Source organism: Euprymna scolopes, chromosome 3, assembly GCF_053919585.1.
Source record: "Euprymna scolopes isolate OS-2025 chromosome 3, ASM5391958v1, whole genome shotgun sequence".
In the NCBI taxonomy this organism is placed as follows: domain Eukaryota; kingdom Metazoa; phylum Mollusca; class Cephalopoda; order Sepiida; family Sepiolidae; genus Euprymna; species Euprymna scolopes.
Window position 1 is genome coordinate 123,215,562 of NC_136484.1, and position 288,358 is coordinate 123,503,919.

The following is a 288,358-nucleotide window of genomic DNA, read 5'->3' on the forward strand; positions in this document are numbered from 1 at the left end:
GCTCAGGTCATTAATTTGTGAAAATGCTGTATCAGTAATCTCACAAATATATAAAATAACCTGACCTAATTTCGAGCAACGTGCAATGCATTGTTGTGGGGGTGGGGTTAAAAAACGGACTGAGAACATTCTAAATACTTCTACAGTAATTACATGGCGAAAATCTATTTTCTTTTGTATTTGCACACAATCTCTTGTGCAGTGATTAGTTGTGATTCAGTTGGCAGCCTCGTAGGAGATGTCCTTTTCTCTTCCCTGTAGCCTCTATCTCACAGAAGAGTTGTTGCGAGTTTGTCTCTGCTTTATCGTTATTTTCATGGCAAGTGCTCGACTGAGCTTCAGTTTATGGTCTCCCCTCGCCAAACTATCACATGGATCACTCGTCTAGCTGAAAACACTGTCAATAATTCCCCCACTCTTTATCTGTGCCTAAACCTAAACGTAGATTCAATGAACAAAGCTTCTTCTTAGAACTGCGCGCTTGTGTAATTGTCTTCCGTTTTCCTGCTTTCCAGCTGACTACAATATGGTTATCTTCAAGTACAACGTAAACAAGTTCTTGATGAGCCGTTCCACTTAAGTTAACAAATTTACCGAATTTCCATTACTAACGATTACTATATTGTCCAACTGACTACTGTACACTCTTAACCCTTATCCTCGAGTGGTATCTGACCTTGATAAGTGGTTATGCCTATGTAAAAAAAAAATACATTGTATAATCTGAACACTTTTACACATAATCAACTTTCTTGTTCCGCTCAGAGAGTTTGACGCTAAAATAAAATTCAGTTCCTGAAAAAACGCCGTGCAGACTAATCGCTAAAAACATCGATAAATAAAGAAACGTAAACTTTGGTGTTTTTTTTTTTTGTTTTTGTTTTTTTTCTAATTCTTAAAACTCCACATTCCACTGAGTTGAAGCTTGTTGAGTTTTATTGGTCGCTTATAGGGGTAGACTTTTTTTGTCAATCAGTCCTGTAACCCTCTTTTTTCTCTATTGGGCTCTTGAAGGCCTGGGTTTTTTTTACTAACCTGTTTGGAGTTCAGAGGATTGAATGCTAGTGTAATGGGGTCTCTCTTTCATGCTTCGTTTGTCTGATAGCTGACAAATAATAAAAGTAGGTAAATATCCTTGGTATGGTGCGAGGTCATAGTGCTTTTCTAGTCGGGATTTTCCTAGTGATAGTACAGGGAACTCAAGTGTAGCTTATTGAAAGGTTTCTAGATCAGCATTCGTTAAATGTCAGAGTATTCTCAAATGTCATCTTGCTCATCAATGTGTGTCTAGTATTTCTAGTGTATATGACTAGCTTCGAAATTTGTATGCTAATATTTAGGCTTTAGGTTTGATTATTTGCCTCTTAATTTTTCTCGATATTTTTCGATACAATTACTGATTCCGTACTAAATTCTTGATTCCGATACGATTCTTTATAAGTCTCTAAATATCTAACTAGAAAATGGTTATTTTTGCCCGATTATCATAAAATCGCATGTTAAATGTGTGTATATTTTCTCAAGCGTAAAAACACATTCGTGTGGTGGGGTGATGTATAGATTTTGGCTTTACTGGAAGTTAAAATCAATAAATATCATTACTGTATTATTACTACCAGCAGAGGAATATTTTTTAAAAAAAATCAAATAAATAAACGTAATTAAAAGAATTATTTTTGGCATTGGAAAATAGGCATAATTTTTTCCGATTCCGATACCCCAAAAAGTTTCGATTTTTCCGATTCCCGATTCCGATTCCTATTAATCGTCTCATCACTAGTTAAAAGACAACCTTGTTTTGAAGTGATTCTACCCCTTTTTTTTGTTATAGTGCACCTTAATCGTCTTTTACTTTTTTTGTTTTGTTGCTGTTTTAACTCTATACATCAAGTTGCTTCATACCTTGTCCGGCGTGACTTTCACAAAGACAGATGACAAAAAAAACCCAAAAAAACATATTAGACACATTGTGTCCTTTTATTAACAAAGATTCTTATAAAAATTTAACATACTCGTGTACAATTGTTGTATTACCAAATCTAACAAATGTTGTATTTTCGTGTTTTATATTATCGTGTTTATGTATGTCTTGCGTATATAAGGTATACATGCTTCTGTAATCGATGCTTGTGTATCGTCTAGTGGTTAGAATTATAAAGGAAAGTTACTTTTCTTTGTATATGGGGTGTCTGTACGTGTCGATCTATTACGTGGATATTTAATCGATCAATGCCTCCATTAAGTCTCGAAAGACAAAGGATACCCCCTGTAGGGCAGCTGCATGTGTATTTGTGAGACAAGGGTTGCGCAATCGCCAACCACACCTATTCTGAATCGGCACTACTTGAGTCCAGTGGCAAGGAGAAGTCCAGGACGACTGGAAACAATGCAGAGATCACATACAGCACCTGGGAGATCACATCCAGCAGGAACCGGTGTGTCAACATGATTATGTTTGATAGTCTTTCAATGTGCACATAGATGTTTTCGCATATTTACGACAATAATGAACGGGACAATAATGGATAACTTTTAACAATGAACAAATAAACCCTTGTCTGCTTGACACATAACTTATTCATTGTATCTCCTCTCTCCTCTAACAGAAAGCACCTGAAAATGAAGGCATCTTCTTCCGAATGGAACATCCAAAACGCCGAGTTATCATTCTTGATCTTTATTTCCAAAATGTTTCTCATCTTGGAGTCTGCAGCTCCTAACCTTCTCCCTACATTTTCCTTAGTTGGTCTGTAGATGCTTCCATTTGACACAGAGACAATTCCTGTCCGTTCTAACCCAGTGGCTACCTAACTCACTACTCGTCTCGTAGACGTCCCACTCCAGACTAATTCCTAATTCTGATTTCTCCTGGCTTACGTATATCTGACGTCATTCAGGGTGAACAATCTTGCTGGTCACGTACGCAACATCATTGTTTACTAAACCAAATTCTAAATTAGCCTTTTTTTATGCTTTTCCTCTACTCATAACATTTTCCCTTGAGACAAAATTCGCCAGTTAAATATTTTAACTTGTAATATTTGTTTATTGGTTGTTATAACTGACAAAATGGATACAAATATTAGCTTGAGAAGAATATTTTATTTCCTTAGTTTTTACATACTTTTAGAATTCTGTGTCTGCTCTTTGCAGGACACATGTGACAACATAGAAGCCTGGAGACTGACTGTCCAATCCTTTTTAGGTCAATCATCGATCAAAGAGAGAGAGAGAGAGATTGAGGGGGGTGAGCGAGCAGCAACAGCAGAAGAGAAAAGGGAATGGATTTTTGGGTATCTTGGTTAGTTGAGTTCTTTTAGAGAAAGAGAGGATTAAAGAAACAATGTCTTTTCTTCATGGTAGTAGTATGTGGCCTGAGGTCACTTAGGTTCACTCCTACAAACTAACATTCTTTTGTTTTAAAACATTTTTCTGAATATCTTTTTAACCTAACTAATTTAACTATTAATCGTAATAGTCGTTCTGGCCCTTGGCACTGCCCGCCACAAGATAACACAGATAATACGCTGTGTTCATAGCCAAAGGGTCACCACATAACACAACCTCTGTCAAAAAATGATGAAGATAAAAGAGCCTTCGATAATATATGCACTCGCTATTTATATAGATATATTACAAAAAAATATTGTTGTAAATTCATAAAATTACATGAGTAATTTATTTTTTCATATAGAAATTAATATCTCTGGCGACGTCATGAAAAAACACTGTTGACTTTTATTATCGAGTGGGGGGGGGGTTCTTTCTGAATTGATTTCATGCGGCGAGCTTTGAGTGGCTGTCTAACGTACTATTTGCTTTTTCGCTTCCCTCACCTCATGAAATAATTTCGTCTAACGACTAGAAAAACGCACGTGATTTATTCACTAATTTTTGCATGACGGGATGGAAGTAAATATATTTATCTATATATAAATAAATGTATATTGTTTTTTTTTTTTTAATTATGAAATGGAGGATTATAAATAGTAAGAAGGAACCTTATGATCATGTCATTCATAAAGGGCAGATAAATTCTACCTCAAAATGTCTTCCAAAACGTCCCTATGCAAATAAGATAATTTTAGGATAAAATAGTTATCTGCCTTTTGTTGCAATATTTCTGATATAATATATAGTGTGACTAAAGAAAACTGAAAGGTTCTCTACTTATAGGCAGTGACGATAGTGACTGACTAATCAAATGGAGTAACGTTCTGCTAACAACCAACCAGAGAGCGGAATCGCTTCATAAAAATACTGGATCTGATAAAATTCCCATACATAATTTTTTGTGTCCATGCGTGAAAGATATTTTCTCTTCGTCTGCAAAATTTCAAAATGTAAGAGTTATACACATTAGTTACCCACCAGAAAACTCTATTTTTCATCTCCGGACTTGTACAGATCAGATACCAATTTAAAACTTTATTTCTCAACTCAAGACTTGTACAGATCAGATACCCAACGAAAATTCCTCTAAAATTAAACATGACTTTAAATTCAAAATATAAAAAACATTGAATATTATATGTGGAATATTTATCCACATGGCATAAATATTTTATAGTAAACGATAAATGACTGTAGGTTCAGTCATAATAGTTTTGAAACCTATGGTAATAAAAGTCTGATTGTAGATTCTTTCTAGTTTATAACAGATGATCATAAAAGATTGATGGTTGATTATTATGTGTTTTGAAACCAATGACGAAAAGGTCTAAAACTATAAAAGTACATCGCTAATTCATAGCAGTTTGAAAAATCTATGACCATAAAAATCTTATGGTTGATTCTTAACAGCTACGACCATAAAACGCTGATTATTTATCAACAGTTTCCGAATTTTTTCGATAAAGGTTGATTATACGTATTATTTGGATTCTTCAGACCACTGCTCTTATCCTGAGTGACATTTTCACAACGTTTTGGTCGATGTAATCTCCAACCTTCCTCAGGTTTATATTGTCGAACTCGGAAATTTTTCGGTCAAACTCGGGATAATACACAGAACGTCGGCCCTTCAAAATGCCACCATCTTGGAATCGTTAATATAATATTCAATCCTTCCTACAAAGACCCGTGGCATAGTGGATAAAGTACTTGGTAAAATTCATTTGTAAAGATTATACTCTTCTGGAGGTTTAAGGTTCAATCCTCAGTTCGAGCAATACTAAGAATACAATTGCTAATTATTTCAGACTCCTACTCAGTCGTGGCTGACGGAACGAGAGTATGCTGCACTTGTGGATTAAATAAATGGTTCCATTCGAAATTCCGTGCAGATTAATGGTTAACATTTAACTGTTTTTGTTTTTTGTTTTGTTTTTAATTTTGAAATACATAAAAATAAAACAGAAGACAAAAAATATTGAAAAATTATTTGACAGTTATGAAACAACAATTATCTAAAAGGCAAATATCTATTTAGAAAAATACACAACAAACACCCACACAGTTGGTGTTGTTTTTTAATCAGCGTAGCCTCGGATATATAATATCTAAAATTTAAAAAAAAACTATATAAATAATTTAGGAATCAAATGTTGTAAAGACATCCACGCATTTTTTAATGTTATCATGCAAAAAATAGTAACTCCGACTTTTTTCAGAATTATTCCCTTTATGCCGACCCATATTTAACCGACTTCCGCTAAAGGAGGAAGTTTCATGGGAGTATTGTTGCCATATCTGGCCAGAAGCTGCTAGAAAGACCTTATTCTTGTAGCCTAGTGGGGGATGTCCTTTTCTCTTACCTGCAACCTCTTTTTCACAGAAGAGACGTTGCGATCCTGCCTCTGCTTTACTGTTATTTTCATGGCAAGTGCTCATCTGAGCTCGAATCTATGGTTCCCCTCGACAAACATTCACGAGAAACACTTGTCTAGCTGAAAACACTATCAATAATTTCCCCCACTCGTTATCTGTGCATAAAACTAAACGTAGATTCCATGAACAAAGCTTCTTTCTTAGAACTGCACACCTGTGGAACTCTCTTCTGTTTGCCTGCTTTCCAGCTGATTACAATATGGTCGTTTTCTATTCTAACGTAAACAAGTTCTTGAGCAGTTCCTCTTAAGTAATCCAATTTTCAAAATATCCACTACTAACGATTACTATCATATGGTCCTATTGACTATTATACACTCTTCAACCCTTATCCTCGAGTGGCCTCTGGGCCTTGATAAGTGGTGACTCAATTATTACAAAATAGCATGAAATTCGCAAGCGATTCTCAGTCGCATGTATATCCCCGTTAGGGGGATGATGACATTAGGATTTTGCAATTCTTACAGGGAGGTGTCGAGGTCCTCCTACAAACATCGCCTGGAATTCCCAAATTAGTAATGACCAGGCTCAACGTTGCTTAACTTCGGTGATCTGATGGGAACCGGTGTGTCAATGTAATTGTGCCATCATAGGATGGGAAAAACAGGGAGTGGGCAAAGCGAGGGGGGTATAAGTTATGTTATACGTTTTCCTCGAGCAATACCAGGTAGTCTTACTGGTATTACCATAAAAGGCTGTAGGTCGATTAAGAGTCTATAAACTTATTACAATAAATCTAATGAGTTTTGAAACTTATGCCAATAAAATCCTGTTTGTCGATTCTAAATATTTTTTTAAATCATTAACACAAATGTCTGCGAGTTGATTCTGAGTAAATTACAAAATTCTAAAAGATTACTGTGAGCAATTTTGAAACCATAAAGGGCTGACGGCTGATTGTCAGATTGATCATAAATCTGGTCGTTGATTCTTAAGAGTTTTTAAACTGATTGTCAGTTTTAATAGTTTTTTATATATAATCATGTGTCGCTATTTACCAGAGTCAAAAACATTCAAGTATAATGATTAATGAACATTCTCTTTTCTTTGATTGCTGTGAGACTTTGATTCCAGACAAGAATGCAACCCCCACCCAATGGAGACGATCGTGAATGACGAGCTCGTCGCACAAAGAGCGGTAGATGTGATGGTTTAATTGTGCTGTTATAATCTTTTTTATTTACAATCAATTAAAAACTTATATTTTATTTGATTGTGACTCACGAAGAGATGTACATGCAACAATATATATTTTATGTATGCATTTGTGGAGTTGAAAAGGTAATTAAGATATGTAATTTCATAGATGTTTAATTCTTAAATATTTATCTTAGTGCTAAGAATGTTACAACATAAATGGTACGTTCGCTTGTACGTTTTATGATTTGAGTTTACAGGACAGCATATAGACACATACTTGAAATCGAGCTTATAAGAATCAGCATACCAAGATATTGTATCTATATAGGGATTTTACGTCACATAGATTAAAGAGCGAGCATAAAAGGGGAGTTCGTTCAAAAGAGTTGGATGAACATCGCATGTAAATTTAAGAATCGATTACAAACTAAAAGGCAAAGGGCCTCAGATGTTCATAGACTCGGAATATCCGTCCTTTGCCGCTAGCAGAAGAGAAGGCAAGATAAAAATCTTAATAAATAGGTCTTCTCCAAATTCACTAATATTTTATTCTTTAGTTGTTGTTAGATTTTGATTCCATGTGAGAATGCACCCTCCTTATGAAGACGATCCTGGATGAAGTGCTCCAATCGACGGAAGAGAGGTAGATATGAGGTGTAATTGTACTGCTATGATTTATTGATTTGTATTCAATAATGAACGTGTATTTCATTTTATTATAGCTTACAAGGCATTATGCCGGCCTTTGAGGGGAATACATATGCAATATTTTATGCATCATAATTTATAATTAAAAGTTTGGAAACACATAGTATAATAAAATGATTGATTATTAACCATTTTTTTTTCAAACGATCGTCATAAAAGTCTATGGCTGATTTTTAACAGTTTTGAAACACAAGAAAAAGTTACTGGTATATTATTTTATAACTTAAGAATCGTATACAAAGTAAGGGCCAAACGGTCTTAGATTCCATAGAGCCAGAATGTCCCTATTCCGTCGCTAGTGAAAACGATGACAATTAAGTTTGATTAAAAGTTTTGAAATTTGATTACCAAACAAGTATGAGAGTTGATTAACAGTTTTGTAACACATGGTTGGTTAACACTTTGGAAACCTATGAGGTGTCTGTACTGTCTAGAATTTTCCCTTATATTAAAAAACAAAGTTAAAGAAGAATCTGTATGATGTACGTACCCGTAATGGAAAGAAAATATTTTATTCCAAAAATCAAATAAATTGATCTAGTAGTTTTTGTTTTTAAATAAGAAAATCAAATTTTTTGGCTAATTGAGGAACGACTGTCTCACAACACCATTTTAAACCCCAATTCAATAAACAAGGGAGATAATTCAACAGAACTCTATCTTGAGTGATTTTTGTTGCAATGCCTATGAACTCCCATTAATCGCTTAAAAATGATTTTATTTATAAAAATAAAACTACTTCATAAATTTACAGCTATATACATCATACATATTTTTCTTTTTCATTGTTTTTTAATTCGTTGAAAATCGATCGAGTTTAATAAACCATTATACATCATTTTATTGATTTTACAAAAGCTTTCGATAGTATCAAATTAGACAAACTTTGGTCAATTTTAGACAAAACCCTTCTCAACAAAAACTACATTAATCTTCTAAAATCACTTTACTAACAAAATCACTTTACTAGTTTATAAAAACTGACCTTAAATCATTCCAAAGCTGTGGGATATATTTTCTCTACAGTCAATCACTATCAACTCACATTAAATGACTTGTGCCACGAAGTCCAGATGACTAATTAATCATCAGAATTTTCTATTCCCATGATGATAAAAGTAATTCTTTTATTTCTCACCAGTTTTTTTGTTTTTTCTCTAAATTGAAAGTTGCATTTTTTAACCCAGGGTTTTAACTACACTATTATCACAGTAATACTGCTTCATATTCCAGTAGCTTCTTTCTAAGAACTGCAGACTTATGGAACTCTGTTTCTGCTGATTGCTTTCTCTTCTGTTTTCCTCTACCTTTCAATATTAATACATCTTCTGTCTTTGTAATAATCATCTTTTGTTTTTGTTAGCTTCTTGCATCAAGTGGCTTTATACCGTGTCTGGAGCGATTTCCATTGTACAAAAAACAGTAATTTTTTATTCTTTATTCTCATTGGTTAATTTCTAATGGAAATCTGTCCAATAGTATTTCACACCAACTTTCAACAAGGTTAACAAGTGCATAATCTTACTCGTACTGGTATCAGTTATCATTAGGGCTAGGACAACAGCATATTCTTTTCATTATTTTGACTTTCGAGTGTGGATCTGTTGGTATCTTATATGCTTTTATGTAGAGTAATGTGGCTCTCGATTGATTAAGTGTGTCTAACTGTGTCGGATATATACTCGAGAGTCAAAACAATGAAAAGAATATGCTGTTGTCATAGCCCTAGTTATCACAAAAAAAAGATGATCCGAACATTTAAAATAAGTGCTACACAATTAATTGAATTTTCTATTCACATGATGATAAAAGTAATTCTTTTATTTCTCACCAGTTTTTTGTTTTTTCTCTAAATTGTAAGTTGCATTTTTTAACCCAGGGTTTTAACTACACTATTAATGTGTGATCTGACAATCTCCAGCCACTCACGAGCTCACTATCTAAGACTGAAGATACAATGACCAGTAATTGCATCCCGGTTTTCTATCACCGTTGTTAATAGCATTTCAATCTGTATTCCACACTATTACAGCATAATCATTAGATCACAAAAGTTAATCAATTTGGGGCCTGGTCAGTATCAAATGAGTGTTCATTTATGAATGTGAGGCGTTTTACGTCATCTTCCCATGACTGGGATATACATGCAGCTGGGGACCGCTTATGAATTTCATATTCCTTGTAAACTTCCTCATGCGGAAGAAGCCAACATAGCTTGCTCAGGGATAATACCATGCTAGGTATTATCAGTTTGTGTATCTTGTTTTCCTCACCGTTGTTAATGTTGAAATGAATGTGGCACCACAGATTGGATAGATGGTTTAGCCATATCCTAACAATGCTTTTTAGTACTGTACTGAGGATAATCTGCAGCTTGCTGATGTTTTATGACAAGTTATGTAAAAAGAGAGAAGATGTGTTCATCTATACACCGTCTCAATGTTTATCTAAGACGACTTTAAACTTGGATATGGTAGACATGTTCTCTTCATCCTCTGTTAGATTGTTATTTGGTATAGAAAATACAAAGAAGGAATGCAGACTTTTTTTTTCTGTGGAGATCACAACCTGGGGTGGAGGTGAAAACTCCTCAAAATGAGGGTTTAAATTAATATTGATGATGTTGTATGCCAGAATTAGGTTCACTCATATCTGTCACTGCTCAAGCACAAAGTCATATAGCATGCAGGGAACTCTTTACATTAAAAAATATAAGATTTCTTTGATTATTTTAAATTAAGCACAAACTTTTCACTTAGAAAAGATATATATTTCCCATTCTTAAACAAGCTGTCAAATTACTGAAAAACATCAAACCGTTTATTTATAAAATAAAAAATATTTAAAATATCAGCCCTTGCTTTTACGAGCAGCATTTGAAAAATAAAATCTTAATACTTCCACACAAAAAGGAATTGATCACCGTAGGTAGACATAGTGTTTGCAACTTAAAAAATACTTTATATGTGGATTAATTACTTTCTAAAATTGACCCATCCTGACCTTCTTGCTTAACACTGGATAACTCATATATGGTATTCCGAGTGCCTCATGATCAGCACGTGACAAGAAAATCAGCAAGCTGTCCCAACTGTGCTCATATATTCAAATGTCAGAAAATGAATTGACAATTGAATTTGTTTACCTCACGATTATGGCTTTGCTGTAAAGAATTAACTTTTCCAAAAATCTCTCCCAAAAAAAACTTTCCATCAATTCCCTGGATATTGTCATGTCGAACAAGCATCTTATCTTTCAAACATAGACTGGAGCAAAGGTTGGAGAAATATATAGTTGTAAAGAGACCTTCATTCTCCCGACTGACACTCCTACTAAAAAACGATATTTTCCTCCAACTTTTGAACTCTGTTATAGATTTTGTAGAACCCAAATCTTTTTTTTTTCTCCTCTTTGATTGAAAGAACATCAATTTCGGAATGACCTGCTGACATATGTCCCTTAAACCTTAGTAATATTTGAGTTATTTTAATTCCCAAGAACATGTGTTCCATCCATTTTAAGATATATTTTATTTGTTCTCCCATACACATGCTAGGTTTATGAACTTGCTTCGCATCCAAAACCCACTTAAACTGTGTCAATCGCTTTATTGCAGATTAGTAAAATATCAATATTCCATTAAATATAGGCCAGCAAAAAAAATTAAAATTGTATCATCAAAGGATTGCTTTAAGGTTAGTTATTTCTCAAAATTTTATTCAAATTCATGCGTTATTCACAAAGTTATGACATTTTATTCTTTATCTAGGAATTTCGACTATCCATCGCTTTATTGCAGGTCTCTTAAAATGTTGTTTTAGGGCAAAAATACAATATCTAATCATGAAAACTTTATCTTTTTATAAATTTTTTTCTGTCAAAGAATAATAAACAAAAGCACATCCTAGATGCTAAGCCTCAAATAAATTCATTATTTGTCAACATATCCACCATTTTTTTTAAATAACTTTAAACAACCTTTTTTCCACTAAAGAAGTCAATTGTTTGATCTGAAAAGGTGTTATGGCTCTGGCGACATCAACTATTTTCCTCCACAGGGCATCCTTTGAAGTAAATTGCTCTCCACCTTCATAAACCCCCTTTTCAATATTGACCAAAAATGTTCAATGGGATTAAGGTCTGGATAACATGGAGGCCAGGTCATGAGGGTTTCTCCAACAAAGTCCATAGATTCAAGGAAGGATGCAGTCGCCGTTGTCATGCATAGAAATCATCTGAAACGATGTAACAATGGTAGGTCATCTAGCCATGGTGACAAATGATTATCCAAAAAGACCGTAGTAAGCTTTACACCCTCTGGAACTCGAAATGGTCAAACAAACTTATCTCTAATGATTCCCGTCCAAAACATGCCTCCACCTCTTTGTTGGCAATGAACTCTGTAAGGGGTTGGAGTTGCGTTCAGGTTCCAAATTTTTGCCCATCTATCTGGACCGTCAAAAGTAACACAGGCCTGATCTGTAAATAGGATATGTTGGATATCCACTTTCATGTAATTCTGTGCCCAAGCCATTCGTTTTTCCCTATGTTGTTTGCTCAATGGAGGCCTTGGAAGAGGTTTGATGTTCCTTGCCATCTCATTCAACACATTGCTTCGGGTCTACTTGGATCTTGGAGTGATTACAGTTCTTGTACAAATGGAAGCATTAATGCTGTTTGGGTTTTGGTTGACTTCCCTACAAATTTTCTAAATATTACAATCTGAAAGGTTTCTCCTGGTGCCCTTATCTTTTCTGAATTTGCTGTTGGGGCTGTTCACAAATGAAGTCATGGTTCTTAGATCCCTTACCAGCTCCGTAGATGAACAATCCTTCTGTGGATCAAGCAACAATCCTTTGCTTTTCGATAACTTTCAATCACCTGTTTTCTTTGGCATTTTAAGAGATCTGCAATAAAATGATGGATAGTGAAAATTCCTTGATAATAAATAAAATATCATAACTTTGTGAACATCGCATGAATTTGAATAAAACTTTGGGAAATCACTAACCTTAAAGCAGTCCTTTGATGATACAATTTTAATTTTTGGTGACGTATATTTAGTGAAATATTGATATTTTTACTAATCTGCAATAAACCCTTTAGTTTATAACCCAAAACCGAATATTGTCCTTTTCAAACACATATTTTGATATTTGTTATCCCCAATAAACTTTTATCGCAAACCAATTTTACTTTTCCAATATTTTCCTGTTTGTTCTGTTATATTGTGTTCATTTCAGTCACAATTCAGCTAATAAATCATATTTTTATACAATCGATTGGATTACTGTTGTTCCGTCAGCAGGTTTTGTTTATTCATATCTACCCTGAAATCCAAAATAGAGTTTGTACACGGATAATCAGATTTTTTTATCTATCTTTTAATTTTCTTTGTACCCCAAAATACATTCTTTATGCTCGTCGATAACATATTTGCTAGTGTAACACGTCAGTCAATAATAACAATCATGCAAATATCAACGGCCATGATACATCCAGTGTTGCCTTGAACTACCTAAAGGTCAGTAAGCTGACCACAGCTTCTAGCAGCTTGTTCCATGACAGAGCAACCCAAATGTAAAAAAAACATTCGTGTGATTCAGCTAAAATCCTCTAAGGCACATTCCTAATTTTGTTCATTACTCATATCCTCATTAAAGCCAAATTAACACCATTACCACTTTTAACTCGTCGATTGTTCTTAACTTTGCTCTAAAATATGTCAGTAAGCAATTGTCTTTTAAGGTCATACTTATATTGCTTGGTTTTGTTTGTTTTGTTTGTCAGTGTGACTGAATTTGAAAAAAAAAAAAAAAAAAAAAAAAAAGAAGTTATTTAGTTTTAAAAGATTTGTTTTCGTCAATTTTCTCATTTTTTTAAACAGTAATTCTAAATCTATATTATCTGCAGCACTCTTCTCATCTTGGATCTGCCGCTGCCTAGGGAGAAAAGAATGGTTTTTCTAGCGATACTAGCAGTAACGAGGATGGTCATATGGATCACACGTCTCAAGCAAGTCCGCGAAGGGATATCTGTTCTGGATCGGGATCTGATCGTCTACTTTAAACATCTGCTTAAAGTAAAGATCAGATGCGATTGGAAGAGGTGGGTGCACGACGCTAGCTTGTGCATCGGACGAGGCGCCAAGTTTGAATTCGTCATACCACCATAAGCATGGCACACACGGTACTGGGTCCTACGGAGCCCATCACACTAGGTTAGACAAATAAAAAGTAAAGAGACTCTTGACTGGTGGTACAAATGAGATCCTGTCCCCCGATTGTTGGTTTTTTGGCACTAGAGAACCTTCCGAGGCTACCCTAGAACTACCCCCCCCCCCATCTTTTTGTTTTATCACCCCCTGGTCAACCCCTACTTGAAGGTCGCCGCCTAACGCCCCCCCCCCCCCGTCTTCCCCTTTTTTGTTTTTGACAATTATTCATTTTTCCTTCCTACACCCGATAAGAATTCTTCCCAATCCCCACTAGGGATCTTCCCGCTTGATTTCGGTGCCCCGGAAAACAGTAGGTGATCTAACTTTCTAGATTAGCTCAGGGACGGACCTTACTAACAATGCACTAGGCAATTTTATTTTTTGTATATTTATTCTAGATTCCCCACTCCCCAACACGAACTGTTTCTCTTTCAAATTCAAGAACCTTTATTTTTCAATGAATTGAACTTTTTTCACACGCACATACACACACATTAATAAAAAAATAAAAAATTTACACACACACACACACACACACACACACACACAGAAATTGTAAATATATTCTTTTTTGCAAAAACGCTGGGGTTTTCATTAGTTAGTTTAGAGTCGACAGAGTGAATGAGGTATTGTGGTAAATCTTGCCAATCAAGAGTAAAGTCGCCAAAGACTCCATTTTCACTTTAGTAACAAAGACTCCATTTTCACTTTAGTAACAAAGACCCTGCAGCACTCCTCATCCCACTTCTTGTATGGCCTTGTGCCTAAGTTTGTTTACAAATGTTAATTTTTTGCTTTTATTTTTTGAATTTCTCATTATTTAATTGTAAAATTTTTGCATTAGGGAAATAAACTGTATAAACAAGATCAAAGTGTAGTATATGATCTTCAGATGCTGCCCTTCATTTCTTGTTCTCTTTTGGTGGAGGATCAGTCTTCACGACGGAGACAATTTTTTATTTTTGTACCTTTTCTCCACGTTAAAAAACGACCCTGGTGTCTAAATATCCCGTGGGGAGGCATAGTAAATAGGTACAATTATTATCTCAACTATTTTCAGTAGCTGACCTATCAATTTTAAGCCTTTGTAATTACTTCTATTCAAAGTTCCTTCTTTAACGTTGCAACAGTTAGCAATTGTACTAAGTTATCAGTCTTTGAGAACAACCTCTTCTGATTTGATTTGTCAAATCTAATAATATCAATACTTGCTTCATCCACAGCCTTCAACAACATCCGCGCTTAAATTACTAATCTCATCATCTCACCGAGTTAGTGTCAGAAAGGGCATTTTTAACATTGTTTTTTTTACTAATGGGTCGTCACTAAAGCTGTGACAACAGAATATGCTTTTCATTCGTTTGACTCTCAAGTATATATCCGACACAGATAGACACACTTAATCAACCGAGAACCACATCAGTCTATATAAAAACATATGATATTAACAGATATATACTCAAGAGTCAAAACAATAAAAAGAATATGCTGTTGTCACAGCCCTAGTCACCACTTATCAAGGTCTGAGAGTCACTCAAGTTTACAAATTAAAGAGAGCATCATTTAGATGTGAGAAGCAGAGATTGGGTGGGATGGGCAGAAGATTATTAAGAGGACAGCTCAACAAGTAGTTGTTTACATTAGACTTGAAGATGACCATAATGTATTCGGTTGAGAAGTAGATTCAGAGAATCTAGTTCAAGAGCTGCGATGTTCTAGGAAAGAAACTTTTTTCATGGGCATTTTATTTAGTTTTTAGTAAAAAGAGAGAAATGAAACTTCTTTGTTGTGGTTGCAGACGAGTTCTTGCTGTGAATGTTTTACAGGAGGTATCCAACATATAAAGAATTTACCTCAATTAATTATGAAATGCCTCCCAAGGTTTGGAATCTTTGAGATTAAAACAAAATTACAGATACATGCTATCAATTTTGTTGTTATAATGAATGAAATTAAAGAACATTACGATGACAATGTCTGAAGCTTAGCCGTAAAGAAAAATATTAATTTTTTTTCATTATTTAACTTTATAACTGGATTATAACATTATATCAAGTTTTCATTTCATTTTTGCATCGTTCACAATATCATACAAACAGGTGTTAAAGAAATAAAATAAATTATAGAACTGCCTCCACTCCTCCCCTATATACACACCTTTAAGTTAACACCTGTCCTGAAAATAACACAATTCAGGGGTAATGGTGTAAATGTTCTGTTCTGCTTAAAAACATCTTCATGAAATATTAAACTGGAAAAATAATAATGAATTTAGCTCATCTATTTTAGAGAATTTCAAAACTAATATATTACCACCTATTAAAAACTATTTAGAAAAAAACAACTGCAACAAGTCGTCCATGTGCGTGTCCCCCCCCCCACTCTTGTGCTGCATGTGAGATGACGCCACAAAAAATAGTGAAGAAATAATGAATATGAGAAGTGTGAAAGGCCAATGTCGCCTTCACATTTTCGCCAAGTTTCAGAAAAATAATGGATGGGGAAAAAGTTGTGGGCTAAAAAGTGTCATTTCTTGCAATTTTAGGGCATTTGTGACCCCTTTTGAATTCTTGGAATGCCGAATCCCAGTGAAAATGGACAAACGATGCAGTTTCACATCTTAAGACATGTATATTTGAATTCATCACTATGGAAAACCACTATATAGACATACATATGAAGTTCTTGAGTAATATAAAGAAAGAGCAAAAAGGCATGTTTTTTTAGCCCTAAAAGTCCCAGAGGGATGAAAACCAGAATTTTGCCAGGGTCACCCATACTGAATTTCTATTAAGAACAATGGCCTCCATATTTTGGCCAAGTTTCAGGAAAATCTAATGGATGGATCAAACGCTATGGCGCAAAAAGTGTCATTTTTGGCCATTTTGGGGCATTTTTTACCTCTTTTGAGCTTCTTGGGACGTCGAATCCCAGTGTAAATGGATAATAGTGCAGTTTCAGGCCTTAACACATGTATATTTGAGTTGACCACCGTGAAAACACACTATATGGTAAGATATATCAAGTTTTTGTTGAGAAATAAGAGTCGTTTTTAGCACTGAAAGTCCCCGGGGACGCAAATCAGAATTTTGCCAAGGTCACCTATACTGGATTTATATTAAGAACAATGGGCTCCACATTTTGGCCAAGTTTAAAACAAATGTAATTGATGGATCAAAACTTATGGAGCAAAATGTGTCATTTTTGGCCATTTTGGAGCATTTTTACTCCTTTTGAGCCCCTTGGGGCACAAGGAGAATTTTTGTAAAAAAAACTTTTTCACTGTGCACATCTATTTAATGAAATACAATTTGTGGCAAAATTTCAGGAAAAACTAATGGACGGTTATCTGGCAATAGTCCAGACTAACGGACGCACAGAAGCCACTGAAAACATAGGTCCTTCTCTGATAAATCGGGGGACCAATAACCCTCTCCTGATTTTTGTTTAGTTGAGTTTTTCTGGCAAGTTGGCCATTGTTGTTTCATGCAAAAGTTATACTTTTTTAAATTCACCTTTTTCTTTTGACAGTCCCTAAGCTGATAAAGAGAGACGTTAATACTTTTTCCAAAGATATTATTACATTATTATGTTTAGTCTGCTTGTTAATTTAACAGCAGCAATCGTTAACAATTACATTTTGAAATATTCATATTAGAATTTCTAAAAATTGACAAAATTTTGTCATAACTAAAGTTGATCATTTCATAATACATTGCAAGTCAAAACCATGAAATTATTAAATATGAGATAGAAAACAGGTTTTGCAGAAATAAATGCATGCTTACTGGGAAAAGATAAACAATTTTAAAGGTACAGATTATTTAAATAAGTTTATTGATATGTATACATTTCAAATTTGGCTGTTAAAGAGATTAAGAAAAAGCTGAAAAACTGAACAGAAGAAAAGACTTAAAAGACTGAATTGTGGAGGTGGAAAAGATTGATAACTGAAGGGTTCAAAATGGGAAAAAATTAACTAAGTAGTGGGGGTGGGGGATGAACAAAATAGTGTGGAGAACAAGACTGAAGAAGGAGGGATGTGGGGGTCAATGGTGAAGGAGGGGACTGAATAGTGGGGAGGAAAAAGGCTGAATAGTGTTAAAAACTGCCAAAACGAAAATATATAAACAAAAATAATTATAAACAAATAAGATTTTGAATGTAAACTGTTTTATACTTTTATTTTTTTATTTGAAGAATGATAAGTTTTATGAGAATTGTAATAGAAAACAATAAAATGAAAAAACAAATATCAACTGTGTAAATTGGTTAAAAAAAAAAAAAAAGAAAAAAAAAGGTTTAGAAAAATACAGAATTCCTTGTTCTGGAATAACCGATTCTAGCAACAACAACAGCAGCAGAACTGATGAGATGCATAATCTTCTCTTCTATTCTCCAAACAACACTTCTTCTTTTGGCAACCACTTACAGCATCAGTGCACGAAATTCTTATTTGAATAAGAAACTGGAATTTAAATAAAAGAAAATCAAAATAAAATTAGCAAAATGGAAAATTCAAATCCATTTTAAATATTTTTTTTGTTTAATAACCATAAAGTTCAATGCGATAATAATAACAATTCTCAAATGCATTTGTCATGTTAGGCTGTATGAAGTGTTAACTTTAGTCAAAATCGCCTGTTCGTCCTTTCATCAGATTTTTTTTTCGGTTATCAATATTTATAGAATACATTGAGGAGGGTATCTTTAGATTCAAGTTTTAAAATCAATAAATATTTATCATTTTATTATTACTATTAGCAAAGAAAGTCTATGTTTTTACAAAAAAAAAAAAAAAATTAAAAAGAATTGTGTTTGACATCGAAAAATAGGCACATATTTTTTCAGATTCAGGTACCAATTCCAATACCCCAAAGCATTCTAATTTCTCAGATTCCTGATCCCAATTAATCATCTCAATACACACACACACATATATATATATATATGGTAGGAATTGGCTTAGTAATAAAGCTTCAGGCTCCAGATTTGAATCTCGCGAGGTTTAGTTACGCATATGAGTTATACATATATATATATATATATTGGTAAAATAATTTTTTTTTAGTAATCCAATAGGATCACATTAAAAAATAAGTATTTTCCTTCAACTTACAGAAAAAAATGATATAATATTCATTTCTGCATTTAAATGATAAATTCAAACAAATTATTTTCTAATTGACAGTTTGAATTTTTTTAAATTACTTCAGAATTTCACTAATAAAAAACACATATGAATCTGATAATATTGATAAATAATCAATGGAAAATATCGCGATGTTCACTCTGTAAGAATTAATGTTGAAACCTTACAACCATGATAACTGGTTCTTCGACTCATTAGGAGGGTGACTTATTACCCAGCAGGATAAAAAGACATATTGAACAAAAAGATAGAAGTGTTCAATGGCTATTTTGATTATCAAATATCAACATGGTATGTGATCTTTCAATGTTCCAGCAATTTTCCATAGCTGCGAGGGATTGCTAATTGTTTTAGCTTTCTCCTTTGCTACGGAATTTTTCTCTTTTATGATGAATAAGTACTGCTGGCATAAGCCTTCCATCAATGGAGAATAATTATGATTTGTTTGCATGAGTATCCACCTTTTCCACAAGGAGACCAATAATGACTGGGCAATCTAATGAAATTGGGAGGATAAGAATCAAATGCTTACTTCAAGGCAATAAGTTGTGTGAAGTGAAGCATGACATCACACAGATCTTTTCACAGAAATGGTCTTCAGTGCACAAATCAATAATGAACATTTGTTTCAATATGAAACTTCAAATGTTGAGATAATGGTAGCAGCTTTCATGACAAAGAACCAAAATAGAAATTGCAAACACAAAAAGAAAGTTCCAGTCAATAAATGTCAAAGACAAAAATGTTCATAAAGAGGAGGCTCACTGATTATTGTTATAACTGAGAAACACTTAAATAATTAAAATACACTAAAACAGAGTTTTCGATTTTTTTTTTTTTTTGTAACCAATTTAGTGTTAGAAATAATCATTTGATTGAGAAACAAAAAATATTTTCATTTTTTATTAATTTAATGATGATAATCATGTTGGTAAACTTTTAAGGTAATTTTTCTGATGATAAAGCAAAGAATAAAGTTTACATTATTGGAGTAGATTTATTGAAAAAGAGAAAGATGGAAACCAAGGAAAGAAGACAGAAACAGACAACACAAACAGAAGGAAAAGGAAAAAAAGGAAAAGGAAAAAAAAGAAAAGGAAAAAAAGGAAAAGGAAAAAAAAGAAAAGGAAAAAAAGGAAAAGGAAAAAAAGGAAAAGGAAAAAAAGGAAAAGGAAAAAAACAGAAATGGAAAAACAGAAAAGGAAGAAAAAAAGAAAAGGAAGAAAAGAAAACGAAGATGAGAAGAAAAGGTAAAACAAAATAGAGGGCCGTTTATTTCAATTCCATTTCAATACCAAACGGCTTAAAAACAATAAAACAGAGGCAAAGACGATCCCTTAATCTCTTGAAAAATAAGGAACAAATAACAAACTCTGTCTAAAGAATGGACAACAAAAGAAATAAAGAATAAAAAATAAAATAATGTCAAACAATTAAACAGGAAGAAGGAAAAAAACATAATGAATCGATAACTTTTGTCAAGAAACCATTTTTATCATCAAAAACTTACCTATAAGGATAACCATGATACTTGGAGCGAAAGATTGACAGCAACATGCTAAAGAAGAAAGCAACACAGGCAACTCCAACCAAAGCCATAACTAGAGGAAGAAGACATTTTTTTATTAAACAAAATGTTTCGATTTTTTTTTAAATATAAAATATATTTATCACAAAATAAAATTTTTTTTAAATTAAAAATTAAATTTTGGGAGGAACAATTTTCAACTTAATACTATTTCATTCACCTGTCATAGCATTATAAATTACTTTCTGTCCTATTAAACAATCATCTTTTTGTTTATAAAAATGGGTGATGGGGGTTCTGGAAAGCTATAATCTTGTACTGATCTCTCTCCTCCAAACACTAGACCAGTCTAATACGACATGAGCAGTGACATGTACTTATACTCACAATGTCCTTGTCTTTTCCCTTTTTAGCACTGTGTTTCTTTTTGTTCTTTCTTCAGTTACTAGCTTCTTTGATATTATGTCTTTGTTTCCTCTATTTTTCTAACACATTTTCAAACAATTACAGGAGTCTATTATGCTTCACTTTTGAGGAAATTAAGAGACGCTATCAAAATCAAGAGGCATGGAAGTATCAACCTCCTGCAAAATAACACTCTGGTCCTCAACATACATATCGCAAAATCAAAGTATGTGGTTATGAAATCCTTTCCTATCCCTCTACTCTCCTGACCTTGCAGTCTCTTACATCTTCCCAGTGATGAAGTTGTTTTTGAAAGAAAAGCATTTCCACGATGATGCAGCCTTGATTTTTGAAAATCACGTCATAATTGGAAGACCAACTTGAAGTGTTATACAAAAACAGTCTCCAGTGCTGCATGAAACAATAGAAATGTGTAACTCTGATTGGTTTATATGTAAAGAAAGACTAACAACTGCGCCAAACTTTGTTGCTCTACTGTTATGAGAAGTAGGTTGGAGGCATTAATTATTGAACGCACCTCATAGATTTATGGAGAGTTCAAATTTATAAGTCATTTCCATCTCTTCTGAACGCAAGAATAATAATAGTATAGTGGCAGTTACAATAGGGGTATACGTGTAGAATATAAACTTCAGTTTAAACTCATCTTTGTGTCACAGACACTAAAAGTAGTGAATTCACTTTTTGTTTTAATAAAACAATGGCTGTACAACTGCTTTTTTTATTTTTTTGTTTTTTATTGCTGTACAGTTGGTAGCAAATAAACTTTCAAGCATTTACCTCTTGAATAAAAATAACCATTTTCAACTAACGTGTTTCTTTTATAGATAGCTGTAAAGTAAATAAAACTACAGGCATTCATTTATGACTGATAAGCCTATCCGATGTTTCCCTGGGATATGGATGAGAAAATGCAATAGTTAAAAATTATATAACATCTTTTACTCATACGCTACACATTAATTTTTCGACACACTTCTCTTTCCAACTGTCTTTTCCAAACAATGGCAACAAAATAATAAATGAGAAGTTGCAGGCAGAGACCAAGTTGATAGATGCAGTTGACAGATCAAAGAAGGAATGAGTCAGCCACCTTGCCCAAAGGATGAACTGTTAATGGTCATGGACAGTGAAGAAGTTGCTATCAATGTCCGGTTGGTGGATCAGCAACAAGCTGGTGCAATTCACATCAACAAGAACCGAGACAGAATGGGGCAACCCTGAATCATTTTTGTGATCTGAGCTGACCAGACACTGGCCATTGATGACCAATAAAATAAAGGGTAAAAAATAAAGACAAATTATCAAGAAGAAATTTTTATAATCAAAATGTAATGCTTCCTTACAATCTTACCTACATGAAAAATCCTTCATTTAAACAGATAATTTTTTGAATAGAATATTCTAAGTCACAAATTCTTAAAATTTTGATATTTTTAGATAAAATAGTTTTTCTCGTATTTTTTTAATAAGCACTATTTGAAAAAAATAAAGATGTTTTAGTGTTTTGATAACAAATATGGGCAGAAAAGGTTATTAAAAAATCTTTGGAAATATACTTACTTTTTTTCTTGCCTGGATCTCCTTTTAAATTGTTTGCTTCATTTAGAAGAATAAAACCTATTACAACTGCAGCATCTTTTGATGGAGTTAAGGAATAAACTTTCAAATAAATGAATTAATAAAAACAAAAAGTATTTCAAAATTGTTTTGCCATATAGTAATCTCTGATTACTTAAAAGATCTTTAAATTCCTTTTAAAAAAGAATTATTTACCAGTTTTTATCAAAAAAAAAAAAAAAGATATATAAAAAATAAATAAATGAATAAATAAAGCAGAAAAGGATTTTTTAAAATCATAAAATATTTTTTTTAAATCAGAAAAGAAAAAAAACAAAAAAAATTAGAAAAGAAACAGAAAATGGAAAGAAAAGAAAAAACAGAAAAAAAAGAAAAGTCCGGAAAGGAAAAAGAAAAAAAAAACGGAAACAAAAAAGTGGAAAGGAAAAACACAAATAGAAAGGGAAAACATGGAAAGAGAAGAAAAAAATGGAAAGAAAAAACCCGAAAGGAAAGAAAACCCCCGAAAGGAAAGAAAAAAACCTCAAAAAGAAAGAAAAAACCCGAAAGCAAAGAAAAAACGGAAAGGAAAGAAAAAGCAAAAAAGAAAGGGAAGAAATGGAAAGAAAAGAAACAAAAAGAAAAGAAACCAAAAAAAAAGGAATGGAAAAGAAAAGGAAAAAAATAAAAAGAAAAGAACCTAAATAAATTAAAAAAAAAAAACAAAACAAAAAAAACAGAAAAGAAATGACAAAGAAATGGATAAAGTTATTTTCTTCATATATTTTTTCTTTGGTCAATACCATATTTATTACAACTATCATATGTTGATTGATGGCGATAGATTAAAAAGATATTTAAATAAATTAACTAAAGACAAGCAACAAAGATTGAAAACTTTCTAATTCTGTGCAATAAAAGATTTTTTAAATTTCTACAATGTCATTATAACAAAAAATATATGAAGTCAAAAGTTACAATGACAAAAATATTGTGCGTATAACAAGCCTGATGAAGATTACAATCCAAATTATGTTACTACTTTGCTTTATTTCAATAATTTTACATTCTTAGTTAATTATAGATGCCACTAATTTATAACCAACTAAGCAAAAAGAAATGTTAAATTCTGCAAGATTATACAGAAACAAATAGGAAAGAAAAATTACTTTTATTAAAATTATTATACTAGATGCCATATATACTTGTGTATATACATAATGGATTATAAATATCTGACACTTTTTTTTTTTTTACAAGGGAATCGCCACGTATCAAGGCCCAGAGCCCACTCGAGGATGAGGGTTAAAGAATGTACAGTAGTCAAAAGGACAATATAGTAATCGTTAGAAGTGTAAATTTGGTAAATTGGATTACTTAAGGGAAACAGCTCATCAATAACTTGTTTACATTGGACTTGAAGACGACCATATTGGAATGCAGGCAAACAGAAGACAGTTCCACAAGTGTGCAGTTCTAAGAAAGAAGCTTTGTTCATAGAATCTACGTTTAGGTTTAAGCAGAGATAAAGAGTGGGAGAAATTATTGATAGTGTTTTTCAGCCAGACAAGTGTTTCTTGTGAATGTTTGGCAAGGGGGGGGGACCATAGATTGGAGCTCAGACGAGCACTTGCCATGAAAATAATGATAAAATAGACAGGCTTGCAACGTCTCTTCTGTGAGAAAGAGGTTGCAGGGAAGAGAAAAGGGCATCTCCTATTAGGCTATAAAGTCTATTCTGAAGTCTGTCAAGGCAGGATAAGGTCTTCCTAGCAGTTCCTTCCCAGATATGACAGCAATACTCCATCTTTGGACTTACCTGGGTCTTATATAGGTAGAGAATTGCATCAGCAGGTAGATATCTACTGGATCGATAGAATGGTTCCCACCATTTTGCCATCAACCTTGGCAACAGATTTGATGTACGTATTCCATTTTAGATGAGGAGTAAAGGTAAAGCCCAGAAGCTTATCAAAATATGGAGCCTCCCCAAGACAAGAGCAATTTATTTCAATTGATGCCAGATGGGGATCAGAACATTGATGATGTAAAGATAAAAGCTTGGTTTTAGATGCATTAAAAGTAACCAGCCACTTTTTTCCCTATTGTGCCACGTGCTCAAAATCAAAGAAGAGAGAATCAGAGAGAACTTGGTTGTTTATGGCCTTTGATGTGCTGTCATAGATGGTAGTGTCATCGTCAGCAAAAATGTCTACGAATGATCTAAGGATGTGATTTGAAAGATCATTAATGTATATCAGGAAAAGAGTTGGACCCAGGATGGACCCCTGAGGGACTCCAGCATTAATACTATAAGCTTCTGATTTTTGCCCATCAACCACTACTCTTATGAACCTATCAGATAGAAATGATTGACTAATTGGAAAGACATTTCCAGCTATACCTGGAGATCTTGTGAAGTAGACTTTTATACCATACCGTATCAAAAGCCTTTGATATGTCAAGAAAGGAAGCCTCCGCATTGTATCGAACAGCAAGTCTTTTTATATTTATATACATTTAATGATATATACAATGTGCGACCTCAATTGCATAGGAGGAAATTCCAAATTTCTGACAGGATTGGAACCTACATTCATGAAGGCAGGATTCCAAATTGAGACTTACTGTTAAATACAATGCATCTACTTTCCACATGTTTCTTTAGACAATAAAAGTATTTATAATCCATAATGTATGCTTATATTTCAGATACAAAACTAAAAGAATAGACAATTTTTTCAGAAGAGATGATATAGTTCTTTAAGCATTATTCAACTTCAAACTGATTGTTTACCTACATAGCTCATTTTTGGCTAAAGAGCATGTGCTATGTAGACACGGGATTGAATTCTGCTTGTAATATAACACGATGTAATCCTACATCTTACATATTTATTCATCCTACTGGTCAAAGTTGATCGATCGGCACTCGGATGAATGTTGACAATTGGCCCAAAAAATCTCATATACTCAGAGAAATGATAGTATGGGTTTTTTTTGTTGAGATATTGTGGAGAAAAATTAATTTTCCAACAAAATAAAATAGATTGGTGTCAGATGTCTAGCTAAGTGACCAGAAAAATCTTAGAAATTAGCCATGTGACTTATGTCAAGAGCAGACACAGAGCTGCATCTGTGAGAGGCATATTGTCTGCTGATCAGTGCACCTGTAAAGGAATGGCTCAACCCCGACAACTGACAACAAACTGCCACCATATTAAAGTTATTGCCACCCAAACTTAGGGTTGTGCATGTTTTCTGCACTCTGAGCATCAGAGCGGTGATTTCCAGTGACCAACGAGTGTCTAGTCACATTTTGAAGGGTCCATCACTAAAAAAAGATAAAAGGTGTAGCCACAGGATTTAGGGTTAGGGTTTCAAGGCTGGTGACAGCCTGATTACATTCATTGGTCCCATGAAGGAGGATTGGTTGTTGACCTGGTTACACGCTGACTATCTGCATTTTCTTTTACAATTTATAATTATTTCAAAACACAGATTGTGTATGCATTATATATATGATAGTCATCCACAGATAGTTCATTTGTCATGAAATTACTTTTCAGTGTGGCTAGACCTAGCAATTAAATCAACCAGACATTTGAGTCTCAGACATTAATCACAATCAATTGTGATTAATGTCTGACACTATCCTATGTTAACAAACCAGTTCTCTTGATATCTTTTATGGCATGTCAAGCAACTTTGGATCATTTTTATGTTGAACTGTACATGTTTCTGTATACGATAGATTTGTAGCTTAATTTGGAGACATTTTTTATTATGAACACTACCAGTCACCTATTTAAGTACATACTACACTCAAAGTTGCTCAATCTTACAGGAACTGGTATGTTAACATGATTATAACTATATGCCAGCTATCGTGAGTATACAAAATATATTGCTTTGAAATTAATTTTTATTCATTTATTTATATTTTTGTAATATTCATAATGTAAAGGATCCAATTCTCTCTCCATGATTATAATATATTATATAAACACACACTTTTTGTACATTATGCATATTAACAATTCTTTTTTTTTTCTTAATTATATTTAAACTTATGAAAAGTTTATCACAGCATTGGTTTCTTCCTGGTGAAATATTGAATCACTCAGAATATGTTAGGCAGAGTAATTTAATTTGATCCAAGGTCAGGGAGACAAGTTGCAGATTGTTATCTTACTAGATTCACTGATAAACTAACTAGATATTAGATATCAAAATAGTCACAGCCAAAACAATCATGGAGTATGGGTCATACTGTAGTTAGGTTAAATAATGCATTTAGACCTCTTTGAAGATTTTAACCAGTAGAGAATCTTTACCAAAGAAAAGGGATTAGTGCTTAAAAAGTAGCAAAAATATGACTATGTATGACTAACAAGCATATACTACACTACAGCATCTCTGACCATCGCAGCACACTTTCACTAACACTGAGCTAAGTCACAAAAAATGGCCAGCCAATCCCAATTCCATAATCAATGCTCAACTTCTTGTTGGCCTGATAATGCAAGCAGATCACTTGATTGCCTAGGTCTTCAACTGTTTACTAGGTAGAGGAGGCAGACTGAAGAACTTTGTAAATTAGCTCTTTCTCCAAGTGCTGATCGGCATACCTCAACCATTTTAGATGGCATTGGAGGAGGACGGACAACAAGAGTCAATGATTCTTCAATTTGAACAACACAAATGTTCAATAAGTTCTACTGTACTTAGTTCCGAGTTAAATATATAAATAATCAATAAGTTCATAGATAAAAAAAAAAATGAATGAAAACCTTTTAATATTTCCACATTAAACATTAGAATTCACATAATGGCTTCGTTTATCAACAGACAATACAACACAATCTGTTGAATATTTATAAATTTTGACAGATAAGTAGAGTAACACAGGATGATGTAAACAAATGAAATAAACACTTCTCAAAAGGAATACAAGATTATAATGAGCAAGGACAAACATTGCTTTTGGTGTCAAATTAATTTGGTTTACCTACTCATATGCAACCTATTTGCATTAAAAAAAATGTTATATGTAATATGATACTAGCATTGCCCGGTCGTGAGATACGCTTAAATATGATACTTTAATTCATGCAGAGAGACAATCTCTATTGATTATTATATTAAACCTAATATATAATAGTGAGTATATATATATATATATATATATATATATAATAGGACAACAAGAGTATGAAATGAAGATAAAACTATATATTGGTAGATATAGAATGAATCATTTATTTAATAATGGGATACAGGCAAATCTGTTCACCTAATTTACAGTAGCCACTTATGTCTCTGTGGCAATGTGTTTTGTTTAAGGGTGAACATGAGGTAAAAAAAAGTATTGGGCACAAAACAGATTTTATAAACGCAGTTTTCATATGAGGATCACTAAAACAAAACTTAGCATACTACATTTTTCACCCGATATAAACACTGTTTACTGATTCTACGACTATTAACTTTCAAAATTAAGATGCTGAAAACATTCTAGAGTATTGAAGAAACATATACAGAGAATTTCATTAAATTTTATTGAGTAATTTTCACATTACATGAAGTTTGAGTTTCAATCCACTGACATTAACAGTGCCACTAAAAAATCTATGTCTAAAACACTCGTAGTAATGAAAGAAACATTTATAGAAAATTTTGTCAAATATGAAATATGCAGAAAATTATTAATAGATACACATTTCTTGTTTATTAAAATTACTTACTTAAATAGTTTATTGAGATTGAAATGCAGGTTAAAGAAAAAGAGCTTTTACGTTGAGAAAAAATATTGACAAATACGAAAATCAAGGGTCAACTCATCACAAGTTTCTACAATAATTCGGTGCCCAAATTAAAACGACTTGGCCTGACACAGTTTTAAGTACTTTGTTTTGGAAGAGAGTAGACATTTCTAACCTATTGTTGGTGGTTAATTCAGTGGCACTAAAAATAACCAATGAATAATGTTTTTAAATATGTTGCTTTTTGACATGCTCAATAGGAAATGGAAAAAAAAATGCCTTTTTGGGGATTCTAGAGCATATATAGTGTAGCATAATAATTCTCCAAGTCCCAAATATCCAATTTTCTAAGTTGGTCATTTATTACTTTTCCAAAGATATCTATTACAATATTATTTCGTATTATGATTAACAAGTCTACAAAACTATGTAATTGCTTATTGATTCAGACCATTATTTTTGGAAGGTGTCAGAGTAAAACTCTTAAGAATGCTAAGAGTCTGGGTCAAATTTTTTAATCTCCAAAGAATAAACAGTATGAATATCGGAAGACTTTAAAATAAGAAATTTGAGTTCAGTATTTTGGAATCATCAGAGATAGAATTTTGGAATTGTCAGAATTTGGGGGAATCATAGACGTTGAAATCAAGGGAATGCTAGGCATTTTTGTCAGACCTCATATCTTCCAACTCAACAACCTTCGTTCAGATTCATCTTGGTTGTTGTTTTTACGTTTTGGCTGATGTAACCACTGACCTTCATCAGATGTATTTTTGCAATCTTGGAAATATTTATGGTACTTCAGCCGAAATGTAAAAATAAAGATTTGAATAGTAGTCTAAATAACACAAATTATCAATCCTAATCTTAAAAATTCCAAAACAAAAAAAAACAAAAATTCATTTTATTAATATTTTTTACACGATATCAGCAATTGAATCAAGAAAAAAATTTTAACCACTAAAAATGTATAACATCTAACATTTAAAAATGAAAAACTATTTTTCTCATAAAACTGATTTTATCAAGAATAGAAAAAATATAAAATTCACATCAGAGACTGAATAGATTTTGATGACGTCAAATCATTACAATGCGGCAGGGTGGGAAATTAATTTCAATCTAGTAGTAGTAGTAATAGCAATGGTAAAGTCTAGATTGAAAATACAATTTATAATTTGTAGTAGTCACACACGTATACAATAATTAAAAAAAATTTATTAATATCACAAGTGAAAATATACAATCAGGAATATTTTTCCTAATATATTACCCCCCCCCCCAAAAAAAAAGGAGAAAATAATGCCTAGGAGGATGATATTGCGACAAATGAACATGTACTAATCTATCTCCACCAAAAGGACAGATTAAATGTATGAGAGGATGATTTCGTAACAAAAGAACAGATACACTAACTGCCAAATTAAGTATGAAAAGGTAGCACATTAGTCTGAAATAGGGTAAATTGACTTGAGCATTAAAGGATGCTTCTATCATAAAAGAGATTTATCTGGAAATATTGGATATTAAATATCGTATTTCATGCTGTCAAAGCTATCACATATATAATAATGCCCATACTGCACACAGTGTAACTATATATATATATATATATATATATATATATATATATATATATATAATTTACTTGAAACATACTTGGTTTGTATATACCAATCATAATGGGTTGAAAAAAATCATTCTCATAAATAAAGTTTTTTATAATAAAAATATCTTTTTTATAGATTTTTTAAATTTAGAAAAAAGTCCAATCTCCATGAATGCCTTTTTATTGGGTTTCAGAGCATACATAGTGTAGCATAATAATTCTTCAATTTCCAAATATCAAGTTTTGTCAGTTGGTTATTTATTACTTTTGAAAAGATATTCATTACAATATTATTTCGTATTACGATTAACAAGTCTGCAAAACTATGTTATTGCTGCATATTTAGACACATAATCTTCAGGTGTTTACTTTAAAAACTTAGAAAAACACCATTTTGGACAACTTACATGGTTCATGTAACCGACATAATGCCGTTAAAAACAATATTGTAATGGATACTTTTGGAAAAGTAATAAACGACCAACTAAGATAACTTGATATGTGCAACTTGTAGAGTTATTATGCTACAAATACAATCCGCATCTCCAAAGACTCTGGATTTGTTCTAAACCTCAACATTGACAGATCTTTACATCACCGAAGAGGACGACCATCTCATATGCCCTTCAAAATCACGGTATGAGACAAATATTCTGGATATCACCTCAGATTTGGTACATGCTCCAAATCTATCAGATTACTCAATCACCTCTGATTTCCACCTTGGATTACTACTCGTCCGACCTGGCAGTAATATCCCGGAAACTATTCAACTCATTCTGATATTGGACTGCCCAAGTTGTATGATATCCTTTTTCTATGACTTTTAAGCACCATTTAAATAACTTTTAAAGACCATTTTCAATATATGTGCTGATAAGCAAAATGTTTGTTTAATCATAGCTGGACATTTTACTAATTGCATTTCATTTCCTCTGATGATATGAGCCATTATTGAAAATCCATGGATTAAGGAAATGAATATAATTCTCCATATATTCCTTGTTTCAAGCAATAAATTCTTAGCTTGAATATATTTTTATATATATTTTAATCTACAGAATTTAACTTTAATCATTACACTTACAAATACAATATATATATATATATATATATATATATATAGACAATAGCATTATAGGCAAAACAAAGCCATATATTGGTATACATAAATTTATTTGCCGCAAACATGTTTAGTGATGGGACAATTTCAATATTATCGATTCTGTTCTAAATTTCTGATTCCAATACAATTACGGATTGCAATTTTTTAAAATCTTAAGCTATAGAGTATTTTAGGGGGATTACTGTAAAATCCCATGTAATATGATGTACATATAGTTTCAGAAACAAAACCTACACTTGTGGTGGAAGTTACTAGTAATTTAAAATTAATAAAAATTTATTTTATCATTAAAATCAATAATAGGACATTGAGTTTTAAACAAAATCAAACAATAAAAAATCGTTTTGGCATCGGAAAATAAGCCTTAATTTTCTGATACTGCAATAGTTCCGATTATTCCAGTTCCTGATTAATTGTTGCAAAATTAATATATATATATATATATATATATATATATATATATGCAAGACAAGACAGAGATGAAGAGAGAAAAACAAAAAGGAAAAAGAGGAAGAAAGAGAAAGAAACCCAACCAAACAACAGTAGGGAGATTAAGACTAGCAGTTTTGCTTTTCTTATAAAAAAATAAATAAGAGCAGATTTCAATCCAAAACTGAATTCAAATCAATCGGAGGCTATAGTATTTTAAGCAGAAATCCACTTTTTCTGAATTAAAAATTAAAAGAGGAATTCTGCCAAAAAGCGGAAAATTCAGGCCTGATTATTGCTACTTTTTAATAAAGGTAACAAAACTTTTAAACTCCACCCCCTATCATTCTGTACTCCAAAGAGACGTTGAATGAACTAAATTTTTCTAAACCGGCTGAGCGCAATTGCCAATACTAGAAGTGTTGATAAAAGATAGTGAAAAATATTTCTCAACATCTTTCCGGGAAATAACTTTTGCCAGGTCTACATGAACATAAAATTTTATGATGCTTCAATTGTCCTGAATTTTATTGTTACTACTGCTATCAAGTCAATATTTACATGCATTTTGTTTCTGAGAAAATTTGTTGAGAAACCAAACATACTCAAGTATTTTGATTGGTATTTATAAATAAATAAAATACAACCAAAAAATGTAAGCTGAAATATGTCATCTTTTTTTTTTTTTTTTTTTTTTTTAAGCTTTTTAGGTCAAGAATATTTATAAGAAGTCAAGATTCCACTCATCAATGCAGAGATCACTTGAAAGTTCAATTGTGAAAAAAAGAAAACTATTCAAAAAGGCCAATACTCATACTTCCTACTTTCAAACAACAAGAACCAAGTTCAAGAATTATTTATAACAAAATATGAAAACAGAAAAAAATGAAATGTGTAAAGTGTTGGTCCTTGTTACACAAAAATAACTTTATAAAAAGTGAATCGTGCAAAGTAATGACACTTTAATAATATAAAACGCAGGCAATCAAATTTTAATCTAATAAAAAAAAAGACACAGAAAGAAAAATAATTCTTAAAAAGAGTAAACACATAAAAACTATCTTCATTTAAACCAGCAAATACATGCATTTTCTAGATAACAAAAACAGCAACCAGGAAAAATAAGAAAAAAAATTCAACAAAACAAAACTTTCAAAACAGGGTATACACTTATATAACTTATATAACTTTTATATACTAACGACAATAGTGCAGTTATTACCAGGGCAGAATGTTAACTCTGTATGCAGTGTTTCAGTTCTGCCAGAGGGTTTACAACATTTTCATTAATACCCTTGGAAAAAGTATGAACCCATATGCCCTACCTCCAGTATTGGGTTAAATAATAGAGTGAATTAGACTCAAGTCCTTGTAGAGAAATTAATTTTTTAAAACTGAAATAACCCCACCTCACAATCTGCACAAGGCTGAGTATGATAAATTTAACCAAATTTCTATATCCATGGATGCAGATAGGGAGTTTATTTATACCAGTTAATATATTTGGTTTCCAGGTATAAAAAGAAAAGAAAAAGTCACCAATAAAAAGCCTTTAAATAAAGCTGTAGGCAGACTAAACAAAGTCTACTATTTAAATATCTTTATTTCATATACACACTCTGAATGTGAATATTTAATAATTTTCTAAACACATTAAAAGATTACACTTATTTACCTTTTGGAGGCTTTATCATAAAATGTATATACAAAGATGTTGCTTATGTATATGAAGAGAAAATATTGAGCAACTATTTATTAAAACTTGCTTTTGAAAATGATTATGCAAATTAACTAATTTACTTGAGTCAATATATAGTCACTGTATATTAATAATACTAATGAGAATCTGTTTAGAAGCAAACATGTACATGTCAGCAGTATCAATATTAAAATAAGACAGTAACATATGTTGGATTTTGTTTTATAATCTTTAAGAAATGTGATACTATTTGCTTTTTGATAAAAGATCTCCATTATAAAATGTTAATTAAATTTCTATTAAAAATATCAGTAAATTGTATTAGCAAAAACAAAAAATACAATTATAAGAAGATATTAGGATAATTTCTCCAAGAAAATATGTAGTGCCATGTTGTGTATGGAAATCGATCCCCATACACATCTCTCCTTGCTGAAGATATCCATTGTTTCTCAACAATCTTATACAAACCATTAATTTATTATCAAAGTGTATATTTCTTTGTATTACTATTAATATAGCTGATGATATTGGTATATAGAAATTCTCTTCAAACTTTTCAACAAATGCTTTAACGAATCTTGCTTCCCTGACTGTTGGAAAACTGCTTCTGTGATACCAGTTTACAAGAATTCTGGCAAAAGAACTGACTTATTAAATTATTGCCCCATTAGCCTCTTCCCACTTTTCGACAAAATATTTTAGTCTATAATTAATCAAATTCTAGTCCACCAGTTTACAGTTGCTAAACTTCTGTCCAACTATCAATATAGATTTAGGCAAGTCCATTCTACTGCAAATATCCTAACTGTAATCTCTGAACATATATACAATGCACTGGATAAGGCGAGGAAGGGGGGGTAGCCCTAGATATATCTAAGGCTTTTGACAGGGTATGGCACGATGGTCTTCTCATGAAAATCAGATCCTATGGTATTATTGGATGAATACTTGACATAATTAAATCTTTCTAAAATAAAAGAATCCAGGTTGTCCTCGATGGTTGTATGTCAAATCAATATGATATAAATGCGGGAGTACCTCAGGGGTCAATTCTTGAACCTTTATTATTCCCGATATTCATAAATAGAATCCCTGATAAAATTGTCTCTGAGATGGGCATATTTGCTGATGACATCACACTCTATAATAGGCATGAGGGGGAAATGAATGAACACATATCCAAGGTAATGGCGGAAACCCTAGAGGAAGACCTCCAGTCTGTAGTGGAATGGGGACAAAAATAGATGGTAACGTTCAATACTGCCAAGACTAAGTTTGTTTCCTTTAATAATTACAAGAAACCTTCTCAATCACAAATAGCTATGGCTATACATTACCTGAAAGTACTTTGCTCAAACTTCTCAGCTTAAGGTTCACAAGGAACAAGTTGGAACAGATACATCAAGGGCATTGTCAAGACTGCTGCAAGAAAGGTGGGCTCTCTCTACCATGCTAGAAAGTTACTTACATCTGAAAGAGTCACCATTCACCCATGTTTGTAATATTGTTGTCACATTTGGGCTGGTGAATCTGTTACTAGTCTGACTCCTGGACAGGGTTCAAAAGTGAGTTGCCAACCTAATAGGTCCCGAACTGTTATCTAAGCTTCAACTTTTGTCTCATCGACGAAATGTTTATCCCTCTGCCTGTTTTACAAGTATTTTAATGGTGGATGCTCCGACAAACTACAAACCTTTATCCTCTCTCAACGTAAATAAACCTGACAAGCAGCAAAGTTCCACCCAAACATAGTAGAGATCTCCAGATAGAAGAAAGCCTTCTACTCTAATAGTTTGCTCCCCAGAACTGCTAGACTTTGGAATTCCCTTCCAGCTTCTTGCTTCTCCAACTGTACTGACATGTAAAAGTTAAAGTGTAATGTAAACAGACATCTTGCTGCTCAACTCCCTATATAGTATCCCTGCAACTTATGTTCTTGATAGTAACCCCCTTCATCAAAGTGGCACTATGCCTTGTTTGGGGTGAAAATCTAATTTTAAAAAAAAAAAAGAAGAAAGAAAGAGGCCAACAAATTTCAGAATGTTAGTATGAAGTTTAATGCTCTTTCAGGTCCCACTTATAAGTTAAAAAAAAAAAATCATAAATACAACACCCTTATGATGATATGCATAGATGTGTGATCATTTCTACCAAATAAGTTTCCATGTCTTCCAGCCTAAAAGTAGTAAGCCAACAGAGAGAGGCGTATATCTCATTAATATAGATATATACCAATATCATCAGCTATATTAATAATAATACAAAGAAATATACACTTCGATAATAAATTAATGGTTTGTATAAGATTGTTGAGAAACAATGGATATCTTCAGTAAGGAGAGATTTATATGGGGATCGATAGCATGATTAATAATGAGTAAGATTTTATGTAAAGAAAGTTGTGTTTGAGAATTTAGAATTTCACTAAGAGATGTTTCAGCCCTTCATTTCCTTTAAAGATAACCAGAAGTAACTCAAAGACAAGGAAATAGATTTATAGATGAATTCATAAAGTTTGTTTTATGATAAAATAATTGTTGTCATGGGTGAACATGTTTCAGCTATTGTCCAAGAGAGAAATATCTAAACCATAAGGTCAACACTTAACCTACAAGTCTCAAGGTGACGTTATAAAAGCACATTTCTTAAATTTTTCTACTATCCAATACTAATACTATATTGCTTTAGTAGCCTCTAGATCCCTTACAATTATACAAATAAAATTCATTAAAACTTCTATTTAAAGAAATAGAGTATAGTTGTTCTTTGCATGTTTCTGGAAAATTCTATAGGTTATTAGAGCCGCAGTCTGATAGTTATATAAACAAAGTCTCTCTACAAACAAATCAATTGTCAACAGGGTCTTCTGCTAAGCTCTGAACATTTTTGGTTCATGAATATAAAAGGTTTGCATAACAGAATCTCTCCTAAAAGACTAAGATGACACTGGTCATAAGTCTTTTTCCTTGATTTTCAGTGAACAAATCTTATTTTATTATGAATTCAATCTTCCTTAAGAAGAATCAATTATATTTTGTCAGTTACCTGCTACTTTAAATTTACAAACTGTATATTTACTCTCTCTTCTTCCCTAATATGTAGAATAATGTTGGTGATGCTAACTTGTATGTATCCTAGCTGTAACTAAACCTGTATACTTAATCTTTTGTTTTAGAAAACATCTTGCACTGGATGTAAAATAAGAAACTTTGCAATTTTTTAATGCATGAGTAGATCAAATGCAAAGTCGGGTGCATTTAAGATGAAAATAGTATTAAGAAATATTATATAGAGAATTATAAAAGTACTAAGATCGCTAGCTATGGTATAGCTGGAAAAGTCTTCTCAATTATTAAATCATTTCTCTCTGATAGGTTCATAAGAGTAGTAGTTGAGGGGCAAAAATCAGAAGCTCACAGTATTAATGCCGGTGTCCCTCAGGGGTCCATCCTGGGCCCAACTCTTTTCCTGATCTACATTAATGATCTTCCAAATCACATCCTTACATCATTTGTAGACATTTATGCTGACGACACTACCATTTATGGTAGCACATCTAAGACAGTAAACGACCAAGTTCTCTCCAATTCTCTCTCCTCTGATCTTGAGCACGTAGTATAATGGGGTAAGGAGTGGCTGGTTACTTTTAATGCATCTAAAACCAAGCTTCTCTCTTTACATCATCAACATTCTGATCCACATCTGACATCAATTGAAATGAATGGCTCTCGTCTTCAGGAGGCCTCAAGTTTTGACAAGCTTCTGGACTTGACCATTACTCCTGATCTTAAATGGAACACGTACATCAAATCTGTTGCCAAGGCCGCTGGAAAAATGGTGGGATCTTTCTATCGATCTGGTAGATATCTCACTGCTGATGCTATTCTCTATCTATATAAGAGCCAGGTACGTCCAAGGATGGAATACTGTTGCCACATCTGGGCAGGAGCTGCTAGAAAGGACTTGTCCTGCCTTGATAGAGTTCAAAATAGACTTCGTAGCCTCGTAGGAGATGTCCTTTTCTCCTCCTTGCAACCTCTATCTCACAGAAGAGATGTTGCGAGTTTGTCTCTGATGTATCATTATTTTCATGGAAAGTGTTCGACTGAGCTTCAATCTATGGTCCCCCCTCGCAAAACTTTCACAAGAAACACTCGTCTAGCTGTAAACACTATCAATAATTCCCCCCACTCTTTATCTGTGCCTAAACCTAAACGTAGATTCCATGAACAAAGCTTCTTTCTTAGAACTGCACGCCTGTGGAATTGTCTTCCGTTTTCCTGCTTTCCAGCTAACTACAATATGGTTTTGTTCAAGTCTAACGTAAATAAGTTCTTGATGAGCCGTTCCATATAAGTTATCAAATTTACCAAATTTTCATTACTAATGATTACTATATTGTCCAATTTCTACTGTACAATCTTTAACCCTTATCCTTGAGTGGCCTCTGGGCCTTGATAATGTGGTGATGCCTATGTAAAAAAAAAAAAAAAGTACTAGGAGAAACAAAACTGTAACTCTCAAAAATTCTCAGAAACAATGAAAAGAATTTCCCCAAATTGCGTTGTTTTCTTTTTACTTCTTACCCACGACAATTCTTTAATTTCCAGTAATGACATTGATCGATGGTTTTTAAGTGCATGACATCCCACAGGAAGACAGACAATATTGATACGACATTGATTCACAGCATTAGGACATATGATTATTGTAAATAAAATAGAAGGATAAGGTGCATATTAAATTCCCTTTCTAAAAATATCAAGTTATTTTGGTAGGACTGGAGAAGCAGAATAAGGAGCCCAAGTTGATTCTGATAAATTAAAATGATATGTTTTCTTTTTTCTTTTAATCTAAATATGAATGGTTCTTATTAATGAGCAGCTAAAAAACAAATATGATAGATTTGGTCAGAGAGTGAAAGAGAGAGTGGTGGAGATTTTTATATAATGTAAAGAAGATTAAATGGATCCTGATAACATTGATCAAAGCAAGTGATGCATTCAAGAGAATTAATCAGTTGAAGAATCAGCAAATTGGTAAAGCAGTTAATTAAAATTCATTTCAGTTGACAGTTTTCTACTTAGAGAAAACTAATTGATTATCAAAACACAATCACTAACCTAATCAGCCAGCTTATACAGTAAAGGAAAAATGGACATATATCTTTTAGCAACTCCACAGCATTCTCTAGACACCTATTAGCTAAGTGGTAATGTACCAGATTGCACCAGGGAAATATATTGAGTGTTAGACCTCAATTTGTGGAACCAACCTAAAAACTGTGGAGAAATTCACTTACTTGGATAGTACACATAGACAATTAAGTTGACGGCAGAATAATCAAGATTAGAGCTGCCTTTGGATATTGCCAATCCACTGTGTGGGAATGTAGAGGAATTCATTTGTAAACCAAACTTTAGGTGTACAGAGCTGTGATTCTTATCATCCTTATGTATGCCTGTGAAACTTGAATTGTATATACTAGACACCTAAAGAAACTGAACCATTTTCACATGATCTGCCTCTGTAGATGGATGAAAATCAAGTGGCAATATACAAATACAGAGGTTTCAGCCTTGTTATGCTTCTCGTCAGCACACACCATGCTGCAATAGTGTCAGGTTCATAAAATGGGTCATATATGCTGCATGTCAAATTTACAGTGAGTTGTCCAAAGAAATAGGAACTATAGGAGGACAGTGAAAAAGAATCTAAGACAGCTTGAAGGCGTCCCTCAACCAGTTCATTTTGTATTCCAACTTGTGGAAAAACTTAGCCCAAAACATATGTTCCTGGCATACTACAAGCCACAAAGGAGCGACAATTGCTGAATCTGCATGCATTGAAGAACGTAAGAGGAAATATACTATTAGAAAAGACAGAGCAGTCAGCACATCTGCTACATAATCATCTCACAGGTGTCTTACATGCAAGATATATTTTAGAGCTCAGATCAGATTGATGAGCCATTGTTAGACCCACAGAACAACTGAGCAACACGGTCATCTTCGCAAGCAATGGACAAACATCATCATTATTCGTTAAATACTACCTAGGCTCACCACATGATATTATCAGCCATTTCTTTTGACAGAAATCATAACATTTTGGTTTAATCCTAAGTAAACCCGGTAAGTTATCAACAAAATTTGTAAATGGAGTTTCTGCTTACAAACAGTTGACACTCAAGAGAAGACAAAAGGTTATCATAGCTCTAAACAACTATGGTTGCTCAGAATACAAAACAACATTAGATTCTACATAAGATGATCACCAACACTGACTCTATTGTATCCAAGAGCTACACACATCAACCAAGGTTGGGCAGATCTTTTCATCCACAAATAAGTTGGATAACACAAAGGCAAGTAGATAAAGGTTACAACTCAGTTTTGTGCATTAACTAAAATCTTGTTTTTATCATTATTTCTGTGAACATTGTTCATCTTATTATTGTGTTATGCCAGCGGTAACAGTAATAAAATGCTAACAGTATATATTTAGAGATTAGTGTAGAGATTCCAAACATGGATTGAATGTATTAAATTTGCCCTCAAACGAAATAAATTTGTTTACCCTGAATTTGTAGATTATCTTTTTCTTTTCTTCTTTATCTCAATTTTACTTGAATCATCTAAACTGAATTTGTTTTGTTAAATTTAAAAACATTTTTTTTTTCTTTCTATTATTTTGAACAGAGTGATTCGTTTTACACTTGTTGACCAAATTAAATCTTTACAAATTTTAAGATTACATGTTTGAGGGATTTGTGTAATCATTTGCCAAATGGATTTAATTTGCTCTCAGACCAAATGTGTTTAGTGTTCATTTTTACATTTTGGTGTCATTTTTTTTTCTCTTTAATATTGAAACAGTTTTTCCAAATCAAATTTTTTTTATTAATTAGAACAGAGATTCCAAACATGAATTTGTTTGACTTGAGAGGTAAATTTTTTATTCTAATTTTGTATATTTGCTTTAATTCTAATTTTAAATCATTTAAAACAGATTTATTTTGTTAAATATGAAAAGTTTTTTTTTTTAATATCTGTGTTTTATATGCTGGCATGTGTTAGATGGCTTTTAGAAATTGACTCCTAAACTAACCTGTTTTGACTAGGTAGTTAGCTTTCTTAAATCCATCCATATAACTTTCTCCCATGTTTTGCTTAGCTTTGTCCTACCAACAACTCACCCTGCTACCTCAACTGTTCTATATCTAATAACCCTAGCACTCTGATCCATTCTTTTAATGTGATCAGACCAACAAAGTCTCCTGTTCTGCATGCCCTGTATTGTCCAAATGTAATCTTTCTCTGCTGTCAGTAGATCTAAGCCCATCTTTACATCTATCATATCATTTACATGCCATACCTCTCTGTATAACAAGCACTATATAATAATGAAATGTCTTTTAAAGTAAATTTGTCCTCAACATATTTGTAGACAAATTGATTCTGATATTCAAATATCTGTATCATTTTTTGGTCATAATTACGTGAAATAACATTTCAATTGAAAATAATTGTCAAGCAAAAGAAGTAAAATATAATATTTTACATTTTATCTATCTACTCTCTCTTCCTCTCTCCAACTATTTTTTACTGTCATCTAGCATCTTACTTTGCCAAGCAACAATAATAACCATATTATTGGGACTCTTCAGACTACTGTTCTCTTCACAATGTTTCAGTCACTGTAACCTTTGACCATCTTCAGGTGTGTCTTGGTGAATTCTGGAATATTTTTGCAAACTCTGAAATTTGGACGGAATTTTGAATGAAGCCCTTTATTTACTTCGTAGGGGTAGCATGCTCTCGTTCCATCAGACATGACTGGATAGAAGTTGTAAGTAATCTGCAATTGTATTTTTCAATCACCCACACTGAGAATTGAGCCTTCAACCTTCAGGAGAATATAACTTTTACAATTGATTTTTCCAAGTACTCTAACCATTTACAGGCATGCTGTATATATGACGAAGAATCCAAATAATACGAATAACCAATCCTTATCTCAAAAATTCAAAAACATAAAAATAACATTTTCTTTTACTCATCTCTTTCCTTGGGATTATACTCCTCTCCTTCTTTCGCAAATTTCTCCAAAACCATTTCCACCTACCTTAACCGATTCTTCATAAAAAGACTATTTTCTTAAGGACAATTTCATACATGATTTCATATTATTTTCATCCATTTAAACCGCCATAATATTGTTATTTTTTAGTACATCTTTGTACCCTCTCTCCATACAAGGATACAAACAGAATCTGAATGAATTATTAATTAAAAGTTTGATAAACATCAATGAAGCAGGTGTTCCATTCAAAGACTAAATTAGTGTAGACAAAGAATAGTGTAAAAGACCTTCAAAAAGACAAACGATGCTAGCATTGTTATGTATTAAGCTCAAATAAATAAACACTGAATAATTAATTGGATTTACAATTCAGAATAATTGGCCAAACATCTGTCACATATAGCCTCCCACATCTAAAAGTCTTGGACAGATGGCATAAAAGACTTGTATAAAAGATGATGCCATAACTAACTTGAGCACCAATTTTGTGGGGATGAAGTAAATGAAGGTCTACTTAAAATAATTAGGTAAATACAATTTAAGAGGTTTGAGTATAAATAAATATCAACATGCGTATTAATCCCTGAAAAATTATGTTATCTAATGATTGCTTATAGTTTAAATTTGCAAATCCGTTTCTTAAATTTCCTCTTTATAAGCTTTGAGATACTAAAAGAATCTAAGTTATTATCATGTCAGATTTTTAATGTTGGACCTAAATAGTAGTGCATCTGATAAATCAATGTTTTATTTAGACTATCCAGTTAATTATATCATTTATCAGTTTGTTTTTTACTATTTAAAATTTAAATTCCAATCAATTTAATTAATTACACTATATCTGACTCAACGTCTGGGTGAGGCCCCGTGTTTTGACAAGCTTCTGGGTTTGACCTTTACTCCTGATCTGAAATGGAACACGTACATCAAGTCTGTTGCCAAGGTCGCAGGAAAGATGGTGGGATCCTTCTACCGCTCCAGAAGATATCTCACTACTGATGCAATTCTCTATCTATATAAAAGCCAAGTACGGCCAAGGATGGAATACTGTTGCCATATCTGGGCAGGAGCTGCCAAAAACAGCCTATCATGCCTTGACAGAGTACAAAATAGACTTCGTGGTTTAGTGGGGGATGCCCTTTTCTCTACCCTGCAACCCCTCTCCCACAGAAGAGACGTTGCGAGCCTATCCTTGTTTTATCGTTATTTTCATGGCAGGTGCTCGTCTGAACTCCAATCTCTGGTCCCCCCTCGCCAAACTTTCACGAAAATCACCCGTCTAGCTGAATCCACTGTGAAAAATTTCCCCCACTCTATATCTGTGCCTAAATCAAAACGTGGATTTCATGAGCAAAGCTTCTTTCTTAGAACTGCACGCCTGTGGAACTCTGTCCCGTCTGCCTGCTTCCCTCCGGACTACAACTTGGATGTCTTTAAGTCTAATGTTAACAAATTCCTTATGAACCGCCCCCCCTAATTAAACACTTCATAAAATCTCCTCACTAACGTGATGTACTTGCAATAACCCTTATCCCTGAGTGGCTTCCGGGCCTTGATAAGTGGTGATCACTGTGTAAAAAAAAAAAAAAAAAAAAAAAAAAACATTTCCCTCAGTAAGATACAAACAGATACATACACCAGTAACTTGTTTCAAATAAACAAAATTGCAAATGGCTACCCTAATTGTAATTAAAAGTAGATAGTTTTTATCATATGGTCATTTTCCCTAAAATTATCCTAAATAAATGTTTTGCTCTCTAAAATAGAGTTTGTTCTGTAGCTGGCCAATTATTCTGATTTGTTAAAATATACAACTTCTTAGCTAACTAAATATTTCATGTGTTTGGGGGGGGGGGGGATTCAGGAAAGAGAGAGAGAAATTAGTTTTGTCCCCTTATCTTTTTCTATTCTTTCCCTTTCAATTTTTCTTTGCTCTCATTTCAAAGGCCAGCTTACATTCTTTCAGTTAAAAATAACGTTCAAAATGGAATTACACAAAGAATTCCAAATTTTATTTAAATCATTCTTTTATATTAACATTTTTAGTTAAAAATAACATGTCCGAACATAATTGAAGATGTTTAATATATTTATAAATAATATTGTGTTCAAAACAAATGAAAGGTCAGATCAGGTCAGCTAGATTTAAATAAAAAAAATGAAACAATTCAATCTGTGGAATAATAATTAAAAGGCAGTCAACTAGCGTTTATGCAATGTTCATGACTGCTGTTCATTTGAACACTCTAGATTGTCTAATGATATATTCACCTGAATTTAGCATAAGTAAGAGTTTAGCAAATGGAGCAAAAGGTTGCTTTGTGGCTGGGTTAGAATTTCATGACCGGCAGGAATTATCACCTCCCTACACTGACGATTGCATAAGCATAAAACAGTAGTGTTTCTAGTTATAAAAATAATTACTTAATCATATATATATATATATGTGAGAGAGAGAACTCAGCATATTTGCAAACTACTTCCCTACTACTTTTAGGCTACAAGACAAGAGAACTTTAAATTTTGTAGGAATAATTATCTGTGCATATCATAATTTTTCGTTCTCTTATAAAAGAAACAGGTCATGAAACTTTGCTGCAACTTTCCTTATCTCTGACTTTTCATATTTTAACAATCATTTTAAATCATACAAAATTATAAGTCTTTTTCAAACTTTCTAATGGGTTTCAAATAAATAAATAACACATAACTTCAATTATATAAAGTATATCTTCAAAGGTTTTAAGATAGCAATGTTTTGGGAAATCCAAATTCTAAAAGCTGGAGCACATTTTGAAAGCTAAACTTAAATAAAGAGAAATTTACAGTTTCTTCTAAACCCATAACTTCAGTTATCTATGATCTATTTTTCAGTTATCATTTTGATTGATTTGGAGAGTTTGAAGATCAGATTTCTTTCCTGTTATACAAAACCAGTTACAGCCTCAATATTCCAATCAGTAATCAATATAATAAACGGTTTGGTTGTTTTGCAGCATATCAACTGTTTTTAGCTTATTTGATGCTGGATCCAGTTATTTTAGTAAAAGTTTTACGTTTCACATTCTTAATATCTTCAAATATTTCTTGTAAATTTGGTTTGGTTTTATTTTAATTAGTTTTATAACATTGCTATTTTTCATGGCAAATTAATTTTCTTTCAGTTATGTTTTAATAGTAATTTTAATAAAAGTTATTTTGCTAAGGGTTACTTGGCATTGCCTGGGGAAAAAGTGTAACAACTTCTATTCCTCTTTCCCCCCCCCTCCTCCTTCTTCGCTCAACCACTAATATGCACAACCCACTAGAGTCGGCATAATAACTAAAAAAAAATCATAGTTACTTTCCTTAAGTAAGTGACTAGAAAACATACATGATAACATTAAAAGGTGTGTACATTTTGATAAGATTAAATGACATAAATGGCAATTCAATCCCCCAAACATGTTTTCCTTTAAATGTTAGATATTATACATCCGGGGTTACATCAATTAAAAACGTACTAACTTTTGGGGGGGAGTGGAGGGGGGGAAATTTTCAATTTTTAGCTGAACATGCAGATAGTTGTCCTTCATATAATATTTATGGACTCATTTGTTATGTAGGCATATATTATGCAAAGAAATTTTCTGCAAATAATAGATTCTATATGACATATATAGATGAGGCACTGACAGGCACTACCACTTTGGATCAGTGAATATGACAATAATCTTTACTGCTATTTTATTTTATTTTTTTGTATTGATATTCATATTAAAAACCCTTTCTATTTATTTAAAAAGAAAATACAACTTTGTTAAATATGGGTCGTGGAATTGCATTCATTAGCAAAAGATTTAGCTAATTTGCATATTCTTTTAAACATTCATTTTACCTAATTCCCTATTAATTTTTTTCGTTTTTCTTATGAGGTGATCATCTTTAGTTAACTATTACGTGTAATTATATGCATGCACATATTCTATATAATTTATACTTTCATAATATTTTCTTAAAAGGTTATAGTAAACACAAACCTCTTTTATGTATGTGCATATATATTTGTTTAAAAAACTTTGCCTATTAAACTCCTGTAAGTTTTTGGTCTACAGACATGAAACTTAATATATAGGGTATTCGAACCCATGCAAAACTTTATATTTGGGTTTTAGCCAGGGGAAATCGGTGCAAAAGTGTGAAAATTAAAAAAAACGAATTTGCCAGGTGAAGGTTGAATGACGGCATTACAAATATGCATGCGTAACGTAATAGCTATTGGTTCATGTTTTAATTTTTAGCCTTGCAACAAACATGTCTTCATAGTTCAGGCATTAACATCAAAGAAAAAAGTAAATTGTAAGCTAAACGTTTTGGTTTCGATTCTCAGTGATGGCACACAATTCTTTTTTTTTTTTTTTAACTTACTTATTATTATATATTGGGTTTAATATAATAAATATGAAATCTGCATTAATCAAAATATCATATTTAAGCGTATTTTATGACCAGGCAATTCTGGGCGGCCTGCTAGTGTGTGTGTGTGTGTGTGTGTGTGTATATATATAGGTTAATTATTTACTGAAAACATACTCGGTTTGTATATACCAATCATCATTCTCAAAGTTTTTTTATAATGAAAAATATTTTTTATAGATTTTTTAAATTTAGAAAAAAGTCCAATCTCCATGAATGCCTTTTTATTGGGTTTCAGAGCATACATAGTGTAGCATAATTCTTCAAGTTCCAAATATCAAGTTTTCTCAGTTGATCATTTATTACTTTTCATAATATTGTAATGAATATCTTTTGAAAAGATATTCATTACAATATTATTTCGTATTATGATTAACAAGTCTGCAAAACTGTTATAGCTGCATATTTAGACACATACTCTTCAGGTGTTTACTTTAAAAATTTACAAAAACACTATTTTAACATTAAATATAAAATCTGCATTAATCAAAATATCATATTTAAGCATATTTTCCGACCAAGCAATGCCAGGTAGCCTGCTAGTAGTAACTAAAAGATGACTAGACATTCCCTCAAAACTCTCAAATTGGGCACCACCACTGGATGTAGCTTAAAGTAGTACCCAGGATAGAATTGGGACAGACAGAGTTTGAGCAGTTGATTAATAAAAACTATTTTTTTCTCTCTCTAAATCCAAAGGGAGGAAAGATTGAGAAAGATGGATTTTAGAGTAGATGTGAGCCAAACACCTTGCCCAAGAGTGTCTGATGTAATAATAAAATGAAGATATATGTTTCTGGTTGCTTGTAAGTACAGTTCTTTAACAAAAAAAAAAAAAAAGCTAGCATTTTTGAGATTATAATTATATAAATCAGCATAGACCATTATTTTTGCTTGTGGAAATTACTTTACTGAAATTAACTTAAAATAATAATAATTAGGTTTATATTTGATATTTTATTTTCTAAAATATAAAACAAGTTACTGGTTTTAAGTTTAATTACTTTACTGTCGAGAAGAGAATTAAATTGAAATTTTTAATGGAATTTTTGAATATGAAACTTCATTTTTTCATTTTATATCTCTCCTCACATTGAAAATTTATTGATAAGATAAAAAATAAAGAAAACTATAACATACAATCTCTTTTTATTGGGGAGTGAAATAACTGTTGCTAACGTACTACAGCTTAGGTGTTTGGACAATGTTTAAACATTGTAATTTCGCAGCAGCTACATAGTGTCACCTAGGCTGTTGAGTTTCAATCTTGGCTTGGGGTAGTTGCTAGTCTAGCCACACTGATGAGTTGTGATATAGTGAAACAGTACTGTATGTGGATGACTATATATACATATATATTCTGTGCGATTGTAGGTACATTATACACAATGAAATAAAATTTTAGATAATCCACTGAAAATAATAAAACAAATGAATAGAGCTGTGAAAACACTATCAAAATGAACTCAATAGATATAAAAATATGCAGAGTTAATAAATAGGCAAACGTTTACTATGCAGACTTCAGACAAGAATGTAATTTGAAGATCCTTGTTTGCTGAAATTTGGTTAGTAAACCAAAGTAGCAGAGTCAGAAAGTATAAGGTCTGAATACAACTCTATAATTTTCCAATATTCATACTGTTGGTTCTTCAAAATTAAAAAATCCAATTCCTAACCTTATAATGAGTCAGACTCTCACTTCTTCCAAAATCTCTGACTACTAAAAAAAAAAAAAAAAAAAAAAAAAAAAAAAAAAAGTAGCCCTGTACTAAACTAACTAATGTTTTGTAAAATGCTGCTTTATTAATATCTAGTTATGATCATATGATGATTAATGTACAAACTGTAGGTTTGATGAGAGGTTCAAGTTCCATTAGAATTATCATTTGCACTGATGCCCTTGCAAAGGCTAACAATCCACTTCACTTAGCCAAGTGAAATAATAGGGTAGACTAGACTGATATATAAATGGTTTTTAAGAATACTATTTAAACTATATATCAGTTAAATATAATTATGATTTAATAACAGTGTCCGTTTTGTTTACACATTAATGTACAAATATTTGAAAGATTTCACATTTATTCAGATAGACTGTCATCATAGGAAAAACAACTTATTCTCTCTCTCTCTATATATATATATATATACCCACTCTGTTATATCTTAAACATCAAGCTTCTCATTAAAAAAAGATTGGTATACATAAAGAATAAAAACATATACACAAAAGCATACATTTTCGTAAGCCTATATACATATTAATTATTTATAGCTTCCTTTTGATTGAGCCCTTTAAGAAAAATTAAATAAACTATTTAATCTAAGCTGAATGAAAGTTCCTGTCAATGTGATTTGTCAAACACTATTAAGATGGTTAATATGTTATCTGCTTGAAAAGACATAAATAGGGTTTAATTCTTTTTTTTACTGCATCGCTATTGAAATTGGTCTCATTGATTGGCATGTTTGAACTCGAGTTAAAAGGTCACTCACCTTCTGGGTTCGAATCATACAAACAGCTGAGCAGACGATTCCACAAAGATGAAACAAATATATATAGGGATAATATTTAAAAACATTAATAAATAATTATGTTTAAAATATAATTATCCATGGACATGCATCTCATTCTTATGACTCATCATCATCATCGAACATAGCTTCGAAACTGAGATACCAAAGACCTAAGTCTGACACTACTACTGAACCGAAGTGCAAGGAATGTATTACTTTTTTATGAACATGGTTTTGTTTTGTTTTTTTCTGTGATACTTTAAACATATTGAACTATTTGTAGAGAAAATCATTTTACTTCAATGCTTGATGGGAATAATTTGCAATGCTGTCATATACTGAACAAACTATAATAACCCAGATGTATCTCATCATTTTACAACTCATCAACATGGATGAACCTAGTGAGATTTCAAAATATTCAAATTTCTTCCATGAATACGTATGTATTTAGAGGCGAAATATTAACATTTTACACTAACAAATGAACCTTTTTTTATTTTTTTGACTAAGTTAATCTTTTTGTTACAGGTTTTAAAAAGTGTTGTTTGTGAAATAATTATGTAAGAACGATACGAGAATGAAGGGGAATGCTTAACAAATTTATTCAACAATTTACAAGTGAGATTATAATAGATGAGCCACTGAATGTGCAATGATCAAAATCTCTGATAGGGAGCTGTGTGTGTGTGGGGGGGGGGTCATCTTCAAGGTGCCATGGTGTTAAACTCCTACCTCCTACTACATCTAAGAGCAATCATTCCCTTGTCAGTCCAAGGAAAGTAACTATTTTTTAGGCTGATCCTAACACTTCATACACTACAGAGAATTTACATTTAATTTTATCAATTCAAATAGTATATAGAAACATTATAGCTTAATTTGAAATACTGAGGATCAAAACAAGAGTCAGTTATTGAAGTGATGTGGAGAAACATAGGACAATATGAAAATGAACTTTGATGAAAAATCTTAGGTCAACAATATTTATAAATATATTTACAACTTAAAGAATAATTTGCTTTTATAATGAGGACATTAATTGAATCCGCTATGAGATACATATCCATTGATATCAGCACTCTGAAATTGCTCTTCTCAAAATATCTGAGGCAAGCGAGACAAGAGTCAGTTACTTTAAATTATTTTTTTTACAAGATGGTCACCACTTATCAAGGCTTGGAAGCCAGTCAGGGATAAGGGTTATTGCAAGTACAGTATGTTAGTGTGGAGATTTAAATTTGTTTATGTTGGACTTGAAGACATCCAGGTTGTAGTCAGGTGGGAAGCAGGCAGACGGAACAGAGTTCCATAAGCATGCAGTTCTAAGAAAGGAGCATTGTTCATGGAATCTACATTTTGATTTAGGCACAGATAAAGAGTGGGGAAAATTTTTGACAGTGGATTCAGCTAGACAGGTGTTTTTCGTAAAAGATTGGTGAGGGGGGACCAGAGATTAGAGTTCAGACGAGCACCTGCCATGGAAATAACGATAAAATGCAAAAACATTTTCATCTTTCTTGAATTTAATGAATCTGTTTTCATCTAATAATTTTAATTTTAGTTTAGACAAGAACCTCAACTGAAACAGGTGGGAAACAGACAAAATGAATGGCACAAAAAATTGTTCACAGAAATGTATAAATACTAAAAAATACTATACTTTAGATCATTATATCTCTGAAAATATATTCCAATTGTTTAAAAGAAAATATTAGATTTTAAAAAGTAGTTTATAAACAAGATTCAGCAACATTTTATTTTTAAGATACTAATTCAATAATATATATATATATATATATATATAATCTAGAAGACTGACACATTTTTCTAGGATGACAGGCCAGATCTTCTAAATCCAGGATGACCAGATTGATGAAACCCGGGTATTCCTAACAAATATTGTAATGTATAGTATTTAAATAAAGTAATTCATATCAGCTCTTGTAGAACCTTCATAAAACACTTTAATGGGTTTTTTTTTAAACTATCATGTGAATCTATATATCTATAAAAGCAAAATTGTCTCTGCATATGTCTGTGTGTATACATTTCCCTACCAAAGTATTCTGTCAATTTTCGGTCTACAGATTTGAGATTTGACATAAAGGGTATTGAGATTTGGGAAAATCTTTTTAATTGGTTTTCGGTCAGAAATTTGACTGCCAAGGGATCAAAGTTTAACGACTCAACCTTTGAAAACTCAACCAAACTCTAAACAAACTCTACTAAAAATTTCGCTGCCAAAAGGTCAAAGTTTAAAGAGTTGACTTTTGCAGATTCTATTAAACTCCTCCGCCAATTTTGGATCTAAACACTTGAAATTTTAGATGTAGATAACTTGGATATGGATCAAACTTTTTATTTGAGACAATAAATGTTAAGGGGGTCAAAATTGGGGTCAAAGTTTTTTTTTTAAAATTACCTCTGCGGTCTGTACCAAATTACTAAGACAATTTCCGGTCTAAACATTTGAAATTTTATATAAAGGATATTCACACATAGGGCAAGTTATGAACAGTACATAGGGCCCAAGCAAAGCTGAGCTGAACTGCTAGTATGTATGTATGTATATATATATATATATATATATACTAGCAGAGAGATTTGACATTGCCCAGGATTGAATGAGGATCAATGAATGTTCCACACATCCAATACTTTTCTTGTCATCAAAATTGGTGAAATCAACCAGTTTTTCAATAAAATCAATTGATTGCCTGCTCTAGTTGTGGACCCATTGCTGTGCACCTGGAAGAAGCCTCACATGGCTCCCCATACTGATAGTTCACAATACATTGTAGTCTACATTACTCTGTAGATTTTTATATAAAGAATTAAAGTTTAAACTGCAAAAATTAAATAGCATGATTCAAATGTGTTCTAAACAGAAACATTTATTTTGAATGCATCCTTGTCTTATCAAAGGACCTACTGTTGATTTTATTGCCCTTCTGCTTGTGTGGTGATAAAACCTTTCAACTGCATTTATGATGTTAGACTGTATAAGAGTGTAACTAGTAAAAATCGGACTGTTCCTCCTTCAATTAGACTTTGTTAGTTATTAATTTCTGGTACAAAACTTATCTAAGAACGCTCCCAGACACACAAAGGATATTTGTGTCAAATTTTAACAAATTTGGCCCAGAGTTTCAGAGTCCACAGAGAATGAGCTCACACACACACACACACACACACACACACACACACAAAATACCTTTTATACATAAGTAGATAAACTAAATGCAAGTTAATTAATGTTTCCTTATACACTTTATATAACACAAAATAAATGCTAAAATATACTTTAGTTCTGGGATTGAGTTATGTTTGAAAAAAATTTGTTTTAATTGTTCTAATTAGTCATAATCTATCATTGATTGTACAAGTCACCCTTCTTTCTCTTAACTATCTGTATTTCTCTTACCCTGCCATTCTTACTATGTTGATTCACCCACTCTAATATTTCTTAGTGTTGTTTTGAGTATTTAGAAAAAAAACTTTTTAGCATAGCCATCTAATTAACAGACAAGTCTGCACACATTACAAACACCTTTGTAAATTAGATGGCAAAATAATCGCTTTACATCTATATAAAAATAAAGAATAATATTCATGTAATAGAATAAAAATAAATATTTATTTTTAGTTATGCAAGAAAAATGTCTTAACAGATATGAATGAAATCAAAGAATTAAATGGTAGTGGCTATGACTCAAACGGGCATGCCTATTAAGTGTGTGTACCATCTACATTCCGATAGAATAAGCAATATGCATATATGGAGAACAAGTCATGGCTTCCATTTTCAGTCTTGTGCAACAATGGATACGCCCTGTAAGAGTGCCCGAGTCGGCACTGCTTAATTCAAATGAAGGAGAAATCAAGAATGACCAGAAACAATGCCGAAATTAGCAGAGAGCATATACAGCACTTGGTATTCTCAAATAATCCCCCACTTAGTACTGACCAAGTTCAACGTTGTTTAACTAATGGGAACTGATGTATCAACATGATTATGACGTATATTGGAAAACAAGTGCATGCATGCAAACAACCAAAATAAACAAACTGATAGGATCACACACACACACACACAATGCAAAATACACATATACACAACAAATAAATATAGAGAACAAATATATACATACTCCTGATAAAACCTATGACCACACATATGCTCAGACACATACATAAAATATACCAAGAAAAACTATACTTTCCTACATACACATTACAAGAAGTACAAACACATTCACAAGACAAACAAAACACAAAAATACTTACAAATATATAAAACACTCAGAAAACAAAATAAATTCACACAAAAAATATAAACAGAGAAGAAAGACAAACCACTAATAAATGAATAGAGCCATAAATACTCATAAAAACTAATGACTTTATGACTGTTCTCATGAAAACTTAGCTAATAATAAGGCCTTTCATTTTGAAATATAAGTGAGAATTTTTTGTTTTGTAGTTGCAATAAACAACTAAATTTGGTGAGTAAATAGTTCAATTTGATACATTTGACATTGGTAGGAAAATATAATACCCATTATTATAAATACCACGGTTGCTTACTAATGTTTTTCTTTTTCTTCTTACTGTAAAAATAATTGTCAGCTAAATATCCTTCAATTAAATAAAACAAATGTCACTTAAGTTGAGCCACAGAATTTTATTATATGATGGTTTATTTGATTTGGGAACAGTCCATATTGTAATATCGAAACTTATAACAAGCAACAGCTAATCAACAATTACTTTTATAGCATTTCATCTTTAGATGAAAGAGTTTAGTTTTTAATTGGTGTGGAATGGGTCAGAGGTAAACAAAATTAAAAATGTTTGCAAAAGCATCAAAACAAAGCATCAGAAAAATAATTTCAGACAAAAAAATATCATGCATAAAACAAAAATTCACTGAAACTTTGCAAATATAAAAAATAAAATCATTTTTTTGGCAGACATATTGACATCCCCTTTCTATAAAATGTTTGTTATTTAATATTTTTTAAACATTTTCAAATTATAAACTTATTTTTCTACATCAGCTTGTTCAATTTTTAGCTGGGTGTTCCATTCCATATGTAATTTTAACATAAAATGATTTGCTTAAAGTTAAATGTTTATTTAATTTTTGGAATTAAATCTTCTAAATCAATTGAAAGCAAAAAATTAAAAATATGATTAACAACTTGGCAAACGTCTTCTAATTGGACCCAGTTCAATGTAAATTGATCTTGCTTGAAAATTTAAAATTGAAACATTTTTAAACTAGATATTTTGGCTAAAAAAATTACCAAGAAAAGGAGTGATGGAGAATTTTATGAAAAACTTCCATAAAAAATATCCTGTTATGAATTTTAAAAGGTCTATTTTTTCATATAATCTAAAAATATAGTGTTAAATCTATTGCATTCCAAGAAAATGAAAAGCATAATTCAGTGACAAAAATAGAGATAGTGGGATATGTATTGTCTACATCTGCCATTTTTTTTTTCATGCACTTAAATAACGGTTTCATTTTTTTTATGTATCATATATAATTTTATATATTATATATTATTCCTTGCAAGATTTGTTTAAATTGTTTATTCTTGTTTGAAAAAAAAATCTAAACAAAAAATAACCAAAGATTCAATTCACAAACCAACAGGTTTTGGCTGGATCTAATGGAAAGATTCCAGAAACTAATCTTACATCTTAAAATGGACTTTTTCTTTGAATATTAAAAAGAAAACAATTGCTGTAATAAAACTTCAAAAATATGTCATTAGTTTTGATTTCTTATATCTTATTTAAACCACATTGCAGCAAAACTTATTCAGTCAACCTCAAATCAGATTTGGCCTTAAAAGTGGCTAAGGCAACATTTTTTATTGTTTTGGTTTTTTTTTTCCTCAATCAAGCTCTCTAGATATAGCAATAAGATAAAAAAAAAATCATGCAATGTTAGGTTTTCTTATATATGTAGATATCTTTCCAGTTTAATTATTTCTACATTTGACTTCTTCAAAAACAAGAATAAATGTAAAAATAAACATATATGCTAGATTTTAATCAAATGTTGCTGTGTGTGTATGTGTGTAAGTAAGATAATTCACAGCTCTTTATAAATAGAGCTCTTTAGGCAGCCAATAATGCATAAATATATACATAAGCAATAATAGAATTTCTATTTCTTCATTAAGGACCGATAACCTTGGGTTAAGAAACCTTGACTGCTGATAAAGTAGTTGGATTCTGAATTTCAGCTTAAAGTACTCATTTGCTTTGCCGCAGATTGTCTATAAATGAATGAATATATAATCAGCGCAGTGAAAATTTTATTAGTCATATTCCTATTACAGTTTCAAAATGTATAAGAATTTCCAGCCCATTGAGCTGTAAAATAGGGCCCATCCTTAGTCAAGCAAAACTAATTATGAATTATAGAGAATATGCAAATTTTTATAAAGATACAGTGACTGACTATCCTTAAAAAAAACAGGGAATATATGAGGGGGGGGGGGCTAAGTATGAGAGCATGAAGATAAAAAAGAATGATTAAAACGTATAGGAAGTTTATAAATGGTAATAGTTAAGGGGGAAATAATAAAACATAAGTTAAATTTGTTAAGGCAAGAATTTAAGAAAAGTGATATAATGGACAGATTTTTAACTAGGATAATAATAAGATAAAGGTCAAAAATTCAAAAAATAGCACAAATAAGTGTGTACGTGCCTGGAATGTACTGATCTGGAGTAGAAGAGAACATGGCAGTAAAAAGATTGTTACACTTTGTTCTGTTTGGGGCACATGTGTAAAATTACACACATGCATGTACACACACACACACACACAGACACCTACATTTTTATATGCACGCACATATTTAGTCTTATCAGGTTCCACTAATATTACTATGTTTTTCAAATCTAATGGCATGTTTTGTTTTAGTGTGATTGTCCTTTTTGATTAGAGTCAACACATCCTGAAAATTTCAGATCTGATATTTAGGCAAGTGTCTGTTGAAATATTAGCTGTTAAGATTTTAATTGCTTTCAGTAATACACAAGCTATATGTCTTTCCAACTACATAAAATATTTTGGTCATTCAAATTTCAGGCGTGCTAAGAGAGTGCTGTTGTTGTGCTTTTTTTTTTTCTAAACATTCGCAAGATGCATTGTGAACATGAAGACATTGTTTAAAGCACCCTTGTTTCATTTCAATATATTTCTCACTAGTTGGGTTCATTATTGTATAATTTTAAACTTGCAAACAAAAGATTAGAGATAGCACTTTCCCTCGAGAGGACACTTGTCTCTGAATCTGCAGGAAAATATGGGTATTACTGGGAGTTTAAGTTTGACAGTGATTTTAGTTTAACAGAATTTCTATTAATTTATAGAGCCCTACACTGTAGTGAGGGAGTGTTTGTATATAACAGTTTTAAAAATAATTTGCCTACATTAAGTGAAAATGGCCTTTCTTCTTATTTGTTCTAAGACACTCGGTAGGTATATAGTAATCTATACTTTGAATAAACTTTCATGGAGTGCTTTGTTGTAGTAAGGAGCAATCTGTTTTAAAATATCTAAGCTTGATATTCTGTGGCTAACTGAAAAAATGCATTAAATACCATCAAGACACTGCTTACACTTTGACTTCAACAGAACACTTAAAACTTAACTGGATAAAAATGCAACAATAAGGTAATTGTTGCCATGGGCAATAGAATTACGCAGCTCAAAATCACTGGACATTTTATCTGACTTCCCTTTTCTCTTCAGCACAACTCTCAAGTCAGCGAATTTTAGACATTAAATGATCTTGGTCAAATACAGATAATTTATCAGTTCATCTTTTTCTCATCGAGGTGCATCTGCTAATTCCAATTAATTAACTAGTCGCTCAGCTTCTCATAAGCTACGAGTTCAATCCTCACTGGTAATCTATTTCAGCATAGCCTTGATTTTTAAACTACATGCTAGACAATGCTGAATCCTTTTATGATAGAGATAAGGCAAGTTGGGGCCACTTCCACTGTTTGATCATGCCTCAGGCTCATCACATCGGCCACATTAACATTAAGTATGAAACTTTTAAATAAATGACACAGTTCTATATTAATGTTTTTTGTTTCTTATTTAGTTTATGTTAAGGTTTGTTAGATCTAGATTTACAACAAGAAAGTTAACTTTAGACAGATTAGTATTTATTGAGATTTTAAATCCTAATTGATGCAAATATATGATGAATTGTCTGTCGAGTTTATCTAAAGTATTTTAATTATAATTTCAGAAAAGGCAGAGCCAATCGTCACAGTATAATCCAAAAAATGTAATCTGGTAATCTATTCCTTATTGAGTTTACAATAAATAATCTGAGTAAGTTGCTGGTTTGGTTGTTTTTGTTTTATGGCATATCAACCTTTTTCAGGTTATTTAATGCCAAATCCAGTGATTTTGAAAAAATAAAATTTTTAATAGAATTTTTTTTTTTCAAGTCGGTTTCTGTTTAACCTATAGTTGGGACCCTAACAGATACTACCACTCCGGGTCAGAGAGGACCTGGGAGCAATGGCAATTAAAGGGTAGCTCCGCAGTCCTCAAAGCCCGCAAGCTGGGGCCTTACCATCGGATATAGTTTAGGGTCATATCCGGGACCGAGTAACTTGCACATATTGGCACTATCATATTATCCCATCATGTTATTAAACAAATGTTCAGAGTTTGATTTCTTTTCCCAAGTTTTGCTGTTGTAAAATAGAAGTGTTTTTCTGGCGTGCATTACAATTTCTATAAATAAGCAGATGTTTAGTATAGGTTTCAGCAAATAAGGACATCTATAAGTAAACAATTTTGAAGTTAAAACTTTACAATGCATTGATTGCTTCCATTACTCTACATGAAAGAAAAACATTAACTATATTGGCAGAGCATGAGAGAAAACAATGTTTTTGAAACTGAATATTTAAGAATTATTCTTGGAGTAATTTTACAAAATAGAAATGCAGATTCTTAAAACAAGTTTAATATTAACAGATCCATCAACATTATTCAGAAAAAAAAAAAAAAAACATGGTTTAGATATTTTTTGGGCTACCAGCCTCCAGCTATGTAAAGAAATTATATCAAGATTTCATTGAAGAAGGATAAAGTGGATGACCACCAAAGAAATGTACTGACCAGATAAGGTTTGAGACTGGTAGGTCGCTCCTGACAATTGAATAACTGGTTCAAAATTGTGATAAATGGTAGAATTTTGTTCTCAAAACAAAGCTGAAGTATGCACATAAGTAAATTAACAAAGGAAAAATAAAGATATGTTTAAAAGGAAAAAATAAACGGATATGCTTAAAAGTTTCTTTGGACAGGAATGTGAATAATTCTGAATCAAGTTGAAATTGAGATAACTTTCTTGACCTGAAGGGGTCACGTGTGTGTAGTAAGGGTCGTGCAAAAGAAAAACAACTTTTTTCATCAACAACTGCAGTTTAAACTAAGAAAATCAAAATTAAGAGAAAGACACTTAGTGTGCATGTGTGAGAAAGAACACAGGAAGTCACTTTGGTGAAACAAAAGTCATCTAACTCTCCTACCCCCTTCATAAATTATTTGAAGTTTTAGCTTTCACAGCAAAATTAATATTTTCAGAGAGAACTATCATGAGAAAAAAAAGGAAAGAAGAAGAAAGATGGAGAGAGGAAGAAAGTAAATTCTAGCATAAGAGTGACAAACAAAAATAACTAAATAGGAAGGTTCTCGTGATAGGAAAAAGATCTTTTTTGCCAATTTAATAAGAATTAAAAAAAAAAAAAAAAAAAAAAAAAAAGTTTTATCCAAAAAGCAGACACCTAACATACAAGGGAACTTCTCATGATTTAAGTGGAAATCTTGTTTTTTTTTTCTGCTTAAAAAAAGTGAAATTTCACTAAATAGCAGAGATTTCACATCCCTGTTTTGACTATAAACAACACAACAAAATCTAAAGCACCTATCTAGCAGAATGGTAACTGAAAAATCTTACTTCAAATCCCTTCCATCGTACATGATTACACCAATCAATTCAAGATCTAGGTGAATCAAGGATCAAGCCCTGCTGATTATATTCAAGTAACCTCATGCATACAGTAATTCATGTCTATTGTTATCAGCATTTAAACCCACATGAGTTTAAAGTTATTTTAAACATCTTCCATTTGATAAAGAGATCTTACCTAGAAATATATTATAGAATACAGTTACAAACATTAAATCACTGTGTAAAAGACATTATTTGAATTCTTCAGACCACTGTTCTCATCTTGAGTGTTATTGCACAATGTTTTCATCGATATAATCTCTGCAATGATCCATGACGCAGTGAATAGAGTACTTAGTGAAACTCACTTATAAAAGTTACATTCCTGGAGATTTAAGGTTCAATCCTCATTGCAGACAAACCAAAAATATAATTCTAAATTACTTAGAAATTCTACCAAGTCATGGATGACAGAACAAGAGCATGCTACTCCTGTAGATTAAATGAAGGGTTCTGTTCGAAATCCTGTGCAGATTCCAGAGTTCGACAGAAAGATTCCCAAATTCAACAAGATACATACAAAGAAGGTCAAAGATTACATCAACCGAAACATTGTGAAAATAACACTCAAGATGAGAACAATAGTTTGAAGAATCCAAGTAATATGAATAATCAATCCTCATCTCAAAAATTCAGGACCATAACTGTAAAAGAGTTGTGACTTGATTAAAATGTACTAAAAGTAAAAAAAGAAAAAATCTTTGTTTTCATTCGCCTCAACATCTGCACATTTTTACTTCTTGCATTATGACCGCATTCTACAGCACCTCTCTCTTTAAACTGCTTGAAGCAAACTACATCACTTTATTAAATCATAACTATACTTAACCTTAAAGGTATATTGTTGCCAAATGTTATGTAAAATACTACTAACATGAAACAAAGGGACTTTAGCAGAGATGATACAATTTGCTTTTTAGGTTTAGTCATACAGGAATGAAGTTCATTTATTTTTTCAGTCATGAATAAACACATTCTGAATATAAGAGCATGCACAATGGCACAAGTTAGAGGACGGTGGTGTCATTTTACAAGAAATAAAGAAATAGCAGAAGAAAAAGAAATATATATACATATATGCATGCACACACATATATACAAACATACTAATAGATATGTGTACAATGCATATAATGTCAATGTAAGTAAATGTATATGTGTAGTTTGGCAGGTAAAAAAAAGGATACAGAGACTCATGACTAAGTACGTCTCCACTACAAACTGTCCCTGACTGCTACCATGGATATAACTCTGCAATGTAAAAACATGACTCAATAGTAAAGTTAAATAATACCAAGTTCATGCCTTCAAATGCTGAATCCGTCATGTTGAAGAATATAAATATTGTGTAGCTTGAATGATTTAATTTTTAAGAAAAATCTTATTTTGCACTATGAAGATTCATACAAATAATGTTACTTATGACACGTCTCAGAAAATCAGTGATAGAATCAAATATAGTTTTATATTACAATAAAAAAAATTCTAAATTATTAAAGAAAAGATAAAGACTAATAATTGTAATTTTTAATTGTGTGTTTACAATTCTAAAATAGTATTTGGAAAGTATTTAGACTATTCAATGGATCTTTACATCTTTGTTTTTTATAGGTTTTCTAAAAATTAAAGCTTATAGAATTACTTCCCTTGGTATAAATGTTTGGTTCAATTTATAACTATATACTTGCACTAAAATAGATAGGTTTAAACATTTTATTTTTTCCATTTAAAAAGAAAATTAAATATGTATTATATTGCAATAAAGAACCTCTAACTTACAGAAGGAAATATAAAAAAGTACAAAGCCTAATAAGTTCCAGATTCTAATACTCAATGTGTTTACAATTCTGAAACAATATTTAAAGTGTTTAGCAAATTTGATGAAAGATAGGAAAACAAAGAAATTCTTGATCATTTTTTTCAACAGGTTTTATAGAAATTAAGACTAATAGTATTATTTTTCCTAAGCATAATTTCTTTTTCAATTTTGCTTGACTTTTCAATTTATATGACTATATGCTTGCACAAAAATAGAAGTATCTTTTTCACATTTAAAAGAAAAGAAAATCTGACATTCGTATAAATGCCAATAACTAAATAGAGAAAAAAAATGTTATTTTGAGGGATTTTTTTAATATTAAAACCATGTAAAAAAACTTGAAATATCTTAAATTGTTATTAAAAAATAACGAAATCAAGATGTTTTCAAATATTTTTTACAGCATTTTATGAATTTTATACAGAATTTATACAAATGCTTGGAAAAACTAAAAAAAAAATACAAAAAAGTGTATTTACTTTAAATCTTCTCACATATAAGAACCGTTCTCAGATTATATTCAAATTTAAAACATTAAACTGCCAACACTAAATGTAAAAATTTTAGAAGTAAGGAGGAGGCAATGTAAATGCTGACACCTTTATAAGATTATAAATAGGTTTATATAACAATGTAACATCAAGTAACGAGAAAACATTAAATTCAAGTTACAAATAAACTATTTGTGTAAACAAACTAAGATGATCATGTTTGTATAAACTAAAAAAAGAATTAGTTGGAGACTTTAAACTTTTGCTTCAGGCAAAGATGTTTTAGATTAGAAAAAATTTGTTAAATTGTTCAAGTACACTAAATCCTTGTCTGCACGTATCATTGTTAATGAAAAATTTTTCTTTTTATTTTATAAAATGTCAAGTGTCACATAAACTTATAAATCAGTATGTGTATATGCACTTAAAAAATGTAATATTAATAAAAATGCTAAAATAATTCTTTAATATTAGTTATATATATATATATATATATATTTTTGTTTTCAAAATAGGCAACCAATTGATAAGTAAAAAAAAATCCTATGACAAATACAGTAAACTAATTTATTAGCAATTGAAAATATTAATTTTTTTTTTAATAAAAAATTAAGAGAAATTATGGTTTAACAAACTCATAAGTAGTGTTAAACAAAAGTACTAAATGAATTCTAAACAAATACAAAACGAACATTTAAAAAAAAAAATCACCCATTTCAGTTTTCAATGAGATATGAAATGAACTCAACCATTATGACATTTTTTGTGGTTTTTGGTTTGCTTTTTTTCTATAAATCTTAAAAAAAATTTGGTTTTCAAATTTGCATTATTTTCTTGTTTGTTTTTAGAAATAAAATCTCAACAGTCACTCTATTTACACTATAAATGAACAGAAAATATTATAAACATTTTTAAAATAACTTCATTATACTAAATTTGAATTATAGTATTTTGTGTAATTTCATATCATGACATAAGAGATTACTAACTAATCGACAAAATATATCTCGAAAATGTTTGAGACGTTTAAATCATTTGCATTTATTTTCTGCAGACTATTATCTTCACCATTATTTTTTATTTTTCAACTATATTTCAGCTGATGTTCCCTCTGGACTTCTTCAGTTGTATTATTCATCCTTTCATTTAAAGTACAAATAACACTGGGTAACAATTTTTTACTTTTTGAATGTTGTCTAAATCTCTAAAACTAATTTAGGGTATTTCACACTGCTGAATCAGAAAATAGCATCAGATTCTCTCTGGTCTTTGTGCTCAGTTACTCTGAAAAAATAACAGATCTTGTCACAAAATAAATTACATTTTTGTGGCATTATCAGCTGATTTTTGTTAAAAACATATTTGGATGATATGTGTTAAGAGAAAAAAACAATGTTTTGTCAACAAGATATAGTGATTACCTGATAGAAACATCGATTACTATAAACTGAATATAGGGCATTGATTAAGGTAAGTACATGTAAATTGCATATTGCTTAACCATTGTTCAAAGTTCAGGGCTTGAACTTCCATTTCTTCAAACTACTGGAATGCTCAGTGGCAGAGAAGTCTCTCTTGAGATTCAAACTGTAATAAGCCACCATGACTGCGTTCCAGCAACTTTGATACCTGATCTCCATCTTTTTCAGGTCCTGATGGAATCTCTCCCCCTGCTCGTCACTCATTGAATTCAGGTTCTCAGGAAACATGTCAACAAGTCCATATGTGAAAATAGGTAGTGCATCTTGATGCTCATGTTGCAGTCCAGGTTTCTGAAAGCAGTCAGCATGTTGTTGAAAAGTTCTGCATAGTTTCTGGCCTTATTGTTCACTACCAGAACAAATGTCGTCCATGCTTCCATTCCACTTCATTTATTGACTTTTCAAACATTGATCTCCGATGAGCTGCTAGATATGAGGACCGTCAAAGATGCCACCTCTACACTTCCCTATGGTCAATCCTAAAAAATCCTGACAAGTAAGTGAAGCAGTCATCATGCTTATCCAGAGTCTTAGTGAACTGTTTGATTAAGTTGTGCCTGGTGTGCAACAGTGGGAAGAGTATTCTGTCCACCAGACAGTTGTTGTTAATGTTCCTTTCTTTGCAAGGCAACAATTCTTCCTGGACAGGACAGTCCTTTTTTGTGTACACTGAGCACCAATATTTGGAAGATTTTAAGGTTTTATGACTTCAAATTGATCCCTTTTTGACATACTCACCCAGAACTATTGAACCTGAATATTTCTTGTCATTAAAATAATCATTTCCAATCAAAGTATGGCATTTCCTTTCACCACCAACTTCTAAAATGCTCTACACATGCATGCATGTGAACAAAAACAAGAAAAATTGGCACATGGCCATAGCGCAAAAGCCAATGTGATTTTGGGATTCAGCACATCAGATCGTCCTGAATCAGCCGAAAAAACGCAGACAACAAATTTGTTGTTGATAGTGTAATCAACAACATTACCAACAAGAGAAGTTTACCCCTATTGATGATTTAACTTGACAGCTAGGATGGATTGAGCTGGCTCCACCTCTTGAACACATAGCATCCGGGATGAAAGTAGACCATGCACGACAGTTTACAATGGCCAAGATAGTAATGAGTAACTAATCCCGCAGTAAACACTATAGACGTGTAGATCAAACTTAGGTTAAACATTGGCTTTAACCACATCTTCAGCTGGCCTCAAAGGCATCTTCGCGAATCTTGGGAGTGGTTCTGGAGCTATTTACATGTGATTGAGGACCACTTGTGAATCTAAAGTTCCCATATAACTCTTCCCATGAACTATGGATGAAACATACATATGAAGGTCAGAGGACATAGTTGAAAAATAAATAGCAATCGTGAGTCCATAGAAAAATGATAAAAATAATAGCTTTTTATCCCAAAATTGTAGATGAAATTTTAAACATTTTTAAAAGAATTCAATTGATATATTAATTCAACAGTGTAATCTATGAAAATATTTTTGGTTTTTAATAAAAATGGTACAAACTGATTTTTTAGGGGTGAAATTAAAGTTATGTTTCAGTCTGAAATAATCTTTTTATTCTAATAATAAAATGATAAATTTGAATGTTTATATTTTCAATCCCATGGATTTTGTAAATATCAAGTACTGAAACTCTAACTAAAAGTAAAGTATCGAAGATTTTTAAAACAATACCTAAATATATATGGTTTTTAATATTAAATCAGTCTTTGAATTTTACAAAATTAAGATGACTTTACAATAATAAAAAAAAAACAAAAAACTTTGATTGGAAAATATAGATACAATCTAAAATATGTATATATTTCAAATACAACCACCATATATTTATTGGCAAGAAATGTTTAAAAAATATAGATATAAATCTACCATCTACCAAGTAGAGGTTCTTCTAATAGAGTAAACACATTACTTAATGTTAAAAATATAACTAATGTAGACAATTTTAATAAACTTGATAGATTCAGAAAGAAATAGTAAAAGAACGAATTAACAAGGACATTTTTGGTGTCTACATGAAGAAGTAATCAAAAAATTGATTTGTACATCCATTATATATTCTGCAAGACGGTAAGTATTTGTATAAATGTATGTTTTATAATAAAACATTGAAATGAGATGTCAAACGTGGCATAAAAATGAATACAATATAGGACAGATTTTTTTTATTCTGAAAAACAAAGGAAAATTAACTTAAAGATTTTTAGTTGAATACAAAATAAATGTTTAATGATTGTAGAGGAAAGAAAAAGTAAAAAAAATAAAAAATAAAATCTTAAAAAATTTGAATTTCTTTTGGTGTAAACTTGGATTTAGTGTACTAACAGTGTAGCATAAGCGGCTGAAATTAAAATATTAACTATGCTACAACACAATAGAAGAAACATGACTTTAGCTGAAAGAGGACAAGAGTATTACAGTTTGAAAAAGGTTTTACTGTTGACAAACTTACAAATGGACATAAAATTCATGTACAATAAGCATCTGTAATCAAAGTCATGCCATGCAAAACAAAAAATTAAAAATATACTTTCTCTTTTGCCATGCAGTTTGTTTTTCCAGTCAAATCATGTTTTTTTAAGGCTTTGACAAAGTTGAGAAAGGTAAACAGAATAAAATTGAGAAATATTCATTATGTTAAAAATATTTTCATAGTAAACAAAAGCAAAAAAAAAAAAAAATACTATAAAGCATTACATTAGTATCACAAATCAAGGAATAAGAAATGTCTAAATTCTCTTATAAATAAGAAAAAATATATATGTTGAAATATTTGTTGGGTGCTATGAAGGGGTTGTCTGTATTTATTTGAAATGCTCAATACATTAGAAGCGTTTTATAATAAAAATATGGTGAATGGCTTCACAAATGCAATCTCATCAGGACATTAACTACAGGATATCAAAACATTACTAAAAAATAATTTAGTTAATGACCAGATGAAATCTATGATTGAAATATGATTGAATTCTCATAGGCATTCAGCTTCTTTTCTTTTTGTTTTTTAATTATATTTATATATTTAATATATTTTGATATTTTCTTTTAATCAGCATTGCACTGAATGAAGAATATATATTTAGAAAAAATACTCATTCTTTGACCTTAAACTGACACATATTTTGTCAAGGGAGGGTCTGTTTCCAGCCATTTGATGTACTAACTAAAGGGAAGTAACTGATTTTTTTTTCAAGGAGTTATTTCCTTTATGCGGACTCATTCCTCGAAAATCTACAAAGGTGTGTGTGTGTGTGTGTATGTTCAGAGAAAGAGAGGGAAAAGGCTGTGTAGAGAAGAAAGCAGGAAAGGGAACAAAGGAGTGGAAGGAATTATCCTGGGCAATGGTGGATAGCCTTATTAATAATTTTGAAGGGAAGTTCCAAGGATATATTCAGTACTGATTAAGTGGGAGAGGTGAAACTAAAGCAACAATAATTAACTGAAAACAAATTTCTGTAAATTTAGTTTTTACTCCTCCTCAATGCACACCCAATTTCCCCACCTCCAGGAATCATTCAAGACCTGAATCTTTCTGCTCCAAACCATGAACGATTTTTTTAATATTTATATTATTTTAATTTCTATAATTTTCAAGTTATAAAGAAAATAAAATGTATTATTTCCTTTTTATGACAGTCAAGCACAACCAAAGATGATAATGTTGTAACTAACTTATCAAAATGAAATATACTCATCTAAATACCCCGGTTGAAATTGTTTAAGAATATATAAGGGCATTCTTCAATAGATACTAGGATGTAAAACAGACATTAAACCTCATACAATGATATGGCGTATATATCTGTAGGACTTAGTAAACAAAGAAGTTTACACACATATACAATAATACTAAAGTTATTTCTCTTCTTTTCAGATGACAATGTTCTGTAAGTCATGAATCATTTATTAATTATTAAATCTTAACTGTTTGCAGTACAATTCTTTTTTTTTTTTTTTTTTGCTGTTTTTAATGAAGATTGGCAAGATGACCTTGGAATTTAAAGTTCAATTTGTCCATGTAAACATAAATTACCAAATTAGTTTATTCTTATTACATCAATTATTTCTTTCAACAATATATTTAAATACTTCTCCAACAAGAATGCTGATTTACAATTTTCTGCCTAAACTTTATGGAAATAATCACATATTTTCAATAAAAAAAATGCATATTTCTGAATGTTTTAGATGAGAATTGATAATTTATATTATTTGGATTACTGCACTCATCCTGAGTATTATTCTCACAATGTTTCGGCTGATGTAACCTCTGACCTTCTTCAGGTATATCTTGTCAAACTCCGGAATCTTTGTTGAACTTGGGGATAAAATACTAGGTAAAATTAGGTTCTAAGTGACACTCTTCTGAAGGTGGAGGTTCAATCCTCAGTGCGAGTGATATTTAAAATGCAATTGCGCATTACTTAAAACTGACTGAACCAGAGCATGCTACTCCCATAGATTAAATAAGGTGTTTCATTTGGAATTCTGTGCAGATTCCCAAGATTAACTAAAAGATTCCCCCAAGTCCAACAAGACACACCTGAAGAAGGTCAAAAGTTACATTGGCCAAAGCATTATGAGAAAAACAATCAAGATGAGAACAATAGTCAGAATAACACAAATACATATTTTAATTAATGAGTTTTTTTACAGTATTTTTGCCAACTGCCATTTGAATCTCCACAAAAATCAAAACAGTTTCGGACAAGAGTTCAACAGTTGGCCAAATTCTAATTACTCAACATATAATTGAGGATATAAAAGTTAAGAACCTCAAAGCCGGTCTTGCATTTGTCAATTTATCCAAAGACCAATTCTATGATTCATTCTGACGAACTCAAAGAGATCATGTTAGCCTATGGGATCAAGAGTCAATATTAGTTACCATGGTGCTGCTGAAGAACCTTTGCTAAATGGTTCAATCTCCGAATAGAGATAGTTTATTAATGTGATTAATTTAAGGGTAGAGCAAAAATAATGAGAGACATGAATTACATAGATGATCCAACCTTGTTTTCACAAACAGTTGATGAGGCTAAATAAATTCTCCATTTCATTAAAGACGTATCCAATGAGATTGACTTTTACATTAATGCTAGCAAAACAGAATCCATCAGTTTTAAACAAAGAAGAAGAAATTAAGTTCACAAATGGCAACAATATCAAGTTCATGCTGGAATTTGTAAATCTCAGCAGTAACATTCAGTAAGCGGAAAGAGACATAAGAATCTGCAAAGGCAAGACATTGGGTGTCCTTAATCGACTGCACACCATCTAAAAGCACCCTCCTATAATAATCATAAAAGGACTTTTTTTTTCTTTAAAGCTACAATCGAATGTCTTCCTCTACGGCTTGACAAAACAGCAAGAAACACTATTTGAAAGGATATACACAAGATTGTTACAAGTTACATTGGATATCAGCCAGAAGAAACACTCAACCAAGAAATGTCTATATGAACACCTTTCTCCTGTCTTGTTAAAAATAAGATAAGGCTTCAGCTTGCTGGTCACTGCCGAAAAAGTCAGAACTTCATATAGAATCCATTATGCAACAAAAGATCAGTTGGAAGACCGGGTCACAAATTTATCAACTTGTAGACGACTCTAAATACCATCTGAAAGAGCTGTCAATGTCTGACAAAAATGGTTGGAGGGAATAAGTTAGGAGAATCCAAGGAGAATTCTCAACCTGGTCGATAGTTGCACACATGCTAGGATTAGGTAAACAGTGTTCATATTCTACATTACTATTGAAACTTTGTATTACAGTTTTATAACTTATTATTCAACATAGGCAGGCAAGTCATTTTACACAAGAAAAAAAAATTTTTTAGAATTAATTTCTAATTGTATAAACATTTTCTAGACTATCAAATAATGATAGTTTTTACTTAACAATGACAGTACATTTCACAAGCTTTTTTTAAACTCTCAATTTATACGGAGCTCAAAAACAAACAAGTAATAAATAATAAACAATATTTTTGTTATGCTAATTAAAGCCACATATATATATATATATATATATATATACATGTGAGTGTGTGTTAAGAGTATATCGGGAGGGGGGGATGGTAGATTTTAATATTTGTTTTTTCTTTTCTAAAACTACAATTTAACCTCCAGCTGAAAATCCTCAGTTTATTCTACTAATAGAGTGAGTAGCAGCATGTGTGGGAAGATAGAAGTTCATCTTTCCTCCTATTTTTCTTTTTCCGCATCTGTTAAGTCAGATACAGATACTTCAAATTCCATTAAAATAAAAGAATAGGAGAAAATGAAAGAAAAAGAAAAAAGTTAAAAGCTCATATCCAATTCTGTTGTCATATTCTATTATGATTATTATTTTATTATTTCACATGTCAAAAAGATCCATTTATTTTTTTTTTTTTTTCAAATTTTAATTATTATCCAACTATACTGTTGCAGCAGCATCTAACGATGGAGTTGCTTTATATGAGGCAGCAAAGTTAATTATCCTCATATGGAGAAAGAGAATATAATTTTTTTAATTATTGTTCACCTATTTTTTTCTTATTAAATAATACTTGACAAGTGTAAATGTTTCCTAGGTATCTTGATTATATATATATATATATATATATATATATATATATATATATATATATATATACACACATATATTATTATTTGTTTTTACATAAGCAGTAATGTATTGCATGACCAGGTTTCGACCAGCTTACTCTACTTTGGTATTGAGCATTTTTGTATTAACCTTATTATACTTCACTGGTTACCTTACCTCTGAAAAATAACAACCCCAAAATTATATATTAGTTATTTTCATTGTTGAGCACTTTACATTGAAATGAAAAATGTTTGTAACTTAGCCCACATGTGCAGATCGTGTCATTAAAATCATTTGATCACTCTTGACCTTCTTGAATGACATTTACACTTTATAGAAATGTTAATTTCAACTATGCTCTTGCTGTGGTTAATGCTAGTCCAGGGGTTTATTCCTTGCTAATGAAGTCAAAGATGGCTTGTGGCCGGGTTCAAATCTCCTGACGAGCAGTAATAGTGACTCCTTGCACTGATGATTCCCGAAAGGATAAAAGATTAGTGTCTATAGGTATTTTTTTTTTTAAATTATAGCAATTATATATACACACACAATACACTGAATAATAAAAGGTGTGACTTTTTTGTGATCGCTGATATAAAGTAACAATAAACAACCTTAATGATGAGAATTTTGATGAATGTAACGTAAATAGTTCATTACTATAATATGAATAAAGTTTTTAAAATAAACATTGTTGCTCCCCCGTATAAATCTGCACTCCACCATAGTAGCCCCTTATGCTTCAGTAGCAATATTCCTTACTTCTTCTTTGGGGTAAATTAAAAATTATTTTTTAAAAATAAGTTTTTGGAGATAATGAAAATCAAATTTTTGTTTGGTATACCTATTAAGATACATGCATTTAAACCTCATTTAATTTTACAACTAATTTAACCACCAAAACACTGTTTACGACATAAAGCCTTACATTTAAATTCTTTTTGAAAATGAACCCATCAATCCAAATTGCACCAAATCTTTTTTCTCTCAAGATGGAATATGATACATGGCTCACTTTGTACCCTACAGTCATATCAAATAAACCATTTTGTTTTGGAGACCAATCAGAATATGCTGGCATAGGAATACAATGATACAAGCAATTCCAGCTCCATGCCATGTCCCATACCTACAGCTATTTTAGGTCAAGAGAAAAGGCAATAAATTATGAGGCACCATTATTTGTTTTTGTTCAATTATTTATTTTACTATGTCCTACTTTTATAGGAAAATAAAACTTATAACATTACATTAAGAATTAACAAGTATACAAAACGTTTACATTTATACATATTGTTTATTTTGTTAATAACTTAATTACCTCCCCTAAGGTAAAATAAACTACAATATATCCAGTTTAATCTTAAAAAGGATGCTTTCTATTTTAAGCTGATTTTACACAAAAATGCAAGCAATTTATTTTATTTGTAACTACCTAACATTGTGTGGGATAATGGAAGTTAGTTTTGTTTTTACTTGTATTTATTTGCAAATTTTTTTATTTATAAAAAAAAAAATAAATGAATAAATAAATAAAAACTAAATAAAATTTTAGCTGTACGGGAGACAACTATCTTCAATTAAATAACTTCTATTTTTTTTATTGTATTTAAAAAGATTTTACAAAATTACAAGCGATTTATTTTATTTGTAAATTAGCTGTAACTACTTAGCATTGCCTGGAATGCAATGAAGTTGGTTTTGGTTTTTAATTTTTGTTTGCACATTTTTTTTTTTAATTTATACACACAAAGAAATAAAATTTTAGTTATAAGGGAGTTAACTTTTTTATATTCTCTATTTAAAAATGAATCAATCTTCTTGTTGATTAATTTTTTTTTTCGTCATAATTAAAAACCGTTTCCACATTACCAGTTGTCAAAAGAACATATTTTTTTTATTTTTTAAATAAACTGCAATTAAGTACAAGTTATAGTGAGTTTTCTATTCATTTAGAAATGCTTTGTCATAAAAATATTTTTTTACGGTTTATTAACCTTCTGTCTAAGATGAAAGTACAGAAGCTATTCTTGCCAACAGCAAACATTTTACTATTAATGAAGCTATTGCTGATAGCTAAGAAAATATAACAATACAAATTAAAAATGTATATAAAAGAATATAAATTTAATAGAAACTGTTTATAAAATAAATATGCAAATTATGAATACTTGTGAGTGTTTGCAGATTATTATATATAGACAATTTAAAAATGTCATGTTGCATCACAGAATTTAATAAGCATAACCTGTTTGGATGTTAATATAGTTAGAATAGATACAAAAAACTTTTGTATTTATTCATTTAGATAAAAGTTAAATATTTTAAACTACAAAAAGATGGATAAAAAAGACATAGAAAAAAGAGGTCATGATTTAATTTAAAAAAAAAGACATTTCTTTAAGTGGCATTAAACAAAAGCAACATTTCTTTAATATTTAAAAACTGAGGAAATGTTTTTACAGATAACATGTTCAGTAATCTGCTAATTATTTCAAAAAGAAAAACAAAATCAGAACAGTCTTATTAGTATGAAAGCCAGTGAAGCAGGAAAAAGGCAAAAATTAACATTCAAAGAAAAGTTTTAATAAAATGTTATATTTAAAAAAAATGCTAGGAGAATATAAACATTGTTCTATGAGCAGTATTCAAGATAAAAAATTCTCAGAAGTTTATATTTGAAAAATGCTGCAGTTTTTTAATGCCACATTTACAGTTTTTATCTATGAAGATTTATTTAAATATTTGAACCACAAATTGTAAATTGGCAAACATGAATTTTTAAGCAAAAGATAATTGTGCCAGAATTTGTTTCAAATCAATATAACTGATTTTAAGGCAGATAATTCAAGTTTAATAACACAGAAGAGTCTATGTACATGAAATCTATAGTAAGGGGTCATTTCATATCAACTGCTCCTTTCAGTTTTGTTTGGACTTGTTTCCATAGTAAATATACATACCAAAGTAAAATTCACAAATTAGTAGAACTGATTAAACTTTGGTGATTGAAATACATAATCAGAAAGTCAGGAAATTTCAAATTTTCTTATTATTTGAATTATTATTCTCATCTTAATAGTTATATGCATGTTTCAATTAATATAACTTCCTATCTTCTTAAGGTGCTTCTATAGAATTTTGAACTGAACTAGATTGTTATTGTTCTGTCAGCCATGACTGGATGCAAGTGTTAATTTATGTCATTCTTTGTGACATTCTTACAAGCCTGTACCAAATTTGAAAGCCCTATTAATGAGAAAGAGAAATCTAAGCTATTAAACACCACATTCAATCAATACAGAAGATGATTGATAGACTTAATTGTTTAATGGCTGACACTGATGACCAAATATATTGAACTTATCATCTTTCTCATTTATAAGCCAGCAAGCAAAAAAAAACATTTCAACTCTACAGTTGGAAGCAATCACAGTCCCTAATGGCATTTTATCTGAGGCATGGCTGACCCAAGAAAAATGTCATAACCATGCAAATATGGCTAATGTTCAAAACAAAACACTGTATAAAAATACAACTGCTATGAAAAACTAAGGGATCAACACTAAGTTCAAAATAAGACTGTTTTATGATAATCTATGGTGCAGAAGACGCAAACACTTTGCATCCATTCAAGATCCGACAGCACAATGTACCTCTTCTTAAAAACTGTGCATGCTGTATTTTATAACAAATCCACAGCTCTGAGTTTGACATAAGACTCCCAAGTTAGATTTGAAAGTCATAGGTTACTTCAGCCGAAACATTGTGAATATAACTAAGATGAGATTAGTAGTCCACATACTCTAAATGATACAAATTAGCAATCCTCATATAAAGAATTCCAAAACATGATTCCACATTTTATTGGCTTAGACATTTTGAAACAGGAATAAATCAAAATTCATCTCAATATTTGATGCTGATATTATTTTAAAGCTGTTTAACTTTATCAAGACCAGAGCACTTGAAAATGCCATCTCATCTCAGTAGAACACCAGTAATCACCCTGAAAAACATGCATTAAAATATTACAGTTGTTACTGTTCTAGCAGAGTTTTCATAATGTATGAGCTATGATAGACAACTCTGTTGAGTGCTGATAGGTTTGATAATAATTTCCATTTTCTTGCCAAAAAATAATAAAACTCACAAATCTGTATTTTGGATGTCCACGTTGAGATGTTAGAAAGAGTCACCAACAATGTAATACATGGATAATATGGATCACCACAATAAATACTAAAGTGAAAAATAATTCTGAGAAGATACATCAGGCATTCAATATTTGAACATAGAAACAGTTATAATAATTACAAATTTGAAAACTTAAAAATATTAGCAGTTGCTGTGGAAAAGAAAGCAATAATTGGGAGATGGGTAGAATTTAAAAGCCCAGATTTGATCAGCCATGCAAAAGTTATTGCAAAAATCAAATAAAAACCTCTACTGAGTTTAATTAAATTTGAAGCAAATCAGTAAAATAATTCAAGCAACTTTATTATGGGAGAAAAAATGGTTCATGAATTGCAAGCAAAAAAACAACCCACCAGCCAGTAGCTATTAATCTATATTTTTTTACATCTTGTAATTTTAAAAACTAAGTTCTTATATGAATTACTTCCCTTGAAAATACATTTTTAAAGTTTTGGTAATTTATCCTTTTTTATTATTAAATTACTTTTAGTAATTACTGTTAATATCAACAAAACTACTGCATATATATAAGAAATAAGACAATTACAAATAAATAGTAGTAAACATTAATTTATTATAAACAGTTTAAAAAACGGTTATGCAAATTAGGCATACGAATATGTATGTTTGAATTTTTGTTCATGACTATAACATATTACAAAATATTATGTTGTATTATTGATTTAAGTAACCGTGAGCAGTTTTGATGTAATATAGGAGTGATGAACGAAAAAAATAAAAACTTCTGCATTTATTCATTTAGATTACAAATTCTTACAGTACAATTCTTTTATTGAATTATTTATATTTTTTTAATCTGCATTAAATTCAGCTAATAATTAACGATATATATATATGCAACTATATTTTTCGAAAATTAAAAAAAATAAAATAAAAAACTTTATACAAAAGGAGAAAATATCCTTATATTTAAAAGAAAATATCAAATTCTTAATTTTTAAATCAGAAAAAATTAAGTCAGCCATCTTTCACCTATGCATTTCTCCTACTCTCTCTCTCTCTCTTACCATATGATATGTAGGATTCCAATAGTTTTTAATGTCTATGTAACCACTTGCACAAAAAAGTGACTTTTTTAGAATTGCTTCTTAATAGCTTTATTGCCTGATCTAATTTGCATGTGTTCATACACACTATAAACATGTCAGAATAATAAGTATCTTTACTACCAGATCATCCTCATAAATAATATATTATAAAAGATTTATTTTTAATTATACAAGTTGATTTTTTTGATGAAATCAAAATGGAATCAAAAAAAAAAAAAGTGGTAGCAGTTGTGACCCATCAACATTATAGTACTTTACTGCCCTCCCTATGAGAGCAAAGTTAAACACAAAGTAGTTTTTATGTGAGGGCATATCCAGCTCCCCAAAGAAGAGGTGCTCTGAATGGGACAAAAATAAAAATTGATCCAGTCAAGAAGGATTTCTATTCTGTCTGAAGCCAGAACAGATACTACACTTTGAAATATTTATTTACAGAAAATACTTTTAAAATGTAAATTTTAAATGAATTAAGCACATTCAAAAGTGTGAGGAAAAAAATTGTGTTTTTGATCATCCTTGGTCACTGGTAATTAAAAAATATGTCTCTCCTACTTTTAGATAAAATCAATCAATATATACCACAATTACTCTAGTTGCCCTACTTAAATTTTCTAAACCATTCTAAAAACATTTATTGAAAATAAATAAAAATGTTTATGTACAACCATTTCATTAGCATATCAGATACACCACTTTGGACCTAGTCCAAAAGCCATTTTCATATAGAAACGTTTTTGATAGATTTGAAGTATTTTAGAGTCTAACCTCTTATTTATTATCCCTGAATGAGTATGAACCCTCTACCCCACTAAAACTTTTCTCATCTCTGATGAAAATTAGTTTTAAACCAAATTGTCAAAGATAATTGCATACATTAAAAAAATTCATTATAGTAATATTAAATCCACAAAACTTTTAAAAAAATTCAAATAGCAGTAAATTTGATAGATTTAAATTATTTTTGGATTTTAATTCTTTTAATTATTCCAAGTGCATTCTTATTATGAACCTATCCTTGGGAAAGTATTTCGACAAGTAGTTCATATTTGTAAGTCATTGTCTGATAGAAATACTAAAGCAAAGCAAATGAACAAAAAACATTTAATATACCTGAAAACAAAGTATAATTTTGTTATATCATTTCTCAACTGTAGTTTGTTCATTTTTTTTATTTTTTTAGTAATGACTATTTCACAAGTAACAAAAGTAGCTTAATAGTAAGTTTTCAATAAAATTTTACAACTAAAACCGAATATAATTTAAAAAATTCCTACTCTTTCTATTATTATTATATTATTATTTTTATTTGTACTTTATAGCCATTTCACTTACATGATTAATGAGGAACAAGCAAGTAGAGGTTATAATACTGATACAATTCAATTTCAGACTGATATTTAACTTCAAATGAGATCTTCGAAAAATGCATAATTAACCAATTGCATTTTCTCCACATAAGCAAAACAGCTCAGACTTCCAATTAGAGTTCAATTTTATTATCAGACCCCTCCCCCAGTATCTATTCTTTTATTCACCCAATGAATTTTCTTCACCTTTGTTTTTTGAAACGCTTCACTTCCGAGTCAAACAAAACATCTTGCAATGTAAGACCAGTGATACTGGATTATCAGTGCTGTCAGGTTATTCTCTTTATAACTATCGCCAGATTTAATTTTTTCATCTACTAATGAGATTTAAAATTTATATTATCAGTGCTAAAAAAAAAAAATAAGTAAATAATTAACACTTTAAGTAATTTCATTTATGTTAAGAATCATCCGAATAATCAACTTAAAATGAAGGAAAATATCAAAATCCACAAGGATATAAATTCAGTGAAACTAGAGTTTAGTATTTGTTCCAGATTTTAGTAAAAAAAAAAACTTGTTCTTTACATTCAATATATCAACATCAGTTTCAAAATTAATCCTATTAAGTTTCAGCTATTTAGGAATTTATTTTTTAGAAATTTCTAGGCTTTCTCTTTTTTTATTATTACTGTTGGCGCATACAAAAAGTAGTATCAATGGAACAATACAGCAATACAAAACATTATAACCTGAATTTAGTTTATTCACTTTAAGAACGGTAAACCAATACAAAAGCAAATAACGTAAAAGAACATTTAATGAATTCAGTTTATTCACTTTCATTGACATTGTCACACATCATGCTTTGACAACTGGTTTTCTCTAATTGTTACTTTTAGATAGGTTAAACTTTAAACACCTAGAATTTCCCCATGTTCAAAGATAGTAGTAACAGTACATTCAGGCTTTCTAAATAAGGCTAAAATATACTATTTTACAATTCTTCTATTAAGGCCAGAGTTGTAAGATAAATGTAGCTTGTTATCATTTTGAAGGATAGATTGTTCACAAAGAGCATTTGAATTCATCAGCAATATTGTTTTTTCTAATCTAATCTTGTAAAATTATTAATAACAACCAGGTTAACAAGTTTAAGGCTAAATCATGTTGACATACCAATTCTTGTTAGAGCAGCAAAGTGACATTAAACCTGGTTAGTGCGATTAAGTTGTGCGACACAGTTCAGGATCAACAAAAGTTGACTGCAATAGTCAAAAATGTTGTAATTATTCAAGAGACCCAACTAGAGTAATAGCCGATACAAGTACAAGAACACAAATTGAGTGACCATTTAGCAATGCTTATGTAAATCACTCAAACAAAATGTATAATTGGGTACTAGTCTAACAGAGTTTAACTGGAGAGTGTCCTATCAGAGCATGCTTAATGCTATAAAACTGAAATCAAGCAAAGATTTAGGCTAAGAAAATCTAATTTTATTTGTTCCAGGTTATTTTACTATCTTGTAATAAATATTAAAGTTCTGAATTTTTACACTTTACCCAGAATCAGTGGTGGTTATGTGAAAATGCTGCCTAAATATACACCTATAAAAAATGTTCTCTCATCTGACTTAATGTAGACTTCATTGGTGAAGAGGGTATCTAACCTATCAGCAGAATAACAAGGTCTTTAAAGGGAAAATGAACCTTCCCTGTCCTCTTTAACCTTTAAGTATGTAGAAGAAAAACTGATATAACACCTACAGCAACAGTTGCTTCCCATAACTTGCTCTTTGTCTTTATCATAATCACAATCACTTAGAGAGTGGGAGTGCTTCTGTTAAAAACCTTTTTTATTTAAGATGTATTAGTCAAACAACGGTAATGTTTCAAACACGAGTTCAAAGCCATGCTGTCCGTGCATGTTATTATTACTGTAAAAGTTAAAATCAAGAAAGAAATAATGATAATATTGTTACAATTGATAGAATGGTATACAAAGTTCATTCTTAAGTGTTTAAGAGGGAGTAAATGTCAAGTCTGAATGGCAAACATTTTTTCTGTCTTTTTCATCTGCAGTCAAACAACAGACAAATTATTTTCTTTGAATGCTTATACAGTATATGAAGACTATTTAAGGCAGGCATGCTTACTGCTCAAGGTGTGAAGTGGGTCAGTGAAGGTATAAAAAATATTAACAGTTCAACTCTTATATAATTTTGCTGGGAATAATATATCTATAAATATGTTAACACTAAAAAAGATAACTTAAAAATATAAAAGCATCGGCTGAAAGTGCATATTGTATAAATGGATGGTAACTACAAGAAAGAGATATAATGTAACTATTTTTGCCAATATACTGCAGCATTTTGTCAGATTTTTAATTTTAAGCACTTATAATAAAAAATAGAATACTGTATTTTCTTGTATATAATCTAATCCTGTCTTTCTAATTAGAGTCAACTACCATCTTGTTTATAATATGATCTCACCATACAACTATCCTCAAAATTTTTATTTTTTTATTTTGTAAAGCCATTTCATCTCACAGGGGAGAAAACTATTTAATACAAAATCAATTTAGTTAAATAAAAGAGCAGTATATGAAAAACCTTGTTCAGAAATGGAAAATGTAGCTGTTTCAAGTCCATTGCGATATCAAGTTAATTATGATCATTTTTTTTTTATATATATATACTTAGGTTGTTTTAATTCTCACTATATCAAATCCTAAACCTTATCCCCCAAAATAAACTTTGTGTCTGATATGTGTGTGCGTATATTCCGGATAAAGTTTGTTAATAGAGGTTGAACAAATTACTCTAAGAACCTTATTGTGTTTTAAAGATTTATACAAACATTTTTGGCTACACATATGCAGACATGTTTGAGTTCTAGCTGGGAATCAGTTGAACTTTATATATAAACACAATAAGGATTGTCTGGATTAAGCTCTGTTGACAAAAACTCATCAGAATTATATATTTCGTTTTTTATACTCCAGCAGTAAATAACTGAATTGGGATATTTAGCAATTGCATGCCTTCCCTTGATTCCAGTTTCAAAACTAATTTTCAAAGAAAGGTATCTCGAAATACTGGATTTATTTTTATAACATTTGATATAAATTTCTAATTTCTATAAATTTCTATATTGATAAACTAGGAAAATTAAAATACTACTCCATTAAAAAGCACAGAAATTGAAATATAGAAACATCTTTTGAGAACAAGTTTAAAATAAAAGTGCTTTCTTAAGCCGAGTAAACATTTCTGAAAATGTATGCTTGCGTATAATATGAACACCCTCTTTTTTTTTTTTCCTGTTCAAAGCCTCTTGTATTATACGCAAGAAAATATTAGTTAATTAAATCTATTTGATTTGCCACAAAAAAAAAAAAATTAAAAGAAAAGAATTGCAGCAAAGGAGAAAAGTCTTTAACGAAAAAGACCTACCTAGACCAAGTGATTACTTTTCAAATAGATCTGGAAATGTGTTAGTTTTTTTAACTAAAAGGATACTCAGAAAGATAATAATCCACGTCTCAAAAACAAACTGGGAACTGTTTGAAGGGTATATGAGTGCCTGAAATCCAATGACTCAAGTTAGTAAAAGACAGAAAAAAAAACAAAACAAACAAACAAAAACTGCACACAACAAAAACTAACAATTAATAATGCTGCAAGAAGAACATCAAGTAAAATTAATAGTTTGCTCTTATAGAATTATCGAGCACTATTGGATTTGTTTCCACTCAACACACACACATATATATATATATATAAGATGTTCAAAAAAAAAAAAAAAAAAATGTGTGCATTCTTTAAATCTTTATAACTTATTCAATTGATCTATTTTGATTTGTAAACAAAATTAGTCCAAGAATAGTAGAGTAAGAAGACCCATTTAAGAATACCGACAGTAAAATTAACAAAACTGCAAAATATTAACCTTCAATAAACATAAAAGTTACTTGGGGTAATTCCAGAATGTTCATGAAATGAATCCTACACTTCTCATATCACTCCAAGCCGAGTTAGGGTTAATTCATGAACATTCTGAAATTATCCCAAGTAGCCTTTACATTTATTGAAGGTTAATTTTAAATATTTTTGTCAATTTTACTGTCAGTATTATTAAATGTGTATTCTTACTCTTTTATCTATCTTACTTGTAAGTCAAAATTAGTAAATACAGGGTGTTCAAAAAGTCACTGAAGGGTTTTATATTTAAATAGACTCTTTATTTTTGATGATATTTTTCTGTAATTTTAATACAATCTGACTAAGACATTGCGAAATTAAAACAAAAATTTTTTAATTAAACATGTTTATTTATGAAAAATAATGTCTTTTAAATGTTGCCCATTTTCAGCTTCACATATTTGTTCTCTTTCGAAAGAATTATTCATGGCACATTGCAGACTCTCTGGATTGTGATTTAACTCCTTTATTTTGTTCCTGATGTTTTCTTTCAATTCTTGCAGGCTTTCAGGTTTCCAAGTCTACCAACTCGTAGAACGAAATAAGGGAGTTAAATCGCAATCCAGAGATTCTGCAATCTGTCATGAATAATGTTTTGAAAAGAGTACAAATATGCGAAGCTGAAAATGGGCAACATTTAAAAGACATTACTTTTCATAAATAAAGATTGTTTGAATTTTGCTTCTTTCTTTTTTTTTTAATTTCCCAATATCTTAGTCAGATTATGTTAAAATTACAGAAATATATAAAAAATAAAGAATCTATTTAAATTGAAAACCCTTCAGTGCCTTTTGAACACCCTGTACAATAAGTTATAAAGATTCAAAGGGTGCACAGATCTTTTGGGGACACCTTGTATATATTAGTTTATTATCAAACATTTTCTCCACATACTACAGAACAGAATCTATTACATTAACTGTCTCCAAAGCCTCCATCTCTATTTTGTTTAGCCAACTGACTGATTTGGAAGTCCATGAACATACTTCATAACGCTGCCTTCTTAAGCGTTTTGCCTCTTTTTCTGCACCCTTCCATCATTCTTTCTGAATGCTCTCACATTGACTGTTAATCTTTTTTATTTAATGTGTCTGTACAGTCCTAACATTTTCCATTTAACTGCAGATGATATGGATTGCAAATTTTGTCTTTATTAGTTTGCTCAGTCTACTTTACACACTTCTGTTATGTTGTTTTGAAAAACTGAGATTTTTCATCATTTTGACTGTCCATTTGACATATCCAAGACCATATATTATTAGCAGTACATATTCATTGATAATCTTAGCTTTCTTCCAATATGATATGCAGTTTGAAATGAGAAATTGTCTGTCTGTTGAAAGTTTCTCATCCAAGACATGCATGATATAATGCCTCATTGCATTCTTTTGTAGTAGAAACCACCTGTCCTAAGTATATAGTTAATACAAACTAAAATATTTTCTTGATTACCATCGCAAATAATTTTTTTTTTTTTTTTTACGTTCTAATGTAGATAAGATAAACATTTTTAGTTAATATATTCAATGTTATACGTTTTGGCATAGTAGGACAAACCTCACAAGAATGGATAAAAGAATGGATCACAGTCGAATTTGATAAACATTTATTTCAGCGTTTGTCATTAGCTTAATCAAATACATCATCACCATCATATTTGGTTTAACTTCCATTGCAAGGCTTTTAAAAATTGACTTTCAAACTTATCTCTAGTCAGGTTTCTTCAGAAGTCATTTTTGTAATTAAGGCAAGATTTTTATAGGCCAGATACCTTTCTTGATACCAACCCAGATGATGGGGATAAGCATTTTGATCAAGACACCATCTCTATGTGATTGCCCACTAATACTAAAAGAACATTTCACCTGCCCAAGATATGCCTTACAAATGTTATCTTATAAATAATAGAAAAAGACATAATTCAACAGCATTTATTCTTCTTTCTACCGTCAACCCAGTCTACTTGATTATATGGCATTGGATTCTTGTGGAGGTGATCCTACTACAAAACAACATTATAACCTTTAAATATATCTTGCTAAATAGAAATCGTGACACATTTGTTATTAATTTTACAAAATTTTAAACATTTTAGTGCATGTGGTTTAAAGTATCATTTTTTATACATCAGATACCTCTACAATATACCAATGAAAGTGTTATTAAATATATTTTCAGAAAATTAAATATTCACAGTTTAACTTATAACTTTGTTTAAAAGGATTTCTGCCAAACCTATTTCAAGATTAATTTATCTACAATAAAATTTTTTTTTTTAATTTATCAATTATGCATCATTTATTTATTTTAAACAGTATGTTAAGCTAAAAAAAAGCAGTAGCTTTTAGTAGTAAATGATAACAGTCACCAAAAAAAGCAGTTTTAGTAAAAAATGAGTTCAAACTTGCACTAATACTCGAATGTTTCCAGATTACCATGAAACCTTATGCACCAAGTATATATATATATATATATATATATATATATATATATAAAATCAATTTTTAAATATTGTCTACAAGTTCAAAGACTAATTTTAACATTAAAAAATGGCTTATTTAGACAAATTTCTTGTTTTTGGTTTGTTTCTCACAAAGTTCAGGTTGATACATTCTCCAACCTTCTACAGAAATAACTATATGATCTTCATATAAAAAAGATTCTTTTTAAATCTCTTATTCTGATAGTGCATCAAGGAAATGATATCCAAAAAAAGTTTCTAAAGGTTGATACTATGTCAACAGTATTCACTAGACAAGTTTAAACCAGCTTCCTCCTTCATTATTTTTGTAGGCCATATTATCTTTATTCTTACATTTTTATTTCTATAATATTCAAGTTACAAAGAAAGGAAAACATCCTCTTTGCTGTTTATGGATGTCCAACACAAAAGCAGATCCCACAATATTATTGTAAAACACCTAAATAAAAAATTAATATCAATATTGAATTCAAAAATAGATGTTTGATTTTGATATAAAGCTTTGATTTCTATTGTATCTCCCACGAGACAGAGATGCAATAAAAATAGCATAGATTTGAACTATCCACAATTTTTGATTTACTTAAATTATATATGTAGGTTATGTCACTCATCTCACTTTCAAAGAACATCCTAGATGCCATTTGGCAAAACATCCTATGCTTTCAATTCGTAATAACTTCACATACTTATTCATGCTGAATATGTATTATATACAATTGATTTTTTTTTTTTTTTTTTTTTTTTTTTTTACAAAGGCATCACCACATTATCAAGGCCCAGAGGCCACTCAAGGATAAGGGTTAAAGAGTGTACAGTAGAAGTTGGTCAATATAGTAATCATTAGTAATGAAAATTTGGTAAATTTAATAACTTATATGGAACGGCTCATCAAGAACTTATTTACTTTAGACTTGAACAAAACCATATTGTAGTCAGCCGGAAAGCAGGAAAACGGAAGACAATTCCACAGGCGTGCAGTTCTAAGAAAGAAGCTTTGTTCATGGAATCTACGTTTAGGTTTAGGCACAGATAAAGAGTGGGGGAAATTATTGATAGTGTTTACAGCTAGACGAGTGTTTCTTGTGAAAGTTTGGCGAGGGGGGACCATAGATTGAAGCTCAGTTGAACACTTTCCATGAAAATAACGATACAACAGAGACAAACTCGCAACATCTCTTCTGTGAGATAGAGGTTGCAAGGAGGAGAAAAGGACATCTCCTACCAGGCTACGAAGTCTATTTTGAACTCTATCAAGGCAGGACAAGTTCTTTCTAGCAGCTCCTGCCCAGATGTGGCAACAGTATTCCATCCTTGGACGTACCTGGCTCTTATATAGATAGAGAATAGCATCAGCAGTGAGATATCTACTGGATCGATAGAAAGATCCCACCATTTTTCCAGCGGCCTTGGCAACAGATTTGATATACGTGTTCCATTTAAGATCAGGAGTAATGGTCAAGCCCAGAAGCTTGTCAAAACTTGAGGCCTCCTGAAGACGAGAGCCATTCATTTCAATTGATGACAAATTTGTATATTAGATGATTTTGTGGGCATATATTTTGTAAATAAACAACCCATAACGGAACCCTAAAAAAAGATACATTTTAGGGTCAGCATAGATCCAAAAATAATGACAACTAAAAGAATTTGGACTACATATTTATTTACCTCTTCTGCAGGTGGTTAGACACATGGTCAGGTAAGGTTTCGAAAAGGCAGCGCATTAGGATTAACACACACTGGTCCATAAAAAATGCCTGAGCAGCCCCTTCACCATTGACCGGTAGTAGCACCAGAAGCAATTAGCAATAAACTAGCCCCTTCTCAAATAGAAAGTAGAGCCTGAGAGGATAGATCTGAGATTGAATAGAACCATACCTCAGTCTGACAGCAACAAAGTCACTGTTAGAATGATTGTCGAGGACATTTCCAACTGGTATAAAAAATACCTACACATAAGCTAATTTTGTTTAGATGTGTGTCGCAGTTAGTATTACTTAAAATAAAGATGTTTTTTTTTAAGTATTGTTTAATATGATTTACTAAATACAATACTAAAATGTGTGCTTCAATATAAAAGATGGCATTAGTTCATCAGAAATTCAGAGAATATAACAATTTTTATGTTGTGAAAACAAACCAAAAGAACAAGTTATTTGTCTAAATAAATGTTTGCAGTTTCAAATCACTTTGGAATAATTCACAAATAAACTAAAATACTTATAACTAGAAAGTGATGAACATTTTTTTTTTCTTTTTTTTTTACAAAATACAAAGGAGGCTTGAATATTTTTGTATGATATACATCAGATAAAAGAATGATTATACAGAAAAAAGCTTTAATCAGATATGCTTTCATCGATTATAGAGATGATTTATGGTTATAGATTTGAATTGAAAGAATCAACACAAGAAATAAATAGAAAGACAAAAGTTACCAATTCCACCACAACCTTTAAATATTAGAAAATCATAGAACTTATTCCTACCATTTGTCCAGTGTGAGGATTTCTGTGCATAAATGGTGGACCACGGATATGGTTCCACATCTGACCAGAAGTCATTGCAAATATTATAACCTGCAAATAAAGAAGAAAAATGTAATCGGAAGAAAAAAACAAATGCGAGATGGGTCTTAAAAGTAATGAGACTGATGTCACAATTTATTTCCTAACCACAAGCGACATAGTTTCCCTTTTCAAAACAATCCTCTCTCTCTTCAAGTCTAATGCACTTTCTCATCCTTCTCAGCTATGCTTCTATGCACTGTTGGAACAATGCTCTTCAGCTCCATCATTATGGCCCTCCTGAATACCTCAAGAAGAAAAAAAAGCCATCTTGATGATTTCCTTTAACTTGGGGAAAATAAGTTACGTGAAGCAAGATCAAATGAAGAGGATGGTTGTTACAGTATGACAATGTTCTAAGCAGGTGTATTGGAATGAAAAGCAGAGGTAATAAAAATGTAATAATTATAAAACGCTACTATTGGTTACATAATCCATGATATAAGGTTAGATGATAACAATTCACTTATTACTCTTCTACCCATAGCTCACACATCATAACCAATCCATTATTTGTCCAGTCATGTTATATTTGATAAAAAGTTGAATTAAAAGGGTTTCAAGTTTGAAATAATATTTTGTTTGAATGATTGAAATAATGTCTGTGCTTTTGTCTTTATCAACATTGATCTACATTTTGGACAATGTGCGATCAACAAATATCTTGCATGTTCAAAATGTCAACTTTCTGAACAAACTTAATCACTTTGCCATCCATTTATTTTCTCCATATCCAAGTTCACATCCATCTCTGTTGTTTTACAGTTCTCTCTCGGCCTATTAGTTATTTTACTGCACTTCTTGTATACACAATACTTGCATGTACCACAAAAAATTGAGCTGCACCAGACCCTCTTACCACAAATTGAGCATGAGAATTTTCTTATTTACAGGGGATTTTCAACACTATAACTACTGATCAACACTTGTCTTGGTGACATTTGCATACTCATTTCATATAAAGGTTTTAATATAAAAAGCAACAACAAAATGGCAGCAGTGGTCAATAAATATTAAAAAAAATTAGTTTACTTGATATTAATCCACTTTACAACTTACCATTGCACCAATTCCCCATGATGTCTTGTTGTATAAAAAGTCCAAATTATTTCGTTTGAGATACAGTAAGCCACCAACCAGGGAAAAGAGTAAGGCAACTGCCAAAGTTCCAGAATAATTAGGAGGACGGAATACTCGAACCTGGAAATATAAAAAAGAGAAATGTATAATTCTTTAAGGTTCATTTAGAAATAAAAAGTTATAAATTTTTATTCTTCAAGTTTAATATTTTTGAAGTTTTATGGTAAATACTGAATATCAGTCAATGTATAATTGTATAAATGTTTTTTATTGTCAATTTCCATAATGTTTTTTATTTATCTATGAATTTTCACACTTAGCTAAATCTCTGCCCTACAGAGTTAAATTATTAATAAAATAATTGAATAATGTAGTAATATGCAAGGAGTTTGGTTTGAAGGTTAAGACAATGCAGTTTCGTAGAAAAACAGTGCTGGGTATGAGATAAGGTAAAAAGAATGACACTATTGAAAGGTTTCATTGATTTTTTTTTTTTTTACAAGGTGGTCACCACTTATCAAGGCCCAGAAGCCACTCGGGGATAAGGGTTATTGTAAGTACAGTACGTTAGTGTGGATATTTAAAGCGTCTACTTAAGGGGGCGGTTCATCAGGAATTTGTTTACGTTGGACTTGAAGACATCTAAGTTGTAGTCAGGAGGGACGCAGGCAGACAGAACAGAGTTCCACAGGTGTGCACTTCTAAGAAAGAAGCTTTGTTCATGGAATCTACGTATTGATTTAGGCATAGATAAAGAGTGGGGAAAGTTTTTGACTGGATTCAGCTAGACGGGTGTTTTTTGTAAAAGATTGGCGAGGGGGGACCAGAGATTGGAGTTCAGACGAGCACCTGCCATGGAAATAACAATAAAACAAAGATAGGCTTGCAACATCTCTTCTGTGGGAGAGAGGTTGCAGGGAAGAGAAAAGGGCATCCCCCACTAAGCCACGAAGTCTATTTTGTACTCTGTCAAGGCAGGATAGGCTGTTTTTAGCAGTTCCTGCCCAGATATGGCAGCAGTATTCCATCCTTGGAAGTATTTGGCTTTTATATAGATAGAGAATTGCATCAGTAGTGAGATATCTTCTGGAGCGGTAGAAGGATCCCACCATCTTTCCAGCGACCTTGGCAACAGACTTGATGTAAGTGTTCCATTTCAGATCAGGAGTGAAGGTCAAAACCAGAAGCTTGTCAAAACATGGGGCTTCTCCTAGACGAGAGCCATCCATTTCAATTGATGCCAGATGGGGATCAGAGCGTTGATGATATAAAGATAGGAATTTGGTTTTAGATGCATTAAAGGTAACCAGCCACATCTTCCTCCACTGAACCACTCGTTCGAGATCAGAGGAGAGAGAATCAGAGAGAGCTTTGTCATTTACGGCCTTTGATGTGTTGCTGTAGATGGTCATGTCATCAGCATAGATGTCAACGAATGATTTAAGTATGTGTTTAGGGAGATCATTGATGTAGATCAGGAAGAGAGTTGGGCCCCGGATGGACCCTTGAGGGACTCCAGCATTAACACTGCAGGCCTCTGATTTTTGTCCATCAACCACCACTCTTATGAGCCTATCAGAGAGAAATGATTTTATGACAGAGAGAATATTTCCAGTTATACCGTAGCTGGAGATCTTGTGAAGTAGGCCTTTATGCCATACTTTGTCGAAGGCCTTTGATATGTCAAGAGCAATTGCCCTGGAAAGGAAGCCTTTGTCAAGAGATTCACTAATCCTATAAGATATAACCGTTAGCACATCTGCGGTAGATCTTGCAGAACGGAAACCATATTGCGTGTCACTAAGAAGGTTATTTCTGCTGAGGTGGTTGACTATTTCTCTATTTAATATGGATTCCAGCAACTTACTCATGACACACAGGAGACTTATTGGTCTGTACTGAGAGGGAGATGACTTATCAACTGAGTTCTTAAATACAGGGCATACTGATGAGGTTTTCCAAGGTGTTGGAAAGCACTTCTCCTTAAGGCAACATTTAAACAGTTTCGTAAGTATGGGAGCAAGTTCTGGTTGAAGCTTTTTTAACACTATAATTGGGATGCCGTCAGGGCCAGTAGCTTTACTGGAATCAAGGTTCTTGATTAGCTTGGTGACCTCATGCACAGATATTTGTATGTTACCTAGCGTGTTCTGTGTTATAGGAGAAAATATGGGGAGTTGATGGCCTTCGTCGCATAGGGTAGAATTAGCTGCAAGTTTTTGGCAAATAGTTTGGCCTTGTCGGAATTTCTTTACCATAATATGTCAAACCAGGATGATATCGTTATGTTCTCTAAATTTTCAAGGTATACCCCATCTTCAGAAAAAAGAAACAAATATGTACAATCATTCATGGAGGTGTGTTCACGTCAGAAGCCAGAAATAACAGGATCGCAATAGAGCAGGTTCACAGGATTCGTAAATTATTTTGGAAATGCAGGTTGGCATTTATTTTTGTAATTGTTATAGTTATCAGTAATAATTATATTTCTATGCACTTCACTTAAATGTAATTATAATTATTTTATCATTTATTATGCACATGTTCATATAGTTCTCTTCGATTTTGTTTTTGTAATTAAGATCTAAGGGCAATAACTCATTGTGACAAATGTTGGAAATAAGTAGAGTTTGAGAGAAATAACTAATTATGCCGAAATAAGTTTGGAAATTTAATCCATCAGATTCTTATATTAAATAAATAAGGTTAATTGTTCAGAAAAGTCATCAATCCAGTTACACTTCATGGCTGGAAGAAGTGAAGTTATAGCCAACTGAAACCGTGGCTCAGAATGGTGAAGCAGGATGCAGAATTTTTTACAGTGCTCACTAAAAGAATAAAGATTGGCCATCATTCATTTCAATGTTGGCAACAGACCACTGTGCTTGGTTGTCCTTTATTTAGAACTAGCAGGGGGTACCCGGTGTTGCCCGAGTGTTTGGAGGTGTGTGTGGTCGGGGGGTGTTAATGAAAACCTAAGAATAAGCGAAGTAAAAAAAAAAAAAACAGAAAAACGAACGTTACGTGAAAAATGGCTTAAATAACCCTGCTTCAATATTAAAATTTTTAAAATCAAAAAAAAAAAAAAAAGAACATCTCACACCATGATTCGAACCCAAAACGTTTAGATAATGACCCAACGCTCTAACCAACTGAGCTAACACAACGTACATGAAATTGTGTCAGTTTTTCAAATATTTAAACTAAATCAGGTTATGACGTCGTCTGACGCATGCGTAGAACTGATCTCGTCATGAGAGGACAGTTTTGCTGGGAAGCAACCCCGCAGTATTGTGTTCCACAGATGAGTATTTCTAAGAAAGAAACTTTGTTCATGGATAGGCATAAATAGAGAGTAAAGGAAATTGTTGATTGTGGTTGTAAGCCAGATGAGTGTTTGTTGAGAATGTTTACAGAAGTGAGACCATAGATTGAAGTTTGGTAGAGCACCTGCGATGAAAATAATGATAGAGCAAGAGATAGGCTCGCAATGACTTTTCTGTGAGGAAGAGGTAGTAGAGGAGAAATTAAAATTGTCTTTCTACTTCCTCTATCAAATTGTCTCAGTGCACAGTGTTGAATATCCTCCTTTCAGCAAGCTCTTCTGATTTAGTTACACTCTTCAGTATTAACGAGGAAAATTCATTGAGAAGCCATCAGGTCTGAGAAAAAAAAAAAACAGTGGCCAAATCAAACATGGCTCAAAACAGTGAAGCAGGATGCAGAACTCATTATTGGTCAACATATTTACAGTGTTCCCTGATTAACTTTGAACTGCTGCAGAACTCTTAATTTATTGGAAGGGATTGGCACACAAAAAGAATGCCATCACAAGTCAATATGGAATCCACATCCATACTAAATTGATTTAACAAAATTTAATGTTTACTTGAATGCGATAGAATTATTATTATCATTAAATTTGGCTAATAATTCTTAGTAAGAAAAAAATAAGGCTATTATCTAAATATAAACAAATGGTTGCTAATAATATCAAGACTAAAATGTCGCTTATGAAAATCAATTAAAATTTACTTAATGCACACTTGAGAAAATTAAGCTTAATTTTTTTTTTATTTAAATGCATTACTTTTTCTGTTTCCTAAAGTTACAAATATGGCTCAATTTAGAATATAGGATTAAATGTTTTCGTTTAAACAACTTTTTAAAATAATTTTTTCAATAAAAACACTTAAGATATCAATAAATTTTTAAATAATTTAAGACAGTGGAAAAATGTATTAAACTTATTAAAAATCTTTATGCAATTTAAATATCACCTCAGTTATAAATGCATATGTCAGTGTGTATATTTAAGGCATTGTAAATAAGTATGATAGCATTGAACAAAGATTCAATGCAACTTAAAATAACTACCTGTTACTTGTTTTAGTGATGGAAGGTGGTGACAAAGTTTCTTCTCACACATATAAAGAATTGATATTTTCATTATTTATATTCAGGCAGGTACTTTAAGTCAATAAATGACTGATTAAAATGCATGATACTAACATCAGTGTAATTTTCATGAAAGAGCAATTCAAAATGTGAAGTGCAATTTTTTTTTTTTTTTTTTTTTTTTTTTTTTTAAATCAGAACTATTTTTACCTCACCATACATTATCTTTTTGGTAGAGTTTGTTTGTTTGTCACTGTGCTTGTTTCTATAAAGCCTGGCATCCACATCACTTGACTAAACATCAGTTATAATCTATCTTAGAACTGATTTAACTGTGGGATATCTAAGTCAAAGCTCAAGTTCACAGAAAAAGTGAAAGATAACTTTAGTTCTGTTCTTCGTAAACTCGTTTCTTGACGAATACTCTAGTCAATGATTCTTGCATCTTATGATTTGAAAAATTCAGTTATGGTTGACATTTTGACAGAACTTTAACTTCTGAAATTTCCAAATTTGATGTGTACACCTGATGCTCTTTGATAACACTAAAAAAAAAAAAAAAAAAAAAATCAAAATAAATTTCTTACTTGAATATCTGTCCTTTCTCCAACCCATCTGGCTATTTGTTCAGCAGCAAATCCAACCCTATATCAAATAAAGAAGCAGTCAATAAAAAAATATATCAACACATTTTCAAAAAAAAAGCATTCACTGATTTCAACAATAAAGCTTGTGTTTTTAGTCAGAAATTAAGTGAATGATTGAAAAAATATATTTTGAAGTTGTCTTAGAGTGAATCATTAGTGATAATATATTGTTTCATCGCTTGTTTAGAGTTTTTCAACATCATAACTCCATCAGTAACTAAGACAGCAAAGGCTTAGCTCACTTGAATATATACTGAATTACCTCCCTTAGAGTTACTTTGAAAGAAATTGCAAATAATATTTGTTTGCAATTTTTTAACTGCTTATTTTTATACATAGTTTTGTTTCTTTTCTTTGTTAATTTTATTGTCAGTTTTGTCTTTATGAAAACGGCGATTATATTTCCATTTTTTTTTTTTGTGCAGAATTGATTATAGATTATTTTGAACTTCTATATTTGTGGAAGAGACACAATTCTCTTTGAAATCACCACCAAAAGAATAGTAAGATTTCAGACTTTCTTTAGCAGGTAGGTGGTAGAGAAAGATAAAAAGTGAAAGAATCAAGATTTGACTATAAAAAAGAGCTACTGAAGCATGCGAAAGAAGCTGGTCAACAAGTTAAAATATCTACTGAAGCCAGACATGTTGTAGTTCTCCTATGAGAAAAATTTCTGCCAGGACGAGATCAACATTTTGAACAGGTGACTCACTGCTTCATCCAAAGACATGGCTAGAGTTATGTAAAATTTCCAGTGGCAACCGTGAACTTAAATGTTCTCAGAAATTTAGGCGACATCATTCCACTTCCACTTCTGCTCTGAAGACTTCAGGCTGAACCCAGATAAGTGCATTCACATTCTGAGCGAAGTAATGAAACAACCAGGTAGTTACATGTAGGTCATATGTGTAGCAGTGAGATTCGGCAGCTTGCTGTATAAGCCAGAAGACCAATCCCTGACTATTAGTGAACTTTGTTGACTATACTTTACTAGACATCTAGTCTTTATTAAATAGAATTTTAGCAAATTTCAAAAGAATTTTTAAAAGGTTCTCAACAACTTTCAGAAAGAAGTTAATGAATATAGATGAATTTTAATCTTTCTTCAGAGTAATCATGCAGTAAGCAGTAGCATTATATATTAAAGATTTTCAAAAGAGATTATTTGGTCCTATTTATAGGTCAATAGGACCTAATGGTTAAACCCTTTGGGCATGTGTGTCACTTAATTGTGATCATATATACATTTCCTATTCTAAAGCTCATAGTTCAAAATGAGCACAAATAAATCAATAGCCAATATACGAGTATCTAGCTTTTGATTGAGATCTTATATGGCATGTGTTGCGATACAAATTTAGCAAAATATCTTTCAGACTGAAATTTTACAAATTATTTGCATATGCCTGGTTTAAGAAATAAATTTTTAAAAAAATAAAAACCATTAAGAGAAAGATTTTGTATATGTGTGGGAGAAGGTGGATAACAGAAAATATTCTTTGATGACACCAAACAAGTCTTCTACTCTTCCCACTCCCCATTCTCTATCATGAATGGTTTGAATAAGCAAAATTAACATTTCCATAGAGTGGGGAAGAAAAGTAAAACAAGAGAGGAAGAGAGAAAAACAGAAATAGAAGGTGAGCAAGAGGGGAAAAAAAGGAACTAAAGCACAAATCAGACTTCTTTAAATAAAAAAATAAGGAAGTGGTTCAGTTTTTTAAAAAATAGAATCTCACTTCTATGATAAAGTCAAACAGAAATAAAGGATAGATATATTTTACAATTAATTTTAGTGAACATAATTTAATTATTATCAAATAAAATTATATGTCTCTGAATTCACGCATGAACAAAATGGTGGTCATCAAATTTTTACATCAAAAATTTAAAGAAAATATTTTCCAAAAGATTAAAATTTCTCCTTAGTAGATAAAATATTTTTGTATTGTTAACATTAAATGTAAATATGTTGTTGATGAGATTTTTTTTGTTTTAATCATCAAAAACTTACCGATGAATGTCCATTGTATCCCCTTTCTTTGGTTTACCTTTGGCAGGAAAATGCATGAAGACGGGGGCCGTGTTGATCTTTAACTGTAAAATAACGAAAATAAAGCAAAACATTTTTTTTAAAATCTATAGGCATTTCTTCATACAGATTTTCAATGTCCATTTTCAAGGACTTTTTAAAGTTTTTCAAGGTCTTCTCCAGACAAAATTCAAGTTTTCACAATAAAATCTGAGGTTTCTTTTACCATCCACAGTGATTCGAAAAAGTGGTAAAAAGTCAAACATACAACAAATAAATATTACCATAGCCAATAAAAGTTACTTTGCAACATACCTGCATCATTTTTTAGTGTATTTAAGTAGTTTTAAATGTTTTTTATTTCATCTTAAATCTTAATTCTCTTTACGGCTTTTAATTTCCAACTAAGATGGCTGCCGTCTTGTCTATTTTTTTGGAGGGCCCCACCAACCTAATTTTAAATTATCACAATTTTATTTTTGGTGGGTGGAGTTTCATCTGTGCAAGGAAAGCATTTTTTAGAGGGGGCCGGGGTTTTAGTTATGGCAGCCACCACTACTCCTCCCCCCTTGTGCCCCAATCAAAAAAAAAAAAAATTAATTTATAAATGAGAACAAAAATAAACAGCAATTTGAATTTTTATCACAAAACTGCTCGAGGTAGTTTTGTGATAAATGGACATAATTCTTGTATCCACAATACTATGGAATTTAAGAACAATGTATTTAGATTTTATTTGCAATATTTAAAAAATATTTTAACGGTATTTTTATTAATATTTAAAAAATAATTTAACAGTATTTATTTCAATTTTATTTTTACTATTTCGACACAAACTTTTACTGGACATAAAGAATACAATTTTCAAAGCCTTTTCAAGAAATTTTTCATATTTTCAAGGATTTTTCAAGGTAATAATACAAATAAGGCCTTTTCAAGGCAAAAGCCAAAATTCAAGGACTTTTCAAGTCTGTATGAAACCTGGTATCTGTTGAGGAATACGATTGAAAATGTGGTAGAAAATATAAAGGCAAAGTAAATGTTGCAGTAGAAGAAACTACTCAGACAAGCTGCAGCACATCTGTCAGGTGACAGAATTGGGGGAAAGGAAACAGTAAAAATTTTGGGTTTGTAGATAAATTCATTTCATATATAGTATTAAATTTTCTTATGAGGAGAATAGTTGCTTTTAAAGGATGAATTAGGAGGACAGAGAGTAAAGTGTTTGATATATGAGAGAAAACATCAAAATTGAGAGTTGCTGTTTTTAATTTTCTGTAAGTTTTCCTTTCGGGATTATACAGTTGGTACAAATTATGAAATTAGTGAAAAGAAGTTCGATTTTATAATGGCAAGCAAGATGGTTACTTCTCAGATACTCATAAAATTTGATTTTCTGAGTTAAAAATAAAACTATAAGATCAATTTACATGATTTTTTAAATATGATATTTTTATTCCGAGACGGATGCATACATCAAAGATTTTTCTGTATTTTTTTTTAATTAATTAGGTTAAAATCTTAACAAGCACTGCCATATTTTAGATGCTAATAGTTGTCCTTCCATTAACAAAATATCTGGAAAACAAAATCTTATTAATAAAAACTTCAATAAATACGGATTAAAACAAAAAAATCTAGTCAAGGTATCTCACCAATTGTTTTGTAATATTTTTTAATTGCAATTGCAAATACAGAAAGAAAAGAAAAGAATTTTTACCAAATTGCAACTATGTTTAACAGTTTGGGTGTCCATCGGCTTCACAATCACACATACTGATAAACAAGTTCTACATTATTGTGACTTGCCAACTAATATGTGTAGAATAATATTCATTGAATATGTTCACTTGTTGTACACAGTTAACACTTGAGAAATGAAAAGATACAAATGAGCGACTCATTCAACAAGACAAGCAAATGCTTCATAATGTGATTGCTAAAAGCTACAAAGAAGTTCTTGTTGAATTCTGCTAAGATCTAGCATTCTTTCTGTCACTTTTGACTGGTATGGCCATGTCAAGAGAATTTCCTACTGAAATCAGCATTTGAATCCGATGTAACTGTCAGAATAGCACCAGGCACACCTGATAAAACTTGAGAGCAATGTATTATTGATCACAGATACATGGAGTTAAACTCTGACGATATCACAGAATAAAAAATAGATGAAGAAGCTTCAAACACCTGCAAACACAGAACAATTAATGATAAAAAAATGTTTGGTTAATTAGTTTTCATATTTGTAGATGACATTTTGATTTTAGGATAGTTGGATGTATAAATCGATTATTATTATTTGGCCTTCAGTAGGAGTTCTCACACAGGTCATCATCCAAAATTACTCACTGACAACAACCAGCGGAGTTCCCTGGAGTCTGGGTGACAAGTCTCCTCAAATTTACAGTAATCTTCACCTCTTTCAATAATCTTTGTAAATGAATTTATGTTATCGCAGCAGCTGTTTACCATTGATTTTTCGCTGGCAATGAACATTGGCTTTCACTGGAATTTGGGTGGCACCAAACCTCAAGGTTCCAGTCTTCTTCACACTCATCCAGTCTGATTAGTGCTTTCTCTCCTTGGTCTTTCTATCCTCCTTGACTCTTTACAACTATTTGGTATAATGCCAATCTGTGCCGACATTACAATTATTTTTTTTGAGTGGGGAATAATGAACTTACAATTTTGCGGTTTCAGTTTTCTTGTTCCATGTGGGGTTCTACCTTTTTATTTTACTTCTACTGCAGTTTCCATATGGCCATTAGTGTTTGTGGCTCATGTGATTAGTTTCCACAAAATTTTAACTGTTTTCAGCATTATCATCTGTTGTATAGTTTCAGTCCTCCCCTTGATTCTGATTTCTAGTCTTTTATCCATGTTCTTTAGGATTGTTCCTAGTGCTCTTACAATTATTAGTATTATATTGATGATCATCATCATTGTTGTCATTGTATGATGGTTACATCTTCCTTAACCAAATTAGAAGTGTCAATCACAAATGAAAAAACTTGAAACGCAAGTTGACTGGTGAGAGAATTTACCAAATAAAAAGAAAATTTCCTAAAATTTACATCAGAAATAGATTGTTATATTCATTTATACAAAATCAACAATGATGATGATGAGGAAAACATGATTTTTTTTCATTACATTACATAAAATATGTTAAGTATGCTACAAAAAACTGCCTCCTCTGTAAAAACAGTTATGTAGATGGCATGCAAAATATATTAAGTTGGCAAAAATAAAAAATACACAGATGAAATAAAAATAGTGTTATTTACATCTATTCAACCAGAATATTATAAACAGCAGCCTAGAATTTTAACTTACGTTTGCAAATACATCCGATCCTTCATCATAATCAACCATTGCAAAAAAAAGCTTATTGCAGTATTGTTGTGAAAATCTCCAAGAATTGGCGAGAATAGTGAATTCCTCATTTGCATGCCTGTAGAAAGAAAAAAGATTTATAATCGTTCAAGAAAGTCTTATTTTTAGGTTGACAAGAAAGTTTTGTGGAATTTTTCATTTTGATTTTAAATGATGTATTTTCAAATAAGTTTTTGTTATAATACCTTTACTTTATATATCATTTTAAAGATTGTTTTTCGCTCTTTTTAATCATTCAATTTACAATCGCTGTAAAACAATTATGTCTTCTTTTCAGAACGTTGAATACAAAATGAAAAAAAAAAGCAAATTGGCACAATTTTCTTATTTTAATTTAAGCTAGGCCAAAAAAGTGCTGAAACAACTCACGGTATCAACAAGTTTGGCCAAGGAACCACTACTGAACACACAGCACAATGGTGGTTTAAGAAATTTTGTGGCAATGACGAGAGTGTCGAAAATAATGAATGTAGTGGTTGGCCATCGGATGTTTACAACAATCAAGAGTCTTAATTGAAGCCAATCCACACACAACTTGCTTCTGAATTAGACATAATGTATACAACAATTTCCAACAAAAGCACTTGATAAATGGATGCCTCACAAACTGAACAACAACCAAAAGAAACGCCATTATAAAGTGTCATCTCTTCTTTTACGCAACAAGAACAACTCGTTTCTCAATTGGATAGTGACTTGCGATGAAAAGTGGGTTCTTTATGATAACCGGCGACGCTCAGTTCAGTAGTTAGACACCGACGAAGCTCCACGACACTTCTCAAAGCCAGAGTTGCACCAAAAATAGGTCATGCTGACTGATCTCATCCATTACATTTTTTTGAATGCAGGTGAAACCATTACGGCGAAGGAGTACTCTCAGTAAATCAATGAAATGCATCAGAAACTTTGACAATAACACCCAGTATTAGTCAACAGAAAAGGCCAAATTCTCTTACACGACAATGTCCGACTACACGCTGCTAAACTGACCCTGCAGAAGTTGAACGAATTGGGCTACAAAATTCTGCCTCATCTGTCATATTCTCCAGCCCTCTCACCTATCGACTACCACTTTTTCAAGCATCTCAACAATTTTCTGCATGAGAAATGCTTCAAAAACCTAAGCAATATCAAAATCACCTTCAGCGACTTCATTGCCATCAGAACGCAACATTTTTATGTTACTGGCAAAAATACACTTGTTTTGCGTTGGCAAAAGTGTGTTCATTCTGGTGCTTATTTCGATCAATAAATTTTTGTTTGAGCCAAGATATGTTCAAGTTAAAAACCGCAAGAACTTTCTTGCCAACCTGATAAGTCGATGTCTCACAAAATATAAATAGATTTAATTAGGGTTGCAATAATATTTCCTCTCCATTCCTCACAATAGAAACTTTAAAGAAGTCAGAGCAAAATATGTTTTGCAAAAGTTAAAATAACTTTTATTCCTTGGCATGTTATATTTAGTTGCTTATATTTTTTTTCTATGGGAATCGCTCCAGACAAGACATGAAGCTACTTGATGAAAAATATGCTACTTCAAGATCAAAAACTAGCCAACAATAAGTGTTATACAGTTAGATTCCAGCCCAGAAAGCAGCAATACTTCACTTTAGAAACATAAGCTTGTGGAATGTGAGAACTAGAGGCCAAAATAAGGAAAGTTAGTGCTATAATGTTGTCAGAAAATAAATCCAAGGTCAACTTTTCTTTTCTTAAAATGCAGTGACAATAGTAAACAAAACATTTTAATTATGAAAATGGCCTTAAAAAACTTTTAGTTAATTGTTATAGTTAAAAGGAAAATATGCATTGTAAAGCTGAAAAATATTGTGATAAATTGTTGTTGCATCAGTGAATCATTGCACCTCTAAATATGATGGCGCATAGCACAATCATAAATCAAAAATATTCCAGAATTTTATCTTACCAAAACCTTGATAGTTATATTTATGCATTACATATTTGAGCATTACTCAAGAAAACAAGATATACATGATTTGTATGAATTCAAAATAAAATGAAAGTGCACATTAGCAAGTCAGTCAAGTTTCGTACAGTCCTGAATGTTAGTTTGACTTGCCTATGTCTAGCCACACTGAAGAGCAATGATACAGTAAAACAGATTGCCCGTAGATGAATATCACGTATTAAATTATTAACGAGTTTACATTTTTTTAAATATTTAAGGAACGAGTGAATAAAAATCCATGAAACTTTGAGAAAGTGCTTACAATACCATTCAGCTACTCCAGTCAGAAAATAAAAGTATTTAAAGTAGTATTAGCAAAACTGTGGCAAAAGATAGGAATATCTGTTGATTTCAGTGTATCAAGTTATTAACGAAGTTAAAAAAAAAAACACAATATACCCATAACTTGTTTATTGAAATAATTTTTAAACATTAAATGAACTAGAAAAAATGCTTAGAACACAATAACTACATAGCAATTTCTACATTGACATAATTAGTAGGGGATATGCAATCCTTTTTTAAATGACTTGTAAAAGATGTTGGTCCACAGAATTAGTCAAATTTGTGATTTCGTCAAATTATTTCTTGGAGAGCATCCCACAACTCATCATTGCTCTTAAATTGGCGTCCACTTGCATAGAGGCATCTCTTTATGATGCTCCAAAGGTTCTCAATTGGGTTCAAATCTGGTGAATTTGCAGGCCACTCCATCTTCTGTAGCCCAGAGAACCCCATTTGTCGCAAATACTCTTTGTTTTTGCTTGCTGCATGCGACGGAGCATTATCCTACATAAAAATAATGGTTCTTCTGAAAGTCAACCTTCAAAGTTCAAAGTGCTCCTTCAGAAAAGCTATGTAAGCATTTGACATTTTTACGCCTTCTGGGACTCTCCAAAGGCTAACTAAAGTATCTCCGATAATCCCAGCCCAAATCATTATCCCCTCACCACCACCTTGTTGGCGCCTCAAATGCTGATGACGATGTCGTCCATCTAGGACCCATCCCTTGCTCCAGCCATCTGGACCATCAAGAGTGATACGCACTTCATCCATGAACAATAGAAAAATCCGTTTTCATGTTGTCCTCTGCCCATTTCAATCAGTTTTGTATGTGATGTTGCTTTAATGGAGGCTTTGTCACAGTATTAACAGACTACCATTTCTTTCAGAAGGCGACATCAAGTACTTTTTGAGACATTCTTCAATCCAGCTTGGTCAAAGACTTCGACTTGTCTGCCAGGGTTCTTAACAACTTAACGTTTAATTTGGAGTAGAGAACGGCATGAAACAACTCTAGATTTACCTTTATCAGCTCTCTTACATACCTTTGTAGGGTCCTTGACAAACTTCTTCACAGTTTAATGATACCTTTCTATCATTTTCGATATTTCGAAGGTAGTTTTACCTTTTGCTAGCTGTTCTGTAATAGTACTCTTTTCAGAACTACTCAAACCACCTTTACGACCCATTTTATTGACGTAACAAATTGCCTTGTTAATAATTTGACACATCTCAAATACCATGGATTCAGCAATTACGATGGCAAGTTGTTTACATTGCGCAGAACAGTACAAAAATTTCACAGTACGCGCAGCCCAGCATTGCCAACGTTTCCGAAACTTTTGATACAAAACTACCGGTAAGTTTCTGAAACTGATAAAAAATGTTATCTCGTTAATAATTTGACACGCAGTGTACAGTTGGGTATGTGCATATATTTATATATTTGTATGCATAGAATTCACTCCTGAAGCAATCAATAATGATGGAGTTTGGAACACAATTGCATAAGAGTGGCTAATATGGGCTACATTTAATTTAGTTTTATGCCAAAGGGGTAGAGGGGGTAAAAAATTCAGATACCTCCAACTTGTGAAATGTTAACACAATAAATATTCATTAAATTTCAGTTTCTTTGGAGACAGTTTCTAGAATCAAAATCTTGTAATAGATTTAATCAAAATTTGGAATCAGGATTCTAGACATAAAGTTTAGTTGCATTATATTTTGATTTTACTTTTCATAAAATGGTGTTAATTCACAGAATTAATTTTACTCATTCTAGGACAGGTATTTTTTTTTAGTGCGTGTGTATATCTATCTCTTTATTTATAAACTTAGATATGCGTATTTATATTATCTACATACAGGGTAATCTCCAAAACAGATCATTATAAATTTTTGAAATATATATTCTCAAAAATATGGTGAGTAACATAAGTGCATCTTCTTTTTTTCATGTTTACATTTAGTGGATGTGCATATAAAGTTTTTTTGTTTTTTTTTAATTTATTATTTTATATAAGCCTATCATGAATTTTGAAGCATATACTCTTGGTAATCCAAGGAGTAACATGGGACAATTATTTTTGTAAATTTTACCACTTACGTGTGCAGACCCGAACTCACAATTAAAAAAACTTAAAATTACATACAAAAGAATTTAGAGAAAAGAATTGTTCTACATCAAATTCTCAGTAATATTAAATAGTACATTTTTAAAAGGTTTGATGTACACATATGAATATTAATAGTATGGTTGTGTTTGATAAAATCCTAAACTATTGAAGTTATGAATCATGGATTATGTATTCTATGCAACAGGGTGAGTAACATGAGCACATGTTTTTGGTGAACTTTATCATTCAAGAGTGTGCTACAAAAGCTGTATCCTTCCCTTAACAAAAATAAATAAAAAAAATTTAAATTTGAAAACCTATTAAGAAACCAGATAACACTATGCATGATTTTTTTCAAATAAATTAATTTTTTATCTCAATATTTGTACACACATACCAGCACATCTTACTATGACTATCAGACATTAAATAAACAGTGTCTTCAACAAGATCAGAAGAAATCGACAATCTTTTACTATGCTGTAAGATCTTAATAATGAAAAAAATAAATAAATGGTCTGTGTTACTCTGAGAAAAGCTCATGGAGCCGAAATTTAGATTAAAAACATAAATAATTTATTTGAAAAAAAAAAAATATACTGCATTCTGTTATCTATTTTTTTTTTTTTAACAGGTTTGCAAATTTTGCATTGTACTGATGCTTCTACTGTAATAAAATTGATTTTAATATAAAAATTTTAAAGGAATTTTATATTAATTGCTTATCGCGTATCTGGTTATAGTTAGTTAACATATTTCCTAACTTCTGGTGTAGCACTACTGGAAGCAGTGAGAAGGCAAATCAGTTCCTTCACTTTTATTTATTTATTTTGTCTTTTTTTTATAATGGAGTCGCCATTTATCAAGGCCCAGAGGCCACTCAGGGATAAGAAATAATAAATGTAAGGTGGTAGTTTTCTAATTGCTAATGGTGTAGATAGGGTAGAATTTGGATTATTTAAGGGGACAGCTCAAGAACTTGTTTACATCGGACTTGAAGGCTACCATATTGTTATCATCCAGGAAGCAAAATGGCTATTGGAACAGCGTTCCACATGCGGGCAGTTCTAGAAACAAAGCTTTATTCAAAGAATTTGCATTTAGATTTAGGTAGAGAGTGGGGAAGATGGTTGATAGTCATAACTAGACGAGTGTTTATTGTGAAAGTTTGGCAAGGAGGGAGCCATAGATTCGAGCTCAAATGAGCACTTGCCATGAAAATAATGATAGAGCAGAGACAGGCTTGCAACATCTCTTCAGTGGGAAAGATGTTGCAAGGAAGAGAAAAGGGAATCACCTACTAGGTTTCGAAGCTAGTTTTAAACTATCAAGATGAGGTATGCTGAATCAGTATTTCTATTGTGAAGCGATTTATTGAAATAAAATAAGAGGACATTATTAAAACGTATGCAATAAAAATTAAAATTATACAGATAAAAATAAAATAATTAGTCTTTATTAAATAGTCCATTACTTAAAAAGATTTTAAAAAGTGTTTTCAATAAGTCTTTAAAAAATTAAAACTAATTTCAATAATTCTTAATTAAAATAAGACCGAAAAAATCTTTTCAATGATTGTTGAATAAAAAAAAGAAAGATTGGAAAAACGCAATTATAAAAGAATACATGCACAGCAGGAATATAAGTGTAAGAGAAAAAAGCAAAAGAACTGATTTACCTTGTCATCACTTCCGGTAGTGCTACACTGGAAGTTAGGAAGTAGGTTAGCTGACTATAATCAAGTTTCTTTTTTTTGAATAACTGATCTGCTAAATGAGAAAGCAAAACACTCGTCCCACAGTTTAGAGCTTATCTCTTTCTGAGAGGCACACAGATCCAACACGCCATGGGGAGATAAACCTAAAAGAATCAAATTTATTATGCGATGCATAGAGGGCCAAGTTTAACTGCCTCTTTGCTTTTCAATTAGAAATCTTAGAATTTTTCTTTGTTGTCTCCCTCATTCGACCACTCAAAATAACCAAAGGTCAATTTCTTGATAATTTGTTGAAAATTTCACAAATTGGAAGTATCTGAATTTTTTACCCCCTTGGCATAAAACTAAATTAAATGTAGCCCATATTAGCCACTCTTATGCAATTTTGTTCCAAACTCTATCATTATTTATTACTTCAAGAGTGAATTCTATGCATACAAATATATAAATATATGCACATACCCAACCGTACACTGCTCATCAATTTGTTGACAAAATTACATATTAAATAAAGAAGTAGTCAACCACCTCAACAGAAATAACCTTCTTAGTGACATGCAATATGGTTTCCGCTCTGCAAGATCTACAGCAGATGTGTTAACAGTTATATCACACAGGATTAGTGAATCTCTTGACAAAAGTTTCCTTTCAAGGGCAATTGCTCTTGACATATCGAAGGCCTTCGATAAGGTATGGCATAAGGGCCTACTTCACAAGATTTCCAGCTACGGTATTACTGGAAATGTTTTCTCAATCATTAAATCATTTCTCTCCGATAGGTTCATAAGAGTAGTGGTTGATAGGCAGAAATCAGAGGCCCACAGTATTAATGTTGGAGTACCCCAGGGTTCTATCCTGGGCCCAACTCTCTTCCTGATCTACATCAATGATCTCCCAAAACACATACTTAAATCATTCGTTGACATCTATGCTGATGACACGACCATCTATGGCAACACATCAAAGGCTGTAAATGACAAAGTTCTCTCTAATTCTCTCTCCTCTGATCTTGAACATGTGGTACAATGGGGGAAGAGGTGGCTGGTCACTTTTAATGCATCCAAAACCAAGCTTCTATCTTTCTATCATCAACGCTCTGATCCCCATCTGGCATCAATTGAAATGGATGGCTCTCATCTTGGAGAGGCTCCATGTTTTGACAAGCTTCTGGGATTGACCTTTACTCCTGATCTGAAATGGAACACGTACATCAAATCTGTTGCCAGGGACGCCGGGAAAATGGTGGGATCCTTCTACCGCTCCAGAAGATATCTCGCTACTGATGCAATTCTCTATCTCTATAAAAGCCAAGTACATCCAAGGATGGAGTACTGCTGCCACATCTGGGCAGGAGCTGCTAAAAACAGCCTATCCTGCCTTGACAGAGTACAAAATAGACTTCGTGGTTTAGTTGGGGATGCCCTTTTCTTTTCCCTGCAACTTCTCTTCCACAGAAGAGACGTTGCAAGCCTGTCTTTGTTTTATCGCTATTTCCGTGGCAGGTGCTCGTCTGAGCTCCAATCTCTGGTCCCCCCTCGCCAATCTTTCATGAGAAACACCCGTCTGGCTGAAACTACTGTCAATAATTTTCCCCACTCTTTATCTGTGCCTAAATCCAAACGTAGATTCCATGAGCAAAGCTTCTTTCTTAGAACTGCACGCCAGTGGAACTCTCTGCCGCTTGCCTGTTTCCCACCTGACTACAACTTGGACGTCTTCAAGTCCAATATAAACAAACTCCTGACAAACCGCCCCCTTAAGTAAGACACTATCAAAACCCCCAATACTAATGATTACTACAATACTATCTCATTGATTACTGTACACGCAATAACCCTTATCCCTGAGTGGCCTTCGGGCCTTGATAAGTGGTGACCCCCATGTAAAAAAAAAAAAAAAAAAAAAAATTATAAACATTTTTTTTTTTTTCAAAATATTAATTTCTCAGTATGAACTTCTGTTTAAAGAGACATTTTTTTTTTTTTTTTAAAGAGAAATCCAATTCTGTGGTAGAACCCAAAATGAAAACTATTTTCAATTTTTTGTGTTGCTTCCATTCTTAATAGCAATACCCACCAACAATAAAACGCTTTGGATAAGCATAAATTTCAAGGTAAACCTAAGAATTGTAGCACTTTAAATCCTCCAAATACCATCATTTTGTTCATATACATTAATAAATAATCTATATGATATAATTGAAGAATTGTTAGCAAACTGAAATGCCATAAAACAGCCATTTTCATAACTTGTTTTAAAAGTTGCTTTCAAAATGTCTGCTTTTGATAACTAAAATAATTTGATTACATTATTTTTTGTGCTAATGGCATCAACAACAAAATCCTTCCAATAATAATGCAAAGTTTCAGAACAAGCTGTCCAAAACTAAAGTTATTACAAATATTTAAATGAGAATACTCAGTGTTTTTTATTCATTTTTATTTTGTTTGTAATTCTTTACAAGACTGAGTTTATGGACTTAAAAAATTTTCAACAGGATGTAAAAATTAGTGGGATTTTGTATAGAAAGTTTGATGTTATTGAACTAATGCATGACTAATGCAATTTCATTTTGATTATTCAGTTTTGAACTTTTTTCTCTTATTGATGTTAAATCAATATTAACATTTTTTGTGATGACACATTCATAAAAACCACAGTTTTGATCAAATTTGCAGTGATATAGCTACATTTCACCCTCCCAGCATTCATTAGTCTTTTAGCCATGTCCTAAACCTTACTGGCAGCCATTCAGGGTTAGAGATAAAAAAAATTTAACTGCCTTAAAATGCTAGAATGGCTTGGAAATGAGGATCATTTTATATTAAATTATAGCACTTGCACAGTTTAATCAAAACATTAAAAAAAAAAAAAATATTGAAAAAAAAGGTTATATTGTACGTATCCGTTTTGAACTGAAGATCTCCGAAAAAAAATTTCACTTAATTTGATCAAGTAGTTTTTTTTTTTACAGCAGAAAAACACGCTTTTATGAGAGCGAGTTGAAGGCAGACATTTTGGATTTGTTTTTAATTTTTGTTTGAATTGTAGAATACGCCAGGGGGATATAACTCCAGTTAAAGCGCAGACACTTCCTTCCCATCTTTAATACTATCCTAAAAATCGAACCTTTTGCTCAGTATCATAAATTGTTTTTTTGCTGAAAAAAAAAAAAAAAAAAAAAAACTACTTGATAAAATTAAGTGAAATTTTTTTTTCAGAGAACTTCATTTCATAACGGATACATACAATTTAAACTTTTTTCGATCTTTTCATTTTTTAATATCTTGATTAAACTGTACAAGTACCAAATTTATATATGAAACTGATACACCACTTTAAATTCTAAAATATTTTATTTTTTGTCTTTTTTCTGACAATTTTTTTTAAGTGTTCAAACATTATCGCTTAAAATGTAGAATCTCATATGGGAATGAGTGGAGGATCAACAGGTGTTAATATACAAATGTATAAAAAAATTTTTTTAATAAAAACATCTTTCCATTGCAAAAACTCAAATTAACCGATACAAGACAGCTCAAGTCAAGAAAGTTAAAGTACCAAAAATACTTCTTAACTCATCATTTTACTTACCTACAAACCGTACACTGCCTTTGAGCCTGTAATGCAGTCAACATAAGGATCACCGAGTAGTTTCGAGGAGATGTCTTCACGTATTGCCTAAACTTATCACCATTTAGACGCAATACCACTTTCTTTGTGTTCCATTCCATCATCTGCTGAACTTTTTCGGAAAGAAGTTCCTGAAGGAGTAAAAAAAAATATTAATTAAAAACAAAACATTATTTAAAAGTAATTTTTATGCAAACAGATACATCACACTTAGTGAAATTCTTTTCATTGAAACTAGATTAAGTTCAATCAACTTTAGATTATGAAATTTATCTTATGATCATCTAAAAGGTTTCAACCTTATCATGGTAGCTACAAAACATACAATATAAAAACATTCTTAGTTATTTATTTTCTTTATTCTTCTTTCTTTTGTACTTTTTTTTCCTTATTTTTGAGATGAGAATTTATAATTTATATTATTTGAAATATGGTTTAAATTTTTTATTGTTATTTCAACAACATTTCGGATGATGTAACTTCCAACCTTTTTCAGCTATCCCCATAGATTAAATAAAGGGTTCTGTTTAAAATTCTATATAGACTCCACAGTTTGACATATCTGAGAAAGGTCAGAAGTTACATCAGGCAAAACATAACATCCGAGACGAGAACAGTAGAATAATCCCAATTGTTATTGTTACTTATTTTCATTACCCTTATCTTTAGATTACCCCCACATAAAAGACTTACATATCTATACTTACAATAAGTCCTGAATTTTTGCTTTTTTGTTTCTTACTTTTACCAGATCTCTACTTTATTTTTAGTTAAGAGGATTTGTTTTAATTTGACGTAAACAGATCTATGTATTTAATTCATTCAATATTATTTTTATCCTCATATCCGAAGCAATTAAAAAATATTTATTATAGGTTAAAACTATTTCAATTACAGTAACACCTATTGCTCAGTATCTTGTTTTTTATTTGCATTATATATATATATATATATATATATATATATAATGCAAATAAAAAAACAAGATACTGAGATATATATATATATATATATATATATATATATATATATATATATATATATATATAAATTATTTACTATAATAATTATTAAATAGCTAGACACTAGTGTTTCATCCTTTCAGGAATCATCAATGCAAGGTGTCACGATTAACGTGGATCGAGAGATTCAAACCCAGCAACGAATATATATTATAAAAATAAGGTGGCACTTTTTTCTTTTCTTTTTTTTTAAACATCATGATGAATATCAAAATTTTTTAAAGAAAGTCAAACGATCAAATTTTTTTTTTTCTTTAAAAGAGATGTTTATTTACCTTTAAAGATATGAAGCAAGCTTTTGCTCTGAACCAGGCTTTATCAAGCAATTTTTCTTTTTTTTTTTTTTTTTTATTAATGATTTTTTTATCTCCTTGGAGATGTAAAAATATCTTTGAGTAATAGTAATATATATATATTTATTCAGAATGTGAGAATATATATTTCCACAGTTAGACAACATCACAGCTCACAAGAGCCATGACAGCCAACAAACCAGAAGTCTAAGACTAGAGTTTTGTCCTCATTTTGAGCTCATTAGTTAGACACATCTGAACTCAAGATTTGAAACCCGAGCCTCTTGCCTGTGAGGCAAGCACTCTACCAGCTAATCAAACACGCCACATACACAAGAAAGCCTATTAACTGACACCGATGAAGTAAAGCACGGCGAAATCAGACAGTGGATTAAACCTACCTCGTACCGAATAAGGGACATGGTCATCGCAACCAGCTATAACCCAAGCCAATGTTTCGCAAGTAGGAATTTTATACTCGTAAGGACGATGCCATCATGATACGCTAACCTAGTGAACAATCAGTAATAGAATCTTCAGAATGTGAAAGAATATATAATTATTTCCACAGCCAGACAATGTCACAGCTCACAAGAGCCATGACAGCTAACAAACTGAAAGTTTAAGACTCGAGTTTTGCAAGTCTTAGATTTCCGGTTTGTTATATATTCTCTCACATTCTGAAGATTCTATTGCTGAGTCTATGTCTGACTGTGGAAATATATATATAGACAAATTAGAAATGTAACTAGCTTCTACTCCTGTATTGAGCACTCTTGTATTAGCCTCGTTATATTTCATTGGTTACCCTACTTTTGAAAAATAGCAACTTCAAACTATATATATATATATTTTTTTTTTACACAGGGATCACCACTTATCAAGGCCCGGAGGCCACTCGAGGATAAGGGCTAATGGGTATACATTAGTCAATGTGATTAGTGTAGTAAACATAAGTAGTAGGAATTTTGTAAATTGGCTTACTTAGGGGGACGGTTTATCAATAACTTGTGTTGGACTTGAAGACAATCAGATTGTAGTCAGCTGGAAAGCAGACAAACAAGAGAGTTCTACATGCATGTAGTTCTAAGAAAGAAGCTTCGTTCATGGAATCTAGATTTAGGTTTCGGCACAGATAAAGAGTGTGGGAAATTATTGATAGTGGTTTTGGCTAGACGAGTGTTTTTCATATATGACATGTTTTCATTAGATCACTAAGGTAAACCAATTTTGAGCCTGGTCAGTACCAGACAGGTGACCATTTGGAAATACCAGACATATGTAGGAGGATGTCAATACTTTCCTGCAAGAACTGCAAAAAGCTATCATCATCATCATCTCCCATACCGGGATATACATGCAACTGGGGACCAGTTGTGAATTTAACCTAACACTTCTTCCTCCAGAGAAAGATGATTCAATTCTATGGTGAATGCTGTTGACATATATACCAAAAATTAACAAGTAATACAACAATACAAAACATGCTCTGTTTTCAGTTTATTCATTTAAAGAACAATAAAACAAAATAATGCCAATAGAAGGAGTAAACGGTAATCAAAAAGAACATGTAATGAATTCAGTTTATTTACTTTCATTAACACTGTCACACGTTAAAGTGAAGTCCACTTCTGTGGCACTAAGTGATATTTTACAAAAATGTGTTGCAGATTCTCAGACAACCCTCTAAAAGTTAGAAAAGCATTTCATCCAAGGCATGAAAATTGTTAAACAAAATGTTTTTACTATAGGCTTTAAAAATAAAGGTACACGATTCAGTTTGAAATTTATTTATCTTCAAAGTGCACTTTTATAAATTTTACAAAGTAAGGTATAAAAATGTAATTTAAATTGAATCAAAAAATTACCTTGGATTTATTTTATGCAATGTATATTCTGTTGCACTTTTAAAAAAAAAAATCATTGAAAATTTTATATCTATATCATTAATTGCTAGATGAAAGATAATGTTTTTAAATTGCAACAAAATGTGCATTACATAAAATAAATCTAAGGTAATTTTAGATAACCCCACAAATATTTCAAATCTCACTTGAGTCTTTTTTCATAAATTGATTTTGGTAGGAGTTACTATATGCACAACAAGCAGAAATTCTTTTAGATGTACAGATAGTGCATAAGTGTCCCTCTGCCAACAAAATCAATGTTGACTGCTATAATCACAGTACAAAGATGTTCAAAAATTTGTAGCTCAGGAAAATTTACTTTTGTGTTCTACTTTCTTATGTACTGTTCTGACAAATGAGGTATTAATTTGGCAATATAAATCAAGAGTCAGATGACACAAGAAAGAAAGCAGACACCTTTTTGTCCACTACAGCCGCCTGATAATTGTAAAATTAGCCAGTTTTAGATAATACCGACAGCTGCTGGCATTAAAAAAAAAATTGTACTTTTGCTACAATGGCAATTAATCTAAGAAAAAGATTGCTTACAATGGTTGGTTGGTTGAGTGCCAGACATAAGCATTCATAGTTTTTCAAATCCCTCATTTATCAGCAAAGCTTTCTTTTTTTCCTGATCTTCTTCTGGAAATTACTCTGAGGTTTACAATTACCTTCTATTTAACCCATAGCTGAGGTAGATGGTGTTATGTCAGAATTTTCTATTTCTGCGGCTAGTCACTCTACCAAAGCTTGAGAATTTAGTCTATCCTACTATATGATGTGAGAGCATCAGATAGTAGCAAACCCAAATTCTTTTTTCACTGTTGATTTTAAACAGAAAATTGTTATTTCCTGTTATTTTAATTATTTGTAAAATACAATAATTAAAAAAAAAGCGAAAGTACTAAATTTAAATACAAAATTTTAAATTCAAAATCAGCTGAAACTTTGCTATTAAATACAATTTAAAAATCAGCATCAATGATGTAGGTTACTTGTTGATATCTGTACCCATGATAAACAATTACAGCCCACAATGCAAAATGAAAGCTGATTATAAAAGCAAATGAAAGACAAAAGCAGAAACCCTTGTTTTATATCTTAAATGCATATTTTCTCATTTAAAAAATCTAAGTAAATTTCAAAATAACAGTCTGCAATTTGAAAATATTTTTAAATATTTCATTTATATATTTTTTCTATCAGTTTATTGTTTCGTAACTAATATATTGAGAGACGACTGAAGTCAGGAATTAAGAAAGAACATATGATGTTCACTTCATAACTTTATGTTTTACAAGTGTGAACTGCTGGAATGACATCAATAAAAAGTTCTAACAAAAGGAGATAACTCAACTACTAGAATGATCTTGTTTTATTTTATTATTTTTTTTTTTAGTAATTAGGTGATAGTAGAATGAAAAAGTTGTGGAATACTCTTATTATGGGAAGAAAGGTAGCAGGATTCTTGGAAGCATTGTCACCATTGAAGATCCAGAGTTACTATTTTTGAGGATGGTTTGTTCACCGCTGGTCAGAAGTATGCAGTTCTAGGACGTCTACATTCCCAGTGTTTGCCTTTTCACCCTTTTGAGTAGTGGTTAATTTATTGCTAATCACCTGAGGTGCCCCTACCAGGAAATGTCGCCCCCCCCCCTTCTGCCATTGATGAGGCATCTGTCCGTCAAGTTGAGGCTGCCATTTTGGAAGATCGGCGCATTACTATTCGACAAATAGCCAAAGATGTCAAGATTAGTACACGGTCTGTGGAAACTATCATTCATGACTATTTGCATATGCATAAGGTGTCTGTCACATGGATTCCCAGGTTGCTCACACCATTCCAGAAGTGAGAACGCGTTGAGTTCTCGAGGATGAATTTGGAGATGTGCCAAGAAGATGAGAAAAAGTTTTTCAAAAGACTGATTACACAGGATGAAACCTGGGTCCATCAATATGATCCAGAGACCAAAGCCCAGTCAATGCAGTGGAAGCACTTGGACTCACCACCTCTAAAGGCAAGAGTGCAGCCCTTCACTAGCAAGGTCATGCTCACAGTCTTGTAGGACCAGGACGGAGTAGTGATGACAGATTTCCTGGTAAAGGGTACCACAATTACAGGAGCATATTATGCTTCACTTTTAAGGAAATTAAGGGAAGCTATCAAAATCAAGAGGCGGGGCAAAATCAGCAAAGGTACCCTCCTCCTGCAGGACAACGCTCCGGTCCACAATTCGCATGTCACCAGATCAGAAGCACGGGCATGTGGTTATGAAATCCCTCACCATCCTCCTTGCTCTCCTGACCATGCACCCTCTGACTTTCACCTCTTCCCAGCCATGAGGTTGTTTTTGAAAGGAAAGCGTTTCCCAGATGATGCAGCCTTGATTTCTAAAGTCACGTCGTGGTTGGAGGACCAACCTGGGGTGTTCTACAAAAACGGTCTCCAGAGCTGCATCAAACGATGGGAGAAATGCATAACTTCGGGTGGTTCCTATGTAGAGAAAGACTAATAACTTTGCCAAGTTTCGTTCCTCTACTGCTATGGAAAGTGGGGCAGGGGCATTACTTATTACACGCCCCTCGTAAACTCAGTAAATGTTTTAGTTCTCTGTCAACTTTTATTTTGTTTAATGATTATTGCTTTTTCTTTTACATCATAAACTGTAACAATTGTCTGTAATTTGAAATATAACAAAGGCTCCTGTACTGTAATTTGAAATATAACAAAGGCTCCTGTACTGTAATTTGAAATATAACAAAGGCTCCTATCAATAAATAAAATATTATATGCTGAGTGATTTCTTAGAAATAATTGTAAATGTGTTTCATATTTTTATTATTTTTATTAAATGAAAAATGCATTAAAAATAAATAATAAATTCTCCATTTTAATTAGAATTTAATGCATAGTCATCTTCAGCAATTTTAAAAGTTGGACCAGATTAGCATTGGAGTTGAAATCAAATTTTGATTCTGACCAATCCATTTTCATTTGCTCTTCTTGTATATTATTGGCACTGCAATAAATTACTTTGTTACAGTTTATTTTTTTTTAATTATGTACTTCCACCTGAAAGATTGGTAAAAGGAAAACATTTTTAAATTGTAACCGAAAATTCATCAGCAAGGGGAATAACTAATTTTTAATTGAATATAAAAAGAGTTTTCTCACAACCAGTTTTCTTTTTCTGTAGAAGTTTATAAAAATGTGCAAGTAAGTAAAAATTAAAGTCTAAAATGACATCCCATGATTACAAAAAAACAAGAAATAATTTTAACAATCCTTTAGAAGCTAAAAAACATATGTAGCTTCATTTAATTAAAACTCATAAATCTTTATGGTAAATCAGAGTTGAAGGAAGTGCAATGTTTTTGTTTTAGTTTCTTCCTCCTTACTATTTGCCTATTCAACAAAGAAATACAAAAATGACATATTAGATTTTTTGCAATCATTACACATACTTTCTTCCATATGTAATTAAAAATCTGCAGAGAAAAAAAAACATAGTTCATTTTAAGATAAACAATAAGCAATATAAAATTTTATTTATATCATTTAGAACACATCAGCTGAATCGGGAATATAAAACTTTTTTTCAAATTAAAAGAGAAAACTTATAAACTATATATAATCCAATAGATTGAATATTCCTGAAATAATAAAAAGTTTGAATTTTAGTTTAATAATATTTAAGTGAGAAAAACAGCTTAGGCGCCATGTAAAAATGATTTATTATGCATTTATTTAAAAATAAAACCAACTTTAAACATTTTTGTCTACAGTCAGCAAGCTTTCAGATTTGGTCAAATGCCAATCATTGATGTGATTTTTCGTCGAAACACTTAAATCAGCCCTCTTCATAAAGTGCTGCATTGATCGAATAGACTGCAGTCAGATAAAGCGACATCTTCTATAATATAAATCTCAAACGTTGGTGTGTGTGTGTGTGTGTGTAAGTACATTTTTATGTCTCGCTAAAACTTTTGTCAGCCACATCGGACCAATACCATCTGAAAGCACGGTCCCTCGGCCACATGTGAGAATTAGAAAAAATAGTCAATTATTTTGTATAGAAATAAAGTAGTAAACAAAGTAAGATTGTCTTTTCTAAACAACTACGTATATGCATCAAGCATTCGCAACAGTGTTTGTATGTTTGCCAAAAACTTTCAACACACACAACGAACACTGACAAAATGGGTATCGTTAGAAACATCAATCTCTCAGACGACAAATATCCAAATATTGGCCAAAAACATTAATTCTTTCACAGTCAACTGGGCCAATTTTTTTCCAAGGAAGGGTCAGTTTTTGCGCTGACATTTTTGCAAAGTCATTTACGCTTTGCGATTTCAACGTACGCTTAAAAGAGGTTATTTCAAAGGCCCAGGACATCACAGGTATTTAATTTTTTTATAGGGACTTTCGCTGCTCAATACCCTTACTATACCACCTCTCCACACCAGAGCAACGCTGAGTACCACCGCTATTTTTTTTTTTTATTATTATTTATTTTTTTTTTTGCTTACGGTTTTGCTTCTGGCTGATAGCACCCAAACGACGTCCACCTCCCTAACCCCCGCTGTCACAATTTTTTTTCCTTTTTTTTTATTAAAAGCTGATTTCATGATCAGGCAACCTACCCCCTTCCCAATTTTTTTTTTTATTTACGACCAGGCAACGCTGGCACACCCGCTAGTCTATTATATAAAAGGGAAAACGTGTGTGTGTTTGTATGTCTACAAAAAAACTTTCAACACATGCGACCAACACCAACAAAATTGGTATCGTTTGAAAGTCAATCTCTCGGATGACAAATATCCAAAAATTGGCCAAAAACATTAATTTTTTGACCGTCAACTGGGCCGTTTTTTACAAGGAGGGGTCAGTTTTTGCATCAACATTTTTGCAAAGTCGTATACATCTTGCAATGACTAAGCTTATTTTGAACACCAACAACATTGTACGTCGCAGTGGGTGTGGGTTCTAAGCAGCTGGCTTTTTTTTTTCACCTTTCTTTTCCTTCTTTGCATTACAGGTTTGAGCCTGCTTGCCTCCCTACTTCTTTTAGTTGGGTTTTTTTTTTTCTCCACACCTCTCTCCCCTTGCATCTAATTTTTTTTTTCAATATCGTTATTACACCACTTCTTCACACCCGACCAACACCAGGTACCCCCCACTAATCTTTAATATAAGCTAAATGTATAATTTCCACACCATCCAATTATTTTAACACAATGCATGCACTTTTTCAGTCTCGTAGTAATATGTTTTAGTTTGATTTGTCAATTTTAAATCTAGTTAACTGAAAAATGGGAAAAAAATGGCCAAACATGTAAAACAGAAAAAACAAGAGATCATTGTTACATATCAAAGACAAATAAGCAAATACAGGCACTGTTAAGCAGGGAGGTGAGGAGAGGCCAACAGATACAAAGTTTTGATTGGTTGGACAAAATCAGCCGTTAAATGTTAGTAAAAGTAATTCAAGATAAAGAGAGAAATACAGTAACCATCTAGGGAGGCTCCGTTCCTCGCACATCCTTGGATAAGATGAGGAAACATCTGAAGAACATATTAAGCAACCCATAAACTGATCAGTAATGGTGATTGCTGTAAAGTTGAATTATGCTTTTTTATGCATTCTTTGAGATATCTTTTTTAGGAGAAGGGGAGGGGCATAAGACAGAAAAAATATACTTAAAATTACAAACATATACTATAGTCAGGTACAATAACATAAATTAACACATATCATTATGGTCGATGGAATGATAACAATGTAACCCAATCAATTAAATAAAAGATGTAATTTATAATTTTGTATCGGTTCCAAAATTAAAAATAATGCACCTGAAGATCAGGGATTACATCAGTCAAAATGTTATGAATATAACCAGCAGGATGAGAATAGTAATCCAATTTTTTTTTTTTTTTGTAAGTTTAAGCATTTTTTTTTTTTAAGTCAAAATTAGATTCATGAGAATCATCAAAATTCTCACCATTCCCTTGCTATGATTTTTACATCAATATCAAACATTTAAGGTCTCCTCAGACTCCTCTACTGTGGGATATGTATATATGTGCACACGCACACACACGTTTTAAGCCAAGTAAACATTCCTGAAAATGCATACTTGTGTATTATACTATCACCTCCCACTCCATTTTACTTTTCATTTTTATTCAATATTTTTCATTTTCTCTAGACATTGTAGTAATCATAAACGAAATATGTATTATCTGGATTCTTCGAACTACTTGAGTGTTATTTTCACAATGTTTTGATCGATGTAACCTCAGACTTTCTTCAGCTGTATCTTGTTGAATGCGGGAATCTGCACAGAATTTCAAATGGAACCTTATATTTAATTCACGGGGTAGCAGGCTTTCGTTCTGTCAGCCATAGAAGTCCTAAGTAATTTGCAATTGTATTGTGAGTGTTGCCCACACTGAGGATTGAACCATTAACCTCCAGAATGTAACTTATAACTGAATTTTATCAATTACTTTATCCACAGGTTCTTATGGAGAAATAGTTTAAACAATATTCTACAGTATCATGTGGATCTATTAATATGTTTCATACAAATTTTCAAGGACTTTTCAAGTTTTTCGCCAGAGTAAATTTAAGTTTTCAAAACAAAATTTATATATAAAGAATGATATAATAAACCATTAATTTTATTAATTGATAACAAGAAAAGTCACTTTCATTTATCTCTTTATTTCATGAAGTAGTTTTAAAAGAAATTCTCTACAAGTTACCAGAATTTTCTGCTTTCAAAGCAGGGTATCTGCTGCTGAAATCAATGATATATCATTTTCCAGTCTCATTTATTATTCAATTTTTCTACCTGCTCAAGGTTTGTTTTTCTCTTGAGTTTTTGTCACTTTTCTTTGCTTTTCCATGTACATTTCATACTTCTATCTGGTCATGGAGGATGAAACAATGAGGAGGTTGATTATTGACACTTGACAAACCTCTCCTGTTGCCTTGATCTGGTCACAGATAATCGTCTGTGTCACTGGAGTTTCATCCTTCATGTTCTCTACCTCTATTTCCTTGTTTACTGAGAATCCTCTCAATACTGGCCTGACCATAAAAGAGTACTAGAACAGTCCTCACAACTTAAAGCAGCTTCTTATAACAGGTATCAGCCATGTAAGCTGTGAGCAGTTGGTCAAGCCTGTCATTTTCACTAATAATGTCAAAATTTCTATATTATCTATATAATATATAAATAATTAACATTGAAATGCACGTTTTTAGTAGTATTTACAATTAACTAAAATAAAGAAAAACAAGTTTTAAAATGAAGGTTTTGGATCTCATTCCAAAAGACATCTGCAAATTGTTGGGGATCAGAAATGAGATGCTTCACCTTCATCTCATGGAATTTCTGTATTGGAAAAAGAAGTATTCCCTCATATAATTATTGCAATCAGGGATCAATATGTGGTATATTTTTTTTATCAATTAAAAAGTTCATTTAATTTTTATAGTTTAACATTTTTTCATTGTTACAGTTTATTTACTTTTGGTTTTGTGTACATTAATTAACAAGTTTAATCATTTTGTTATTTAACATTTCATTTTAGCTTGTTAATTAACTTGTTTTCTTTTTTGATTGAATAACCATTTAGGTATAGTGTATTCGTGTATCATTACTTTACATTTTCAGTTTGTTAGGTGATTGCTTTTTTTTTCATAAACTATTTTGACAATTTCCAGGACTAACGGTTATTGTGAAAATCATAGTTCAAGTATAGTATCCATGTATTCATTTTTGTTATATTTTTAATTATTATTTTTCATTTTTTAGTTTGTGAACTTATTGGTTTCCTTTTCGTAAATTGCTTGGCAATTTCCAGGACTACGCTCTTGTGGAGATGAGGTCTTGTTTTACCTGAAATTGTTTCATTATTTATTGGATAATTTTAGCGTCCCAAATTATGTCTTGCAAAGAAATACTTATTTTTGCTTAGTTGATGCTAGTTATCTCCCTTGCATAATCGTCTCGAACTACATAAATGCCTAATATTTTAATTAATATTTTAAAAATATTTTAATAGAATTTCAATTTTGAATTTCACATCGGCAACATTTGTAAAGTATATGGATAACATGAGGTAATTTTGTGATAAAGGGGCATAGCACTTGTATCGACAATACCGGAAATAATATGCGATTTCAGAAGAATTTATTTTGATTTTTAATATTTTTAAAATATTTTAATAGAATTTATTTCAATTTCATTTTTTATGTTTTAACAATTTTTTTACTGAACATAAATATGATTTTCAAATCCTTTCCAAGACCGTTTCCATATTTTCAAGGTAATAATAGAAATAAGGCCTTTTCAAGACAAACCTCAAAATTCAAGGCCTTTTCAAGCCTGTGCAAACTCTTACTAATAAACAAGAACATAAATCAATGGTGAGATTGCATACCTTGGCCTGATAATGTTAAAACAAGACAAAGTCTTATCTGGGCCTTCCTTCTCCATATTGCATGAAATATTCCTAACATTTTGCCTAGGAAATGTTCATAACTATCTGATCAGTTTGAAATTTTTCATGGTGTTTACTGTTATCAAAAAGCATCAGATTCATACATCAAATTTGGAAAAATTGAAAGTTGAAATTCTATGAAAATTTAAATCATGATTGACATTTTCATAGAACTCTTACCTTTCACAAACAAACTCAACAAAAAACAATCTTCTAGACAGAGGCAAATATACACTTGCAAAAGAAAAGTGAATTCTCTGTAAATATTGGTGCTTGTATAGAGAATTATGATCAATAAAAGCTGTGAGGTTTGAACGGTAAAGAAAAAAGCCAAGTGAAGAATTCAATAACTTTAATCACAATTTTATTTACTTCCCTAAATATTTGTGAATGATGCATTAAAGCTAATATTCGACTAACATATTTGCCTGCATGTGCAGAGAGCAGCTGTTGCCATGTGTATTGAAAAGCAATTTTCTCAAAATAAAACAAAGGAAAAAAAAGAAAATTCTGCAATAAAGAAATAAAGTTGAGGCTGAAAAGAAAACGAAAACTAAATATTTAATAAAAAAGAAATACAAAACATGATTGCTATTACCAATTCCTTTATTTGGGATTTTTTTTTTTTCAAACATGAACTAAAAATTGGCGTGCATCATTATTGATCTGATTAATGTACATGATGTATTGTAAGATAGTTGGTGAAAAATAGTTCATTCCAAAAACAGATCTCTAGTAAAAGCAGTATCTATTATAAGTGTTGGGATCGAGCCCATTTAATTGGTCTAATGAACCACAATTATCAAGTAACTCATATCTTACTTTCTTTCTATCATTTTTACTCTCTCTCTCATTGTTTGTTTGAACCCCTGCTCTTATTCCAGAACTCATCCATGACTCTTTGTGACCTCTCTTTGTTTATTAACAGTCAAAGGTAATAAAAAGAAAGAATAAATGCATTAGAATAGTCCATTATAAACAAAAGGGAATCTCACCACATTCAGTAATACTATTTAACTTGTAACCAGAAGAGAGAGAAAAAGAGAGAGAAGAGAGTAATTTTTAATTTCATCCATATGTTTTTTTTTTTGTAGTTGGCTTTGCAAAATCACTTTTCTCCAATCAAACAATGGGTGACCTGTTGCGTCACTTTTCTTTTCATAATATGCAATATAAAAATCTTAATTAATCCTGATAGTTGCAAAAATTCAACTCAGTTTCAAAACAAAAAAAGAAAAATGGTTATACTTAATGAGTGTATGAGTGATGCAATAGATAATTTTAATTATGGAATCAGCTAAGCTGTTCAAATCCAGTCAGCTCTATCACATTCACATTGAGAAAGGTTTTTTTTGGCTATAGGAAAAATAGCAACCTGTGTTCAATGAATGATTTCTTATTGGTATATTACAAAAAACTATTAGAGTAGAAGGCTTTCCTGCATCTAGGGACCTCAACAGTGAAGAGGTGGGATTTTGCTGCTTGTTGGAAGTATGCACATTGAGGAGGCACAATTCATCAGAGTACATTCCATTAAAATACTTGTAAAACAAGCACAAAGATGCAACATTGTGGTGATAGGACAGAGATTGAAGCTTGACTTATTAGATTTGATGTTCGCTTTTGGGCCCTACCTAAGCAAGAGGGATTAACAGTAGATGCACCAGCCCAGATATGACAACAATACTCCATGCATGGACAAATTGTGGTTTGTAAAGATATAGGATACTATGATACAAGTGATTTTCTAGCAATGCAGAGGGAGCCCAACTTCTTTGCGGCAGCTTGGGAATTTCCTCAATGTATCTTTTTCAATTCATGTTGCCTATAAAGGTTTAGCCAAGGAGTTTGAAGCATTACAATACTGACTGAAGATCGATTTCTGCCATTGGCTAAGACATGTGTACATATCTGTAGCGATTTCTTTTTCTTCTTCTTGTTTATCAGAAAAATTATATAATTTTGCATAAAAGAAACCCCTAAAATTAAAATGGAATAAATGCATTAAAAATGTGTTTAAAACATTAATTACTATATCATTATAAATAACATATAATTCCATTTTCTTGAGAACAAAGGTCAACTCGTATGGTTATTTTAATAAAGAACTAGAAGTGATGACAGTCATGTCAAAATATGAAATGAACAGCAAGAGAAACTGATGTAGAGTTCTTGCTATGTTGACATGATGATTGTCACAATATCAAGAGACAGAGGCAGAATAGAAACCGACAACCTACTCTTAAGACTAAGGGAGTTTGAGGGAAAAAAAGAGACCAAAATTTCTCATCAGAATTTGTCATGTTTAAAAATACTGATACAATTGTTTTTAATAACAGACTCAAAAAGAACTTTGTACAAAGCAGATGTATGAAAAATTCATTTGTATGCCAGCAGCGTTTACTCTAGGTAGGTTGAACCAGCTTGAAAAGAGGAAGTTTCATGGGAATATCAAGTTCACAATTGGTCCCCAGTTGCATGTATGAAAAAGTAATTTCTCTCCACCTGACCAAGAAAGAAAACAGTTTCTTAAAGATGAAAGAAAAATCTCTTAAAAATAAACAAAAATTTATGAACTTTGATTACGCTTCAAACTACTACCATAGACATGTATTTTTTTCTAGTTTTTAATAATATATAGATTATTTTTGTAATGCTAATAAGTCTTGTAATCAAATAGTCAATCAACACACACAAGTGTGTACAAATGAACATATTTGTTCAGCATCCTCTACCAACAACACAAAAGGGTTCCACAGTCATCAATAAAGATGTCCACATTTCTTCAGCAGAACCAAAACATTTATAGTTCAACATATCTAGAGGTATGACAAAACATTCTCTATTTCCATCTATTTCCAGATGGATAGATATATTTGTTTTTTTATTAATTTTTTTTTTTTTACAAAGGAGTCACTATTTATCAAGGCCCAGAGGCCACTCGAGGATAAGAGTTAATGAGTGTATGATAGTCAATGGGATAATATCGTAGTAATCATTAATAGTGGAAATTTGGGAAATTGGATTGGGGAAGCTCATCAAGAACTTCAATTCGATAAAGAAAGAAATTCTATGATTTTCATTTCATTTTTTTTTCCCAAGATTTGAACAGAACAAATTATACATGAGAATAGTTATAAAAACTACTCTCAGGCTCAACCTATTGCTTAGCTTGCACTCCTTTGTCTATTAGCAAGATGCAGAGGTACTATTACAGGGAAACTTTAAAGATTTCTAGTGGTTGACCTTATTTTCTGACTAGGACAATTAACACCATCCCACCTTTTCCATCTCCAAGTAACATCAGAATACTTGCTTGTTACCTACTTTCACATAAGTTTAGGCCGCTCTTATTTTTACAGGTTGAGAGTACAGGTTTGACAACTTGTTTGGCTGCTGTTTCCAACTGGTAGTACAGGAGCCCTGACTCTTAGAAAGCACTAAGAATAACTGCTGTCAACGGTTGTATAATATCAGGGTAACTAATGCTTTACAACAAACACCCACTTTTTCCACATTCACTATCAAACAATAATGAAAATTCTAAATAACAGAAAAATAATCAAAGCAGGTACCCCTACAAAAACAACCAAACAGCATCTTTCTTTGAGGCTCTCCTTTGCAAATGTTTTTTTGTTTCTGACCATACCAACATGCAGAAATTTAAATGCAAGGTAAACATCTTGTTGACCAACTTTATACTCGGGTAGCGCTGCTATGATTCTGGTCCCTTCACAATAGCCCCTTTTCAGTGACAATATACATTATTTGGGGTGAACAAAAATAAAAAATTAAATAAAACAGACCCACCATATAATAAATGCATAACAGTATCTAATAATTGCATGCTGTTTAATATGTCCGTGATTGAAATTAAAAAAAAAAAAATTTTGAGTGAGGGGGGTGGGGCTAGTTTGCTTGAAGCATTGCTGGTAAACGAATATATGAGTGTATAATAAGGCTGTAACAATGCAGAATATCAAAGTATTGAAATTATGTGACGCACAAAAAAAAAAAAATGACGGTTTTGTTAATTTTACAAATCATTCAAATATATAAGTCAGTAAATATGGACTTGCTGTTTTTAATATAATTGGAATGGTAAATGTTTTTGATAATTCGAAAATTTTCCTTTTTATGGCATTCTTTTGGTTTGTTTTCTTTTAGAAAAAGAGATTTTATTCCCAAAATATCAAAGACATTTACCATCCCAGTTTATTAAACAGTAAGTTTGTATTTACTGATTTATAATATGCAATTGATTTTGAAAAATAAATATACAAAGATTTATAAAAATCAGCAAGCTATTCATTTGTTTTTGTTCACATGTCACATCACTTCAATACTCTGATATTCTACATTGCTACAACCTTATTACACTTACATATTTAAAAAGATTATAAAATAAAAGACATTGTTATTCCATATTCAAAATTGCGACTTTTGTGCCACCATGTAGAAACACACTTTTTCTAGAAAAAGGGAAAGTTTTACAAACAGATTTAAATAGAATAAAAACTGATAAAAAATTACTTTAATGTGAAATATATTCCACATTACATAATGATGTCAGAAAGATTTATGTTGGGATAAATTTAAGAAGATTGGATTTATTTTTTTTAATCTGCACAGCTACAATTTTTAAGTAGTCTAGAGGAGTTGGCTTTTATGCAACAGCAGCTTTTGTAAGCTAAGCTTTGTGCTTCCTGTGTCAGTTGCAATATGGACTACCAATCAGTCCACATATGGTGCCACGTCTTTGTGACGACTCAAGAGTACATTTGTCGCTGTCTTTCAAGATCAGTGTTGTAAAAAGGTCTTAGCATTTAATTATTACTATGCAGTATGGCCTTCAAAGCATTGCAAGGGCTTTAATGAAGGTTAAATAAGTCTTGTCGATAAAATTGACATATTCAGAGCATCCAAACAATCTAATGTTTAAGAGTAAAACTATTACAACATGAAAAACAAAAAATAAACCAAATAAAAATATCAACATTTATCTACAAGAATTTTACTAGAACCAGACATTTAATTTTAGTTATGAAAAAGCCTGATAATTTATAATCTATTTCTTCAAGATACTAGCTTAATATAATATCAAACAAGCAGTGACAATGGCATATATGTATGTCTTTTTCACTCATTCTTGTACACTGCTTTTTATATTCGTTCCATTCTGCTGACTTATATGCAAGCAGTGTTTTATGCTCCTTTATCTTTTTAAAATGAACATTGATAATTTGTATTATTCAGACTCCTCTTCTCATCTTGAGTGTTAGTCATCTAACAATGTAACATCTGACCTTCTTCAGGTGTATATTGTCGAATTTCGGAATCTTTCTGCCAAAGATTAGGAAACCGCATGAAATTTCAAACAGAACCCTTTATTTAATTAAATCCAACAAGATATACTTGAAGGTTGGAGGTTACATCGGCTGAAACATGCAAATAATACTCAACATAAGAACAGTAGTCCAAATAATTTAAATACCCCCCCCCCATTGTAAATGTCATTGTTGATTTAGTATTAGACTTGGTCAGTGTTCAAGAGAGATGGAGAAACATAAATTTGGGGAGGGGGGACTCTAATTATAAAAATTTGATCTTTCATATGGAAATACTTGTAAAGTTATTTTATTTTTTCAAATTAAAAAAAAATAAATTAAAAAATAAATAAATGAGTATTATTTAGAATTAAATCTATTTGAAAAAAATTAATTTCTGAAAAATCTTTATGTATGTACTTATCACAGAATGAAGGTATCTTATAACAAAAATCAGGTAAAGCAGTTTTTTTATATAGAAAATCATTTTTTATGATTTTAATAGTAAAGCAGGTTGATTTGGATCCCGGTAATTCTAATTGAGTTGTTTCTTTATATATAAAATATGGTGGATCGAAACCCTACGTCTCATTTTATCATAAAATTTGATTTTAATAGTTAAAAAAACTACTTGGATGAATTTATACGACTTTTAGAATATGACATCTTTGTTCTATGCTGAAACAAAACATTAGAAAGTTTCTTTTTAAAGATTTCTTTTCTAATCTGTTTTAAAAATAGGTTTACTTCTAAATAAGCACCAAAAATGTTTACATTTTATTCATTTTAAACTGAAAAAAAAAAAAAGAAAAAAAAATGAAAGATCTCTGAAAACAATAAAAATACTGGTTATTTATTAATAAATTTAAAGATTTTTAAAGATAAAAAAACAAACAAGTGAAAATTTTTCTTTTAGGCAGGAACAAACAAGTGCAGGTCAATACCTGGAATGAGCAAATAAATGCATAAATATAAAAATAATATAAATATGACAAGTTTTAAAAGTGAAAAATCAATTATTTCAATAACAATTCGAGGTGCCACTCAAACATGATTCTTTATAGTGTGTGATCTACATTTATGAATACTATTTACATGAACTCAACTGAATTGTATACTCTATTCTCTAAAAATGACGAAAAGCAACTTTTTGTTTTTTTGGGGTTTTTTTTTTTTTTTTACAAAAATACTTAGGACCAGAAATCAGTTGAAATGAGACACTTTTTAAAGAAATCCAAACTGTACAGAAAGAGAGTTTCTAATATAGTATTATAGGAGAGATAGCAACAGTGCTTAATTACTAGTGCAAGAGCATATATATATTTTTAATAAATAGACACTATACATTATTTGGATCATCCATCGATACCTTCAGTTTTTATGGAAACACTGGAAACTCAATGCATAGGGTTAAAGATATCAAATGTGATAGTGTTCTATCACTATCATTACATCGGCTGATCAATCAGTTACATTTGATACCTTTAACCCTGTGGATTAGTTTACAGTGTTTTCATGAAAACCAAAAACAATGATGGATGATAAAAATAATGTATAGTGTCCATTTATATATATATTTCCATCAATTACAGATTTCTCCCTTTTACTTCCTCAGCACTTTATGTTCCCTATCTTATATTTTATTATATCCCCCTTCCTTTTTCCTCCCGCACCTTTGATCGGCTGTTTCTTTAAATACTTCACAGGCAAAATTTCTTTATACATTTTGCTAATTCCTCCCCTCTGACAAGAAGGAAAGTATTTCTTTGAAACACTGCGGATTAAGGACTTTCACCTCTATTTGTGTGCTTAATTCTTGCTAAAGTGTTTCTCAACATATTTTATTAAACCTATATATATATATATATATATATATATATATACACACACACACCTATTCTTTTACACGTAACACTAAAGGAAGTAATACAATAGTAGAGCTGCCATCTAATTAATGTAGCTGCCTTCAATCTCAATCATTGCCTCGATACAGGTCCAGAACTGGGAGCATGCCTTTTCTACAAGTGCCGGCTGGAGTTCGGCGAATACTCAGTCGATGGTGGCGATCAGGCTGGTTTTGGTGTTGTGGGAGGTCATGTTGGTGACGTTCTCAACATATGACCAAACAAAGTAATCCAGTGGATTCAGGTCAGGGGAGAAGGGGGTTCAGTGAGAGAAGGGTACAAAGTCGTAGGACTCCTTCTGAAGATAAACCTAGGTCTCTTTGGTCTTGTGGGCTGGCGCTGAGTCCTGCTGCCACACACAGGGTCTGTCAGCGGCCACCTAATTGCACCAAGTGATCACCACACCCTTCAGCACATCCAGGTACACTTTCAGATGTTGACTTTCAAGCTGACTTTGACAATGTGATGTAGCATTATGTGGCCTTCACTTGAAAGCACACTAAAGATCATAATCGAGTTTTCATCACCCTGGTAACGTCCTTTTTACCCGTGGCAATCCAGCGATGCATTTTGAGGGTGCTGGCAATGGTTCTGTGTCATAACTTGGATCGGTAGAGATCATAAGTTGAACAGTATCGCATCTCCGATCTTGCTTTATGTCACTTTCAGACATAATAGAAAACTCCTATCGCTCTTAGGATTTGTACACAACTGGCCAACTAGTAGATGATCTGCAATAAAAAAGAAAACCGGTTTTCATCAAATGGAAATGGAATCATGTCACCTTTTCTCGGGCAACAATTTTATTTTCCATCTTGTATTGAGATTTCTGAATGAGAGAATAAAAGCTCCTCCCTCTTTCTCTATTTATGATTAAAGAAAAATAAAATATCAATTATGATTAAATATTAAAACAGAAATACAAATTTTAATTTTTTTAACAACACAGACTAATTTACTTTTTATTAAAAAACCTATTAATCACAAAAGATATTTCTAGTTCTAAATATTAATGTAATTCACATTTTTTCAGATCTCATTCAGTATGTAGATCACACACTGAAATGTGGCATAAATTCATGAAATCAATTAAAAAGTGCAGCTGGCTGCAAGTAAAGTGTTAAACTGTCAATATTGACAGATTACATAACCATAGTTATTCTTAATCAAGCTGTTTGCTGATTTCACTTGTGAAAGAGTGAATGTGTACGCGTGTGCATCACAGTAACAGTTTTAGGAGCCGAACCTTCACAATAAACAGAATACTGTCAAGTCCTTATATGTCACTGAGGAGAGGTTAAAAAAAAAAAAAAAAAAAAAAAAAAAAAAAAAAAAAAAAAGTGTGCTAAATTTGCAAAACTATACATGCAGTGTACACAACAGGTGTAAAGAACTTACTTTCATTGCTGTGTCATTTTCTAAAATCATTGCAGAATCCTTTTAAATAAAAATAAAAACAAAATCTTTCTTTTTAGGATTTTATATTTTCCTGTGCATTGTGTGCCTCGATAGTGACATTTTTTTTCATTCTTCATGCATAACATTTTTGTTTCTCCTTCCGACGAGACTGAACACGTTCAGATCACAACAAAATATAACAATGGCTATCTTCTCTATTATGCCTTTAACTAAGTTAGCAACCAGAATAAAACACTCTAAAAAGTTCTACATGTTTGTTACTGTTACTTTGGTTTCGATAATAAACTTCCAAAATTATTTTTAAGCTTGTCAAGTAATTTTTTGCCTATATTTTTTATTTTTTTTTTTTAGTTAAGATTAATCTGAAATAAAATATTCAAAATTAATCTCAATTTTATTATGACAAAATTTTAATGAATATTCAAATTTCAGTTACAATTTTCTAATTGAATAAGATAAGACTGGCCATAACTTTCAAAGATAACTATTTAACTACATATAAAGACTGTCCAGGGCAGGTAAAATAACTTCCCCAAACAACAGTTTTCTATCACTTTTTATGTCCCCTTACAAAGATTAAAATCAAGATATGATACTAAACTTTATATGTCTAGAATCATTCTAATTTTGATCATAATCTATTATAATGATTCTAATTATGTTTATATTTTAATTTGAATATGCATGCATTTACATAATGAATATATTGTACTTAATGTAGCAATACCTACCAATCATAAACATACTTTGGATAATCACAGATTTCAAGTTAGTTCCTTAGAGTGGTAACAAAATTAAATGAATAGGAGAGTGTAAAAAGTTACGAAATGGCAAAGAAAGATTTTTATCTTTTTATTTACTCACAAATCTTAAAATATATCAACTTATTAATGCATGGAAAAGGATATTAATTTCCATACAAAATGGTGGTATTTTACAGACTTAAAGTGCTTTAATTTTTTTAAATATGTCTATTTTAGTAGAACTACCTTGAAATCTGTGATTATCCAAAGTATTATTATAATCTATTATATGAGGTGAATCTTTCTTCATTGATAACTAATGATTACAGATTAAATTCAGTTGATTTGAATGAAACTTAAATAAACCCAAGTGTTTGAGTCCCCACAATCAATTTAGGAGACTATGGTAAGGTGAATGTAGTTGTCATGGCTTTTCAACTCTTTCGTCGATAAGTTGCTCCTCTATAAATTGACGTGTGAAGAAGTCCCCATACTATTGGTTGTGGTAGTTCTTAACAGCTTCCAGCAATCTATTTACAACATAAATTAGCCAAGGTTTTTAAGAATATAACTAAACATGCTGAATTGGTTGAAGAGGAAGATGCTGAATCTTTCAATTATTTATTAACTTTAACATAAAGCTCCATTGTTTATTAAATAAATCAATAAAATTTTATTTCACTGTTTTTTCATGTATAATTAAGCATCTTTGGCCATACTTATGGCTAGCCTGTGATATTTTGGGAACAAATTGTCAGATTAAAACCATTGTGATATTTTAAGTTGGGCAGTTTATATAGTGAAGCTATTATTGTGATGATTACTAAAGTGAAAGTAATAGAAAAATGAAAGAAGCAATGTTTTTATGGAGTCAAAATGTGTTTATTTACGAGTAGAATTAAACAAATAATGACCATCAACCTCCTACTACGCACTTTGGTTGAGGATGTACCTGATAATTATGTTTTTATTTGCAAACAAGTAACCCAAAGTGTGGTATCTGTTGTCCTCAGAGGAGAAATTCTACTTGATTAATAAGAAAAGCATTGTTGGTCCTAATGATCTGAGTATACATCTGCAGACTGTGGAAAACATGAACTGAAAGATGTTCCTAAGGAAAAATTAGATACATGGTGATTTTTTTTATGTGGAGTATATAGAGCTTCTGCAAAAGACAAAGCTCTCTTACTTTATCAACCATAAGATACTTTTTCAACCAGATTGTCATGGCTAATAAGATGCTACCTTAAAGCCCATCGTTCAAACTCCTCAGCTTAACATTCACAGGCAACATGAATTGGAAAAAATACAAAGAATATATTGTCAAGGCTGCTGCAAAGAATGTAGGCTCCCTTTACTGTGTTAGAAAACTTGTTACAATATTTTTTAGTGTAATGGGGTATGATCCCACACAGTCAGGAGATTCTATTTATAAACGATGCTGCTAGGAACTGACGAATCGAATTAATTCACATTCTGCTACCAACCAATCAGAAACCAGAATTGCTCCATAAATATTAAACTATAGCAATTTCGCATATGTTTTCTTCGTGCCACCACGGGAAGAATCTTTTACTCTTTAGATTCCAACTAGAGAACTGTCTACTGCGAACCAGTCACCTCTCAGAACTTGTGTAGAACAACGAACCATCGGGAACTGTTCTGAAACTAAACATGGCTTACACTTCTAGAGGTTATGGGCCTAGCGTGCATCTTTATTTCGATGGATCTGAATCAAAATTCGAATTGCGGCAAGTGAAATTTTTAGGATATCTACGAATTCAAAAGCTACACAAAGTATTTCAAACACAACCTGAAAACAGAAACGACCCCGACTTCATTGAAAAGAGTGCAACTGTCTTTGTGGAATTAATACAGTGTTTAGAGGACCGAAGTCTATCACTGGTAATGAGAGAAGCCATGGACGATGGCTGCAAAGCATTAAACATATTGAGAGAGCATTATTTATCGAAAGGAACATCCAAAATTATTTCTTTATATACTGAACTGACCTCTCTAAAACGAATTGAAGCCCAAACCATTACAGATTATATTATAAGAGCTGAAACGAATGCAAATTCTTTAAAAATGTCTGGTGAAGTTATTAGCAACAGTCTGTTAATTTCCATGATCTGAGTGATTTCAAGCCATTTACCACTGTGATAAACCAGAAAGAAAAACCAATGACTTTTAGTCAATTCAAGGTAGCACTCAGAAGTTACGAAGAAACTGAAAAAATGATCACAGAAAAAAACGAATCTACAAATATCATGAGATTTAACAATGCACATATAAAAACATCAAAATTAAATTATACCCATGCCGGGAATAAAAACCGCAACTTTGCCAAAAACAATTTTTCTCCTAAGAAAAGTACAAAAATCATTTGCTATAATTGTGGATGACCTAATCACAAGAGTTTTGAATATAGATACAGGACTTTAAAAGGCGACTCCATTACAAATGTGGAGAGCTTCGTTAGCGAACATACATTCTTATTTTCATGTATGTTTAACGCTTCAACAAACAATAATAATTTTTTTGTCGATTGTGGTGCAACGGCACATGTGATTACAAAGGAATCTGATTTTATCAATTTTGATCCCAACTTTAAGCCACAAAATCATTTTGTAGAACTTGCTGACGGCAGTAGAGTAAGTGATATCGTTTTGAAAAGAGGTGATGCTAAAATCTCGCTAAGGAATAATAAAGGCGAACTATGTTTCTGTATTCTAGAGAATGCTCTTTAAATCCCAAAAGTTAAACAAAATATTCTTTCTGTACAAGTTGCCATTAAACAAGGTGCAAATATAAACTTTAGCCCCAATAAATCAAAACTGGTGTACCCAAATGAAACTGTATTTGATATTAAAGAAAATGGAAGACTATATTATTTAAATAGCGTAGTCCCATCGAAAACTGCCTGCCATGATTTACAGACATGGCATAAAATTCTTAGACTCTGCAATATTCTTGACTGTAATTGATGGAATGAAAATAAAAACAAAAAAAAACTTTAACTGTGACGTTTGTACACAGGGAAAATGACAAACTATCAAAACAAGATACCAGACAAGAAGGCCAAGAAAATCCTATCACTGATACATTGCGACTTGAACGGTCCCATGGAACTGATGGCCAGAGAACATTATAGATATGTGTTGAATTTCGTAGATGACCATTCAGGTTTAATAATGGTTTACTTTTTAAAGAACAAATCTGATACCCTGCTAGCCACTAAAAAATATTTATCCGACATGGCTCATTACGGTGAAGTAAAGTGTATTCGCTCTGACAACGGTACGGAATTCACTAATAAAGACTTTGAACTTTTACTAATTAACCATTGTATCAAAAATGAAAAATCGGCCCCTAGATCGCCACACCAAAATGGGACTGCAGAAAGAGCATGGCAGACACTTTTTGAAATGGCAAGATGTCTACTCATTGAATCAACACTCCCCAAAAGCCTCTGGACGTATGCACTTATGGCGGCTGCCTATATACAAAACAGGTGCTTTAACAAAAGAGTGCTCAGTGTTGGAATACAGTATTTCATGATTATATGATTAAACAACAATTTTAACAATGCACTGCAGACCCCTGTTTATATACCCAACACAAAGACAAACTACTGATTTTGGTTTTATGGGTCGATGATATTTTAATCGCATCAAATTGTGACAATGTTGACTGATGTTAAGAACAAATTAAGTAAAAGATTCAAAATGACCGATTTTGCAAAATATCCTGGTTTTTGAGGATAGAATTTACTTAAAGGAAAGGACTTATTACAATGAATCAATCGAGATACATTGACAAAATACTATTAAAATTTGGAATGGGAGAGTGCAAGAAACGCTCTACACCGGTCGAAAATTATATTAATAAAAATATGCACACAAAATCTGAAATAATAGATGATAAATTATACCAAGAAATCATAGAAAATCTTGTATATTTAATGACTGCGACGAAACCTGATATATGCTATACAGTAACAAAACTGTCACAAAATTTATCAAGACCGACAATGAAAGATTTAAACAGAGCTAAACAAGTCCGTGGCAAGACGTTAAACTGCATCCATTTTGTTTGTAATAACACTTTAATCTACTAATGCGTAACTAATACTTTTACTCAAAAAAAAAAAAAAAATGTAAAAAAAAAAAAAAAGTAACTTTTTTGCAAACATTTTCTTTGTAAATTTCCTTTTTGACAAATAATTTTTACATCTCTTTTTGGCAAACATTTTCTTTGCAAATTTTCTTTTTGACAAATACTTTTTGCATGCTTATTTTAAGGCGCGCATAAATTTAAATTATGTAGCATCCCTCTGCCTGTTCTACAAGTACTTTAACGGGGAATGCTCCAACGAACTGCAAGCACTTGTACCCCCTCGACGTAAATACTTCCGACAAACCTGACAAGCAGCTAAAACCCACCCCTTCACAGTAGAGATCTAGATATAACAGAGCCTTCTACTCCAGTAGTTTCTTCCCCAGAACTGCTAGACTTTGGAATTCCCTTCCGGGTTCCTGCTTCCCCAACTGTATTGACATGCAGAAGTTCAAGTGTAACGTAAACTGACATCTTGCTGCCCAACTCCCCACATAGTACCCCTGTAGCTTATGTCTCTGATAGTAGCCCCTTACATCAAAGTGGTAATGTGCCTTGTTTGGGGTGAAAATGTAATAAAAAAAAATTAAAATTAAAAAGAAAAAAATTACAATTGACTTTTATTTTTTTGTGCACATTAGTTTTCTTTCTTATTTATCAAAAATGCCCTATTTTCTTTTTGCATTGTTTTAATTAACAAATAAAAAAAACTTTAATCGGGTACATATTGCATGTATGTTTATATGTATATTTATTTATATGTATACATGTATGCATTTTTTAACAAAACGGCATAATCAAATCTAAGAAATGGCTTTTTCACATGCCCATCCCCTTTTAAGGTAAAAATACATTCCATTTTTTTTTCTTTCTCTTTTCTGTACACATATATATCTATGTTTGACATTTGAACACAATTAAAAATGGTGTGTTTTTACATGCTAAAATTTTAAGATTTAAATGATTTCTAATTTTGTTCTGTATAATTGAATATAAAAAAATTTTTTTTTTTTTTAGCAGAATGAACCAAAGGGACTTCCCCATTATAAAAAATGGGGGGGGGGGTTTACAATATTTTTGAGTGTAATGGAGTATGATCCCACACAGTCAGGAGATTCTATTTATAAACGATGCTGTTAGGAACTGACGAATCGAATTAATTCACGTTCTGCTACCAACCAATCAGAAACCAGAATTGCTCCATAAATATTAAACCTTTCTGTAGCAATTCCGCATATGTTTTCTTCATGTCAACACGGGAAGAATGTTTTTCTCTGTAGATTCCAACTCAAAAACTGTCTACTGCGAACCAGTTACCTCCCAGGACTTGTGTAGAACAACGAACCATCGGAAACTGTTCTGAAACTAAACATGGCTTACACTTCTAGAAAACTACTCACACCTGCCAGTATCCTCTATCTCTACAAAGCCATAATTTGCCCATGCATGGAGCATTGTTGCCAAATCTGGGATAATGCATCTACTACTAGTCTCATTATCTTAGAAGGATCCAAAAAAGATTCTCCAATCTAACAGGTTCTGAATCATACAATGGCTATGTTTATATTTAATTGTAAATATTGTCTAATTGTGAATAAACATTACCGACAACATATTTTAAAGAATAATGTGGAAAGGTTTAAAATGAAGGTTTAATATTCTACAATTAAAAAAAAACACTATTTTTTGTGTGTATCATTGGTGTTATTGTGCATCTTACCGATACATTTGCGGGGAAGATAGAAATATATCATCTAAGGAATTAATATAATTATTAAACAAAAACAAGGCACTAACACAAAAACAAGACATGCAACAGAAAATATAGTTGGGGTTTTTTCTCTAAAGACTGTAGTTTAGAATAGAAGATGCATCATTTTGTGAAAACAAAAATGCAGTCTTTTTCTAAGTTTTGTGCATCTGTTCATAACTCAAAATTACAATTCCACCTAAGTGTTAATTTCAGCTGATTTCATTTTTAAATTTTAACCATCAAGAAATAATTATATTATTTACACTATTTACCTAACAACTTTAATATACAATTTATATAAGCAACAAAACCATGTTTTACAAAATGAATGGTATGGTTAGTTAACATACTGATTTTTTTTTTTTAATTGATTTTAATAATTCCAGAGTATAACCGATTTTGTGTTGAGTCAATGTTGTTTCATTGTACATTTATGCCTTGAACAGATTCTGAAGGTAAATTGATTAGATAAAAAAATTCAAGATTTTAAAAAAAACTCAGACTAACAGAGCATTTCATGTAAGTCTGTGCCAAGTCTGAGTTCTGTCAATGTTAAAGCATCACTTTCACTAATTCCCTTGAGAAATGTATGAATCCATATATCAGCCATCTAACTATGAATTAAATAGTAGGGTAAATTGGACTCAAGCCTTTGTTGTGCAACTAGTTTTCTTTTCTCTGCTACTTGGCTCAAGCAATGTTCGTTTAGGGGTGTTAGGGTTAGGGTTGACCAATCTTTGCTTCAACACACAGACATCTTTACAGAGAATATCAATTGTCTTTCAAGACTGAAATGAGGCCTTTATTGTTTATGTTTATGAAAACTATAGCTAAATATATTTTATTTTTAAACTTTTGTTCGGAATTTTTTTTTCCTCCCAGGTTCAATAAAAAACATTTTTGTATTTCTTTTAATCTTTCTTTAAATTTTCTCTGCAAATACTAAAGCAAAAAATTATTTTTAGAATAATTTATTTTTCTCTGTTATTTAGTCTTTTTTTCACTTGCTTGTTGATGTCCTACTTAAATTATCTTATACATATATTTAGTAAATGATAGAGTTTCATTGAGAAAATCACTTTGTGCTAACATGCTACTCACATTTGATGGTGAAGAGACAGGTTAAATGAAGATTTGTTGTGATAACAAATACATTTGAATATGTTTGAGACACCATCCAATTCTATGAAAATTTAAGGTAACAAGACTTTGAATCAATTTAAATGTGATTTATTTTATTGGATTATTAATATATATATATATATATATATATATATATATATATATTCATAAATAGAGAAGAAAAATGTTAAGTCATTGAAAGAAATTTAACTTCATAAATGTGATAGTAGTAGTGGTGGTAGTAATCATACCAATGTAAGTCAGCATTACATCCCTTCAAAATAAGATAACATTTTATGCATTATATTTTTTCATGTTATTTTAATATATTTTAAAAATACATATTTATACACAACAAAACGATATTTTGCCGTTCCTATTCAGTATATGAACAATGATACAAAAGTGTCAGAAGACAACACAACAGCAAACAAGTAAAAAGAAAACTATTTTTAATAGGTAGTTGTTACCGTGGCTACTATTTACTATTAATTCTTATAATGGACTTATTCATCTTTGTTTTGCTAAAGATTGAAGAGATACATTTTTTTGAAAAACAATCAATACAGTAATCTGGAGATAAAAACAAAACAAAATAAAAACTGTTTAGAGGGTAGAGAATAATCCTTTGCAAAATATCAATTTCAAAATATATAATTTTACATCATACATTACTCCTACACACATTCCTAAAAATTTAACTGTTTTATGTATGAGCTGATAAACATCTTGCTGTGCAACTTCACACTAATCACAGCGGCCTCTAACACATCAATAGCAATATACTTTGAGGTGAATATAAAAAAGAACAAATTCAGAGTGATTTTATGCATAATACTTAGAAATTAATCTCTTGATGTTGAGTTAGTAAAACTTAGAACTTTTTAAGGTGTTTAAAATTTTTTGAATGATAAATATTATTTCTATACATATATATTTTTATTTTTATTTGGAAACAAGTTATATGGTGAAAAAGGGTCAATGAAAAACATAAATTTTAGCTTAACACCCTCCACAAAAATTAGAGTTTTCTTTTTGTTAGATGATTATGTGTGGACACGCTGAAAAAAATTGATGAAGAGAAAAAAAATGTAGAATTTACATTGGGGGATCAGGTCCATATATATATAATTTTCAGAATGTGAGAGAATATATTATTGTTTCTACAGCCAGACAACGTCGCAGCTCACAAGAGCCATGAAAACTAACAAACCGGAAGTCCAAGACTCGAGTTTCGCCCTCATTTGGGCTCATCAGTTAGACACATCCGAACTCAGGATTCAAATCCTAAGTCTCTTACATGCAAGGCAAGCACTCTACCAACTGAGTAAACGCACCGCACACAAAAAAGTCTTATTAACTATCACAGATCAAGTAAACGGTAACGAAATCATCGATGCCTCGCTGTGGAAACAATAATATATTCTCTCTCACATTCTAAAAATTATATTGCTTATTGCTCGTTAGGTAAGCTTGTCATGATGACATCCTTAGCGAGTATAAATTCCTACTAGTAAGACATCAACTTGGGTTATAGCTGGTCGCAATGATCACATTCCTTGTTCGAGACAAAAGTAGGTTTATTCCACTGTCAGATTTCATTAGTTTACTTGATCTGTGATAGTTAATAAGATCTTCTTGTGTGCGGCGCATTTGCTCAGTTGGTTGAGTGCTTGCCTCGCATGCAAGAGACTCAATTTCAAATTCTGAGTTCGAATGTGTCTAACTAGGGTGTGTCAGAAATTTCGTGAAAATAGTGAATAATTCCACCCCATCTTTCCAAGCTTATAACTCCTCGAAAAATGTAATTCAAGCCCTAATTTTTGTTTTTCAAATAAAGGAGCAAGGACCAAGATTTCATTCAAAAAAAAAAAAAAAAAAAAAAAAAAATTTAAAAAAAACGTTTGTCTAAAATATTATATTCGGTTTATTGGAAAGAACATAAAATTTCACATTGACCCTGAAAATATCAAAAATAGAATCAATAGAAAAATTTTGATAGATTTTTAAAGTTTAAAAATTGAAAAATATTGAGTTCGGAAAATTCATTACTGTTTTTAAAAAAAATATATTTCTATTACTTTTAAAACAACTTTAATAGTTTATTTTGGAAGTATAATCCATAAAGAAAATAAACAACCCACTTTTAACAGAGAAATTACGAGATTTTTATATTTTATTCGCAGTTTCGCGTTAGGGGTGTCAAAAATTCCTACAAAAATTCTGATACACCTAGTGCCTAACTGATGAACCCAAGTGAGGGTGAAACTCAAATCTTGGATTTCTAGTTTGTTGGCTTTCATGGTTCTTATGAGCTGGGACATTGTCATGCTATGGAAACAATAATATATATATATATATATATATATATATATATATATATATAAAATATCCTCCACTTTAGAATCATTCTAACTTTTTAGAGGAATTAACTTTTTTACCACTTATACTGGCAACATCTTACAATCACACATACTAAAAAAGTAGACTCCCTATCACCAAAAAAAATATAACAAAAAACGCACAGAATTTATCTCTCATAGCAGAAAAATTGATTAACTGTCCTAAAATATTAAAATGGTTCGGAAATGGTAAAATCATTTTATGTTATACTTATATGTGAAACCGATTCTCCCACTGTAAATTAAAAATAATTTTTTTCTTTTTTTCGTTTGTTTCTTTCCAGGGTGTTGACACAATCACCTAAAACATTTTTTGGAGGGATGCAAGTCAGCTGGGGGTGTTAATCTACAATAATATCAATGGATATTTTATTTAGTGGAAATCTTTATCTATATAAAGTTGAATATGTGCATATGTTTATATATTTGTACATACATGATCAACTCCTAGACTAACCTATAGTTATGATTTTTGAAACACAGCTACTAGGTGTAATGTATAGTTAAATTTAGTTTTAAGCAAAGGGATAAGGTAAAAATGGGGTTGAAGCGCTTGGTGAAAACTCGGATATCACAGATTTTTATGAAATATTAATTCTCACAAATTTTCTTTGGTGCATTTTAAAGAGTTTTTACGAAGCATAATATGGGTACAGACACACATTTAGAAACTCAAACATTTTAGATTGGCATTAAATTTGATCTATTACACACCAATTAAGTAAAACTCCCTGAATTTTAATTTCTTCTTAAGATCCTTCCTTAAGCTTAAATTTTAGACATTTTCTAGAATCAAAATCATGTAATAGATTTGGATCAAAATTGGAATAAGGATTCTAAACAAGTTTATTATCATTATATATTGTTATATTGTAAAGTGAACATGGAAATGGTGCAAAACCAGGAAGTTTATCCTTCCCACGACATGTATCCTAATAGGTATCTATATCGATAAAATTGTGTATCTATATCGATAAAATTGTGTGGCCTCGTGTTTGTATTTCACACCTGTATGTACATTTTATTACTTTCTATAAATCAAATGTTTATTGAAATCAAAAATACAATGACTTAAAAAAAATATAACGGCATATTAAAAACCATATTTAAAAAAATAATTTATTTATGAAATTTAATCCATCAGAATGCATTTGTTCATTTGTAAACCAGTAAGCCATTTTAATCTTTAGATCATCTTCCTAAATAGTTTCTTAAAAAAAATAAAATAAAAAGTGTACATGCACTAATATATAGATATCTTTTTACAGATCATGGCATGATGAATGCTTTGGAGTTAAAATCAATTTTATAGGGAAAAACATGTTTTAACACTTTTCTCGTCTTGAGTGACACAAAAAACAATCATGAGAAAAAAAAAAAAAAATCGATGAGCCATGCAAAAACCTGGAACCTAAACAAATATTACAATGTGTAATTTTTTTTTTTTTTTTTTTCATAGGCATCACCACTTATCAAGGCCAAGAGGCCAATCGAGGATAAGGATTAAAGAGTGTACAGTAGAAATTGAACAATATAGTAACCGTTAGTAATGGAGATTCGGTAAATTTGTTAACTTATATGGAACGGCTCATCAAAAACTTGTTTATGTTAGACTTGAAGACAACCATATTGTAGTCAGCTGGAAAGCAAAAAAACAGAAGACAATTCCATAGTCATGCAGTTCTAAGAAAGAAGCTTTGCTCATGGAATCTACGTTTAGGTTTAGGAACAGATAAAGAGTGGGGGGAAACTAGTGATAGTGTTTTCTGCTAGACGGGTGTTTCTTGTGAAAGTTTGGCGAGGAGGGGACCATAGAATGGAGCTCAGCTAAGCACCTGCCACGAAAATAACGATAAAGCAGAGACAAATTCGCAACATCTCTTCTGTGAGAAAGAGGTTGCAGGGAAGAGAAAAGGACATCCCCTACAAGGCTACGAAGTCTATTTTGAACTCTATCAAGGCAGGATAAGTCCTTTCTAGCAGCTCCTGCCCAGATGTGGCAACAGTATTCCATCCTTGGACGTACCTGGCTCTTATATAGATAGAGAATTGCATCAGCAGTGAGATATCTACTGGATCAATAGAAAGATCCCACCAATTTTCCAGCGGCCTTGGCAACGGATTTTATGTATATGTTCCATTTAAGATCAGGAGTAAAGATCAAGCCCAGAAGCTTGTCAAAACTTGAGGCCTCCTCAAAACGAGAGCCATTCATTTCAATTGCTGCCAGATGGGGATCAGAGCGTTGATGATGTAAAGATAAAAGCTTGGTTTTAGATGCATTAAAAGTAACCAGCCACCTCTTTCCCCATTGTACCACTTGCTCAAGATCAGAGGAGAGAGAATCAGAGAGAACTTGGTCGTTTACGGTCTTAGATGTGCTATCATAGATAGTAGTATCATCAGCATAGATGTCTACGAATGATGTAAAGATGTGATTTGGAAGATCATTAATATAGATCAGGAAGAGAGTAGGACCCAGAATGGACCCCTGAGGGACTCCAGCATTAATACTAAGAGCTTCTGATTTCTACCCATCAACCACTAGTCTTATGAACCTATCATTGAGAAGACATTTCCAGCTATACCATAGCTGGAGATCTTGTGAAGTAAACCTTTATGCCATACTCTATCAAAGCCTTTGATATGTCAAGAGCAATTGCCCTAGAAAGGTAGCCTCCGTCGAGAGATTCGCTAATCCTATGAGATATAACTGTAAGCACATCTGCTGTAGATCTAGCAGAACGGAAACCATATTGCGTGTAATGAGACAAAGTCGTGTAATCTATATACCTATAAAGTTGAGCTTTTTGTCACTGACATTAATATTTAAAGGCTACTTTTTCTATTTAAAAATTATTAAAAAGAATCTTAATATACTCAGTCATAGATATACGAATGACTACATGAAAGTTAACTAATTCTAATATTCCTTTGAAAAACGAGCATTAATTACTTATTCATTTTTATGGTTTCTTATTAGATGATTTTTTTTCATTTAACTATTATGCTAAATTCTATTTATGCATAGTTTCAACATTTTGCATAACTGCATATAAGATAACGTTCTAGCACACAAAAATCTTTTTATATCTCTCTCTCTATATATATACATAGGACCTTGTTCGTGTGTGTGTGAAAAGTCTCTACCAAACTCCTCTCTGAATATTTGGTCTACAGAACTGAAAGTTGATATATAGGATATTTGGATCTGTAGCACAATTTTGATTTGGGTTTTAGCTGGCAAAAATTGCTGCTAAGGGAGCAAAATTGAAAACAAAACAGTTGACCTAAGCAGGAGTAGTTAACTAAACCTGTTTGCATGCATAAATCCACATTCATAAGTTAAACAATGTTATTTTTTAACTATTTACATGGGTATAGGCATGGCTCAGAGGCTAAGTAATACAGTTGGAGAATTGTACGATTTGGTTTCAATTCTAGCTGATGGCACTCAAGTTTTTGTTTTTTTTATTCCATTTTCACTCCAAACAAGGCACAGTGCCACTTTGATGTAGGAGGCTGCTATCAGGGACATGTTGCAGGGATACTATGTAGGGAGTTGAGCAGCAAGATGTTTGTTCACATTACATTTGAACTTCTGCATGTCAATACAGTTGGGAAAATAGAAACCCGAAAGGGAGTTCTAGAGTCTAACAGTTCTGGGGAAGGAACTATTAGAGTAGAAGGCCTTCTTACATCTAGGGATCTCTACTGTGAAGGGGTGTGATTTTGCTGATTGTCATGGGTATTTACGTCGAGGGGGTACAAGGGCTTATAGTTCGTCAGAGCATCCACCATTAAAATACTTGTAGAACAGGCAGAGGGATGCAATATTTTGTCAATGGAACAGAGGTTGAATCTTGGACGACAGTTTAAAACCTATCAGGTTGGTGACTCTTTTTTGAACCCTGTCCAGGAGTAAGGGACTAGTAGCAGATGCACCAGTCCAAATGTGACAACAATACTCCATACATGGACAAATGGTGGCCTTATAGAGGTACAGGATACTTTCAGGCATAAGTAACTTTCTAGCACGGTAGAGAGAGCCTACCTTCCTCGCAGCAGCCCTGGCAATGCTCTCAATGTATCGGTTCCAACTCATGTTCCCTGTGAACGTTAAGCCGAGAAGTTTGAAAGAAGTACTTTCAGGTAATGTATCTTTAGCCATAGCTATTGGTGGTTAAGAAAGTTTTTTGTAATTATAGAAGGAAACAAGCTTAGCCTTGGCAGCATTGAATGTGACCATCCATTTTTGTCCCGATTCCACTACAGATTGGAGGTCATTCTCTAGTGTTTCTGCCATTTCCTTAGATATGCGTTCATTTGTTTTCTCCTCGTGCCTGTTATAGAGCATGGTGTTATTAGCAAATATACCCATCTCAGAGACAATTTTATTAGGGAGATCATTTATGAATATTAGGAATAATAAAAGTCTGAGGATAGACCCCTGTGGTTCATCCACATTTATATTGTATGACCGTCGAGGACAACCTGGATTCTTTTATTTAAGAAGGATTTAATTATGTTAAGTATTCATTCAGCGATACCTTATGTTCTGATTTTTCTGAGAAGACCATCATGCCATACTCTGTCAAAAGCCTTAGATATATTTAGGGCTACCACTCTACCCTTCCCTGCTTTGTCCAGTATTATGGTATATACATTCAGAGATTACAGTTAGGATATTTGCTGAAGAACAGGCTTACCTAAATCCATATCTGCAGTCAGGAAAGCAAGACTTGTCAAGGCATTTGTTGTAAAGTTTGGAGAGGACTGGAGTAACCTCAGTGGAGCATTTTTTTAATAGTACAGCCGGGATGAGATCAGGTCCACATGCTTTTGAGGTGTCTAGGTTTTTCATGATATCATACACCTGAGAAGAGGTTATTTTCAGATCATCCAGTGTGGCGTCAGTTTGCAAATGAAAGTCAGGGAGGGAGTGGTTTGTTGGATCCAACATGGAGTTGGAGACAAACGGACTGGCAAGCATGTTAGCCTTCTCGGTTGCCATACAAATAACCTCATGATTGTTGGAGGGGGGGGGGTTGATTGCCTATTATTTTGTATACTGTTGTAGATTTTCCAGAAATCACAAGTTCCTAATTTCTGTGCTTCGATGCATTTTTCTGGTGGTTTCGGTATATTTTCTCTTAGCTGTTACTATTTCTTTCTTACAATTACTTCTAGCTTCTATATACTTTTGTTTGTTTGTACTGGACTTATGTCAGTTAAATCTGCGGTATGCATGCTGCTTTTGTGCAATGGCAGCTGCACAAGTAAACCATTGGGGAGAGTGGGGTTTGCTATAGAATTTTTGTGTGGGAACATGTACTTCAATTGCCATTTTGAACCATTCAGTGGTTTCATTTGCACACTGTTCAGCAGGAAGAGAAAAGGGGCATCTCTGATGAGATTCCTGATGGCTTCCCAGTCGACCTTCTTATAATACCTTGTCATTTTGAGCAACGGCTCTCCAGTTTTGGGTTGAGAATTAAGGGCGATTTCTACTTTTATCACAGCATGATCAGCATTTCAGAGTGGACACAATCATCGGGAACTGTGGTCAGAAATACATCTAGAAGTGAGACATGTTGACCTTGCTGATCTAGGAAACATGTTAGAAATATAACTGTCTGTGAAAGGGAATGAGATATAAAGAAGCTATGTGTTATGCTACCAGCTGTATCTGTGTAAGTAGAGAATCCAAGCCAATTACTGTGAGACATTGAAGTCACCAAATACATGTACTTGTGTGCTAGCATTGAGGGAGAGTGCTGTATCTATGCTGACAAAGACTTGGTTGATTAGCATACAGTCCTGAGTCGAGAGAGAGCAGTAAGGAAAATATAAGTAGCTAATGTTATGACGTTTTTTTTTGTTACTTTTCAAAATTGCTACTATATATTGGGTATAATATAATGATCAATAAATTAAAATATCATATTTAAGCTCATTTTACAACCAGACAATGCCGGACGACCTGCTAATGAATTATAAAAATAATTTATTTGAAAAATTAAAGTATTTATAAGAAAATATTTGTTTCACAACCTTTTTTTTTTATTGATAATTTGCAACAGTTCTTGTTTTAGCCATTACTCTGGGAATTATTAAAATTGCTTTCTGGGATAATGAATTTTCTTGCTTTGTTTCGGGTAACGTAAACTCAGTTTGCATTTTACATTACATGCTTCCAGTTCCAGTATGACTCCAAGAAAAAAAGAAAAAAAAACTTGGCTATGTTAGCATATTTATGTTATCTTTACGATTCAGGTTTCCACTACACTTCTCGTTGTCCCTCTCCATGTTCAGAATAGCTTTTTCAAATAACGTTATTATTTTAAAAAGCACTTCTTTTTTTTATTGCATTTTGCTTTGGAGTGGCGATTTCATCACTTATCTTTTGCTAATTAAAAAAGAATCACCTTTTGAAATTTGAAAGTAATTTGGTAGCATTTAGACTGTCGAATATAAAATCATTTCCGACTTTTATAAAAGTTAGTAAATAAGCTATTCATACCCAATAGCTTTATGAATAGAACCTTTAAAAAAATCGTTATCTTTACCTTTATTGTTTCCCCTTAACTTCCGGTTGCCCCTTCTCATGTTAGGAATTTTTAGTGCTTGTTAAGATAGAGTCAACAGATTGAGTTTTTAAATATGTCCTTGTATAACCAAAATTAATATGACTTACTAAATTGTTGTGTCTAAAATAGTAATATATCCAAATATTACAAAATTTTATTGAGTAGGACAACTGCTATCATGTTTTTAGTAAAAAAAAAAAAAAAAAGAAACAAGTTTATCGCTTTAGGCTAAAATGTTAGCCGTCATTCAAAGGTAGCCAACATTTTAGCCTCAGAATAATATTTCTTGGTTTTCTGACTAAGATCACAGTGTAATATCTGGACAAGCCCTATATTTTTTACTTTTAGTATAAAATTTTATTTTACTTAGAATATATATACAGGTTATTATTTATTTAAAAAAAAAAATTGTTGATTCAGGAATTCTAAGTAGGACGACCCCCTGTGTGTTTGTGGTATTATGGTGATTGTGAACGCTAGCTAAGATTAGACTATCCAAGGTACAGTGACGAGAATGACTAAAGACCCCTCTCATTCCCAATTTTTGGATGGCCTTGTGCCTAAGTTTTTGTTTTTGTGTTTTGTTTTGTTGTAACACTTCATGAAAACGAAAAATAACTCAGTGTAATATTTATTCTGATTGCTTACACTACACCTTTTTTTGTCCTCGATCAGTGGAGAAGAAATCTTTCATGGCTGAGACAATTTTAATTTTTGTTCCTATCCAGAGTACCCCTCTTTTGGGGGTTGAATTTGCCCCACATTAAAAACCGACCTTGTATCTAACTCTGCCCTCGTGAGGAGGCAAGTAAATAGGAACACTTTAACCTCGGAATTATGTCCCTTGTCTTTGAAGTCTTACCGTCTATGTTAAAACATCTATGAAAAATACAATTTATCCCAAGCTGAGGCAAGTCGAAAAAAAAAATCCCTTTTGAGGGGGGGAGGCGAACGTTTAGGAAATTGATCTCCACCTCTAAATTCCACAATTTACACTTTTTTTTTTTTTTTTTTTTTTACGTTTATCTCAGAGGATGATCAGTCTTAAATTATAACGTTCTACTAAATCTGTGACCATACCATCAGTAACCATCACTGAGAAAAATATTCCGACTCTCACGCGACCAGTGTTTATTCCCGTAAAAAAAAAAAAAATAAATAAATAAAAAGAGTTAGGGTAAATTTTTACTTTCTTTCCAACTTGATGACGACTTTTACAGTTTTTATGCTGTAAATGGATATTGTAGTAATGTCCTATTTTTGCGTCGGAAAAAAAATTCCAAAAAATATTCAATTCAAACGAAATTGAATACAAAGTTTAATTGTGTTTATATATATAATCAACAGGTCTAACTTTACTGTAAGCACATGTTCCGTAAAAATTTGCAAAAGGTCCATTATTCTTAGAGTGGGCATTTTCTTATAGTTGGGATAAGAAAGTCCCTTTCTTAACCCCTTTTTTTAAGACGGAAATAAACACCGGTCGCGTGAGAATCGCAATATTTTTCTCTGCGATGGTGGTCACAAAGCACGTGTTCAATTTAGTAGGACATTATAATTGAAAACTGATCCCCGACGATAAAAATCAAATTTTTTTTTTTTTATCTAAAAGTTTGTAATCGAGGAGATTAACGTGAAAAAAGAAAAAGTAAATTTTCATGACGTGCCCCAGAAACACACCAACCTCCCCGTGTTAAGAACGGCTTTCGGAATAAACACCCCCTCAACCTCGAAAGCCGTTCTTAACATGGGGGTTGGGGGGGATTCCGAAAGCTGTTCTTAACATGGGGTGGTTATGGATGTTTATACTACTCTGAGGCAGGTCGTAAAAAAAAAAAAAAAAAAATACCAAAGAAAAAAATAAGCGTATATTGTAGAAATTAGAGAATCAATTTCCTAAATGTCTGCCTTTTATTTATTTAAAAAAAAAAAAAAAAAAAAAAAAAATTTAAAAGTGGGATTAAAAAAAAAAGGCTTAAAAATAAAGGATAACTTCGCAAAATTTAGCCTAAAAATATCGAGTGGTTCTAAAATGAATGATCGATTTATTTACTAGAACGTTGCATTAGAAACTGAGGACGGTCTAACAAATATTTTATTTTGGTATTATTATACAAACACCGTGACAGGGTTAGGGTTAGGATTAGGGTTAGGGTTAGGGTTAATTCGCTGTCACGGTGTTTGTATAGTTTTACCTTTATTTTTTTAATCTGGTATACTAGTGTCCTAATAATCCTATGAAAAACTTGAAAAAAATAGAAATAGAGAGGGGGTGGTAAGCTTCTTCAGGTCCGCTGTGATTTCACCTATCGATTTAAAAGATACGGTAAAAATCAATTAAAACGAAGAAACAACCGGAAGTGAAGTGAAAACAGCAATCGTAAAGATAGTCAGAAAATTATAACTTCATATTTCGTTTAATGAATGATACAAATATCAAACAGTGTTGCACTGTTGCGTTATCATATTTTATTTTTAGCTGCCATATTTCACAAGAAAAGCAATTTAACTTTCAAAATCATATTTAAAAATCTTAAAATGAGGAACTTAGTTTTAAAATGCAATCAATTTTCGGTACTTCGGCAGTTTAGGTACTTCGTTAAAATAATAAATGTTACTATTTAATATAGAAAGAGGGGGTCATTGTTAACTATTCTGTACTTGTACATAATTTAATAAACGAAAAATATCGTAAAATTTGAATTTAAACTTGAAAATCTTATCTAAAAAAAAAAAAAAAAAAAAATGGCACGGTTTGTAAACCTGCATAATTGAGTTCAATTTCCTTTTGTTTTGTTTCGAAAAAGAAATCTTCGATTTTAAAATGAAAAATATTGTTCATGCGAAGTAAATCTAAGAAAACAAGTCATTTTAACAGGCGTTTATCTCGATTTTCTAATATAAAACAATAAACATGCAACAAAATACACAACTACATTAAAGAAACACTCGAAACAAACAGGTAGAACGCCTTACAAATTTTAAAAATTTATTTTTATATTTTGGAAGGGGTATAAATATCGTATTAATAGTAATAATTTCTTAGCTTAAAAATTTTGTTCTTAAATTATATCTTTTTAACAGACATATATATATATATATATATATATATATATATATATATGACCGGCGTTTAAAAAAAGTTCAGTACATGAGGCGGAAAACAAGAGACCACCGTGACCTACGATTTAAGGAAAAAAAAAAAAAAGGAAAGAATCGTGAAATAAATTTATAACGGTAATTCTCTTTATATATATATATAAAAATAAAGATGTACCTCTTTCTTGCGCTGCAACCCAATACCAGACACAGAACTATCTGGCAAAGGTAAAAGCAAAATTAAAAGCAAACTAAGGCCCGACATCGATGAACACAAACGATTGACGTCCATATTGACTTTTTTTGTGGCGACGTGGATGAAAGGACGACGTTGATTCGACGCTGAACAATCAACCAATCAAAAGGTGTTTATTAGTCAGCTGCTTGGTTACAATGTCGTCTGCTTTTTCACATAAATTATTTCAATTTCGCTTTTCCGGATTCAAGACTCTAATATCATTCAGAGGAAGAGAAATCTTTCTCAATTAGAGTATTTATTTTTTTTAGTGGCCCTTTTTGGAGAAGTAGATATCTTTTACATTAAAAATATCGACCCTGTATCAAAGTTTAGCTTTACAGAGAGGCAATGAAAGATGGAAACAGATATATCTCTACATGTTTTCTGCCCCATGAGAGAAGACTTAAACACAAGCTTGGTTTTTAATGTGAGGAAAGTCCAGCTCCCAAAAAAATAGGCACTCTGGATTTGGTGCAAAAATTTTAAGTGCTTCTAGATGGATTTCTATTGCATTGACCAAGAACAGAAAAATTGTTTTATGGCAATCACTCAAGACAAGGCATGAAGCCACATGATGAAACCGGCTAACAAAAACGAAAGCTGAATATCGCAAAGACATGAGATGCCTGTTGGCCTTAGTCTAAAAAATACCAAAGTTATAGGTAGGAGGAAAACAGTCGACAGTAAGAAAGCTCCACAAGCCTGCAGTTCTTGGAAAGAAGCTACTGGAATAGGAAGCTGTGTTACAACGAAGCCTCACAACAGTGAATAGATGGAGACCACTAGACTATTGGGTCAAACAAAAGAAGTAGGAAATAGATCAGACAATTATAAAGAACACATGCTATAATAATATTTATAGAAAAGACTGAGACTAGCAACATCATGTCTGTGAGAGAGGGGTTGCAGAGAAGAAGGAAGGGGAGGAGGGACAAAAAAAAATACGGATATATTTCTGCACTTTATTAAGAACCCTTAAATGAAACAGAGTCAAAATGTCAAAATGAAGTGCAATAGAATATATACTACACTTTGCTCCTAACCAAAGCCCAAGTTATATACACAGAGAAATGAACAGGGGTCATAGATAGAGACAGATGTTGACTGTTTACCTGCCCTTTGGGCTATATCAAAATGTAGTATCAGTTTGATTCTCCATCACAGGAAGAGAAATTAGGCAGGCAATATTGGAAGCAATGGAAATAGTGATTTCTGTGAGCAATGGCAGTGACACATTCTGGGTGAACCATGGCTAGCTGTTGGGCTTTTGCTGGAATTTCTATGAGGGTATGAACTGGTCTATACTGACAATTAATCATTCAGTCAGGTCAGATACTATAGAGGCCATATTCTTTTTGAACATGAAATGCAGAAGTATATCTGATATAAATATTCAGAAGTTATCTCAATCAGCCATTAAAGTACAGTATGATGGAAGAAGACATTACATTTTGATTTTATCTTAACAAAGACAACTGAGTGATAGGAAGATCATAATGGAGACAGAATAGAGGATGAGTACATTTCTTTGCAAGTTGTAAGAAAAAGGCCAAAGAGACTTGCATATTGTCTGTCGGAGTCAGATATATGGGTGGGTTTGTGAACAATTTGTGTTAGGTCATAGGCAATCAAGAAATCATGACAGTACTTCCCTCATCATCTGTCTTCTTTGAGTGGACTAGTTATACAACATTGTGAATACCGAAGTCTCCGCAGATGTGATTATTAGCCAAGGAATGAGTAGACAGAATGTGGTCAATTTTCTCAGAGATACTCTCAATGATAGTAAACTTGCTGTTATGGGGGCGATATAGGACAAATATGAACGTGGTGCTGTGAGCAAGTGCTACTTTGAAGCACATATAAGGCAAATTAGGATCTTCTCTGCAGATGTCCCTACCACATGGAAAGTCATCTCTAATGTAGGCAAATATCCCATGTCCATGACTATTTGGGGGATCAAATTTTGTAATTCTGTCAATCTAGCTGATTTTTTGGCTGAACCTCAAGCAAATTGATAACAAAAATTTTTAACTTGGATATTGGGCATGAATAGCTTCTCATACAGATAAAAAATGTTTACCAGAAGTAACTTTGCCAAAAAGGGTCAAAAGCTGCCATCTTTAAGAATTGTGGCCGATTCTAACCTCCTTTCCCTTAACTCAATTACTGTAAATTCATCTTCAAAAATAACAAATGTAGCAATGTGAAAATGGACAAAACCAACAGTTTTCATATAAATTATAACTTCTTATGTCTTATTTTTGTCTCCTTGGATGTATACTGCAGGAGCTTAATATTCTGTGATATTCTAATTTCAGGTTGGCCAGAGTGAAGTATTGATAATTATGGATGCTAACAAGTGTGCTATTCGCCACAATGAACTGCCCAGTAATGACAAAACTTTCATCATCAGCCAGAAGGGAATCGATTCCATTAACAGAACTTCTGAACAACGTGGAGGAAGATCAACATCTTCACAAGAAATGCAAACAGCATTGGATCAACCCCAAATACATAGAAATTAACCGTAAAAATAGGTTCACCGATGATGAAATGCCATCCCATGCAATCCACTCTTTGTGTGTGTTTAACTTTAAGGAACATTGTCTTTTTTGTGGTTCTGGAGCAAAATCTGATAGAAAGAAAAGAGGTGTTGATAATTCCCACATAGAAATTTATTGAGTTTAAGGACAGAGTGTTAAAAGTTTGTGAGAAAGTCCAAAAGAATGTATCCACTGTTAAAGGTACAATAGGTTATGTAGCTGACCTTGTTTCACAAGAAGCATGTTATCACAGAACATGTTTTGCAAACTTTGATTCCATTAAAAACATTCCAACGGCATTCTCTTCTGCTGATTCTTCTAAGAAACAAAACCTTGTTAGACTAAAGGATTCAGAGAGAAAGCAGGCATTTCTGGAAGTTGCTAATTATTTGCAGCAAAATGGCGAGGAGCAACCCACCATTGTCAATCTTTAAAATAAAAAAAAAATGGAGGAAATTCTCGAGGATACTAGCTTTGAACCATAGGCTCTCATACATGAAATCTCGATTGTTAGAACACTGCAAAGACAAAATCATTGTAAATGAAATTAATGGGAAACCTAATCTTCTTACATTCTTAAGTACAGTAAAATGTATTCTCCATGAATTCTATGCACAGAGCCACTCAACAGACAATTCAGAATCAGAGACCATTAGAATCATAGAGATACAGCCAAACTCAATCAAGAATGACATTAAAAGTACTCAGACAAGTTCAGAATATTATTCGTCTAAGAATGATCTTGAACAGGATGCGATTCTTAAATATGTTCCTAAAACATTGTTGATCTTTCTCAGGAAGATATTTGCAGGCAAAGACCATGATTTGAGACTTGTATCAATAGGTCATGTGATCATGCAGACTGTTAGACCCAGAGTTCTCCTTGCACCTTTGCAGTTTTGTTTAGCAGTGGAAATGCATGACCAATTTGGATTGAGGTTCTTAATTGACATTCTGAATAAGTACAGTTTCTCCTTATTTTACTCAGAAGTCCAGAAATTTGAAAGAAGTGCTGCTCTTGTTCATGGGGCTGAAACTCTTTCTCCTGATGGATTCAACACATTCCATAGTATGGGCATCATAGAATCTTTTATACCCGGAAAAGTTAAAGCAAAACCAGTTCCAAGGATTCAGGCTCTTTCAGAAGATATAATAAGAGTTGGAGGGATCAACATCAAGTACCTAGATTCACACCAACAACCCACCAGTGACACTTAAAGAGCTTCAGGCTAAGAAAGTTGTCGATTCCACTGCTAATATGGATATTCTTTGGAAGGTTTCACTAATTTTACATCCGTCCAGACCCGCATGGTCAGGTCTTATTTAGTTAGTGCACAAATGAACATATCCTAGTAAATCAGCCACAGTTCTTTTAGCCAATGATTGACATGGACTCTTGTAAGCCAACCTGCATGTACTCAATGTTAGGTTACATTAGTGATTTAGGCAGGAAAAACAACATTGCATCAATTCTAACATTCGATCAGCCACTTTGGTATAAAGCAATGATGATAGTCGAATCACAGCCTAGTTCCAATCCCCTGAAATAAGTTGTCTTGTGATTTGGTGGGCTCCATACACAGATAAGCTTGCTGGGGTCAGTTGGTCATTTAATGACAGGTTCTGGATTGCAAGAACAGTCAAGCACATGCTAAGTGGCAAAGCAATTACAAGAGCCATTCATGCTCACTTCTTAGTTGATGCTGATCTCGATGCTATTTTTTTTAGTGAAAGCCTATGATTTGTCAGTTTCACATGTCACTGAGGATGATCAACCCAACACTGATGCAGAAGAGTCATTTCCTCAAAAGAAGGAAGCCTGATGGAACTGAGAAACTGAATTTGTATAGTTCGTAGCTGATGATGTGGATCATAATGTATGGAGTATTGGTGGACTCAACACATTCCACGGTATGGGCATCATAGAATCTTTTATACCCGAGAAAGTTAAAGCAAAACCAGTTTCAAGGATTCAGGTTCTTTCAGAAGATATAATAAAGGTTGGAAGGATCAACATCAAGTACCTAGATTCACAGTACACCAACAAACCACCAGTGACATTTAAAGAGCTTCAGAGTCTGTGACCAGGATTACTCAGAGAATCAACTATGTGAAGGATGCGATAGTTGACCAGTGAACAGCAAAATTGTGAATTCAATGCGTTGATATGGTGAAGATCCTGTAATTGTTTATCAAGGCAGAGCAGATTGGGAACTGGGAATTGCACCTTGATGCTGTAAGGAAAATGCTGTCAATATTCGCCGCAGTAGGACACATCCTATATGCAAAGTCGGCCTACTTGTACTTGCAGAAAATGGAGGAGCTGCTGAAAAGCCATCTTGAAGTGTACCAGAAATTTTCTAAAGGATTCCATGTGATTAGACAGAGTGATGGTTACTGGGCTGACTTGTTGACAGACCTGGTTATTGAGCAGGTGCTAATGAGAAGCATGAAGATGTCTGCATGTCTTACTCATGGCAGAGGAATGGACAAAATTCAACAATTGGTTTGGATGCAATCACTGTCAGCGTGCACTGAAATCAAGTTTAAAATGCAAGAACTAACAGGCATTCGTGATGGCATAGTGATCAGCACCAAGAGGCTACTTCAGCAAGAAAAGAGCAAGATGTGAGGGATACATGGAAGCTTCTTGCGTTTCTAATGACATATGATCTTTTCATGGAAAGTTCGTCCATTCGCAGCATTTTAAGTGGAGTAACTGGAGACAAAAATGTGAATGTGGACAGAGAAAACTCTACAGGAGAGGCAATCATAGCTTCAATGGCTGGAGAAAATGGCCAAGAGTACACTTTAAAAAAAAAAAGATCAGATAACTACATTTGGGTCAAAAGTTTCGCTCAGCAAAAATGAAGCAGTTGAGACTGATCCACAACTCCTATTCCAGAGACTGTGTGTGCTATCTACCAATGAACCTTCAATTTAGCAGCAGCAGCAAGAACATTTCCAGTATGAGCCTTGTGGTTACCCATCTGCGCTTTTTGATTATTTCAGATTACTACAAGAGGCAAAAAAATCGGCTTTGACAGACGCAATATGGGAACTGACTTCCCCTGTACAATCAGATCCACAGTCTTCAGATCCATAGTATCTCTTAGATGGTGGAGCACTACTTCAACGCCTTCCATGGCAAAAAGGTCATTTGATGAGATCTGTGTCCAATACCACAGATATGTCACAACTAGATATGGAAAAGTATGGATTGTTTTTGATGGGTATGAAAGTGATCTATCCATTGTAGTAAACTTTTTTTTTTTTATCTGAAAGAGAGGTTATTCATGCTCCATATGCAAGTTAAAAACCTTTGTTAGCAATTTGTTTGAGCTTCAGCCACATTTTGATTGGACTATTTGATGTCAAGTTTGAGTATCCTTTAATCACAAACTCATCAAGGGAAACAATCGGTCCAATGCCAGTTTTACACAGGAACAACAGGCCAGGTTTAGTTTCCTGTAATTGAATTTAACCCTCTGGAAGGTTGGAACGTAAACCCTGATGTTTGAGAAGGAGATCTGGTTGTGGGGGGGGGGGTCTACGTTGGAGTTCTGGATTTAATCTTGTTTTGTTTATAGGCTTTGTTTCTTGAGATTTTTAGGTGCCAAAAACAACAAGAAGCACCCAACTCCGGCAGTGGACGCACCCAAAAATCACATCTTATGCTACACTGAAGACCTCATAATAGCTTGATTAGTTTATTGTAAAAGTCTTAATATAGACAACTTAGAACTTCAGCCATTATAACCACGGTTTTTAAATAATAAATATTGAAACACATGCACACAAACACATAAAATGGAAGTCTAACAAAACAGATGCATACTTCTAGTATTTGCACCTTTTCTTCACTTCAAACTTTTTTCAAATTAGAACATTAAATTTTTCAATAGGGACACAATGCGGCCATTATCTACATTTCATCCAAACCAAGATCCATTTAAACAAGCACTAAGATGAATTTACCAATTACTAAATGGTGACCCATCATCATCATCATCATCATCATCATCATCATCATTACCACCACACTAATGAACTTAAGCATACTTTTCAGTTTAAGCATAGCAGACCTGCCTGATTATCCATGTTACAAAATAATTGATCGGGATTAAATATAACAAATCATTAATCTAGCTACAATGGCTATCAACAATTTCCTCTACTCTCCATTTATGCCTAAATCTAAATGCAAATTCCATGAACAAAACTTCTTTTTTAAAACTGCCCACCTATGGAACTCTGTTCCGCTGGTCTGCTTTCCAACTGACTACAGTATGGTCATCTTTAAGTCCAATGTAAGCAAATTCTTGTTGAGCCGTTTCCCTAAATAATCCATTTCTAACATATTTCCAACGCTAACTATTACTATGTTGTTGTCTCGGTGACCATTGTACACTCATTAATCCTTATTCTCGAGTGGCCTTCAGGCCTTGATAAGTGGTGATTCCTTTGTAGAAAAAAATATCAATAAAATCAATTTAAACTAAGTTTTGGTTTTTAAAAATATGGACCTATACTTGCTGCAAATTAAAGAGAAGCATTTCATTTTTTTTTTTTTTTTTTTTTTTACATAATTAGGGATCCACTTTATTTCATGCAGAAGAATTAATACTACCAGGTGTGAAAAACGTGTATTTATTATTGAATATTTAATGATGTGAGTATGTGATAAGTCTCAGATACTATGAGGTTCTCTCTCTCTCTCTCTCTCTCTCTCTCTCTCTCTCTCTCTGTCTCCCTCTTTCCGGCTTGGATGGGAATAAAAGGTGTAAATTGTGTATTTTGTGTCAAAGAAGAAAGGTTGGTGTATCTCTGCCAGTGAATCTATTTTAGAATTATCTTTTTTTTTCTTTTTTTACTTTATTAACCAGTTTGTCTCAGGCCGATAGGTGCATTTTAAAAGTGAATGGCTTATACTGTTTGACATTCACATGCATGTCTGCCATGTTTAAAGAGAAATGTTTATTTTCAGAAATGTATGGAACAGTGTACATCTTTGAGACAGGCTAGATAACGCAGTGTGATTTATTGTAAAAACCTTAATATAGACAACTTAGAACTTCAACCATTGTAACTAAGGTTTTTAAATAATAAATATTGAACTTACATCAGTAAACAGTTTATTGGAATTAACAATAAAAGCTATTAAATATATCATATAAAAGGCAGTAGTCTGTGTGTGTGTGTGTGTGTGTGTGTGTGTGTGTGTGTGTGTGTGTGTGTGTGTGTGTGTGTGTGTGTTTATATGTCCAGCTTAAACTTTAAAAATTTAAGCCAAACACGCACAAAGTTAATATTTTCTTGATTTTGGATGTACGATATCGAAAATTTAGAAAAAAATATTAATTCCTGCAGGTAGAAATTGCAAGTAATTCATTGTGGGGTAGATCAAATTTCATTGTACTTTCATTAGTGTGTATCGTTTGTTTATGCATACATTTCTTTCTTTTTTAAATATTGAAAACTAAAAATATATGTTAATTTTTTATTTATTTATTTTTTTTTATTCAATTTTCACCTGTCTAGGATTTTTATAATAGCATGTACCTGGGAAGGGGTGATTTTCAAATCGTCTAGTGTGGCATCTGTTCGCAAAGGAAAGTCAGGGAGAGAGTGGTGTACCGGGTCCAGTGTGCAGTTTGAGGCAAACCAACTTGCAAGCAGATTAGCCTTGTCAGTTGCCGTGCAAGCAACCTCATGATTGTTTGATGTTTGATAGTGGGGGAATAGTTGACTGCCCATTATTTACTACGCTGTTGTAGATTTTCCAAAAATCCCGGGTTCCTAATTTCTGTGCTTCGATGCGTTTTCTGGTGGTTTCAGAGTAACCTGTCTTAGCTGTCTCTATCACTCTCTTACAATTATTTCTAGCTTCTATATACTTCTGTTTATTTGAGCTGGACTTATGTCGGTTGAATCTGCGGAACGCATGCTGCCTTTGACAAATGGCAGCTGCACAAGCAGAAGTAAACCATTGGGGAGAGTGGGGCTTGCTATAGAATTTCCGTGCAGGAACATGTGCTTCAATTGCAGTTTTGAACCATTCAGTGGTCTCATTTGCACACTGTTCCACTGGAAGAGTAAAGATATTTTGCCATGGGGCATCTCTGATGAGTTCCCTGATGGCTTCCCAATCAGCCTTTTTGTAATACCTCGTTGTTTTGAGTAGTGGACCTTCAGTTTTAGGGAGAGAATTTAGGCTGATTTCTACCATTATCACAGTGTGATCAGCATTCCCGAGTGGGCTGTGGGCATTTGTTGTACAATCATCGGGAACCGTTGTCAGAAAGAGATCTAGAAGTGAGGCATGTTGATCTTGCTGGTCTGGGAAACGTGTCAGAAATGTAACCATCTGAGATAGGGAATGGAATATAGAGAAGCTATGTGTTGTGCTATCAGCTACGTCTGTGTAATTAGAGAATCCTAGCCAGTTACTCTGGTGGGCACTGAAGTCACCAAATACATGTACTTGTGCGCTAGTATTGAGGGAGAGTGCTATATCTATGCTGTCTGAGACTTGTTTATTAGGGTACAGTCTTGAGTTGAGGGGGAGTGGTAGAGAAAATACAAGTAGCTAATATTGTGTGGCATATTTAGTCTGAAGCACATAAAGGCCTGGTCGTCTGATTCTAGTTTTATTTCTCTAGTCAAGGGGAGGGTGTTACGAATATAGACGCCAAGCCCATGCATATGTCTGTCCGAGTCCTTATGGTAGAGTGGGAGATAACCAGGCATGTAAAAGTGGTTAGAGGGAATGGGGGAGTGAAGGTTAGTTTCACTTAATGCTAAGATATCCGGGGTGTTTACAAGGAGAAATGACTCAACATCATCTAAGTTAGTTCTAAGCCCATGGATATTCATAAATGCAAGCCTCAAGGGAGGAGGCAGGTTGGTTTTCTTTGAGTTTGGTCCTGGTTTAAACATAACTTTTGCTTGAGCTGTCATTTCATTTTATTTATTAATGTTTTCTAATGATTGTCAGAATTAACTCAGTTGGCAGAATGAATGGTTAGAGATCTAAACGTTTTAGTTTGGATTCCAGCTAATGGTGTCACCTTCATTTTCATATATATATATATATATATATATATATATATATATATATATATATACGGGGTAGCCCATAAGTCACTTTAAATTTTAAAAATTCGATAACTTTTTTTATACTAATATATTTTAATTTCTCTTTTCAGAATTATAAAATAGAATCTTTGGAAATTTTTTGTATAGATAAGTTTACAACAGAACAACGAATGAGGATAATTGAATTTCACTTTGAAAATGGACAGTCAATTGTTGCAATGCAAATATCTTATATGCGCCATTTCAGTGTTCAATATCCTCTTAAAAGATATGCTATTGAATTTGTTCAACCTCAGTTAGTAAACATGCCAGGGTATTATTGGCAAACAAAATGGAGTAACTGCACATACAGCTAGAGCAACAATGCAGTTGTTAACTGTGATGTTTCATAATCGAAAAATCTTTTCAAATTTCGATTTTGAATGGCCTCCACGTTCATCTAATTTGACAGAACTAGACTTTTGGCTTTGGGGATATCTTAAAGACAAAGTGTATACAAATAAGCCTCGAAGCATCCAAGAATTTAAGGCAAACATACGCAGGAAATTCTTTCCCTACAACTTCCGATGTTAAGAACTGTCATAAAGAATAGCTTAGAAAGAGCTTGATTTTGCAAAGCCGAGAATGGAGGCTACTTAAGAGACATTATCATTCGTAATTAAGTCAGAACAAATTTCTACACTATAAACTGTGTAATAAAAAAAAAAATTAATTAAATACAGTCATTTAAGAAAAAGTTATTTGATTTTCAAACTGTAAAGTGACTTATGGGCTACCTTGTATATATATATATATATATATATTGACTATCCATTCATGTGAAATCTTTTTATTATTTTTCTTTTGCCTCCTGTTCCCCTTACCTCACCCTTTTTTTAACCAAGTAAGATCTTTGACTTACTTGTAGTTTCATTAAATACTTTTATATGCAAAATCCGATCCTGCATTTTGCTAATTCCTGCCCTCTGATGAGAAGGAGAGTATTTCTTCGAAACTCAGCGGATTAAGGACTATCCACTTATCTTGTGCTTCCTTTTTTAAAATTAAATATGTTTTTAAATCTTTTTCAAGATGTCTTTTAACATATTTTATTAATCATTTGTTCATATATATATATATATATATATATATATATATATATATATATATATATATATAAGAAGTGCCTTCAATAAGTTTCTAAACTTTTTTCATATGGATACTTTTATTGATAATACACACATGAAACTCTAGTTGCCTTCGAAGTAATCTCCTTTGACTGCAATGCACTTGTTGTATCATTCCAACAACTTTTGGAAGGCCCCATAGAAGTCCTTTTGTGTGAGCATGTTAATGCCCCTTGTCACAGCCCCTTTCATCTCCTCACTTGTCTCATAACGCCAGTCTTTAAGGTTTTCCTTGGGCTTAGGGAATAACCAAAAGTCACAGGAAGAAAGGTCTGGACTATAGGGAGAGTGAGGAAGTATTTTTAATGCCCATCTTGATCAAATAGTCCGTGACAAGGATGAAGTTGTGGACTGCACCCTTGGGATAAACTTCACACACATCTTCTGCATCTTCAGTTTCTCATGAATAGTTGTGTATACAGTTTCCACACTGACATCAAACGGTGCATTTATTGTCTCTATAGATACACAACGGTCCTTATTCATGAAATTCTTTATTTGGCCAATCAAATCTAGTGTTCTGACTTCTGTACTCCTCCCACATTTTTCATCATCCCTCACAGACTCCCTGCCTTCCTTATATCTCTTATGCCACTCAAAAACGTATGATCGATTTATGCAAGATGATCCAAAAGCAGTGTAAAGCATTCCATACGTTTCTGTGGCATTTTTTTCCAAGTTTCAAACAGAATTTTATTGTATATCGTTCTTCTAAAGTGTCATCACATCTAGATTGCATTTTTGAAATTGACCAGCTGTGACAATCAAGCTTTAGTAGAGTGTGTTCCAATTCCTGCTGTAGCTGTCCATTTGAATATGAAATTATAAAAAAAATTGGTCAGGTATCTCATAAGATATATAGCAATAACATACTGAAGTTTCAAGAGTCTAAAACAATTTTAAATGCTTGTACAAAATGTCTGGAAACTTATTGAAAGCACCTTTATATATATTGTTTTGTTTTTAGACTTCAAAAATAAACAGAAGCAAATTTAAAAACATTTAAAGGAACCGAGTTAAAAGAAAAAAACATAACCTCAGTAAAGATTCTAGCTGTATTACAAATAAAGACGTGAGTGCATGTGTCTGTGCTTTTATTTAACCCTGACAGAGAATATGCCATCTTGGCCATTTTTGTTGTTAGTCGGTTGACAAATGCTGTCACATCCCAAACCTTCTCTGGAGCTTCAAAAAAATATTACGCTGATAACCGCAATGTGATTCTATACAGGCTTCTGCTGCTGAGCACTCCATCTTCCTCTTTGCTGTCATCTGCAGCCCTTACAGTATTAATGGAAGGTGTTCTAACCATTTTGCATTGTTAGTAAGCTGCACCTGTAAGGAGGCTTTTAAGCTGTGATGTAATCACTCGACCATGCCATTTGCCTGGGGGTGATAAGCCATAGTATGGATGTGCCTGGTGCCCAAAAGTTTTGATAGTTTGTGGAATAGGTCTGACTCAAACTGTCGACTTCTGTCTGTCGTTATGTTTTCTGGGACACCGAATCTTGCTACCTAGCCAGCAAGGAATGTCCTGGCAGTTGTATATGCCATTATGTCTGGCATAGATAGAGCTTTAAACTATCAAGAAAATCTGTATAATACATGTCAGCAGATAGCATTGACTTTCACTTGTAGGAAATGGTCTGGTGATGTCGATGTGTATGCACTTGAATCTCTCATCTGGAACCAGGAATGTGCCTAGAGGAGCTCAAGTATGATGACCAACCATGTCTTTTTGCACTTCACACACGTTTTCACCCATGCTCTTACATCTGCTTTGATCCACAGCCAGACATATCAGTCAGTTAGTTGCCTTACCAATGCTTAGTTCCTGGATGCAATAGACTATGCACTGCACTGAATATGTCTTTGCGTAAAGATGCTGGGATGTATGGACGCAGTTTGTTTGTGCTTGTATTATGCATGACTTTTTTGTCACTGGTAGGGTTGGTAATCGTCACCAGATGCAATGAAGTTGCATTATTCTGCAGAAGATTCTGCAAGTGCTCATCCTTCTGTTGTTCATCAATGGCATCAATGTAAGTTTCCAATAGGAAGGAATTAATTTCCTGCGATAAGGTGTCAGCTGGGATGATGTCTGCTCCCTTGACATGCCAGATATCCAATGTAAATTGGAAGATATAGTCCATCTGGCAAATTTCTCTGGGAGAATATTTCTCTGAGGAAGACTGCAAAACATTTAACAGAGGTTTGTGGCCCATGAGGATATGGAACTGCTGACTTTCCAGGAGTTGATGGAAATTGTGTATTGCGGAGAATACAGCTAACAACTCTCTAGAAAATGTACGGTAACATTTTTCTGTTTCCATTAATTTCCTGGAGAAGGAAATGGGTTTTCAGTCCATATCACATTTTTGTTGTAGGACCACTCCAATAGCAATTGCAGACGCATCCATTGTAAGGCACAGTTCATGGTTGAGTTGGATGAAAGACAATTTGACAGTCTCCTGCAACATAGACTTGATCTCGTTGAACGCTCATACTGCATGCTCTGAAAGTGCAACGTCACAGTTCTTCACATTTGTCAATAAGTTTGTAAATGGAGATTGGATAGCATTAAGAATTTTTTTTGTTAAATTCAATAAATAGCACTATATAATCAATTCTTAATGCTGCAATATTTTAAGTTATAAATATATGTTTTACTAGAATATCGTGTCCTTTTCTTTTCCAGTTTTTACAACTAGTCCTTTACTTTTCCATGTTTAAGCTTAACCATATTACTTTTCATGCTCGCATTTTTCTATTGTTACATAGATAGGCCTGCATGTGGCACAATGACGTAGCCCCTTTTAAGGGAGCTAAGGGCTTCTATACATAGTGACCCAAAAAAAAACGAGCCCCAACTCTAATTAGGCCCCGTTTCTTAGTGTTTTGTCCGAATGAAATGAAACTTTGGTCATAACTAGTTTATTATATTCAAAACATCATATGAAAACACTAGTGTCTTTGGTCTTTTTTTCTCCATTCTACAGCATATGTTCTAGATATACTTTCTATGTTTTTTATTTTTTTTTGGGGGGGGGTCACCCTGTATTAATAAACCTTGTGTCTAACTTGGCCTGCACTTATGTGCAGGCAAACACACATACACACAGACATTTCAGTGCGGTGCAATTGTGTAAAACAGTTGTTTGTGATTTTGAAAATGTTCTCCGATGACTCAAGCCAAAAATGACAGTTTGTTTATAACATTGAATCAAGGCAAAATGATATAAAACCTTAGCGATTGAAAGGTCAAACTAGAGGAACTCCTCAAGAGGCATTCGAAAACAAAACAATGTTTAACCTGTATGAATATACCTTCTTTCTTCGGAAAAATCAACGGATACAAGATCAAAAAAAAAAAAAAAAAATCAACCACTAGACAATTAAAAATCCACGGACACAAAAACTAAAGAAAAGAAACACAAGATTAGTCAAAGTCCACGGAAACACAACAACGAAGAACTCAACTCCAAAACAGCCACTTCAACCCAGCATCTACAGAGAAAAAAAAAAAAAAAGACGCCAGAACTCTTAAGAAAAACTAAGGTAGGTGACTATTTTCTCTGCTCTTTTTGTTACTTTGAAAATTTTTTGGTTTTAATAATTTGTAAAAATTATTTTGTTGATGGAACCTTTTGTTTAAACGTCGGCTAATTAAAAATATACATTTAGACAAAATGGCTAACACTAACCAAATCCAATTTAACAGAGTCCTCACAGGTGGATCGAAGATCCCAATCTTTACTGGAAAACCATCCAACTTTGTGACATGGCTAGCAGCTCTGAAAAAGAAAGAGCAGATCTACCAGCTTACAGACCCAGAGCTAGTAAACCTAGCATATGATTTTACGGATGGCCTAGTACCAGAAATGATCGGAGAATTTCTCGATGATCATCCGAACTGCACCAGTAAGGATCTGTTCGATCAAGTAGCAGCCCAGTACGGTGAGTTCACAAATGTTGCCGACGCTGCTCGGGCTATAATAAGAATAAAGCAAGATCGAGATGAGGTATCGCAGATTTAGCAAGTCGGATGTAGCAACATAAAATGCACATTGATCTCAACTCCAACACAAAGCAAGTTCATCGTCTATCGCAAATATAATAATTGCGAGAGAGAAAAAATCTCTGGTCGGCTGCAAAATTTTAATTTTCACTGAAAAAAAGTAACCCATAAAAACCTGTTGCTCATTTTGCATATTTATGCGAAAGAAAACTTTGACTAAAAATAATCGATACTTTCTTGTAGACCCTTTTCTGTACCTTTTGTACTCAGTTACATTTCACTACAGATTCTTACAAAAGCAACGACTTGTTTTGTTTTAAATGATTTTTTCGTTTGAATGAGTTATTATTCATTGATTTTTCCTTTTTTAAAGATTATCCATTTTATTCATTCTTAAAAGATACTTTCACTAGTCAGCAACAACAATCAAATATAGCCCACAAATTAATGACAGAATACACAAAATACATAATTTAAAGCACACACACACACACACACACTTTAGGATGTTAAATATTTTAGATGAGGATTGAGTATTCCTATTATTTGTATTCTTCAGAGTATTGTTCTCATCATCACCGCTAGTCTATAATATAAATCTCACCTGTCTGTTTAAATGTATATATATGTATGTATGTATATATGTCTGCCGAAAACTATCGGCAGAGGCGACGGATTTTCATGAGATCGGACAACAAATATCGAAAAATTGGTTAAAAATATTAATTCCTTCACCCTCAACTGGGCACTTTTCTAAAGGGAGGGGTCACTTTTTTTGCTGATATTTTCGAAAATCATCCCCTCTTTTCGATTATCTAGCCTTAATTTAAATCTACATCACTTTCGGTTTGGCAATGGGTGCAACAGCAAAGACGTCACTTTTTTTTTCATATTCTTTTCCTCCTTCGCGATACGCCTGCCTGCTTACTACTTTTTTTTGGGGGGGGGGGGGCTCAATACACACTTCCAAACACTCGGGCAATGCCAGCCACCCAGGCTAGTCTATAATATAAATCTCACTTGTTTGTTTAAATGTATGTCTGCTTAAAACTTTCGAGAGTGGCTACGGATTTTCATGAGATCAGTATCATTTTTGGACAACAAATATAAAAAAATTGGATAAAAACATCAATTCCTTCACCATCAACTGGGCACTTTTCTACAGAGAGGGGTCACTTTTTTGCAGATATTTTCAAAAGGCATCTCCTCTTTTTGATTGACTAGCCGTAATTTAAACCTTCTCGTTTGGTGATGGCTGCAACAGCAAAGACACCACGTTTTTTTTCAAGTTCTTTTTCTCCTTCACAGTATGAGTTTGAGCCTGCCTGCCTACTATCCCTGTTTTGTTTTTTTTTGCTCAACAAACACCTCCAAACACCCAGAGTAGTTATCAATAAATACATTCTAGCATAAACAAAAGATCGTCTGGTCATTATTTTAAAACGAAATCCAATAAAAATTTTGAAATTGTTAAACAATTTTACAAAATATATTTTTTCAAAACTTTTTATTTTAAATGATATAAAGCCATTTTGAGAAAGAAATTCTTAAATTGCCTGACACAAGGCTGTCAAAATATTGTGTAAAACATGTTAAACTGAATCTTATTATGATGATGACAGTGGCAATAAATTGTGGAATTAGTAGCAGTAAATAAATATGTAAATCAACATTTTATTGGATAAGAGTCATAACAGAAATTCTATTTCAGCCGATTGGAAGTGCAGAAAATATACACTTTCATAACTTTTTATAAATTTAATAGATGCTGGAATAGTAGCACCATGTGCTGGGAGTTATCTAATTGATACTTAAACTAAGCCCAACACATATTTCATTGCACACATCACTTTCACCTCACCGACAGCAACGGATACTGACAGCTGATCTTGCACGCATTACCCACATCAAGTGCTGATCAGCTTCTTCCGATGTGCCGAATCCAAAAATCATATTGGCTTTGCTCAATCAGGTCAAGTTTTTAGCTATGACCACATGTTGATTTTTTTTATGTTTTTTTCACATGTATGTGTGGAGCGTTTTAGAAGTCGGGTTAGGATAAAATGCCATGTTTTGATTGGAAATAATTATTTTAATGACAAGAAGTATTCTGGTCGAATAGTTCTGGATGATTATGTCGAAAAGGGATCAGTTTGAAGTCATAAAACTACAAAATCTTCCAAAAATTAGTGCTCAACATACACGAAGGACTGGTCTGTGTGGAAGGAATTGTTGCCTTGCAAAGGAAACATCATCAACGACCCTCTGGTGGATAGAGAAAGAATATTGTTTCCAGCACTGCACATCAAGCAGTTCACCAATGCTCTGGGCAAGGATGGTGTCTGCTTCACTTACTTGTGTCAGGCTTTTCCAGAATTGATCATGGAGAAGTTGAAAGCTGACATGTTTGACAATCCTCAGATCCGGCAGTTCAGAGATCCAGAGTTCTGAAAACTCAAAGAACAAAGTGGAACTGAAAGCATGGAAAGTATTTGTTCTGGTAACGGAGAACTTTCTTGGCAACAATAATGTCAGAAATTACAAAGAACTTGCCAACAACATGCTGACTGCTTTCAGAAACCTGGGCTGCAACATGAGCATCAAGATGCACTACCTATTTTCACATATGGACTGGTTTCCTGAGAAACTGGATTCAATGAGTGACAAGCGGGGGGAGAGATTTTATCAGGATCTGAAAAAATGGAGACCAGCTATCAGGGTTGTTGGGATACAGTCATAATGATTGATTACTGTTGGAATCTGAAGAGAGACCTCCCCCACAGCAGAGCATTCCAAGAGTTTAAAAAAAATGGAAGTTCAAGCCTTAAAGTTTGAAGCAACATGCAATTTATGTATACTTACCTTTATAAATATCCACTATGTACAATAATCAATGTTGTTGGCAAAACATTTTTTTTTCTTTTAAAAATATATTTAGGATATGTGTTGACAAAAATGAGCTGATAATGCTCCAAAAATGTAATCGATTTTGTGGCAAAATATTCTTTTTTCAAAATAATTTTGCACAAAAATCTAACCCAATGGAGAGAAACAGATGCCATTTCCTGATTCAGTAAAAATACCCTAAATCAATTAAAATCTAGGCAACATTCAAAAAGTAAAAGATTGTTACCCAGTGTTATTTGACTCTCCCTTGTTCTTATATATTATACACTATCTATAACTCTTCTGTCATTCTCTCTGTTTAGTAAGATCACTTTCTCACTGTAGATGTTTTTTAGAGAGGCAAAGATTTTGTCTTTATTTTAACAAAAATTTCACCGACTTTTCAAACTCCTATTCTTTTTTCTTACCAACTGGGGACACTTTTGACATCATTCTGGCAACCTATAAACTGCCTCATCTCTTTGTGTCAGAATAAGGTATGGTTTGATTTAGTCCTATATAAGCATTACTTCCTCCTTCCAGAGAATCTGGTACTACCAGATCAGACTGTCTAAAGACACTGGTTTCCTGCCCAAAAAATGCACCAAACAGTGATGCTATTGTTTTTTTTTTTCTTCCTTTCCCTTTGCAAAACAATCATGTTCTGCAAAGCCCAAAACAAAAAGCAATTAAACATCATGAATAAATATTTGAAGATATAAAGAACTTGAAGCATAATTTCTTTTTTCCAAAATTACTAAATTCAGCATTAAATTACCTGAAAAGGTTTTATATGCTGTAAAACAACACAACTAAAACAAGTCTTCAGGAGAAGGTATTGGTTTATTGCCTTTCAGCTGAGATGCTCCTACCAGAAGGTGACTTCATTCATGGGTATTCTTGTACTCTTACAGAATGTCTCCTTGAGGAGAGCTGGTTTCTCCACATAAAACTGAGCTTGTTAATGTTAGAAGCACTAAATAAAGGGCTTTGTTTTCAGCTTTTCTCATAACAGCCAGAAAATTCTTGGCATATTCTGATTATTGAGTCTGTTCTGTAAGGAACTCAACCATTCTGTCTGAATTAGCTAGGGTTCAATTCTCCGGACATCATCCATGGCATTACCTCTTTCCTAAAAGTCACATTTTTTTAGTATCATTGCAAAATCAGAGAGGAACATTAGCTAACAAACAAAAGTGTTATTTATCAGATTGAAATGTTTTTCTATTTTATCATTATTTTCATGGTAGGTGTTCGAACAAGTTCAAATCTGTATATCTCAAACTAAATAGAATTTTTGTGAACAGAATTTCCAAAAACTTACCATCTGTGGAACACAATACCACACAATCCTTTCTTGGATGAGGCAAATTTGTTATTTTTAAGTGGTTGCTTGACAAAATTTTATTAGAAATAAACTAGCTTGGCCCTTGGCAGATTCTTTTGTGTCAGAACAAGGTATGGTTTAATTTGGTCCTATCCTCCCAGGCATTACTTTTTCCTTTTAGGAAAAGGAGGTTGGTTTATTCCCCTACCAGCAGAAGGCAGATAGGTTGATTCACAGTTATTCTTGTATTCTTCTAGAGTATCTCCAAGGGGAGAGCTGGTCTCTCCACATTAAACTGACCTGGTGGTTGTCGGAGGTACTAAATAAAAGTTTTGTTTTTTCTGGCTCTTTTTATAAAAATGTTTTTTGGTGCTCATTTAGAATTAATCCTATTTTCAAAACAAGGCAGAAAAAACATTGATATCCGTATCCAACATGGAACAAATATTTCATATTACAAAAATCATGTAAATTCATCAAGTAGTTTCTTTGTTTTGTTTTTTTTGTTAACTAAGAAAAACAAATTTGATGATGAAGCTAGACATCATGTTTTGATCCACCATGATTTATAAATAAGGGGAAGACAACTCAATTCAAACTACCAAGTCTTCTAATAGGTACGATTTGGTATTAAAATCACTGAAAATCATTAAAAATAAATAAATAAACTACTTGATCAATTGGTAACGGTGTACGAGGGGCGTGCAATAAGTAATGCCCTTGAACCACTTCCTATAGTAGTAAAGCAACGAAACTTTCTCTACATAGGAACCACCCAGAGTTATGGATTTCTCCCATTTGTTTGATGCAGCTCTGGAGACCGTTTTTGTAGAACACCCCAGGTTGGTCCTCCAACCACGACATGACTTCAGAAATCAAGGCTGCATCATCTGGAAAACGCTTTCCTTTCAAAAACAACTTTATGGCTGGGAAGAGGTGAAAGTCAGAGGGTGCAAGGTCAGGAGAGTAGGGAGGATGGGGAAAGATTTCATAAGCACACGCCCGTTCTTCTGATCTGGCAACATGCGAGTTGTGGACCAGAGCGTTGTCCTGCAGGAAGAGGGTACCTTTGCTGATCTTGCCTCACCTCTTGATTTTGATAGCTTCCCTTAATTTCCTCAAAAGTGAAGCACAACAGGCTCCTGTAATTGTGATACCCTTTGCCAGGAAATCTGTCATCGCTACTCCATTCTGGTCCCACAAGACTGTGAGCATGACCTTGCCAGCGGAGGGCAGCACCCTCGCCTTCTTTGGAGGTGGTGAGTCCAAGTGTTTCCACTGCATTGATTGGGCTTTGGTCTCTGGATCATAGTGATGGACCCAGGTTTCATCCTGTATAATCAGTCTTTTGAAAAACTTTGATTCGTCTTCTTGGCACACCTCCAAATTCATCCTCGAGCACTCGACGCGTTCTCACTTCTGGAATGGTGTGAGCAACCTGGAAATCCATCTGGCAGACACCTTATGCATATGCAAATGGCCATGAATGATAGCTTCCATACACAGACCCTGTACTAATCTTGAAATCTTGGGCTATTTGTCGAATAGTAATGCGCCTATCTTTCAAAATGGCAACCTCAACTTGACGGACAGATGCCTCATCAATGGTAGAAAGGGAGCGACCAGGTCTGGGAGCCATTTCCACTGACTTCCGGCCATGTTTGAATTCACGATGCCAGCATTTTACAAAGTCATATGATGGGGCATTATCACCATAAGTTTCTTTCATTTCATCAAAAGTCTCCTGTGGTGTGCGTCCTTTTAAATACAAAAACCGAATCACTGCTCGACATTCAACAGGCTCCATTTCACACCTGACTCCGTTCAAACACCTGTAAAACAGAAACCACAATTAGTTCAGAGCTGTAATTTGCCACATAACCCGTGGAGATAGAAATCATTGCACATGCAAAATTTCAGCTACATCAGACAACTGGAAGTGGGTCAGGAGCATTACTTATTGCACGCTCCTCATAGATTGGTCTTCATTTGTTTACAAAGCCATTTGCCGGAAGTGACGTCAGACATATTTTTAACTATGGATGGCCAAAACCGTATAGAATGAACCTTTTTTTTTTTTTTTTTTATAAGTTTTATTCAAACAGTCTTTATTTGAAATTAATGGACTGGTTTTTTTTTTTTTTTGTATTTATTAACTGTTTTATTCTTTTTATCAAACAAAAATAGAACTTTTATAATGAAATATATATTATGGACTGTTTTTCAAACATTGAAAATTTAAAATTAAAGTTTTATTTAAAAAAAAAAAAAAAAAGAGACAAGGTGTTTTTTCTTTGAGATATTTTTCGTTAAATATGTTTAAAAAAAATTATTATAAAATATCTATAAAGTCTATTTTTATGTCTGTAAAATGTTGAAAAGTTCAAATAAAGTTTATAATTGAAAAAAAAAAAAAAAAAAAAACACCTCGTCTTTTTTTTTTTTGAATAAAACTAACTTTAATTTTTAAATTTCGATGTTTGAAAAACAGTTCATAACATATATTTCATTAAAAAAAGTTCTATTTTTGTTTGATAAAAAGAATAAAACAGTTAATAAATACAAAACAAAACAAAAAAAGAGTCCATTAAGTTCAAATAAAGACTGTTTGAATAAAACTTATAAAAAAAAAAAGTTCATTCTATACGGTTTTGGCCATCCATAGATAAAAATATGTCTGACGTCACTTCCGTCAAATGGCTTTGTAAACAACGGAAGGCCAATCTACACCATTACCGATCAATTTGTGATTTTTGGCATATGACATCTTCGTTCCGTGACAGATATGTACATCATAAAGATTGTCCTGCAATTCAGTTTTTTAAAATAGATTTACTTCTAAATAAGTACAAGTTTTTTTTGCTTTTTTTGTATTGATGATCCATGATTTATCAAGACCAATGCTACTTGAGGATAAAGTTCTCATGCAAAAATCAAATATTTAAAGAAAAAAATGTCTTTCTTCATTTAAGGAAAAAAAATTTAAATTCAATTTACTGCAGCTAATTATCAAGGATGTGAGTAGTTAATGGGAGATGAATTTCCCTACATGCCCTCCTTCTGACCCTGTATGTGTAGAGGGCAACACAAGAAATAAAATAACTTAGAAGACAGATAATGATGAAAAATAAGTATGTAAGGCTCTAACAATTTCGCAAAAGCCAAAGAGGAACACTAACAGAGTGAATTTTAAGAGGACACTGAATATGCATATGGCAGGAAGAAAAAATGTCATCTATTACCATGAATCATTTGAAGTCTTAAATGTAAAAAAAAAATTAAATAAAAAGATTTTTTAAATAAAAAAAAAAATAAAAATTGAAGAACTCATAACCGTGGAAGGCTCCATGAATTTAAGCAAAAATATGCTTTTAATGGATTAAAGAAACATGGAATTCTGTTAAAATGTGAAAAAATCATATCCCAGAATTATAAAACACAAGCTCATCAAACAGAATTTTTCAACATATCCCCTTATTTAGCCAAACTGCAACCAAGAAACTAAAATCAATAATCTACAGAAGCAATCATGGCAGTTTTGGCAAAAATAATGAGAAAAGGAAACGGCCATTTATCCCATACATATCGACTGCCGTTATCATCTAGCTTTATTTTCATGTTTCAATCAATGTAATCTCTGACCTTTTTCAAGTGTATCTTGTTAAACTCAGAAATCTGCGCAGAATTTTGAATGGAACTCTTTATTTAATCTACGAGGGTAGCACACTCTTATTTTATCAGTCATGACAAGGTAGAAATCCTAAGCAATTCGCAATTGTATTTTGCTTGTTGCTCACATTGAGGATTGAACCTTCAACCTCCAGAAGAGTGTATTCTTTTGGAGGCTGAAGATTCAATCCTCAGTGCGGGTGACACTCAACAGACAATTCCATGCAGATTCCAGAGTTCAGTGGTCTGAAGAATCCAAATAATATGAGCAATCAATCCTCATTTCAAAAATGCAAAAAATAATTGTTTGCATAATATGTATGCAAACAATAGTAACACTGTTACAGCCAATCAGTAGAGTCTGAGCTTATTTGAAAACAGACATTTGAGTCTAGAAAAACCGGTTTCCTTTTCTTATTCCATGATACAGGTTATAATTGTGATTGGCATTGTTCACAGATGGTTCATGTTGTCTGTTCTCATGATTCAATAAATGGTTTGTTACTTTATCCCTTATGCTATTCATTATATGGTGTTCCACTGTCAGCTGCAATTTAAACAAAGTAACCCCCCCCCCCCCAAAAAAAAACGAAAAATGAAAAAATTAAATAAATTTATTAAAAAAAAAGAATCATGTTTTCTTAATACTTTTCTCGATTTTGTCCAATAAAAATCCAATTTGATATTTCATCATAGGTTGACCAGTCTTTGTTTTCTTACTCAATTTTCTATAATTCTCACGTCGCCTGTCTTTATATTTCTGAAGGGCTTCTTCTCGTTCCTTCTGTTTTAGTAGCAATTCCTAAATTAAAAAAAAAACAAAAACAAATGAAAGATTAATAAATATCATAAAACATTTTATTTATTCAATCAAAATCTTCTCACTTGTTAAATGCGTTTACTACAAATTTGTTGAACTCGTTGGCATTGCCTGGGTTTGAAATATGTTCAACTTACATTTCTTATATATATGACCTTTGGAGAGACAATGGTTACCTCCTGTATACAGATTGATATCATTGCCAAGGATGTTAATGAAGTGATTCAGTAACCCCAGTCAGAACTATCTCGGTCACCCAGCCCACATCTGTGACCTGTACTGCAACAGATCAAAGTATAGTATCTGTTCTTCAGATGATGCACTTCAATTTCTTGTTCTCTGTCAGTGGAAGAGAAATCCTTCACAACTGAGAAAATTTTTATTTTTGTTCCTTTTCTCCACGTTAAAAAACGACCTTGATGTCTAACTCTGTCCCGGAGGGGGGGGGGCATTGTAAATAGGAACAACTATTGTGCTTTTATTTTCAGAAACAAGAATTATAAGCAAAAAATTATATATATAGGAAACAAACATTTTTGGGGTTTGTATTACTGTACATAGATTCGAAAAAGTTATCAAGAAACAAATATATAACAAATAAATGTTATCAAAAGGCAAGGTAAGTTACTTGTCTACCGAACTGGATATGTTTGTAGTGTTTTTATTTAATGTAACACGTTTATTCAGCTCAAAAAACAGTGTTTACCGATGAATTGGAAAATTAAAAATGGCGCCCGACTCTCTCTTTAACACAGTAAGTTTGGGGAAAGAATTAAAAATAAAAAATTAAACAAAATTCTGTTAAAAACCCAATGTCAAAGAGAGAGTCGAGCGGCATTTTTAATTTTCCGATACATCAGTAAACACTGTATGTTTTTCGAGATGAATAAACATGTTATATTAAATAAAAACACTAAAAGAATATCCAGTTAGGTAGAAAAGTAACTTACCTTGCCTTTGATAACATTTATTTGTTATATATTTCTTTTTTGACAACTTTTTCTAATCTATGTGTACAGTAATACAACCCCCATTTTTTAAACGAAAACATAAAATTTGTTTTTAATTTTAACGGGAATAATATTTTTTTTATTGTTATTAACATGAAAATTAAATTTATAAATTTATTTGAAATTATTGATATTTATTAAATTAACGGGAAATGAAGCCATTTTTGATTGGTATTAACATGAAACGATAGAATTTATAAATTTATTTTAAATTATTTGGTTTTTTATATTTTTTTTCGATAAATTATTTTTTCGCTGAACTTGTTTTTTTTTTATTAAAATTGACTTATTTCACGCATTCGTAGTTTTTAACAAAAAATTAGTAAACCAGGATGAAATTAGAAGTTCTGTTCCATTTTTGTGACAACCAAAAAACATAGCGTGCTTATCCATATTTACCATAATGTTGATACAATTTACGAAAATATTAAAAAAAGAAGTAAAATGAGGACTTCAAAATATAGTTATCGAAAACATAAAAAAGATTGGAAACCGCATGAAACAAATCGAAGATTCGATTGGTATTTACACATTTTTGCAATTTTTTTAAACACCCACAAAATGTTACCTTTCATAAACTTTTTGCATATATTGAATTAATTTTTGGTCATTTATAGAAAAATGGAAAACAAGATTAAAAGTGTGTTTTAATAAATATTTTATAAATCAGTTAATTTATTTTAATCAGTAATAAATGTACAAAATTGACTAATATATATATGTAGACGTCCTGTAAAATTTGAAATTTTAGATATTATTTCAATCAAGATATTTTGAACAAGTAAATATTTGACAAAATGGGTCAATATTGATTACTTTTTTTTTAATTATTTTGCTTGAATTTACATAAAACCCTCTTATTGATATTCTAAAAAGTTTGACTTAAGAAATTACATAATGGGAATTTAAATTTACTAAATTTTTGTAACAAATTCGCATAATTACAGATGTAAACAAAATAATTAGTCAATATTTTAACTTCATAAAATGCTTGGCAATGAATTTATAAGATGTCCTTTCTTTGGAAATTCTAAATATCATATAAAAATTTTAGTGTCTTTCAGGAGTAACGGAGATGGGAGAGAGAGTTCGCTAAGACTTGACCGGTCGGTCGGCTGGACCCCAGACTACTAGCACCAGATTTTATGGTCCCCACAATATTTTTAGTATATCAAAATGATTTATTGCCTGTTTTCGGCCAGGGAAAAGTTTCGGGCACAGCAAATCAAAAAGGATCCAATAAAGCTATGCCTGGCAGTCTAGTTGGGAACCAAGTGTAAACTTACCAGTTCCCATAAAACAGTCATTTTTTAATATGTAATTCGTAAGGTTTCTTCGTTTTCTTTTACTTTATTTGTTTTTCTTTCTTCAGAAATTTAGTTAGATTGCTAACGAAGGTATTTTTTCATCTCCAAATTTTCATTTTTTGCAAGGATCTGCCTGTACTTGTGTCTGGCAGTCTGCACAGCTATGAGAAAACCACAATTCATTATTCAGTACTTGGAGGGCCGTATGAATTCCTTTGGCAGGCCGCAGTTTACCCACCCCTAATCTAGACTCTTCCCATATTCCACAGTGGTAACGCTTTACTGGTTAGCAATGGTAGAAGTTACTTGAACTTACTTTATCCATTTCTAATTCTAGCAGCATCCTGCTCAAACCTGTGCTCTAATGACTATCAACAAGATAACAAAACTACTTTTGGATAACCTAGGTAGCTTTGCCATCCATATATACTTTCTCAACATCTGAGTTCTTATCTGTTTCCATTGTCTTACACACAAACTGGTCATCTCCTCTCAACCTACCAGTGAATTCATTTCAATTCTTGCATACCCAATGCTTACAAGTACCACAAAAATATAAATTGAATCGCACTCCATTTCTACAAACAGTTGTATTCTCAATATTTGCAGTAGTAATAGTCAGCTTATTATAATTTTGATTATCCTATAACACTGTACATGACAAGAGTGCTTCATACAAAATTTACTGAAAATATACATACTAGTTTTGAAATTAGTAAATGATCAATATATATATATATATATATATATATATACACACACACACAATCTAGAAGTATCTGGCGTTGCCCAATATTAAATGTAACGTTAAATGCCTAAAAAAAAATGAAAAAAACAGTAAGAAATTGAGACATGTGCATGCGAGTAATGTTTTTTTCTAAAGAGTTCACTTCTTGAAAGTATAAAAAAAAGAAATTAAAAGAAAACATGCTCGAGCTGAGATCGAAACAAAAACCTAAAGATAGTGGGCCAAGCAAGATAACCATGAGGCCAGCTTGCCACGATCTTTAAAAAGTGTTTTCAAACCTCGTGAAACAGTTGACAAATAGATAAAAATCCGATGATCCACCAAGTACCAATTTAGACCTCCAAGGATCACTTTTTTCCTGATGTATTACATGTAATTATATTCATGCAGATATTCTACATGATTTATCCTTGCATAAAATGTTTACGAGAAACACAAAATTGTTTCCATATATATTTATGTATACATATATATTTTTGTTTAATATCTATAAAAGTGAACATATCTGTGTGTGTGTACATTTCCCAACACAATAACTTTGTCAATTTTAAGTCTAAGGACTCAAAATTTGATATACATGGTATTGAGATTTGGAAAAATCTTTATGATTGGTTTTCGGCCAGAAATTTGGCTATTAAGGGGTCAAAGTTCAACGATTTGACTTTTGAGAACTCTACCAAACTCCTCCAACAATTTTGAGTCTAAACACTTGAAATTTTAGATATAGGTTCCTTGGACATGGATCTAACTTAATAACTTGATTTGAGCCAAAAACAATAAATTTTAAGGGGTCATAATAGGAGTCAAAGTTTTTAAAAAATTTGACCTCTGCAGTCTCTACCAAATTACTCAGACAATTTCTGGTCTAAACATTTGAAATTTTACATAAAGGGTATTCAGAGATACGGCAAACTTTTTCATCAGTTTGGGTCGAAAATTTTCAGTTACTAATATCTAAATGTATGTATATTTGCATGTGTGCCTAAAACTTTCGACAAAGGCAACGGATTTTACCAAGATCAGTATCGTTTTAAAGTTCGATCTTTCATACGACAAATATCAAAAAATTGGCTAAAAACATTATTATCTTCTCCTTCAACTAGACACTTTTCTACAGGGTGGGGTTGCTTTTTTCACCAATATTTTCGAAAGTTATCCTCTCCTTTCGATTGTCTAGCCTTAATTTAAACACGAGTCAATTAAGTTTTTGCGGTGGTCGTAACCGCAAAGACGTCAGGTTTTTTTCCCCTCGTTCTTTTCCTCCTTCGCGGTGTGGGTTCGAGCCTGCCTTCCTACTACCAATTTTTTTTTGTTTGCTCAACATACACATCCAAACACCCGGGCAACACCAGGCTGAAATGCTAGTATATCTATAAAAGTGAATGTGTCTGTGTATCTGTGTGTCTGTAACTCTCTCAATTTTAAGTCTACAGACTCGAAATTTGATATACATGGTATATATATATAGGGTACTGAGATTTGGGAAAATCTTTGTGATCGGTTTTCAGCTAGAAATTTGGCTGTTAAGTAGTCAAGATTCAACGATTTGACTTTTTTTTTTTTAAATTACATTTTCACCCCAAACAAGGCACATAGCCACTTTGTTGTAGGGGGCTACTATCGGGGACATAAGCATCAGGAGTACTGTGTAGGAAGTTGGGCAGCAAGATGCCGGTTCACATTGCACTTGAACTTCTGCAGGTCAGTGCAGTTGGGGAAGCAGGGACCCGGAAGAGAATGTTCTGGGGAAGAAACTACTGGAGTAGAAGGTTCTCTTGCATCTAGGGATCTCTACTGTGAAGATTTAGCTGCTTGTTGGGTTTGTTGGGGTATTTACATCGTGGGGGCACAAGTGCTTGCAGTTCGTCAGAGCATTCTCCATTAAAGTACTTGTAGAACAGGCAGAGGGATGCAACATTTCATCGATAGGACAGAGGCTGAAGTTTAGCTGACAGTTCAAGACCTATCAGATTGGCGACTCTCTTTTGAACCTTGTCTAGGAGCGAGAGACTAGTGCACCAGCCTAAATATGACAACAATACTCCATACATGGTTGAATGGTGGCCTTATAGAGGTATAGGATACTTTCAGGCGTTAGTAGCTTTCTAGCACGGTAGAGAGAACCCACCTTCTTCGCAGCGGCCCTGGCAATGTTCTCAATGTAATTGTTCCAACTCATGTTTCCTGTGAACGTTAGGCCAAGGAGTTTAAAAGATGTACTTTCAGATAAAGAGTCATTGGCCATTGCTATTAGCGGTAGGGAAGGGTTCTTGTAATTATTGAAGGAAACAAGTTTAGTCTTGGCAGCATTGAAGGTGACCATCCATTTTTGTCCCCATTCCACTACGGATCGAAGGTTATCCTCTAGTGTTTCTGCCATTTCTTTAGATATGTGTTCATTTGTTTTCCTGTCGTGTCTGTTATAGAGCGTGGTGTCATCAGTATACATACTCATCTCACAGACAATTTTGTCAGGGAGATCATTTATGAATATTAAGAATAGCAGCGGTCCAAGGATAGACCCCTGAGGCACTCCCGCATTTATATCATATTGTTTAGATGTACGACCGTCAAGGACAACCTGGATTTTTCTCTTATCCAAGAAGGATCTGATTATGTTATGTATTCTTCCAGTGATACCGTATGATCTGATTTTCTTGAGAAGACCCTCATGCCATACCTTATCAAAAGCCTTATATATATCTAGAGGTACTGCTCTACCCTCCCCTGCTTTGTCCAGTGACTGGTATATATGTTCTGAGATTACAGTTAGGATGTCTGCTGTGGAACGGGCTTTCCTAAATCCATATTGTTGGTCAGTCAGAAGTTTAGCATCTGTAAGGTGATGGACTAGAGCTTGGTTAATTATGGTCTCAAATATTTTGGCAAAAAGTGGGAGGAGGCTAATGGGGCGATAATTTACTGGGTCGGTTCTTTCGCCAGAATTCTTGAAAACTGGCACTAAAGAAGCAGTTTTCCAGCAGGCGGGAAAGCAAGATTCATTAAGGCATTTGTTGTAAAGTTTGGAGAGAACTGGAGCTACTTCAGGTCCACATGCTTTTGCAGTGTAAAGCTTTCTTATGATAGCATGCACCCGAGCAGAGGTGATTTTCAGATCATCTAGTGTGGCGTCTGTCTGCAAAGGAAAGTCAGGGAGGGAGTGGTTAGCAGGGTCCAGTGTGGAGTTGGAGGAAAACCGTCTGGCAAGCAAGTTAGCCTTCTCTAGCAAACAACCTCATGATTGTTGGATAGTGGGGGAATTGTTGATTGCTCATTATTTACTACACTGTTGTAGATTTTCCAGAAGTCTCGGGTTCCTAATTTCTGTGCTTCGATGCGCTTTTGGGTGGTTTTAGTAAATTCCCTCTTAGCTGTCGCTATTTCTTTCTTACAGTTATTTCTGCCTTCTATGTACTTCTGCCTGTTTGAACTGGACTTATGTCGGTTAAATCTGCAGTATGCATGCTGCCTTTGCGCTATGGCAGCTGCACAAGTTGAAGTGAGCCGTTGGGGAGAGTGGGGTTTGCTATAGAATTTGCGTGTGGGAACATGTGCTTCAATTGTCACTTTGAACCATTCAGTGGTCTCATTAGCGCAATGTTCAGCAGGAAGTGAAAGATATTTTGCCATGGAGCGTCCCTGATGGCTTCCCAGTCAGCCTTTTTATAATATCTCGTTGTTTTGAGCAGTGGCTCTTCAGTTTTGGCTCCAGAGTTTAGGGCGATTTCAACCATTACCACTGCATGATCGGCGTTCCCAAGAGGGCTGTGGGCATTCGTTACATAGTCATCGGGAACTGTGGTCAGAAACAAGTCTAGAAGTGATGCATGTTGTTCTTGCTGGTCTGGGAAACGGGTTGGAAACGTAACCATCTGTGATAGGGAATGAGATATAGAGAAGTTATGTGTTGTGGTACCAGCTGCGTCTGTAAGTAGAAAATCCAAGCCAGTTGCTGTGGTGGACATTGAAGTCACCAAATACATGAACTTGTGCGCTAGTGTCAAGGGAAAGTGCTGTATCTATGTTGTCAGAGACTTTGTTTATTAGGGCACAGTCCTGGGTCGAGAGAGAGCGATAGAGAAAATAAAAGTAGCTAATGTTATGTTGCATGTTAAGTCTAAAGCACATAAAGGCTTGATCGTCCGATTCTAGTTTAGTTTCTCTAGTCAAGGGGAAGGTGTTTCGAATGTAGACTCCAAGCCCATGCATATGTCTGTAAGAGTCCTTACGGCAGAGTGGGAGGTATCCAGGCATGTTAAAGTAGTTAGAGGGGATGGAGGAGTGTAGGTTAGTCTCACTTAGTGCTAAGATATCCGGGGTGTTTGTTAGGAGAAATGCTTCAACATCATTTAAATTAGTTCTAAGCTCACGGATGTTTGTAAATGCGAGCCTCAAGGGAGAAGGAAGGTTGTTTTTGTTTGAGTTTTGGCCTGGTTTTTAGCATAATTTTTGTTTTTATTTTTAAGAGTTTCAGTTTAGGTAAGGGGTGCTGAGCAAGTGGTCATGCAGAATACAAGACATGCAACACAGGCAGATCATCAGCTGTCCCTCCATCTACTAGGGTTGTGGCCTCAGGTTGAACAACCCTACCAAACTCCTCCGACAATTTTGGGTCTAAACACTTGAAATTTTAGATATAGGTTCCTTGGACATGGATCTAACTTAATAACTTGATTTGAGCCCAAAACAATAAATGTTAAGGGGTCACAGTTAAACAAAATTTGACCTCTGTGATCTCTTCCAAATTATTGAGACAATTTCTGGTCTAAACATTTGAAATTTTACATAAAGGGTATTCAGAGATAGGGCAAGCTTTTTAATCAGTTTGGGTCGAAAATTTGAGCTACTAATATATAAATGTATGTATGTATGTTTGCATGTCTGCCTAAAACCTTTGACAGAGGTGACGGATTTTCACAAGATCAGTATTGTTTTGAAGCTCGACCCTTCAGACGACAAATATCGAAAAATTGGCTAAAAAGATTAATTTCTTTACCCTCAATTGAGCACATTTAAACAGGGAGGTATCGCTTTTTTCGCCAATATTTTCGAAAGTCATCCCCCTCTTTTCGATTGTCTAGCCTTAATTTAAACCAGGTTACGTCTGGTTTGCCGGTGGTCGTAACAGCAAAGACGTCACGTTTTTTTCCCGTTCTTTTCCTCCTAGATAAATTAAATGAAATTCTGAAATGCTGTCGGATTACATCTTGTATAATACTATAAACCTAAAGTCCATATAAATATTAGCATCAATATTTATGAGACAATTCCAACCAAAATATATGAGATAGAGCAATAATATAAATGGAAATTCTTTATTGTTAGATAAATGAGCACTACTTTGTCAAACAATAAATTTTTACATGATTTAATTCAGAATGACAAGGAATACAAAAATTGTTTTTTTGTATTCCTTGTCAATTCTGAATTAAATTTGTCAATTTGTGGCAAGCTGGCCTAATATTAGGTTGAGATGTTCTTTTTTATTTTAATTTCAAATGATGTATTTTCATATGAGTTTTCGTCATAATACCTTTACTTTATATATCACTTTAAAGAGTGTTTTTGCCACTGTCTAAGCGTTTAAATTACAATCATTTCAAAACAATTGTCTTTTCGGAATGAATACAAGATGGAAAAAAAGCAAATTCGCACAATTTTCTTATTTCAATTCAAGCTAGGCTGAAAACTGCTGAAACACCTGATATCAACAAAATGTTTGGCCCGAGAACCATTACTGAATGCACAGCACAATGGTGGTTTAAAAAATTTTGTTGTGGCGACAAGTCTTGAAGATGATGAGCGTAGTGGTCAGTCATTGGATGTTGATAACGATCAGTTAAGAGCCTTAGTCGATACTAATCCATGCACAACTGTTTGAGAACTTGTTTCTGAATTAGATGCAACATATACAATGATTTCCAACCATTTGAGAGATTAGAAAGATAAAAAAAACTTGATAAATGAGTGCCTCATGTGTCATCTTCCTTTCTTTTACGCAACAAGAACAACCCATTCCTCGACTGGGTTGTGATTTGCAATGAAAAGTGGGTTCTTTATGACAACTGGCAACACTCAGCTCAGTGATTCGAGGCCAATGAAGCTCCATGACACTTCCTGAAGCCAGAGTTGCACCAAAAGAAGGTTATGCTGACTGTTTGGTGATCTGTGACCGATCTCATCCATTAGTTTTTTGAATGCAAGCAAAACCATTATGGCAGAGAAGTACTGTCAGCAAATGGATGAAATGCATCAGAAACTTTGACAACATTCAGCATTAGTCAACAGAAAAGGCCCAATTCTCCTCCATGACAATGCCCGACCACACATGCTGCTAAACCGATCCTGCAGAAGTTGAACGAATTTAGGCTATGAATCTGCTTCATCCGCCATACTCTCCAGACCTCTGACCTATTGACTACCAATTTTTAAGCATCTTGGCAACTTTCTGCATGAGAAATGTTTCAAAAACCTAAGTGATATCAAAATCACTTTAGCAACTTCTATCACCAGCAGGAATCAAGATTTTTACATTACTGGCATAAATACATGTTTTGCGTTGGCAAAAGTGTTTTGATTCTGATGGTGCTTATTTTGATCAATAAATTTTTGTTTAAGCTGAGATATGTTCATCTAAATTTTAAAGTTAAAAACCACAAAAACTTTCTTGTCAACCTGATAGTTAGCATACTTGACTCACTGTTTTTAGGTTTTGGTTTTGATCTCAGCTTGAGTATTTAAAAATTTTTTTTTTTTTACTTACAAGCAGTGAATTGTTTAGAACAAACATACTTGCATGCACATGTCTCACAGGGTTTGTATGGATTTTTACTGTCCATTTTCAAGGACTTTTCAAGGTTTTAAAAATAAAATTTGGGATTTGTTTTACAATCCACAGAAATTCGAAAAAAATGATCAAAAATCAAATATATAACAAATAAATGTTACCATAGTCAATAAAAGTTACTTTGCAACCTACTTGCATCATTTTTGGTGTTTTTAATAGTTTTGAATGCTTTTTATTTAATCTCAAATATTAACTCTCTTTACAGCTTTTAAATTTTCAACCAAGATTGCTGCCAATCTTGTTCATTTTTTTTTTTAGGTGTGGTTGGCCTCGATTTTGATTATCATTATTTTTTTGGGGGGAGGTGGGTATTTGCCCTTTTGGGCAATGAAATTTTTTTTCTTTAAAGGGAAAGGGTTATTTTTATTTATAGCAGCCTCCCCTATCACCTTCCCCCCAAAAGATGATATTATAAATGAGAATAAAAAAAAAAATAAAAAAAAAATGACCCTCCACTCTAAAAGAGACTTTCCTTGTTTGGATGGGACTCTAATGACGAATCCCCTCCCTCCTTTAAAAAAAAAAAAAAAAAAAAAAGTGATAATTCAAAATGAGACAGGCCAGACCACAACAACCATCTTGCCTGGAAATTTAAAAGCCATATAGAGAGTTAATACTTGAGATTTTTATTTAACATTTATTTGTTGTATAATTGGTATTTTTGAACCGTTGTGTATTGTAAAACAAACCAAAAATTTGATATATAAACAATATGATGAACCAAAAAACTTAATTGACAATAGGAAAAGTCATTTTCATTTATCTCTTTATTTCACAAAAAATTTTTAAAGATCACACATTTATATGAAGTTCTCTAAGACTGATTTACAACTTTTATTTGTGTTGTATTTAGTGTCAGTGATGTGCGGTTTCAAGTCACTTTCACCTATTTTGCTCAAAACAAATTCCTTCTTTACATATGCAACAATATGCCTGTTGGTAAATCATATTTACCTTTCCTGACCCACTTATATTTGGCCAACCAAGCACAATTGAATGTTCTTGTTTTCCCCATTATAGATTGGTGTAGTATTCTACGTTTGTTTAAATTTTGAATTTCTGAAATTGTGGATATAAGAGTTGAATCCCTTTCCCATGCAACTACCCGATGTTGTTAAAAATAAACCATAAGATTGTTTCATGATAAGACATAACTCTTGCATCCACAATAATACAATGCAATTTCAGAACAATGTATTTCTATTTTATTTTCAATATTTAAAAAATATTTTAATGGTATTATATTATTTTTTATCAATACTTGAAAAATAATTTAATAGTATTTATTTCGATTTTATTTTTAATATTTTGACAAATTTTTACTGGACATAAAGAATATGCTTTTCAAGACATTTTTCATATTTTCAAGAATTTCTCAAGGTAATAATAGAAATAAGGCCTTTTCAAGGCACAAGACAAAATTTAAGGACTTTTCAAGTTCGTGCAAACTCTGGTCTCAGTTTCTTTCATTTTTTCTTTACTCCAATTTTTTTTTTTTTTTTAGAATTTAACATAACATTTAAGACCAGAAAACGCTGAGTACATCTGTTAGTTTTTAATATAACGATCACATGTGAGAAAGCATGAACTATTTGAGGCATCTCATTAATGAAATATTGATGTCTATGCTTTCATTTTAATATAACACAGTTTTATGCATGAATATTTTTATATCATCAATATTTTTGGTAGGAACAATCTTTGCCGTCCTTTCCAATCAATTTACTTTCAGGTGGACTTACATGATTTTCAACAAGTTGCAATCTAGTTATAAATTAAGAAAAAAGTCCCTCTCTTTTTGTCAAACAAGACACAAGCAAAACAAAGTCAATGAGTACTCCTCTAAAATAAAAAAGTAAAAATAATAAAAGAAACAAGTTTCTTAGTTTCCTCAATTTTCTCAAGCAACATCAAGGACAAGGATCATTTGTTAAATAGATAAAGTCAAATTAAAAATTTTGAATTATTCTGAAGAAAGTATATTTTAAATACTTACTTCTTTTTTCATTTGTGCTTCTTTCTTTTTCTTATCAGCTTCTTCCTGTAGTTTTTGAAAAACGTGTTTTCCATGCCTGAAATGGAAATGATAACTGTTTTTAATTAAGACAAAAAAAGGATAGTTCAAGTTCAATTAAACTTTGAAGGCAAAAAGCAATAGTGAGTATTAACACTAGTCATAAGATCAAATATGTCTGCTTTTTTTAATGAATACCAATAGATAGAAAATACAACAACCAACATGCCTGAAGACTGTCAAAAGCCAAACCAACTGAAATGGTGCACAAATAACACTCCAGATGAGAACAATAATCCAATCAAAACAATATAACTGATCAGCTCTCATCTAAAAAAAAATCGGAACTGTAATGATAATCGTGATGGTATAATTCCAATATTTTCCTCGATTCCGATACAATAACAATTCTGTTTTAAATTTCTAATTCCAATACACTTACTGATTCTTTTAACTCTAAATATTCAGTTATAGAATTATTAAAAATTTGGGGAGGGGGACACGTATATACTATATGTGAATATAAAAATACACTGGGGAGGGGGAGGGTTATAAATTTTAGTTTTACTAGTAGTTTACAATTTAGAAATATTTATCACTTTATCATTAGTACCAGTAAAGAAAAGTTTTAAACAGTTAAACAGAGACAAAAGTGAAACTATTAAAAGAATCGATTCTGACATCAGAAAATAGATAATTTTTTCTGATTCCAGATTAATCATTCCAAGACTAATGAATAATAATAATAAAGAATAAATATAGTTCTAAAAATATTGAACTCTCTTTACAGCTGATTAGGTTAATCCAAATCAGGTGGTTAAAGTGTTGTAACCTAAGTAATAATGAAACAAATTCAAAAAGTTATATATTTTTTTATTGCATTGGTCGTTTCCATTTTTAGTATAGATTTCATTAATTTGTTACAAATACAAACAAAATTTGCATTCTTACTATGAAGTGAATCCCCAAAATGTTATATGTGGAATGATTAATAAAATTCACAATTATTCCTGCAATCTAATCATATTTGGTACAAATAAACTTCAATCTATTCCTGACTTGTCCACCAAGTTTCAATCATGAATGTCCAACATTCTATTTCATCTGGTTCAATAATAAACAAAGTTAAACATGATGTGCAAATTTGTCACTAACTCTTGGATTTGGATTGTGAATAGTTCTCCTTTAGTTCAAGAATGAATACCATATATTTCAACGTATAAGGCGACTGTCAGATAAGACGAGGTACAAAATTGGAGCAAATTTGAATAAATTTATCATATATCGGTTGTATAAGACGACTGCTAAATCACAAAACCATGTTTGTTTAGCCTCGGCTAGAGATTGCAACACTCGGTATTTTATGAAATATTGGTTTTTAAAGATGATTTTTTAACTTTAACAGTCGTCTTATACGTTGAAATATACGGTAGTTTGGGGACTGTTTGGATAAGCATTATCTTTTAAATAAAAATCTGGGGGAGTTAAAGTCAGGTGAATGAGAAGTCCATTTAGGATCACATCTACTGATAAGATGATCAAAGTGTGTCCACATATGATTGTAAAGTGATGAAACAAGGACTATCAGAAATCAATAACTGAATTTGGTGGTCATGATAAGCATTTACTGAAGTTTATTTATACCAAGGTTATGGCTGACAGAACAAAAGCATACTACTGATGTGGAATAAATAAATGGGTTCTGTTCGAAATTGCATAGTTCCCCCCCCCCCCCCCGGAGTTCGATAGATAGACTCTGGGGTTTGACAGAAAGATTCCTGAGTTTGACAATATGGTTGGATTGCAGAAAAGATTGTATTTCCTTAAAGATTCCATGGGTGATATTGAGTGGACTGAGGGTACCGTAAGCAACATACAGAATAGAATAGAAGAAAAAAAATTCTCAAGTCTTTCATTTCAGAATCATTTAACATATTTAAGAGTAGTAAAGAGCAATAGATAATTTTTTCTACATATTATTATTCAATTTGGGAGTTGGAAACCATGGACAAGTAGAAAGCGCCAGAATATTAGAAGAGAGTCACTAGCACCATGATGATTTATGTTGTATTAAAAAAATTTAGAAATTTTAGCTACAGTTCAGTGCTTTTTGAAGACTGTGATATATAAGCTGGTAGAGAATTGCAAAGCAGTAGCCAGTAGGAATCATTATAGCAGTCTTTCTGATTATGTCTGTACAGCAAAATAAAAAAAAAGGTGCAATAAGATTCAAGCGATATGAATTGGAACAAATACTTTGAGGATATTGTGAAGGCTGCTGCAAAGAAGGTGGGTTCCCTCTATCGTGCTAGGAGATTACTTACAGCTGAGAGTATCCTGTACCTCTACAAAGTTGTTATTCACCCATGCATGGAATATTACTGCCATATCTAGGCTGGTGCATCTACCACTAGTCTCTCCCTTTTGGATAGGGTCCAAAAAAAAGTATTCAATCTAATAGGACCCACTTTGTCAACTAAGCTCCAACCCCTGTCCCATTGTCGCATCCTTGTACCTGTTTTGCAAGTATTTTAATGGAATGTGGTCTGATGAACTCATTGCACTTGTACCCCCTCGACATACATATTGTCAACAAACTCGCTTAGCAACAAAATCACACCTCTTCACTGTTGAAATCCTTAAATGCCAGAAAGCTTTCTATTCTAATAGGTTCTTCCCTCAAGCAGCTAGACTTTGGAATTCCCTTCTTGCTACCTGCTTTCCTGTACTGATATGACTGACATCTTGTTAATTTTTCCTAGGCATGCTCCCAAATAGTAAGCCTATAAAAAATGTGTACCTTGATGAGAGAGATGGGTGTCAGACTCAGGATTATAAAACTGAATGAGGATCTTTGCTGCTCATCATACAAAAGTCAGAATGGCCAACTATTCACTATCAAGGCACAAGAGAACCACCTTACGAAAGCAAAGAAATTTTCCAACAAGATCAAACACCAAGTTAGGCCTGGGATGCTTCCTTCTTCTCAGAACCAGTTGCAAAATACACAAAATAGATGGCTACACTAGTCTACACAAACTTCTGCACATTATGAAAACCAAGTTCCTTCAAACTGATGATTTTTAGGTGTGTTTCCAGCATAAGCCATGTCCTATTCACTTCACATTTAAAATGGCACTCACACTCAATTCAGATGGAAATGTAGAGTTGCTGTCCACTGTTTTCATGTGCTGGATGGAAAGGGTGACTGCATGAAGGCTATATGGGTAGCAGGAAGACTCAGCTTCAGGTAAAATCTCCAAGAAAACTTAGAAGTGGCTGTCTGAGAGCATCAATGGCTACACCAGTTCCAACATTAGCTTCCCACCACTCCTAACCCATCTATTCACAACTCCAGGAACAAGGTATGTGGGTTGTAGTTGAGAAAGACACCAAACATACCGTTTGCAATCCAAAAGATGAGCTGACTGGCAAGATCAAACTAATGTTCAGGAGTTTTGAAAGACACCATGAAGGTTGCAAGCTCCAGATTCATGTCCCACATAGGGGCCCTGGTGTAGGGCCAGGTTTCTTTGAGTAAGCTGTATATTAAAATAGTACAAATATGTTGACAATAAAATTTAATTTCAAGCTGAAGAATTTGCAGCCAGTATTCATATTTCTGAAAAATAGTTAGCCATTTGTGGACATATCTAACTTTCATAAATAGTGTCAGAAAAAAAGAAAATTTTAATTAAATTATGTTATTTTACTTATTGTTTTTAACAGTTTAATATTTACATATTTATTTTGGAATATAACATCTCCATTCCATGAAGAGTACATACAACATATTTTTTTTTTAATAAGTGTAGTTCTAAATATGAACCAATGAGATAAATAAATCTAAATTCATAAAAACAAAAAAATTCTAGTAAAGTTTATGTAATTTTTTAAATTGAAAAATTTATACTTTTTCTTATCTTGGAAATTCTTGTTTCTTTGGTGTGAAGAATTTTGATTGAAATCAGAAAATCTCTCAACTTCTGTTCTGGGAAGCTTTTGATTCTGTCTTGCTAAATATTCTTGTTTTCGGTCCTCTTTACGTTTCAATTTCTTATATTGGAAACTGACACGTTCCCTTTGCTTGTTAACAAACCCATGACCTGAGGAAAAGAAAAACAAATCAGAATGAAGGTATAGTAAATGAAACGATTATTTTTATCAAAAGGATCACTAAAACTTTGGGTGCTTATGCAGTTTAGCAAAGATATTAAAATAAAACGATGAAAAATCTCCCTGAAGTTCTCATACAAAAAAAATCACCTAATTTGACCAAGTAGTTGCTTTTTTTTTTACAGAGCAAAATCAAATTTTAGTGAGACCAATTGGGACATTGTCATCTTGGCAATTTCCAGCTACAAGGAGGGGAGCGCTAGGGGAGATAACTATCTAATTCTTGAAGTTTGTCAAAATGCACAAGTTCTAATAATTTTATTAATAAATTTTGAAATGATTTTTTTTAAATATATTAAAATCTGTAAAAAATAATCTTGCCAAATTTTGCCAAACTTCAAGAATTAAATGGAGTTATCTCTCCTGCTCCCTCTTCGTAGCTGAAATTGCTAAGATGGCTGCATCCTAATCGGTCTAACATTTGATTTTCCTCTGAAGAAAAAAAACTACTTGATCAAATTAAGCGCTTTTTTTTTTATGAGAACTTTATTCCATAACAGGCATATGCATTATAGAGATTTTCCTTTATCTTCATTTTTTTTTTATTATCTTTGCCGAATTGCATAAGCACAAAACTTTTGTAGAAAATTTCAAGGTACCATTTAAAAATGTTGATATGTGTTTATAGTGATATACACGCAAAATATGACAGTTTATAGGACTCTGGCGGAGAGTCACTATTTTGTTAGGGCGTGAGTCGGCGTCTACCAATTCATAATCAAGACATATCAATTTTCAAGACCGAGGTTGCAGGTGCATGAATCTATAGAAGTCGAAAGTAGTAGAGTATCTGTGGGACCGTTAAAGATAAATTTAACAGGATCGATTAACAGAAGGTTTTCACCAAATCACATCCTCACATACATAAAATAAGAATATGAATAACTCCGGAAAATAACGACACTTGACAAAGAACTCAAGATCGCTGTACTAATGTGAAATAAAATTTATTTACGTATATGAAAAATTAGCTCAAAGCATTCCAGTGTAAGTGTTTTCTTGTGTGGAGTGTTCATAATGCAGAATTAGCATAGTAAGGATTTCGTTTGAATCGCACAAGGTTTGAAATTACTAATTCAGTGCTTCTACACTATTGGGGCGAAATTTCGGAAATCGTAATACTGAATTTCAAATGAAAACAATGGTATCTACGTATTCCTCATAATTTTAAGATGATTATATCCAAAAAGTACTAAATCGATAAGGTAGAAAATTTATTAAAAAAAATAAATAGAATTTGATGGAAACAATCGTAAGACAAAGTAGAGTTCAAAAGGGAGGTAACTTTCCATTTTGATTTAAACAATATGGCAGCAATTTTTCACCTGCTAACACGATTAAAGTTGTTTTGTTTAATAATTCAGTAATATTCAGGTAATTTCGACTGCATAAGTTGGAAGCTACCATTGTAACTTATGAGAATTGACAAAAAAAAAAAAAAAAAAAAAAAATCGGTTGAAATCATTATTTTATTATCTGAAAACTCCATTTATTGACTACAAAATCTCATCCCAATTCTCTAGAGGCGGCACTCATTTTTATGAACAGTGTCACACGGGTTTGAATGTGGTTATTTTCTGAAAGGAAAACAGTCATTAAACCATGTAAGCGAAATGCATGTGTAGGTGTTAATTGCATTAGAAAAGTACTTTGAAATAACATTGTTGAAAAGAAGATTTAAATTCCCATTCGATGTGATTTTTCACGATGGGTGTTGATTGGTTGGTTGTTTTTGTTTTATGGCATATCAACCCTTTTTGGTTATTTAATGCCGAATTCAGTGATTTTGAAGAACAATTTTTTAATAGAATATATTTGTCTTTTTCAAGTCGGTTTTTATTTAATTCATAGTTGGAACCCTAACAGATACTACCACATCGGGTCACAGTGGACCTGGGAGCAATGGCAATTAAAGGGTGGCTCCATACTCCCCAAAGCCCGCAAACTGGGACCTCACCATTGGATATATTTTAAGGTCATATGCAGGACTCGATAGGTGTTGACGGAGTTTCATCAACACATATTAGGCAGGAGAAATCTGAAGAGAAACGGATTTGATTTTTTGTGGCAAATCCTTATATAGAGATGTTCTGGAATGTTCCAGCCTGTTTGCTGTATCACTATGCACAGAGCGTAATGTAGTTCCTTAATTAACGTGTGTGGGTGGCCAAATCACAATGTTATGTGCTTGCGCATTCTGATACTCGATGTAGCGGTCACTACAAATTCAAAATAAAATAACAGAAACGTATGGACATGTTTACTTATCAGTTTCATTTAGACTTTGGGTGCAAGGTCAAGGCTGCTACTTGTTCTACAAAATTGCGGATGACAGCTATCTTGCTTTTTACTCATTCAATGTTTACACATTTTAATCGTGCATGTCGAGTTTAGATAGGTAAAAAAAAAATTGACTTTTTACTTGAAATGACTCCTCATGTAATGTTTAAGATAAGAAACATTTTGGCGGACCTGTTCAAGAGTGTGTACCCCTTAAAAATGCTTGTTAAAGTTTTTTTTTTAAAGTGCTTTAATCTGTTTTTTTTTTAAAGTTTTCATCCGACGATTATCATAGATTGCAGCCTTAGGTATCATATTAGAAGAAAAACATTTTGAAAAAAAAAAAAAAATAAGTTAACGACTTAAGAAGGGGGTTCACTTTCTCCTTATAACGTTTCACTCACGTGACACGTTAGTGAAGAAATGGGCAGTAAGTCAGGTAGCAATGAAATAGAACGTTATAATGAAAAAGTGAACCCTTTTCTTAAAGTCATTTCATTTTTCTTTTTTCAAAATTTTGGTAGAGGTTTAAGAAATTGACCCCACCTCTAAATTCCACAATTTACAGTTTCTTTTTTCATATTAATTTCATGGATTACAAACTTTCAGATTAAAAAAAAAAAGAAAATTGAAAAAAAAAATTTTTTATGACTTATCAGGAGGGGATCAGGTTTTAATTATAATGTTCTACTAAATTGAACACGTATTTAGTGACCATCACCGAGAAAATCATTGTTACTCTCACACGACTGGTGTTTATTCCAGTCTAAAAAAAAAAAAAAAAAAAAAAAAAAAGGAGGGGGGTAAGGTAAATTTTTACTTTCTTTCCAACTCGATGAGGACTTTTACAGGTTTTTGAGTATGCTGTAAATGGATATTGTAGTAATGTCCTATTTTTGTGTCAGAAAAATTCTTCAAAAAGTGTTCAATTCAAATGAAATTGAATACAAAGTTTAATTGTATATATATATATATATATATATATATATATATATAAAAAAGTTGTTTTTTTTAGGGGGGGGGTCGGTTATGAGTAAAAACATCTGACAATTCAACAGGTCTAACTTTACTGTAACACATTTTCTGTAAAATTTTGCAAGAGGTCCATTCTTGTAGTGGGCATTTTCTTATAGTTGGGATTCTTTCAAGTGAGACGGCACAGATAAGATAGAAGAGAGAGAGGGGGGGAGGTTTAAGAAAGTTACCTTCCTAACCCCCTTTCTTAGTGGGAGATATTTTTCTTTCTTTTTGCTCCATGACAGTTCCAAAATAACACAACAAGGCCTAGCTTAAAATTCAATACAAATTTTATTAGTTTCTCAGTTGCAAAAAGGAATGCCCGTTCTACCTCTGAAAAGAGCTGTTACCAACCTCGAAAGGTGATAGTCTTTCATCTTCAACAGGATCTGAAAGCAGGTTCATCTGTCTTCGAAGATCTGAGTTTACAGTCGTTTGAAGGGGGTCAATATGATGCCTTCTGATGAAAAAGATTCAATTCTCACATTGGATGATATTACAGAAGTTCATAATGTTCATGTAAGGGATGGTAATTAATAACAGGTCGGCAATTCAGACCTAAAAGTCTCAGAGAGACTCAAATAATAATTGAGTCAAATTATTTAAGCTTAAAATAAAAGTCAAGATAAACAGGAATAGGCACGCAATGTTCCTCATTCAGAGAGTTGGAGTTCCAGTCCTTCATCATTGGCTGTATGTGTGGAACTGAAAAAGAAGAAACACTCATGCAAAAAGCCCACCAAGGCAAATTCCACAGAAAATACGTTTGACCAATCTGATTGGTCCAAAACAAATACAATGGGAGGCATGATGTAATTGTCAAACTTCTAATATTAGACAGGAATAAACTCCAGTTGCATGAGAGAGTCACAATATTTTTCTCGGTGATTGTCACAAAGTGTTCAATTTAGTAGGATGTTATTCAGTAGACTCCAGGATACGGTGGCCCTAGGATACGTTGTTTTTTCAGGTTATGTTTTTCCGGCCCCTGTTTACGATATTTGCCTCTCCTTATAGAGTTATTTATAGTGTTATTTGATTATATACATGTGTATTATATACTGTACTGTACTTCGTTACTAATTTTCAATACCGTATGCCAGGGTTCTACTGTAATTGAAAACTGATCCCTGATGAGAAAAACCATAAAAATATTTTTTTACAATTTTTTTAAATCTGAAAGTTAAATTTATAATCGATGACATTAACGTGGAAAAAGAAAAAGTGCAAATTGTGGAATTTAGAGGTGGGGTCAATTTTTTCTGCATGTAATCTATGATAAGGTAGTGGAAGGGGAGGGGGGTTGCAGCGCCCCCCCTCCCCATCTCCCACCAAATGTAAACAGAATTTTTGTGAAATATTAAACAGTTCTTCTGCTCAGTTAATGTTGGCGCATTACTTAGCACTTGTTAAAAAACTATACAAGTTTTATAACTGATTATCCCCCTCCAAAAAAAAAAAAAAAAAAAAAAAAACAATGAAAAAACATTAACTTGCAGCCCCCGCCCCCTAAAAAAAAAAAAAAAAAAAAAAAAAAAAAAAAAAAAAAAAGGTGGCCATAAAGTGGGTGCATTTCTTCATATCTTGGAAGCTACTTGTTTCCTGGAATTTTAAATGTTAGTGGTAATTTTAAAGGATTTTTCGAGGGTGGAAAGAGTCTCACCCCCTAACAAATTGGTGGCCACAAAGTAGGTGCTCATTATACGTTAAATTATTATAGAAAAGTAATCCCTCACTTTTTTTTAAAACTAACATTTCTTCATCTTCGAAACTAGTCGTTTGTCGTAATTTTAAACATTTTCAGTATCCCCGAAAACCTTAAAAAGTGTTAATTTTTAAGGAATATTCGAGGGTGGAGTGATTCTTCATATTTACTGAAATAGTTTACCTGATACAAAGAAATTACTTTTTCAAAAAATGGGTGATAACTTTTCCATGTAAATTCAACTTAAAATGAGCATCCACTTTCTGGTCACCTAGTGATGGGAAATTTTTTTTTGTTTGTTTATTGGCTAAAAGGTTTTTTGTTCGTCTTTTTTCTGCTTTCATCTTTCAATAAAGACACGAGAAAATTAAAAAAATAAAGAAAAATCTGTATACAGATACGTATAATTCCTTATGTTATCATTAGCGACCATTTCTGTCGCATAAGCGTATCAATTTTTGCTGCAAACAAGTAGTTTTCCGGATATTAAGCAATGTAATTTCTCATGTTATCAGTGGTGGCTGGTGGCCATATTCTGTATTTCAGAAATAGCCACCATGGTTTAATATCTGGAAAACTACTTGTTTTTCATCTAATTTTAAATTTTCGTTAAAGATTACTATGCTATGTGAGAAGGCAGTTTGGGACGCGAGTGCACTGTGAGAAATTTTCTCTCAGTGGTTTTTGCCCTTGGCAGAATGAAAGAAAATCAATCAGAAATTACAACAGGCTCACCTTTTAAACTTCAACGTAAATTTTATTAAAGCAAGATGATCCAAGTTGCCAAAGGTGTGTCATCTTTAGCTATCTGCCGTACTGAGCCGGTAACACCCTAAAAGGGTAATAGTTCATCCTTCATGATATGCTGGATACAAAACTCCGCTGACAAAGAACGCTGTAACAGATGGAGGAGTTGAGTGATGCATTCCAAGATGGATACTGCTAGTGCTAGTCAGGTAGCTTTGTGGAGTTCACTATAGATAACCGTCCAAATGGCGGACAAATGACACGTCAAACTGTAGACCTTAATTTCGTCTGACAGACATTATATTGTAATGATGAAAGTCAATTGATTCACAGAGCACATCCGTGTGCGATAATATAAGAATTCGCCCAACATAAGGTTATTATTGGTGTTTGCAAATGATAACATTTCGCCCCACATTTGAGCATTAAAACGTCTCAATGAGACAAAGTGATTTTGAGGCTACAAGCTCTAGTGAATTTCGAACGTCCATTTCAACCTGTGTTTATGTCGAAACTGATGACGTGAAAAGATAAATTTAGCGCCAAGAATACCCTCGGCAATTAGTAATAACAAGATTTCTGCAGAATTTCTTACAGCACATTTAACAGCCTTCGTTTATGGGCTCGCGCGTAGTGTAAACGAAGGCTGTGAAATGGCGAAAAATAGTCCCAAAATTCAGTGGTTAATACCATGCAACCGATAAATTGGCGACGAAAACGGTTATCATATTCTTTTAAAGCACACCGAAATCAACAATTTTTTTCTGTACAAACGTGAGACGGGCAGTAAAATAATACAAAAACTTTTAAGAAAGTGTAAAACACACATTTTTAGGGGGTGGGCAGTGGGCACTCGTATAGGTTCGCCAACATTTTTAATGCGTCCAGACTTATTTTCTCATATCACCCACAAACTCTATTTAGTGACATTACCAAATTGCAATGTTATTTTTAAACTATAAACCAAATAATCGTATAGGTCTCAAAAAAAAAAAATGAAAATAAAATTAAGAAAAAAAGAATTGGAGAGCGAGCGAAAAAACGCATACATCAACTAAATTATTTCTAAAATAAGCAAAAATACAATCAATCTGTTTTAAAAAGATCATGCAAGAATTGTCTCACCTTCATTTTTGTTTCCAATGTACTTTTTATAATTTTTCCCAGCAGGACGGTTACCTCGTCTTTTATTCGGAAGAGACATGTTGATTTATATCAACGGAAGCCACGTGTTAGCACAAAGTATGATCAAATTAATTCATTAGTATCACTCTACAATAAAACAGTAAAATTTAATAATTACGATATTGCAGCAATGTTTTAAATAATGGTTATCGTTAAAATTAGCATTCGCTTGTTTACAAATAAATAAGCAGCGGAAAAAAAAACAAAAGATAAAATGGTGATTTTCAAGTTGCGCGTGTTATTTTAGTTTATTATTTTTTTTCATTTCCGGTTTCTGCTGACTTTATGCGTCACGGTGAATGTCCTCTAAAAGTCCCTTCTGATAGTTTTGCAGTTTTAACATAAGCAGACGAATTTGGGCAGTGTTGTACTTTGTCCCGAAAATGTTCGATAACTCTTGGCGGTTCACAATTTACTATGACACCGTCTAAGCAGGTGCGCGTTCATATTAATTTGATTTTACGCAGATGAATTTGAATAAATAACCCGACGCTTTTTCATTAAAGTTTCGATAAATTTGCACTTTTTTTTTAATACGCACGTTAAAGTTATTTCAAGTTATTACAAATACAAAATTATTTAATTTATTTTTAATTTTCACGTTTTAATTTTTTTAAAGTTATTTCAAGTTATTACAAATAAATTAATTTCGAACAAACAAAATATTGAATAAAATGACAATTGTATTAAGTTTTTGAATAAACATTATTTAACACGAACTAACAAAATATTGAATAACATGAAAATTATTTAACAGCACCATTTTTATTAAGCATCTTGCTCTCGAAACAAAATATTGAATAAAATGGTACTTGTGTAGTTTTGCATAGACATTAAAAAATAAATAAATAATATAAAGATAAATTAATTAATTTGTAATAACTAGAAAGAACTTAAAAAAATTAAAACGTGAAAATTAAATAAATTAATTGTGTATTTGTAATAACTTGAAATAACTTTAACGTGCGTATTAAAAAAAAGTGCAAATTTATCGAAACTTTAATGAAAAAGCGACCGCGTGCTTTTTAGACGGTGTATTTTATTCAATTTCGTTTGCATAAAATCAAATTAATATGAACGCGTACCTGCTTAGACGGTGGCATAGTAAATTGTGAACCGCCAAGAGTTATCGAACATTTTCGGGACAAAGTACAACACTGCCCGAATTTGTCTGTTTTTCTTTTCAGAAAGGTTTAATTTTTTTACATTTACTTTGAAATGTCTTTTAATGGCTATATTTTTAAGAAAATATATTATAATATGGTGCTAGTGCACTTACTGATCCGCGCTATTTTTTAAATCCAAGTTTAATTAAAGTTTTATTCAAGTGTAAGGTTAAAGTACAGAAGGTACAAAACAAAAACACCCTCCGCCTCTCCCTGTTAAGAATGGCTTTTTAAATAATAACGTTATTATTTCAGCACGGATCAATAAGAGCACTAGTACCTATAATATAAACATATATTTACTTTGAAATGTTTTTTGAAAAATATGTTTTAAAAGAAGTTATTTTTGTTTTAAATTTATTTTTGTGAAAAAATATTTGTAAAAAAAACATTGGTGAAAATGCACTGGGGGTGGGGGACCACCCGAAGATTTACCTTTAAAAAGTTGATTACGAGGAGGTTGAAAATGAGAAAATAACCTCCCCATGTTAAGAACGGCTTTCGGAATAAACACCTTTGCAGATTGAACAACCAGTGCGGCAACCGTGCATTGATCGTCTTCGAGTGGTCCCCCCCCCTCACCCAGTGCACTTTCACCAAAACATTTTAAGAAAATATATTTTTGCTGTAAAATTTTGCATAAAAACAGGATTTAAAAAATTCAAATAAAGACTAAGGTTATAGTCAGCTAAAAGAAACACAATCTCTTCTCTGGTGGTGATAGCTAAAGTTCTCGGGATTTTATGCGAGCCTGTTACCGGAACCGTCTTTACATGTTGTTGTTGTTGTTGTTCACAGGAGCAGATAATTTTCAGTTGCTGTTACCGAAACTGACGGAGAAACGAAATAGTTACTTCGCTATTTTCTCTCACGCCTATATCTTACCTATACGAGGGGCGTGCAATAAGTAATGCCCCTGACCCACTTCCCATAGTAGTAGATCAACGAAACTTGACACAGTTATTAGTCTTTCTCTACATAGGAACAACCCAGAATTATGTATCGTTTGAGCTCTGGAGACCGTTTTTGTAGAACTCAACACCCCAGGTTGGTCCTCCAACCACGACGTGACTTCAGAAATCAAGGCTGCATCATCTGAGAAACGCTTTCCTTTCAAAAACGACTTCATTGCTGGGAAGAGGTGAAAGTCAGAGGGTGCAAGGTCAGGAGAGTATGGAGGATGGGAAAGGATTTCATAACCACACGCCCGTGCTTCTGATCTGGCTACATGCGAGTTGTGGGCCAGAGCATTGTCCTGCAGGAGGAGGATACCTTTGCTGATCTTGCCCCGCCTCTTGATTTTGATAGCTTCCCTTAATTTCCTCAAAAGTGAAGCACAATAGGCTCCTGTAATTGTGGTACCCTTTGCCAGGAAATCTGTCGTCGCTACTCCATTCTGGTCCCACAAGACTGTGAGCATGACCTTGCCAGCGGAGGGCAGCACCCTCACCTTCTTTAGAGGTGGTGAGTCCAAGTGCTTCCACTGCATTGACTGGGCTTTGGTCTCTGGATCATAGTGATGGACCCAGGTTTCATCCTGTGTAATCAGTCTTTTGAAAAACTTTTTCTCATCTTCTTGACACATCTCCAAATTCATCTTCGAGAACTCGACGCGTTCTCGCTTCTGGAATGGTGTGAGCAACCTGGGAATCCATCTGGCAGACACCTTATGCATATGCAAATGGTCATGAATGATAGTTTCCACAGACCGTGTACTAATCTTGACATCTTTGGCTATTTGTCGAATAGTAATGCGCCGATCTTCCAAAATGGCAGCCTCAACTTGACAGACAAATGCCTCATTAATGGCAGAAGAGGGGGGGGGCGACCAGGTCTGGGAGCTGTTTCCACAGACTTCCGGTCATGTTTGAATTCACGATGCCAGCATTTTACAAGGTCATATGATGGGGCATTATCACCATAAGTTTCTTTCATTTCATCAAAAGTCTCCTGTGGTGTGTGTCCTTTCAAATACGAAAAGCGGATCACTGCTCGAAATTCAACAGTCTCAATTTCACACCTGACTCAGTTCAAACACCTGTAAAACAGAAACCACAATTAGTTCAGAGCTGTAATTTGCCACATAACCCCTAGAGATATAAATCATTGCACATGCAAAATTTCAGCTAGATCAGACAACTGGAAGTGGGTAAGGGGCATTACTTATTGCACGCCCCTCGTACATGTACTCTCTCTTTTTTTTTATAGGAATTATTGAAAATGAAATATAAAATCCATTTCATAGATTCGAAAAAGTTGTCAAAAAACAAATATATCAGAAATAAATATTATCAAAGGCAAGATACTTTTTTTTGTGTTTTTATTTAATGTAACATGTTTATTCAGCTCGAAAAACATATAGTATTTACCGATGCATTGGAAAATTTAAAATGGCGCTAAAATCTCTGCTAAACACTGTCAGTTTAGGAAATGAGTTAAAAATAAAAAAATATGTACAATACTTACTGTTAAAAACTCACTCAATATATGTTATCGTGGCATAGGCTGACATTCGATGTTTTTTTAACAGTATTTTGTATATTTCTTTTTATTTTTAACCCATTTTCCCAAACGTACTGTGTTCAACACAGAGTCCGGCGCCATTTTAAATTTTCGAATACATCGGTAAACACTGTTTTTGGAGCTGAATAAACATGTTACATTAAATAAAAACGCTAGAAAATTATCCAGTTAGGTGGAAAAGTAACTTATCTTGTCTTTGATAACATTTATTTGTATCATATTTGTTTTTTGACAACTTCTTCGTATCTATGTGTATAGCAATACAAACCCAAAATTTCAAATAATATAATCGGTACTAGTGCACTTATTGATCCGTGCTGAAATTATAACGTTATTATTTAAAAAGCCATTCTTAACATGGGGAGGGAAGGGTGTTTTGTACCTATTCTATAATTGAATAAAAAAAAACATAAAACTTTATTTAAACTTGGAAATACGATTTAAAAAATAGCGCGGATCAGTAAGTGCACTAGCACCATATAATCTTCTATTTTTATTTGTTATTGCCTTATGTTTATTTATGACGTTTGATTTAAACAAAAATTAAAACATTTTAGGTGCTAATGCAGAGAGTGATCCGCGCTATTTTTTAAATCGTATTTCCATGTTTAATTAAAGTTTTATATGTTTTTTTTTATTCAATTGTAAGGTTAAAGTACAGAATAGGTACAAAACACCCTCCCCTTCCCATATTAAGAATGGATTTTTAAATAATAACGTTATTTCAGCACGGATCATTCTCTGCATGAGTACCCATTTTTATTATAACAGTTCAAGAACCTTTCTATTTTTTAAAATGTTATTATTTAAAATAACGTCATATCATAAACATATTTTAATTTTAAATTATGTGTACAAATAAAGACTAATTTTGTTATTTTTATAGTTTTCAATAATTTGCTTTTTTTTGTTGTTAGTTTGTTTTTGTTTTGTTTTTTTTTCACAACATAAATAGTGTTGTATTTATTTGCTTCCTCACTAAGCAACTTAGGCACAAGGCCGTTTTTTTAATGTGGAGAGGGGAGAGGAAAGGGAAAAGGGGACCAGCTCCCGAGAGGTGGGAAATGGGATAAAAAAGTTTACAAATTTCAAACAATATTTCATGACATTCATTGTTTTTTGCATGTTTCTCTTAATAAATGTATTTGAAAACATAAATATATTAACACAAAATGTCTTAATATTTTGCCCAAATATATAAGTAACCAGTTTTGGAGAAAAGTGAAGGTATTGTTTCCATTTTGTGCTTCCATACTTCAACTGAGCTATGCAAGTGCCCTCCAAAGACGTTTTTAAAAGTTCAGCTACCGTGTTATGCTCAATTACCTATATATATATGGGGGCTCCTTCAGTTTTTGACAGACTATGAATACCCACGAAGGGGTGCCTGTGCATGAAATTTTTGCGGTAGGAGGTGCGCAATCTCCAACCACATCTCTCCTAATTCAACATTGTTAAATACCAGTGGCAAGTGAAGTGTATGTTTAGGACGACTGGAAACAAATGCCGAAATAAGCGGAGAGCACATACAGCACCTAGAATTCGCAAATGGTCACCCATCTGATACTAACCAGGCTCAACATTCCTTAATTTCGGTGATCTGACAAGAACCAGTGTGTCAACGCGATTTTGCTGTATACCTATATATATATATATATATATATATATATATATATATTTATATATATATATATATATATATATATATAAACATCGTTAATTCACTACCCGCACAGCAGCAGACGATTAGCCTTGACTGTCATTTGGCCAGTCGGGTTTCAATCCTGGCTTGAGGTAGTTGCCTGTTTAGCCGCACTGATGAGCTATGATACAGCGAAACAGTACTGTATGAGGATGACTATATATTTCACCTGAGATGTGAACACATATTACATACAACTAACACATGCGTTTATTAATAGCTGCTGATACTAGTGGCAGTGAGCAAGGGAGATAATTCCTGGTTAACTATATCCTACTCATCTAAGTCAGGGTTTCCCAACCTTTTTCAACAAACGCCCTCCTAGAACACTCAAATACCTACTACTCCCCCCCTCTCTCTACATGCATCCTTACATAATAATGCTAGTAGTAGTGGTAGTACATAATTAAAGTGAAAATAAAGAATTTAATATTCATATAGTTTATTCAACAAAATTCTACTCTGTCGATTGAATAGGAACAGTAACAACTATAAATCAAGTGGGTCAATTAATATATCATAGCATTGCTAACACAATAATTAATACGATAAATATCAGAATAGTAATCACAAGAATCACGTGCAGATTGTTGTTGATGATCAGCAACAAGTTTTTGGAATATCTGGTTCCATATTTGATAGAAAAGTCTTAAATCACCACGTTTCACTTCTATTCGGTTACTATTCCCAGGACTTGTTCGATAGATGAAAAAGACTTGTTGAATCAGAAATCAATCAAATTCAGGAAACACTTTGCCAACATCACAGGGCATGATTCTTGAATTAATTTTTCCAATTAAAAATAAGTATGATGCAGTCAATGTCCGCATGAATTGTGAATCCCAAAGAAAATGGGCTGAGAAACACCTAGTAATGTTTTTCACTGCCTCCTAAAGAATCTCAGGACCTCTTATACTATAAATTTGCCCATTGCCCACCTGAAGTCTTAACCCACCCACTTTTATGGTGTTTAATCATAAAGAGCATTTTATTACCTCAGTCACAGGAACTTTTTCTACTTCATTACATAAAGAACATTTTAACATTTTATTACCTCAGTCGCAAGAAGAGACTCTCAATTAAGGAGAAATTTTCTGGTCTTCTCTTTCCATTTATTTACGATTTTGAGAAAATAAATTTTGAATAAAATTTATTCTCTGCCTCGGTCATCTTTGTTTTGGTTGTTCAACTCTCCAGTTTACACATTTATTTTTATTTTTTACTTTTTATTTTTTTTTAGTTTCCGGGACTTGTAGGGGAAAAGAAGTTTAATGAAATTAAGTTTCTCTGCCCCAAACAAAATAATAAAAACAAAAGGAATAAAACAAAATGACACCTCCTTCTCGTTTAAAATGCACCGCATTTATTTTTCAACAAAAATAACAAGATCAACAAGCAAAGTCCGATCGGTAAGAGTTCTTGGGAAATCATTATGATTAGAATGTTCAAAGTAGGTTAAAAATCATTTATGGAATTATTAAGATTAAAAGGTCATGTTAGATGAAAGTCCTCCGTTAAATTAATTAGATTAGAAGGTAAAAGTCTTTTGTGAAAATAATGTCCTTATTTCAAGGTTTGTGTTTTAACTGACGAAATTTGCCTTATTCGAAAGTCCCATTAGGAAAGTAGTCCGTTGTTATTAATTCTTATAGAAAATGTACGGAAATGGGTGTGTGTGTGCATAAGTGTGATTTTTGGGTGCCTGCATGGCATGTGTAATTATAGTTTTGACAGATTTGAAAACGACGATCAGGTGAAAACGAGAGGCATGTTCTCATGTCACGTCGGAGCGAGAAGAGAGGAAGAAAGAAAGGAAAAGAGGGGAAGAAGAATATTTTGTTGCGTTTAAATACTTTTTGAGACGTCTCCAGCACAAGATTGCTGCTGCTGGTATTTGGTTTTGGGAAAAGCGTTAAAAAGACAATCTTCTAAATTTTCTCATTGGTCGCTTGTGTCACATGGTACTGTCTTCAACTACGTTCGCCAGAAATATGTCCATTTTACTTTTGTTGTTGTGAGAAAAGCGTGTGGGCGTATTTGAAATTATGTCGTTACAGGAAGAGCTTATTTTTGTGTAAATGTGCGGGGAAATTAAAATTAATAAACGTTTGTTTATTTGTGCACGAGCGTGCGCGCATGTGTGTGTGTGTGTGTGTGTGTGTGTGTGTGTGTGTGTGTGTGAGAGAAAGAATAAGTGAGTGAATGACAGCACAGACTAACATCGGTACCCACAGTTTCGTAACAATCTCATTTCTGAGACATTTTACCGTTTTATGGAAATAAATGAACTTTTTTTTGCTGTAAAGGATAAATTCTGTGTACTTTTTGTAGGCGGTTGGTCTAACAAACTTGCTACTGTGACCTAAGGTGAGTGGTAAAAATCCTGGTAATCATGAAGAAAGAGAGAGCCTTTTTCCTCTGTTTGCCTATAGGTGGCGTTAATGTCTGTCCACCCAGTTACGGAAGCACAAAATGTATATAATGGCACCGTTGAAATAAAAATAAATGTTTTTGTTATATTTTAATTTTAAACATGTTTTTTTTGTTGTTTTTTTACAAACATATTTAAGTTTTTTGTTTTTTTCAAACATACTTACGTTTTTTTTTTGTTTTGTTTTTGCAAACATTTACGTTTTGTTGCTGGTTTATTTTCAAACATTTACGTTTTTTTTTTTGTTTTAATTTTATTTATTTATTTTTTTTTTTGCAAGCATAAATTAAATGTTTTTGCTATATTTTTCTTTTAAACATATTTATGGGTACAACCGTTTTTCCGCGAGTATTTTTTACGTTCTTATAATCAACGTTTTTTCTTTTATCATTTTTTTATGGACCCCAACCCTTTTTTCTTAATTTTTTTTTATTTTACCTTTTCCGCGAGTATTTATATATATATTTGAAAAAGGATATTGTAAAACCTGAATCTTACTTGAAACTACTATCAAAAAATAGCGCGGTACAATAAGTGCATAAGCAAACTTTTCTAAAAGAAAAATATTTCAAAAATATTTAGTTTATGCCTGCAAAAAAAAAAAAAAAAAAAAAAACGTAAATGTTTGAAAAAATAAAACTTAAATATCTTTGCAAAAACAAAAACAAAAACAAACGTAAATATGTTTGAAAAAAACAAAAACAAACAAACTTAAATATGTTTGCAAAAAACAAACAAAAAAAAACATGTTTAAAATTAAACATTTATTTTTATTTCAACGGTGCCATTATATACATTTTGTGCTTCCGTAACTGGGTGGACAGACAGTAACGCCACCTATAGTCAAACGGAGGAAACAGGCTCTCTCTTTCTTCACGATTACCAAAATCCTTAGCTAACTATCCTAAAAAGTTGGAATGACTTGAAGATGGTATTATTTTACGTGAAATTTATGAATGGAACCCCACCTCTAAATTCTAAAATAATCGTTCTTTCCTGTTCTTCGTTTCTTTCCGATAAGTTTTTAAAGGTGCTGTTAACATGTATTCGCCAAATAAAGTAGAATATCATCATCGATGATAAAAAGAAAGAAAAAAAAAAATCATTCAATATTTTTATTCCTTAAAAAAGAATTTGTGTTTTTGTTGTTTTCTTTTTTTTTTTTTTAATTCGCTTAGAACTAGTGACGTCATAGCCGATAACGTTACCATAGCAATCTAGCTCAGTCAGTACTGAAAACACCACATTACTTTTTGCATCGTAAAATAAAAACGTATTTAAAATTACTTTTTGATATATAGAATAACTTAAAGTGATTTAAGATATCAAAAAAAATATATGTATATTTTTATTGAAACGAAAAGAAAGTTACGCCAAACGAGAATTGCAACGAGAACTGAACGAGATTTCGATATATGAATCAATTATTATCGTTGCTGGCCATCTGGTTAAAGGTTAGACATTGTTTCCTTTGAGTCTTAAACTTTTCTTCCCTTTTTTATTATCATATTTAATATTATGGTGGCACTCTGTAATACCTTTTGTAATTAAGTTAGTTTGGGCGTAAGTTCGTTATTTTATTTCTTTTCATTTTGATTTTATTGATTTGGTTTTCCTCGGTCCTTTTTTTTTTTAAACAAAAGGTAGTTGTGTTTCTTTTCTTGATAACAAACGGAACGTTTTTTTTTCTTTTCTTTATCACTGTATGTATTTATATAGTGTAGCCATTCACTATATAAACCCTTTTATTTATATTTAAATTTATCAACCCAAATTTTCGCTTTTTTTTTTTTTTAAAGCTAAATATTTTTTTATTATCGTAAATCACGATTTTTCTTAAAGCCTCATCCCCCTCCTAAAATATCCTTCCCCTCCTCCAAGCAAATAACAAAATACCCAAATGATGTCATTTAGCAAATTTTAGTCATAATCGGTCTTAATTATTTCAAAATACCTTATTAAAATTAAATGATTCAGTCAATTTAATCACAAGAGCAGTGTTACGATTTCATCGCGCTAAATTACTAACGTTAACTTTCGATTTTTTTCTTTTCTCCCTGAAAACCCCATTTTTGTTTAAAACTTTAAAAAGATTAACTTATATATATATATATTAAACGTGAACTTGCTAAATTTTGTTGTCGCAGTGGATAAGTTCACTAATCCATTCCAGTAAATCAAGCAACTCTTTTTGAGAGTGAGACTAGCCAACTTGATTAAAACGATTGGCCAAGTGAAAGACCAACAGATCCCCCCCCCCGATTTAATCTTTCTATGCCTAATTGTATTTATTTCAAATAAATACCAAGCTACTGATCACCTGAGAGAGAAAGAGGGGGAAAAAATCCGGAAAACATGTCAACCACTCTCGATAATCGATCTCCGATTTCTCCAAGAATGAAGATTCTGCAAAATCTTCAGCCAGAGCACGTTCTTAAATATTTACAAAAGAAGAAAATAATCGCCACCGAAAAGTCATGTTCTTGTGGTCATTCGATGTCGCTTAAGAAATACAATCCCTCCATTGATGGGGCCGTGTGGCGATGCGAAAACAATGCATGCAAAAAACGCATCTCTGTCCGAAACAACACCTTCTTACAGAATTCTAAGCTAAACATGGGTTTAATTTTCCACATAGTTTTGGATTTTATTTCCGAACTCCCCTTGAATTGTTCCAAGTCGCTGAATGGCATCGGGAGCGAGGCGGCTGTGCAATGGTACCAATATTGTCGTGATATCTGCTCGGCGAAATTGCTGAAAGACAAATGTAAACCGGATCCTGATGGCGACGGAATCACGTACAAACCATCGTCTGCGCATCGAAAAATTCGACAGACTAGCGACCTGCTTCGCCAGTCTCATAGTGACGAGTCCTTATATCGGGACACTTACAACATGACGTGTGATAAAGCGGCTAATAATTTCGAATTGTTCTTGACCCATATTGCAGAAATATATCCACAAAAATAGTATTTTGCATGCATCTTTTTTGGATAAAACAAATATCAGACTAGGCTCTAAAATTATAGCCACCAATTTTATAAACAAATCGAAACTAGGCGATTAATACATAACTCAAGTTAATAAACTTCTAGATAGGAACAAAACCATCTTTTTTTCTTTGAAGAGAAAAAAAAGGGGGGCAAATAATAAAAAAAGCATTATTTTTACTATATATATTTTTCGTGGTGAAATACTTTTCTTTGCTTTTGTATTTACCTATTTTGCTTCCAAAAAGACACCCTGTTATTAACTAGCTTGAGTTATGTGCCCTTGGATGTGTTTATAAAATTGGCGAATTTCTGACCTAGTTTTCATTTCAGCTCAAAATAATTGACGTCAAGGATGGTCACTATTTTACCTTCATTGTAGAATGGACACTTGCCGGTATAATTGAAATCCCTGATCTCCACAGACAGTGGACTTCATGGTACTAACTTCAAAGTGTAGCAGTGTAGCACTGTTCTGCTCGGATAAAAGAAATCCTTCTAGACTAAAAACATTTTTACTTTTGTCCCATTTCTCCATGTAAAAAAAAAACAAAGAAAAAAATACTTTATCGTGAGGAGGCATGTAAACAGAAAACACGTATCCAGACTTTTGGATTAGGATCAAAGTGTAGTATCCATCCAGTCTCCGGGAGGCTATCATCATCCCAAGTATTATCTCAATTTTGAGACGAACGAAGTTTTCAAAACTGGACAAAAGAAAAATGCCCAATTGACGAAGTCATTATTGTAAAAGTCAAATCTAAAAAATAAACTCTTGCATTTCTGATGTTAGTCTCGATGGCTAGCGATTCAAGAAAATTATAGTTTGAAGCATTCAAATAGTATTTATTTGAATAAAATACGAAATGTAAACTTTGAATTCTGAAAATTAACGTTAAATTTTCCTCGAAGACTATGAATGACTTATTGAAAATTCAAGAATGTATTACGAAGCAAAATTTAATGTCGTTGACCTTTTTCCTCTTCATCTTGAAACATCCATCAATTGATGGGAAACATTCAGTTTGTTTGCCATAATGCTTCCTTACTCACTACAACCAGAAACGCCAATCCCGAGAGGTCAGTGGCTTTCTCCAGAAAAGTCTTGATTGTAATATGAGACATTCCAACATGTCTCTTGACCACTGTGGACCACAGGAGGACATTTCCAGGATGTTTATCATGTTGGGAGACGTGTTCACTGTTCAGCTAGCACAAAAATTTGGTGTTTAACAACTGCAGAAATGCATAGAAAGATAATCGTACAGCCTCGTAGACATTTTTTGTATAATCCATCAAGTTTCTTGGATCGAACAACATTTGAAATCTGTTTTGAAAACCTATTACATTTCAACGCTACACCTGACAAACATCCAATGGAATCACGACCAGATTGACTACATTATGGTGTAAAACCGATTTCAGTTTTTGGATTCGAGCCAAAATATTTCCAGATGTAGATACAAGAAATGACGATGCACATCCGGATAAGATTGCGTCCCAGATACTAAAATTCAACTTGGAAGGCTAAGATAAACTTCAGAAGCTTCGCATTTATGGCGTATATTATAATTGTCAACTCTTTGCATATTGTTACTTTAATAATTTGCCGAGTCTTTAGTGGAAAAATATGTATTGTCCACACACATGTATAATCCTAGTTTTATTAAGGTTTTTAAAATGATCAGAAAACAAAAATAGTTGATGGATGAAGAAAATAAAGAAATTTCTCTTGTTTAAAATATTCTTAATAGTTAAATTGTTGCTTCTAGTCACATTTGAAATTTAACCCTTATTTCTGTTTCTGAAGATTATGGTTAAGATTACACAAAAACCTCCAAGGAGATGTCCTGGTTATGACTGTAAACTACATCCGGTGGTGAGGCCCCAAATTGGGAGCTTTGGGGAGTGTGGAGTCACCCCTTAGTTGCCACTACTCCCAGGTCCACTCTGGCCCGGAGTGGTAGTACCTGTGAGGGTCCCATCTATGGGTTAAATAGAATAATTTGTAGAATTACATTACAAAACTATGTGTAGGAAGATTTTAAAAGACTATTACTGAACTAAATGAATTAATGATCAAAAAAAGAGTTACTATGCTATGAAACAGAACCAACCAAACCTCTGAGCAAAGATTTTGGGGGGCAAAAAAAAAAGCTTATCTCCATTCTTTTTTAAAATAAAAAATAAAAACTTTCTAAAATATCTAAGGCTCAAATAAAAAATATTTGGTTTGCAAAACTAATTTGCTTTCTTACTTTCCAGGATTTCCCATTTTGTGTTGCATCCTAGAATTGAAAGTTATGTATTTAACCTATGTTTGTCAACATAACAAATGTATTTCTGGTGCTACCAGATCAGGCTGTCTGAAGATAGTGGCTTTTTGACCTAAAATGCACCAAACATTGATGTTATTGTTTTCTTCATTTCTCTTTGCAAAAACTAAATCATCTTTTGCAAAGTCAAAAACAAAAATAATTTTCCTCTACAAAACAAAGAAAACATCATTAACAAATTTTTGAAGGCATAAAAACTTCTTCCAAAATTATTGGATTCGGCATTAAATAAATTGAAAAGGGTTGACATGCTGTAAAACAAAATCCCCCCCAAATGGTTACATTTTATTTCAAATACAAGCACATTGTTAGGTGTTTTTGATTGCATCGTTATGATTTGGATGAGGATCAAAATGTAGTATCTTTTCTGTTATCAGTCAGATAAAAAATCCCAGATTGAAGCAATTTTTATTTTGGTCCCAGTAACAAAAACAACCTGTTGTCTTTTTCCACGTTCAAACGCAACTTAAACAAAAAAAAGGGCAGCAACATTCACCCATGACCATGGTTCTCAGTCACTTGTATATTCCAATCAGGAAATGTCAACATATGGGTTTTGCAGTTCTTGCAATGTGTGGGTGTCCTCCTACATACAATGATTGGTATTTTCAAATGGACCTCCATCTGGTACTGACCAGGCTGAAATGTTCCTTAACTTTGGTTATCTATTAAGAACCAGTGTGTCAACTTTATTCTGCTGTATACATGCGATTAAATAGGGAATTTACATGTTTATGTGGGGATTCGTTTGTCCATCCTGAGAGAAATAAAATTTATACCAAGAAATATAACAAACTTGAATTATTGGATGAACAGCTTTCAACAAAATGAGTTAATTTTCGCTTTACACTACATATCATATTGGATAAAGCACCTATGTATTGCCAGTATCAAATGGCCAGACATAATGGAAAGCTTTGTGTACAGTGGAGAACCGATCATATTAAAATAAGCAATCTTTAAATAAACAATCTCATCTGTAATTAAGTTGAAAGTTTGAGGAATGTACACACACACACATAATGAACAGTTGGTGTGAGCAAGATATGTCTATAAGGAATAGTGGAAGGCTGCAGAAAAATGTAAACTACTCAGAAGATTGCGATAACATACGTTCCCAGATTTCCAGATCAGTCACAGACTTTGTAAAAGATTGTTCACAATTTAAAATAACTCCAGATGGCTTGATATGACATCATCATTCAATTTTGATATTTAGCTTGTAGCGAGTATCCTGGACATGGACATGCACACCACTAGGCAATATCTTATAACTGCTCTTTATGCAGCCTGTTCAAAAGGGTTAACCATCAGTCATGTGTCCTGCAGTTGTATCATGCTTCCTACTTAGTGCCCAGGATATCCGGATGCGTTATGGAATTGATGCAAAAGGTGCCATGCTGTACATGACAGAGACACCAAGCTTGTAAGGCCTCTATAATCCTAACAGTACCAAGTTTCATATGATTCCCACTTGATTGTAACACAATCATTGTGCTGAAGCCATGGCAGATCAGAAGTATTAAATGCTAGTCTTAGCAAAGCGTGTGGAGACACACTTATATAATATTATTTGTAATGAAACCAGCTCCATGAAAGGGAAACACAAACATTTTCATAACCATGAAAGTTTATTAAATTACCTATATTATTTGGTATAGGGTGAAGAAACTTTGACAGTGTTAAGAGTGAAGAAATGAAGTTAAAAAGTTTCGCTGCTGCTTTTCTCCGAGCAGTAATTTTTCCGGTGGAGAATAGTTGGTGTTTGGAAACCCAGTGGATAACAGACAGGAGACAGGTTATTTATTTGTTTCCCCACAAAACAAAATGTGACACAAGGTCAGTTTAATGTGGGAGATAACCAGACCAGCTCCCTTTAAAAGAGGATTCTGCAAAAATAAAATTGCCTTCCCCCTCCATTGACTACGGACAATTAATTTGAGTGAGCTGTGCAGACACCACACTTCAGTGACCAGCCCAGTACAAGTACCTGTTGTAGCCGCGACAGACAAAGGATGCATATTTTCTGGTTGCTTCCAGGGAACTCTCATCATTAGTCATAATTCCATTTCTTTGGATTGATGAAATTTTATTTGCAAGCTAATTGATTAGTTTGTAACCATTTTGCCTAACAGAACAGTTCTCAAATAATTATTCATGATTACGACAGTGTTTGTGGTCCAAATTTCATTGCTATGCAGGATGCCATTGTGGAAAAAAAACAAAAAAAAAAAAAAACGTTTGTATCCAAGAAATATATAAAAAAAAAAAAAAAAATGCCAGGTCCTTTAATTTAGAAAATAAGCATGACTTCAGTCTGAAATTTTATTATTCATCCATTAAATAGAAAAAAATGGTTTTGAACATAACATTTAAAAATATTTGCCGTTTTAATTTTCAATAATTAAATAATATTTTAATATATATTTTTTAATAAAATGTTTTAATTTGTCGACTGCATAATTTTCTGTAAACTTGCTACTAAGAAAAAAATATTGGTAAACTTACTCTTTACTTTCACGCTGTTAAAAAGAAAAAAAATGAAAATGAGATTCTATTTCTTTTTTGTGCGATCTCTTGCTGGAAATACCTGGAAGATGGTAGGGATATATTTTACAGTTGGGATTCATTTTGCTACGATTCGGGACAAGATCAAAGTGTAGTATCTGTGCCACTTCTATTTCTTGTTCTCTTTCGGTGGAGGAGAAATCCTTCACGACTGAGACAATTTTTATTTTTGTACCTTTTCTCCACGTTAAAAAACGACCCTGGTGTCTAACTCTGTCCCGTGGGGAAGCATAGTAAATAGGTACGATCATTCATTCAGTTCTTGGTCACATAGCATAGGACACTTTTTGTATTTCCAAAACCCCTGTTACTTGTTACAAATAGAAAAGTTTAAAAAATATATTTTAAAAACTTTATGGTGAGGGGGTCACTTTATTGCATAAAATTATGGTAAAAACGATCAGTCAGTTCGGGAACACATAGCATAGGAAAGAACCAGTAGCCATTTTCTTTATAAAGTATGACCTGAGTATAAGAAAAACGGGGGTTTGTTTTACTATACACAGATTTGAAAAAGTTGTCAAAAAACAAATAAATGTTATCAAAGGCAAGATGAGTTACTTTTGTATCTAACTGGATAATTTTTTAGTGTTTTTAATGTAAAGTGTTTATTCGGCTCGAAAAACGGATATCATAGAGATTTTCTCGGGTCCCAAATTAGAGCCTGTGTTATGTAAGAGTAACCCGGATATAAGCGAGCCGTATGGCCCGGAGAAGCAGTCTCTTATATCCGGGTTACACTGTATTTCCAAAATGGCGGCTACACGTAAACACCCTGTAAATATTTAGAAAATTTTAAAACAATTATTTTAGACTTGAGAAAGAGAGTGGAGTTAATTATATGAATATAAAAAATGATTTCCAACTTCCTGATCATAAATTAAAAAGTTATTGACGTTAGCACAAGTCAATCACTTTTTAAAAAATTAATTTCCCAGATATTAGCGACATGTAATCGTACAAAAAAAAAAAAAAAATAGAATCTCATTTTTTTTCCGTCAAAAAGTCAAACTAAAAAAAAATAACAAACAAAAATCTGAAATGGTGGTTGCTTAAATTTTTAATTTAAATATAAAGGGTTTCATGTGTATCAAGGTTTTCTTGTTTAAAGAATTTTTTTGTCGGATATATTAAGTAGAAGAAATGATAAACAAAATGGTGGCTGTTCATATTGCAATGTTTAATTAATTATTTGCTATTCATCATGGCGTCGATATTGCTTGAGAACAAAAAAATATCTTTAGTGTTCAAATGAAAGGAAATTAAATCTGTGCTTTTTATAGATTACTGGATTTTACCGAGCTAACGTTTTTTGTTTGTTTGTTTGTTTTTTAAAACTGAGTTTTAGAATATTAAATTATTTTTTCCTCTTCTCAAAAATATTTTTTATTATTCGTTTGACTCAACAAGTTTACGGTTCTTTTGTGGAATAGTGGCGCGATCGAGGAACACTTCTCTTTTGGTTTAAGAGCATAAATGATTCATACGAACCTTTCTAGCTTTGATTAATTCCGGTTTCAATCACCTAAATTATTGAGAGTGAAAGGAGTTTCGACATTAATCTCAATCAAACTATTGCTTATTAATTATGCTTCAGTAAAGATACTATCGAAATACTAAGTTAGCAATTTTCGTCGTAAATGTGAACGCCGGAATAAAAACTCGCCGGGCAATAAATTAACAAGTCGAGTAAGAGGCACTTAACTGGAGTCTTTTGTTTGTTGATAAATTCTGGTACATCCTTTGCTAAAACACACACACACTGTTTTTAGGAGATTACATATAAATAACCAGTAATGTCCAAGATCAATGCTCGGAAAAATCTTGTACCGGAAGTGGATACGGAACGGAGTCAAGACACGAAAAACGAAACCATATATTTATTTAAAAAATTACTTTAGTTTTAACACTTCTTGTGTTATCACGAAAAAAAAAAAAAAAAAAACCAACACTTTTTGCATTATGAAATAATAAAATAAATCATTTATTTTCAATACTTTTTTTCACGACGAAACAAAACATATATATATTATAAAACTAATTTATATAATTTAATTTTTTTTTTGTTTCGTCGTAAAGCAAGTATTATAACTAAATTAATTTTTTTGAATGGAATTTTGTTTTGTTTTGTATTTTATTATTTTATGGAATTTTATTTGATAATACAAGAAGTTTTTTGTTTTGTTTTGTTTTGTGACAACATAAGAAGTGTGAAAACTCCAGTAAATTTTTAATTTCGTTTTTCGTGTCGTGACTCCGCTCCGTTTTATAATCAACCGTATCCACTTCACACTTCAGGTAACCTAATTATTCCGATAACTGATCTTCGACATTTACCGTGTTTTTGTTTTATTTCTTTTTACAAAGAAATTGTTGAATCTGTCTCTGTTCACATATAATCGCTTAAAAAAGTAAAAACATTTATTTATTTTTTTTTTTTTTTGTGAATTAGACCAAAATATCTTTGTTAATAATAATAATAAATGAACTTTTGTGTCCTAAGCTTCGTTAAAATTTGTGGTACTGATGCAGAAAAGTTACCATGCTAAAATATTATTTAGAAACCCATTCTTAACATGGAAGGGTGTTTTGTAACTATTCTGTACTTTCACCTAACAATTTAATAAAAACATCGTAAAATTTGAATTTAACTTGAAAATACTATACAGTGTAACCCGGATATGAGAGAGCGGTAAAGGGGAAGGACGATAAGTCCCTAATATCCGGGTAGTAATTCAGGTTACACTGTATAAATGTGGCAATGTAACTTCTCTGCATAAACGCCAAATTGTTTTATATGTCCATTATTTTTATTTTTTCAGACCAGTTTTAATTTCGGCGATTTAACGTGTACAGTGAGCCTTTTATAAGTTAATGTTTTAAATATCATTTTTACTAAAATATGGTCTAAGCAAAACGTAAATTTAAAATTCATTTCGTAATCGATTTAATTTTAAACAATTTACGTGACTGAAATAGGAGTTAACCATATTTTTGTCTGTAAACTTTTAACACTAGCCAGAAAATTTTCATATCGCCGATTTAAGCATGGTTTTTGAATTTGAGCCCACAACGTTGCTTATTAATTATTACGTCATCGTCATAGATTACGATGTGTTTACGATACGTCGTAAGTCGAAAAGAAAGATTTCTAGCTAGAATTAAAGTTTAAAATTCAAGTTATGGGCAACTTCTTAGTTTACAAGTATTAAAGGCAGAATATGTTATTGACGTTGGACATTATAGTCTTTGGTTGTTTCTTTGTTTTTAAACAACACGTATCATAAATACATAAATCATATTTATTTAAAGCAAATGAATATCAAGCGTCAATAACATATTCGAACCTGTAAACTAAGAAACTATTGATTTGTTCCTCTAAACCAAATAAAAACTGTATTTATTGACTGCGCCACTATTCTGTAAAAGAACCCAGAATAGAATTTATCAATTAAGAATTGCGGTACTTCTACACTTTATCGCCGAAACTGGAGACGCCATTTTATTTCACGCACCTGCCGTAAAAATCCAAGGGAGAAATCAGTATTATAAACTATGGCCGAAGCATGAAATAAATAACAACGCTCGCCCAGTTTTAACAATTATGAATATGTCATTTCATTTTTCTGTTTTCTAATAAAAAAAGATGTTTCATGAAAAACTTTCCCGTTTTCATTAATTAAATCGAAACATTTCCAATTAAACAATTATGAATATATTGTTCTCTTTCACTGTATTTACTTTTTTTTCATAGTTCTTTCCAGAAGTTTATCTAATTTAATTTTTTTATTTATTTCTAACTTCGGTCATAGTTTAAAATACTGATTTCTCCCTTGCATTTTAACTGCAGGTGCGTGAAAAAAATGGTGTCTCCAGTTTTGGCGATAAAGTGTAGAAGTACCAGAATTGCAAAATGGGTGATTTCTGGCATAAAATATTTTCTCATTTTAGTTGGATTGAAACACCAAAAGCCCTTTTTGCCCACACACTGTCAACTGAAAAATAAGATGTTTTTGTGCAATTACGTCAACAACCTGAAAAAAAAAAAAAAAAAAAAAATCAAACTTTAAAATTATTATACAAATTTGATGTATGAACCCATTTATTGATTGATTACATAGCGCAGGATAGGAGTAACAATTTTTTTATAGTCTCATTTAGGAAACAACGCAATGTAGTCAATAAGGAGATTATATAGCTATGTTTATGTAAAGGGTATAGTAATTTTTAGTTATTTTGAGGGCGTTGACGTGCACTCACACAAACACGAAAAAAAAATCTTTTCATTTTTCCGTTGACGGCGTAGGGGCAAATCATAAAATTTGTTTAGAATTTTCTCTTTGTAGTTGTAGTGCTTAGGTGTTTCTTTTTGTTATTTTACAGATGTTAGCTTTTAAAATTTGAGATGGATTTTTCTCATGACTGGCATGATATATTTTTCTAGGCTAAATCCATAAATTAGTATTTTTCTAGGTCAGGTCCATAAACAAATTATAGGCCATGACCTGAAAGATTTACTGCTAGTTTCACAAACATAATTGGTGGCCTTTTGATTATTTCTCTTTACACACTAGCTTTTTATTTTATTTTTGTGTACGTGTATGAAAATTAAAACTTCATCGTTAACTTTTGAATCAAAATCACTGTAGTATCTGTTTTTGTTCCCAGACGATGAAAATCTCTTTACAGACTGGAGAAATTTTTATTTGTATCTCAGTCCAAAGTACTCCTTATTTTTAGGGAGGTGTATTTTCTCAATAGTAAAGACTCATCCTTTGTTTTACTTTGCCAACGTGAGAAGGCAAGTGATTGATCTTTGGATTAGGATCAAAGAGTAGTATCTCTTTTATTCTTGCTTGGAGAACTCTTCCAAGATTAAGGAGATTAAAAAAAAGCTTTTATTGTGATCTTAATCCAGGATGTCCCTTTTTGTGTGGCTGATTAATGCCACAGAAAAACCTAACCTTCTGTTTGATTTTTTTCTATATGAGAACACAAATAAGACTTAGTTTATCATTGAACATGCTATTGTAAGATTTAATATTTATATCATTAGAAATGTTTTCGATTTTACTCTTAAAGGAATTTGAATATTGGCAGAATTTCTCTTCATCTGTTGTATATTGCTGCCATGCTTATCTCCAAAAGTCTTGTAGGAGATTGATTTCATTCTATGGATTTTTGGAGTGAACGCAGACCCTATGATATTATTGTATCACCTTTGTTTAAACTAAAAGATACTTATCTAGGTACTTTCGATTAATGTAGTTTAAGAACATGTCTGTTTATAGAGCTTTATTTTCAAAATATTTGTAGGAGTTTGTGAAATGTATATTAAGTTTTTGTGTTCGACACGATAGTGACATCAGATGCAAGTTTAAAAATTTCATGGTTTTGTGCCTTTTTTGCTCTAGGTTTTGTGCCTTTTTTGCTCTCGGTTTTGTGCATTTTTTTGCTCTCGGTTTTGTGCCTTTTTTTTGCTCTCGGTTTTGTCATTTTTTGGCTTCAGTATGTCTTTGTTTTTTATCCAGGTTTTTGTGTCTTTGTTTTTTATCATTATTTTGGGCTCCACATTTGATGTGCCCTTATTTTGGCGCCAGGTATTATGTCTTTTATTTTTCATCTGGGTTTTATGTGTCTTTTTGATCCAGGTTTTAGGCATCTTTTGTCTTTTTCTTTTTTTTTTTTCTTTTTTTTTTGACTCTAGGTTTTAGGTCTCTTTTTTTGGTGTTAGATGTTTTTATAGTTTTTTTTTTCATTTGTTTAACAAAAAAAATTGCAGCTTTTGAGAATATTAAATTCTTGATGAACAGTTATGAGCATTTTATTCAATTGTTTATTGCTAAAATACCTGGTTTAAATTTTTATAGATTAAGTCAGTTTCATAGATCAGTTGTTTTTGAATACAAGATTGTAAGAGCTTATATTTAGCCTGATTATATCATCATAGAAGTTTCTCAGATTTAAAATAGAGAAAAAAATTATATTTGTATGCTTATTAAAACTTTGAGCTGCAATTAATTTTTTTTAATGTTTTTTTTTTTTTTTGTGTGTGTGTGGAGGGGTCATATAAATCCGGTAAACCGTTCATTTTGGGATATTTTCCGAAAAACAAAACAAAAAACAACCATCGTGTGTATGTGTGTCAATATGTGCATTTTTGTCCATTATCTACTGTTAAAATATGTTGATATAATTCCCCCCCCCCATTATAGCCTACCTTGTATGTACCCTTGTTCCCTTATAACTTTCTATCTTTATGCTAAGATTTTAATGCTGTAACTTAAAATTTCTACATTTTATAATCGGCTTAAAAACAAACCCTTTATATATTTGTAGTCCTAAAGTACTTGCCTTCTATCACGATTACATCATTTTATTAGTTTATCACCCAGTTTTTTGTTTTTGTTGTTGACTGATGTAAAACTGTAGAAGCCGTTTGCTGAATATGAAACTTAAAAAAGAAGTTATTTCTCATTTATTCATTTATGTTTGATCATTTTTGTTTATAGCAAAGTGTCAAATATTTGGCATAAACTTAGGTATATACTAAACACATCAGATAATTTTTGGATAATTATGTTCTTTCCTAGAAAAATGTTAATTCTAAGAAATGTTTATCTTGAGTTTAGGAGCACAAATGAACCGTAATACTCTACTTTTGGTCTACAAGTTTTTAACCAAAAATTACTTTCTATTTCTCAATTCAGAGCCTTCAAATATCAAAATTTATGACATGAACATTTTATTTTTATAGCGTGTGTGTATATATATATTTATATATAATGGCACATTTATTTCTTTATGCAAAATTTCGAAAATGATTTTGGCAAATAGGAAGTAATTTCTGGCTCTAATTTAAGTATGATGTATTAAGATTTGCTCTAAAACCAAAGAAAACTGACATTTCCTGGCTAGGAAAGAACTGACAATGAGATCTATTTGCAATGTTGACAAATCTTGTCCAATTTATTCAGCTTTTATTAGCTGCATACTTACTGTGACAAAAGGTATCTTCTCCCTAATTATATACTTGGAGATAATAGCACGACTAAAATACAGTATTAATGTCATCAAATATATTATATTATTTCAGCCATAAGTCGCCGTAGAACAGCCTTAGAAATCTGCCTGCAAACTCTGTTTATGTACATGTTCACTGAAAAATGTATCTTAAATTGGCAGCCATTTCCAATTAGCATGTTCAATTTAATATTATTATTATCATGAAATCTACACACTCAAATAATTATCAATATGGGCCAAACCTTCTCTGACTTTGCATACAATTGCTGAGCATTGCTATTTTAAGTGTCTGGAAGGGGGCTAAACACCAAGTTAACAAATAGCTGCGATACTGAAGCAGCACTCACCTTTGATGGATTGAACTGGCTTCTTCCAGAAGAGGAAGTTTTATGGGAGTATGAAATTCACAAGCAGTCCCCATAACTGCAATCAATGAGAAGGGCTTCATGCAAACTAGACAATCCTGAGGCATAATCTTCATGAGCTCTATGCAGAAATCTGACTGGCCAACCAAATAAATTTATACAGTCTGACACTGTTATCTAATCATCAATCCTATTGATTAATCTAAATGTATTGTTTATCTGCCTTTAATTGCTTTACTCAGACTGTTGTTCTGTGTGAAATCACAAAACAATGTTTTCAATCCGGTAATGTGCTAACATCACAACGGACATCAAAAGGTGTCTTGGGCTTGTTCCCTCGGCACCAAAATCAACAGTGTGTAGGCCATTTCTGAAATTACCGTTTCTCTGTTGATTGCGGTATGATGCTTGTTCTCCTTGAGAAGAGGTTGGTTTATTGGTAATTGTCTGAGGCCTGAGGCGCCCTACCAGGGAATGCTGACACAGGCATCTTTTGCTGGTCAGAATGTTCCTCCTCGAGGGCGTTGACTTTTTCAATCTCACTTTCTGACCCTTGTGTCACATTTCCTCACTGTGGGAGAGAAACACCATCAAAATTGTAACACTTCAAACACCTTCACTTCTTTACGCATTCATTACATAATTTACTTAAGTATAGATGTGTTCGTATAAAGGAAGACAGTACGCTGATCAATAGAAATTCTTTTTATCCGTTCGATTTTCTTAGAGGTTGAGCATAATTTAGCTAAATAAAGGTCGTTTTAGAGTTTCTCAACAATATCAACATGACAATGTCTTTAAAGCTTACTTATGCGCATTTAAATTTGATACTTTAAAAATTAGTTTCGATGTTGCTAAAAAGAAAAAAAAAGTATCCCGTAAATTTTCTGAGAAAATAGTGTAGAATTTCCGAGGGAGTTTTTCTTGACTTTGTTGAACATAACTCCATCGCAAAAATATGAGTAAATCTATGCACGAGTCTATACAAAAAAAAAAACTTCTTCCTTCTAACTTACAAAAATACTCTCAACTTATGGCTGAATCAGTAAAGTACATAAAAGTTTAAATAATTGCATAGCTTCAATTTTAAATAAAAAGCACTATTGTTTGAAAAAAATAATATCTATTTGACATTTGCTATAAAACATTTCATAATTTTTTTTTTTTATAGTATAGTTGCTAGTTTATGTAGATATTAAAATTCATTCAAGTTGTTAGAGAAATTAGTTGGTTGTTTTGCACTTGGTAAATAAATTTTTATTATTTTAATCAAACTTATATTTTCAAATCAAACTGGTTTTGATCAGTCCTGGAATCAATCAGGTGCTTTCCAGTTAATATATTATTGTGTTCATGAAATATTTCATATTTCCGATTCTTAATTAAGCATTTCTTCACATTTGGAATCATTTCTTTTATTCTCCACGTACCTAAAAGTTGTTAACCTAAAGTGGATAACTGTTAGATAATAAATGTAAATTATAAATTACTGAACGGACAATTTAGTTGCTCCCTTTAAAAAAATTTTTTTTTTTTAATCAACTTGATTTTGCAAAATCTTGTTTTCAATACCCAGGAGTGATAATGATCTCAGTGCAATCATATATGATTACTCTAATAATGCATTATATGCTTACACAATACTAAATTAATAAATGTATCTGCCTTCGACAGTGAGGACAAGGTTCAAGCGTGGTCGGAAGAAGGCGCACACTTTACAGACTGAAAACTTTAGCTTGTCTACATTGTTATGGCAAACTTTTCAAGTAACTCAAAGAGTTCAGGTCCAGCGATTTTCTCTCTCTGTATGGATGTATATATATATATATATATATATATATATATATATATATATATATATATATATATACGCTCATTTAACATTTTCTTTCTCTATTAGTCAAACCTATCTATCTATCATATATATATATATATATAATGTATACACAATATATATATATATATATATATATATATATATATATATATATATATATATATATAATGTATACACACACATACACAGTAAGCTCATTTTCCGATCCTCATGGTTAAATGTGTCAACTGTTTCCTGCGTTAGTCATAAATTCATACTTGCTCTCAGCCACTCTTGCATGACTTTTGTGTGCTAGGACATTATCTTATTGAAAAATGCGGTATTCATTCTTGATTATTTTCTCAGCCAAGTTTGAATTTCATGGCCAAAATATCTTTGTAGTTAGCAGTGATTAATTTGTAGCTTGTTTCAAACCACACAAGCAGCATTTTCTCAGAGGTGTAGATCATGGCGGCCAAGTGCTTGATAGCAGATGTGCAGCAAATCTGATAAAATATGATCATTCTACCTGTTCACGATCAGATCCACTGTGAAAGTCTTTTATTTGAGAAAATGATAATATAATTAAATTGATATTGCTCTTGTGTGCTAACAGTAGGGCTCTTTTCACACACCTCAAGCTATTTTCTTCATTTTTAATAACCATGGATACAGTAACCAGATTAGTAAGTTCATTTTGAGAATTAAATCATTTCTAAAATCTTTCCTAACAATCAATTGAGTGATAACTAGTTTAAGACCATCACCATTCTGCAATGTAATTGCAACTTTCCAGATGGTCATTTAACTAACTTTTAACCACTTGGAGATTTCCAAACAACTTTTAGGTGCTTGGCCCACATAAACTATAGTAGATATCTCTAATTTTTTCCCCTCCCATTATACTATATATGCCCAATGCAACAGTTTACTGCAGTTAATAATCTCCTGAAAGGGGTAAAGTTTTAGTTGTAAAACTTACCTTTTAAGTTCAAGTTTACTCAAAAGATATAAGAAAAAGTGTAATAGAAATTTGGCAAAACTTGACAGGTTTTTTTTTTGGGGGGGGGGCCTTTATCATTTAGTAGTCTTTTTTCTATTGTCGTCGGTGATTTCATTTACTGTCCAAATTTATTCATCGATGTTCTTGTGTAATTTTCATTTTCTTATTCTGTACTAATTGAAGCTATGCCTTTGCCAAGTAGAATGGTAGTTATACTATGATATTAAAGTTACATTCCCTATCTTGAAATGCATAACACACTCATGATAGCTTGTAACTATGTATAAATCTCATATTTGTGACATAAATTATTTTCAATGAAATACAGTTATGGAAATTGGTTCAAATCAATTTGGTTTCTTTTTTGCATGAAAAGAAGTGAAATATAAAATAGAAGCATTTTAAGTTGCTGTAAGTCTTGGTTGTGAGTAAGGTAGTGACAGCCAGCTTGCTTCTTCAATCCATTAAATTAAACATGGATTCTTTGATATAACCAGCACACTCCCAGTTTTGCTTAAATTTCCCAATTGTATTTTCTTTAGAATAATTTGTCGCCAATAATAACATTTACAATGCATGTATCTGCTTAGATAAAATCTGACATTGTTGGCTCTAAGTCTTGGACAGAATCTTTTGAATTATTTGATTTCCATACAGTAGACATTTTTTTCTCTTCTTTCCATTACCGACACTGTTGTTATTGTCATCTCATTTGAATGAAGGCAAATCTCTAGGATTTCTTATTAGCTAGTAACAATACGGATTAAATACAAACTCAATAGATGACTTATATAATTATATTAGGAAGATCTGACGTTGCCTGGGATTGAATCCTGAACTTTGTCCCTCTGTCTCCAGCTCATAATACCATATTACCTTTTTCTTTTTTTTTTTTTGATTAAACTTTATAATTAATATTTTGTGGTGGCTTTAAAGGATATATTCGGTATTAATTAGTTGAGAGAATGCGTAAGTACAGTGACACTTATTGTACTTGTGACGGCATTCAACTGGGTTTGTTTATGCGAGCTCCAAATGAATTTGCCGCATCACGAGTCAAGGGAGTCCGACCAGGCTTATACGTTGCTGACTCCTCAACATGCTTCAGCCATTCATGACTTCATTGTTACACACTGAAGATGCAAGGGTCGGTTATAGCTTCCAAGTCAGCTTTGATTGTTGCGAGCTAAATCCTCAGTTGACTACCACCCTTCTTGTGCCATCCCAGTAGTGGTGTTAGTGCTATTGCCTTGTGAATCAAACCCTTAAGAGTTTGTGAACAAACAGGATTTACAACTTCATATATAAGGATGCGTTTCTCTTTCTTTACATCATATTATGTTGATTAACAAAGTTTATTTCATTACTCATCACTTGAAAGTTTGATAATTTATAATTGTTTTTTTTTGTGTGTGTGTGTGTGGGGGGGGGTGCTCCAGATAAGGCATGAAGCCACTTGATGTTAGGAGCTATAAAAAGACAAAACAAAAAAAACTACAAGGTATAAAACTAGCCAATGATAAATGTCATATGGATAAATTCCAACCCAGAAAACAGCAATTCTTCCCGCTTTGTCAGAAACATAGCTCATGGAATGTGAAGACTATAGAACAAAATAAGGGAAGAGAGTTATGAAGCTGCTGAAAGTAAACTCAAGGTCCACTTTCTACTCTCTAATTAATGTATGAGAAAAATATGATCTCTATTCATTTGATAACTATCTTTATGAAATATTAGTTTTTAAAACCATTATTAACGTATATGTTTTCATAAGTGTTTTTCTTTGTATTCTTTTCTTTTGCAACTTATATTCTCTCTTAGCTATCAAACTCGTTATATAACACACACACACATATATATATATATATATATAATGACAATTGGGCTGAATGGTTAGAGTCCAATCTTCAGTTGAGTCATACCAAAGACTTTTAAAAAAATGGTACTTGATGCCCTCTTGCTTAAACACTCAGCATTATAAAGGTGAGGATCAAGAATAAGTGGAGTAATTCTGGGAAAGGATTGGCGCTCTCACTTACATCTCTAATGATGAATAAAAAGTGAACTTTCAAATTACCCTTGACTGTGGTTGACGTCTTTTACTTACTAAAACTATGTTTTTAAAAATTATTTTTTCACAAATTTTGATAACGAAATTAGTAATCGAAATTAATTTTACATTTCTTTGTAAACAAGTTAGTAATTTTTTTTTTTTTTATATCGAATAGATACAGCTATTACCAAAATAAAAATTTTGTATGAAGTATTCTATTGAATATTAGTATAATGTTTAGTAAATAAAATAGCATACAACTACATGTATGCTCTATATTGAAACAACTGTGTTTCTAACAACAAGGTGACTTAGATATGTTAATTATTTTATTTACTCTATTTTTGCTCATTTGATTATTTAGTAAAATTGTAATAGCATTACATACTAAGACAAGCTTAAAAAATCCTGTTTATGAAAAGTTAATTACAACATTAAATCGGACACAATGCATTTCAGTGTTTTTTAAACAAATCCTTATAACCAGTTTGACTAAGAGGGAGAGTACTTATTTTCCCCTTTGGGCTGAAATTCTTGCGAGCTCTGGAACATATGGTATAATATCTATAAATAATATTTTTGTTGCAAGATATTCAAAATTTTGATTTTATTCTTCAAGAATAAATAGTTATTGCCTGTCTGATATGAACTAGTTAAACATGTTCAGTTTAGTGGTATTGCTCTCAAGGCTGGTTTCCTTTCAATTTTTATATTCTGTTTGGAATGCTTTTGTACAGTGTAGAGTGATGATTATAATAAATTCCTGTTAATCTTGATCCTAGCATTTTGCTTTTTTTTTTTTTCCAGTTTGTATCTTTGACTCAAATAGCCTGTTTTTTGACACAACTTTGAATAATTTTAATAATCTACATATAAACTAGCTTTTTATTGAGTTTAGCTGTCTGCCATACTATGAAAAATTGTGAATGTTCAGCTAGATCAAAAACCTTTTCTTGACATGGTCTGATCTGGTATGTCCAATTTCTATAAAATCAGGATTATGACATAGCTATATATATATATGTATATTTTCTTCGTTTTTTTATATAATTTTTTTGTGTGCTTCTTTAAAGCCTATTTAATTTAAACTTTAAAATAGATGTCTGCTAAGATTTTAGGTTAGAATATTTAGTAAAAGGAAACACTTCCATATCTCAGCAAATGAAGCTGTGTTTTGTATGGCTTTCTCCATTTTCCTGTTATAAACTCTATAAACAAACATCCACTCCTGTGTTTAAGTCGACATGCAACCTCTTGAAATGATGGCACACCTCATGCTCAAGGACATCATGTAAATAGAGGTAAGTATTTTCTTTCTTTTTTTTTTTTTACATATGTGTATTATTTGTATACTTAATATCTTATTTCTTGTGTCCTTTCAAGGTGTATCCTTGCTTAATATATTAATATAAGTGGTGCCCCCCCTCCGTATTGTTACTTTGCATAAGTGTTACCCCCCTCCCCCAAAGTGTTTTCTTGCTTTACATAAGTGGTCCCCCCCCCCCAGGGTGTATCCTTGCTTGACTTTCCTTTGATTTTAATGAAAAAGAAATAAGCCGTATCAAAGTTTACTTTTGTGTTAACTATTTTTAAATTTTGGAAAGCGTGAAAAAATTATTATAAATTGTATTTATAAGTATCCGGTTGACGAGAAAGTTCTTGCGGTTTTTTAATTTTTAAATTCAGATGAACATATCTCGGTTCAAACAAAAATTTATTGAACAAAATAAGCACCATCAGAATCAACACACTTTTGCAAACCAAAACGAGTCTATTTATGCCAAATATACAAAACAAGTGTATTTATGTAAAAATCTTGCGTTCTGGTAGAAGTTGCTGAAGGCGTTTTTGGTATCGCTTGAAGTATTTCTCACACAGAAAGTTGTTGAGCATGATTGAAAAGGTGGTAGTCGGTAGGTGAGAAGTCTGGAGAGTATGGTGGATGAGACAGATTTTCGTAGCCCAATTTGTTCTGCAGGGTCGATTTAGCAACGTGCGGTCGGGCATTGTTGTGGAGGAGAATTGGGCCTTTTCTATTGACTAATGTTGGGTGTTGTCAAAGTTTCTGATGCATTTTATCCATTTGTTGACAGTACTTTTCCGCTGTAATGGTTTCACCTGCATTCAAAAACCTAATGGATGAGATTGGTTGCAGACCACCAAACAGTCTGCATGACCTTCTTTTGGTGCAACTCTGGCTTTGGGAAGTGTTATGGAGCTTCATTGGCATCTAACCATTCAGCTGAGCAACGCCGGTTGTAAACAACCCACTTTTAATCGCAAGTCACAATCCGATCAAGAAACGGGTTGTTCTTGTTGCATAAAAGAAAAAAAAGATAACACTTCATGATTGCGTTTTATTTTATTTATTTATTTATTTTTGTTTTTTTGGTTGTCATTCAATTCGTGAGGCATGCATTTATCAATTTTTTTTTGTCTTTCCAATCTCGCAAGTGGTTGAAATCGTCATATATATTATGTCTAATTTAAAAGCAATTTTTCGAACAGTTGTGTGTGCATTGGCTTTGACTAAGGCTCTTAATTGATTGTTGTCAACATCCAATAGCCGACCACTATGCTCATTAACTTTATGACTCTTGTCGCCACCACAAAATAATCTTAAACCACTCCAGTAGTGGTTCCTGGGCTAAACGCTTTGCTGCTATCATGAACCGTTTCAGCAATTTTTCGGCCTAGTTTAAATTTAAATAAGAAAATTGTGTGAATTTGCTTTGTTTTCCATCTTGTATTCAACATTCTGAAAAAAAGACAATTGTTTTAAAACGATTGTAATTTAAACGATTAGATAAAGTAAAAAATGCTCTTTAAAACGTTATATAAAGTAAAGGTATTATAACGAAAACTTATTTGAAAATACATGATTTAAAATCAAAATTAAAAATTCCAAGAACTTCTCAACCTGATAGAAAGATTTATAAGTAATTAAAAACTTTTTTGTGAATTGAATTTGTAATTTTTTGTGCCAAGCATTGATATTAATTTTTGTATATTTCTAACTTTCTATTTTATTAAATGTTGAATTAGATTTAAAAAAAATAAAAACCCTTTTCATCTTTCTATATTTTTCTCTTTCAGGTGTCTCGTGTCTGCTTGAAGTAATCTTTTTAAATTCATTGGATTTTTATCCTGTTCATTGGACATTTCTTTTGCCCCCCCCCCCCCCCCCACCACCACCCAAAAAAAATTACATGAAAAAAAAAAATGTTTTTGTCCCCTCCTCCCAATATGGCAAATATGAAACTTTTCTTTGAATTTTTCCCACTTTTAGTGGGGAATCTGAAGAACTTGTAAAGCTATGTGTATGCATACCCAGAAAAAAAAATCATGTCAACTCCATTTTTTTCCCTCCCCAACCATTTTCTTCACAGAAGCTTTATCAAGATGAGCTACTTTGGAGATGACTGCTACTTCTATTACTATTCATCCTGCTCCAAGGTAATCCATTTCTCTTCACTATTCAGTGATTTTGTTATTGATATTACAATATTACAAAATTTACCCATCAAATTGAATATCTATACTAGGGCTTGGCAACGTTTTGGAGTGTTGCCCGAGTGTTTGTAGGTGTGTGTGGTTGTTAATGAAAACATAAGAATAAGCGAAGTAAAAAAAAAGACAACAGAAAGCGGGGGTTACCTGGGGGGGGGGGGAGTAATCAAAACATCGAAAAAAAAAAAAAAACTAACGTAAGGCAAACATGTTAAATGTAAAAATCGAAAAAAGAAAACAGAAAAACGAACATTAAAACCAAAAAAAAACAAAACATGTGTAAAATGGCTTAAATAAACCTGTTTCGATATTAAAATTTAAAAAATCGGTGGGTATCCGGGTGTTTTTGGGTGTGTGTGGTCGGTCGGGGGCGTTAACCTAAGAATAAGCGAAGTAAAAAAAACCCAGAAAAACGAACGTTATGTGAAAATCGTTTAAATAACCCTGCTTCAATATTTAAATTTAAAAAAAAAAAAAAAAAATCTCACACCACGATTTGAACCCAAAACGTTTAGATAATGAACCAACGCACTAACCAACTGAGCTAACACGACGTACATGAAATTTAGTTAGTTCTTCAACTATTTAAACTAAATCAGGTCATGATGTCATCTGACGCATGCGTAGAACCTTTCGTTGTCATGAGAGGACGGTTTTTGTTTGGTTTGTATCTATTTATATAGTGGGATCAAACAAAAATCACTTGAAGGCCAGATTTGGCCCACGGGCTGGAGGTTGCCAAACCCTGATCTATACTCTTACTACTAAAACTGTTATCCTGCTTGTTTGTTATAGTGCACACTTCGTCTGTAAATGAATGTAGAAGGGTGAATAAGTAAACAGAAATTGAATGATGTAAATAATTAGAATTGGTGGGGGGATACTGAAATCCTTTGATTTTATAAAATTATCTATTTAACTTGTAAAATGCTGTTCTAGATTGGTATAAGTAATAAATATAGCATTAATTTTAAATTTCAATATTTTTTTTATTTAGAAGATATGGTACGGTTTTGGTGGCATCCCTAAATCGTTAAGTTTACAAAATAAGAAAATAATGTGCTCATGTTACTCACCCTGTTGCCTAGAATACATACCAAACACATAAATATTACTGATGCATACACACTAATCTTTTTAAATCCATATTCTTTAGTTTAGGAGATTATCTTGTAAATGAATACAAACATTCACACATACATGCCTAACTTTATAGAGAGATAACAAATTATTCTGTCTCAAGGATGTGTTTTTTTTTTTTGTGGAAATGTGCATAAACCTTTTACAGCTAGACTCTTAGGAATGGTATATTTTGCACACAGGTTTATTGGCTATTGACTAAGTTAAAACTGAAAAGGAATAAAAACGTTGTTTCAGAAACACATAAATACAAAATGAAGGCTAGGCAGATACAAGGTTTCCAAAAACCTTTAAGAGAGCCATAGACTTAATGAACTTAGAGAATAGAAAGCATTTGAGCATAAAAAATACTAACAAGGAAAAGATACAACAGCCAATATATATTAACAGCCAAGAGGTTAGAAGTAGTTTTCAGACGTAAATGAATGATTAAGAAAGTTTTAGATAAAGAAATAATACTAAAAAATAATACATGCATTATTCAATTCTATAATTAAAGAAAAGGCAAGCAAAATTCTTACTGATGATGCTAAAAAATGTTGAAGAGATAGGAAACTATGCCATTAGGCAGTTGAAATAGATTGGCGACAAGCACCAGAAAACTTCTAAAGAAAGCCCTAAGCAAAAATGGAAAGAAAGTCTTACTAAGCAAAAAGGGCTAATAAAGGGAGATAAATTCTAGGTAATCTATTCTGTACTAAGCAAGAACACAAATCGTAACTCAAGGGGTCACAAATGGTCTAGTAACTAATAGCCCTTGCTAAATCCCTTCATTCTGACTATGCATTAAATAGTACAACTACTTTAACATTGTTTCTGAAAATAAAACTTTTTTTTAAAGAGATGTTTCTGTTCAAGAATATATTTTTTAAATTTGTGTTCATACAGAAAACCTTTCATATTTCATTCTTTATATTTTGAAAACAAAATTTGATTTCCATATTAATTAAATGAATAAAAATAATGAATTTTAATAGATTTTTGTAAAATGTTTGTTATACTTTTAAGATTTGTTCAAATATCTTTATGTAAGTCTATATAATTTTAATTATGCATACTACTGAAAACTACCTGAATTTGTTCTAATTATATTTTTTTCTTTTTAACTTTTGTAATTGTTAATTTGGTTAATATTTTTCTTTTAGATACTTTTAATTTTTTTAATCTCCTTGAAAAAATCACAAGAAAAATTTATCTTCGAACCATACTTTCAGAGTCATTTTGTTTGTTTTAATTGCAATTTTTAGTTTTATTTAATTATCTTGAATATTGTTGCAATAATAAATAATTATTTTAAACTTCTCCGGGAGTATATGTACTTGCATTATTATTTTGTAACAAAATATTTTTTAATCAATTGTACGCTTTTACAAACTTACGTTTGAAGCTTTTCTTAAAATAATTACATGTTAAAATGTATAAATAGAGATAAATACTAATTGCTTTATAGTTTTAAATCGAATTATTTAAAAAAAAAAAAATTTTTTTTAACCTTTTTTGTGGAGATTTGTAACAAAGTGGATGAGCGGATACATTTTTGCTGCAAAAATGTGTGTGTTAATATGAAATGGAGAAGACTGGTTTTAATTTATAATATAACAAAAGAATGAAATGGCTGATTGATGAAATGTAATATTATTAGTTATAATTTCATTATGAAGTGGCTGTAGATTGTGTTTTAAATTGGGAAGAGGTTTGTGGTTATTATATAATATATTATATAAACGGTCTGTGATTATTATATAATATATTATATAAATGGAAAATGTTTTTAATTTTTTTTTTATCATTATTAGTTTGTTCAAGCTGGGGATAGAGCATCCTGCTGGATACCAAACATTCACCCACTAACTCGGATATTCCAACTGAGAGATCTTTTTAAGATTCTGATCGTCCCTTTAAGTGCAATTCTTTGAATCTCTCTTGCACTTAGGTCATATATATGTATGTTTATATGTCTAGCTAAAAGCCAAAAGATATAAAATGAACCACCATCTGGTATTGTCTTGACTGGCATTGGCCTGGATGAATAATATAATAAAATTTAGAAAAAATTGGTTCATTCTCTGAAGATCAGCTAGGCCAGGTTTCGTCATGGGAAAGTGATTATTGTGTACTACTTTAGAAAAAAAATGTAGACTAGGAATCTTATATAACACAGTTGTATGTGTGTGAGTGTGTCTAGCTAGAAACGAATGGGCTAGATGGAGGAGATAGAAGTTTTAATAGAAATATGTTAAATTTTTGTCTGAAAGGCTCTTTTCATCTGAAATGGTAAGTTTCTATTCACAATAAAAAAATTTGTTTTACATAGAACTGTATAATAATAAAATTAAAACTCATTAAATTAGAATAAATAGTGAATTAATAAGATCTAATTTTTCAAATTAATATGCAAATGAGGTTAATCGTGTGTACATTCTGAGCATAGTAGAAAGCTGAAGATTTCTTTTATGAAATAAAGGTTTTAATGTCATCGTCAGTGATAAATGGTTCAAATTTATAAATAGGAGCAATTAATTTAATACATGTAATTTTCATATGATTAATTTAATGTCTTGGAAATGTAAAATAAAATTCTAAGTTTATTTTTGTGCATGTTATGATTAAAAAAAAAAAAATATTTGATATACCAAAAATTAAATCAGCAGCAGCCATGCCTGATGGCTTGCCATGCATTTCATTAAAATATATATTTATGATATATGAGCAGCCTAAAGTAAAACAAGATTTAAGAAATTCCATTTAAAAGAAATGATTATAAAATTAAACCTGTTAAAATGCATTGAGCTTCTTTGTAAGCAAGTCAGCCATTTTGATCTTTTATTGAAAAAATAAAAAAAGGAACAAATTACTTTATGACTTCAAAATTTAAATGTATCTATCAATTATAAATAATTATTTAAGAACTGTCAAGTAATTTCTAATTTTAAAATTCTTACTGAATCCTCATGTATTAAAAGATTGCAAGCAATGATTTTATAGATTAAAACATTACCATAAAGTAATAGTTTTACCACAATTTCGTTCAATTTAATGAAATATGATGTATTAAACTTTTAGAAGCCTATTTACCCCCCTCCCCCCGCTACTTTCATGAATTTTTTTTAGTTTTTAATTTAACTCTAATAGAAATGCCTTTTGTTGTTAGGGTGATGCTTGTACCTACAGACATTGCAAAGAAGCCTTAGGAAACGAGACTGTCTGTACGAATTGGAGAAATGGATCATGCAATCGATCTGGATGTATGTTTCGTCATATGGAAATAAAGGTAAATTGTCTTCAGATTTTTGTTTAACATTAATTTTAGTAGCAATCCTAAAAAAAAATACAACTCTGCACTATTTTAAAACAATCTATCGTGTAAAAACATTTTTTTTTTTATTTGATAAAAATTACAGTAATATGAATAATAAGAAGAAAAAAATACCATCAAGGATTTTTTTTTTTTTTAAGCCAATTCATCATTTCCAAGATGGTGATGGTTATCTTGATTGCATTTTTACTGATACAAGATTTTCTACAGTATTTATTTATTTATTTTTTTTTTTTACACCATATTTACTGTTGAAAATGTTAAAAGCAATTTTTCTGTGTGTTCCTTTCAATTTTTCTTTTGTTTCTTTTAGGATTTCCTTAAAGCTAATGATAATCAGATTTTTATTTTGTGCTTAAATCTTGCTGAATATTTAAAAAAAAAAAAATTCTAATTCACAATGTAAAGAATTGAAAATACTTAATTCAAAAAGATTTCCACCTTGAAAATCCGTAGCATTTTACTTATGTTTTATAAATATATAAATAAGGAAGAATTTTTTGTGTATAATCTGGTCAGTGAATAATAGGGATATCCAAAATGTGTAAAATTACCAATATTTTACACATCAACCATGTCATCATTTTGTATCTGTCTTATAATTATGCATACTTTTTACAGATGCCGCTAGTTGCTTTAATTGAACCGAGAAAGCAGTGTTTTTTTTCCCTATTTTTTATGTTAAGATTATTAATTAAAGATCTCTGTACATTTTTTGGAAAATGGGTGCTAAAATCAAGGTACCCCCTCATCAGGAATAATCTTTTAACAATTAAAATAATTTTAAGGTGTAATTAAATTTGCTATTTTATAATTGCCAATAGTCATTTTGTATATTATATGAAAATATTTTTTTAAAGATTGAAAAACCTTACCCAAAAATCTGTTTAAAACTTCATATTGTGGAATATTGGAATTTTATTTTATTTAAATGTTTTAAAAATTTTTTTAGAATTCTGTTGTTTTTTTTTTTGTTGTTGTTGTTAATTATACTGTATGTTATTTCCCTAATTATAATATATATTATTTACCTATTTATAATATATATTATTGAGAAAAAAAAAACTTGATTTTTTTTTTTCCCCCACATAATATTGATTTTATGTCCATTTTCTATTTTCAACTTCAAGGTAAGTAAGTAATGGGTTTTTATATATATATATATATATATATATATATATATATATATATATATATATATATATATATATAAAATTATTTAAACTCTTCAGCTTTATAAAATGTTGCAATTTTTATGGATTTAAATTTACTTTGTTTAGATTTCATAAAATGAAATATTGGGATGGGGAGTTTAGAAAACCTTTCCCCTTGTATATTTAACAAAAACTGCTTTTAAAATATAAGTTCATTTAAAATTGATTACATATAAAAAATTTCATGAAAATCTGACCATTAGTTGATTTTTGCTAGATTTTTTAAACACAGGTATGTTTACGTCTTCAAAATGAAGGAACATTGTTTTAAAGCGGCAATAATGTAAATATGATTTTGGTTTTGCATTTTCATTTTTTCCATATGCCGTAAAAATTAAAAAAAAAATATTGCTAGTTTATTTGAAGCTTCTTTTAAATGGTACAAAAGTTAGGATGATAATATTAAATTACAATTATGTCAAGTTACATATAGGGAGGGGTTAAATCTGTGTTTCGTGTTGGAGGTACCTAATGAATAATTTCTAAAATATTTTTGCTTTTGACGTAATTTAAAATGATTACCTTGTAATTTTAATATTTCTTTGAACTCAACATCTTATTTTTATTTCTCTAGTTTGACCGAAGTGAGATTCCCTGTTATTGGGAAAGTCAACCCAGCGGCTGTACCAAACCCCATTGTGTTTTTAAGCATTACTGTCTGCGAGATGATTTTGAAACCCTTTCAACAACAAAAGGTAGGTTGTAATTTTAATTTTTCATAATTGTTATATACAAAATAAGTCCAATTTTATTATTTTATAATCCTTACTACTTTTCTAGCACAAATGTCAAGCGTAAAAGACGTTAATGTTTTTGCATTTGATTTCGATGTATAATTTTATTTACCAAGATGATGTGGCACCAATCTCTTGCTTGTTCAGAATAAGAACGAAAATCGAAATATTGGATTTTAGTTAAAACCAATGGTTACTACTTACAAATTGTCATATAGAAATAAGTAAAATATTTTAAATTATGAAAAATGATAAACTAGAAAACTATTAATGAAAATAGTTTTGGAAGTACATTGCAAGTTATACTTATGTCATAAGCAGAATTCCAAACTATTAGTTGCTTCTTTTAAGTTACTAATAATGGAGTAATGAATTGTGAAATCACGTTTTATATAATAATGTAGTAATGTTGCTAATTGCAACATGACAATTAAGTAGATAATATTGGTTTTAATTCAAATTGACATAAAAAAATTAGTAAATAACATTGGCTTTGATAGAAATTCAATTTTGCAGATGTTCGATTTTCATTTTGAATGCGCAGGATATATATAATTGTAAAATAACTTTTTGAATGCTAAATTTTTTTTAATTTTGTAGATTCTTCAAAAGTTATCACAAAATCTAATCCATCTAATTTGGTGGCTATTGTCCCACAGAAAATAGAACCAGTTGTTGTGAATCCTCTAGAGGGTAAGTTTACCAGTTTGTAATCTGAAACGTTTTTGTTAATAAAAATGATTGTAGAGAATTATCTTACAAAAAGCAGTAATTTTCTTGCATTTCTTTTGGGTACTTGCCTAGAAAGTTTTTAAATCCTCTTGGCAAATAAATTTTGTAGTAAATAAGATTTTTTAAAGGATTGCTTTGACAAATTTCAAACTGAACCCAAGGTTTATGGATCTTTGGTACAACAGACAAGTGTTGAGTAAGAATGTTAGAGTTCAATCCTCCCAATATAATAAATAATAAAATAATACTTAACACTTCTAATGGCGGCCCTGTCGGTGGGGCATTAGAATACGCCGACTGCCCCCCTGCAGAGGGTAAAAGTCCCTCAATGGGGGTCCTGGATATGACCTTAAACTATATCCAGTGGTGAGGCCCAGCTTGTGGGCTTTGGGGAGTGTGGAGCCACCCTTTAATTACCATTGCTCCCAGGTCCACTCTGACCCGGAGTGGTAGTACCTGTTAGGGTCCCAACTATGGGTTAAATAGAAACAGACTTGAAAAAAAAAACAAATATACTCTATTAAAAAAATTTTTCTTCAAAATCTTTGGATTCTGCATTAAATAACCCAAAAAGGGTTGATATGCCGTAAAACAAAAACAACCAACCAACCTACTTCTAATGGCTGACTGAATGAAACTCTATCCTCATTGATTAAATAAAAGTGAAACTGTGTATAGATTTTAGAATTTAAGAAGATGCACCTGAAGTTTGAAGGTTATATCAGCTGAAATGTTGTGAAAAGAACCACCAGGCTGAGAATATTATTGTTCAAATAATACAGATTATCAATCCTCATCTAAAAAGACCTGAATTATTTTATCTATACTAAGATAATCTTAGTGTTAACTTGCTTGTTTTCACACGGAGTGTTTTAAATGATGGGAAGAAAAGATGATCAAGACTATTGACGGTAGAAGGGGAATGACATAAATAATTAAATTAAAAAAATAAGACATTTTAGCAGGCTTTTGATTGGATGTGTTATTGCAAGTTCATCTGACAAATTACTATGAGACGGTTTAAAATCTCCACATACCACCCACTGTAAACAACAGTCAATCAAAAGAACAGCAATTCTTTCTCCTTTGTTAAAAATATTGCTCATGAAATTTGAGGACAAAATAGGAAAACACAAGAATTAAGTAAACCCAAGATCTACTTTCTACTCATTAGTATGGATGACCATTGACTCTTATAGAGCTCATTTACTCTTCAACGTTTTTTGCTGGGTGTCCACACACCTCATTGGATAAATCAAAACTTGCCTGAGGATGTGCCAGTTGCTGATAATCCAAACATGAAACTGGTAGTATTAGTTTACATGGTACTAGTAGCAGGTAAAAAAAAAAAAAGTGGATCATACCTGTCTATTGATTGTGTTATAGTTGCCTAAAACTTTGCTAGTCTTTAACCATTTACTTTTCTTTTTTTTATCTATTTAATGTGTTGGCTTTGACCCATTACCAATTATAGATATGAGTGGACATTATATTTACATTATCTCCATCTAACAATAAAAATTTTTATTTCTTAATATATTTTCAGAATCGGATCAAGAAAGTATTTGCAGTCCACAAATAAAAAGATCTTCTCCCCAAGAGAAGCCTGTAGAGGAACGGCCTAAAGTTAATGTACTTAGCAGATTAGGACCGAGAAAAAGTGAGTTTTTATTCTGTTTATCATCAATAAATGAATTGATAATAATCAAACTCGTACAATGGAAATATATGTAAATTTTGTTATTTTTGTTGCCATTGAAAATAGATTTAAAAAAAAAAAAAATGTTTTCTCAAATTCATTCCATGTATGTTTAGTTTGAACAAATCCATTCTTCCATCTAGTAAGGTTCATGAGAAGTTAGTGAGCCTCAATCACACTGTTGGCCTGGAAGCACACAGGCAACCACCTGATGATCTGGATTAAAATGAAGACAGACATGGAGCTCGTAGCTGGACTCCACATTTTTGGTATTATTTGTTAGGAATGGATGAAATATGCCAAAGATTTAGATGCAGGATATGATGAACTTATTTGGAGCTGACGCAACTAATCTCGAGTGAATGCGACTCCAAGTATAGCAAAGATTCTTCCATGTATTTGCTTTGTTTTTAAGTAATTTTTGTGGCCACTTAGTTGTTCGTGTACAGGTATCTTGTCAGCTGTTGTTTATATTACCATAGTGTAATATTTGTTAAGAATCACTAAAAAAAAAAAAATTATGGAATTTGAATAGAAAATCTATTTGTAGAGATACATGTCTTGTTCTAGCCTAGTAAAAATGGAACATGCATAATATGTGCGATATATATACGATAAAAATTTTGGAGTGGGGGGATCGAGGATCCTCATGATATGCAAATGTGAGTAAATGTATGCAATTTATATTCTGACAATTTTGATTTCTTTTCTATGCCATGTTAATCTTTATTTATTTTTTTTTATAGTTGAAGACAGTTTTGAAATTGGTTCTGAAGAGGTGACACCGCGAGCGACTCAGGGTGAGTGAATTTATCTTTTTTTCACTTGATTATTTGATTACAAATTTAATTGTATTTTTTTTTTTTATTTATTATTTTTAATCAAAAATAAAAATGAGTTGAAACAATTTTTTGAATTACATAAAAAAAGTTATCATTCCAAAACCAAAAGATCTAGATAATTCACACTAACAATTTAAAAAAACGTTTATAGTACTTCAACAAAACACATACTATATAAAAAAATTCACTCACAAGTTTTTTTAATTATATCTTTTAGTCTTGGTATGATAACTAATGATATACAAGTTCTAAAAATTAAAATTCACTTTCATTGAGTTTAATATTTGTTAAATTCGAAATTTTATTAATAGAATATATACCTCAATAAAACATGTTTTTCTTATAATCATGTGTGCGTGTGTATACATGCACAAAATGGAATCCAAAATAACTAAATAAAATAGTTGGATTATTTATTTTATATTACAAATATTTATATAGGAAAAATATTATTTTCACATAAGTCATCAGTGACTGCTCATTGATAACAACCAGACTTTTGACTAGGAGCAAAGCAGAGTATCTGTTCTGATACTGCACTTAGTCTTTTCAATTTATGCTCAATAAACAAGTCCTTCTAAACTGAGACAATTAAAATTTTTGTTCCAATCCAGAGTGCCTCTTTTTGGGAAGCTGGATATTCCCTACATTAAAAACCTTGTGTCTAACTTCATGGGAAGGCAAATAACGAGGAACAACCAGCTACTTAATCAGCATAACAGTAACAAAGTATAAATTGTGAACAATAAAATGTATTTCTTTACCCAAATTTATCTTTTTTATTGTTGTCGCATTTCAGTTCTTTTATTTTTGTTTGCTAACACGAGTTATGATACACTAGACAACACCATGTCTATCTTTCTATTACTATCACAGAAGTTAAACAATATGATTGCAAATTTTAATGCTTACAAATCTAAATAAAATAAATAACATCCATACATACACTAGGACGTCACCTAGCGTTGCCTGGTTGTAAAATACACTTAAATATGATATTTTAATTTATGCAAATTTCATATTTTTTTTTATTATAGAGCTAATACTCTATTGATTATTATATTGTATTCAATATATAGTAGTGATTTCAAGAGACTTGGATGCCGCCAGCTATAATTAAAACCAAAACATTTAGCTATCCAGCTTTAGTTGCATGTCCCCGATAGTAGCCCCCTACTTCAAAGTGGCACTTGCCTTGTTTGGGGTGAAAATTGAATTAAAAAAAAAAAAGAAAAAGTTATTTCTGTTTGAGCTCTCATCAGATGGATAAGAAAATAAAATTTAACCGACTTTAACATAAAACTGTATATTTGTACATTCGTACAATAGCATTTTAAGTCAACTTGCACTTGCTACTTTCTAATTTTTTAAAATTTTGATCCCTTAACAGCTATTTTCAATGGCTAAAGGCCAAATTGAATTTGTTCCACAGGTCCAAATCCCCTATATATCAAATTTAAGTCTATAGATCAAAAATTGATGGAGGAGTTTGGTAGAAACTGCTCATCAAACAAAGTCACTTTAATATATATATTATTGTTGGAACGGTTAATTGGAATCTGAAAAATTGGAACATTTTAGAGTATTGCAATTGGAAAAATGTGTGCCAAAAATTATTCTTTTCGTTGTCCTTTTTTAAAAGTTAATTTTACATTGCTGGTGCCAATGATAAAATAATAAATATTTGGTGACTTTAACCTGCCAGTTAAACTAAAAACATTTACGTTTGTGAAAATGTATGCATATATAACATGAATTTTTTTGATAATCAAAAAAAAGTAAAAACAAAAACTACTCTGTAGCTAAATATTTTGAAATTTTTTTAATAATCAGAAATTTAGAATAGAATTGGTAATTATATTGGAATTATCTCATCACTTACATATATAATTTTCAAGATGATTGCTTATTGTTACCTAAGTAATAGTTGCCAGCTATTGTTTTTTTTTTGTTTGTTTTGAATATATTAATAGATGAAATTAATTGGCTTTTATAAAAAAAATTTATAATTCTGGAAACAAATAGCTGGCTTTCTTATTCATTTATGAATTTAACTTGTTAAAGATTTGCGAAAATTTAAAAAGAAATGAATTTTTTAAAGTTTTCAATTGTATGCTTTCATAAATATTAGACCTATAATTCTGAATTATTTTTGTTTAAATATTTATTTTAAGCAATTTTAAACTACAATTCCCACTTTTTAAGGAATAAATTGTAGCAAGTAATTTTTTATTAATTTGCTTAAATTTAATTTCAGAGAGGCTTAAGAAAATAATTTCTGAAAAGAAAGCCCATGCTTATCCACAGATGAAAAACGTTAATGAAAACCGTAAGCATTTTTTTTTTTTTTTTTTTTCAAAGATTTTTAATCTGAATTGGAAAACATTATAAACTTGGGTGACAAATCAACAACTTAAGAAGCTCCTTAAGCAGGAAATTGTTGAATTGTTCCCTCCAAACAAGGTACATTGTGACTTGGATATAGGGGGCTACTATTTGGGACCATGTCTACTAGTAGTCTGAAAGAACCTATTAGAATAGAAAGCTTTCCGGCATTTAAACACTGCTACAGTGAAGGGACAGGTTTCTAGGGTGTATGTGCATCACGTGGGAGGTTATAAGTGCAATAACTTCATCAGACATGAAGTGACACATCAAACTGGATGTCCTGATCGATATTTTCTTCTTTATTTGGATGAAATCTATATTTCTGAATTATGTAAGGCATTTTGTGTCATTCAGGCATTCTTCTCCATAAGCTAAGTATTTAGCGTTATTTCAATTGCAGTTGACTTTTAAAACTTGTAAAGCATCATATATCTCCCAATACGTTGATAGTCAAGTTTTTTAATAGTGAAATTTTACTAAATTTTTCATGCAAATAAAATTTAAAGTTAAGTATATGTCTCTTTCTCTCATGTATATAGTTCTGCTAGACATATTATTATAGAGAATTAAAATCTGGACAGAGGGATAATTAGTAAGTAAAGTGGACTGATAAAATGAATTTCTATTGGTCAATTTGTTGTCTTCCTTTAAATGAATACATCAACATTTGGGTAAATTGTGTCATGAATGTGTAAAGAAGTAAGTGTTTAAAGAAGTGTTACTGGCACTTTTGATGGTTGCATATCATCGGGCTGTAATCATTCGTTTACAGATACAAAATGGAATGGACAATCGAACAGTATATTGGGATTAATCAATAGGATTTATTTATAAGATAACACTGTCAAATTATTTATGTTACCAGTTGTAGATTTCATCATAGTAAATCAATGCACTATTCAAAATGATGGTTTTGATGAAATTTAATTTGATTTCTGAGGCTGTTTTATGTTGATTTGTGACTGAAATATTTTTAATGTGATTATTTACTCTTAATTTTGGTTTTTCTATTAGTTTTCAACTATATATACGTATATGTTATGGAAATATCTGTTTTATCCTCGTAAAAACTTGTCAGGCTAAAATGCACAGCTCTATTCAAGTATCAAACACTGTTCAAGTAAATACTGAAGATTGATGCCTAAAATATCTTCTAAAATTTTATGTGGATGCATGAAATAATATATTTATATTCAAAGTTCTACAAACAGTGCAAGGGAACTCTACAGTAATTATATACTAGTGCTTCAAATGAAACGAAACTATATTTTTTATAAAATCATTTTTATTGATAGAAATATATTTTAATACACAAATGCAGTCATGTTTCAACCTAATACATATTTGAGTATCAGAAAGTGAACATATAAGGACAAAATGAGACCGAACAGTAATGGAAAGTATGCTTCGGATTTATAGATTTAAAACTTATGCATATGACATTGTGTAGTACATCAGTGACACTGCTTCCTTTCCACACTTTACAGACGTGTCAATGTTTTGATTTAAAACGGTTACCCATAAAAAAATTTTCAAAGTGTTCCTCCTTTGACATGACAATAATTTGCTGCAATATGTTCAAGTCAGAAAAGTTGGAAGCAATACAAAGTTACAACAAAATTAATGAGAAATAAATGTGTTTGTGTTATCCAACAACAATTTTGCCATATCACGATTACACTATGTGATTAGACGAGGTTTCAAACTTAAAATTAAAACCTGCACGTTTTGTACAGCAGTCAGCGATCTTACCCATAAGTTATCTTGTACTCGACCTTTGAATCTTAAAGAAACATGTAATTTAAAAAAAAAACTGTTGAGGTTTTTTTTTTTTTTTTTTACTTTTTTTTCTTTTTTCTATTAAACGTTTGACTTTGTTTTAGATGACATACCAATGCATAAGAAAATGAATTCTGATGCAGAAACCGTTTCACCTTTGGCAGCTACTACAAAACAGGTGATACAAAATAAACGTGTACCGGTTGAATATTCTAGTGAAGACGATAACCACAGCATCAGTAGTACTGGATCTTCGTATTCACAAGGTGAGAACCTATTTTATAAACAAACTTTAAAATGACTTTTAGATGACGAGTTAAGGAACCTAGGAACATGAAAAATTTTATTTTCTTAAAGTAAAAGTTTTTATAATCAATATTATACTAAAAGTAAGTTTTTATAATCTGTTATATACTAAAACTCCAACCCAAACCCTCACTGGCCAGTTTTCACTTGCACACATCATCACACTGGATACACATGCCCGATAGACTTTTCCTTGGTTGACAGTGATAATGTTCTGATATAATTTTATTGATCAAACCTGAGAAAAATCTTTCAAAAGAGTTTTCTTTTAAAGAAACTATCTTGTACTTAATTTTTCAATTTGAAAAGATAATTCTTTTCTATCAGTCTTTAATCTAATAAATAAAAGTGATTTATGTTATTTTTTTTTCAGACTCTGAACTTGGTTTCAAAGTGAAAACTCTACCAGAAATCAAAGCTGAAAAAAGAAGATTAGGCTTAAAAGAAAAAGGTTTGTTTCTTAGGATTCATTTTCAGAAAAAAAAAAAATTATGTAAATGCTTTACCCATTCACATGACTTTGCTAAATATTTTGTCTTTTTTGGGGTTAACAATCCATAATGACACCAGTAAATAAGATTCTAATTTTATGTGATGCAGATTTATAATTGTGCAAAGAAACATTTTAAAAAATTGCAAGTTTTAGATTTTCAAATGTTCTTAGTTTGCAAAAGATTGGCAGAAAATCATCTGATTAAACTGCAGTATAACCTGATCAGATAAAGACTTATTTACCAAAGAAAAACTGATTAATTTTTCAACAATAACGAGCAAAGCTGTATATTTTTTCCTTAATGTAAACGTGTAAATTTGAATTGAAATTTCTAAATTTAAGAAGCCAATGCAACACAGAATTATTTTCTTTTCAAATAAATACTTATTTATTTAAAAGCAACTTTCACACACAATTTTTTTTTCTTTTTTGGCTGCACATATGCAATCATGCTTCAATGCGATACATAATTTGCTTATCATAAGGCAAAGTTATAAAAACAAAATGAGGCGACTCTTTGATTTTATAGATTAAAACTTATGCAACAAAAACATGTAAACTTCATCATCACCACTACCATACCAATGTGCCATAATATTTTGATTTAAAACAACTTTACAAAATAAAATTTATAACATTTCTCCTTTAACATTGCTGCAAAGTGTTTATAACAAAAAAGTTGGAAAAGGAATATTAGCAACACAAAGTTAAAATAAAATTGGCAGGGAATTCGTCTATTTCACAATATTGTGATGGTGTTTCAAACTTAAATTCAAAACCTGTTTGTTTGTACAGAAAGTAGTATACAATCTTATTCCTAAGCCATCTCTCATTCTACTCAAAATTTCTGAATATACACCCGTGAGCAAAAAAAAAAAAAAAAAAAAAAAAATGGGTCAAACAAATTTTATACATTTTATTGCACTTGAAGCTATATTGAACGAAGAAAAATTGAACAAGGAAACTTAAACAAGACTAATAACACAGAACAAGACATTTACTTTAATAAATGCTTAATATGGAATTGCATTCCCTTTTGATTTCTTTAAAAGATCAATCCTTTTAGATATGTTCTCAACCACACAGCTTCCCACAGTTTGTCATTTTTCGAAAAAGTTTGTCCAGCCAATGCATGAGATATTATGGACCAAATATTCTCAATTGGGTTTAAATCGAGGCTTTGACCTGGCCAAAACTTCACATCAATTGAATTATCAGAAAACCATTTTTTTGTGACTTTAGCAGTGTGTGCTGGGGCATTTTCACGTTGAAAAATAATGTTCTGGGATATTCCCAGCTCCTGGATACTTAGTAACAGTCATGTTTCTAACATTCGAATGTATTCCTTTGCATTGATTGATTTCTCACATCTAACAAGTTCCCCAACTCTTACTGGAGTAAAAGTTACCCATGCCATTATCCTTCCATTCCAATGTTTAACTGTCGTTTTTATGCAACTTGGTGAAAATCTTTCTCCACTTCTTCTAATGCACTGTTCGGGAGCATCACTAACAAGACAAAATCTTGATTTATCTGACCAGAAAACATTCCTGAACCAGTCTGTATCTTTCTTGCCATAACATGAGAAAAATCTCTTTCTATCATTGATGTTCTTCTTAGATAAAAATGGCTTCTTTGCACACGTTTTAGAAGAAAATCCCATTTCTTTCATTCATTTAGATATTGTATATCTAGAAAGAGAATTTCCAGACCCTATTTTGAATTCTTTGTTATTGTCAACATAAGTTTTCTTTTGATCCTTCAAAACAGTTAATTTAAGTCTATGGTTGTCCTTCACAGTGAATGCTCTAAGGCGATCAGATCCAGATTTCATTTTTACCAAGCATTCGACTTTGAACCTTTGACCAATTCACTTCATTGCAGAAAGAGATGTTTTCACATTTTTTTTTCTTAAAATATCAAAAGTCTGTAAATCATTTTGGATTGCCTTAATCATGTAATTCGTTTTTTATATCCTCGCCAAGATGCAGTCTTACCATATTTAGAATTAATTTTTCCACATAATAATAATGATCTGCAAAATAGAAATTTTCAGTTAAAATTAACAAAAATTCATGGAAAAATATTGAAAAATCGATTTCTTCCTTCTTTCACTCTTGGTCCGTTTTTTTGCTCATGAGTGTATAATAGTAAACTATAGACTGTAATTTTATAAAAAATGTTTTTTTGGTTTTTTGTTTACATTTTTTTATTCAAAAAAATTTTCCCAATGGTTGACTTTGTTTCAGATGACACACAAATACGTAAGAAAATAAAATATGATGCAGAAACCGTTTCACCTTTGGCAGCTACTACAAAAAAAGTGACACGAAATAAACCTGTACCAGTTCAATATTCCAGTGAAGATGAGGATAGCCACAGCATTAGTAGTACTGGATCCTCGGGCTCACAAGGTGAGAACCTATTTTTTTAAACAATTTATTAAACTTGAAAATATTTCTAAATGACAAAAGATAAAAAAATTGCATTAAAATTAAATTAAAGAATTTTATCATTGATATTATACTAAAATCTCAAAACCACTGAACCCCTTGTTAGCATTTGTATTATTTTTTAAATTTTTAATTTATAAATGAAAACAATGTTGGATTGTATGGGTATTTGACATCAACATTGACCCTTTTTGATCAGAATCATCATCATCGTTGTATTCTGTATAACATTTTTATATGCCAGCCTGCATTGTACTGCTTTCCTTTCAAAATAACCTATTTCAGATAATTATTAATCTTTCTTCCTCTCCAGTCGTCCTGGATATGACCTTAAACTATATGAGGCCCCAGCTTGCAGGCTTTGGGGAGTGTGGAGCCACTCTTTAATTGCCATTGCTTCCAGGTTCGCTCTGACCCGGTGTGGTAGTACCTATTAGGGTCCCAACTATGAGTTAAATAGAAACAGACTTGAAAAAAAAAAAACAAATATACTCTATTTAAAAAAAATTTCTTTAAAATAACTGGATTGGGCATTAAATAACCTGAAAAGTGTTGATATGCCGTAAAACAAAAACAACCAACCAATCCTCTCCAGTCTATTTTCATCACTTCTTCCAAAGTTTTCCTTGTCCCTTCCTTATGAACTGGACCAGATACCTTAATTGTTCTACATGTATTAATTCAAGAACTCTCCATTCTTTCAACATGGCTATACCATCAATGTCTGCTCGTCCACACACAATGCCACTTTCATTAAGACTCTCTTTAAGCCCACATTACATATCCATCGTATCATTCTCCTATCATTTCTATATTTATCCATGTATCCTGGGTCGTATAGTCTCAGAATATATACGTTAATGAACATCTATTTCTGGTGTTCATAAAAAAACATACTGGAACTTCAGATTTATTATCTTGGTATATTTGTTTCTTTTCAGTAGACCATCTATGTTATACAACTAAAAATTTCAAATGAATTTTAATGTTAATCACAAAGTATTGTATTTTGTATCTACTACAACGTTTTTTATGGAATGATTATGGACTTCTTTTAATTTTTGTTTAACAATTTGTTTCCCATCAGTATGGAAGTGTTACTAAATGTCTTTCAAATAAGGAAAGACTTTGTAGTAAATACTCTTAAAAGAAAACCATCTTATACTTTATTGTTTTCATGTATAAACAAATTTTTTTATAAAATTTTCTTCTAAGAGAAAAGTTATGTTTTCCCTTTTTTTAATTTTTTCAGACTCTGAACTCGACTTCAAAGTGAAAACCTTAGCAGAAATCAGAGCTGAAAAAAGGAAAAGATTAGGTTTGGCAGAAAAAGGTTAGTTTTTAAAATTTATTTTTAGAGGAAAAGTCATGTAAATGTTTAAGCCATTAAATATAAATTGACTAAAATTTAAATTTGTGATCTGTAATAATTGGATAATATTTTCTTTTTAGAACCAATTTTAGGATCAGAACTCAAAGAAGACTCTGTAAAAAAATCCAGATTAGGACCTGTGTCCAGAACTGAATCGCTTATCAAATCCAGATTAGGTCCTATGTCCAGAACTGAAGCGAAAAAATCTTTATTATCTGAGCAAAAATTGAAGAAAGGAAGACAACTCTATTTACCACCTGCTGCCCGGTCTGGAAGTAAGTTTTTATCTCTAATAAGGTTTTACTTAAAGACCTCTAATTAATGAAAATGTACTTCTAATTTGGACACATTTGTAAAAAAAGAAAAAAGTCTTTTATATAGTTGTGCATTCCATTTTTATGATTCCCTTGTGTCATTGACTGACTCTGATTTAAATGACCATTTACAGGAAACCTATTTTTCTTGTCTATTCTACTTTTATTATTCCTAAAAATGAGAAATTCTGTTCTTTTGTTCCAACCCATAATCATCATTTTATTTATTCAAAAAAATTTTGTTTCTATATGTAGTCCTAATAATACTTTTAATGATATGTAGTCCTAATAATAATTTTAATGATATGTAGTCCTAATAATAATTTTAATGATATGTAATCCTAATAATAATTTTAATGATATATAATCTTAATAATAATTTTAATATGTAATTCTAATAATAATTTTAATGATATATAATCCTAATAATTTTAATGATATGTAATCCTAATAATAATTTTAATGATATGTAATCCTAATAATAATTTTAATGATATGTAATCCTAATAATAATTTTAATGATATGTAATCCTAATAATAATTTTAATGATATATAATCCTAATAATAATTTTAATGATATGTAATCCTCATAATAATTTTAATGATATGTAATCCTAATAATAATTTTAATGATATGTAATCCTCATAATAATTTTAATGATATATAATCCTAATAATAATTTTAATGATATGTAATCCTAATAATAATTTTAATGATATATAATCCTAATAATAATTTTAATGATATGTAATCCTAATAATAATTTTAATGATATGTAATCCTAATAATAATTTTAATGATATATAATCCTAATAATAATTTTAATGATATATAATCCTAATAATAATTTTAATGATATGTAATCCTAATAATAATTTTAATGATATGTAATCCTAATAATAATTTTAATGATATGTAATCCTAATAATAATTTTAATGATATGTAATCCTAATAATAATTTTAATGATATGTAGTCCTAATAATAATTTTAATGATATGTAGTCCTAATAATAATTTTAATGATATGTAGTCCTAATAGTAGTTTTGTTGCCTGAAGAGGCGTCATCATTCTATGAACATTTATTCAAGTTTGATAAACCTATTTGCGATTGATTTGTGTATATCCGTGAACAGTACTTATGTATCCTTTGAACCAGACATAACTCAGCGTTCGCTCGGCTTTCTCCGGAGTATGACATCCACAGCCGGATTATGCCGAGTGTCGCTGATGAAATAACAACGCTATGTAGAAGAAAATAGCAACATTTTAAATGTAGAAAAATCAACAGAAAAAAAGAAAAACCTACTGTAATTTAAAAAAATGTGTGAAGAAAAGTTTGTTTTGTTTTTATTTAAATAAATAAGTGTTATCAAAGATTTTTTTTTTCTCCAATAAAATATAAATAAAGAAAATAGCAACATTTTAAATATAGAAAAATCAACAGAAAAAAAGAAAAACCTACTGTAATTAAAAAAAATGTTTGAAGAAAAGTTTTTGTTTTTATTCAAATAAATAAGTGTTATCAAAGATTTTTTTTTTCTCCAATAAATAACAACAATCAACTATTGAGTGCTGATCCCAACCCATATTAGCGCTAGAGGTTTTTATTTGTTGCTATTCTCAAACGCCCACAGGTATATCAGTTTGATAATATAATGCATGTGATTTTCAGCTATGATTTTTGCGACGAAGGTCCCAGTCCGGATAACTGTCCACTGTCGACATTTAACATTTCCACATCTCCAACCATAGCCATTAGTAATGCTCCCTTTTTTTCCCTAAGATGCACTCATGGGCGCAGGTTTCCTATTTTATCAATTTTGCTATTAGTTTCTGCTGTTGACAAAAAAAAATCAACTACAGCATCTGGTGTCTGGAGTTGTTGGGAAAGGATGGTCAAATTCATATTTTTAGTTCTCTACTCTTCCTTACTTCCATGTGAGAAATGATGGATTTTTTTTCCCCCCTCTTCCAATTGGTATCCAAATTTTCGTCTGTTGCTCAGGTGCGCGCATGTGCATTGAGTTGAAACTCGGCACATGATGTTGTGATTGACTGATCGCCATGTTACATCAGACAGCAGCTAAACCTGAGCTGTTGACATCGTGTTTTGGAGAAAGCCGAGCAAACACTTAGTTACGTCTGGTTCAAAGAATGCGCAAGTATTCCATGAACTTGTAAAACAATTTTCTGTTCACTTTATTATATTGACATTTTTTTCTTTCATTTTCAAAAGCCAATTTTAAAGCAAATCTAAATATGAATTTTTTTTTTTTTTTTCAGTTGAATCCCCTCCTGTTCCTAACGGTTTAAATACAGAACTTGTTGCATCGAAAGCTAATGTTATTAAAACTACAGCAACAAAACCATTGCAAACAAAAGTAAGTTTATCACCTATTTTCATAAGTTTTCCATTTTATTTATGAAATTTTCTGAATCCAAACTTTTTCTACAAATTGTTTTCAAGTTGATATAATCATTTACAATTATTGGTTTAGCATTATTTTATGAACATAATCAGATCAAAACAACTTTTTTATTACATATAAAATGCACTGTTTGAAGTAATCTTACTCTAAAACTTTATAATGAATTCAGTAAACTTTGATTTTATTGGCACGAATGTTTTTTATTAAAAACATTATTAAAAAAATTTTTTATTTTAAATCACTCATATAAATATCACATTTTTCATTTAACCCATTACTTTTTTTTTCTTTAAACTCTTTTACACTAATATGTATTATCACTGAGAACATAAGGGACTATTACTGGGAATTATGCTTAATAGGGAATTGTGGGGAGTTGAATAGCAGGATATTTGTTATCATTACATTTAAACTTTTGCATATCGGTACAGTCAGGGAAGCAAGAAATGGAAAGAATTCCAAAGTTTAGCCATTCGAGGGAAAAGACTGAGTAGAGAACTATTGGGCATCTAGAGACCTCAGCAGTGAAGGGGTGGGATTTTGCTGCTTGTCAGCTTAGATAGATTATGCCGAGGGGAGCATAAATGCTGTGAATTCATAAGAGCACATTCCATTAAAATAAATACCATAAAACAAACACAGAAATACAACAATGTGCTGATGGGACAGGGGTTGAAATTTAGCTGATAGTGTGTGATCTATTAGATTTAAAACTTTTTTTTAACTTTATCTAAGAGGATGGTTCAAATAAGGATTTATTTCATTCATTTTTTTATAACTGCATGACATGAATTTTGTTTATAAGATTTGTTTTACTAATGCAAAAAAACATACATGTAAGATAAGTTTTACAAAAACTCTCCTAATTATGTGGATAAAGCATCTGTGTGCATGTAATTCGTGTTTTAATCATAAAAATATTAAGAACAAGTTAATATATTTTGTATCTATTAAAATGAAAGACTTTTTTTTATAATTCAAGATTAAGCCTCCCTTTCTTTGCTTATAAAAATAAATTTGCATATGTGGCTATTGAAGCAAGTCAAATGTGTTCATTTTTATTATATAGATTTGATTTGCATATTCATATTATATATTCGGAAATCTAAAAATATTTTTTTTATTGTTAATGTTGACATTGAGAGTATTGATTTAAAATGAGCTACACAAATATGCTTAATAAATAAATGATCTTGTGATGATTATACACTGTCATATTAAGCTAATAATATTTTTAAAAAATATTTTTATGTAAAACTAGCAGGGATACTCGACATTGCCCATAGCAAAAATTTAACATATTTCTGTTTAAACTTCTATCCCCCTCCACCATTTTCCCTCTCTCTGTCCAGCTCATTCCTTTCTCTGGACACGCGCGCACACACACACACATTTATAGAGATACAAGCAGACAGCCTGGCGTTGCCTGGTTGTAAGATATGCATAAATATTATATTTTAATTCCTACAGAAACTTAGACATGTACAAGTGAGTATTCTGTTTTTTGTAAACATTTCACTTCTTGTCAGTAAAAATAAAAATACTCAAGAAATTGAAACCAAAACCTAAAGAAAGTGAGTCAAGTATGATAACAATTTGTCCAGCGTGACACGCTATTCAAAAAGTGCTTTCAAACTGACTTATATATAATATAAGGAATCTATTAATGTGAAATGTAAACCATTCACGCATGCGCAATCATGAAACGGTTAGCAATCAGAGAAAAATCTGACGATTCCCACATACCAGTTTTTCAATTTTGACCTCTTAGAAGTCGTTTTTCCAGATGAAAATTAATTAAAAAGTTTTCCACGTGAATACCCTTTATATCAAATTTTAAATCTGTAGATCAAAACTTCATTGAGTATATAGGTTAAGAGTTTTCCTCACATGCACACATTCTCACTTTTATAGATATATAGATTTAGAGAACTTAAATGCTTACTGTACACTATCTTTGAGTCTCTAAGATCTCTCTGTACAGAGGTTTATCAAGACAACCTGGCATGAAGATACTTTTACTTACAAGTAAACCCTGATCAAATATTCAAAATCATAAAGTATCTGCAGCCCAAATAAAATCTCCTTGGTATGGCTTATCCACACTGGGTTTTCGAGGAAGGTGCACCTTCTCCAAATGATGTTACTTCAAGTAACAGCATAAAGCTGGATACTCCACTAGACTAGATAATTTCTTCTGGAATTTAGTAATACCAAGAGATCACAAAAAAGATATGCTATAAACATATTTTAATGGTCAAATTGGTAGAGGAAAATTTTCAACTTTTTTACTTAGTGTTTGAGATGTAAAGGAGAACTTTAATGAAACATTCAAATATCTATGTATCTCATATAGAGATCAAGTGTTAGTCCCAGGAAGGGAGCTCATTGATTTCTGAGAACTTTGAAGTTAAATGAAATAAAAATAAATTCCTTGAGAAATGAGTTGGTCTGAGAGAAAAAAAACTCTTTAAAAAGAATCAGTTACTTCCTTTAGTTAGTACATAATCTGGATGACCACCTCCCACCCCTCATGAAATCTGCATCCATTCAAAGAATAAATATTTTTTGTTTCTAAATTTTAAATAATTATTCAACCGGGGCAATGTTAATCAAGAAAATACCAACTTTGTGGGTGATTGTTTTCCAGTTTTTGAATTTTAACTGAACATACAAATATGCACACAGACAACTGTTCTTTATATCCTAGATGTTTAAGATGAAAAACATGAAAACTTTATTTTTCTTCCTTTTATATTCTTGATGTCTAATTTCCTTTTTCAATTGAATTTCTTCTAGATTATTCCACAGATTACAGATTCAATATGCCAAGTTAAAAAAGAATGTGATTCTCTTGACAATATCAAAGTCAAAAGTTTTGCCGAAATAATGGCAGAAAAGCGACGGAGAGCTCAACAACTAGAGAATAAGTCTGCAGAATGTCCTGCATCAGGACCAATAACAATTATAGATTCTATTGAAACAACTAAAAAAGGTAATTTTTCTTTTCATAAATATAGAGAAATTTTAAAGTTTATATCACCACCACTATTTGGAGAAACACTTTGAACTTGCTTTCGGTTTGCTACTCCAGCAGAATATCCGATGAAACTCTGGTATTTGAATATTGGTTTTAAAAAGGGAGATTTTATTAACTATTACCTGCTGAATAGATTTTTTATTTCTATAATTTTTTTTTCTATAGTAAAAAAAAATTGATTTAGTGTCTATCCGCAATGAATTAAATTGTGTGACCACTTTAACAAACAAAACAAAGAAATTGTGTTATGTTGCCAAATCCACTTTAAAGTTGGTGCAAGTCCAAAGCTCAACTTAATTTAAAATACAAAAAAATCTTTCTAATGTATGTATTTGTTAAAAAATGAGGAGATATTCCAAAAAATCACATATATTGATCAAGTAGTTTTTTTTTAAGTAAGAAAATAAAATTTTATGAAGAGAGATATCTTAATCTGCCATGCTTAATAAAAAGAGGCAACTCAACTAAGTCACTGATTAAATTTTCTTGGTAAAAAAAAAAAATCAATTGATCTGATTTTTTAAAAATGTCATTTTCATTCTGTGACAGGTATGTACATCACAAGATTTTTCTGTAATTTTGTTCGTTAATTAGGTTAAAAACCCTGGACATACACTAAAAGATTAAATAAATATTTTTAAGATATGTCCATTTAAACTATGTATAGCAATGAAAATGGCATTTAAAATTGAAGGTTGACCTGCCAAAGAAAACATCTTAAATGCAACGATACATCGAAAGACCTTTTTGGGGAATCTTCATTTTTAACTCTTCTCAATTTAGTCCTTAATAGAAAAAGCATGATTTCACAGAAAATTTACAATAGTAATATACATATCAAATTCTGTTGCATATCTCCTACAATAGTTCTCTAAAATGACAGGATTCCTTTTTTTTTTGTTTTTTAACCATCTTCTGTAAAATAATAATACACTTAGGATTTCTTGTTTGTACATGCATTATCACTAGGGCTATGACAACAGCATATTCTTTTCATTGTTTTGACTCTCGAGTATATGTTCGACACAGTTAGACACAATTAATCAACCGAGAACCACATCACTCTCCATAAAAACATATCAATGGCTATATACCTGAGAATCAAAACAAGGAAAAGAATATGCTGTTGTCATAGCCCTAATTATCACTTTTCATACACATTAACTAAAAATAAGATTGTCTGATCAGTAACGATAATGACTGGTAATTAATCTGATGTTTTTAATGTAAACAATCCTGATTTTTAACCATTTTAAAATCAAATATCATCCCATCAACTACAACAATTTTAAATAAATTTCAAAATAATTACATTTCGTCTTATTGATTTGAAGAATGTTTAGTTGACAATTCGTTTTTATCTTTGGTAAGATAGAGAATATTGTGTTAAAAAGAATTGCTACCATTTTAAATAAATAAATATTTTTATTTATTTTTTAAAGAATGTTTAGCTGACAATGATGTTTATTTTTACAGAAGAAGATGGTGTCATTTCTTAATAGTATTAACTATAAATATATACACCACACATGTAACATTAGTTAATAGTATTACTCATGATAAACATTACTTCAAAAGGAATATTAAAAAAAATTTTTTTTTTTTTACACTTTTTCTACCCCCAAACACCCCTGCTAGTATATATATATATATATATATATATATATATATATATGATTTAGTATTAGAAATTGTTGACGGTATAAAAATATTTTTAGTTTTTTTTATTGGCTACAAGGTCATGATTAGGGCTATGACAAAAGAATATTCTTTTCATTATTTTGACAAAAGAATATATATCGGTTAATATCTTGCATGTTTTTAGATAGTGATGTGGTTCTCGATTGATTAACTGTGTCCGATATATACTCGAGAGTCAAAACAATGATAAGAATATTCTCTTGTCATAGCCCTAGTCATAATGGGCGCTTCTGGTCTTGCGTTCAACCATGATGTGGTATTGGTTCATGAGGAATGTAAAAGCAAAGTTCATTTTAAAAAAGATGTTAAATTTGAAATTATTTTTCATGTTGGCATGGCTTTTAGAAATTAAATTCCAAACTTATCTTCGGTCAGTTTTATTTGGATGTTACTTCCTTAATTGAGATAAAATTTTTAGAGGCTGGATGCTCTTGCTGATGCCAACCATGTTATAGATTGGTATTTTTTAAGGCCTTTAAAAAAAAAAAAAGGCGGGAATTTTTTTTTTTTTTTTTTTTTTTTCCATATTCTGCTTTATTTATTGATTTATTTATTCCTCTGCTGTTACTGGTCATGAACTTGATTTTTAAATTTTTAGTTAATCAGTGCCATGTTCAAATATTCCAAGATTTAGGTGTAAGCCACAAGCGCCTGTTACGACCTCATGGCCAGTAACAAAGTTCTTAGAATAATTTATATAATTTTTTTTAACTAATATATTTCTTTTTATAATTTTCCAGCACCATCATTGCGTTTGTGGAGAAGAAAACCTATAACTGTGAATGAACAAAAGGAGACGAAAACTCCTGGAATTGAAACACAGCCACTATCACCAAAAAAGCAGCTTAATGTTTCTTCTCCTGCCTCTGTACACATCAGTGGTGACAACAATACAACAATCAGTAAATCGACACCACCAGCACTACTTTCAATGCCTCCAACACAACGGATTACACCTTGTCGGAATACAAAGGCTGTGAATGCTTGTACAAATTCTGTCACACCAACAACAAACTCTTCAAAAAAGATGACGACAGCAACAACAGCAGCCTCGATGGTTGCAACTGTGAAATCTGTTGCTGCAAAAACAAAACCAGGCAACGCAGTTCTTCTGCTTGAGACAAAAGCAAATCCGTCAACGGAAACCTCTTCAGTGTTAAAAACTGTTACAACTTGTTCCCCGGCAGTTAAGATTACATCAAAACCACCTGTGCAAAAAACGATAAACCCAGTGGTTCCAGTTGCAGAGGAACCAAAACAGAATTCTGATGTCAGGGCACAGCAAGATGAATTATCATTACACTTACAGACAGAGAGAAGTCTTTCAACGTAAGAACCGTCTTTTAATTATTTCATTTTATAAAGTATTTTAATGATTATCATTATCACCAACATCTTTCTATTGGGTCCAATTTTATATGAGTATGATCTTAAAAGATATCCTGTGGTGAGGTCATATTTTTGGGGGCTGTGGGGGAATATAGAGTTACCCTTTAGCTACCATTGCTCCCAGGTTCACTTTGACCCCTGAGTGGTAATACCTTTTAGATTATCTGAAGATACTGGCTTTCTGAACAAAAGTGATGTTATTGTTTGTTTTGTTTTTTTCTCATTTCTCTTTGCAAAACTTAATCATGTCCTGCAAAGTCAAAAACAATTTTCTTCTACAAAACAGACCAAACCAAATGAATGAATATTTGAACATATAAAACTTGAAGAATAAAACTTTTCCAAAATTATTGGATTCTACATTAATTAACCCCAAAATGGTTGATATGCTGTAAAACAACCAACCAGTTTTATCACCTATCTTTTTCTTGCTCTGACCTTGCTACATCGACTGTTCTATATCTACTAATCAAAGAACTCTCAACCATTCTTTTAATATGGCCATACCATCAAAGTTTTCTCTTCTGCACAGTACTGTCCAGATTTAACCTACCTCTGAGGTCATGTGAACGAAGCCTGTCTTTAAGACCAACTTTACTCATCCATCGCAGCAATTTATTTTGCCATAAAAGGTCACTCTGTAATCTAGTTATGGACTTTCTGTAATAGCTGTTTTAGTCTGTCACTATTTACAGCAAATGAAATTGCTTTAAACTTGTTTGAAATATTAATTTCTTTTTAACGCAAATAGGTCACAAATGAAGAAGTAAAGCCAAATTAAATATTGATTTCCTTAAAAATCATTTGTCACTTAAAGAAATGATCACTTTTTTTTTTTTTTTTAAAGTTTATATAAGGAAGTTTATCATGAAACTCATTAGTCTGATATTCAAATTAGTTTTGGTAAGGATAAAATTCTACAAAGAATTTTAAGTTCTTATTTAGTATTCAACCTAATTTTTAAAAAAAACAACAACAACAAAAAGACAAATCTTTATGATGTATGTTGATGTCACAGACCGAGGCTGTCATATTCCGAAAAATCGCCAAAATTGATGACAGATTTTTTTTTTTTTTTTTCAACTAAGAAATCAAATTTTATCTGAAATCTGAGAAGTAACTATCTCGCCTACCATCATGAAATAAGTCAAGAATGAAAAGGAGATAACTCAATAATTCATAGTTACTCGATTTAGGTTATAATTCCAACAAATTCCCATTAATCACTTAAAAATGATTTTCTTTATGAAAATAAAACTACTTGATCAATTTACCTGATATTTAGAACATGACATTTCTGTTCCGTGACAGGGATACAATTTACTTTTTGCATAGTTTTGTTGGTTCTTATTTAGAATTCAATCTAATTAAACAAATTTTATAATACCATTCAAATTTTTTTCTGATTTCATCTGAGGTCACTAAGGTTTAATTATTGATTCTAATTATAATAATAATTACTGTGGATGCAATTGAAAACAAAGACCTATACAGAGAGCAAACAACTTTTCTTGAGAAGAAGCTGACAAGGAATTCAATGTTGGTATTTGTATTAGGGATTTTTTTTGTGTTGTATGCCCATAATTATCAATTATTTTAGAAATTGAAAAATAAGATAATAATGCTAATATGGGGTTCAGAGCTGGGAGCATAAGTAGCACACAATTTCTCATTACTTACTAAGAACCTTTGCTGATAATCAAATAGTGTTAAATAATAACATTTAAAACAATCTGCTTGTCTCAAGCAAAAACAAAAAAATCTTTAAAAAAAAAACTAAAAATAAAAAATAACTGTATGATATATGTACCTGTCATGAAATGAAGATGTCATATTCCAAAAATTATGTAAATTGCCGAAATAGTCTAATTTTTTTTCTTTTTAACTAAGAACATCAAATTTTATGATACAGGGGGATGTAGTGGTTTGATCTGTCATGTTTTAAATAATGAGATGACAACGCAACGCAAACTATCAAGATCCAAATCGGCGTTGTAATTGGAGGATACAATTTACTAGTAAAATCACTAAAAATTGTAAGAAAATGATTTTCTATATTAAAAAAAGCTACTTTATCAATTTACGACTTTTAGTATATGACCTTTTTGTTCTGTGAAGGGTAAAGCATCATAAAGATTTTTCTGCAAATTTGTTCTTAAATAAGGTGTAATTCTAAATAAATGTCCATGCATTAAACTAAAGAAATTTGAGTCAAACTTGATGCAGCAGCAGTAATTCCATGCATGATTCATGATCTATGTTTGTACATTGTATACTTGAAAATAAGTCGTTTTTATCTTCGTTTACACCTTACTAAGGTTTTTACTTTTGTTTTTAACTATAATAATTTCACGTATCTTAAACTCTATTTAAAATTTTTCTTTTTCTCTTTTGCAGTCTTTCTGACAGTTTCTTATTCGAGGAATCCGACACCGAACCTACAACAAATGTTTGTACTGTAGATGATGATGATGATGTGCTGCGACAGTTGGATGAAATATTAGCCAGCTGATGACCTTCATTTTAGAAAAAAAAATTGTTAGCATGCTGATGATTGTTAAAAAAAAAAAACTTGGTATGTTGATTGTTAAAAAAAAACATGACATACTGGTGATTGTTTAAAAAAACATGACATACTGGTGATTGTTTAAAAAACATGACATACTGGTGATTGTTTAAAAAAAAAAACATGACATACTGGTGATTGTTTAAAAAAAACATGACATACTGATGATTGTTTAAAAAAAACATGACATACTGATGATTGTTTAAAAAAAACATGACATACTGATGATTGTTTAAAAAAAAAACTTGGCATGTTGATGATTGTTTAAAAAAAAGTGACATGCTGATGATCTCCATCTAAAATGAAATGTTAACATCCTGATGATCTCCATCTAAAATGAAATGTTAACATGCTGATGACTTAAAAAAAAAAAAAACCCCCGAAAAACAATCTAAGTTTGCTAATGCAAAATCATCCATTACCTCATTGTAAATGTCATTAAAACCAAAAAAAAAAAACTATATGCAATTTGTGTCATGGCTATCTTGGCACTTTAGTGTATTATCATTGATAAATATTTTCATTCTATTAAACAAATCTTGTTTTTATTTTCAAGTAATCCTATGTCTTAAAACATTGTTCATATTTTTCTATCCCAGTCATTTATGTCAGGTTGCAGGCAATCATATGGGTTCCATATAATGGAATCTTGCATGAACCAACCTCTTTGAAAATTGATGTCCTTTCAAGCATTTTCTTTTAGACCTTTCACCAATGATGCTTCATCTCTAGATGCTGTAGAACTGTAGCAGTTTATTTTTAGGTCTATACCATGTTTCTTGAAAATAAGACCGAGCTTATATCAAGTTGAACTTCAAATTGAAGTATGGGGTTTAGTTTCAAAAGGATGCTTTATTTTCTATGCAACGAAAAACATTAAGAAAACTTTGAATAAAATCTTATGGAAAATTATCTTCATTTTTCCAGTAACATGTTTTTATTAATTTAGGTATGAGTTAGGAGCAAGTTCATGGAACTTCAGCCATAACTAACCAGCAAAGTGTTATTACTATCGACAGAGAAAGAATATATCAAACGTGTATGTAGTGTGACGATTTATGGAAGTGAAAGTTAACCAGTGAATCTGGAGGACGTGTGTTGCATGGAGAGAAATTATAGAATAATATGATGTATGTGTAATGTGATGTGAAAGATATTTCTTGATTTAATGACCTTAGAGGAAGGTTTAATCAGGATTGCGAGCCAAATAGAAAATCATTAATCCTGGAATTGTGAGGAAAAACATTGAACGATTCTGGAATTAAATTTCTTTTTCTTTATATCTTTTACAATTTAGTGATTGTTGAATATGTTTAATATTTATTGTGTCGTTCTTCCGATTAAGCAACATGCGAACCTTGGTGCAGTCTGGTAAAGGCCTTTTGTATTTTATTGATGAATTTGACATTTATGTTTATTTTGTTGATTTTTTTTTTTTTTTTCATATTATGTGACATATTTGTTGATATTCTATCCTTATTTCTTAAAATATTGGAAAATCCTGGAATATATAGAAAAATACTTTCGTATGGAATTTGTTTCAAATTTAACTGTCAATCCTGTAAATTGGAATATTGTTGGAAGATCTATGCAAACTTTGATGGTCTGGCTGTGTTGAAATAATGCATGAGAGTTCTTGGGTTAGTAGATGTAGAACAGTTGAAATTGCAGGGTCAGTTCATGGGGAAAGGCTGAAGAAAATATGGAAGGAAGTGATAAGGATGGATTTGGAAGAAAGTGATAAAGACCTGGCCAGAGATAAGTTAGTTTAGAAATCAATTTCTAAAGGAATCCAATACATGCTAGCATGTAAAAAATGAAAAAGATGTTAATCCAAATAGTGACACACAATCATCTCATCCTTGTCTCTTATCTCATTGTTCTCCAAACCATCAGATTGACATCATGGTGGTGTTTTCAGGTAAATCAACATTTTAATGGAAATCACTCCAACCACTTGATGTAAGGAGCTTAAAAAATGCATGTTACTTCAAGATCCAAAAATAACCAATAATAAATATTAGCTGGATAGATTCTAACCTAAGAAACAGTAATTATTCCCCTTTTGTCATTGAATGTGAGGATTAAAGACTAAAATGAGCAAAGCATGAGGTACAAGGTTGCTGAAAGTAAATTCAAGGTTCACTTGCTATTCTCCTTTCACTTTTTCTACTTTGTGGAAGATTTCACAATTCTATTGTATTTGGCAATAGAGATGTTCATTGAATGAGAATTACCCAGGTAGTCTGCTCGTAGTGCATAGACAACAGACCTATTTTTCTGTCCTACGTATTTCTCACACAAGTAACGGTCACGTGTATGTTGGGTTTAACCAAATTTCTCCATTTGTTTCTTTCCGTTTTGTTTTACATGATTGTTGATTTGAGGGTATGTTATCTAACATATCCTCAAACGAGGCAGAAGAAAGGTGAAGAGAAAATGTTTTTGATTGGACATCTCTCAACAGTTAGGTATCCATCAACCAACTTGCCCTGGATCGGAAGGAATGGCGAAAAATAAGTCACGTAGGTTCACAATCCGCACCGAGCAGGAGATGCGGCTCATGATGATGAGGCATTGATTTGTGTGCATAAATGATTTTTGAATTTTGGTTAATATAAAGAATACAGAAAAACTTTAGAAGTTGTTTCCTGAATTGAAAGAAGAAATTGTGACGTAACACAAACTGGTTATTTGCATGTTCTCCTTTTTTTTTTTCCTACACTGAAAAAAGTTCTAAGGGTAAAGAGAAAGTTTATCCCTCAGAAGGTGTGCAGGTTGAATGAAAAACATATGAAGTGTCAGTTTAGTAACCAAGTGATGGAACATTTGGTTTCCTGATCCATTTCAGGTGTGAAAGACATTAAGGGATATTACCTGGCACAGCCTAAGTAGGATATATTTGTGCCAATTGTGGATATGTCCTCAATATAGTTGGACAGTCTTGGCTGTTTTTGAGTATGGGATGACCTTGCATCTGTTGGGCTTAGGTATGGTTCTAGGTAGCTCTAAAAGGTCCATCTGCCCAGGTTGTTGCCTTCTGTCTTTTGTGTGGGGTAAGTTAATTGTCTGAGGTGCTGCTACCTAGGAATGCTGATGGGACTGCCCAGTCAATTTTTAAAAGGTCAGAGTGCTGCTCCTTTAGGAGTGCTGGCTTCACTTTCCCCAACTTCTAACTTTGTATCACATCTTTCTGCAATGGAAAGAAAATAAATGGAGATACTACATTGTGTACCCCTATACCCATTAAGAACTGTAATCACCAGGGCCTGGTCATACATACTGCAAGGAACTGTGCACTAACCATAAGTCCTTTTGGCAACACTCTTAACTTCGTCTAGTGCTGGACGACTTAAAATGTGACCTGACACTTACTTGTCACTGGAATTGTCACTCTGATACTCAGGGCCATGTATGTTTTGTGGTCTAAGTCCATGTGACAATACATTTTGGCCGTTCATCGTCAGATGCTGTGGTTTGAGTTCTAATAGGTGCTTTGGTGAATGGCTGGTTGTAGTGTTGGTGCTATAAATAACTGGGTTTTCAAATCAAACAATTCAATAATAACTCAGGTATTTTTCTTATAAACAAGAATAATTATTCAGAAGATGTTTTAGCGTACACTTTGTGCAAAGAAAAATTAATTCTTTGGGTTCTTAATGGTTTCATGATGCAGGATGTTTTCAACTTAGGTTTGTTTAGACAGCTTCTCAGAGAAGGAAGAGCTTTTAGACTTAGCTCTTTGGGGAGGTTATCTGTCCTAAATGGAGGTATGTGCTCATCAATGTCCAACAAGCAAATCTTTATAGTCAAACGCAATGGTTTGTTTTATGAAACCCTAATTCCGACCACCATCTCTTTGAGATTAACATTTCCTCCTCTATCATTGAAGATTGCCCTTTCCCTTCTATTGTCTTTCATTTATTTTCTTTCTTTCTTCTGAATTTCTTTTCTTCCTTTCTCTCTCTTAAACTCATTTCTTTTTAATTCTCTTTTTCTTTTTATTTCTCTCTCTCTCTCAAACCCTCTGTGTCTCTCTTCATCTCTCCTCCCCAAACATATATATTTCTAAGTCAGTAATTTATTTATTTTTATTTTTTTAATTGTTTTTGTAAACTTAGTCTCTGTTTATGGTTGTTCAAAATAAACTTTTGATATATTAATCATTATCACAAGTTGTTATCCAACCTTTAGTGGTTCACCACTCAAACATCTAAATATGTGATACAAAACAGGTAACTTTCCTTTGGCTCATGTTTTCAATAGACACTCTGGTGACAAAATCATTCAGTTCTTTATCTAAGTGTGACATAAGATAGACTTTCTGGAAAATAAAGGAGCATTCTACAAAGGACAACATGGATTTCAACAAGGCCGCTCCTGCTAGTCACATCTACTATCTCACTATGAGAACATGATTTTCAAAGTGGAGATAACTATATAGATTTCGCAAAAGTTTTTGACAAAGTAGACATCGGTATACTCCTGCATAAAATTTGCTCACTCGGAATTTGTGGAAAACTCGGGACTTGGATACACAGCTTCCTCTCGGACAGGACACAAAAGTAAACATTTGAAGGAGCTTATGAGGCAAGTAAGGTCATCAGCAACATATCACGAGTCTCAGTATTAGGTCCGCGATTGTTTCTTATAATGGTTACTGAACATGCCATAGCAACATCTTTCGCTGACGACACACGAATCATGAAAAAGATCTCCACATGACTCAAGGCTTTTACAAGAAGACCTCAACAAAATTTATAAAATGGGATAATGACAACAGCACGGCTCTAAATGGAGACAAATTTGAACGATTCCAATACGGAAATAAAAACCATCTTAAGGAAACATCTGGATACTAGTGTAGGCAACACGAAATCACATCAAAGGAAGTAGTGAAGGATTTAGAGTTTATATGAGCAAAGATGCCACCTTCACACAACATAGTGACCACACCACAGCATTTGCGAGACAATAAATAGGATGGATACTGGGAACCTTCAGGAGTAGGAACAGTGAGTGCATGCTCACACTATGAAATTCCCTTGTCTCTCAAGATTCGAATACTGCTGTCAGCTATAGTCTCTACAAAAAGTAACAGAAATCTGCAAAATAGAAACACCCAGAGAACATTCGCTAGCAAAATATGTGGAGTAGACCAAATGAATTACTAGGAGAAGCTGAAACTGTATTCACTACGTCAAAGAATGATATATTATCATCTATATACGGAAAATCTTGGAAGGAAGGGCCTCAAATACAACAATAGTAGAAATGGCCCACCAAGGGAGACTGGGCTATATAAAAATAACCGCACCCGGAACTACACAGAAGATCAAGCCCCTCATCCACCACAGCTTCACCTACAGTGGTACAAGAACATTTAACTATATTCCAGCCGCAATAAGAAATATATGGAGAATATCCCCTGACACTTAAGAAACATCTGGACATCTGGCTGGAAAAGATACCTGACCAGCTGCCAACACCAGGCTACACTAGTCCCAACCTTAATCGTTTAGTGAACTGGACCTCTGTAGAAAGTGGGCAGTCTGAGTGCAGTGGAGCTCCAGCTCAACTGTGTCAATAACTAATGGAATAACACACAAGTTTCTTTGTACATACCCAGCACATGGCTTCTATTTAATTTCTTTATTTGAGATCCATTTTTTCAATCTCTCCAAATAGGAAATATCTTGTCATTCCTTTTAGCCATGTGCGATTTTTAACAAAATGGCAACAACCCCCCCTCTCACTTCCAACCACCACCATCGACCATACCTTACTCTCTGTCTGACTAGTCAAGGCTGACGCCTGCTGTTCAAGAGACATATTTTGCTGCACATTGTAGAAGGTAACAGAGCAAACTTTGGAGTGGACGAAAAAGTCTCCCAAGACATAGAGTAACATATGGCTGTAATATCTGGAGAGGAGCTGCTCACAGCTCCCTTTCTTGTTTGGACAGGGTACAAAACTGACGTTGAAATTTGTTGGGTGATGTCTTTTTCTCTTCCTTGCTACCTCTTTCTCATAGAAGGGATCTTTCAAGTCTATCTGCTCGATTGTTATTTTTATGGCAGGTCTTTGGCTGAGCTTCACTCTATGGTTCACCCCTTGTAAGAAATTTGCAGCAAACACTCAACTAGTTTACAACCATTATCAGTAATTTTCCTTACTCTCTATCTGTGCCTGGAATTAAACAAAAATTTCATGAGCAGAGCTTTTTTTTCTAGAATTGCTCATCACTGAACTGCTTCCTAACTGACTATAACACGGTCATTTTTAAGTCCAACGCAAGCAGGTTCTTGATGGGCCATCCTCTAAAATAAGTGAACTCAGCCAATTTCTACCATCACCAATCATCACAGTATCCATTAACCTTTATCCTTGAGTGGCCTCCGGGTCTTGGTAAGCAGTGACTATATGGTAAAATAAAAATAGATTAAAAAAATCTGAGAAGTGTATCAAAGAACATCAGAAATTGTGGAATGAGTGGAGAAAAGGTTCAAGAGGATTTTGTGAAAAAAAAAAAAAAAATTAGAAAAAATAGAAAAAAAAAATAAAGAAAAAAATAGAAAAAAAATTTTTTTTAAATAAATTTAAAAAATAGAAATGTAGGGGACTAAAAATTAGAGGACACCGGGGAGGAGTAATCTGCCCCTGCTCTAAGGCTGGTTGGTTTTTCCCTTTGGCCACGGGCAGACGTGTTGCTTTTCCCTCTCAAGAAGAGGAGAACCTTCGTTCCACCACGAGGTGAGCTCTGAGAACTTTTTTTTATTGTTCATAAAAATATTATTTTACTTTTTTTTGTTTAACAAAACTTATTATTATGTATGTGTGTGTACATATATATTTTCTCGGAATCACCAATTTGTTAGTTTTAACTAAACAAAAAATATATGAATAAACACAATTGCCCAATTACGTTTACACATTTATTATACACTGACAAACATTTAAACAACAATAAAACACAATACAATAGCGACAGTTCGATAAGACTCACCGACTGGTGGAAAAAGTTCTCAGAGCTCACCTTGTGGTGGAACGAAGGTTCTCCTCTTCTTGAGAGGGAAAAGCAACACATCTGCCCATGGCCAAAGGGAAAAACCAACCAGCCTTAGAGCAGGGGCAGATTATTCCTCCCCGGTGTCCTCTAATTTTTAGTCCCCTACAGAAAAAAATAGTATAAAAAGCCAAGAAAGAGGCTAAGCAAGCAAGGTTTTAAGAGATGAATGTCACCTCGCTCAATAAGTCCCAGACCTTTTTTTTTTACATGAGGTTCACCACTTATCAAGGCCCGAAGGCCACTCAGGGATAAGGGTTATTGCGTGTACAGTAATCAATAAGATAGTATTGTAGTAATCATTAGTATTGGGTGTTTAGATAGAGTGTCTTACTTAAGGGGGTGGTTTGTTAGGAGTTTGTTTATGTTGGACTTGAAGACGTCCAAGTTGTAGTCAGGTGGGAAACAGACAAGCGTCAAAGAGTTCAACTGGCGTGCAGTTCTAAGAAAGAAATTACAGGGACCCGACGAAACATGGTGTCAGATTGGGATAAATTTTTTTCTTCGGGTAAGGAAACCTTATAACGAGAAAAAAAAAAGGATTAACGTCAACTATTTCAAAAAGAAATATGTTTAGACTTCAGCCCCCAGAGCATTTTGACTTTACGCAACCGAACCAGTGGAGGACATGGCGAGAACGATTTAACGTTTTCGGAGTGCGACAAAATTATATGAAGAGTCGCCCGATACACAAATTAGCACGCTTGTGTATTGTATGAGACCGGACGCCGAACAGATATATAAGTTGTTCTCTTTCAAGAAAAAGGAAGATGAAAAGAGTTTTGACATGATACTGAACAAATTTGAAGGCCACTTCATGCCGCAAAAAAATATTATGCACGAGTGCGCAAAATTTCACCTCAGAACACAAAGGGAAGGCGAATCGATAGAACAATTTATTCGGGGACTTCACGAACTATCGGAAAACTGTGATTTTCCACACAAAAATGACCAAATAAGAGACAGGCTGGTCATCGGGTTAAGAAGTGGAGAGCTATCCGAAAAACTACAACTTAGAGACGACCTAAGCTTGGAAAAGGCTATAGAAATAGCACGCAGCTACGAACAAGTGAGACAGCAAATGGCTGAAATGAAGGAAAAATCGGTTGACGCAGTAAAACAAAACGAATGGAAACAAAATTATCCACAAAAAGAAACGCAGCAACAGAGATGTGGAAAATGTAACAAAAAACACAAACGGCAAGATTATTGTCCAGCGAATGGAAAACGATATCGAAACTGTGACAAAATAAATCACTTCGTGATATGTTGCAGATTCAAAGCCCATAATGTCAGACAAGTGGAAAAACATACGACAGAGGAATACTTTCTTGGGGCTATTTATAAAAGAAAAGAATTCAGAGAAAATGCAATAGACCCATGGCACGTGCGGTTAAAGGTATGTGAAAATAATTTAATTTTTAAAATCGACACAGGAGCGGACATAAATGTTATCAGTTACGAAACGTTTTGTAGCTTGAGAAAAAACCCTGTTTTGAAACCAGCATATGGCATATACAAAAGCCCCGGAGGTATATTGAACTGTATAGGGAAGTTTACGGTTGATACGAGACATAAGGATAGCAGATACTCATTCGAAATACATGTTATTGATAGCAGTACAGACAACTTGCTATCGAGAGAAACAGCGTATCGAATGAATTTGGTTAAATTCGTGTCTAATGTAAACAAAGGGGAGGTAACTGGAGTCATGAAAACAGACCCAGCGAAAATAGCGTTAAAAGACGGTGTGAAACCGTATTGTACCCTGACGGCTAGACGGATAGCATTTCCCATTATGCCAAAAGTAAAGAAGGAACTTCGACATTTAGAGGACGATGGTGTGATCGAGAAAGTCACACAACCAACGGATTGGTGCAGTCCAATTGTTCCGGTGAGAAAACAAAACGGAGAAGTACGGTTGTGTGTCGATCTAAAAAAATTAAATTCAGCAGTAAAACGCGAATATTATATGCTGCCGAATCTGGAGGATATATCACTCAAATTGAACGGCTCAGTGATATTTTCGAAACTGGACGCAGCCAGTGGGTTTCACCAAATTCCAAAGAGAGTCGGTTGCTTACGACTTTCATAACCCCATTCGGGAGATATTGTTTTAAAAGATTGTCCTTTGGAATATCATCAGCACCGGAAATTTTTCAACGGAAAATGTCCAAGCTTCTAGAAAATGTGGAAGGTGTTTACGTCATAATAGATGACATATTAATTCATGGGAAAACGATGGAGGAACATGATAGAAGGCTTACAGTAGCACTAAAAATAATAGAGCAAGCAGGAATAAAATTAAACAAAGAGAAGTGCGAATTCAGGAAAAGTATTATAAAATACTTTGGACACAGCATATCAGCTATGGGGATACAACCCACTGAAGAACGGTTAGAAGCGATAAAAAAGTTGTCTGCCCCTACATCAGTCACAGAGCTCAGAAGATTTTTGGGAATGAGTCAGTATCTAGGGAAATTCGTGCCTAACTTAGCAGCGGCATTACAACCAATGCTGGAATTATTGCAAAAAGATACGGTTTGGGCTTGGAATGAACCTCAAGAAAAGTCATTCCAAAGCGTTAAAGAACTATTGACACAGGCACCGATATTGACTTATTATGATCCAAAAAAGCCCATCACGATTAGTGCGGATGCGAGCAGCTATGGACTTGGTGCTGCCATTTTCCAAGAAGAAAATAAAATATTGAGAGTCATAGCTTATGCCTCTCGTACGCTGACACAAACAGAACAAAACTATGCTCAAATTGAAAAAGAATGTTTAGCGAGCATATGGGCCTGTGAGAAATTTGACAGATACATCGCGGGACTAGATCAGTTTTGTCTTCTAACGGATTATAAACCTTTGGTACTGTTGATAAATACTCAGGATCTGAATAACACTCCTTTGAGATGTCAAAGACTGTTGATGAGACTTAGGAGATACAATCCTATAGCAGAGTATGTTCCTGGGAAACTTTTGCTGGTATCAGATGCACTGTCTAGAAGTCCAACTGAAAAAGCAGAAAGCACCATGGAGAAAGATGTAGAAATGTATATAGACACTATCATAAAGACCAGATCAGCTACTGATAGAAAATTAAAAGAAATTAGGAATGCTACATCTAAGGATTCAAAACTACAGGAGATTATCCATTTAACATCAAATGGTTGGCCGAGCAAGGAGGATAGATTAAACAAGGGAGTTAAACCTTACTTTAACTTTAGGAATGATCTATCAGTTCATCAGGAAATTTTATTTTATCAAGATCGAATAGTGGTTCCACAAAATCTCAGAGCAGAAATATTACAAGCAATACATACAGGACATCTGGGGTTAAACAAATGCTGGGAACGAGCCAAAATGTCAGTATGGCGGCCGAGAATATCACAAGAAATAGAAGATCTCATTAGACAATGTGATTTTTGCAATAGTCATCATGCTGCAAATCCCAATGAAACATTGAAACCAACTACTTTGCCAGATAGGCCGTGGCAGAAATTGGGGACAGACATCCTAAAATTGGAGGGAGAATATTACTTAGTCATAACAGACTATTTCTCCCGTTACTTGGAAATCACGAGATTAAATCCACTAACCAGCAAAATGATAATTGGGAAATTACGAGAAATATTTGCTCGATGGGGAATACCTGAGGAGATCGTAAGTGATAATGGAGGACAGTTCACAAGCACATATTTCAAAGAATTCACACACACCACAGTGAGTCCGCATTTCCTTCAGGCGAATGGAGCTGCCGAAAGCGCAGTGAAAATTGCGAAAAGAATATTACGACAGGCAGACATATTTCTTGCATTAATGGCTTACCGTAGTACACCAATAACTGCTACGGGAGTTAGCCCAGCAGAACTCTTGATGGGTAGAAAAATTAAAACAACTTTATCCAGTCATCCAAATAAATTAAAACCCAAATGGCCAAATTTACGAAAAGTAAAAGAGAGAAATGGGGTTTACAAAACAAAAAGTAAAATAAATTACGATAAAAGACATGGAAGTAAAGACTTGAAACCACTAAGAGTGGGAGACAGAATCCGAGAGAAAACGGATGAAGAGGAAATGTGGAGGAATACTGGTATAGTCACAGCAACAAATAAGAAAAATAGGACATATACAGTAAAGTTGAACTCTGGAAAAAGTCTAAAAAGGAACAGAAACATTTACTACCTATTTTGGAAAACGTAGACAACTCCTCCAGAAGAAGCGAAGTTAAGCAAAAACAGGAGACAACTGTATCAAGCAGAAGACGATTATCAAAAAAACCGAACTACTTGAAAGACTTTGTTTGCAAAGATAATAAATGTTACCGTTTGTAAATAAAGGTTAAAACTGTTTGTAAATAAAGAGGAAAAAAAAAAAGAAAAAAAAAAAGATCTCGACAAACGGAGATGTGTATTAATAAAGAGTTACTTGCCCTTGGTTAATATCAGGGGGAGTCTAAATAAAGTATTTGATGTGAACTGACGCGTTTCTGGTTCTTTCCTTCCTCCTCTTAAATGTAGTAGCAGCGGTCATCACGTGGTAGCGTAGAAATTACAGGGACCCGACAAAACAGTTTCAGCCAGACGGGTGTTTCTCGTGAAAGATTGGCGAGGGGGGGACGAGGGATTGGAGCTCAGACGAGCACCTGCCATGGAAATAACGATAAAACAAAGACAGGCTCGCAACGTCTCTTCTGTGGGAGAGAGGTTGCAGGGAAGAGAAGAGAGCATCCCCCACTAAGCCACGAAGTCTATTTTGTATTTTGTCAAGGCAGGATAGGCTGTTTTTTGAAGCTCCAGCCCAGATGTGACAGCAGTACTCCATTTTTGGACGTACTTGGCTTTTATATAGATAGAGAATTGCATCAGTAGTGAGATATCTTCTGGAGCGGCAGAAGGATCCCACCATTTTCCCAGCGTCCCTGGCAACAGATTTGATGTACGATACTGATATATAGATGCCATAACGATGCTTATTTATATGCAAAATCTCAGTTCAAAATAAAATAACAGAACTTATAAATATGCTTACCTATCAGTGAAAACTATTAACGTACACAAAAAATCACAAAAAAAATTAATTTACTATTCTAAGTCGATGAATTCTGAATACAAAACCATATAGTCTTCATATTAGCACTATAATTACTCCAGAATCAAATCAATGGTCAACTGAATTGACAGCAGCAGGTGAAAATTGTCCAAAATGACCAAAGATGCAAACATCAGTAGGCAAGGTTTGAGCCTCTGTACGAGGTGTCTTAAATAAGTTTGCATACTTTTTTGTACCAGTATTTAAAATTGTTGTAGACACTTGAAAATTCAGTATATTATTGCTATACATCTTATGAGATGACTGACCAATTTTTATGATTTCAGATTCAAATGAACGGTTATTGTAGAAATTGGAATACACCCTACTAAAGCTTGATTGTCACAGCTGGTAAATTTCAAAAATGCAATCTGGAGTTAAGGACACTTCAGAGAACGATATGCAATAAAATTCTGTTTTAAACTTGGAAAAAATTCCACAGAAATGTATGAATTGCTTAAGATAGATTTTAGACAATCTTGCGTGAATTGAGCATCAGTTTTTGAGTGGCATAAGAAATACAAAGAAGACAGGGAGTCTGCAAGGGATGATGAGAGGTGGAGGAGGAATAAGGAAGTCAGAACCCCAGAGTTGATTGGCCAAATAAAGAATTTCATGGATAAGGACCGTTGTGTATCTATAGAGACAATAAGTGCACTGTTTGATGTTAGTGTGGGAACTGTACACACAACTATTCGTGAGGAACTGAAGATGTGGAAGACTTGTGTGAAGTTTGTTCCAAGGATGATCAGAGAATATCAGAAAGAAAAGCGTTGTTATGACAGCAGGGAGATGGTTGAGCTGATCAATTTAAATCCTGTAATTCTTGATACTCTAGTGACTTGTGATGAAAGCTGGATCTACTGCTATGACCCAGAGACTAAAAGACAGAGTTCCTAGTGGAAGCATGCTGGCTCTCCCAAACCCAAGAAAGCCAGACAGAGCAAATCCACCCAGGAACTTATGATGGTCTTTTTTTTTGACAGCACAGGCATGATCTACATGCACTGGGTTGCCACTGGACAGACAGTCAACAAGGAATAGTATGTTGAGGTTTTAAAAGAGTTCACTAAGAGATTCTGTTGGAAGAAGCCGGCACTCTTCAAATTGGGTCAGTGGCATTTTCACCAGGATAATGCATCAGTCCACAATCCATCCTTGCCACATACTATTTGATCAAAATAAGCACCAAGACATTTCCTCACCTTCAATATAGTCCAGATCTTGCTCCCTGTGGCTTTTGGTTATCCCCTAAGCTCAAGGAAAACCTTAGAGGCTGCCATTATGAGACAATTGAGAAGATGAAAGAGGCTGTGATGAGGGTCATTGACATGCTCAAACAAGTGGACTTCCATGGAGCCTTCCAAAAGTGGTTGGAATGGCATAACAAATGTATTATAGCCGGAGGAGATTACTTTGAAGGGGGCTAGAGTTTCATGTGTGTATTATCAATAAAAGTGCCCATACAAAAAATGTTTGGAAACTTATTGAAGGCATCTTGTATTTTGCAATTCTAACACCTCCAAACACTCAGGCAATGCCGAGCACTCATAAAATCAAAAGTAGGTTCTTTAAAGTGCAATTTAGACTACAATGTATTATAGACTAAGTCATTGTGGCGGGTGGGGGGGGGCGTGTAAATTTTCCTCTCAGAGCACCGAGGTGGGTCTCTAATTAAAGCAGGCAGTCAATTTGATTGGAAAATAGGCGATTTCACCGATTTCGATGAAAATTAAAGTATTGTAAATGGGGAAAACTCATAGATCCTCATTCAATCCCGGGAACATCGAGTCTCCCTGCTAGTACAATATAAAATTACAGTACATACGATTTTTTATACAAAAAAGTAAAAATGAAAATCATATTTACAATGATGGATGATGGGGATTGGGAAATATAGACGCCCTAAAGACACCCAAAAATATAAAAAAAAATAACACTGGATAAAACTTTCTCAACTTACAAACTTGATACAAATTTCTCAACTTACGAACTGGATAAAACTTTCTCAACTTACAAACTTGATACAAATTTCTCAACTTACAAACTGGATCCAACTTTCTCAACTTACGAACTGGATACAACTTTGTCAGTGATATGACGCTGTTTTCCCGTTTTTTTTGCTACCTAAAAGAGTTCAGGAAGAAATTTTCGACAGATGGTGTCGTTTCTGGCCTTTTGTGTTGATAAATTATTACCACCATGAATTATCACTTCTTAAATGCATTCACCTTTACTATTGTTTGAACTTTACATTTAGATGGTTTATATATTTTATTGACGATGGTGTAGTGGCTACTGGTTATAGTTTGTTGCACATCATTTATGATGAATTTGTTGGCATTTGTTTGCTTGATATCTTTCCAGTTAGAAGGCTATTGGGTACTTATGGGAGGGTCCACGTTAAGATTGTAAACATCTCTAAGTGAAAGTTGTTTGTGTGGAACGAACTGGGTTCGAACTTTGCACAACAAGGTTTTCAGCTTGTGTTGTTAACCACTGAGCCACTGTCAACTGCTACTAGCCAATTTTGGTACTTACTTTAGAGGTCATCACACATCCTAAAACCCCATTCTTTGCTTTTCTTCTGTCCTTAAGATATTGCCCACTGCCAATTCGGAAATGACTCTTTTGTTTTCGGCTATAAATAAGGTCGGAGGGTCACCGCTAACACATCACAATTAGCATCTTATTTGGTACATTTTATTTGGTATATTTTTATTTGGTCCATTTTATTTGGGTTCATTTATTTTTATTATTGTTATGTATATATATATATATATATATATATATATATATATATATATATATATATATATATATATATACTAGCAAAACTACCCGTCGTTGACTGGGTTCAAAAACAGCCTACAGAAAATGGACTCTGATTTATGAAAGTATGATAGGTTATGAAAAGGAAGGGTTGTAAAGAGATAGCTTCGAATTTGGGGGTATCAAAAACAAAGCAAAATATGATGAAAGTAAAAATAAAATAGATAAACCCCGTAATTTATTATGCCATACCTGTTCACACTGAAACACTTACCACAATATTCTGTGGATCTATATTAAAAAACCTTGTTAAACTTTGTGACATATTTCCATTCTATGGAGGTCAGGCGCGAACAAACACCCAATAATTTTATTATACCACATTTCTTCAAACTGAAACATAATTATCAAAGTATACTTACGCAGATAGATATGAAACGTCTTTATTAAAGTTTGTGCCTATTTCCATTCTATGGAGGCCAGGCGCGAATGCAGACACCACAATTTTATTATATTATCCCTATTTTAGTTAAAACATACTTATCAAAGTATTATTATGTACATCTATATTAAAAACCCTTGTAAACGTTTTTTTTTTAATTTTTAAACTTTTTATTTCCATACTTTGCGGACCAGGTGCGAACGCAGACCCCACCATTTTAATGAACCACCGTTCTGACAGATCAAACATACCCATTCCTGTGTCTCAATACATCTTCTATCATTATATGTGATCAGTTTTCTATAATAGTCAACCATATAGGAGCCTATTCGTGACCAGGCACACACACACACACACACACACACACACACACACACGTTCAGCTTTATATTATATATATATATATATATATATATATATATATATATAAAACATATTTCTTTCAAAATATTTTGCGTTTCTTTTAATATATATATATATATATATATATATATATATATATATATATATATAAAAGTGTGTGTGTGTACATTTTCCTAACAAACTACTCTGTCAATTTTCAGTCTATAGACTCGAGATGTGACATAAGGGGTTATTGAGATTTGGGGAAATCTTTTTAATCGGTTTTCGGCCAGAAATTTGTCTGTCAAGAGGTCAAAGTTCAACGATTTAATCTTTGAAAACTCTACCACACTTCTCTGCCAGTTTTGGGTCTAAACACTTGAAGTTTTAGATGTAGGTTACTTGGACGTGGATTAAACTTTTTAATTTGATTTGTGCCCAAAACAATAAATCTTCAAGGGTCAAAATTGGGGTCAAAGTTTAAAAAAATTTGACCTATGCGGGCTCTACCGAATTACTCAGCCAATTTTTGGTCTAAACATTTAAAATTTTACATAAAGTGTACTCAGACATAGGGCAAGCTTTTTAATCAATTTTTGGCCGAAAATTTGGCTGCCAAGAAGTCAAAGTTGAAAGAGTTGATGTTTGCAGATTCTACCAAACTCCTTTACCAATTTTACATCCAAATACTTGAAATTTTGGGTGTAGGTTACCTGGACATGAGTCAAACTTTTTAATATACATATACATATGCACATAAAGTTATAAGCAGTACATAGGGCCCGCTGAACTGCTAGTATATATATATACATATATATATATATATATATATATATATATATATATATATATATGTGTGTATACTATTATGATGTTCTACTAATACAAATGAAATAAGCATCATCACTAGATTCAGTTTAAAGTCCGTTTTACATGTTGGTATATATTGGTCGACTTTAAAAAAATTGACTTCCCAACTAAACTATCTCTGGGCAGGTCATTATAATTTTCTTTCTCTATCAATCAATTTTTACAACTCCCTCATATGTTTTCCTTTGTCTTCCTATGTGGACAGGATCTGTTAGCTTAACTGTTCTACATCTGTACACCCAATAACTTTTATCCATTATTTCAATGTGGCAATGCAATTGAAGCTTTATCTTCTGTATTCATCTCCTTGTCCACAATAAATCTTCCTTTAAGATCATCAGAAGTGGGAAGTCTTCAAGACTCACATTACGCAGCCATTGTATTGCTCTTGTATCATTTCTTTCCATGCAACACGTGTCCTCAGCTCGAAATTGGCCAGGTTTCACTGCGATACTTCATCACACTGCGCATACATATCTGATAGACGCTCCCCTTTTATCAACATTAGTAACGCTTTGTTGATTACTAATAGTAGATTTCTAAACTTCTTGCAATCGCACTAGCACCTGTTCTACCATGTGCTCCAATGGCATGAACATAATAAGAAAACCTTTCCACAATCTAAATAGCTCTGCCATCCAAATATACTTTCTCTACATCTGATTTCTCATCCATCTCCATTATCTTACTCTTTTTGCACATAAACTGGTTATCATCTCTCAACCTACCAATAGTCACTGATCATCACTTTAGTCTTGCATAACATTCAATATCAGAATTTGAATTTCCAAAGCATTCACCTTAGTTACATGTATACTTCCAAAGACTATAGTAACACGACCATTAATAAATCTACTTTAACAATGATTTATTTTCCAAAATTTAACTAACATATCTGCAAACACTAGTGAAGCACAATTTTTTCCATCAATTTGTACGGATGATGTATATGCGTTATAAATAGTCGATGAATAAAAATCAAGTAGGGGAATTTGTTGAGGGTTTATTAAGACCACACGTGAACCTCTTGAAATCTCCACAGCCACTGTGTACAAAATAAACATTTCCTCATATGATGAATAAGGCGATTATTGAAGTAGATATCGTTGAAACAAAAAAAAAAAAAAAAAAAGAAAAGAAAAGAAAAAAACTATTATCAGATACACAGCTTTTTGGAGATCATAGAATTATCATAATTTTTGGAGATCATAGAATTATCAAAATTTTTGGAGATCATAGATCGCTCGCGAGGGTGGTGGGGACAATTGAACCGGACCTTTTAAGACTATAAATGTGGTTGTCAAATTAATCACGGACACCACAGGCTTTCAGATCTTTGTACGGTTAGGTCGACAGCATTTGAATGAGTCCAGGTTTCTAAGTGAAAAATTGGCCAAGTCACCAAGATGAACAATTTTTTTGTAATCGCAGTGTTAGCCTTGACTGGGTTCAGCTTAGCATCGGCCGCTTCTCTTAATTTCGATGACAATGAAGTAACCGGATCGACAGAAGGTATGTCTCTATATATCTACTTACTTTTTCTTTCCCTTTCTCTCCGCCTCTTCCCTTTCCCTCTTCCCTTTTGTTCTCCTGTTTTCTCTCTTGCTAAATGTCAGAAATTACAGGAGCCCTTCATTATAAGTTTTCGTATGACCTCGAGCTAGTCATGAGAAAGACACTGTAATATCCATTCCGAGAATCATGCAGCATTAATTCACAGGTGAAAAAGTCAACAATATATATATATATATATATATATGGATATTTTCAGTAGAGCTCTTAACGCTTCCCTGGCTTTATTTTGTGTCCCCCTTTTTAAATGTTATCGAAATATTATATGTAACGAGTGTACCCTGGACTGATCAATATAAGCATGATAGTAAATAAGAATCATAACATAGATTGTAAATAGAACGTAGATTAGCGGTGTGGGTAGATGTTGCGTTTAGAATACGGCTCTGATTGTTTGGATAATTTCAGAATTGAACCGTGGATAAAAGTATCAACAGTTCATTGTATTTATTTTGAGGTATATATATATTATAGCATCTAAAAACCCACAATGCTTCGGAATTACTCCAGGAGATCTCTTACAACTCCTCCGTATTATAGTAGACAACACTTACTTTACTTTCCTACAAAACACGTTCAAACAAGTATCTGGACTACCCATGGGCTCCAGTCTATCTGGTATTCTTGCCATTGCTTATATGGACAAACTCGAAAGACACACCCTTAGTACCTGCTATTCTTATCTCCTTTTTACTAGATATATCGATGACATTTTAATTATCACATACTCCCGCGAAGAAGCTATTAACATTTTCCACAAATTCAATAACGCCGACCCAAACTTAAAATTTACTATAGAACACCCAGACTCTTCGGAATCCCTTTCTCTACTTGATTTTAAAATACAAATAAAAAAAAATGGTGCCATATGCACTGAATTCTACAGAAAACCCGCCAGCAAACGCCTCTTCGTATATTTCAAATCTGCGCTACCTCTCAAGGACAAACTAAACTACGCACATGCCGAAATCTCACGCATACAAGACAAATGCACTAACATCTCCGACAAACATACACACACTAACAATTTCCTACAGACCCTCTCACTAAACGGCTACCCTAATACGATCCTATCCTCACTTAAAAAGAAAAAACGCAACACCCGACCCTTCTCTAACAATTGTTTTCTAAAACTACCCTTCCTCAGTGACAAAATCTCATCTTCAATCCGAAAAGCCATCCGCAGCGAGGGGCTCAACATTCAACTCATCCACACTGGATCTACTTTAAGACAACAGCTCAACCGAAAACATCCATCGCATACACCTTCCCCTTGTTCACTCTCTAATTGCCCAATATCACACACAGGTTTATTCTTTAAGAACCACGTTGTTTACGACCTACAATGCGCTAAATGCAGTGCATCTTACATCGGAAGCACTACCAGATTGCTTCATCACCGCATTAAAGAGCACTTAAACACTACTGCTTCGTCGTTCTATAAACATATTCGCACTTGCATTAATTCAGAACCAGATTTTCACATCAACATTCTTGCTTCTTCAAGAAACGTAGGTCAACTTCGTATCCTCGAATCTTTAATTATTTCAAAAAATACTCCCACACTAAACAATAGACTGGAATTGAGCTCTGCTTTTATAATATAAGTTTAAAACATAAGAAAAACAATAATTAAAAAAAAACAAAAAAAAAAACCTTGCTTGAATAGTCATCTCCCTTGATTCACAAACGCAACAAGTATTTCAAACATCAACTGATTTATTTTAACGTTCTCCTAACGTCATTTTTTGTTCTATATTTCGCGGTATCACGTGGCAAACTCGGCGGCTACTTTTCCAATTTTGAACACTCTTCCGCTGTCTTCTCTTGAAAATGGACTAATAAGTCTGAAATATATTGAGATTTATATCACCATTGAATACAACAGAAAAAAAAAAATTACTGTTGTTTAGAGTTAAAATTTGTGTGAAAAAGAAAAAATAAACAACAAAAAAAAGAACTTTATTTCTTTTGTTTGCATTTAATTTTACTCTATATAAAAAAAAAAAAAAATCTCGCATTGTTCTTGGCTTTTAATTTTACCTTATATATATATATATATATATATATATATATATATATATATATATATATATATATATATATACTAGCAAAGATACCCACGCATCGCACGGGACTTTGCTGCACACTCAGGTACGCGATTTATGGGAACCTTTCCAGTAAGTGGATGTTGTAAGAGGGAAGTAAATTTCAACTCGATGCTTAAATCTTACCTAGCACATTGAATACTGAAAACATACCACAATCAGATCATATCAGTTTTCCATCATATCCTTTTTTAGAACTTTTCATTGAAGAGTCTCGTGGTAAACTACATTTCTACTTCTTTGATTTGGAGCCAGAATGTAAAGTTTTTCTGAACTTCCTGTCCGGCTGATGGAGACGTAAAACATACTGTGACTGAAGCAGTCTGATGTCAGGTCTACGCCAATGGTTTTAAACGTCTGGCCTTGACTTTTATTTATGCTCATTGCAAAACACACCTTCACAGGAAACATTTCTAAATAGTACAATTACAACAACAGTAACACCCCAACATCTCTCCCGGCCGCCGCCTATACCCCCCCAATGTAAACAAAATGTTGTTTTTTTTTTGGGGGGGGGGGGTCAACGTGTGGGTGTTCATTTTAGGTTAAATTATCATAGAAAAGTGATCCCCCACTTTATTGACACTAACATTTCTTCAAAAAGTCCCAGGGTCCAGGAGTTCATACCATGTAAATGGTAAATTTGCGACGGGTTTGATTATAAGATTTGTTGTCAGAAGAAAAAAATCGGTTTGTGTCAAAAAACGAAAATAGATGTTTTTTTTTTATCATAAAAATAATTATTTCTTCAATCATGAGGAAGTGAAAGGAGGGCTGGGGTCATTTTTTGGCTTGTTTGGCTCTTTTTGGTGTTTTTTAGTAAATGCACGGGCGGGCGGCCATCTTGCTTGCAAAACTGTAGTGATTACGTTGGATACTGAATGTCTTCAAATATGAATAACGACTCGTTTGCGCGAGAAATAAATGCGATATTCGTTCTCAGTGTCCCCCAAAACCGTTAAAAGTCGACAATTCAAAGGTGAATGCCGAGGGGTTGGTAAACTAAAAAAATACCGATTTATGGTAATAATTATACCGTAGTGACGTATGTGATATCATATATGGTAAAAAAAAAATTATATTTTATATTAAATCTATATAATTATAAAACTCAAATGACCTTGTAACGGGTGTTGTAACCCAACATCCAGTTTACGACTTCCGGTTGCGTATGTGTACATAAACATAAACCCATAACAGCGTAAACAAATAAACATAAATCGCTACTTTTGCAGAATTTGACCTGCGCACTAAAATATTACCCCTATTATTTAGAAATTAGGTACTTGTACAGTTTAATCAAAACATTAAAAAAATAAAAATATCGAAAAAAAAGTTATATCGCACGTATCCGTTTTGGACTGAATATCCCCGAAAAAAAATTCACTTAATTTGATCGAGTAGTTTTTTTTTTTTTTACAGCGGAAAAACACATTTTTATGAGAGCGCGTTGAAGACAGACATCTTGTTTTTTTTTTAAATTTTTGTTCGGAGTTTAGAAGCGCCACGGGGAGATAACTCCATGTAAAGCGCCGACACTCCCTCTCCATCTTTAATAACTAGCTTTTCTTCCTAAAAATCGAACCTTTTGCTCGGTATCATAATAAATTGTTTTTTTTCGCTGTAAAATAAAAACTACTTGATGAAATTAAGTGAAAATTTTTTTCGGAGAACTTCATTCCATAACAGATACGTACAATTTAAACTTTTTTAAATATTTTCATTTTTTAATGTCTTGATTATTTAACATGGGAAGGGTGGGATGTTTTGCAACTATTCTGTATTACAACTATACTGTCGCAATTTTCTTACAATAAATCAACTTTAACCCGTTGACAACGTATTGTTTTACTGTTTTCAGCGTCCCAATTGTTTTTTTTTCGCGTTTAAATTATCCAAATAAACAATTGTTAATACTTTCTGCATTTTTTTACATCGTTCATTTCCGTATTACGTTTAAGTTATTTTAACGCAATTTTCTTACAAATAAATCTACATTAACCCGTTGACAACCATAAGAGCATTTTACAACGTATTATTTTACTGCGTACGGTTTCAGCGTCCCAATTGTATTATGGTATCTGTTCAGTGCACATTTACCTATAAGTATGGCAAATCACTTATAATTCAATGGCTGTTAGTTATTTTTTCAAAAATAAACAATTATAAACAGAACGTTGAATTGGGTTTGTATTACTGTACACACAGATTCGAAAAAAGTTGTCACAAAACAAATATAGAACGAATAAATGTTATCAAAGGCAAGATAAGTTATTTTTCTACCAAACTAGACATGTTTTTAGTGTTTATATTTAATGTAACATGTTTATTCAGCTCGAAAAACATACAGTGTTTACCATTGTATTGGAAAATTCAAAATGGCGGCCGACTCTCTCTCTCTCTCGGAGATGGTAAGTTTGGGAAAAGCAGTTATAAATAAAAACCCAGTCAAAATACTGTTAAAACCCCGCCAAATATACGTCAACCTACGTCACGGTAACATATATTGAGCGAGTTTCTAACAGTATTTTGTCTGTTTTTTCTTTATTATTATTTATAACTCATTTTCCCAAACACCGCCTTAAATAGAGTTGGCTGCCATTTTAAATTTTCCAATACATCGGTAAACACTGTATGTTTTTCGAGCTGAATAAACATGTTAAATTAAACATAATCACTAAAACATATCCAGTTAGGTAGAAAGGTAACTTATCTTGCCTTTGATAACATTTATTTGTTATATATTTGTTTTGTGACAACTTTTTCGAATCTATATTTACAGTAAAACAGACCCGATGAATTATATCGGCGTAAAACTACTAAATACAGTGAAAGAAACGGATAGCTCCACAATAACAAATAAAAAAGTTTACTTAAAAATTAAGAATAAGCGAAAAAAAAAAAATTACCTCCGAATTAAAAATAAAAATAATAATTCAGCTTAGAAGAATATTTCGAAATGAAAACAAATCTATTACTGTGCTCAAACAAAAAATTAAACTATCACAGTTATTCCCCTTGGTTTTCTGGTTTGAAAATTAAAAGGGTTCAGATTTATGATAATGATAAGTAAATTTAAGTTAAATCAAATATAAATTGAAATTAAAATAAACTAAATAATTAAATTTCAAATTATATTTTTAAATAGTACAGTATTAACGAAGCTATTATGTTAAATAAGTAATATCATCGAACTAATTATTTAAAATGATTTAACTTAATGTGATATGCTAATGACCATAACACAGTCGATGTAGATGTGGTGTGAAGAATGCTATATATAGAAATTACGCATCCTATTACGCCCATTAATATTTCTTGACGAGGAGAGGTCTACACACACTATATACACTTTATATTTATTTGATCATAGGGAGTTGTACACACAAACAAACACACGATCGCTACTACTTTATATATGGATATAAATAAAAATCTTGATATTGAAAATTTATTCAAATTAAAAAAAAAAACAAAAAACAAACTTTTAAACCAGTAACGAATACAAAATCTTAACTATTCAAGGATACAAGAAAAAAACTTATTCCATGGAGTTTTGAAGAATGCAATTCTTCTCATTAGAGGGAAAAGGCTTGCAAAATATACAAAAAATGTAGGTTAATTCATCACAGAAAAAAAAAATGAAGTTTATCATATTTGCATAAAAAAGGTCATTTAACAGTTTGTGACAGTTTTAAAGGATTCAAGGGGATTGAGAAAGCAAGAAACGGAAAAAAGGGAGAAAAAGGATAGCCCCAGCTCCCGCAGCATTGTCCGATCGTAAAATACGCATACATATTATCTTTTAATACATGCAAATTTCTTATTTCTTATTATAGATCCAATTCTATATTGGTTAATGATTTTACAAGTTGTTTTTAAAAAATTAGGTACCATCTGCTGTGATTGTTTTATAATGCAAACAATCTAGCGAATGTAGTCCCTCTCTCGAAAGCTGTGAATAAAACATGGGAAACAGACATTGGATTCTTTCCTAACGTTACAGACTTGATATTCTTAGTAGTGATTTTAATTTTGACTAAAATAATTTTTTTTAATTCTTGCAATTCAACGATGTGTTACTAGCATATAACGAATTATTTCACCGAACGTTTTTTTTTAAAAGTGTATTGTTATTATTCTTACATTTTTATAGTTTCTTTATTATTTTTTATTATTTTTTCTTTTTTCACCTCCGAATAGAATAAATACGTAAAATCTAATATTGTTGGTAGCTCAATATGAATTCAAATATGGCGTTAAGAATGGAGCTATTCCACTCGTGATCTATGAACTAATCTCCTTTCTTTCTTCTGCATATCGATATGTTTTCAATGTTTTATCTATAACAAGTCGATGCTTTCACTGTTTTTATTGGATTTCGGATTTCTATGACTTTTAAACCTTTCCAATTTGTCTTAAAATTACATTTTCTTTTTGAACCAAGAAAAATAACTGCACCTTTTTTTTTCCTTGATGAACCAATGAAAAAGTCTTTGATGCTTTGTTTAGTTTACGCCATTCAATGAAACGCGTGTAAGACGCAGTGATTTAAACAATAGTAATGTGAATTAAGTGTATATTCCTGTGATTTTGAAATGTTTAATAAAGTTACATATGCTCTGAATGTCTAAATCCATTTTCATTGAGCTTAATAAATTGTTGCAAAAGATAGCCTTATTGCATATATATATTTGCAAAAGATAGCCTTATTGAATATATGCATTATAAACGTATACTTGTTTTAAGGAAAACGCATACACACGCGCGCACATATACATATATATTCCAGGTAAAATATATCTAAAAGTAAAACCATTGAATTTCAACAAGGCTATTAATAGTGATCAATCAAAATGGAGAAGATATTTTTTCTTCAGTATTCCCATAAGTCGCTGCAATAAATTTACTGTTTCAGTTTTAAATGACATTGTAAGGCGATAAGAGACCTCTAGTATTATGACAATGCTCGTTTGCCGGGGAGGGTTACTTGGTTGAGAAAACCAGCTCCTCGGGTGTTAGACACGATCAAACGATAAGCACCAAAGTATAACCCACCAGCGAGGAGTTATCTGACCGTCATTGGGACTTTTCTGCTCCACCAGTGTTAACAAACGATCGTTTACCGGGGAGAGTTACTTGCTTCGTCATGCGAACGACCTCATGCCCCGCGAGTGTTAACAAATGGTATCCCCAAAATAATAAGACATACCTCAGTGGTGTGGACATCTACTTAGTTAATGTCCAGTTCAGCTCTCTGTTTCTTGGATCGATCTGACTGTGTTGTTGGCTTGGTCTTGATTTCTGCTTGGGTGGTGACAAATGACACGCAACACAGGTTTGTAGAAAAAAACATAACTATTTATTTTACAATACATTATACATTAATAAGATAATTACAATAAATTATACATTAATAAGATAATTACAGTACATTATACATTAAAAGATAATTACAACTGTCTTCTTTTACCCTAGCTGGCTACCTTAGCTAATTCTTTGCGAGAGAGGAAGGGAGTGCTTCTCTTCTTCCTACTCCCAACGGACACACCAAAATATATGTGTTCACTCCATACTGGTCAAATGAGAGAGAGAGAGAGAGAGAGAGAGAGAGAGAGAGAGAGAGAGAGAGAGAGAGAGAGAGAGAGCTGTAACAATAGGGATTGTGGGAAATTTATTGCCTAACTCATACGCAACAGGTCTCATCACTCAGCAAGAATATTTGGGTTACTTCGCTGAGTGTGGCAACTAAACAAATAGTGTCACAGTATTATTCGAGGACAGTCATTTAATGAAAATTGAAACTGAATAAAAATAGAAAAAATAGAAAAAGAAAAAAGAAAGGAAACGTTTTGGAGACCTTTTTTTTTTTTTTTTTTTTTTTTAAAAAGTGACCAGACATGCATGATATTTTTACAAAGAGGCGCTGTTTTAATCAATTATAATGAAAGTGTCTTTCGTTACTTAAATGATGCCAGAACGCCAACCTGTTCGGAAATAACAAACAGCAAATTAAAAGCCAGACATGACAGGGGAAGAAGGACGGGCGCAAAGCTTTTTCAGCAGTCTACCCTCTGTATGTGTGTGCAATACGTCCTTTAATGTTTTATGCTAAATTTCGTTAATGATAATCTTGGTAAAACTGTCGATAAGAACTTGGTTAGAATAAAAAATAAGGATATACTTTTGAAATCTCATTCCAATCATATCTAATATATAAAAGTTGTACATTTTATTAGAGTTTAGTTTTCTATATTGAATAGATAGTTAATACATCATAGTAACTGACGACTAATAAACATTAATTAAAACTATTTATTTAATTTATTTATTAATTTATTTTTTATTTTATTTATGTTTCTTATTCAATTATTTAATTTATTCGCTTTTTTAGGTTGTATTATAATTAATACGAGATTATTTTATGATTTATGTATCTTTATGTTTTAAAGCTCATATATTGAAATAGCTTGGTTGAATTGGAAAAAAATTAGGGCATGTATAAACCATTTAATTATAGAGAGGAATTTATCTCAGGGTAAGATACAGGGAAATGTTTACAATTAATTATAAGCCTGACAGACCCATTTTTTTAATCGTAAAATTGATTATAAAAACCAAGGTTAGGTATGTATATTATAACAAAATGATTAAGTTAATTTATTATTTTTTAAACCTTAGGTAAGTTATATTGATAATAATGTGTTTAGTAGTGTTTAGATTTTGCAGAAAAATTGTAATATGCCGGTGGAGGGAAAGTATTAGTAGGGAATTGAGAGGAGATTCTCCCCCCTCTCTCTCTCTCTCTCTCTCTCTCTCTCTCTCTCTCTCTCTCTCTCTGTATGACATTTTCACTCCAAATAAGGCACTTTGCCACCTTGATGTAGGGGGCTACTATCAGGGACATAATCTACAGGGGTACTATGTGGGGAGTTGGGCAGCAAGATGTAAGTTCACGTTACACTTGAACTTCTGCATGTCAGTACAGTTGGGGAAACAGGAAGCCGGAAGGGAATTAAAAATCTAGCGGTTCCGGGGAAGAAACTACTGGATTAGAAGGCTCTCTTGCATCTAGGGATCTCTACTATGAAGGGTGGGATTTGACTGATTGTCGGGTTTGCCGGGGGTATTTACGTTGAGGGGGTACAAGTGCTTCCAGTTCGTTGGAGCATTCACCATTAAAATACTTGTAGAACAGGCAGAGGGATGCTACATTTCGTCGATAGGACAGAGGCTGAAGCTTAGATGACAGTTCAGGACCTATCAGGTTGGCGACACTCTTTTGAACCTTGTCTAGGAGCGAGAGACTAGTAGCAGATACACCAGCCCAAATATGACAACAATACTCTATATATGGGCGAATGGTTGCCTTATAGAGGTACAGGATACTTTCGGGCGTTAGTAATTTTCTAGCACTGTAGAGAGACCTTACCTTCTTCGCAACGGTGCTGGCAATGTTCTCAATGTAATTGTTTCAACTCATGTTTCCTGTGAACGTTAGGCCGAGGAGTTTAAAGGAAGTACTTTCAGATAAAGAGTCTTCTGCCATTGCTATTGGTGGTAGAGAAGGATCCTTGTAATTATTGAAGAAACAAGTTTAGTCTTAGCAGCATTGAATGTGACCATCCATTTTTGTCCCCATTCTACTACGGATTGGAGATCATCCTCTAGTGTTACTGCTATTTCTTTAGATATGTGTTCATTTGTTTTCCTGTCGTGTTTGTTATAAAGTGTGATGTCATCAGCATATATACTCATCTCACAGACAATTTTGTCAGGGAGGTCATTTATGAATATTAAGAATAATAGAGGTCCAAGGATAGACCCTTGAGGCACTCCCGCATTTATATCATATTGTTTAGATGTACGACCATCGAGAACAACCTAGATTTTTCTCTTATCTAAGAAGGATGTAATTATGTTAAGTATTCGTCCTGTGATACCGTATGATCTGATTTTCCCGAGAAGACCTTCATACCATACCCTGTCAAAAGCCTTAGATATATCTAGAGCTACCGCTCCACCCTTTCCTGCTTTGTCCAGTGAATGGTATATACGTTCAGAGATTACAGTTAGGATGTCTGCTGTGGAACGGGCTTGCCTAAATCCATATTGTTGGTCGACTAGAAGTTTAGCATTTGTAAGGTGATGGACTAGAGCTTGGTTAATTATGGATTTTGGCGAAAAGTGGGAGGAGGCTAATGGGGCGATAATTTACTGGGTTAGTTTTTTAGCCAGAATTTTTGAAAACTGGTACCACAGAAGCAGTTTGCCAGCAGGCAGGAAAGCAAAATTCATTAAGGCATTTGTTGTAAAGTTTGGAGAGAATTGGAGCTACTTTGGCTGAGCACTTTTTTAATAGCACAGCCGAGATGAGATCAGGTCCACATGCTTTTGCAGTGTCAAGATTTTTTATGATAGCATGCATTTGAGAAGGGGTGATTTTCAGATCATCTAGTGTGGCGTCTGTCCGCAAAGGAAAGTCAGGGAGAGGGTGGTTAGCAGAGTCCAGTGTGGAGTTTGAGGCAAACCGACTGGCAAGCATGTTAGCATAATTGTTGGATAGTGGGGGAATTTTTGATTGCTCATTATTTACCACACTGTCGTAGATTTTCCAGAAGTCACGGGTTCCTAATTTCTGCGCTTCGATGTTATATATATATATATATATATATATATATATATATATATATATATATATATACTAGCATAGATACCCGACGTTGCCTGGGTTGACATGATGTTCCGTTTGGAACACATCTGCTATACTAATCATTTTCATCATGGGCAACGTGGATATTCCCACAACAATTCCAAAAATAAAAGAACGGATAAAAACATCGCTCCAAAAAAGAAGTATGTAATACCTTCTCCACCAGATATTTCGGCAGAAGGGATACAAAGAGAAGAAACTATTCTCCGGATATTGAGCACTGGAAAGACCCCCCAAACAAATAGTTAAAAATAAATCATTACAACTTTTGTTTCAATAAAAGTAGCAGCGAATGCCCGCGCGATCGCAAAAAAAAGCAAAAAAAAAAAAAAAAAAAAAAATTAACCAAGTAGGCAGAACCCCTAAAAAATGAAGATCTACCAAAAATTAATTAAAAAAATAATTAAATTAAATTTTTCGTCATTGTAACGCCCCCACCCCAATGTATTTTGTCATATTTTTTGGTTCGTTTTGTTTATGAAATTGTTAGGTGAAAGTACAGAGTGGTCTCATAAAAATTAAATAAACTTATCGTTATTTTATGTTTTAAATGTAATTCCCGCCCCACCACAAAAACAAACAAAAGAACAAATTGTATTTGTCTTGTTTTGTCACCCGCTCCCTCGATCGCCAAACTTGAAAAAATGCTAGAGGTGACATGTCTCGTTGAACGCTTGGTGGGCAAAATGTGAGTGCTCATTTTACGTTAAATTAATATGAAAAAGTGATCCCCCACTCTAAAATGTTAACTTTCTTTCTTTTTAAAATTTCTTTCATATTATTTATAAAGGATATTTAAACGTATTAGGCCCCCAAAAGTAGATCTTTATATTTTTAGGTGGGTCGTATCGTAAAAAATTTACCAATTTCTGTATAGCCGTTTATAGAATAATAAAAACAAACACATGAAATCTTTTCTTCAGTTTTTCGTAAGTGTTTTTTTTTTGAGTATTTAAAAAAAAAACACAATAAAAGCCAAGCATTTTTCTATCTACTCGGAATTATTTTTTCAAGCTAGACATTTATTGAGATTACCAAATTATTTTATTAGGTGATAGCTTTTATTTTTTTTTTTATTTAAGTTCCGAAGGGGCAAATAACTCTAAAACAAAGATTAAAAAAAATCTATGTTGGAATAATTCCAAATAAATGTAATTAAATATGTTATCAATATAATTATTGTTTCAAATTTATTAAGTAACGATTTTAAATAGAACACTTATAACAATTCCCTCACTAGAAACATTAACTAAGATACCGCTATTTAATGAAATCGATTTTTCTTAATGTAATATGCAAATGAGATGATCTCTTTATGCTATCTAGTTTGCAAGAATCATACTATATATAGAAATAAATGAGAGAGTAAAGTAAGGGACCTTTTGTATATATTAATCAAATTGTGGACAAACAAACAGACAGGAATACGAATTTATATATATATAGCTTAATGCGTAAGAGAAAAAGAGAGAGTTCAAATCCACAAGAGGAGACTTATCTGGATAATGCCAAGCTCAACAATTATTATTGGGGCTTATACAATAGGACAACAATAGTATGAAATGAAGTCACAAAACTATACATTGGTAGATATAGAATGGATCATTTATTGAATAACACTTAGAAAGACAGGGGGTCGAATTGAATAATGGAATACAAGCAAAATTTGGGGGATAGAAGGGACTCTTTATGCTAGGGCATTTCGAAGCCTAATGCTTCTCATCAGGAGAGTAGAGAAGGTGCTAGGTAGCATGGAGGAGATGCGGCGTCTAGTGTAAGGTTTATTAGGGGCGAAAAAGATTAAGAGGGATTATAGAATGTTGGGGAAGCTTTATTGAATTCTAAATAAATAAAGAAGAAGCTTGTTATATATAGTATGATATATAAAATTGTATATGGTCTTTAACATAGTGTTGAGTTTTAGGGATATATGTTTTAGGGTTAAATTGGGGGTATATTGTGGCTGCGTGGTAATTTATTTTAACAGTTTGTGGGGTGTCTATTATCTATGGAGTTGTATTTTTGACAGAATCAACCTAAACGGCAAATAGCGGGTATAAAGGCGCCTTAATTATATATATTTGAAGTGATTGTTGTGTAGTTCCAACGAGAGAAAAAAATGTATATTTCAAAGAGTGTAGTCATCAACAATTATGTTTTTTTTTAGCCTTTTATCATATTTATAAAAAGATGATAAAAGGTTGAAAAAAAAACACAATTGTTGATGGCTACACTCTTTTAAATTATATATATATATATATATATATATATATATATATATATATATATATATATATATATATATATATATATTATGTGTATTAAGTGACTGCAAATTATTCCAAAGTAGAAATTGATTTCGTTTCACTCCTTTTGTCTACAAAAAGAGGTTTTATTTAATCAAATGGAGTTTATTAAATAATTAAACTGTGGAGATAGTTTTGGGCCTTCAACCTAGAACAATCTAGTCTCATGAATTAAATGGAAGGTTCAGCTCGAAATTAAGAAACAATTTAGGAGTTCGAAAAATATGAACTTAAACGGAGGTCGAAGGTTATATCGACTCAAACGTTTTTGAAATAACATCCATTGTGAAAACAATAGTTGGAATAATAATAATAATAATAATAATAATAATAATAATAATAATAATAATAATAATAATAATAATAATAATAATAATAAAAAACCACCTGATGTACATGGACGATTTTAAAATTTTCGCAAGCAGCGAAAAGGAACTAGAGACATTAATAAATACTACTTAGATCTTCAGCCAGAATATTCAAATGGAGTTTGGTATGGAAAAGTGCGCACTACTAGTTATAACAAAGAGAAAACTAGAGACGACAGAAGGCATGACTAGGGGAACAAGACTCCTATAAATACATAGGAGTACTGGAAGCAGACACTATTAAAGCAACAAGAATGAAAGAGAGAATTGGAAAAGAATACCCCAGGAAAACAAGAAAACATCTGGAAACCAAATTATACAGCAGATACCTAATAAAAGGTATAAATACATGGCCAGTATCACTGGTAAGATACTCTGGACCGTTCATAGGGTGAACTAAAGAAGAACTGAGACACCTCGATCAGAAGACCAGGAAACTCATGACCATGCACAATGCACTACACCTAAAGGATGTTGACCGACTCTACGTGAAAAGGCAAGACGGCGGGAGGGGACTGGTTAGTATAGAAAACTGTGTGAATGACAACAAAAAAGAACTAGAAAAATACATAATGCAAAACACTGAAAGAATAATCACAGGATCGAGAGACACTGAAAAAAATCAATAAAACAGAAAACAGAGGGACAAAGGATAAAACAAGAGAAGAAAAGTGGGAAGAGAAGCAACTACACAGAAGATTCATAAGGATGACAAAAGATGAAAATAGCGAAAACGCTTGGACATGGATGCGAAAAGGGCGCATAAGCCGAGAAACTGAATCTCTAATAAGTGTAGCACAAGCTTACTCTATAAAAACCAACCACATCAAAGCAAAGATTGACAAAGCACAAGAAAACAGCAAATGCAGACTCTGTGGACAGAGAGACGAGACGATAAACCATATAGTAAGCTAATGCAGCAAACTGGCCCAAAAGGAATACAAGAATAGACACGACCAAGTGGGAAGGATAGGACACTAGGAATCATGCAAACAACTGCACCTCGAACGCACAGACAAGTGGTACAAACATAAGCCGGCAACAGTACTTGAAAACAAGAATCAAAAAATTCTATGGGACATGGACATACAAACTGATAAACCCATCCAAGCTAGAAGACCAGATGTCGTAATAATTAACAAGAAAGAAAAGTCCTATTAAATCGTAGACTTTGCTGTCCCAGCTGACCACAGGATGAATATCAAAGAAAAAGAGAAACGGAGCAAATACACAGAGTTAGCCCGAGAGTTGAAAGGGATATGGATGATGAAGAAAATAAAGGTAATACCTATAATAGTAGGAGCACTGGGAACAATTTCGAAAAACTTTGAAAAAAAAAAAATGGGAGAAATTAGAATCAGAGGAATAGTTTCAAAGATACAACGAATAACGATAATAAAAACAGCTGAAAGATTAAGGAAAAACTCTTGAATGAGGAGACTGATACCCATGAGCCACATGCGTGGCCCGGACAAACTGCTGCAAAAGCAAGATATGAAGAAATGTAACAATGAACCAAGAACATTGAAGCTGCATATCACCGCCCCCACCTAAAGAGTGATGCCAAATAGTCGAGAAGGATCAAGGAGGATAGAAAGACCGGGGAGAGAGCCCTGACCAGACATCTGCTGGACAAGTGCCAAGAAAACTGAGACCTTGGGGAGGCTTATTGCTACTCCAATTCCAGTAGAGATCAATGGCCGCTGCCAGCAAGAAATAGATGGTAAGCGGCTGTTGCAATAACGCAAATTCATTTGCAAATGTTATCGAAAGAGATGGAGATTACTGGAAATCTGGGGAGACTTGTTGTCACTCAGCTTCCAGGGAACACCACAGGTTGTTTTCAAGGAGTGATCTTTGATGGCTTTCGTGAAAGCGCCTTAAAGTATTCGATACAGAAAAGAGTCCTTAAAAGAAATGAACAGATAATTGAAAATTAAATTGATTTCATGAAATAATTAAGTGAACACGAGGAAATAAATTTTGTAAATAAGATTTTATTCATCCAATATAGAGCATAAGGAAGGATTAATAAAAAAATAAAAAAGAAAGAAAAGAAAGAAAAAGAAACGCCATTGCTCAAAGTTGGACGTGCTCTCTTTCTAAGTGGAGACGATGCTTTCGTCTTATTCAGCCTGAGTAACTTTCGGTTTAAATCTGTCCCCATTCTCTATCGCAGCAAAATGTGTTGTTAAGCATCCGAGGTGAGCATGGTACCACTTGTAATGATACCTTCCATAAAACGTCATACACATATGTTCGTATCTCGAAGAAACGCTCAAGTGATCAAAGACGATGCACAACGATATGTATCTGTTATGCCAACAAACTTTGTATCTGCGGTGATTATCTAAAAAAGAAAAGTAAATAAACTATTTTATCATATCTCTTAGATGAAACACTATTATTTACGGATCCTGTTCAAAATAATAAAACGTTACAATATAACATTATTTATTTTTACCTTTTTTTAATCCAACTTTAATAGAACGTTAGGGAGACAATACAATTCGCTGTTTCATTTCTCGTTGTGGCAAGAGTTGCTTCCCTTGATATAAAAAAACCCTTGACAATGTATTTGTTATAAAAAGAATGTTTTTTTCTCGTTCAAATCGTTAATTCAAAAACAAAAAGACATCTGAACTTTAC

At 32.3% G+C, this 288,358-nt stretch overlaps 4 protein-coding genes across 8 annotated transcripts in view; 1 reads left to right on the forward strand and 3 right to left on the reverse strand.

Moving 5' to 3' along the window:
* Nucleotides 1–18,050: 18,050 nt before the first annotated feature.
* On the reverse strand, nucleotides 18,051–146,210 carry LOC145258248 (dolichyl-diphosphooligosaccharide--protein glycosyltransferase subunit TUSC3-like). Of its 2 annotated transcripts, none has more exons than XM_080116236.1 (11): nucleotides 146,031–146,210; nucleotides 105,596–105,765; nucleotides 95,851–95,968; nucleotides 92,497–92,579; nucleotides 90,423–90,480; nucleotides 85,417–85,557; nucleotides 84,280–84,369; nucleotides 78,844–78,907; nucleotides 22,564–22,638; nucleotides 20,557–20,647; nucleotides 18,051–18,362 (listed from the first exon to the last, which is right to left on the reverse strand). In XM_080116236.1, the coding sequence occupies exons 1-11, from the start codon at nucleotides 146,142–146,144 to the stop codon at nucleotides 18,347–18,349; spliced, it is 1,020 nt and encodes a 339-aa protein (XP_079972362.1). In that variant the 5' UTR covers nucleotides 146,145–146,210; the 3' UTR covers nucleotides 18,051–18,346. The 2 variants fall into 2 exon arrangements, with proteins under 2 accessions (XP_079972362.1, XP_079972353.1); XM_080116227.1 differs by lacking the exon at nucleotides 78,844–78,907 and adding an exon at nucleotides 59,518–59,581 and having other exon boundaries at nucleotides 146,031–146,185.
* A 23,186-nt stretch (nucleotides 146,211–169,396) lies between these two features.
* On the reverse strand, nucleotides 169,397–210,228 carry LOC145258290 (uncharacterized). Of its 4 annotated transcripts, none has more exons than XM_080116337.1 (5): nucleotides 210,078–210,228; nucleotides 192,597–192,743; nucleotides 185,460–185,652; nucleotides 181,529–181,622; nucleotides 169,397–169,602 (listed from the first exon to the last, which is right to left on the reverse strand). In XM_080116337.1, the coding sequence occupies exons 2-5, from the start codon at nucleotides 192,673–192,675 to the stop codon at nucleotides 169,432–169,434; spliced, it is 537 nt and encodes a 178-aa protein (XP_079972463.1). In that variant the 5' UTR covers nucleotides 192,676–192,743; nucleotides 210,078–210,228; the 3' UTR covers nucleotides 169,397–169,431. The 4 variants fall into 4 exon arrangements, with proteins under 4 accessions (XP_079972463.1, XP_079972454.1, XP_079972472.1 ...); XM_080116328.1 differs by lacking the exon at nucleotides 210,078–210,228 and adding an exon at nucleotides 194,258–194,397; XM_080116346.1 differs by lacking the exon at nucleotides 210,078–210,228 and having other exon boundaries at nucleotides 181,529–181,604; nucleotides 192,597–193,710.
* A 7,624-nt stretch (nucleotides 210,229–217,852) lies between these two features.
* Nucleotides 217,853–254,380, forward strand: LOC145258287 (uncharacterized). The gene is made up of 17 exons (XM_080116303.1): nucleotides 217,853–221,936; nucleotides 223,732–224,091; nucleotides 228,437–228,556; nucleotides 230,390–230,510; nucleotides 231,150–231,242; nucleotides 232,828–232,941; nucleotides 233,727–233,780; nucleotides 236,080–236,151; nucleotides 238,094–238,255; nucleotides 238,669–238,746; nucleotides 241,038–241,202; nucleotides 242,494–242,574; nucleotides 242,694–242,888; nucleotides 245,215–245,312; nucleotides 248,160–248,355; nucleotides 250,842–251,430; nucleotides 253,888–254,380. Exons 2-17 carry the CDS (start codon nucleotides 223,981–223,983, stop codon nucleotides 254,000–254,002), a joined length of 2,364 nt encoding a protein of 787 aa, XP_079972429.1. The 5' UTR covers nucleotides 217,853–221,936; nucleotides 223,732–223,980; the 3' UTR covers nucleotides 254,003–254,380.
* A 33,306-nt stretch (nucleotides 254,381–287,686) lies between these two features.
* Nucleotides 287,687–288,358, reverse strand: part of LOC145258307 (uncharacterized) — a 23,672-nt gene continuing 23,000 nt past the window's right edge. Inside the window, exon 4 of the mRNA XM_080116359.1 lies at nucleotides 287,687–288,059. Within this exon, the coding sequence (XP_079972485.1) occupies nucleotides 287,836–288,059 (224 nt within the window). The 3' untranslated portion in view covers nucleotides 287,687–287,835. The remainder of the gene's footprint in view (nucleotides 288,060–288,358) is intronic.

Coding starts and splice junctions, on each gene's coding strand:
- LOC145258290 (XM_080116337.1), bottom strand. CDS start 192,675: ATGTCTCTTCCGAATAAAAGACGAGGTAACCGTCCTGCTGGGAAAAAT. Junction 185,653..192,596: donor CATTGGAAACAAAAATGAAG/GTGAGACAATTC, acceptor TCTTTTCCTCAG/GTCATGGGTTTGTTAACAAG. Junction 169,603..181,528: donor AAGCACAAATGAAAAAAGAA/GTAAGTATTTAA, acceptor TTTTTAATTTAG/GAATTGCTACTAAAACAGAA.
- LOC145258248 (XM_080116236.1), bottom strand. CDS start 146,144: ATGGACGTCAATCGTTTGTGTTCATCGATGTCGGGCCTTAGTTTGCTT. Junction 92,580..95,850: donor GATCGGATGTATTTGCAAAC/GTAAGTTAAAAT, acceptor GTTATTTTACAG/TTAAAGATCAACACGGCCCC. Junction 20,648..22,563: donor AGATCCAGGCAAGAAAAAAA/GTAAGTATATTT, acceptor TTCTTCCTCTAG/TTATGGCTTTGGTTGGAGTT.
- LOC145258287 (XM_080116303.1), top strand. CDS start 223,981: ATGTCAACTCCATTTTTTTCCCTCCCCAACCATTTTCTTCACAGAAGC. Junction 231,243..232,827: donor TGTTGTGAATCCTCTAGAGG/GTAAGTTTACCA, acceptor ATATATTTTCAG/AATCGGATCAAGAAAGTATT. Junction 245,313..248,159: donor CAAAACCATTGCAAACAAAA/GTAAGTTTATCA, acceptor AATTTCTTCTAG/ATTATTCCACAGATTACAGA.